Here is a 245142-nt window from a genome sequence, read left to right on the forward strand (position 1 = left end):
CTTAACCTGGTAAACAGTCCTCCAGCTCCACCTTAACCTGGTAACCAGTCCCACAGGTTCACCTGTTCACTTTATATTCCACAATAAGTGAGCTGCATTTAGAGAGATGTTAGTTACCAATACTAGTTACCATGACTTGGAGAGTGGTGGTCAGTTACGTTATGGTTGGGTTTTGGTCAGTGTTCATTTAGTCAACAAAAATAGTGACAAAAATATTCTTCAAACACCTATTTTTCAGTGGTAATTGACAAGACTATAACGGAGTAAATAGATGCATAAAAAACTATAACTAAACAAAAGTGACTTTTTGTTTCAGTCGACTAAAACGAAACAAAATAAAAGTATCTCTGTGACTAAAATCTGTCTACAAAGTGGGCTGGAGAGGAGTTTGGTGATAAAGCACAATTAATATTAGCAGCAAAGATGCGCAGTTCTGTTATGTGGATACCCTTTAAAATTAGTGGATTCGCCTATTTCAGCCACACCCGTTGCTGACAGGTGTATAATATCGTGCACACAGCCATGCAATCTCTCCATAGACAACCATTGGCAGTAGAATGGCCTTACTAAAGAGCTCAGGGACTTTCAACGTGGCACCGTCATAGGATGCCACCTTTCCAACAAGTCAGTTCATCAAATTGCTGCCCTGGTCAAATGTAAAAGGGCTGTTGTTGTGAAGTGGAAACGTCTATGATCAATAACAGCTCAGCCACAAAGTGGTAGGCCACACAAGCTGAAAGAATGGGACCGCCAACTGCTGAAGCGCGTAACGCATAAAAATCGTCTGCCCTCACTACCGAGTTCCAAACCGCATCTGGAAGCAACTTCAACACAAATGGTTTCCGTGGCCGAGCAGGCGCACACAAGCCTAAGATCACCATGTGCAATGCCAAGCGTCGACTGGAGTGGTGTAAAGCTCACAGCCATTGGACTCTGGAGCAGTGGAAACGCATTCTCTGGAGGGATAAATCACACTTCATCTGGCAGTCCGACGGACGAATCTGGGTTTGGCAGATGCCAGGAGAATGCTACGGTACCAGCACCAATGCATAGTGCCAACTGTAAAGTTTGGTGGAGGAGGAATAATGGTATGGGGCTGTTTTTCATGGTTTGAGCTAGGCCCCTTAGTTCCAGTGAAGGGAAATCTTCATGCTACAGCATACAATAACATTCTAGACGATTCTGTGCTTCCAACTCTGTGGCAACAATTTGGGGAAGGCCCTTTCCTGTTTCAGCATGACAATTCCCCCTTGCACAAAGCGAGGTCCATACAGAAATGGTTTGTTAAGATCGGTGTGGAAAAATTTGACTGTCCTGCACAGATCCCTGACCTCAACCCCATCAAACACCGTTGGGATGAATTGGAACGTCAACTGTGAGCCAGGCCTAATCGCCCAACATCAGTGCCTGACCTTACTAATACTTGTGGCTGAATATTAGCAAGTCTCCGCAGCAATGTTCCAACATCTAGTGGAAAGCCTTCCCAGAAGAGTGGAGGCTGTTATAGCAGCAAAGGGGGGGACCAACTCCATATTAATGCCCATGATTTTGCAATGAGATGTTAGACGAGCAGGAGTCCACATACTTTGTAGCTTAAGTTAAGATGAATGAACTGTAAGCCACTCTGAATAAGATGTAAAGTGTAATTAATAACTTCACCATGCTAAAAGTGATATTCAAGGTCTGCTTTTTAAATGTTTTTAACCATCTACAAATATGTGCCCTTTACGAGGCATCGGTGTGGAAAAACTTGACTGGTCTGCACAGATCCCTGACTTCAACTCCTTGGGGAAAAACCTCCCTGGTCTTTATGGTTGGATCTGTATTTGAAATCCACTGCTCGATTGAGGGACCTTACAGATAATTGTATGTGTGGGGTATAGTCATTCAAAAATCACGTTTTTTGTCCATGCAACTTATTATGTGACTTATTAATTTACTCCAGAATTGATTTAGGCTTGCCATAACAAAAGGTGTTGAAAACTTATTGACTCAAGACATTTCAGCTTTTCATTTTTTATTAATTAGTAAAAAAAAACTTTGACATTATGGGGTATTGTGCGTAGGCCTGTGACAAAGAAAATCTACATTTAATCAATGTTAAATTCAGGCTGTAACACAACAAAATGTGAAAAAAGTCAAGGTGTGTGAATACTTTCTGAAGGCATTGTATATTTACTATAGGTTAATGAGGCAATACAAATGTGACGTGACTAAAATATGACTAAAATGAAAAAGGCATTTGGTTGACTAAAATGGATCAACGTTTGTCATTTTGACGAGACTAATGTATTATTCAAATGACAAAAAAATGTGACCAAGACTTAATTATATTTTAGTCAAAATGACTAGGACTAGACTAAATGTAAAAGAGTGCCAAAATTAACACTGGTTTTGGTTAAGTGATTGTCAGTTACATTTTGGTTGTGTTTTGGTTGGGTTGTGGCCAGTCATTGTTTCAAGCATCACTTCTCTTTAAGTTTGGTCAGCTCCCAGCGTCCCTCTCCACACAGTTTCAACGAGACGTCATGGTACTGGAGGGGGAACAGTCAGAAGGGCCTTCATAACACATTCATAACCCTTTAGAACACATAAATAACACATTCATAACCCTTCATAACACATAAATGCCACATTCATAACCCTTCACAACACATTCATAACCCTTCATAACACATCCATAACACATTCATAACACAAATACCACATTCACAACACATACATAACACATTCATAACCCTTTATAACACAAATAAAATATTAATAACTTCATAGCACATTCATAACCCTTTATAACACATACATAATACATTCATAAGCACTACATAACATATTCAGAACCCGTTATAACACATTCATAACCATTCATAACACATTCTTAACCCTTCATAACATATTCATAACACATACATAAGCACTTCATAACACATTCACAAGCACTACATAATGCTTATGTGTACCTTCTCTAGGCTTCTGCGGTGTCCCAGGCTGACCAGGGTCATTCCCAGCTGCTTACAACCTCGGTACATCTGCCCCTCTGCCTCCTCTGTCAGGGCACTGGTCGCCTCGTCCAACACTGGCACACGCACACACACACACACCGACACACCGACACACACGGAGTGAGCACTGGCCTCAGTCAACACTGACAAAAAGAGTCCAATTTCCTGTTATTACACAGAATTTTGTATTTGATGTCTTGATTCAACCAAAGTTGAAATAGAGTTGATCTCCAACTTAGTTCTAATGTAGTCATTACACACTTCATGAGTTTAAGATACATTGTATCATATGGTTAGCATCGATGGTAACGTGGGTAGGGAACAGACCTGCGTATTTAGGCTGCAGGTAGAAGAGGCGGGCAAAGCAAAGCCTCTGCATCTCCCCCGGAGACAGAACATCATACCTGAGAGAGAGCGAGAGCGAGAGAGAGAGAGAGAGAGAGAGCGAGAGAGCGAGAGAGAGCGAGAGCGAGAGAGACAGAGGTCAGCCATTCCAGTCCACAATCTAAAGCCCGACGTACCATCAGATCCAACATTATTGGCACCCTTTATAAAGATGAGCAAAAAAATAAATATTTAAAATAACAAATAATCCTATCTTTTTAAGATTGCTTTTTTTATTTATTACTTGTTAAAACAAAATCTCTTTCTCTGAGCAATTGTATTAGTAATCAAATCAAATCTAATTTTATTGGGTCACATACACATGGTTAGCAGCTGTTATTGGGAGTGAAACGAAATGCTTTGAGCTTCTAGTTCCGACAGTGCAGTAATATCAAACAAGTAATCTAACAATTCCACAACAACTACCTAATACACACAAATCTAAAGGGGTGAATGAGAATATGTACATATAAATATATGGATGAGCGATGGCCGACCGGCATAGACGAGAAGCAACAGATGGTGTAAAATACAGTATATACATCTGGGATGAGTAATGCAAGATATATAAACATCATTATTAAAAGTGGCATTAATAAAAGTGACTAGTGATCCATTTGTTAGAGTGGCCAATGATTTCAAGTATGTACGTAGGCATGTAGCATACAATATAGCTCAATATTTGTATTGGTCTTTATCAAGGGTGCCCATCATTTTGGACCTGACTGTATATATGTACTGTAGTACTACGGGTACAAGAAAGTCAAGACCACATTTGTTTGTTTCTTACCAGTTCCAGTCTACAGGCTCATCCAGTCCTCCCGTCCTCTTCAGGAGACTAGACTAGAACATCAGAGAGGGGTTCAGGTTAAGACATATCCTTAGAATACCGTAAATATAGGAAAAAAACATACAGAGTAATACCGTAAGTATGCTAATATACACTTACCACTCCAGCTAGTTCCAGGTACTGTATAATTCTCTCATCGTCCACTGACCCTGTGAAAAGACAACCGTCATGGTTTTAACACTGAGAAGCTATTTATTATGGAGTACTATTGCCTCCTAGTGACACTTAATCTTAAAATGTCAAAATGGGGCCCTGAGAATGCCATTTTCACAAGACCATACCTGATACAGGGTAGATCTCCTTCAGAGGGTAGATCACCTGTTGAAGAGAGAAAAAAATAAGTTAGTTAAATTCTGTTGCACTAGTGCGATCTTCCTCAACTGGTGAGTAAGGTTGTGAGCAAAGTATGAATGAACAAAACAAACTAATTAATGTTTTCTAGCTGTTCTCTGAGTGTTCCGTCAGGTAGGGTTTCTGGGTAATATAGTACTTACCTGTTCTCTGAGTGTTCCGTCTGTCAGGTAGGTTTTCTGGGTAATATAGTACTTACCTGTTCTCTGAGTGTTCCGTCAGGTAGGGTTTCTGGGTAATATAGTACTTACCTGTTCTCTGAGCGTTCCGTCTGTCAGGTAGGGTTTCTGGGTAATATAGTACTTACCTGTTCTCTGAGCGTTCCGTCTGTCAGGTAGGGTTTCTGGGTAATATAGTACTTACCTGTTCTCTGAGCGTTCCGTCTGTCAGGTAGGGTTTCTGGGTAATATAGTACTTACCTGTTCTCTGAGCGTTCCGTCTGTCAGGTAGGGTTTCTGGGTAATATAGTACTTACCTGTTCTCTGAGCGTTCCGTCTGTCAGGTAGGGTTTCTGGGTAATATAGTACTTACCTGTTCTCTGAGCGTTCCGTCTGTCAGGTAGGGTTTCTGGGTAATATAGTACTTACCTGTTCTCTGAGCGTTCCGTCTGTCAGGTAGGGTTTCTGGGGCAGAAAGAGGATTCCCCTGGGACCGAAACACGTCGTCATCTGGACGTAGCCGCTGTCGGCCTCCCACAGGCGGTTCAGGACCCGCAGTAGGGAGGTCTTCCCAGTGCCTGTGTTTCGGGATGAGCCATAGACTTAGTTAGACGACTCTTCTTTGTATTTGTCCCATTATGTCATCTGTGAGAACATGGGCAACAGCATTGAGGCCATCTCCATACACTCGTAAAACTGACCATCTTACCGATCCTCTACTTCGGCGATGTCATTTACAAAATAGTTTCCAATACTCTAATCAGCAAACTGGACGCAGTCCATCACAGTGCCATCCGTTTTGTCACCAAAGCCCCTTATACCACTCACCACTGCGACCTGTATGCTCTAGTCGGCTGGCCCTCGCTACATATTCGTCACCAGACCCACTGGCTCCAGGTCATCAAGTCTATGCTAGGTAAAGCTCCGCCTTATCTCAGCTCACTGGTCACGATAACACCCACCCGTAGCACACGCTCCAGCAGGTATATCTCACTGGTCATCCCCAAAGCCAACACCTCCTTTGGCCACCTTTCCTTCCAGTTCTCTGCTGCCAATGACTGGAACGAATTGCAAAAATCACTGAAGCTGGAGACTTACATCTCCCTCACTAACTTTAAATATCAGCTATCTGAGCAGCTAACTGATCGCTGCAGCTGTACATAGCCCATCTGTAAATAGCCCATCCAAACTACATACCTCATCCCCATATCGTTTTTATTTACTTTTCTGCTCTTTTGCACACCAGTATTTCTACTTGCACATCATCATCTGCTCATCTATCACTCCAGTGTTAATTTGCTAAATTGTAATTACTTTGCTACTATGGCCCATTTATTGCCTTACCTCCTCATGCCATTTGCACACACTGTATATAGACTTTTTTTATTTTTCTATTGTGTTATTGACTGTACGCTTGTTTATTCCATGTGTAACTTTGTGTTGTTGTTTGTGTCGCACTGCTTTGCTTTATCTTGGCCAGGTCGCAATTGTAAATGAAAACTTGTTCTCAACTAGCTTACCTGGTTAAATAAAGCTGAAAAAAAATATATATATTTTTAAAGTAGTCCATTTTCTTCTTCTTCTTCTTCTTCTACTATGAGGTACTAAACGATAACCGCCATCGATAAAAGACATTACTGTGCAGCCGTCTTCATCGACCTGGCCAAGGCTTTCGACTCTGTCAATCACCATATTCTTATCGGCAGACTCAGTAGCCTCGGTTTTTCTAATGACTGCCTTGCCTGGTTCACCAACTACTTTGCAGACAGAGTTCAGTGTGTCAAATCGGAGGGCATGTTGTCCGGTCCTCTGGCAGTCTCTATGGGGGTACCACAGGGTTCAATTCTCGGGCCGACTCTTTTCTCTGTATACATCAATGATGTTGCTCTTGCTGCGGGCGATTCCCTGATCCACCTCTACGCAGACGACACCATTCTATATACTTCCGGCCCTTCCTTGGACACTGTACTATCTAACCTCCAAACGAGCTTCAATGCCATACAACACTCCTTCCGTGGCCTCCAACTGCTCTTAAACGCTAGTAAAACCAAATGCATGCTTTTCAACCGTTCGCTGCCTGCACCCGCACGCCCGACTAGCATCACCACCCTGGACGGTTCCGACCTAGAATATGTGGACATCTATAAGTACCTAGGTGTCTGGCTAGACTGCAAACTCTCCTTCCAGACTCATATCAAACATCTCCAATCCAAAATCAAATCAAGAATCGGCTTTCTATTCCGCAACAAAGCCTCCTTCACTCACGCCGCCAAACTTACCCTAGTAAAACTGACTATCCTACCGATCCTCGACTTCGGCGATGTCATCTACAAAATAGCTTCCAATACTCTACTCAGCAAACTGGATGCAGTTTATCACAGTGCCATCCGTTTTGTTACTAAAGCACCTTATACGACCCACCACTGCGACCTGTATGCCCTAGTCGGCTGGCCCTCGCTACATGTTCGTCGTCAGACCCACTGGCTCCAGGTCATCTACAAGGCTATGCTAGGTAAAGTGCCGCCTTATCTCAGTTCACTGGTCACGATGGCTACACCCACCCGCAGCACGCGCTCCAGCAGGTGTATCTCACTGATCATCCCTAAAGCCAAAACCTCATTTGGACGCCTTTCCTTCCAGTTCTCTGCTGCCTGCGACTGGAACGAATTGCAAAAATCTCTGAAGTTGGAGACTTTTATCTCCCTCAACAACTTTAAAAATCTGCTATCCGAGCAGCTAACCGATCGCTGCAGCTGTACATAGTCCATCTGTAAACTACCCACCCAATTTACCTACCTCACCCCCCATACTGCTTTTATTTATTTACTTTTCTGCTCTTTTGCACACCAGTATCTCTTCTTGCACATGATCATCTGATGATTTATCACTCCAGTGTTAATCTGCTAAATTGTAATTATTCGATTTATTGCCTACCTCATGCCTTTTGCACACATTGTATATAGATTCTCTTTTTTCTACCATGTTATTGACTTGTTTATTGTTTACTCCATGTGTAACTCTGTGTTGTCTGTTCACACTGCTATGCTTTATCTTGGCCAGGTCGCAGTTGCAAATGAGAACTTGTTCTCAACTAGCCTACCTGGTTAAATAAAGGTGAAATAAAATAAAAAAATAAAAAATGAGTTGGTAAACCCACTGAAAAGGTGCATACTGCCACCTAGAGTGTGTTGTTTGAACAGGTATAAAGCCAAGGTTGGCTATTTACTGTCACCTGCAGTTATGGAATGTTTGCTCACAAGTGTAACTCATTGGCTGATCCCTCCTGGTGACATGGATGGAATTATGTGATCCTTCCTTAACCGATAGGAAGTCCCACCCATTTGACTACTTTAAGATGGTGGAAGTCCTCGATGGCAATGGTTATTTCCAAGTAGTGATCTCTATTTATCTCTATGTGTTGAGCATATCCACATGTTGAAAACCTTTAAACCCTCCTGATGTCAGACCCCAGTATTTGTTAAAACAATGGAATTCTCGTCTCCATAACCGTAATAGTGCTGTGATAACGGGTAGTCCAAAATTATCTATTTATTTAAAAAGTACAAATAATAATAATAATGTATTCAGAAATCGAGTTTCAGCTTTATTGAACATCATACCCACGGCATGTCAAAACACCTCAGTATATGGTTTTATCATACACCTGCCTAACTAAGGTTGCAAAATTCGGGTAAAATTCAGGAGAGAATAAGCAGAAAATCCAGTCCCAAACCTGGGATTTATGGGAAACCTGGGAATTTGGGAAAAATTACCTGAAATTTGCATCCATATGTACAACCCTACTAAACTACCCCAATATAAGATATTATGATATACCTGTCTACCCCTACCTGTATATTATACCTGTCTACACCTACCTGTATATTATACCTATATATTATAATATACCAGTCTACCCCTACCTGTATATTATACCTGTCTACCTACCTGTATATTATAATATACCTGTCTACCTACCTGTATATTATACCAGTCTACCCCTACCTGTATTTTATACCCGTCTACCCCTACCTGTATATTATACCAGTCTACCCCTACCTGTATATTATACCAGTCTACACCTACCTGTATATTATACCTATATATTATAATATACCAGTCTACCCCTACCTGTATATTATACCTGTCTACCTACCTGTATATTATAATATACCTGTCTACCTACCTGTATATTATACCAGTCCAACCCTACCTGTATTTTATACCCGTCTACCCCTACCTGTATATTATACCAGTCTACCCCTACCTGTATTTTATACCCGTCTACCCCTACCTGTATATTATACCAGTCTACACCTACCTGTATATTAAACCAGTCTACCCCTACCTGTATATTATACCTATACATTATAATATACCAGTCCTCCCCTACCTGTATATTATACCTACCTGTATATTATACCTGTCTACCCCTACCTGTATATTTTACCTGTCTATCCCTACCTGTATATTATAATATACCAGTCTACCCCTACCTGTATATTATAATATACCAGACTACCCCTACCTGTATATTATAATATACCAGACTACCCCTACCTGTATATTATAATATACCAGACTACCCCTACCTGTATATTATAATATACCAGACTACCTACCTGTATATTATAATATACCTGTCTACCTACCTGTATATTATAATATACCTGTCTACCCCTACCTGTATATTATAATATACCAGTCTACCCCTACCTGTATATTATAATATACCAGTCTACCCCTACCTGTATATTATAATATACCTGTCTACCCCTACCTGTATATTATAATATACCAGTCTACCCCTACCTGTATATTATAATAGACCAGTCTACCCCTACCTGTATATTATAATAGACCAGTCTACCCCTACCTGTATATTATAATAGACCAGTCTACCCCTACCTGTATATTATAATATACCAGTCTACCCCTACCTGTATATTATAATATACCAGACTACCCCTACCTGTATATTATAATATACCAGTCTACCCCTACCTGTATATTATAATATACCAGTCTACCCCTACCTGTATATTATAATATACCTGTCTACCCCTACCTGTATATTATAATATACCAGTCTACCCCTACCTGTATATTATAATATACCAGTCTACCCCTACCTGTATATTATAATAGACCAGTCTACCCCTACCTGTATATTATAATATACCAGTCTACCCCTACCTGTATATTATAATATACCAGTCTACCCCTACCTGTATATTATAATAGACCAGTCTACCCCTACCTGTATATTATAATATACCTGTCTACCCCTACCTGTATATTATAATATACCAGTCTACCCCTACCTGTATATTATAATATACCAGTCTACACCTACCTGTATATTATACCAGTCTACCCCTACCTGTATATTATACCTATACATTATAATATACCAGTCCTCCCCTACCTGTATATTATACCTACCTGTATATTATACCTGTCTACCCCTACCTGTATATTTTACCTGTCTATCCCTACCTGTATATTATAATATACCAGTCTACCTACCTGTATATTATAATATACCAGTCTACCCCTACCTGTATATTATAATATACCAGACTACCCCTACCTGTATATTATAATATACCAGACTACCCCTACCTGTATATTATAATATACCAGACTACCCCTACCTGTATATTATAATATACCAGACTACCCCTACCTGTATATTATAATATACCAGACTACCTACCTGTATATTATAATATACCTGTCTACCCCTACCTGTATATTATAATATACCTGTCTACCCCTACCTGTATATTATAATATACCAGTCTACCCCTACCTGTATATTATAATATACCAGTCTACCCCTACCTGTATATTATAATATACCTGTCTACCCCTACCTGTATATTATAATATACCAGTCTACCCCTACCTGTATATTATAATATACCAGTCTACCCCTACCTGTATATTATAATAGACCAGTCTACCCCTACCTGTATATTATAATAGACCAGTCTACCCCTACCTGTATATTATAATATACCAGTCTACCCCTACCTGTATATTATAATATACCAGACTACCCCTACCTGTATATTATAATATACCAGTCTACCCCTACCTGTATATTATAATATACCAGTCTACCCCTACCTGTATATTATAATATACCTGTCTACCCCTACCTGTATATTATAATATACCAGTCTACCCCTACCTGTATATTATAATATACCAGTCTACCCCTACCTGTATATTATAATATACCAGTCTACCCCTACCTGTATATTATAATATACCAGTCTACCCCTACCTGTATATTATAATATACCAGTCTACCCCTACCTGTATATTATAATATACCAGTCTACCCCTACCTGTATATTATAATATACCTGTCTACCCCTACCTGTATATTATAATATACCAGACTACCCCTACCTGTATATTATAATATACCAGACTACCCCTACCTGTATATTATAATATACCAGACTACCCCTACCTGTATATTATAATATACCTGTCTACCCCTACCTGTATATTATAATATACCTGTCTACCCCTACCTGTATATTATAATATACCAGTCTACCCCTACCTGTATATTATAATATACCTGTCTACCCCTACCTGTATATTATAATATACCAGTCTACCCCTACCTGTATATTATAATATACCAGTCTACCCCTACCTGTATATTATAATAGACCAGTCTACCCCTACCTGTATATTATAATATACCAGTCTACCCCTACCTGTATATTATAATATACCAGTCTACCCCTACCTGTATATTATAATAGACCAGTCTACCCCTACCTGTATATTATAATATACCTGTCTACCCCTACCTGTATATTATAATATACCAGTCTACCCCTACCTGTATATTATAATATACCAGTCTACCCCTACCTGTATATTATAATATACCAGACTACCCCTACCTGTATATTATAATATACCTGTCTACCCCTACCTGTATATTATAATATACCAGTCTACCCCTACCTGTATATTATAATAGACCAGTCTACCCCTACCTGTATATTATAATATACCAGTCTACCCCTACCTGTATATTATAATATACCAGACTACCCCTACCTGTATATTATAATATACCAGACTACCCCTACCTGTATATTATAATATACCAGTCTACCCCTACCTGTATATTATAATAGACCAGACTACCCCTACCTGTATATTATAATATACCAGACTACCCCTACCTGTATATTATAATATACCAGTCTACCCCTACCTGTATATTATAATATACCAGTCTACCCCTACCTGTATATTATAATATACCAGACTACCCCTACCTGTATATTATAATATACCAGACTACCTACCTGTATATTATAATATACCTGTCTACCTACCTGTATATTATAATATACCTGTCTACCCCTACCTGTATATTATAATATACCAGTCTACCCCTACCTGTATATTATAATATACCAGTCTACCCCTACCTGTATATTATAATATACCAGTCTACCCCTACCTGTATATTATAATAGACCAGTCTACCCCTACCTGTATATTATAATAGACCAGTCTACCCCTACCTGTATATTATAATATACCAGACTACCCCTACCTGTATATTATAATATACCTGTCTACCCCTACCTGTATATTATAATATACCAGTCTACCTACCTGTATATTATAATATACCAGTCTACCTACCTGTATATTTGTTATGGATTTTATGAATAATGACTAAATGATGTATACATTTGACGTAGAACTATAACTAACAGAATACTACCCTGGCACTGTATGATTGTATGAAACTTATTAGAATCATAAAACTAAATCTAATGTGTGTAGTTTTAGTCAAACATTAGAACAAGGACTTTCTGTTCCTTTTTAGTATGTAAGCAGGGTGCAAGTGAGAAACAAATGGAGTTACCATCAGACCGGCTGGAATGCTGTGTTCCTTACAGGACATTCTGTCCCCACCCAGGGAGGGGAGAGACCTTGGGCTTGTAGTAGATTGTTTAACAGGTGGCAGACAACGTATGAGTAGGAGAAGACTTGTGAACTATGTTGCCATTGTATCTGAGAGGAGGAGGGACATTTATGACGAAATGTGAGGTATATAGACCAATGTACCGGAAATGATAGGCAGAGCTCTCTAAATAAACATTCCTGACAATTGTAGCTGGGCCTCCGTCTGATTCATTCCAACCAGTTTCCTACAAATTCTGGGTTTCAGGCTGAGTAATTAATTCAATTGGGTATTATGAACAACTGAGAACAAAATTATCTTAACAATTATAATAGACCAGTCTACCCCTACCTGTATATTATACCTCTACCTGTATATTATACCTGTCTACCCCTACCTGTATATTATAATATACCAGTCTACCCCTACCTGTATATTATAATATACCTGTCTACCTACCTGTATATTATACCGGTCCTCCTACCTGTATATTATACCTGTCTACCTACCTGTATATTATACCTGTCTACCTACCTGTATATTATACCTGTCTAGGCCAAACTGTATATTATACCTGTATATTATAATATACCAGTCTACCCCTACCTGTATATTATAATATACCAGTCTACCCCTACCTGTATATTATAATATACCTGTCTACCCCTACCTGTATATTATAATATACCAGTCTACCCCTACCTGTATATTATAATATACCAGTCTACCCCTACCTGTATATTATAATATACCAGTCTACCCCTACCTGTATATTATAATATACCTGTCTACCTACCTGTGTTTCCCACCACCAGCAGATTGGAGCCCTGGCTGATCTTGATACTCAGCTCTTCAACCAGCAGCTCCTCAGAGAAGGGACTCTTGTAAGACACACAGTCCAGGATGAAGGCTGTGTCTGCTGGACCACTGTGGACCTTGTCACTGGATGGAGAGGGGGGGGGGGTGGTGAAGAGGAAGCAGTTAGCCTAGTGGTTAGCAGGTAGCCTAGCAGGTAGCCTAGCAGGTAGCATTGTGGTTAGCAGGCAGCCTAGCAGGTAGCATTGTGGTTAGCAGGTAGCCTAGTGGTTAGCAGGTATCCTAACAGGTAGCCTAGCGGTTAGCAGATAGCCTAGTGGTTAGCAGGTAGCCTAGTGGTTAGCAGGTAGCCTAGTGGTTAGCAGGTAGCCTAGTGGTTAGCAGGTAGCCTAGCAGGTAGCCTAGTGGTTAGCAGTTAGCCTAGTGGTTAGCAGGTAGCCTAGTGGTTAGCAGGTAGCCTAGCAGGTAGCCTAGTGGTTAAGAGCATTGTGCAAGTAACCAAAAGGTCGATGTGCCCTTGAGCAAGGCACTTAACCCTAATTGCTCCTGTACGTCATTCTGGATAAGATCATCTACTAAATGACTAAAATGTAAAAATGCCAAACAGAGGAGGAGAGAAAATCTTTAGCTATGTTCCCTTCAGCGTTCTCCGCTTTGTGATTACACTCGTAATCCGACCTTCTAAACTCATTCCTGTGCTCTGTTTGAGTACTCTGGAGATGGAAGCCTGCTTAATGAAACATACTGCAGCCTGTTTGAGTACTCTGGAGATGGAAGCCTGCTTAATGAAACATACTGCAGCCTGTTTGAGTACTCTGGAGATGGAAGCCTGCTTAATGAAACATACTGCAGCCTGTTTGAGTACTCTGGAGATGGAAGCCTGCTTAATGAAACATACTGCAGCCTGTTTGAGTACTCTGGAGATGGAAGCCTGCTTAATGAAACATACTGCAGCCTGTTTGAGTACTCTGGAGATGGAAGCCTGCTTAATGAAACATACTGCAGCCTGTTTGAGTACTCTGGAGATGGAAGCCTGCTTAATGAAACATACTGCAGCCTGTTTGAGTACTCTGGAGCATGGAAGCATACTGCAGCCTGTTTGAGTACTCTGGAGATGGAAGCCTGCTTAACGAAACATACTGCAGCCTGTTTGAGTACTCTGGAGATAGAAGCCTGCTTAAAGAAACATACTGCAGCCTGTTTTACCTGTCAAAGTCGTAGGAATCTCCTGATGCAGGGTCGTAGTCACAATGTGTCCTCAAGATATCATCCATTACTTCCCTCAGCTCTCCTATCCTGCCCACAACACACACAGCATGACAATAAGCTTTCTGGGTGTTACCACACACAACACACACAACACACACACACACACACACACACACACACACACACACACACACACACACACACACACACACACACACACACACACACACACACACACACACACACACACACACACGCATGGTTGATCAGTATGCGTAATGTTACCTGTGGGTGTATCCAGCCACGTCTGACAGAGTGGTGGACAGGTCTATTAGCTGACTAAAGCAGCTTATCAGGTAGATACATACAAAGGCATTCTGAGAGAGAGAGAGAGAGAGAGAGGGGGGGGGGCAAATAGAGGAGAGAGAGAGAGAGAGGGGGGGGGAAATAGAGGAGAGAGAGAGAGAGAGGGGGGGCAAATAGAGGAGAGAGAGAGAGAGGGGGGGGGCGGAGAGAGAGAGAGAGTGGGGGGGTGCAGATAGAGGAGAGAGAGAGGGGGGGGCAGATAGAGGAGAGAGAGAGAGAGGGGGGGCAGATAGAGGAGAAAGAGAGAGAGGGACAGAGAGAGAGAGAGATTTGTGACTGTGTGTGGTCAGGCACTGCAAGACAGAATAAGAGAAAGTATTGACAACAGGACTACAAAGGTCCCCTAGTTCAGGATCTCTATGAACCTATAAACCTGCTCTGTTCTCTTCCTCTACAAGACAGGACATTACATACAGTGACTTAGAGAAAACCTTTTTAATGTATAGCAGATGGTATATACTGCCACCTCGAGGATAGAGGCGGTAATGACAGTAATGAGGGCATGGAAGACAACAAGTAAACTGTGGAGAGAGAGGGGGAAAAACAGTGGCCTACCTTACTGATGAGGATACTGTCCCCTGGACTACTGTACCTTACTGATGAGGACACTGTCCCCTGGACTACTGTACCTTACTGATGAGGATACTGTCCCCTGGACTACTGTACCTTACTGATGAGGACACTGTCCCTTACTGATGAGGACACTGTCCCCTGGACTACTGTACCTTACTGATGAGGATACTGTCCCCTGGACTACTGTACCTTACTGATGAGGACTACTGTACCTTACTGATGAGGACACTGAACCTTACTGATGAGGACACTGAGCTCCCCTGGACTACTGTACCTTACTGATGAGGGCACTGAGCTCCCCTGGACCACTGTACCTTACTGATGAGGACACTGTACCCTACTGATGAGGGCACTGTACCTTACTGATGAGGGCACTGTACCTTACTGATGAGGGCACTGTACCTTACTGATGAGGGCACTGTACCTTATTGATGAGGACACTGTACCTTACTGATGAGGACACTGTACCTTACTGATGAGGGCACTGTACCTTACTGATGAGGGCACTGTACCTTACTGATGAGGGCACTGTACCTTACTGATGAGGGCACTGAGCTCCCCTGGACTACTGTACCTTACTGATGAGGACACTGAGCTCCCCTGGACTACTGTACCTTACTGATGAGGACACTGTACCTTACTGATGAGGGCACTGTACCTTACTGATGAGGGCACTGAGCTCCCCTGGACTACTGTACCTTACTGATGAGGGCACTGAGCTCCCCTGGACCACTGTACCTTACTGATGAGGACACTGTACCCTACTGATGAGGGCACTGTACCTTACTGATGAGGGCACTGTACCTTACTGATGAGGGCACTGTACCTTACTGATGAGGGCACTGTACCTTATTGATGAGGACACTGTACCTTACTGATGAGGACACTGTACCTTACTGATGAGGGCACTGTACCTTACTGATGAGGGCACTGTACCTTACTGATGAGGGCACTGTACCTTACTGATGAGGGCACTGAGCTCCCCTGGACTACTGTACCTTACTGATGAGGACACTGAGCTCCCCTGGACTACTGTACCTTACTGATGAGGACACTGTACCTTACTGATGAGGGCACTGTACCTTACTGATGAGGGCACTGAGCTCCCCTGGACTACTGTACCTTACTGATGAGGGCACTGAGCTCCCCTGGACTGAGGTTGTTATAAACACCAGAAAAGATGGGGATGGAGATGATGATGTAGCTGAGGATACCACCCAGGTAGTCAAAGGTGTTCACTCCAACTGAGAGAGGAGAGGAGGAGAGGAGGAGGGCAGGAGAGGAAGAGAGGAGGAGAGAGGAGGAGGAGGGCAGGAGAGGAGAGAGGAGGAGGAGTGCAGGAGAGGAGAGAGGAGGAGGAGGGCAGGAGAGGAGAGAGGAGGAGAGGAGGAGGAGGGCAGGAGAGGAGAGAGGAGGAGGAGAAAAGAGAGGAGAGGAGGGTTGTTTAGATCCTACCATTTGCATTAGGAGAATTCTAGAGGTCTCAGTTTCAGATGAACGGAGAATTATTTTTTAATTTTTTAAAAACACAATCAATCAGACGTACGTGTGTGTGTGTGTGTGTGTGTGTGTGTGTGTGTATACATGCAGGTGTGTGTCCTTACTGTACAGCCAGAGTTCTTTGTTCATCAGACTCTTCTGGCAGCGCAGCAGCGTCTGCAGTCTCCTGTCTGTCCTCATGTGTTCCACCTTACCAGCTCTGTATTCAGGTTAAACAGCACAGACCACTAAGTCTTAATGCAATAGACACAAGACGGACCAATCGTATCACGGTCTAACCCACGTGTCTGAACTTGTGTTTGACTGACCGGTAGAAAGAAGCAGACTCTGCGTTGGACCGGATTTGCATGTGCTTGAACCTGGAAGTAAAAAACACAAAGTCACTTCATTGGTCACTTCACTTAAAAAAAACATTATCACGTGAAAGTACAGCCTATCATGTCCCAAATATCCTATTTATCTGTAATATTACAAGGTAACACAATTGGCAGTATGTTTGCCAATTACATACAAACAAACGGTGTACATATCATTCCTGTACCTGAAGTCTCCTTCCAGTTTCTCCTGTTCAAACAGAGTTGAAACAATTGGTCCCATGAGGATTTTATTGGTGATAGTCCCCACTAGGAAGTAGCCAAAGATACTAACAGGACCGATCCAGCCAGTGCTACAGGGATAAGAGGGGAGAGATGGAGAGGGGGATAAGGGTGAAGGGATGGAGAGGGGGGATAAGGGGGAAGAGATGGAGAGGGGGGATAAGGGTGGAGGGATGGAGAGGGGGATAAGGGTGGAGAGGGGGGATAAGGGTGAAGAGATGGAGAGGGGGGATAAGGGTGAAGGGATGGAGAGGGGGGATAAGGGTGAAGGGATGGAGAGGGGGGATAAGGGTGAAGGGATGGAGAGGGGGGATAAGGGTGAAGGGATGGAGAGGAGGATAAGGGTGAAGGGATGGAGGGGGGGGATAAGGGTGAAGGGATGGAGGGGGGGGGGACATGAGTGATAGATAGAAAAATGCAAACATCTCTTTATTTTGTCAGCTGTTGCTTTCCATGCTAAGCACATACCAAACCAATTAACATATCAATAGCAGTACTATTCCATGTCATGTCTATGCAAATGTTTTCAATCAGAAGCTACCAATTCAAATCAAACTGAGGCGCTTATACATATGAGGTACTATCTGCCTTATAGGGTGTATAACCCATTCAGACCAGTAGTAACATTGGTAGGTGTAGTAGACCAGGGTACTAACCTGTAGTAACATTGGTAGGTGTAGTAGACCAGGGTACTAACCTGTAGTAACATTGGTAGGTGTAGTAGACCAGGGTACTAACCTGTAGTAACATTGGTAGGTGTAGTAGTAGACCAGGGTACTAACCTGTAGTAACATTGGTAGGTGTAGTAGACCAGGGTACTAACCTGTAGTAACATTGGTAGGTGTAGTAGTAGACCAGGGTACTAACCTGTAGTAACATTGGTAGGTGTAGTAGACCAGGGTACTAACCTGTAGTAACATTGGTAGGTGTAGTAGTAGACCAGGGTACTAACCTGTAGTAACATTGGTAGGTGTAGTAGACCAGGGTACTAACCTGTAGTAACATTGGTAGGTGTAGTAGTAGACCAGGGTACTAACCTGTAGTAACATTGGTAGGTGTAGTAGACCAGGGTACTAACCTGTAGTAACATTGGTAGGTGTAGTAGACCAGGGTACTAACCTGTAGTAACATTGGTAGGTGTAGTAGACCAGGGTACTAACCTGTAGTAACATTGGTAGGTGTAGTAGTAGACCAGGGTACTAACCTGTAGTAACATTGGTAGGTGTAGTAGACCAGGGTACTAACCTGTAGTAACATTGGTAGGTGTAGTAGTAGACCAGGGTACTAACCTGTAGTAACATTGGTAGGTGTAGTAGTAGACCAGGGTACTAACCTGTAGTAACATTGGTAGGTGGAGTAGTAGACCAGGGTACTAACCTGTAGTAACATTTGTAGGTGTAGTAGTAGACCAGGGTACTAACCTGTAGTAACATTGGTAGGTGTAGTAGTAGACCAGGGTACTAACCTGTAGTAACATTGGTAGGTGTAGTAGACCAGGGTACTAACCTGTAGTAACATTGGTAGGTGTAGTAGTAGACCAGGGTACTAACCTGTAGTAACATTGGTAGGTGTAGTAGTAGACCAGGGTACTAACCTGTAGTAACATTGGTAGGTGGAGTAGTAGACCAGGGTACTAACCTGTAGTAACATTGGTAGGTGTAGTAGTAGACCAGGGTACTAACCTGTAGTAACATTTGTAGGTGTAGTAGTAGACCAGGGTACTAACCTGTAGTAACATTGGTAGGTGTAGTAGTAGACCAGGGTACTAACCTGTAGTAACATTGGTAGGTGTAGTAGTAGATCAGGGTACTAACCTGTAGTAACATTGGTAGGTGTAGTAGTAGACCAGGGTACTAACCTGTAGTAACATTGGTAGGTGTAGTAGTAGACCAGGGTACTAACCTGTAGTAACATTGGTAGGTGTAGTAGTAGACCAGGGTACTAACCTGTAGTAACATTGGTAGGTGTAGTAGACCAGGGTACTAACCTGTAGTAACATTGGTAGGTGTAGTAGACCAGGGTACTAACCTGTAGTAACATTGGTAGGTGTAGTAGACCAGGGTGAATGGAGAGATGATCAGTCTGCTGGCCATGGTGCTCATCTGTTTACATAACCTCTCTGTGTCCTGACTGATCCGCTGGTCTCTGGAAACACACACATATTTAAATCACACGTACACGTACACGTACACACACACACACACACACACACACACACACACACACACACACACACACACACACACACACACACACACACTTCAAATCTGTGAACTGTCAAATGAGTGAGAGAGGAGAGGTTGAGGCTATGTCAGTGTGTGTGTGTGTGTGTGTGTGTGTGTGTGTGTGTGTGTGTGTGTGTGTGTGTGTGTGTGTGTGTGTGTGTGCACGCGTACGGGTTATCAATGTCCTCTCTGAGCACGTTGAGTGTGTAGTAAACGTTCCCCTGGAAGTAAGCTCTGTGGAGACTTTCTGTTAAAGACTTCCTCCAACTCACAGACATCAGACTGCAGATATACTGGTCCACACTCTTCAACTAGGGGGGAGGAGAGACAGAGAGAGAGAGAGAGACAGAGACACAGACAGACAGAGACACAGACAGAGAGAGACAGACACAGACAGAGAGAGACAGACACAGAGAGAGACACAGACAGACAGACAGACAGACAGACAGACAGACAGACAGACAGACAGACAGACAGACAGACAGAAATATATTTAACCTGTATTCAAATTGGTTGGGTGATTTTCAAGACAATAAGTCAAATCTTCACATTCAAAAAAAATAGCTGATTTTGTTAACTTGTGAAGTTCAGTCCAGCTGAGTTAACACAATTTCTCCCTTGATACCCAATTCCTGAAAGACAACTACACCTAGATTACTCAATGACGAGTGCACTTTCAGGGCAGGTCCTATAACACACAGTGAGTGAGTGGTTGGAATGACCTGACCTCGTAAAAACAGTCACACAGCAGTCAGTGAAGTGTATTTGCTGACATTGTAGTCAGTCCCTTTCAGCATGGACCCCAGCTAACAATTCTAAGGTAATAGAACATTTGTGTAACGTTCTCCTGATGTTTGAGTGTCCAGTTTTCCGTTAGTTAGGGGGGAAATTCTATGTATGTTAGTGAAAATCTCCGGAGAACCCGATTGAGCATGTTTTGGCGTTAGAGTAAGGAGAACAAATCCCTCAATGTCAAACAAAACATACCTATAACGTGGTTACCATGTTCTCGTAATATTCTATATTAAATATTCTGGACATGTTTCATGGGATGTTACGAGAACATTCATGTGTCCAGTTTTCTGAGGGTTAGGCGACGATTCCAGCAGTCACACCAAACACACACAATAGTTGCCATGTTCTCAGAGTATAAGACATTCGTGTTCTAGACACGTTTCATTGAAACATTGCAAGAACACTCCTGTGTCCAAGGATGTTTCAAACATAGGACGTTCTGTCATGGTCCCCTGGAGGTTTTTGACTTGATCCGGTGACGTCGCCTGATGGTCCCCATGAGACATTTTCCCCCAGATTTTTTAAATATTTTTTATTACACATCACCCCTTGTTACTGTTGCCAAGCCCATTTAGGCCCTGATTGGTGAACCACTGATTCATTCACAGCTCTTTGTCTGTTCTGTTAGACATTAAGGGAATGGTCTCTTGGAAACAGTCCTTGCACATCACTGCAACATTCCTATGAAAACGTTAGGCAACATTCTCTAAAGGTGTGGGAACGTTTGTTGTTAGCTGGGGTAAAACGTGAAGGGTATGGAGTGAGTATAAAAAGTTATCAAATTAAAAATGGTTTCAAGTTGACTACACTGGTGAAGTTGGCAACTGGTCAACGTGCTTGAGAACTAGTGAACTACTCACTGTGGAGTTGAGCAGTATAAGCAGGAAGGCCAACCCTGCAAGGTTCTTGAACGCACCATAGTCCTTGTCAGACAGGACCTCGTAGAACTGACTGGGGATGACTCCCACTTGGTAAATGATCAGCTGTTCTGAGGAGAGGGAAGACGAGTCGGCGAACTGTTAGTCGTGCGTCTCAAATGACAACCTATTCCCTTAATAGTGCACTACTTTTGATGAGAGCCAATGGGGACCGTAGGTGACCTGGTTAAAAGTAGTGCACTATAAAAAAGGGACTTTGGGACGCACCCTTAAGACGTGTGGCTTGTAAAACAAAAGAAACAAATGCAGCTCATCTCTTGATGAGATAAGGCTTTAGTTAGGCCCGTAAATTTACACAACAACAACAACAAAAATATCACAGGTTTTCCAGAAATATTTGATACCTTCTGATTGCAGGAATATTCTAACTAGGATATATATATATTTTTTTTACTGGGAGATTTTATTTGAAAGTTATGAAGATTTTGCAACCCTAGCTGCAGCCTTGCATTGTGCCTGTGTGATTGATTCATAGATTATTTTTAATTTTTTTTAAGAGTCACGTAGTGAACAATACAATAGTCATCAATAGTCTTACAAACATAACCCCCTTCCTCTATCTGATATCAAGAGCACTGACAGGCGTCAGTCAATACAGAGAAGTTGACCTAAATACCTGACTGAGATGTCGTTCAGTTCACCCCAATACGTCTTAATTTATCTAGTAGACAGATCACGACAAGAATGTGCCCTATCGTCACTTCTTTTGCCAACTCCACATTTATTGATCTCTCCTCCATTTGTTTGGTCACTGATCACTTTATTGGAGTATTCTGTTTACCTCCACCCCCATATGAATAGGCACAGTCTTATTTTAGAAGTTAAGATGGCGCCTATCTTGCCCATTTATTTGTGAACATTAAAGTGACCCGATCACTTAAAAGCTGACCATACCTGTGAGTGTGACTCCCACCAACGTCCCCAACATCAGTACGTTCTGACTGGACCATGATGGGAAGAGAACCCTCTGGATGCTGCAGAACCTCTGGACAAAACTCCAGTCTAGTTTGGGCCTTCTGGGTCACACACACACACACACACACACACACACACACACACATTTTTTTGTGGGTCCTGTCATAGTAGATGGTCAAACCAACTAGAGCTGGGAGATGGTCAGAGCTGGTTTTAGCTGGTCCAACCAGCTACTAGCACCATACCAGCTAACTTACCCATCTCAAAACACCTTGAGCTGGTCAAACTGGGGTTTCCAAGCAGCTAATAGTAGGCTATTGCTTTAGCTAGCTGAACATGAAAAAGCATGACAAGGCATGACCACAGGTTCAGCCGTAATAGATTAGTTATGTACATTATGGAGCATGCTCGTGAAATATATCTATATTCTATTGTCAATGTCGATGCACTGAAATAGTCCATATAAGCAAAACAGAAAAACATCAAGCCAACAACCACCCACCAGCACCCAGCGGATGCATTAGGACCAATTAATCAGCTGACATGAAGCTGAGCTAATGATTCAAAAACACTTACCTTTTCGTCCCTTTGCCACTCGCCCTTGCCAGTGGTGGCATCTGCACAGTATTAGCCAAAGACAGTCACAGTAGGCTATTTTCTGACTTGTATAAACTCACTGGCGATATCAGTGGAGTGATTTCACAACTAGTCCCTGGTATGTGATAGTCACAGCAAGACCACGACAAAAGGTGTAATAAAACAAACCAGGAAGCAAGCTGCTAAAAATGTCACTGTAAAGTTGGTTTATAACTGACCCAAGATAAACCACCGCCTGTCGTTTCCAAAGGTAGAAAAACGAATCATAGTGGGCAGAACCAAGTACCGGGATAGCGAGATCCTATTGGTGTGTTATAGCAGTTATTAGCATATTTCCGTTAGGGAACGCCTACTGTGTGAAAGGCGCGTGTGCAATATCGCAATTCGCCCTTTCACACCTTGTAAACAACGCAATTTTTACAAACTTTGGCAAAGGGTAATGTCTACAAAAACTTAGTCCACTCTGTTCGTAAAATATTCAAGTTTTTGTAACAGAAACCTGTATTGAGATCAAGTGTTTCATCGATGAGAAAATTAGCAGAATATCGGATAAAATCCATATCGCTCCATCTTCTCCCACTAACGGCCACCGGGCTTCCTCACGTTACCGAATTTGTGACGAGTGGAAATGCCAACCGGATGCTTCAGATTTACACATCCGGTGAAACATCTGACACATTGTTCTATATGTGACTTTACTTTACGGTCGTCAAAAACAAATAAACCATTCTTGTTTGTCACCCGATGTGTTAGTTCACTAGCTACAGTAGTTAGACTTGTGGGAAAAGATCTTCTTCGGAGTGTGGAAGTTTTGCTTTGTTTACATTTTGGGGAAAACAGTAGAAGAAGAATGCATGAGGTTCCACTATTCTAAAATGCACGCTGCCATCTAGTGGACAACTTGAATCAACACAATTTTTTCTTTGGCGACTGTGGTAATGGGTATAATACTGTATATTATAATCATATATTTGAAGAGATTCATCTTATTTATTTATTTTTAAACAACTTTAATAATATTTTTTAAGAGGAAAAAACAAACAGAGACATGTATTGTCCTATACATATAGGTCTACCACTGTTGTAATTCCAGAAGTATTGATTTATTCACAATATTCTTATGGCTCTTATAGCTTATCTCTCTAGTCTCCTTCCCTCCTTCACTTCCTAGTCTCCTTTCCTTCATGATCTCTAGGTGCTCGGGTAGCGCTGCATGGCATATAATATTTTAGAATTCTGGGCTCCTTCCTCTTAAATAGTTGCCTTCCCAGTCCTAGTCTTCTTCTTCCTTCGTAGTCTCCTTCCCTTTATGATCACTAGGGGAGCGTTACGTTGTGTTCGTCCCAAAAATATCTCCTTTCTCTTGAAGTGTACACTCGTTCACTACTTCCCACAAACCTAAAAGCATTTGATTGGTAGAGGCATGAGTGAGTTTCGCCATTTCTTATACTAGTAAGGTCTGTTCAACGCTGGTCCGACCAATCTGATTCCACGCTTCAAGACTGCTTCGATCACGCGGATTGGAATATGTTGCGCATTGCGTCCAACAACAACATTGACGAATATGCTGATTCGGTGAGCGAGTTCATTAGAAAGTGCATTGAAGATGTCGTACCCACAGCAACGATTAAAACATTCCCAAACCAGAAACCGTGGATTGATGGCAGCATTCGCGTGAAACTGAAAGCGCGAACCACTGCTTTTAACCAGGGCAAGGTGACCGGAAACATGACCGAATACAAACAGTGTAGCTATTCTCTCCGCAAGGCAATCAAACAAGCTAAGTCCCAGTACAGAGACAAAATAGAGTCGCAATTCAACAGCTCAGACACAAGAGGTATGTGGCAGGGTCTACTGTCAATCACGGATTACAAAAAGAAAACCAGCCCCATCGCGGACCAGGATGTCTTGCTCCCAGACAGGCTAAATAACTTTTTTGCTCGCTTTGAGGACAATACAGTGCCCATGACACGGCCCGCTACCAAAACCTGCGGGCTCTCCTTCACTGCAGCCGAGGTGAGTAAAACATTTAAACGTGTTAACCCTCGCAAGGCTGCAGGCCCAGACGGCATTCCCAGCCGCGTCCTCAGAGCAGGCGCAGACCAGCTGGCTGGTGTGTTTACGGACATATTCAATCAATCCTTATCCCAGTCTGCTGTTCCCACATGCTTCAAGAGGGCCACCATTGTTCCTGTTCCCAAGAAAGCTAAGGTAACTGAGCTAAACGACTACCGCCCCGTAGCACTCACTTCCGTCATCATGAAGTGCTTTGAGAGACTAGTCAAGGACCATATCACCTCCACCCTACCGGACACCCTAGACCCACTCCAATTTGCTTACCGACCCAATAGGTCCACAGACGACGCAATCGCAACCACACTGCACACTGCCCTAACCCATCTGGACAAGAGGAATACCTATGTGAGAATGCTGTTCATCGACTACAGCTCAGCATTTAACACCATAGTACCCTCCAAACTCGTCATCAAGCTCGAGACCCTGGGTCTCGACCCCGCCCTGTGCAACTGGGTCCTGGACTTCCTGACGGGCCGCCCCCAGGTGGTGAGGGTAGGTAACAACATCTCCACCCCGCTGATCCTCAACACTGGGGCCCCACAAGGGTGCGTTCTGAGCCCTCTCCTGTACTCCCTGTTCACCCACGACTGCGTGGCCATGCACGCCTCCAACTCAATCATCAAGTTTGCGGATGACACTACAGTGGTAGGCTTGATTACCAACAACGACGAGACGGCCTACAGGGAGGAGGTGAGGGCCCTCGGAGTGTGGTGTCAGGTAAATAACCTCACACTCAACGTCAACAAAACAAAGGAGATGATTGTGGACTTCAGGAAACAGCAGAGGGAGCACCCCCCTATCCACATCGACGGGTCAGTAGTGGAGAAGGTGGAAAGTTTTAAGTTCCTCGGTGTACACATCACGGACAAACTGAATTGGTCCACCCACACAGACAGCGTTGTGAAGAAGGCGCAGCAGCGCCTCTTCAACCTCAGGAGGCTGAAGAAATTCGGCTTGTCACCAAAAGCACTCACAAACTTCTACAGATGCACAATCGAGAGCATCCTGTCGGGCTGTATCACCGCCTGGTACGGCAACTGCTCCGCCCACAACCGTAAGGCTCTCCAGAGGGTAGTGAGGTCTGCAGAACGCACCACCGGGGGCAAACTACCTGCCCTCCAGGACACCTACACCACCCGATGTCACAGGAAGGCCATAAAGATCATCAAGGACAACAACCACCCAAGCCACTGCCTGTTCACCCCGCTATCATCCAGAAGGCGAGGTCAGTACAGGTGCATCAAAGCAGGGACCGAGAGACTGAAAAACAGCTTCTATCTCAAGGCCATCAGACTGTTAAACAGCCACCACTAACATTTAGCGGCCGCTGCCAACATACTGACTCAACTCCAGCCACTTTAAAAATGGGAATTGATGGAAATTATGTAAAAATGTACCACTAGCCACTTTAAACAATGCCACTTAATATAATGTTTACATACCCTACATTACTCATCTCATCTCATATGTATATATACTGTACTCTATATCATCTACTGCATCTTGCCATCTTTATGAAATACATGTATCACTAGCCACTTTAAACTATGCCACTTTATGTTTATATACCCTACATTACTCATCTCATATGTATATACTGTACTCTATACCATCTACTGCATCTTGCCTATGCCGTTCTGTACCATCACTCATTCATATATCTTTATGTACATATTCTTTATCCCTTTACACTTGTGTGTATAAGGTAGTAGTTGTGGAATTGTTAGGTTAGATTACTTGTTGGTTATTACTGCATTGTCGGAACTAGAAGCACAAGCATTTCGCTACACTCGCATTAACATCTGCTAACCATGTGTATGTGACTAATAAATATTTGATTTGATTTGATTTGAATTTCCTTTTAAATCAAGTACACACTTTGGGAGAAAGGGGAGGTAATTGGGATGTGGCCTTGATGTCAGACACTGCAGGGCCCGTAGGATGATGGCTTTGTTGTGTGTGTTACTGGCAGTTGGTCAGTCCTCTCTCAGCCTATCGACGGAGTGAAGCTTGAAGCAAGCTTCAGCTGGGTCGGCTCCCAACGTTCTCCTCCACACAGTCTCAAAAGGGGGTAACACAGAGGGGGGAATTCATAACACATTCATAACACTTCATAACACATTAATAGTCCTTTATAATACTACGTAACACATTCATAACCCTTCGTAACACATTTATAACACATTAATAGTCCTTTATAATATTACGTAACACATTCATAACCCTTCGTAACACATTTATAACACATTAATAGTCCTTTATAATATTACATAACATATTCATAACACTTCATAACACATTTATAACACATTAATAGTCCTTTATAATACTACATAACACATTCATAACCCTTCATAACACATTTATAACACATTAATAGTCCTTTATAATATTACATAACACATGAATAACCCTTCATAACACACACATAACCTTTACAAAACATATTCATACAATTAAAATATTTATTATAATGATTAAGTAACCCTTACATTACACATTCATAATCAGAACATAACACATGCATAACCCATAACGTATCACATTCACAAGTAGTACATAACACATTCATAACTCTTCATAGCACATTCATAACCTCCCCAAAAAGCTTATGTCAACTTGTCAACTTGTGTACCTTCTCCAGGCTGCTGCGGTGTCCCAGGCTGACCAAGGTCATTCCCATCTGCTTACAGCCTCGGTACATCTGCCCCTGTCAACGCACTGGTCGCCTCGTCCAACACTGGGACAGAACGGTTAGGGACATGTATGGTTAGCATTGTTGTATTAGATCCTATGGTTAGCATAGCATTGAAGCTAATATCGGTAGGGTACAGACCTGAGTATTTAGGCTGGAGGTAGAAGAGTCGGGCAAAGCCTCTGCATCTCCCCTTGGAGACAGAACATCATAGCTGCAAAGAGAGAGAGCGAGTGAGAAGAAGAGAGAAAAAGGAGAGAGAGAGAGAAGAAGAGAGAGAGAGAAACAGAGAAAAACACAGAGAGACAGAAAAAGAGAGACAGACACAGAGACAGACACAGAGAGACAGATAGAGAGTAAAGTCTCAACCATCATCTCAACTCCGTCTATTCTATCTTGTCCTGAGGCACATTCTACAGTAAGATACATCGGTCAGATGGACTCAGCAAACAGAACATAGTTAACATCTTGTTTCTTACCAGGTCCTGTCCACATCCTCATTCAATCCACCGGTTCTTTTAAGCAGACTAGAATCAGACACAGAGTCACAGTAAAACACACACATGCAAAAAAAGAAAAAAAAAAAAAATTCTTCCAATTCACACATGAGTATTAATACATACTTGAACATGTGTGAAAAGGACAAATACAAGCACCCACCAAATTATGATATTATTATTATTATACAAACAAAAACACATACACACTCACACCAGTGGCGGTCGGGGCCGTTTAAGATGAGTGAGGACAATAATTTTAATGATCATGGACTTATTTCTATTACAGCATGTCGGATGACTGTCATTCATATTCCATTCACCCAGCTCAATGTAACAGCAATAGGTTTAGCCTACTACATGATACTCAAATGTTCCCTATACCCATCATGAGGTTGCTACAACCTAGCCTATCAATTCAAGTTTACAATGTAGGGACACACAGGTCGAGAGAAACATTTGAGGTGACAGACAGTGACACATTCAATACCGCCTTGCACGTTCTATCTTGCATCTAACTGATATAGGGTGTAATCATTAGTCCAACAGTTGAAAACAAGAGTTTCTATTGGAAAAATTCAGGCATGTTTTGTTCCATTTGCTTCCGTTTAAGAAACTTTTTTCAACAGAATTTGGCGGAATGATTACATGAATTTCATAGCAGCCACGTTGTACTACTTCTCGCATCTATGCGCTCTCCTCCTCTCACCTTTTCCCTTCGCTTGTGGACTTCGCTTGTGGACTTCGCTTGTGGACTTCAATGCACAACACATCAGCTGTATGTGACCAGGCGAAAAAACATTTCAGAGCCAAACTGCTACAAACAGCCTACATCGTTGTCACCATATTAGCTACAGTAACGTCATAGCTAATAGAACTAACCTGTTAGCAAACCCGCTACAATCATACAGTAACGTTACAGTGTGCAGTCAGAAAGCAGTTTAACACTGGCCCCGGTGGCAATACATTTGTAAAACCAAAAACGTACCTTTACTTGGAAGGGTTCCAGTGTTGTGTTGGATAGTCATACCCAGCTAGCTAACATGGCAACCCTCTCTTTGAGCAGGGTGTTTGAGTAGGCTAAACTAGCTAGCTGCATTTGCTAGCTAAGTAAGCGAAGCAGAAAGTAAAAAAATAATAATAATTCTCTCTCTCCCGCTTCTCCTTCATTTTGGAAGAAATGAATTTGTTCAAAACTGTTCAACTATTGTCTTTCTCTCTATTTGAAGTCAACTACTCACCACATTTTAGGCACTACAGTGCTAGCTAGCTGTAGCTTATGCTTTCAGTACTAGATTCATTCTCTGATCCTTTGATTGGGTGGACAACATGTCAGTTCATGCTGCAAGAGCTCTGATTGGTTGGAGAACGTCCTCCAGAAGTTGTCATAATTACTGTGTAAGTCTATGGAAAGGGGTGAGAACCATGAGCCTCGTAGGTTTTGTATTGAAGTCAATATACCCAGAGGAGGATGGAAGCTAGCTGTCCTCCGGCTACACCATGGTGCTACCCAACAGAGTGCTGTTGAGGCTACTGTAGACCTTTACTGCAAAATAGCGTGTTTTAATCAATTATTTGGTGACGTGATTATATTTAGTATAGTTTTATCTAAAAAGGATAACTTTTTAAATGTTTTACAATTTTTATTTTGAGGAAATTCACTGAGGATGGTCCTCCCCTTCCTCCTCTGAGGAGCCTCCACTGTCTCACTCACCGCTGTCACCAGCTCCAAACACTGAATGATTCTCTCACCATTCTTTGACCCTAGAAAACATCCAGCAGTTAGTTGAGACGGTTGTGTTGGACGATGGTGTTGGTTGGATGATGGTTAGTCTATGTCCAAAATGGCACCCTATTTCCTTTATAGTGCACTACTTTTGACCAGACCCCATACAGTGCCATTTGGGACGCAGCGTTAGTCTTGGCCACCTGCTGGATGTGGTAGTAGTTAGCCTGGGGAGGTTAGATTATAGCCTGGGGAGGTTAGATTATAGCCTGGGGAGGTTAGAGTATAGCCTGGGGAGGTTAGATTATAGCCTGGGGAGGTTAGATTATAGCCTGGGGAAGCTAGATTATAGCCTGGGGAGGTTAGATTATAGCCTGGGGAAGTTAGATTATAGCCTGGGGAAGTTAGATTATAGCCTGGGAAAGTTATATTATAGCCTGGGGAAGTTAGATTATAGCCTGGGGAGGTTAGATTATAGCCTGGGGAAGTTAGATTATAGCCTGGGGAGGTTAGATTATAGCCTGGGGAAGCTAGATTATAGCCTGGGGAGGTTAGATTATAGCCTGGGGAGGTTAGATTATAGCCTGGGGAGGTTAGATTATAGCCTGGGGAAGTTAGATTATAGCCTGGGGAAGTTAGATTATAGCCTGGGGAAGTTAGATTATAGCCTGGGGAAGTTAGATTATAGCCTGGGGAAGTTAGATTATAGCCTGGGGACGAGTTTAGATTCTAGCCTGGGGAGATTAGATTCTAGTTTGGGGATGAGGTTAGATTATAGCCTGGGGACAAGGTTAGATTCTAGTTTGGGGACGAGGTTAGATTATAGCCTGGGGCCTTGCTCAAATCCAAAACAAACCATAGGACTATCAGGCGCATAGTACTACATAGAGCCATGACTAAATGGAACTCTATTCCACATCAGGTTTTAATGATGCAAGCAGTAGAATCAGATAAAAAAAAAAAAAAAGGAAAATAAACACTTTATGGAACAGCAGGGACTGTGAAAAGACACACACACACACACACACACACACACACACACACACACACACACACACACACACACACACACACACACACACACACACACACACACACACACACACACACACACACACATAGGTAAAGACACACACACACATGGGTGCTAGCACACACTTTACACACACATACATTGTAATATTGTTGTATAGTGGTATTATACATTTTGTGTTGTGGATATGTGGTGGTGTGACAATGTTATATGATGTACTGTTTTATATTTTGTTTTATGTGTAATGTAAGTGTCTTAATGTGTTTGGACCCCAGGAAGAGTAGCTGCTGCCTTGGCAGGAACTAATGGTCACCAGGAAGAGTAGCTGCTGCCTTGGTAGGAACTAATGGTCACCAGGAAGAGTAGCTGCTGCCTTGGCAGGAACTAATGGACCCCAGGAAGAGTAGCTGCTGCCTTGGTAGGAACTAATGGACACCAGGAAGAGTAGCTGCTGCCTTGGCAGGAACTAATGGACCCCAGGAAGAGTAGCTGCTGCCTTGGCAGGAACTAATGGACCCCAGGAAGAGTAGCTGCTGCCTTGGTAGGAACTAATGGACACCAGGAAGAGTAGCTGCTGCCTTGGCAGGAACTAATGGACCCCAGGAAGAGTAGCTGCTGCCTTGGCAGGAACTAATGGAACCAGGAAGAGTAGCTGCTGCCTTGGCAGGAACTAATGGACCCCCGGAAGAGTAGCTGCTGCCTTGGTAGGAACTAATGGACACCAGGAAGAGTAGCTGCTACCTTGGCAGGAACTAATGGACCCCAGGAAGAGTAGCTGCTGCCTTGGCAGGAACTAATGGATCCCAGGAAGAGTAGCTGCTGCCTTGGCAGGGACTAATGGACCCCAGGAAGAGTAGCTGCTGCCTTGGCAGGAACTAATGGACCCCAGGAAGAGTAGCTGCTGCCTTGGCAGGAACTAATGGATCCCAGGAAGAGTAGCTGCTGCCTTGGCAGGAACTAATGGATCCCAGGAAGAGTAGCTGCTGCCTTGGCAGGAACTAATGGACCCCATGAAGAGTAGTTGCAACTAATGGGGATCCCTATTAAAATACGAAAATACAAATACAACAGCAGAAGATGGCATCTAGGATTTTGATACCAGTTGGATTCCATACCACCAAAGTTTTCTGTCACACCCGCGATTAAAACAAACAACCCTTGGGTTGCTGGCCCGCCGCACTTAACACTAACCTACCTAGTGTACAGAACCACTGGAGGGTTCCCAGAGGCGTTTGAGGACCCTAAGTAGGGAGGTCTTCCCAGTGCCTGTGTGTGTAACTGCCGATCTGCCGATAGTAGTGTTGCTTCTGGTAGAAACATGGCCCAGGTAGTAGTGTTGCTTCTGGTAGAAACATGGCCCAGGTAGTAGTGTTGCTTCTGATAGGAACATGGCCCAGGTAGTAGTGTTGCTTCTGATAGGAACATGGCCCAGGTAGTAGTGTTGCTTCTGATAGGAACATGGCCCAGGTTGTAGTGTTGCTTCTGGTAGAAACATGGCCCAGGTAGTAGTGTTGCTTCTGATAGGAACATGGCCCAGGTAGTAGTGTTGCTTCTGATAGAAACATGGCCCAGGTGGTAGTGTTGCTTCTGATAGGAACATGGCCCAGGTTGTAGTGTTGCTTCTGATAGGAACATGGCCCGGGTAGTAGTGTTGCTTCTGATAGGAACATGGTCCATGTGGTACTGTTGCTTCTGATAGAAACATGGCCCAGGTGGTAGTGTTGCTTCTGATAGAAACATGGCCCAGGTGGTAGTGTTGCTTCTGATAGGAACATGGCCCAGTAGGTAGTGTTGCTTCTGATAGAAACATGGCCCGGGTAGTAGTGTTGCTTCTGATAGAAACATGGCCCGGGTGGTAATGTTGCTTCTGATAGAAACATACCCTGAACATGGTTGCCATATTCTCAGAATATCAGAAATGTGTATATTTACAGTAGCATATCTCTACGTTCTCACATTTGCCATTTAATCAATGATGATGCCAGTCATACCAACAAACAACAACACACAGAGTTCCATCTCCAATTCCAAGTTTTAATGTGGAAAAATAGACAAGTTGCAACAGAATCACTTGGGACCAGTGTTTGGGTAATATATTACAGTAATTACTTTTATTAGTAACGGATTAATATAATAAGTTACTGTCTTCAAATATTGTAATAGATTACAGCTACTTTGTGAAGTATCCTGTATATTACCTTTAGAAGAAAATCTTTACCGCCGTGTTTTGTATATATATATATATATATATTTTAAAGCCTTAGTTTCATGCTAACTGAATTTATGCTGTAGGCTAACTCTTTTCCAACAGGCTATTGTAAATTTGAAAAAAATAAAAGAAAGATGGCAGCTGTGTTGTTACCCCACTTAAAACCTTTTCCTTGTTGAATTTTTTTTCTTTTTAGAATTTCATTGAGGAGAAAGAGAACAACATTTTAGTCAAATGCAAAGATCTCTTGGTCCAGAAACATTACATCAAACCTGAAATAGCATCTGTATTTTTTACCTTTATTTAACGAGGCAAGTCAGTTAAGAACAAATTCTTATTTTCAATGACGGCCTAGGAACAGTGGGTTAACTGCCTTGTTCAGGGTCGGAACGACAGATTTGTAACTTGTCAGCTCGGGGATTCGATCTTGCAACCTTTCGGTGACAAGTCCAATGCTCTAACCACTAGGCTACCTGCCAGGTTGTGCACAAAGGCACCAAGCCAAAATTCCAGCAATGCTTGAAAGATGAGAAATCTATACACGTTATGATAATAAAGATACATATATAATATTTCCAAGTGTTATAACAACGTATCCATATTAACAATCGAAATGTCTGATAAATGTAATTCAAAACAGCAATAATGACATTATTAGCAAGACTAGCAAGATTATTAACAGACTCAAATCTCTAGCCACTTTAATACATTGATTTATTAAAAGGTATCACTAGTAACTTTAAATAACGCCACTTTAATAATGTTTACTTATCCTACATTACTCATCTCATATGTATATACTTTATTCTATACCATCTACTGCATCTTGCCTATGCCGCTCGGCCTTCGCTAATTCATATATTTATATGTACATATTCTCATTCACCCCTTTTAGATTTGTGTGTATAAGGTAGTTGTTGTGAATTTGTTAGATTACTTGTTAGATATTACTGCACGGTCGGAACTAGAAGCACAAGCATTTCGCTACACTCACATTAACATCTGCTAACCATGTGCATGTGACCAATACAATTTGATTTGATTTACATACTGTATATTGATAAGAATATGAGAGCAAGGTTTCAAACCAAGGCCACCAGCATCAATGGTGAACGCCCCAAACACTGTCAAATCAAATCAAATTTTGTTTGTCACCATGCGCCGAATACAACAGGTGTAGTAGACCTTACAGTGAAATGCTTACTTACAAGCCCTTAAACAACAATGCTTTAAGAAGTTAAGTGTCACGTTCTGACTGTTATTTTCCTTTGTTTTGTCTTTATTTAGTATGGTCAGGGCGTGAGTTGGGGTGGGCATTCTATGTTATTTGTTTCTATGTTTAGGTTTGTTTATTTAGCCTGATATGGTTCTCAATCAGAGGCAGGTGTTTTGCATTGTCTCTGATTGGGAGCCATATTTAGGTTGCCTGTTTTCACTGTTGGTTTGTGGGTGTTTGTCTTCCGTGTCAGTGTTTGTTGCCACACGGGACTGTTTCGGTTAGTTCTTTTGTTATTTTGTATTGTGTCTTGTTTTCGTTACCACTCTGCGTATTGGTCCTCCGATCCTTCTCGCCTCTCCTCGTCAGATGAGGAGGAAGAGATAGACAGCCGTTACATTAAGATAAAAAAAAGAAAAAAAAAGTGTTAAGTAAAAATAGAAAATAAAAGTAACAAATAAGTAAACAGCAGCAGTAAAATAAGGGATAAGAGATATCCCCATAGCATGTGTTTATTGGGACATTATATTTAGGTCCTGTCCTGAAGAAACCCTAACCCCTTTGGACACATAAATGTTCTTGCAACGTTCCCATGACAAGTTTCTGGAACATAAATATCTTACGTTCTGAGAATGTGGTAACCACATTCTGGGTATGTTCTGCTTGACATTAAGGGAATGTTCTCCTAACTCTAATGCCAAAACATACTAAAAAGGTGATCAGAAGGTTTTTTTGCTAACATACAGTAGATAGAATGTTCCCCTAACTAACGGAAAACTGCACACTCATAAGGGGAACATTATTGGGGGAACATAATTTTTAGCTGGGCCAGTGGAGGGAGAGAGGTGAGAGGGAACTAAAAGGGGATAAGAGAAGAGAGAGGAAGAAAGGAGAGAGAGGAAGAGAGGAGGAGAGAGGAAGAGAGGGGAAGAGAGGAGAGAGAGAGGAAGAGAGGAGAGATAAGGAGAGAGGGAAACGAGTGGGGGGAGAGCAGTACTACAGATATACAACATATAGGGGCAGTTTCCCGCACACAGATTAATTCCCTACATAGTGAACTACTTTTGACCAGAAATAAGCTTTTGATCCAGCCCTGAAACAGTCTGCTTATCAAGGTCCTGTTGAGCAGCTGATGTTTAGGCTACACTGTGTTTAGACCAGGGCTTGAATAAAACCCTGCACACCCAGACCCTATCCTGGAGGATATTTTCCATCCTTGATATAAAACATTGCAAAAGTACAACCAAATCATTTTGTCTTTGTCAGGGATCAAATGGATGAGGTAAGCTACTTCAAAGCAAGGTGCAGTAGGCCTATCTAACTAGACATATTATATATTGCTCAAATATTCATGTTTCAGGGGAGATCTATGCACAGCAAGATATTTGTCAATTAGGCTATTCTTAAAATATTTTTTTAATTGTCGCAATTAAGCCTAAATGGCTAGCTAGTGCAGATGTATGTAGGCTATCTGTATCGTTTCTTAACTCTTCTTGGTACTGCACTGTTGGTTAAGGGCTTGTAAGGAAGCATTTCACAGTAAGGTCTACTACACTTGTTGTACTCGGCGCATGATGACAAATACAGTTTGATTTGATATCTGCAGTGCCAACGGAGGCTACAACCACATGAATGTTTAGTTAGCTATAGTAACGACCCTGGGGGCTTATAAGCGCGGAAATCGGCTTATAAACCGATTGAGCATGCTTTTTGCAGCACAGTCGATAGCGCGCCGGACCTCGGGCTCGAAGGTCGAGGGTTCGAGGCCTGCTCTCTGCCTGTTTCATTACACTACAGTTAACTAGCGAGATAACTGCTATGTTTTGACTTGGCTATATATTTAGTCTGTTGTCCGTCATTATTTTATACCTACTGCTGATGAAATGTCGCGCTCTCCTGGTACACACGCAGAAAACACAGACGCGCGCTGAAGAATCATTCCGATGATGGCCGATATAAAAAATAAAGTGTACCTTCATGAATTACATTAACTAAAATAATTGAAAACATTTTCATGACCTTTACAAACCCTCATTTGACAACTTGGAACAGCACATCGTGCACATTCAGACTGACGCGTTCTCAATCTTGAACAGCCTACTGTCATGCACAGATCTGCAAATAAGCTTGAATAAAGCGGAATTAGGAAGTTGGGTTGTTGGAAATTAATGTCCACTCGCCTTTATTCTGCTTTGATCAACCTTTTTTTGCCTCGGTGTGTGAATATGGGCCGGCAATAAAGTACTTTGTTTTATAATGGGGTATGCAAATCCCACAAAAATAGAGCCGGACACAATGCACCCGTTCAAAAATATTGGGAACTCGGAAATCTCCAACTTCCAACTTCAGTGTGTTCAAAACAACTGGGAACTCGGAAAGAAAACGAGCACCAACTGGGAAAATATTTTGAATGGTCATCCAACTTGGAATTGGAAGTAGGGAACTCTTTCTAAAGCTCCGACTTTAAGATCACTGACTTCATGATTTGACATCGTTTTTTTCTGAGCTCTCAGTTGTCTTGAAATGCTGCGTTCAAAACCACTGGGAACTCGAAACTGGGAGTTTTCCGACTGGGAGAAATCGTTTTGAACGGTCATCCAACTCGGGAACTCGGGGCTCTTGCCGCGTTCAAAACAACTGGGAACTCGGAAAAATACTAGGTCAAATCATGACGTTAGTGATCTTCAGGTCGGAAACCTGGAACTCTAGAAAGAGCCCCGAGTTGACGCAGATAATTTTTTCTCGCGAGCTCAAGTAGGCTTTCCACTTCCCAACGGTATTTTTTTTAGCAAAGATTATAACACATTATCACTCCAGACAAACACAAGCAAACGCTAATTCCATAAACGTTGCAGCAGCCTAGGCTACACCTAAACGTTAAAGATCTGACTTGCTGTATGGGATGAAAATGAGACAATTTTTCAGTCTGATCAAATGTAGGCTACCAATAATAGCAGCTGCATACAGCCTATTCACCCTGTCCTTATGGTCAGAATATTTATAGTCCATTTGTTTGTCAGGAGAAAAGTGTGAATGTGATCAAATGTGGTTTATATTCAAACTTGGGCTGGCTATGCTACTTATATATTTTCAATCCAAAATAATTAACTGGAATGAATCAATCAACATAATATTGATGACATAGAGTGTGAGTGCATGTTTTATTAGGCCTACAGTTGCATAGACCCGCTAGCTCAGTAACACCTGCTAGCTGCTAGCTCAGTTAGACCCGCTAACTCAGTTAGACCCGCTAGCTCAGCCCTGTGAGTTCTATTGTCCATCAGTTGTTGTCTTAAAAAAAAAAGAAAAAAAAAAAAGAAAGAAGCCCCACCACTCTGGGACCTGTGGCGCCACCAGTCTCTTGACAGTCAGTTATCATCAGGTATGTGAAGGATCAGGACTTTATTCAGGAATGTTTCTTGGGCTACTTTGACGTGTCAAGTGGGCGAGATGCACAGTCTGGTGTTTGACTTTGTGAATTCTGAGATGTCTGAGTTTAACTTCATGGAGAAACTTGTTTCTCAAACCTAAGATGGTATTGCTGTAATGGAATGTATCTGCTATTTGTATTTACAGCTAAGTCCCCGCTTGTTCCCTGATAAAGTTAAATAAATATATGGTAGTGCCTAGTTAAATAAAAACCACTCCACTGCAGTACCATTGTCAACTTTCTCCTGACATGAACTGAAGCCACGTCTCGTGCTCGCTCATCCACTGGCACATTGAATATTTCTGCTCCAACCACTGTGAGTAGACCTGTCAATTTCCTCTCGTTACTGTATGTAGAGTCAAATCACAAACACAAAGACACATCAATGATGTTCCTCCTTACTTGAACTAACTCAATCTTAGCTCTTTACTGTGTAGTGGACGTGCTACCTGTCCCAGACCTGCTGTTTTCAACTCTCTAGAGACAGCAGGAGCGGTAGAGATACTCTGAATGATCGGCTATGAAAAGCCAACTGACATTTACTCCTGAGGTGCTGACCTGTTGCACCCTCGACAACCACTGTGATTATTATTATTTGACCCTGCTGGTCATCTATGAACATTTGAACATCTTGGCCATGTTCTGTTATAATCTCCACCCGGCACAGCCAGAAGAGGACTGGCCACCCCTCATAGCCTGGTTCCTCTCTAGGTTTCTTTCTAGGTTCTGGCCTTTCTAGGGAGTTTTTTCCTTGCCACCGTGCTTCTACACCTGCATTGCTTGCTAGGTTGGGTTTCTGTACAGCACTTTGAGATATCAGCTGATGTAAGAAGGGCTTTATAAATATATAAATACATTTGATTTTGATTTGATTATTGCATTGTATTATTGTTTTGTCTTCCCGGTCAAATCCTGTCCCATGAACACCTCAACCCTCGTCCTGCACAGAAGTCAAGCCTTTGAAGACCAAAAGTCATGCCTCATACCCTCATCCAATCACTGCTTTGATCTCTTTCCAACACTGTGGGAATGGGGAATAGAGAACCCTCTCATTCCCTATAATATTGTATTATAAATGTCTTAAATGCTTTAGGTTAAAATAAATCGTTTTTTGATGTACAATCAGCGCCAATACTGTGGATCTCCCATACTCCTCCATTTTTAAAGTCACCAGCCTCCACTGGTTTACACAGATGACTGTCTTCAGCCATATGAAAAACTTTCCATAGCAACATATACCTAGCTAGCAAGCTTCTCATCTAACTGGTGTAAGCTAGCTAGATACTGCTGCTAGCCTTCTACTAGTTGGCTGCTACTGTTGCTCAGTAACCGAGTTGCTCCACTGGTTTACAACTCTGAGATTCAGCTGAAAGATGTTAGAATTGTCAGAAATGCTACAAAAAGGTAGCACATCGTTGGTTTATATTAGGCAGAAATGTGCACGTGAGAGCGATAAATTGTGAATTTAATGAAAACTGACCGGTGCTGTTACGGATACAGGTATCCTGCGTGTATTTGTTTTCTCACCTTCTGCCCTAGTCACAGGTGGCACTCATCAGTCGCCAATCAGAAGACACACCTGCTTCTTTTCCCTTACCCAATCACATCCCCTTTCCCTTGGTTTAAAAGAAACCCAATTAGTTATCTCTGAAGCTATCTCTTTTAATTTCCAACATTAATGTTGGAAATGCTTCCCCTATCAAGCAACACCCATATCGTATCAACGCTTCTAAGAGGAAGATAATGAGGGATGAGGTGAGATATTTGTTGAAGAATGACCTGGCTATGCCAAGTTCAAGCCCTTGGAGTTCTCCTTGCATTCTGGTTCCTAAACCTGATGGTACGTCCAGGTTATGTACGGATTATCGAAAGGTAAATTCTGTCACAATGCCAGATTCGTTCCCGTTACCCAGACTGGACGACTGTATCGACACTATTGGTGTTGCTACTTATGTAACTAAGTTGGACCTCTTAAAAAGGTTACTGGCAGGTTCCGTTAACCTCACGTGTTTCTGAGATTTCTGCCTTTGTGACCCCCCGACAACTTCCTACAATAGTCTAGATCGTTTGAGTGTTCCACTGATTGTCAGGTAGCTTTTGATACTGCTAAAGCACTCTTATGTAATACCCCTGTACTTGCTGCTCCAGATTTTGAACGACCGTTTAAACTTGAGGTAGATGCTAGTGCCAGAGGTGTTGGTGCAATGTTCTACTGCATCAGGACAAGAGTGGAGTGGATCATCCTGTTTGTTGTTTTTCTCGAAAGTTTAACAAATGTCAGGCAAACTGCCACCATCGAACAAGAAGCTCTTGCTTTGTTGTTAGCTCTGCAATACTTTGAAGTATATATTGGTTCCAGTGCCCTACCAGTGATTGTATATACTGATCATAACCCCTTAGTGTTTCTCCACCGGATGTACAACCAGAACCAGCCCCTTATGCATTGGGCGCTTATTGGGCAAAATTATAATTTGGAAATCTGCCACAAAAAGGGTTCTGAAAATGTATTGGCAGATGCTTTGTCTCGTGTTTAAAAATGTATGATTTTTGGATGGTTGAACTTGTTGGTGTTCTTTGTAAATACTTTGGTCGCAATCATTATAGGGTTGTTCTTTTAAGGGTGGGAGTGTTACGGATACAGGTAACCTGTCCTGTGTATTTGTTTCCTTTCCTTCTGCCCTAGTCACCGGTGTCACTCATCAGTCGCCAATCCGAAGACACACCTGCACCTTTTCCCTTACCCAATCACATCCCCTTTCCCTTGGTTTAAAAGAAACCCAATCAGTTGTCTCTGGAGCTATCTCTTTGTTTTTGCTCCTATATGTCACATTGTCCGTTATTATGTGAGTATGTATTGTTGTGGAGTATGACTGTTTGTTGGTGGGAAAAGGGGATACCAAGCCACCCATGGGCATACATTACCTGTAGGAATACTTTGTCTAAGTACCCTAGTTAGAACTGGGCGGACCACCCACTGTATTTTATTGGTTAGTTAGCTAGCTGTATTGAAGCAGGTAAGACTAGCTTAGGGTTTTTTGGATATTTATTATTTATTTCCTTGGGTCCAGCTCAGCCCCTTTTCCCCACACCCTATTACCGTGTGTTTAAAATAAACCCGACGTGTTTGACGGTAGGTTTAAGTTGTCTGTGGACTTCTCTTAGTTCTCACTGTTCCTTTTCACTGTGATGATTTGCATGAGTTACGGGTCTCGTTTCCATCCCCCTCTAGACTGCAGGGCCAAAGGGGTTCGTAACTGGTGCGACTACAATCTCTCTCTGTGAGAACCTAGCCCCAACAACACTTACTCAACCACATGACTCCAACCAACGTCCCCAACATCAGTACGTTCTGACTGGACCATGATGGGAAGAGAAGCCTCTGGATGCTGCAGAACCTCTGGACAAAACTCCAGTCTAGTTTGGGCCTGTGTGACCAGTAAAATAAAAATATACCATATCAATAAACTGAGGAGAAGCTATTAATTTCAAAAGTTGTTCCATTTTATTTACATTTTAAAATTCAAATCACTTAATGAATTGAGGGTCTTCAATTCTAATTGACCCCAACCCTGATACACACATATCAGGATGAAACATTTCTTAGCCTAATCGGTGTCTGGGAAACAACACAATCACATTGGTCTTTTGATGCTGTCAAAGATTAGGCTATTAGCTACGAGACAGCACCTTTGAGACTAATTGAATACTGGTAGGCAAACATTTCTCCATTTACGGAAACCTGACAAATCTTACTCCTTTCGCACCCCTCATAGGCAATGGTGGCATTTTCAGAAAATCACTTCTAAACTTTTTTTTTAATCACGTGTGGTTGATCAAATGTGCTCTATGGAAGATGGCATTGGCAGAAGAGAAGATAACATGTAGCACTCCATCCATGCACCTTTCCAGAGAGAGATGGCAACTCTAGAGATCTCGTATGTCCTGTTCTTGCCTGGAATATCTGGTTTTCGTTTAAATGTGAACGGTGTAACGAGGAAATACCTTGTGCACAGTATTGAGCCAGAGAGCAGCGTCCTGTATTCAGGTGACAGAAGCAGAAGGTCTCACCCTGTCAGTGTTTCACTGTCACTATATCATTTGTGAATTAACTCCTGTAAAAAATGACTATATAAAATGTCAGTATATAGGCCTAGGCCCTAATATACAATATGTCTCCCCTTCCATTGAAAAAAAATTATGCACTTGTGCTATGGTCACAATAATTTGAATATTCTAAACACAGGCTTGGCTGTTTAGATGTAATATGGAACCGCCAGAGCTGACTGCATTTACACACTTCCCCATAACCAGTCTTCAAATGGTTTTCAAACATTTATTTAATCAACATATTGTGTCAAAATGTATATCGTAATAGTGTGGCAGAAGGCTAAGAGGAATTAAGAAAGAAAAATTAAATTGTGACAATTCGGGCAGGCTATCCCTATTGGGCACAGTTGTCAGTTCAACATCTAGTTTTGATTGACATTTGGTCGAGTTGTCAACAGAAGTGAATTCAACAACAAAAATGTCACCGTATCATTGGATTTAGGTTAAAAAAAAAATGTGTGGGAAAAATACTAAATTCCCTTACGTTGAAGACTTAAAAAAATAAATATATTTTTTATATTTTACACATTGATTCAGCATCATCGCATTGAATTTTTGTTTTTAATTTTTGTTGAAATGACGTGGAAACAACTTCGATTCAACCAGTTTTTGCCGAGTGGATCATTAAATCGGATGGTTTCCAAAACACACTTGTAAGACTATCAGGCCAACTGGGCTAATAGGATATTTCAATTCATATTTTATATTGAACATGTTTTTTTTGTTTCGTACTAGGCTTATGCTTTTTAGTCTAGTACTAGGCTTATGGTCACCTTTATTGTCTGTGTCTAGGAGACCGCTCTTAGATGTCTAATTTACATGTTTCCAGTAGATGTGGTAGTAGGTCATGGTTTTGCATATCCGTGGCACAGAGTAAACTGAGGCCAGTGACTGTCATAAAGTCCCAGAGACTTGGGAGAACATTGCACAGCACATTCCTAAAGACAAGGTTAGGAGGATGGTCAATTCAATTTAAATCCAATCAATTCAGGAAGTAAACTGAAAGTCCAATTACAGTTTTAATACATTTCCCCTCTTAATTTCAGTTCCAAAAATGACTGAATTGATTTGGATATTGACACACACAACAACAAAAAGTAGGCTACAGTACTTCACCTCCCAAATTAGGATTTCCTGAATTGCCAGACCTAAAATGGCCCTGGGCCAATATTTATAAAGCATCTCAGAGTAGGGCGGCTGATCTAGGATCTGGTCTGCCTAATGAATGGATGGGGGGGGGGGGGGGGGCTGATCTAGGATCTGGTCTGCCTAATGAATGGGGGGGTCTGATCTAGGATCTGGTCTGCCTAATGAATGGATGGGGGGGGCTGATCTAGGATCTGGTCTGCCTAATGAATGGGGGGGGCTGATCTAGGATCTGGTCTGCCTAATGAATGGGGGGGGGGGGGGGGTGATCCTACTCTAGGAGGCTTCATAGAAACATGCCCTGGAATAGACTTCAAGCCTAGCTCCTCATTTTTTACATTTAATTTTATTTAACCTTTATTTAACTAGGCTAGTCAGTTAAGAACAAATTCTTATTTACAGTGATGGCTTTACCGGGGAACAGTGGGTTTACTGCCTTGTTCAGGGGCAGAACGACAGATGTTTACCTTGTCAGCTCTGGGATTCAATCCAGCAACATTTCGGTAACTGGCCCAACGCTCTGACCACTTGTCGCTCCCATTAATATGCTTATTCATGTAAAAACCAACAGCAGAATTATAACCCTGGTACAGGTTTGTCCTGCTAACCAAAATGATGCAGGGTACAATACACTGTATAACTCATTATTTGATCAGACATCAAATGCGTCCCAAAATGGCATCCCTAATTCCTATATAGCGCACTACATATGACCAGAACCCTATGAGCTCTGGTTGAAAGTAGTGCACTATAAAGGGAACAGGGGGCTATTTGGGACGCTTACATAGTCTTCTCCATGTTTTTTTTTTTGTATCATTTGCATAATGACCCGACAAAACAAAGAAGTGCCTGTTTGCTTGTGCACTGACCACTGTGCGAGTTTTGCAAGGGAAATGTGACCCTCCGGTTCGGCATGCAAACTCACGGTTTAGATGTACATTTTCATGTGGACATCGTCGTGGAGGATCAGTCAGAGAATATAGGGTTCATTCTTTGACGGTTCAGTAGGACGTGCGCCGCTGTTTGCCGCGACCGTGGCTATAGGTGTTACAGCAAGAAACAGGTAAGGCCTCATCTTCTATTACTTTGATAGTATATCTGTTATCTACATCTGACTGTATATCTGAATTCAATCAGCATAACGTGGCATCACGGGGCATCATGGGGCTGCACTGGTTGTAACATGCTATATTTTGTGAGAAAAATATATATATTTTTGTCCCGCAAAAATGCAAACATGGTAATATTTTGTGTCCATTACCAAATTAATCATTTTTAGTAAATAACAATTGAGGGTAAAAAGTTCAGAACTCTGAAAATCACTGAAAGGTTTTGATGAGAACGTCTAGACAACGGCCACAGTAACGTCCAGTCAATGTGCACGACAGAGCCTGTGATGGATGCTAATGTGTAATAACTGCTCACTTTTACATGTTGTACTGAACTACGAATTCGATTTCTCATCTGAACACGGAGTGTTAACCACATCCAAGGTTTTTGTTGTTGTTGTAGCCGACACAAACACTATGGAGTTGAAGATTTGGGCGGCTCTGAGCTTCCTGGTCATTCTTCTTTGGAGTCCTACTTGTGAGTAGAAAACTAACTTAACCTACTCACCGTAAATGTACTGTAGGTGTCATGTGTATTACTATCAGGGTTGGGGTCAGTTCAAATTAAAGTCACTCAATTCAAGAAGTGATTTGAATTTAACATTTTAAAACTGGAACAACTTTTGAAATAAATAGCTTCTCCTTTTTAGTCGTAAAAAAAAAAAAAAATGAAATCAAAATTGAATTAATTTCCTGAATTCAATTCGAATTGACCCCAAACCTGATTACTGTATTACAATATCAAAGGTATTGCTTGGCCTTCCTTTCAATGGAAAAGCAATCCAACAAGATCATGCATTGTAATTAATACAATGGTTTGAAAAAAAGTTCTATCTAGAACCTATAAAGGGGTTTTCAGTTTTTTCCCAGGAACCCAAAAGAGTTGTACCTGGCTGGGACCCAAAATCAATCAATCAAATGTATTTATAAAGCCCTTTTTACATCAGCAGTTGTCGCCAAGTGCTGTACAGAAACCCAGTCTAAAACTCCAGAGAGCAGGCAATGCAGATGTAGAAGCACGGTGGCTTCTACCCCCCCCCCCCCTTAAAAGAGTTAGATGCACTATTGTAAAGTGGTTGTTCCACTGGATATCATAAGGTGAATGCACCAATTTGTAAGTCGCTCTGGATAAGAGCGTCTGCTAAATGACTTAAATGTAATGTAAATGTAGGAAAAACTCCCTAGGAAGAAACCTAGAGAGGAACCAGGCTCTGAGGAGTGGCCAGTCCTCTTCTGGCTGTGCCGGGTGGAGATTATAACAGAACATGGCCAAGATGTTCAAACGTTCATAGATGACCAGCAGGGTCAAATAACAATCACAGTGGTTGTAGACGGTGTAACAGGTCAGCACCACAGGAGTAAATGTCAGTTGGCTTTTCATAGACAAGCATTCAGAGGTCGAGACAGGAGAGGGAGTGAGAGATTGCTTTGTAAACATGTTTCCCATGCCAATAAAGCCCATTGAATTGAGATAGAGTTCTCCACAATGTCTTCCCGTGGGGAACCCTTTTGGAATGATATTTTTGTTGTATTTGTGTATCTGAGTCTTATGTTTTCTTTTTTACAGGCCCAGCAAAAAATCAACAACCATCATGTGAAAGCATGGATTGTCTGAATAAGGATAAGAATATTTTGATAGTTGACGCTGGCTTCACAGGTACCCTGAACAAATGTTGTGGTGAGTTTCATTACAGCTTGTGATGTATGGGATATATTTTAGATTGATAGGAGCCAGGAATTATTTACAATGATTTTGAAAACCAGATGTGAAATATGGAAGAACTTCCGTTTGGTCGAGCTGCAGTCGCGGGCAAGCCTGGTCGTTCCAGATTTGTTTCTTGTATAGCCAATTTCTATTACCCTTTTTGGAATTAACCGATTAGACGATGCTCAACTTCGGGTGTCCAACCAATCCACAGACTCCCGATGTTGTGTCCCAAAGCTAGAATTAACCATAGACTTGCTTTTACCAAACTATCATCTCCCTTCTTCACCAATAGGAAACGCATCTAAGACCAACAAAGCCATACCTCAAACAACGTGCAGTGTTTCATTCAACACTAGTGGTATTAGCTTTCAGAGTGAGTAGGACTCCAACATGCCATGTACAACAGTTTTGCATACTGCTTATTACATACCAACATATTTACATCTCATGTGTCTAAAATTACTTTTTCACGTTTTGTTTACTTGGGTTGTTAGAAAACTGCAAGGCTGTGGACTTTTGGATGCAGAATGTAAATACATCTTATCTCCTGTACACGCCGAAGAAGTACGCGAAGAAGGAAAATGAATTGTCTGTGTGTGTGATGGTTGGATGGAATTGCAGCGAGACACTGGACTCACTCAGGACTAACATTACAGGTTGAAGATGCAGTCTTTTCCTATTCATGATGCAAATGTTTTGTAACACAGGGAACATCACCTTATTTTTGTTCTTGTCAAAAAAATAATAACAAGTGCGTTTTGTTACAGCTTCAAAAAGGAAATGGCCTTCCATCGAGTCTCAGAAAAGTATGTTTTTATTTGTTTTCCATTGAGATCTTCCTGTCTATGTTCAGCATGTACATGTGTGCATTTGGAAAGAGAGCGGAATGCCTTTCAATCCAAGCCGTGTTATAGTTCACTATTACAACCGGCAATTTTTTAAAGGCCTTATCCCTGAAGTTCGCGGAGATCGCGTTCACTGTAAACCCACGCACGTGTTGGTTCAACCGTAATTTACCTGTAAAAGTTTGTTAAAGCGCACCATGCTATAACGCGCATTGCATTGAATCCCTTATTTTCCATCCACAGCCAACTGCAGTGTCTCCTGTTTCAGCACCTCTGAACGTTGCAGTACATTTGCATATAATGAAGAGGCCTGCAAAAGTAAGAACCTGCTGTATGTCCTAACCTGCCGTGATTATGTAATTGTTGAGTAATTATGAGATGCAGGGCTCCCTTGGTCTCAATGAGACTCCCCGCTAAAATAAAGGTAACAAAAATATGCACTGAACAAAAGATACAAACACAACATGTAAAGTGTTGGTCCCATGTTTCATGAGCTGAAATAAATTATCACAGAAATGTTCCATATGCACAAAAAACATATTTCTCTGAAATGTTGTGCACAAATTGTTTTACATCCCTGTTAGTGAGCATTTCTCCTTTGCCAAAATAATCCATCCACCTGACAGGTATGGCATATAAATAAACTGATTAAACAGCATGATCATTACACAGGTGCACCTTGTGCTGGGAACAATAAAAGGTCACTCTAAAATGTGCAGTTTTGTCACATGACACAATGCCACAGATGTCTCAAATTTTGAGGGAGCGTGTAATGGGCATGCTCGCTGCAGGAATGTCCACCAGAGCTATTGCCAGAGAATTTCCTGTGGGATTATTTAAGATACTCTTTGAAGAGGTAGGGTTTCAGATGTTTCCGGAAGATGGGCGGAGACTCTGCTGTCCTAGCTTCAGGGGGGGGGGGGGGGGGGGGGAGATGGTTCCACCATTGGGGTGCCAGGACAGAGAAGAACTTGGACTGGGCTGAGCGGGAGGTAACCTGCCGTAAAGGTGGGAGGGCCAATAGACCAGAGGTGGCAAAATGGAGTGTTCGGGTTGGGGTGTAGGGTTTGAGCATAGCCTGAAGATAGGGAGGGGCAGTTCCTCTTGTTACTCCGTAGGCATGTACCATGGACTTGTAATGGATGCAAGCTTTGACTGGAAGCCAGTGGAGTGTGTGGAGGAGCGGGGTGACCAGTAGCGGTCCGTTGGTAAAATCATTGAGGAAGCCAAGCCAGTAAAAAAGCCATATTACAGCCTATGTTGTGATAATTGCATTGTTTGCTCCTATAACCCATTCGTTCATACGCCGTCGTGATATCCAATAAGGCCTGTGACAACAAAAAGACAGTCACACAGTGGTGGAATAAATTCAACTACACATACAATTGTTTCATTACTAAACCGGACAGCCACATCTAACCGGTGAAGTCCACAAGGCAAATATTGCATACAAACAGCTATCACCTGCAGCATGTTCAAGCCAGTTAATGTTTCTGACAGTTTACTAAACCACTAGTGATTTAGAACCACAGAGTTACAGCAAGTCAGAACAAAGACAACAGGAGCCCTGCCTGCGCTATTCCAGCACCATTTAAACTTAAACATTTAAACACCGTCAACTCAACAAGGTTAGTTTAAAAATGTCATGGAAAAATGTAGATTTCCGCCTAAATAGACATAGCCAAAAGAAACGGCTATTCGTGTGTAATTACATAATTCTGACATGCAAAAACTTGGTATATTTGGAAAGAAGACACCTGGGAGATGATGAGGAAAAAGAAGATAGAAGTTACATAGTTCAGAATACGTCAGATCAAGCACACACTAAATAACCCGTTTTTTTTATTTTTATCTTTCATTGATTGACAAGCTATAAGTGAATTATTGAAGACTAGAGCTGGAAACACATCAGACGGCTCCCACAACATTGGGAACAATATCAGAAAAATGGGGATTGATAGAGCTAACAACTAGACACAGGCATATGTTTTAGTAAGTGGTGTCAGGTGTGGTCACGGGACATTTCCGAGTGTCCCTAAACCTCCCCAAAGTGGCAGATAATTCCAGTCCTATTACATATTCGCAATCCCTAAATGCTATTTGTTCTGTATAAAAACACAATTTCTACCATATCAAACCTCACTCAAACCTAGTGGTGGTGTTATGGGGTCTCCATGGTACATGCAAAGTGTCCTTTCAACCTCTCCAAAGAGTCTTAATGTTGTAATTTCACTGTTTTTACACACTGGATGTGCCTAAAAGATATTGTTCACTATAAAAAATAAAATGTCTACAACACCAACCTCTCTCAAACATTGTGGTGGTGTCTGGGACATACAGGGGATATAGATGGGATGACTACAGCGCATAAGCAGGCAACATCATATTTTTGATGCATAAAGATATAGTCACTCACTGGACATTCGATATTGCCATCAAGTCATACATCATCAATAGGCTAGATTTGTTCCTACCAACCTAACGATTCATTTGACAGCCCCCATGTAATTATAGCTCAAACACAGACCAAATCTAAGCTTACCTTGTAAGAAGTTTGCTGTTTGGTTGAAAACATTGTGTAAAATAAAAAGTTTGACTCTCGGGGCTAGTGATCAATAACGGTAGGTCATAGGCAGAGAAATAAGATATCCTCATGATCTATGGAGTACCGGCTTTCGGTGTATATGACCGTATTCCGTGTTTATTTTGTTAATGCTTCACAATGCTAACCCGGAATGTGGGTAACAGCCATCTCGAAATGAGGTCATCGGCTCGGCCTGTCCTTATAAATACGTATGCCTATAAATGGTAGTAAGTCATACCAAATGATTTTAAAGCACCGATCAATTGCCAAGATACTTAGCTTTCTGCAGACACGCTGATTTTGCAGATAGGGGCTACCATTCTCATAGCAGATTGAATTGAATAAAACACATCAAATAGGGTCCCCAAATATGGAGACTATACATTTAAGAGTTAATACACTGAAAACAAACTTAAAGATACCAAAAAACGATTTAGTTTAAATCAATGTTGCTAAATATCATGTGGCTGTCTGTCTGTGTGTGTGTGCTCCTGAAACAAAACATGTTGACTCACCCTACTGCAATACCATCCTCTCTTTCATGTTGGCAAAATGGTCTATGGCTCTGTCATACAGTACACTTTTAGTTTTTGTTGTCTACCAAGCTAAAATGCTTACTAGCCTGACTTCCTCGCATGGGGAACAATGAACCAGCTAAGTTAGCAAGCTAGTTAACGTTAGCCTACTAGGTTACATCTAGGCTACATATTGTACTTGCAATCATCTCAGGCTAGTGGTATAATATATTCATTTATGGTTAGATCAGAATCTCTGTCATAATCATTGGCCTGTACAGAGAATTATGTCAAAACCACAAGTCCAAATCCCCATCTCCATCCATGGTTTAGGAAAGGGACAATTTAGCAAGATAGCTACTGCAGGACATCGACACAAGCAGACCAGAAACAGACACGGTTGTCGTAATGACGTTTTTGCAAAGGAAGTGATTTGATTGGTCTGAAGCCAAATCCAAACTTGGGGGGGGGGGGGGCAATTATCTGGCTAATTATCTTATAAATGTATTTTATCAAGTGAGGCCGAATGCTTGCTGGCATCAATCAATCAAATTCTACAGCGGCAACAAGTGATACTCTTTTGGTCCAGACAGCATCCGACACATGGGCTACACATACTGAGACAAAGGGGGCGCTGTTTCCCTCGCTCTGATTATTTCTCCGGTGAGATTCAGCGACTCGCGAATTGACGAAAAATGATTAGATGTAAGATGAATTCTTTTATAATTTTAATATATTTTTTAAGGTCAAAATATTTGGGGAAGCCTGGCTTCCCATGGCATCCATAAATACACGCACAGAGGATGACATGGGAGAACACCAGGCGTTCTGCAACGTTCTGGATTAATTGCAAGGGGTTTGATGGCACAAACGGGGAGCCCAGCCAACAGCGAGTTGCAGTAGTCCCAGACCGGAGATGACAAGCGCCTGGATTAGGACCTATTCACTAATCACCGTACTGTAATTCAAACACAGCAGCATGGTCTTGGTGGAAGGTGTTGGTTTATAAATGGGCAGTCTCTGCAGAGCTGTGGTGAAGTGGTAGCACTCCTTGGTACAGGTCACATATATAAGACTCACCACCAGAGGCCAGGGTTCAATCCCTTCCCACTTGCTCTCCTACTCACCCTCTGATTTCCTTTCTGTCTAAAAAAAAGTGAGAACACCTCAAAAATATGTTAAAGAGAAATGGTGTGTTTGTTTTTACATATCTTCTTAGACTTCAAAAACCAAGATAAGCTCATCATCAACGTAACAGCACCAGGGACACTCTGTTTCAACTGTAATGAACCATTCAAAGACCCTGCGGAAAAGTTGCCTCCTCCAGCGATCTTTAACACTGGAAATGGAGTTCACATCGATGGTGAAAAGGCTTCGTAAGAATTACTCAATCATATCTATTATAATTATTATTATTATTATTATTATATCATTCATAGGGCCAGTTTCCTGGACAAAGATGACACCTAGTCCAGGACTATAAAACATGTTCAATGGAGATTATCCATTGAAAGTACTTCTAGGTCCAAGATTAGGTTTAATCGCTGTTCGGGAAACCACCCCTATAAAAGTGTAACTTTTTAGAGAACATATAACAGTATCCAAACAGGCACTTGCTGTCACACTTGCCAGGCTTGGAAATGTACTTACAGTATAGTGCAACATTTTCCCCTCGCAAAGAACAGCTGCCCTGTGAACTAACACAAAGAAACATTCTAAATAACTGACGCTTCAATCACCTCTAGATTGAATTGCATGAAGTGCGTGTGTCGCGGTGTCACTAAATCTCTGGTTAAACTAAAGTTCCTCCTCACGGATATTGTTAAAGACCGTGGATGTGTGAACTGTCCTAATAGGTAGACTGTATTAAAGGGATATTCAAATCCCAGCCTGGAGGTCCGGAGACTGCTGCTTTTCTGTTCTACCCGAATAGTAATTGCACCCACCTGGTGTCCCAGGTCTAAAACAGTCTCTGATGAGAGGGGAAGAATGAAAATCAGCAGTGGAACTGGCTTGGAGGTCCAGATTTGAATATCCCTGCTATATTCTATAGATGTGTGACTGTCCTAATATGGACGCTGTACACCTCTCCACAGGAAGGCTATGAAAGATATCGCCTCTCTGGTCAATATGATGAATGAGTCCTCAGCTTCTGTGACGATGGGCTCGGTCACTGGGGTCATAGTGAAGCCCAAAGAGAGGACCGACGTCGAGGAAGTCTCCTTTGGGTACTCTTCCAACTCCGGCATTAAGGTCGGTGTACTTCCTGTATTTCTGTATGAATGGATGGATAAAACATTTACAATGCTTTAATGTCCCATAGGCACATTTGCTTTGCAACATTAGGTATTAGTCACCTTTTTAAAGTTGGGCAGAGGTCAGACTTTCATATCTGAGACATTTGAGGTCTGACAGGTGTGGTCAACTAGGGTATGGTTGTAGTTGTATGGTTGTAGTTGTATAGTTGTAGCTGGGTATGGCTGTAGCTGGGTATGGTTGTAGCTGGGTATGGTTGTAGCTGGGTATGGTTGTAGCTGGGTATGGTTGTAGTTGTATGGCTGTAGCTGGGTATGGTTGTAGCTGGGTATGGTTGTAGCTGGGTATGGTTGTAGCTGGGTATGGTTGTAGTTGTATGGCTGTAGCTGGGTATGGTTGTAGCTGGGTATGGCTGTAGCTGGGTATGGCTGTAGCTGGGTATGGCTGTAGCTGGGTATGGCTGTAGCTGGGTATGGTTGTAGCTGGGTGTGGTTGTAGCTGGGTATGGTTGTAGCTGGGTATGGTTGTAGTTGGGTATGGTTGTAGTTGGGTGTGGTTGTAGCTGGGTGTGGTTGTAGCTGGGTATGGTTGTAGCTGGGTATGGTTGTAGCTGTATGGCTGTAGCTGGGTATAGCTGTAGCTGGGTATGGCTGTAGCTGGGTATGGCTGTAGCTGGGTGTGGTTGTAGCTGGGTATGGTTGTAGCTGGGTATGACTGTAGCTGGGTATGGCTGTAGCTGGGTATGGCTGTAGCTGGGTATGGTTGTAGCTGGGTATGGTTGTAGTTGTATAGCTGTAGCTGGGTATGGTTGTAGCTGGGTATGGCTGTAGCTGGGTATGGTTGTAGCTGGGTATGGCTGTAGCTGGGTATGGCTGTAGCTGCATGGTTGTAGCTGGGTATGGTTGTAGTTGTATGGCTGTAGCTGGGTATGGTTGTAGTTGTATGGTTGTAGCTGGGTATGGCTGTAGTTGTATGGTTGTAGTTGTATGGTTGTAGTTGTATGGTTGTAGCTGGGTATGGCTGTAGCTGTATGGCTGTAGCTGGGTATGGCTGTAGTTGTATGGTTGTAGCTGGGTATGGTTGTAGCTGTATGGCTGTAGCTGGGTATGGCTGTAGTTGTATGGCTGTAGCTGGGTATGGCTGTAGTTGTATGGCTGTAGCTGGGTATGGCTGTAGCTGGGTATGGTTGTAGCTGGGTATGGCTGTAGCTGGGTATGGTTGTAGTTGTATGGCTGTAGCTGGGTATGGCTGTAGCTGGGTATGGCTGTAGTTGTATGGTTGTAGTTGTATGGTTGTAGCTGGGTATGGCTGTAGCTGGGTATGGCTGTAGTTGTATGGCTGTAGCTGGGTATGGTTGTAGCTGGGTGTGGTTGTAGCTGGGTATGGTTGTAGCTGGGTATGGTTGTAGTTGGGTATGGTTGTAGTTGGGTGTGGTTGTAGCTGGGTGTGGTTGTAGCTGGGTATGGTTGTAGCTGGGTATGGTTGTAGCTGTATGGCTGTAGCTGGGTATGGCTGTAGCTGGGTATGGCTGTAGCTGGGTATGGCTGTAGCTGGGTGTGGTTGTAGCTGGGTATGGTTGTAGCTGGGTATGGTTGTAGTTGGGTATGGTTGTAGTTGGGTGTGGTTGTAGCTGGGTATGGTTGTAGCTGGGTATGGTTGTAGCTGTATGGCTGTAGCTGGGTATGGCTGTAGCTGGGTATGGCTGTAGCTGGGTATGGTTGTAGCTGGGTATGGTTGTAGTTGTATAGCTGTAGCTGGGTATGGTTGTAGCTGGGTATGGCTGTAGCTGGGTATGGTTGTAGCTGGGTATGGCTGTAGCTGGGTATGGCTGTAGCTGCATGGTTGTAGCTGGGTATGGTTGTAGTTGTATGGCTGTAGCTGGGTATGGTTGTAGTTGTATGGTTGTAGCTGGGTATGGCTGTAGTTGTATGGTTGTAGTTGTATGGTTGTAGTTGTATGGTTGTAGCTGGGTATGGCTGTAGCTGTATGGCTGTAGCTGGGTATGGCTGTAGTTGTATGGTTGTAGCTGGGTATGGTTGTAGCTGTATGGCTGTAGCTGGGTATGGCTGTAGTTGTATGGCTGTAGCTGGGTATGGCTGTAGTTGTATGGCTGTAGCTGGGTATGGCTGTAGCTGGGTATGGTTGTAGCTGGGTATGGCTGTAGCTGGGTATGGTTGTAGTTGTATGGCTGTAGCTGGGTATGGCTGTAGCTGGGTATGGCTGTAGTTGTATGGTTGTAGTTGTATGGTTGTAGCTGGGTATGGCTGTAGTTGTATGGCTGTAGCTGGGTATGGTTGTAGCTGGGTGTGGTTGTAGCTGGGTATGGCTGTTGCTGGGTATGGTTGTAGCTGGGTATGGTTGTAGCTGGGTATGGCTGTAGCTGGGTATGGCTGTAGCTGGGTATGGTTGTAGCTGGGTATGGTTGTAGCTGGGTATGGTTGTAGCTGGGTATGGTTGTAGCTGGGTATGGTTGTAGTTGTATGGCTGTAGTTGGGTATGGCTGTAGTTGGGTATGGTTGTAGCTGGGTATGGTTGTAGCTGGGTATGGTTGTAGCTGGGTATGGTTGTAGCTGGGTATGGTTGTAGCTGGGTATGGTTGTAGTTGTATGGCTGTAGCTGGGTATGGCTGTAGCTGGGTATGGTTGTAGCTGGGTATGGTTGTAGCTGGGTATGGTTGTAGCTGGGTATGGTTGTAGTTGTATGGCTGTAGCTGGGTATGGTTGTAGCTGGGTATGGCTGTAGCTGGGTATGGCTGTAGCTGGGTATGGCTGTAGCTGGGTATGGCTGTAGCTGGGTATGGTTGTAGCTGGGTGTGGTTGTAGCTGGGTATGGTTGTAGCTGGGTATGGTTGTAGCTGGGTATGGCTGTAGCTGGGTATGGCTGTAGCTGGGTATGGCTGTAGCTGGGTATGGCTGTAGCTGGGTATGGTTGTAGCTGGGTGTGGTTGTAGCTGGGTATGGTTGTAGCTGGGTATGGTTGTAGTTGGGTATGGTTGTAGTTGGGTGTGGTTGTAGCTGGGTGTGGTTGTAGCTGGGTATGGTTGTAGCTGGGTATGGTTGTAGCTGTATGGCTGTAGCTGGGTATAGCTGTAGCTGGGTATGGCTGTAGCTGGGTATGGCTGTAGCTGGGTGTGGTTGTAGCTGGGTATGGTTGTAGCTGGGTATGGTTGTAGTTGGGTATGGTTGTAGTTGGGTGTGGTTGTAGCTGGGTGTGGTTGTAGCTGGGTATGGTTGTAGCTGGGTATGGCTGTAGCTGGGTATGGCTGTAGCTGGGTATGGTTGTAGCTGGGTATGGTTGTAGTTGTATAGCTGTAGCTGGGTATGGTTGTAGCTGGGTATGGTTGTAGCTGGGTATGGCTGTAGCTGGGTATGGCTGTAGCTGCATGGTTGTAGCTGGGTATGGTTGTAGTTGTATGGCTGTAGCTGGGTATGGTTGTAGTTGTATGGTTGTAGCTGGGTATGGCTGTAGTTGTATGGTTGTAGTTGTATGGTTGTAGTTGTATGGTTGTAGCTGGGTATGGCTGTAGCTGTATGGCTGTAGCTGGGTATGGCTGTAGTTGTATGGTTGTAGCTGGGTATGGTTGTAGCTGTATGGCTGTAGCTGGGTATGGCTGTAGTTGTATGGCTGTAGCTGGGTATGGCTGTAGTTGTATGGCTGTAGCTGGGTATGGCTGTAGCTGGGTATGGTTGTAGCTGGGTATGGCTGTAGCTGGGTATGGTTGTAGTTGTATGGCTGTAGCTGGGTATGGCTGTAGCTGGGTATGGCTGTAGTTGTATGGTTGTAGTTGTATGGTTGTAGCTGGGTATGGCTGTAGTTGTATGGCTGTAGCTGGGTATGGCTGTAGCTGGGTATGGTTGTAGCTGGGTGTGGTTGTAGCTGGGTATGGTTGTAGCTGGGTATGGTTGTAGTTGGGTATGGTTGTAGTTGGGTGTGGTTGTAGCTGGGTGTGGTTGTAGCTGGGTATGGTTGTAGCTGGGTATGGTTGTAGCTGTATGGCTGTAGCTGGGTATGGCTGTAGCTGGGTATGGCTGTAGCTGGGTATGGCTGTAGCTGGGTGTGGTTGTAGCTGGGTATGGTTGTAGCTGGGTATGGTTGTAGTTGGGTATGGTTGTAGCTGGGTGTGGTTGTAGCTGGGTGTGGTTGTAGCTGGGTATGGTTGTAGCTGGGTATGGTTGTAGCTGTATGGCTGTAGCTGGGTATGGCTGTAGCTGGGTATGGCTGTAGCTGGGTATGGTTGTAGCTGGGTATGGTTGTAGTTGTATAGCTGTAGCTGGGTATGGTTGTAGCTGGGTATGGCTGTAGCTGGGTATGGTTGTAGCTGGGTATGGCTGTAGCTGGGTATGGCTGTAGCTGCATGGTTGTAGCTGGGTATGGTTGTAGTTGTATGGCTGTAGCTGGGTATGGTTGTAGTTGTATGGTTGTAGCTGGGTATGGCTGTAGTTGTATGGTTGTAGTTGTATGGTTGTAGTTGTATGGTTGTAGCTGGGTATGGCTGTAGCTGTATGGCTGTAGCTGGGTATGGCTGTAGTTGTATGGTTGTAGCTGGGTATGGTTGTAGCTGTATGGCTGTAGCTGGGTATGGCTGTAGTTGTATGGCTGTAGCTGGGTATGGCTGTAGTTGTATGGCTGTAGCTGGGTATGGCTGTAGCTGGGTATGGTTGTAGCTGGGTATGGCTGTAGCTGGGTATGGTTGTAGTTGTATGGCTGTAGCTGGGTATGGCTGTAGCTGGGTATGGCTGTAGTTGTATGGTTGTAGTTGTATGGTTGTAGCTGGGTATGGTTGTAGTTGTATGGCTGTAGCTGGGTATGGTTGTAGCTGGGTGTGGTTGTAGCTGGGTATGGCTGTTGCTGGGTATGGTTGTAGCTGGGTATGGTTGTAGCTGGGTATGGCTGTAGCTGGGTATGGCTGTAGCTGGGTATGGTTGTAGCTGTATGGCTGTAGCTGGGTATGGTTGTAGCTGGGTATGGTTGTAGCTGGGTATGGTTGTAGTTGTATGGCTGTAGTTGGGTATGGCTGTAGTTGGGTATGGTTGTAGCTGGGTATGGTTGTAGCTGGGTATGGTTGTAGCTGGGTATGGTTGTAGCTGGGTATGGTTGTAGCTGGGTATGGTTGTAGTTGTATGGCTGTAGCTGGGTATGGCTGTAGCTGGGTATGGTTGTAGCTGGGTATGGTTGTAGTTGTATGGCTGTAGTTGTATGGCTGTAGCTGGGTATGGCTGTAGCTGGGTATGGTTGTAGCTGGGTATGGTTGTAGTTGTATGGCTGTAGCTGGGTATGGCTGTAGCTGGGTATGGCTGTAGCTGGGTATGGTTGTAGTTGTATGGTTGTAGCTGGGTATGGTTGTAGTTGTATGGCTGTAGCTGGGTATTGTTGTAGTTGTATGGTTGTAGTTGGGTATGGTTGTATCTGGGTATGGCTGTAGTTGTATGGCTGTAGCTGGGTATGGTTGTAGCTGTATGGTTGTATCTGGGTATGGCTGTAGTTGTATGGCTGTAGCTGGGTATGGCTGTAGTTGTATGGTTGTAGTTGGGTATGGCTGTAGTTGTATGGGTGTAGGTGTATGGCTGTAGCTGGGTATGGTTGTAGTATCAATATTACATAGTATTACGCCCAAACATGGTGAGGTCCACAGGAGGTTGATGGCACCTTAATTGGGGATAGCTGGAGCAGAATCAGGGGAATGGTATCAAATCTATCAAACACAGGATTTCATGTGTTTGATGCCCTTCCATTTGCTCCTTTCCAGTCATATTTTTATGAGCCGTCCTCCGCTCAACAGCCTCCTGTGGTCCAGATAAACTAACGTGTGTCGAGGGTTACAAAAATATTGAAACTTTCCCCAAATTAGCTGGTCTTCTAGAAACCCCGGTTGGAAGATCCTTGGAATCAGGAGGGAATAAGCAGGAAATCCGGAATCCTCCAACCTATACGTAGATTTCTGGAAAATCTAGACATTTTGGTAAAGTTAGCAGATTTGTACAAGCCTCTGGTGTGTCTGACGTTGTTCTCGTTTGTTGTTGTTCAGATTGTGGAAGATCGGAAGTCTCTGGGTGGCTTCTCAAGGTCTGTAACAGTCACAAAGGAAGCATTTGAAAAGGCCTACAACTTAAGCAACGGTACTGCATTTGCCGGTGTTTTCCGATTCCCCAACATGTCCACGGTATGTCTGAGACTTCAATCGTCCTTTCACTGAATAAAAAAAAAATCTAATGATAGTTGGTGTGGTGCCACTAGGGTTGTAGAATTCTGGTCCCAAATTTCCAGAAATCCTGGATTCCTGGATTCCCTACATACTCCCTCCACTTTCCTGGAGTTTTCCAACTGGTATTTCTGGAAAAACCAGAGCATTTTGGGAAGGTTATTGGAATTTTGAAATCCTAGGGGTGTTATGGTTGTCATGCGCTCTCTTTCTTCCAGGATGTCAACAACAGCACAGTTCTGCATAACGAAGTGGTAGCGATCGAGATGGGCAGTATCATTGCCAATTTAACCGACAACATAAATCTTAATTTTCTAAACGTCCAGAAGGTAAATGTTGATGCGCTTTACTAATGCCTGTTAAGGTACAAGTATGTGGGATATAATGTATACATTGGCCCTAAGAGGAAAAGTAGCTTTGAAAATGTCCCATAGATGTACTGTAGGCTGAGGAACAAGACACACAGACTGATCAAAAGGTTTAGTTCATACCTCTTGGTGTAGTAGCTGAGGGGTTGGACTGACAGTCTGACAGAATCACCAAGTACATTTTACATGTTGCAGGAATTTGACCTGGTGAAATGGTACTGCCACAATAAACAGAATATACAGGCGAAATAAGATAAAGAGTTTACACAGGAACCTGGGTTGAATCCGAGTTGGGCTAACCCCCCCCCCCCCCCCTCAATTTGCTGCATTTGGTGTGAAACACTTCTTCTAAATACTGAATGAGTACATCAGCTCTACCCATAATGCACTACTTTGTTTTCCACCAGTGGGGAGCCATTCCATCGTGCCAGTCATGGAACGGTGAAGGTATTTAGCTGCCATTACCTTTCCTAACTGATTTGCATACTATACAAGGTAAGGTTTGGAATGGCATACTTCCATTAAGTAAGCATAGCGAGTAGCTAGTACACTGTAATATAAGCACTATGCAAAGGCACATCTTAGTATGCTTAAAAAAAAACAGGAAGTCACACTTACTGCATTTGTTGAATAAATTGGATTACGGTACGACGCCCACTGTTCAGGAAGTATACCGGTACTCAGGCAGTGTTCAGGTAGTTAGTATGTCGTATCCGATTCTCACCCTTTTTCCCTTCATAGGGAGTCAACCCAACTGGACAGACTACGGCTGTTTGACCATTGTGAAAGGGGACAACATAACCTGCCAATGTACACACCTGACTTTCTTTGCTGTGCTAATGGTACGGTTTCCTCGTTCTCTTATAGGGTGGGCAAAATTCAGGTAACGTTTCCAAAATTCCCAGGTTTTCTACAAATCCCGATTGGTAATTCCCTCCTCATCTTCAAACTGGGATATCTGGAAAACCTTGGAATTTTGGGAAAGTTACCAGAATTTTCCAACCCGGTTCTTTTACCATTTACTGTACTGTTGGGAAGGGCCATAAATCAGCATTTCACTGTTAGTCTACACCTCTTGTTTACCAAGCACGTGACAAATAACATTGGATTTGATTTAATAATGTTGCATATCCTTCAGATTGTTGCTTATTTCATTTCAATTCTAAGCAGATCTATTTGAAATAGTAAAACAATAAAGATTTCTAACACATGAATCTGTTCATCACTAACCTGTGCTTCTTTTTCAGTCCCCTCCGAACCAGACTATCTCAGACGGTGATATGAACTCTCTCACCTACATCACCTATGTGGGGTGTGGCGTGTCCATGTTCTTCCTGGGCGTGGTTCTCTTCATGCACTTCCTGATAAAGTAGGTAGCTCCGCCCACTGTCATTATGGCACTGGTCACTACTTCCTGATAAAAGTAGGTAGCTCCGCCCACTGTCATTATGGCACTGGTCACTACTTCCTGATAAAGTAGGTAGCTCCGCCCACTGTCATTATGGCACTGGTCACTACTTCCTGCTAAGGTAGGTAGCTCCGCCCACTGTCATTATGACACTGGTCACTACTTCCTGCTAAGGTAGGTAGCTCCGCCCACTGTCATTATGGCACTGGTCACTACTTCCTGATAAAGTAGGTAGCTCCGCCCACTGTCATTATGGCACTGGTCACTACTTCCTGCTAAGGTAGGTAGCTCCGCCCACTGTCATTATGGCACTGGTCACTACTTCCTGCTAAGGTAGGTAGCTCCGCCCACTGTCATTATGGCACTGGTCACTACTTCCTGATAAAGTAGGTAGCTCCGCCCACTGTCATTACGGCACTGGTCACTACTTCCTGATAAAGTAGGTAGCTCCGCCCACTGTCATTATGGCACTGGTCACTACTTCCTGATAAAGTAGGTAGCTCCGCCCACTGTCATTATGGCACTGGTCACTACTTCCTGATAAAGTAGGTAGCTCCGCCCACTGTCATTATGGCACTGGTCACTACTTCCTGCTAAGGTAGGTAGCTCTGCCCACTGTCATTATGGCACTGGTCACTACTTCCTGCTAAGGTAGGTAGCTCTGCCCACTGTCATTATGGCACTGGTCACTACTTCCTGCTAAGGTAGGTAGCTCTGCCCACTGTCATTATGGCACTGGTCACTACTTCCTGATAAAGTAGGTAGCTCTGCCCACTGTCATTATGGCACTGGTCACTACTTCCTGATAAAGTAGGTAGCTCCGCCCACTGTCATTATGGCACTGTTCACTACTTCCTGCTAAGGTAGGTAGCTCTGCCCACTGTCATTATGGCACTGGTCACTACTTCCTGCTAAGGTAGGTAGCTCTGCCCACTGTCATTATGGCACTGGTCACTACTTCCTGATAAAGTAGGTAGCTCCGTCCACTGTCATTATGGCACTGGTCACTACTTCCTGCTAAGGTAGGTAGCTCTACCCACTGTCATTATAGCACTGGTCACTACTTCCTGATAAAGTAGGTAGCTCTGCCCACTGTCATTATGGCACTGGTCACTACTTCCTGCTAAGGTAGGTAGCTCTGCCCACTGTCATTATGGCACTGGTCACTACTTCCTGCTAAGGTAGGTAGCTCTGCCCACTGTCATTATAGCACTGGTCACTACTTCCTGATAAAGTAGGTAGCTCTGCCCACTGTCATTATGGTACTGGTCACTACTTCCTGCTAAGGTAGGTAGCTCTGTCCACTGTCATTATGGTACTGGTCACTACTTCCTGCTAAGGTAGGTAGCTCCGCCCACTGTCATTATGACACTGGTCACTACTTCCTGCTAAGGTAGGTAGCTCCGCCCACTGTCATTATGGCACTGGTCACTACTTCCTGATAAAGTAGGTAGCTCCGCCCACTGTCATTATGGCACTGGTCACTACTTCCTGCTAAGGTAGGTAGCTCCGCCCACTGTCATTATGGCACTGGTCACTACTTCCTGCTAAGGTAGGTAGCTCCGCCCACTGTCATTATGGCACTGGTCACTACTTCCTGATAAAGTAGGTAGCTCCGCCCACTGTCATTATGGCACTGGTCACTACTTCCTGATAAAGTAGGTAGCTCCGCCCACTGTCATTATGGCACTGGTCACTACTTCCTGATAAAGTAGGTAGCTCCGCCCACTGTCATTATGGCACTGGTCACTACTTCCTGATAAAGTAGGTAGCTCCGCCCACTGTCATTATGGCACTGGTCACTACTTCCTGCTAAGGTAGGTAGCTCTGCCCACTGTCATTATGGCACTGGTCACTACTTCCTGCTAAGGTAGGTAGCTCTGCCCACTGTCATTATGGCACTGGTCACTACTTCCTGATAAAGTAGGTAGCTCTGCCCACTGTCATTATGGCACTGGTCACTACTTCCTGATAAAGTAGGTAGCTCCGCCCACTGTCATTATGGCACTGTTCACTACTTCCTGCTAAGGTAGGTAGCTCTGCCCACTGTCATTATGGCACTGGTCACTACTTCCTGCTAAGGTAGGTAGCTCTGCCCACTGTCATTATGGCACTGGTCACTACTTCCTGATAAAGTAGGTAGCTCCGTCCACTGTCATTATGGCACTGGTCACTACTTCCTGCTAAGGTAGGTAGCTCTACCCACTGTCATTATAGCACTGGTCACTACTTCCTGATAAAGTAGGTAGCTCTGCCCACTGTCATTATGGCACTGGTCACTACTTCCTGCTAAGGTAGGTAGCTCTGCCCACTGTCATTATGGCACTGGTCACTACTTCCTGCTAAGGTAGGTAGCTCTGCCCACTGTCATTATAGCACTGGTCACTACTTCCTGATAAAGTAGGTAGCTCTGCCCACTGTCATTATGGTACTGGTCACTACTTCCTGCTAAGGTAGGTAGCTCTGTCCACTGTCATTATGGTACTGGTCACTACTTCCTGCTAAGGTAGGTAGCTCTGTCCACTGTCATTATGGTACTGGTCACTACTTCCTGCTAAGGTAGGTAGCTCTGCCCACTGTCATTATAGCACTGGTCACTACTTCCTGATAAAGTAGGTAGCTCTGCCCACTGTCATTATAGCACTGGTCACTACTTCCTGATAAAGTAGGTAGCTCTGCCCACTGTCATTATGGCACTGGTCACTACTTCCTGATAAAGTAGGTAGCTCCGCCCACTGTCATTATGGCACTGGTCACTACTTCCTGATAAAGTAGGTAGCTCCGCCCACTGTCATTATGGCACTGGTCACTACTTCCTGATAAAGTAGGTAGCTCCGCCCACTGTCATTATGGCACTGGTCACTACTTCCTGATAAAGTAGGTAGCTCCGCCCACTGTCATTATGGCACTGGTCACTACTTCCTGCTAAGGTAGGTAGCTCTGCCCACTGTCATTATGGCACTGGTCACTACTTCCTGCTAAGGTAGGTAGCTCTGCCCACTGTCATTATGGCACTGGTCACTACTTCCTGATAAAGTAGGTAGCTCTGCCCACTGTCATTATGGCACTGGTCACTACTTCCTGATAAAGTAGGTAGCTCCGCCCACTGTCATTATGGCACTGTTCACTACTTCCTGCTAAGGTAGGTAGCTCTGCCCACTGTCATTATGGCACTGGTCACTACTTCCTGCTAAGGTAGGTAGCTCTGCCCACTGTCATTATGGCACTGGTCACTACTTCCTGATAAAGTAGGTAGCTCCGTCCACTGTCATTATGGCACTGGTCACTACTTCCTGCTAAGGTAGGTAGCTCTACCCACTGTCATTATAGCACTGGTCACTACTTCCTGATAAAGTAGGTAGCTCTGCCCACTGTCATTATGGCACTGGTCACTACTTCCTCCTAAGGTAGGTAGCTCTGCCCACTGTCATTATGGCACTGGTCACTACTTCCTGCTAAGGTAGGTAGCTCTGCCCACTGTCATTATAGCACTGGTCACTACTTCCTGATAAAGTAGGTAGCTCTGCCCACTGTCATTATGGTACTGGTCACTACTTCCTGCTAAGGTAGGTAGCTCTGTCCACTGTCATTATGGTACTGGTCACTACTTCCTGCTAAGGTAGGTAGCTCTGTCCACTGTCATTATGGTACTGGTCACTACTTCCTGCTAAGGTAGGTAGCTCTGCCCACTGTCATTATAGCACTGGTCACTACTTCCTGATAAAGTAGGTAGCTCTGCCCACTGTCATTATAGCACTGGTCACTACTTCCTGATAAAGTAGGTAGCTCTGCCCACTGTCATTATGGCACTGGTCACTACTTCCTGATAAAGTAGGTAGCTCTGCCCACTGTCATTATGGTACTGGTCAACAAAGCTGTAATCTGAAAACATACTAGCTGTCAAATCCTTGCTTTCCTCCTTCCTTGTTTCCTCAATTATTTTTCAAAGCGGATTGGAGGAGGAGGTCTGAGGATATTAAACAAAGCCCATAGCCAGCCCATCTCTACATGTAGCAATGGCCTCCATTGACCTGAAAACTTAACCACACTGCTAACTTTGTGCCTAACCTTAAATTAAGACCAAAAAAGGTTATTTTTGTTTTCATAAAATGTTTTATGATATAGTCAATTACGACTCAGGCCACCTAGTGGGTGTCCCTTGACCTACTAACCCCTTGAACTTTGACCTCTAACCTATATGTGACATCCAGGAAGGCGAAGTCAAGCAATACCACCCAGATCCTGATCCAGCTGTTTCTGTCCATGTTCATGCTCAACATCACCTTCTTGACCAACGGGTGGGTGGCCAGTCTGCGGAGCCCAGTGGGCTGCCAGGTGATGGCTGCGGCCATGCATTACTCTATGCTGGCCACCTTCACCTGGTTCGCCGTGGAGGCCTTCCACCTCTGTCAGCAGCTCTACAAGGCAGGCTCCGCCCCCATACCGCGCTACGTCATGAAAGTGTGCATCGCCGGGTGGGGTGAGTGATACTGATACTCAGGTTGCGATGGCTACTGGAGGTTTTGAATGAGATAAAGTCAGGGTTGTACTCTAGGTAGGGCCGGTTTCGGGATGTTAGGGATTATGATGTAGTGACTTTGGGGGAGGGAGGGGGGGGGGGGGGGGTAACGCTCAGGAGGGATATGAAGCCTTGAACCTGTGCCTGAGAGTCCAACTGAGTCAATTGAGTGTCAGTGTTTTTTTGTTTTTTTTTGCAAATGGTTAAAGAATTGAATAACCTACTTATCTTTTTGTTTGCGCCATGTCCTCTGCCTTAGTGCTGCCCAGCACGGTCGTGATCATCCTCTTCAGTCTTGGGAAATACGGAAAACAGATCATCTACACTGACGGAGGGAAAGAGGTGTACATGTGGGTCTCACTTATGTAATACTTGATTTAACATTTGTCTTTTCAGAGTTAAAATAACTTGTTGAGTCTCAGACTCAATCCAGGCTTAACCCTGTGCTTATTATTGCACTGTGAAGGTCCTGGATCCAAGACATAATGAACATCAGCCACACTACATATACCCTAACTCTATAGCAACTACACAACATATACCCTAACTCTATAGCAACTACACCACATATACCCTAACTCTATAGCAACTACACGACATATACCCTAACTCTATAGCAACTACACGACATATACCCTAACTCTATAGCAACTACACGACATATACCCTAACTCTATAGCAACTACACTACATATACCCTAACTCTATAGCAACTACACCACATATACCCTAACTCTATAGCAACTACACGACATATACCCTAACTCTATAGCAACTACACGACATATACCCTAACTCTACAGCAACTACACGACATATACCCTAACTGTATAGCAACTACACCACATATACCCTAACTGTATAGCAACTACACCACATATACCCTAACTCTATAGCAACTACACCACATATACCCTAACTCTATAGCAACTACACCACATATACCCTAACTCTATAGCAACTACACCACATATACCCTAACTCTATAGCAACTACACTACATATACCCTAACTCTATAGCAACTACACCACATATACCCTAACTCTACAGCAACTACACTACATAGTACCAACTGCATAGTGATGTAACTCTCTTCCATCTCTATACCAACTGCATAGTGATGCAACTCTCCTCCATCTCTAGGTGCTGGATCCTGGACATTGACGTGCACTACATAGTAAACATTGGCTACTATGCGCTGGTCTTCCTCTTCACGTTCACCACCTTCATCGTGGTTCTGAGCTGGCTGGTCCACCTTAAGAGCACCAAGAGCAAGGTTGTTATAGTTACCAACGTAAAGACATTAACATCCCATAACGTTGCATAAATGCGGAAGAATTCTAAACCTAAGGGACCGGCGATCGAGCAAAAAAGATTGGGAAATATATGGTAGCAGCACAGAAAGTTTGTCATTAATAATATACTGTAGGCCATCTATCTGACACTTTTATCCAAAGTGCCTTAATCATGTGTATATATTTTCTGTATGGGTGTCTCCAACCTAGGTACAGAGGACCACGAAAAATAGGAAAATAAACAGAGTGAATTTCAGCTAACTTCTCAGGAAACACATAACATAACTGTTTTACTGTCATCCTATTCATTTATTTATTTTTATTAATTGATTTCCTGACTGCGGTAATATTATCAATGCTCATCCTGTAGAATCTTTAGCTATCTTAGCAACAGCGATGGCCACATTAATTTGTCCTTTAAAAAAATACACTGCTCAAAAAAATAAAGGGAACACTTAAACAACACACTGTAACTCCAAGTCAATCACACTTCTGTGAAATCAAGCTGTCCACTTAGAAAGCAACACTGATTGACAATACATTTCACATGCTGTTGTGCAAATGGAATAGACAAAAGGTGGAAATTATAGGCAATTAGCAAGACACCCCCAATAAAGGAGTGAATTGCAGGTGGTGACCACAGACCACTTCTCAGTTCCTATGCTTCCTGGCTGATGTTTTGGTCACTTTTGAATGCTAATTGCCTATAATTTCCACCTTTTGTCTATTCCATTTGCACAACAGCATGTGAAATTTATTGTCAATCAGTGTTGCTTCCTAAGTGGACAGTTTGATTTCACAGAAGTGTGATTGACTTGGAGTTACATTGTGTTGTTTAAGTGTTCCCTTTGTTTTTTTGAGCAGTGTATATATTTGGCATGCGAATACGTTGTCCTAAGTAACCACAGATCGTACATCAGCAGATGATTTACATTTACATTTACATTTAAGTCATTTAGCAGACGCTCTTATCCAGAGCGACTTACAAATTGGTGCATTCACCTTATGATATCCAGTGGAACAACCACTTTACAATAGTGCATCTAACTCTTTTAAGATGATCATTCTAAACTCAGCAAAAAAAGAAACGTCCTCTCACTGTCAACTGCGTTTATTTTCAGCAAATTTTACGTTTAAATATTTGTATGAACATAACAAGATTCAACAACTGAGACATAAACTGAACAAGTTCCACAGACATGTGACCAACAGAAATGAAATAATGTGTCCCTGAACAAAGGGGGGGTCAAAAGTAACAGTCAGTATCTGGTGTGGCCACCAGCTGCATTAAGTACTGCAGTGCATCTCCTCCTCATGGACTGCACCAGATTTGACAGTTCTTGCTGTGAGATGTTACCCCACTCTTCCACCAAGGCACCTGCAAGTTCCCGGACATTTCTGGGGGGAATGGCCCTCACCCTCCGATCCAACAGGTCCCAGACGTGCTCAATGGGATTGAGATCCGGGCTTTTCGCTGGCCATGGCTTTCCTGTCTTGCAGGAAATCACACACAGAATGAGCAGTATGGCTGGTGGCATTGTCATGCTGGAGGGTCATGTCAGGATGAGCATGCAGGAAGGGTACCACAGGAGGGAGGAGGATGTCTTCCCTGTAAGACACAGCGTTGAGATTGCCTGCAGTGACAACATGCTCAGTCCGATGATGCTGTGATATACTGCCCCAGACCATGACGGACCCTCCACCTCCAAATCGATCCCGCTCCAGAGTACAGGCCTCGGTGTACAGGCCTCACCCCTGGTGAGACAAAACCGCGACTTGTCAGTGAAGAGCACTTTTTGCCAGTCCTGTCTGGTCCAGCGACGGTGGGTTTGTGCTCATAGGCAACGTTGTTGCCGGTGAGGACCTGCCTTACAACAGGCCTACATGCCCTCAGTCCAGCCTCTCTCAGCCTACTGCGGAAAGTCTGAGCACTGATGGAGGGATTGTGCGTTCCTGGTGTAACTCGGGCAGTTGTTGTTGACATCCTGTACCTGTCCTGCAGGTTTCTTTTTTTTTGTTGTTGCTAAGTTTAGTTCTATTTGATGTCAACAGACAGAGTAAAACCCCAGCTAAAACAGCTGACAGGTGTAAGGACTCTATGACATCAGGTTCTATATCTATAGTCAGTAACCTTGTGATCCTGACTCTAGACCAAGTCGGGCATGGACCAGGCCCAGCAGCAGGGGACAGACACCAAGGACATAGTGACTGTGATGGGGCTGTGCTGTCTGCTGGGAATCACCTGGAGTTTTGCCTTCTTCGCCCACGGCGTCCTCAAGGTTCCCTCCTTCTACATCTTCACCATCCTCAACTCATTCCAAGGTAGGTTAAGACAGATATGAGATCAACTAATATTACAATTTATAAACCGATCAACAAAAAAAAAGGTATGCTTGAGATATTTGGATTGTAATGTCATTCATCTTTTACATATGGACACACGCACTATTGGTATGAGTAGTAACCAGTCTCCCACCGTCTCTCACTAGGTTTCTTTCTGTTTCTCTACTACTACAACACCAGTAGAGTAATTGGGGAGACCACCAAGGACAACGGAACCAGTAGCAAAAGCTCCACAATGTCCGTCACAGTCAACACCACCTTGGAGAACCCTTACTTTGACCTAGGTCAACACCACCCTGGAGAACCCTTACCAATCAAAACTAATCCCCAATCCTAGACAGTGAAGGCTGGTGAGAGGAGGACGGCTCATAATAAGGGCCAGAATGGAGAAAATATGTGTTTGATACCATAAAAAAAAAATATATATTTGTTGCAGCTGTAAATGAGCCCGTACTCTGATGTAAAGTGCCACCAGCTATCATTGGCAGTGATCCTGGAAGTCAGAGAGAAATTATACTCGTAACAGAATTATAGTTCTCAGAAAAATAAAATAAAAAGTTATCTGAGCGTATGGACATTATGCAGCTTTTAACTTGTATTGTAGAATAGACCTTGGTGTATTCTGTACACCACATAACCTGGTAATCCATAGATTTTTCCCCCAGAATTTGGTAAATATGTATATATTTTTTATGTTTTAAAAAGAGATGAATCACAATTTTTTGCTTTCTTAAATCTAAATAAATCTGTGAACTATGATTATATTACATGGAGCTTAAATAAAATGAAATGTATGTGTTTGCATTTAGTGTGTGTGTGTGTGTCGTATGTACAGTTGAATTTAACATTATTTATTCAACTTAATAATAATGAATAGGATCAGAAAAAACAAACACTAAAGTTGTCACATTGATATAGCTTTATTCTCGTGTGTGTGTGTATATATTTATATATATATATCATACTAAAAATAAACAAGTAAAAATAAAAAAATCCAACAAAGAAACTGTACAAAAACATTTAAATTACAGAACAGTCTACTGTCCAAAAAAGGCACTAAATTCTGAAATGGGCAAAATAGTAATTCAGAAGATGACTATTGAAGTTAGATTGATACAACATCATTCTGTCTTATTTTCAAAGAGCTATATTGAAGGTTTTATTTACTGGGGACAAGAGACATGGAGGGAAGTGTAGCTATGTCTAAACCTTTACCCTGACAGGGCACAAACACCCCCTTCAGGGGCAGACTGGGAAAAGAAATCAGCCCTGGCATTTCTAACACACCGGCCCATTTAAAAAATAAATACATGTTTTCATTGAAGCACCCACCGTGTCGTATTTTTTTGTTGCCTGATGTCTCCCATTATGAGCCAAATAACAATAATTCTCCGCAATGACCCCAAATTTAGTCAGGCCCACTGGGCTAAAGATGGACCAACTTATCTGGCATTGGCCTGAATTGGTTCGAAACCCCTAGTCGATCACAAAGGAGTAATTTTGTTTTACTTGAATACTGCTAGAACGTTCTAGCATACAGGACCTGTACCACAGCACCCCTTCAGGTCGGGAGGTGCTACTACAGGAAAGTACATTACAGGACAATTCACTTGCAATAGAGGGGTGCTTTGCTTCCACACAATACACTATCTTGTCATCTCAAAAACACACATGGAAACTGTTCTTCATGAGAAGGGGATAACAAACAATGGAATAAAAAAACAAATTGGAGAAACCAAAAGAAACAAATCAAGAACCGTTGATTGATTTCACAATAAAAAAGCATAATGTTCATTTCCAAACATATCATCCTTGTCATAGTGTTACACTGTAAGAACATAAAAACAAAATATAAATACACTTGCATTTTTTACTTTAACCTCTTTTCTTCAAGGATAACAAACCCAGCGCAGAGTTAGGGCTAGAGTCTAGCAGAGCTTCAACTCAGGAGCAGCAGAATTCAATATATATGTATATATATATATATATATATATATATAACACCAGTCTGATTAAATACGCTTTTCACACTATAGGGCCCGAACCAAACCAAACTGTGCTGGCTTAGATATTTGCCTTTAACATTGTCCCTTTTCCAGCACGGTTCCAACAACTACGGTGGATGCCAAACCTGACCAGAGCACTACATCGCTGCTTGAATCACACATGTGAAAAAGGTCAACCAGTCTTTTAAAAGCAACATATTTCTTTAACACTACTAAGAGGCAGCCATCTTAGAGTAAGTAGTAATAGGTAGAGATAAAATGTCGGACAAGTTTTTATCTTTAAAGAAGTAGTAGCTGAGCTGAGAGGGTTTCTAAGCGGGTTGGCAGGTCGGTAAGCCACACTATTCTCTTATAGCGGTTACTGTAACTCTACAATAACACACGGTACTGTCAGGTCTATCATAGACTATATCAAATTGTTCTCTCTATGGTACCCATACAGTACCCACTCACTTACAGGTAACTGTCAAAACAACAAGGAAATACCTACAAAAGTGCCTTAATAGGGCATTGAGTCACCAGAACAGCTTCAATGCAACTTGGCATAGATTCTAGTGTCTGGAACTCTATTGGAGGGATGGGACTACATTTCTTCCATGAGAAATTCCATCATTTGTTGTTTTGTTGACGGTGGTGGAATAACGCCGTCTCAGACGACGGGTCCAGAACGTCACATAAGTGATCAATTGAGTTTGAGATCTGGTTTACATTGTTTTCATGCTCATCGAATCAATCAAGTGACCACTCGTACCCTGTGGATGGGGACATTGTCATCCTATGGGGGGGGGGCATAGCCATGGTAGCCATAGTAACAGCCCGCACAGCATTTTTATGCATGAGATGTTAATTGCTTAATTAATTCAGGAGCCACACCTGCACGGAAGCACCTGCTTTGTTTCCCTCATTTAGGTAGTTACTTATATATCCACTGTCTGTTGATCTAACGGCGGTCTCAAACTCAATTCCACAGAGGGCCGAGCCTCTTCAGGTTCACTCCTCCTTAGTACGTGATCGATCAATTAAGGTTATTGATCAGTTAGTAACTCCTCTCACCTGGTTGTCTAGGGCTTCATATATTAGTTAGTAACTCCCCTTCACCAGGTTAACTTGAAAGAAAAATAACAAAAACCAGTACACACACATCCCTCCAGGAATTGAGTTTATAACAGAACTCTGCCAATGGAGGGGTGAGCTATACAATAGCTTTGTACTGTTGTACATTATTCACACATGGCCTCCAATGGACTTAACGTATCCCATCAATGGACTGATCTTAGTGCTATACGAAGCTTTTAGGAAACTTACCCGCTGTTAATTACTGTAGCTAATTCACTTTGGATAAACTGAACACTTTTCCCCCTTTTACAGGGCTCTCAGGTCAGTTTGAAAAGCTCAGAAAGCACATATCCACTGAAATGATATGGTTAAATTGACCAAGAGTTAGCTATGGACTTTATCTGGGGTGTATTCATTAGTCACACTGTAGCAAAATGTTTTGCAACAGAAACCATTCACTCCAAAAACAGTATACAGTTTGCAATAAAAACGAGTTTCTTTTTGGACAAATTCAGGGTAGGTTCCTCCCCGTTCTGCTCTGTTTCTGTCCGTTTGGTTTCATAGTGAATGTGACCCTGTTCTAACATCTCATCTGGTGGCAGATGATACTGCTGGCTTTCCAACTTCAGATTGCTTTTTGCCACCTGCACAAAATTGTCCGTTAATTTCGGCTGGCCGTTCCATTCAAAACAACACATGGGCAATGGTAACAGAACACATGGGCAATGGTAACAGAACACATGGGCAATGGTAACACAACACATGGGCAATGGTAACACAACACATGGGCAATGGTAACACAACACATGGGCAATGGTAACACAACACATGGGCAATGGTAACACAACACATGGGCAATGGTAACACAACACATGGGCAATGGTAACACAACACATGGGCAATGGTAACACAACACATGGGCAATGGTAACACAACACATGGGCAATGGTAACAGAACACATGGGCAATGGTAACAGAACACATGGGCAATGGTAACACAACACATGGGCAATGGTAACACAACACATGGGCAATGGTAACACAACACATGGGCAATGGTAACACAACACATGGGCAATGGTAACACAACACATGGGCAATGGTAACACAACACATGGGCAATGGTAACAGAACACATGGGCAATGGTAACAGAACACATGGGCAATGGTAACACAACACATGGGCAATGGTAACACAACACATGGGCAATGGTAACACAACACATGGGCAATGGTAACACAACACATGGGCAATGGTAACACAACACATGGGCAATGGTAACACAACACATGGGCAATGGTAACACAACACATGGGCAATGGTAACACAACACATGGGCAATGGTAACACAACACATGGGCAATGGTAACACAACACATGGGCAATGGTAACACAACACATGGGCAATGGTAACAGAACACATGGGCAATGGTAACAGAACACATGGGCAATGGTAACAGAACAAAACAAATGATAATGTTAAAAACAATGTCAATGTTTACAAACAAACCGTTAAGATTCCAGTAGGAATGAAAGCTCTAGAGTGTAGGATACATGGAACAGTCTAGTCCAATCAGAACAGTCTAGTCCAATCAGAACAGTCCAATCCACAAACAGATGGTTCTCAACTGACTGTTCTGTGGCAGGGTGACGGACTAAATCCATCCATTCATCCCTCTCTCTCAGAATGATTAGTAAGAGGCCACCGCTGCTCAACCAATGCATTGCACAAGGAAAGGGGTTCAGGGTAACACGGTGACGAAGGAGCATGAGAACCATAGAAATATAATCACTTCTATTCTAGAATAGAATCATGTCTCTGTTGAGAACCATATATACACACTGCTACTGCACCCAGGCAGGGTTGAGGTTAGTGGTGCTGGGATCAGGGCTAGTGGCACCATGTTGGGGAAAAGTCTGGAAAACCAGCCTGTGATGAGGACAGGGTACACTGGGGCTGTGATGAGGACAGGGTACACTGGGGCTGTGATGACAGGACAGGACAGGGTACACTGGGGCTGTGACGACAGGACAGGACAGGGTACACTGGGGCTGTGACGACAGGACAGGACAGGGTACACTGGGGCTGTGACGACAGGACAGGACAGGGTACACTGGGGCTGTGACGACAGGACAGGACAGGGTACACTGGGGCTGTGATGATGACAGGACAGGGTACACTGGGGCTGTGATGAGGACAGGACAGGGGCTGTGAGATGACAGGGCAGGGTACACTGGGGCTGTGATGATGACAGGGCAGGGTACACTGGGGCTGTGATGATGACAGGACACACTGGGGCTGTGATGAGGACAGGGTACACTGGGGCTGTGATGAGGCCAGAACAGGGTACACGGGGACACGTCCAGTAACCACCTCCCCTCTTCCCCCCTCCTCAGTCATCCATCCAGTAACCCCTCCCCTCTTCCCCCTCCCATTGTTCAGTCATCCAGTAACCCCCTCCCCCTTCCCCCCTCAGTCATCCATCCAGTAACCCCTCCCCTCTTCCCCCTCCCATTGTTCAGTCATCCAGTAACCCCCTCCCCTCTTCCCCCTCTCCTTGTTCAGTCATCCAGTAACCCCCTCCCCTCTTCCCCCTCCCCTTGTTCAGTCATACATCCAGTAACCCTCTTCCCCCTCCCATTGTTCAGTCATCCATCCAGTAACCCCTCCCCTCTTCCCCCTCCCATTGTTCAGTCATCCATCCAGTAACCCCTCCCCTCTTCCCCCTCCCATTGTTCAGTCATCCATCCAGTAACCCCTCCCCTCTCCCCCCCCCTGTTCAGTCATCCAGTAACCCCCTCCCCTCTTCCCCCTCCCCTTGTTCAGTCATACATCCAGTAACCCTCTTCCCCCTCCCATTGTTCAGTCATCCATCCAGTAACCCCTCCCCTCTTCCCCCTCCCCTTGTTCAGTCATCCATCCAGTAACCCCCTCCCCTCTTCCCCCTCCCCTTGTTCAGTCATACATCCAGTAACCCTCTTCCCCCTCCCATTGTTCAGTCATCCATCCAGTAACCCCTCCCCTCTTCCCCCTCCCATTGTTCAGTCATCCATCCAGTAACCCCTCCCCTCTCCCCCCCCCCCTGTTCAGTCATCCAGTAACCCCCTCCCCTCCCCCCCCCCTCGTTCAGTCATCCAGTAACCCCCTCCCCTCTTCCCCCTCCCCTTGTTCAGTCATCCAGTAACCCCCTTCCCCTCTTCCCCCTCCCCTTCTTCAGTCATCATCCAGGGCCTCTGTCTTGATGTCGCTGGGCACCCCGCCGGTCCGGGACAGAGCCAGGATGGTGTGGTTGACTGCTGCCATCTCCACGGCCAGAGAGATGGGGTCCTGGTGTTCTCCATGGCCTGGACCATCATCCTAGGAGGAGGAGGGGAGAGATCATCCATATGGAAAGACGGCACACCTTTTATCCTCGTAATGGCTGACTTCTGTGACAGCATTGGCAGTGCATTTTAAAGTAGCCACTCTCCATTTTAAAGTAGCCACTCTCCATTTTAAAGTAGCCACTCTCCATTTTAAAGTAGCCACTCTCCATTTTAAAGTAGCCACTCTCCATTTTAAAGTAGTCACTCTCCATTTTAAAGTAGTCACTCTCCATTTTAAAGTAGTCACTCTCCATTTTAAAGTAGTCACTCTCCATTTTAAAGTAGTCACTCTCCATTTTAAAGTAGTCACTCTCCATTTTAAAGTAGTCACTTTCTTGTTCTATTAGTGTACTAGCAGTCCGTACATCAACTAAAATGGTGCACACCACCACCTACTGTGCTGCAGTGTATCGTCTTAACATGTACAAAGCCAAGGTTACCGCCACTTGCAGTGTATTGTCTTAGTTATGGAAACTTTGCTCAGGAGTATAATTCATTGGCTGACCCATCCTGACAACCAGGAAGGAATCCTGTGACCCTTCCTTAACTATCTTGTCTATATAATTGCTATGGGTTAAGTGACTGCCCTTAATGGAGAGATCAGGTGGGACCATTCTGTGAACAACAGGCACAACGCCAATGTAAAGTAGTATTTTTCAAAAGTTGCCGAAATGCCACGCATGTCCACTTATATCAGTACATTTGTACCAACCTAACCATGACAGCTTCTATTAAATCCAATACGCCTCACGTATAAAATTAGCAATACACATTTTTGTTGACTAAATTCAACACTCATGGACCTCAGTAAAACAATTTCTCACTTCGTGGTCATATTTTTTTGTGGACAGATTTTGGGGCGGAGTAAACCCTCTCGCTTCGCCTCGTCCTCTCTGCCCATAGCAGAGAGGAAGCAGGGGCGGCAGGTAGCCTAGTGGTTAGAGCGTTGGGCCAGTAACCGAAAGGTTACTAGATCAAATCCCTGAGCTGACAAGGTAAAAATTTGTCATTCAGCCCCTTGAACAAGGCAGTTCCCCGGTAGACCTTCATTGAAAATAAGAATTTGTTCTTAACTGACTTGCCTCGTTAAATTTATTTAAAAAAATAGGTTGACTGCTCTTACTGCTTTTCTTTGGTACTGCAGTTTAACGGACACAGAGAAGTCAGATTGGAAAATTCTTAAGACACTTCAGTCATGGCCTTTGTGCAAAAAATGTAAAATAAAAACATCCATTGAATTATTCAAATAATTGTTGCTGCTCCCTGTATGCGCCGAGTGCTAGCGTACATGTGATGTTGGTCCGTACAAACCGGATATAGACAATGCATGAATCGGCGTATGCAAACCTGAGTAGATTTCCTTCAAAACAACGGGCGGACATCTTGGACGCAGTCTCCAGTTCTTAATATACCTCAGTGGTCCCACCCAAAATGACTACTTCAAAATGGAGATAGCCCTAGTAGTGACGACAGTAATCTAAGCATATTGACTGGTGGAAAAAACGTTGCCCATCTAACATGGGACTCTGATTAGGGAGGGGAACAGGCGGGGGCAGAGATGTAGTTAACCAATAATACATGAGGTCATAGCTACGAGGCGAAGCCGAGCGGCATGGAGTCGTAGACCACCGCAGCCGTGATAAAAATGTCATGACACCTGGACTTGTGTATTATTGCTTTTATACAACGGGTTAACAGAATTTAAAAAAGGAAGATTCTTTCCCAAACCATACATTTTTTCAACAAAACGCAATTCTACAATCACGAACACTGGTTGTCAAGTGCAATTTTAGGTGTTCTCTGGTCATTAGTTCTATTCCTTTTGACTGCCATGTAAAGCAAAACCACCCAAGCGCTGGTTGATAGCAACCTGCAAAGTTCTGGAACTATCGGAAACCAAAATGGTTGCTATGGAAGCTCTTCCCCCACTTGCTAGCTAGCCAACTACACAGCTAACACAATCACTTCAGACTGAAGCTAGCAAGACAGCAAACTAGCTGCATTTCGTTTCGTTTTACTTTTTTTTTTTTATTGACATTTCTTTATAAAAAATGACGCTGATTCATGATTGACTGGCTGAAACACTGTCTCGTCCCGACTCCCAACACATTCATTATTATAGGACACAGTGGAGATCGAATTATAATATTGCAACAATGTTGCAAATGTCGGAGATAATGTCAAGACGGTTTTTTACAGTGGAGATCAAGTTTATAAATTGCATGGCTGGGCATATGAAACAGTGGTCCCTGATCCTGGCTGCATACCTGTGTGGGTGAAGTGGGCTCCAGCCTGTAGAAGCCAAAGGGTCTGGCCATGGGTCTCTTGTCGAAGTAGGGCAGGTCACAGGCCTGTTCTGTGTAGTCGCCTCCATCGATGTCGTCGCTGTTCGAGTGTCCTCCGGGACTCTGAACTTCTATCCCATGGCTCTCCAAGATCGTGGCTTCTTGAGAAAACAGAATATATTTCATGATGTGTAGCCTAGCATGTTGTGCCAAATCTTGACTTATTATAGGGTAAACATTATAATAAGCCACCTAATATTTACAGCCATAGGTGATATCTTTCTAGGAACTGATCAGCAGTCAGTATTGTGGAGGGCAGCAGGTAGCCTAGTGATTAGAGCGTTGGGCCAGTACCCGAAAGGTTGCTAGATAGAATCCCAGAGCTGACAAGGTAAAAATCTGTCGTTCTGCCCCTGAACAAGGCAGTTAACCCACTCTTCCCCGGTAGGCCATCATTGTAATAAAGGTTAAGTTAAATAAAAGGTTAAATAAATAAATAAAAAACCCCAAAAAATGGTGGAATAATTATAATGTAAGAGTTGAATGGAGAACACTGATCCGAGAACATTTCTTCCTTTCTGTCTCTCCATTCAGCCTCAACGACTCACTTCTGAAATGTTTTCTCTGCGTGGTGTTTTGGGAAACTTATGTTACGTCTTCGGGCCGATGTAGGAAAGACGCATTGTTAAAACACTCCTAAGCCGTGCCCAATATTAGCCCAGGGTCCCCAATATTAGCCCAGCGTCCCCAATATTAGCCCAGCGTCCCCAAGCCCGCGTCACCAATATTAGCCCAGCGTCCCCAATATTAGCCCAGCGTCCCCAATATTAGCCCAGCGTCCCCAAGCCCGCGTCACCAATATTAGCCCAGCGTCCCCAATATTAGCCCAGCGTCCCCAAGCCCGCGTCACCAATATTAGCCCAGCGTCCCCAATATTAGCCCAGCGACCCCAATATTAGCCCAGCGTCACCAATATTAGCCCAGCGTCCCCAATATTAGCCCAGCGTTACCAATATTAGCCCAGCGTCACCAATATTAGCCCAGCGTCACCAATATTAGCCCAGCGCCACCAATATTAGCCCAGCGCCACCAATATTAGCCCAGCGTCACCAATATTAGCCCAGCGTCACCAATATTAGCCCAGCGTCCCCAAGCCCGCGTCCCCAATATTAGCCCAGCGTTCCCAAGCCCCCGTCACCAATATTAGCCCAGCGTCCCCAACATTAGCCCAGCGTCCCCAACATTAGCCCAGCGTCCCCAACATTAGCCCAGCGTCCCCAACATTAGCCCAGCGTCCCCAACATTAGCCCAGCGTCCCCAACATTAGCCCAGCGTCCCCAACATTAGCCCAGCGTCCCCAACATTAGCCCAGCGTCCCCAACATTAGCCCAGCGTCCCCAACATTAGCCCAGCGTCCCCAACATTAGCCCAGCGTCCCCAATATTAGCCCAGCGTCCCCAATATTAGCCCAGCGTCCCCAATATTAGCCCAGCGTCCCCAATATTAAACCAGCGTCCCAAATATTAGCCCAGCGTCCCCAATATTAGCCCAGCGTCACCAATATTAGCCCAGCGTCACCAATATTAGCCCAGCGTGCCCAATATTAGCCCCCGTCACCAATATTAGCCCAGCGTCACCAATATTAGCCCAGCGTGCCCAATATTAGCCCAGCGTCCCCAATATTAGCCCAGCGTCCCCAATATTAGCCCAGCGTCAACAAGCCCAGCGTCCCCAATATTAGCCCAGCGTTACCAATATTAGCCCACCGTTACCAATATTAGCCCAGCGTGCCCAATATTAGCCCAGCGTGCCCAATATTAGCCCAGCGTGCCCAATATTAGCCCAGCGTCACCAATATTAGCCCAGCGTCCCCAATATTAGCCCAGGGTCCCCAATATTAGCCCAGCGTCCCCAATATTAGCCCAGCGTCCCCAATATTAGCCCAGCGTCCCCAATATTAGCCCAGCGTCCCCAATATTAGCCCAGCGTCCCCAATATTAGCCCAGCGTCACCAATATTAGCCCAGCGTCAACCAATATTAGCCCAGCGCCCCCAATATTAGCCCAGCGTCCCCAACATTAGGTCCCCAAAATTAGCCCAGCGTCCCCAATATTAGCCCAGCGTCCCCAACATTAGGTCCCCAAAATTAGCCCAGCGTCCCCAATATTAGCCCAGCGTCCCCAACATTAGGTCCCCAATATTAGCCCAGCGTCCCCAAGCCCATGTTACCAATATTAGCCCAGCGTCCCCAAGCCCGCGTCACCAATATCATCCCAGCGTCCCCAAGCCCGCGTCACCAATATTATCCCAGCATGCCCAATATTATACCAGCGTGCCCAACATTAGGTCACCAATATTAGCCCAGCGTTTCCAAGCCCATGTTACCAATATTAGCCCAGCGATCCCAACATTAGCCCAGCGATCCCAACATTAGCCCAGCGATCCCAACATTAGCCCAGCGATCCCAACATTAGCCCAGCGATCCCAACATTAGCCCAGCGATCCCAACATTAGCCCAGCGATCCCAACATTAGCCCAGCGATCCCAACATTAGCCCAGCGATCCCAACATTAGCCCAGCGATCCCCAACATTAGCCCAGCGTCCCCAATATTAGCCCAGCGGCCCCAATATTAGCCCAGCGGCCCCAATATTAGCCCAGCGTCACCAATATTAGCCCAGCGTCACCAATATTAGCCCAGCGTCACCAATATTAGCCCAGCGATCCCAACATTAGCCCAGCGATCCCAACATTAGCCCAGCGTCCCCAATATTAGCCCAGCGTCCCCAATATTAGCCCAGCGTCCCCAATATTAGCCCAGCGTCCCCAATATTAGCCCAGCGTCCCCAATATTAGCCCAGCGTCCCCAATATTAGCCCAGCGTCCCCAATATTAGCCCAGCGTCCCCAATATTAGCCCAGCGTCACCAATATTAGCCCAGCGTCACCAATATTAGCCCAGCGTCACCAATATTAGCCCAGCGTCACCAATATTAGCCCAGCGTTACCAATATTAGCCCAGCGACCCCAAGCCCGCGTCACCAATATTATCCCAGCGTCCCCAAGCCCGCGTCATCAATATTATACCAGCGTGCCCAACATTAGGTCCCCAATATTAGCCCAGCGTCCCCAAGCCCAGCGTTACCAATATTAGCCCAGCGACCCCAAGCCCGCGTCACCAATATTATCCCAGCGTCCCCAAGCCCGCGTCATCAATATTATACCAGCGTGCCCAACATTAGGTCCCCAATATTAGCCCAGCGTCCCCAAGCCCAGCGTACCCAACATTAGCCCAGCGTCCCCAAGCCCATGTTACCAATATTAGCCCAGCGACCCCAAGCCCATGTTACCAATATTAGCCCAGCGACCCCAAGCCCATGTTACCAATATTAGCCCAGCGTCCCCAATACTAGCCCAGCGTCCCCAAGATTATCCCAGCATGCCCAACATTAGGTCCCCAATATTATCCCAGCGTCCCCAACATTAGCCCAGCGTCCCCAAGCCCAGCGTTACCAATATTAGCCCAGCGTTACCAATATTAGCCCATGTTACCAATATTAGCCCAGCGTCCCCAATATTAGCCCAGCGTCCCCAAGCCCATGTTACCAATATTAGCCCAGCGACCCCAATATTAGCCCAGCGACCCCAATATTAGCCCATGTTACCAATATTAGCCCAGCGACCCCAATACTAGCCCAGCGTTACCAATATTAGCCCAGCGACCCCAATATTAGCCCAGCGTTACCAATATTAGCCCAGCGACCCCAATACTAGCCCAGCGTTACCAATATTAGCCCAGCGTCCCCAATATTAGCCCAGCGTTACCAATATTAGCCCACCGTTACCAATATTAGCCCAGCGTGCCCAATATTAGCCCAGCGTGCCCAATATTAGCCCAGCGTGCCCAATATTAGCCCAGCGTCACCAATATTAGCCCAGCGTCCCCAATATTAGCCCAGGGTCCCCAATATTAGCCCAGCGTCCCCAATATTAGCCCAGCGTCCCCAATATTAGCCCAGCGTCCCCAATATTAGCCCAGCGTCCCCAATATTAGCCCAGCGTCACCAATATTAGCCCAGCGTCAACCAATATTAGCCCAGCGCCCCCAATATTAGCCCAGCGTCCCCAACATTAGGTCCCCAAAATTAGCCCAGCGTCCCCAATATTAGCCCAGCGTCCCCAACATTAGGTCCCCAAAATTAGCCCAGCGTCCCCAATATTAGCCCAGCGTCCCCAACATTAGGTCCCCAATATTAGCCCAGCGTCCCCAAGCCCATGTTACCAATATTAGCCCAGCGTCCCCAAGCCCGCGTCACCAATATCATCCCAGCGTCCCCAAGCCCGCGTCACCAATATTATCCCAGCATGCCCAATATTATACCAGCGTGCCCAACATTAGGTCACCAATATTAGCCCAGCGTTTCCAAGCCCATGTTACCAATATTAGCCCAGCGATCCCAACATTAGCCCAGCGATCCCAACATTAGCCCAGCGATCCCAACATTAGCCCAGCGATCCCAACATTAGCCCAGCGATCCCAACATTAGCCCAGCGATCCCAACATTAGCCCAGCGATCCCAACATTAGCCCAGCGATCCCAACATTAGCCCAGCGATCCCCAACATTAGCCCAGCGTCCCCAACATTAGCCCAGCGGCCCCAATATTAGCCCAGCGGCCCCAATATTAGCCCAGCGTCACCAATATTAGCCCAGCGTCACCAATATTAGCCCAGCGTCCCCAATATTAGCCCAGCGATCCCAACATTAGCCCAGCGTCCCCAATATTAGCCCAGCGTCCCCAATATTAGCCCAGCGTCCCCAATATTAGCCCAGCGTCCCCAATATTAGCCCAGCGTCCCCAATATTAGCCCAGCGTCCCCAATATTAGCCCAGCGTCCCCAATATTAGCCCAGCGTCCCCAATATTAGCCCAGCGTCACCAATATTAGCCCAGCGTCACCAATATTAGCCCAGCGTCACCAATATTAGCCCAGCGTTACCAATATTAGCCCAGCGACCCCAAGCCCGCGTCACCAATATTATCCCAGCGTCCCCAAGCCCGCGTCATCAATATTATACCAGCGTGCCCAACATTAGGTCCCCAATATTAGCCCAGCGTCCCCAAGCCCAGCGTACCCAACATTAGCCCAGCGTCCCCAAGCCCATGTTACCAATATTAGCCCAGCGACCCCAAGCCCATGTTACCAATATTAGCCCAGCGACCCCAAGCCCATGTTACCAATATTAGCCCAGCGTCCCCAATACTAGCCCAGCGTCCCCAAGATTATCCCAGCATGCCCAACATTAGGTCCCCAATATTATCCCAGCGTCCCCAACATTAGCCCAGCGTCCCCAAGCCCAGCGTTACCAATATTAGCCCAGCGTTACCAATATTAGCCCATGTTACCAATATTAGCCCAGCGTCCCCAATATTAGCCCAGCGTCCCCAAGCCCATGCTACCAATATTAGCCCAGCGACCCCAATATTAGCCCAGCGACCCCAATATTAGCCCAGCGACCCCAATATTAGCCCAGCGACCCCAATACTAGCCCAGCGTTACCAATATTAGCCCAGCGACCCCAATATTAGCCCAGCGTTACCAATATTAGCCCAGCGACCCCAATACTAGCCCAGCGTTACCAATATTAGCCCAGCGACCCCAATATTAGCCCAGCGTTACCAATACTAGCCCAGCGACCCCAATATTAGCCCAGCGTTACCAATATTAGCCCAGCGTTACCAATATTAGCCCAGCGACCCCAATATTAGCCCAGCGACCCCAATATTAGCCCAGCGTTACCAATATTAGCCCGTCTCTTGATCTCTTTGCGTCGGTTGGCAAACCAGTTGTAGACTTTGAGGGATGTGACTCTCTCCAGGTCCGAAAGCTTCTTCCCTGGAATAAAACATTCCACAGATTATTATTGTCATTATTGCATATAGTAAATTATATTCCTTAGGACAAAGTATTCTAATTTGTTAAAAAAAAAATCTATTATTTTTTTTTTTCTCTTATTCAGAGCAACTCGCAATCATTGCATTCAATTTAAGGTAGCTCGGTAAGACAGATAACAATGACTGTGATTGGTTGGTTAAGTAAAACTTTACACAACAAAGCAGCAATCAGCAAAATCAGGTCCTAGTAAGAAAAGAGGTGCAGGTGTTAGAACAAGAAAAGCCAGTACAACGGTAGTGGACAGAAGGAAATACCTGGTTTCTGGATGACCGCGTTGCAGGCGTTGGCGATCTCCTCTCTCTTGGCTTCGTCAGGGTACTGGTTGTCATTGAAGTAGCTGAGGAGAAGAGGCGGTTGGTCATGGCACAACACAGATTTAGGTAGTATTCCAAGTGGGGACCCTATTCCCACCGCTCTCCTTGCTCCCTTCTCAAAACCCATTGGATGAGATGGAGAGAGGTCACCCCTGACCTTCTCATCCAATGGGTTATGAGAAGAGAGGCCGCAAGGTTGAGATTCTCCCCTATGTAGTGCACTACTTTTAACAAGGGCCCTCTTCTCACATCTCCTGCCCTCTCCCCTCGCTCAACTAGTTCTCTCCCCACCTTCCCCCTCTCTCTCCTCCTCATCCTAACCTCTCCATCACAGCCAGACATTCCTTCCTCCAGGTAAAGCGACTCCCACGCCGAAGCCGGAAGCTCCCGGGGGCGGTGCTTATAGGGGGTGGGGTCTGTCTCCACTCCATCTCCTCCAGAGCCATGGGGGCGGGGCACATGTTTAGAGTGGCACCTGGAGGAGCCAAGAGAGAGAGAAAGCATTAAGTTAGAACTTTATAACATCTCGTATTCACTAGACACCAAATGGAACCAAAAGGGCTGAAATTGTTTTAGTTGAGAGAGCGAGCGCGAGAGAGAGAGAGAGAGAGAGCGAGAGCGAGAGCGAGAGAAAGAGAGACAGGTGTACCTGGGGTGGTTTTCTCTAGCTGGTACCAGCGGTAGAAAGCTCTCTTCTTCTGTTCGCTGAGGTCAGAGCCGTGCTGGAGCAACCAATGAGAGATCCTGCTCTGACTGATACCTGGAACCACACAGACATTCACGCAGGCACCACACAGTTAAAAACAGCAGTGCTACCAGGCAATAAACACACACCTTCCAGTGAGACTTAGCTACAATTATCTTTGCTGTATGTGTTATCACTGTACTGCCTACATATACGCATTACTAATGTAGCTATCACTGTACTGCATATAGATATACACACTAAACCCAATTGAGATGGTTTCGGATGAGTTGGGACTGCAGAGTGAAGGAAAAGCAGCCAACAAGTGCTCAGCATAGGTGGGAACTCCTTCAAGACTGTTGGAAAATCATTCCAGGTGAAGCTGGTTGAGAGAATGCTAAGATTGTTCAAAGCTGTCATGAAGGCAAAGGGTGGCTACTTTAAAGAATCATATATAAAATATATTTTGATTTGTTTAACACTTTTTTGGTTACTACATGATTCCATATGTGTTATTTCATAGTGTTGATTTCTTCAATATTATTCTACAATGTAGAAAAAAGTAAAAAAGAAAGAAAAATCCTTGAATGAGTAGGTGCATCCAAACTTGACTGGTACTGTACATATACACACACAACGAATGTAGCTATCACATACAGTGGGGCGAACAAGTATTTGATACACTGCTGATTTAGCTGGTTTTCCTACTTACAAAGCATGTAGAGGTCTGTAATTTTTATCATAGGTACACTTCAACTGTGAGAGACGGAATCTAAAACAAAAATCCAGAAAATCACATTGTATGATTTTTAAATAATTAATTTGCATTTTATTGCATGACATAAGTATTTGATCACCTACCAACCAGTAAGAATTCCGGCTCTCACAGACCTGTTAGTTTTTCTTTAAGAAGCCCTCCTGTTCTCCACTCATTACCTGTATTAACTGCACCTGTTTGAACTCGTTACCTGTATAAAAGACACCTGTCCACACACTCAATCAAACAGATTCCAACCTCTCCACAATGGCCAAGACCAGAGAGCTGTGTAAGGACATCAGGGATAAAATTGTAGACCTGCACAAGGCTGGGATGGGCTACAGGACAATAGGCAAGCAGCTTGGTGAGAAGGAAACAACTGTTGGCGCAATTATTAGAAAATGGAAGAAGTTCAAGATGACGGTCAATCACCCTCGGTCTGGGGCTCCATGCAAGATTTCACCTCGTGGGGCATCAATAATCATGAGGAAGGTGAGGGATCAGCCCAGAACTACACGGCAGGACCTGGTCAATGACCTGAAGAGAGCTGGGACCACAGTCTCAAAGAAAACCATTAGTAACACACTACGCCGTCATGGATTAAAATCCTGCAGCGCACGCAAGGTCCCCCTGCTTAAGCCAGTGCATGTCCAGGCCTGTCTGAAGTTTGCCAATGACCATCTGGATGATCCAGAGGAGGAATGGGAGAAGGTCATGTGGTCTGATGAGACAAAAATATAGCTTTTTGGTCTAACTCCACTCGCCGTGTTTGGAGGAAGAAGAAGTATGAGTACAACCCCAAGAACACCATCCCAACCGTGAAGCATGGAGGTGGAAACATCATTCTTTGGGGATGCTTTTCTGCAAAGGGGACAGGACGACTGCACCGTATTGAGGGGAGGATGGATGGGGCCATGTATCGCGAGATCTTGGCCAACAACCTCCTTCCCTCAGTAAGAGCATTGAAGATGGGTCGTGGCTGGGTCTTCCAGCATGACAACGACACGAAGCACACAGCCATGGCAACTAAGGAGTGGCTCCGTAAGAAGCATCTCAAGGTCCTGGAGTGGCCTAGCCAGTCTCCAGACCTGAACCCAATAGAAAATCTTTGGAGGGAGCTGAAAGTCCGTATTGCCCAGCGACAGCCCCGAAACCTGAAGGATCTGGAGAAGATCTGTAGGGAGGAGTGGGCCAAAATCCCTGCTGCAGTGTGTGCAAACCTAGTCAAGAACTACAGGAAACGTATGATCTCTGTAATTGCAAACAAAGGTTTCTGTACCAAATATTAAGTTCTGCTTTTCTGATGTATCAAATACTTATGTCATGCAATAAAATGCAAATTAATTACTTAAAAATCATACAATGTGATTTTCTGGATTTTTGTTTTAGATTCCGTCTCTCATAGTTGAAGTGTACCTATGATAAAAATTACAGACCTCTACATGCTTTGTAAGTAGGAAAACCTGCAAAATCGGCAGTGTATCAAATACTTGTTCTCCCCACTGTATATATATATAAATAAAACACACTACCGTTCAAAAGTTTGGGGTCACTTATAAATGTCCTTGTTTTTGAAAGAAAAGCACATCTTTTGTCCATTAAAATATCAAATTGATCAGAAATACAGTGTAGACATTGTTAACGATGTAAATGACTATTGTAGCTAGATACGGATGATTTTTAATGGAATATCTACATAGGCGTACAGAGGCCCATTATCAGCAACCATCACTCCTGTGTTTCAATGGCACGTTGTGTTAGCTAATCCAAGTTTTAAAAGGCTAATTGATAATTAGAAAAACCTTTTGCAATTATGTTAGCACAGCTGAAAACTGTGGTCCTGATTAAAGAAGCAATACAACTGGCCTACTTTAGACTTGTTGAGTATCTGGAGCATCAGCATTTGTGGGTTCGATTACAGGCTCAAAATGGCCAGAAACAAAGCTCTTTCTAAGTGACCCCAAACTTTGAACCGTAGTGTGCGCGCACACACACACACCTAATGTAGCTATCACTGTACTGCCCATATACTGAAATAGATGTCTGATGAAATAAAGGCTATTCAATTCAATCCTATGTCTGTTAAAAAGTTGATTGCTGTGTGAGGCTTGTAGTGCGAAGGGTTGTCAATTATAGTGGAAGCTTCACGGTCTTACTGACCTGTGACGCCACAGAATGTGTGTGTCCTCACTGACCTGTGACGCCACAGAATGTGTGTGTCCTCACTGACCTGTGACACCACTGAATGTGTGTCCTCACTGACCTGTGACGCCACAGAATGTGTGTGTCCTCACTGACCTGTGACGCCACAGAATGTGTGTGTGTGTGTGTGTGTGTGTCCTCACTGACCTGTGACCTGAGCCACCACAGCCTGAGAGATTCTCCTGTTTCCCAGAAAGGACTTGATCTCCTCCTTGACGATACTGCTGTCCCTCCTGCACACACACACATACATACGTAACATAGTTATGTTTGCTTTGTAAAACATGGACCTACTGTGTTTCTACTACCATGTAGTTGGGGTGTCCAATCAAAAATGCATCTTTTGACCAACTTCTAAGAAAACAAAATGGTCCAAACTTCATGTCTCTGTCATAATCCATTCAAAAGTTATTGGAGTTTAACCCTTGTAGGATGTCCAGAATTAGGGTGACGAAAACCAATGGAGGCCAGAATTAGGGTGACGAAAACCAATGGAGGCCAGAATTAGGGTGACTAAAACCAATGGAGGCCAGAATTAGGGTGACGAAAACCAATGGAGGCCAGAATTAGGGTGACTAAAACCAATGGAGGCCAGAATTAGGGTGACGAAAACCAATGGAGGCCAGAATTAGGGTGACGAAAACCAATGGAGGCCAGAATTAGGGTGACTAAAACCAATGGAGGCCAGAATTAGGGTGACTAAAACCAATGGAGGCCAGAATTAGGGTGACGAAAACCAATGGAGGCCAGAATTAGGGTGACTAAAACCAATGGAGGCCAGAATTAGGGTGACTAAAACCAATGGAGGCCAGAATTAGGGTGACTAAAACCAATGGAGGCCAGAATTAGGGTGACTAAAACCAATGGAGGCCAGAATTAGGGTGACTAAAACCAATGGAGGCCAGAATTAGGGTGACTAAAACCAATGGAGGCCAGAATTAGGGTGACGAAAACCAATGGAGGCCAGAATTAGGGTGACGAAAACCAATGGAGGCCAGAATTAGGGTGACGAAAACCAATGGAGGCCAGAATTAGGGTGACGAAAACCAATGGAGGCCAGAATTAGGGTGACTAAAACCAATGGAGGCCAGAATTAGGGTGACGAAAACAATGGAGGCCAGAGGAGAAAAAAGAAAAGTGGATAAACGTCAGGTAAATTGAATTGCGTCAGCTAGGCTAGATGCAGTGAGATAACTACGGCTACTGGTCACCTGACAGGTTCACTGTTAAACTGGTCATCTTAATTCTCGATTCCGCAGGACATAAAACTATATAGAGTTAAGACAGATACTCAGTATTGGAGTTTACGCTTTTCTATATTAATTCCTGTTCTTTTTCAAAGATTTCTCACAAAAAAAAAGCACATCTGTTAAATGTCAACGGCGCAATGAGCTTCAGCTCGTGTCACGCTAATTTAACTTTAAAGACGACCACCACAAAATGTAAAACCCTCTTAAGTTATGAGAAACCTGCACCGTTATGTCAACAGAGCTTGGTGCCGTTTTTCTGGGCAGAGCGGGCGCGGACACCCTACGGGCAGGCAGAGCGGGCGCGGACACCCTACGGGCAGGCAGAGCGGGCGCGGACACCCTGCGGGGAGGCAGAGCGGGCGCGGACACCCTACGAGCAGGCAGAGCGGGCGCGGACACCCTACGGGGAGGCAGAGCGGGCGGACACCCTACTGACAGGTAGAGCGGGCGCGGACACCCTACGGGCAGGCAGAGCGGGCGCGGACACCCTACGGGCAGGCAGAGCGGGCGCGGACACCCTACGGGCAGGCAGAGCGGGCGCGGACACCCTACGGGGAGGCAGAGCGGGCGCGGACACCCTACTGACAGGTAGAGCGGGCGGACACCCTACTGACAGGCAGAGCGGGCGCGGACACCCTACTGACAGGTAGAGCGGGCGGACACCCTACTGACAGGTAGAGCGGGCGGACACCCTACTGACAGGTAGAGCGGGCGGACACACCCTACTGACAGGTAGAGCGGGCGGACACCCTACTGACAGGCAGAGCGGGCGCGGACACCCTACTGACAGGCAGAGCGGGCGGACACCCTACTGACAGGCAGAGCGGGCGGACACCCTACTGACAGGCAGAGCGGGCGGACACCCTACTGACAGGCAGAGCGGGCGGACACCCTACTGACAGGCAGAGCGGGCGCGGACACCCTACTGACAGGTAGAGCGGGCGGACACCCTACTGACAGGCAGAGCGGGCGCGGACACCCTACTGACAGGTAGAGCGGGCGGACACCCTACTGACAGGCAGAGCGGGCGCGGACACCCTACTGACAGGTAGAGCGGGCGCGGACACCCTACTGACAGGCAGAGCGGGCGCGGACACCCTACTGACAGGTAGAGCGGGCGCGGACACCCTACTGACAGGCAGAGCGGGCGCGGACACCCTACTGACAGGCAGAGTGCCCCATCTGTGCCCTCCTTGCCTACTGCAATTTCCCTTCAATTGGATTTAGTGGGCTGAAAGTGGGGACCTGTCTAGAAAAAGAGCCTGATCTGACGAGATGTAAGACGATGTGTACAGCCATCGCTGTCCTGCAGGTGCTCACTATTCCACTATTCTTCATATTTCCCAGATCGAATGAGTCACGCCTCCTCCTCCCTTATTGAGGCGCAGCTAAAATTAGATAGACCCACAAAGAAAGACGGCTGCTTATCGACACCACGAGGCTACGTCCCAAATGGCAAACTATTCCCTATATAGTGCACTACTTTAGACCAGAGCCCTATGGAACTTGTTCAAAAGTAGTGCACTATATAGGGATTAGGATGACATCTGGGACTGGCCCTAAATCAGGAGAGAGGAGGATGGGAAGGTGAGAGGAGGAGGGGTGGTGAGTGGAGGAGGGTGGGTGGTGAGTGGAGGAGGAGGGGTGGTGAGTGGAGGAGGGTGGGTGGAGGAGGGAGGGTGAGTGGAGGAGGAGGGATGGTGAGTGGAGGAGGGTGGGTGGTGAGTGGAGGAGGAGGGTGGGTGGTGAGTGGAGGAGGAGGGGTGGTGAGTGGAGGAGGGAGGGTGGTGAGTGGAGGAGGGAGGGTGGTGAGTGGAGGAGGGAGGGTGGTGAGTGGAGGAGGGAGGGTGGTGAGTGGAGGAGGGAGGGTGGTGAGTGGAGGAGGGAGGGTGGTGAGTAGAGGAGGGAGGGTGGTGAGTAGAGGAGGGAGGGTGGGAGGAGGAGGGTGAGTGGGAGGAGGAGGGTGAGTGGGTGGAGGAGGGTGAGTGGGTGGAGGAGGGTGAGTGGGTGGAGGAGGGTGAGTGGGTGGAGGAGGGTGAGTGGGTGGAGGAGGGTGAGTGGGTGGAGGAGGGTGAGTGGGTGGAGGAGGAGGGTGGGTGGAGGAGGGTGCCAACAGCTAAACCCAGCAGAGCTGAGAAAACAGAAGGAATCAAGCACATTAAGGGGCGATCTGCAGTTTATTAAAAGTACAAAAATGGATGCACCAACAGTAGATTCCTCCTTTAATATAATATCCATAGTAGAGGGGATAACGTGGGGGGGGTGGAACACAGCACCATCCAACCACGCAGCAGCACTCTGCAACACCAGACTGATCCCAGGGAGTGTTTCTGAACGATGCTTCCCTTACAGGACATTATGTAATATAATGCACCTTCTAAGAGACATGGTAGCAGGGCTTTTATACATTATAGTTACTGTACATCACAGCTATGCATTCATCCTGTTATCCTTGTAACATAACAGATGCAAACATCAAGAGACCTACGGCAGGACAACTGTTGGTATACATTTTGATTTGGGTGGACCACAGACTTAATAATAGTTAGTAAATAGTGGTAGCCTAAATGTTTTCATGCTTTTTAAGTGTTTGAAAGATGCAGATGCACTGATGGTGGTGGACTGGTGTATAAACTGATACAGTCCTGATGATGGTGGACTGGTGTATAAACTGATACAGTCCTGATGATGGTGGACTGGTGTATAAACTGATACAGTCCTGATGGTGGTGGACTGGTGTATAAACTGATACAGTCCTGATGGTGGTGGACTGGTGTATAAACTGATACAGTCCTGATGGTGGTGGACTGGTGTATAAACTGATACAGTCCTGGTGATGGTGGACTGGTGTATAAACTGATATGATGGTGGACTGGTGTATAAACTGATATGATGGTAGACTGGTGTATAAACTGATATGATGGTGGACTGGTGTATAAACTGATATGATGGTGGACTGGTGTATAAACTGATATGATGGTGGACTGGTGTATAAACTGATATGATGGTGGACTGGTGTATAAACTGATATGATGGTGGACTGGTGTATAAACTGATATGATGGTAGACTGGTGTATAAACTGATATGATGGTGGACTGGTGTATAAACTGATATGATGGTGGACTGGTGTATAAACTGATATGATGGTAGACTGGTGTATAAACTGATATGATGGTGGACTGGTGTATAAACTGATATGATGGTGGACTGGTGTATAAACTGATATGATGGTGGACTGGTGTATAAACTGATATGATGGTAGACTGGTGTATAAACTGATATGATGGTGGACTGGTGTATAAACTGATATGATGGTGGACTGGTGTATAAACTGCTATGATGGTGGACTGGTGTATAAACTGCTATGATGGTGGACTGGTGTATAAACTGCTATGATGGTGGACTGGTGTATAAACTGCTATGATGGTGGACTGGTGTATAAACTGCTATGATGGTGGACTGGTGTATAAACTGCTATGATGGTGGACTGGTGTATAAACTGCTATGATGGTGGACTGGTGTATAAACTGATATGATGGTGGACTGGTGTATAAACTGATATGATGGTGGACTGGTGTATAAACTGATATGATGGTAGACTGGTGTATAAACTGATATGATGGTGGACTGGTGTATAAACTGATATGATGGTGGACTGGTGTATAAACTGATATAGTCCTGATGATGGTGGACTGGTGTATAAACTGATACAGTCCTGATGATGGTGGACTGGTGTATAAACTGATACAGTCCTGATGATGGTGGACTGGTGTATAAACTGATATGATGGTGGACTGGTGTATAAACTGATACAGTCATGATGGTGGTGGACTGGTGTATAAACGGAGATGGTGGACTGGTGTATAAATTAATACAGTCCTGGTGATGGTGGACTGGTGTATAAACTGATATGATGGTGGACTGGTGTATAAACTGATACAGTCCTGGTGATGGTGGACTGGTGTATAAACTGATATGATGGTGGACTGGTGTATAAACTGATATGATGGTAGACTGGTGTATAAACTGATATGATGGTGGACTGGTGTATAAACTGACATGATGGTGGACTGGTGTATAAACTGATATAGTCCTGATGATGGTGGACTGGTGTATAAACCGATACAGTCCTGGTGATGGTGGACTGGTGTATAAACTGATATGATGGTGGACTGGTGTATAAACTGATATGATGGTAGACTGGTGTATAAACTGATATGATGGTGGACTGGTGTATAAACTGACATGATGGTGGACTGGTGTATAAACTGATATAGTCCTGATGATGGTAGACTGGTGTATAAACTGATATGATGGTGGACTGGTGTATAAACTGATATGATGGTGGACTGGTGTATAAACTGGTACAGTCCTGATGGTGGTGGACTGGTGTATAAACTGATATGATGGTGGACTGGTCTATAAACTGATACAGTCCTGATGATGGTGGACTGGTGTATAAACTGATACAGTCCTGGTGGTGGTGGACTGGTGTATAAACTGATACAGTCCTGGTGGTGGTGGACTGGTGTATAAAATGACATATTGAATATGATCTCACAGACTGGATACCAGTCTGTTTGGCATGACAAGGAGTGGGATGATGGCCAAAGAGGACAAAAACTGCAAAGTTCAGGATTTCAGGGATATAAATATAGTTCTATTGACCCCACCGTGACATCATCACTGACCTCATGAGCTCCTCCACCTTGTCATCGATGTCCAGTTCCTCCTCCGTGGCCTCGAACCCGAACGGCCTGACGGCAGCAGCACTATTCATTGGGTACCGAGGCGGCGAGAGCTTCCCATTGGGCGTTGCCGCTAGGCTGTCCCGCCCCCCGTTCTGCACCATGGCGACCAGCGACACCGGGGACGAGAGGATGGCAGAGGGCGGGGGCGGCCCGGGTGGTGGGGAGGTGTCGTAGCTGTTGCTAGGCGAGGGGGAGAGCCCTCCACGTGGAGGGAGGTACTGTGTCTGTGTGGCGGTAGAGTTGGTGGAGGATGAGGCCAGGGCAGTGTTGGTAACATTACTGCTCCCAATACCACTGGCGCCATTATTATTATTACTACTACAGGAAGAGGATGTTGTTGAGGAGGTGGTGGCGGCAGAAACAGAGGCAGTGTTGTTGTTTGTGGTGGTGCTATTGGGGTCGGACACAGAGCTATTTGCTCCTCCTCCGTAGGAGGTGCGACGGCCGAACTTGTCCCCGTGCTCGCGGTCCAGCCGGTCTAGGGTGTCCAGGGCGTGGAGGATCTCCTGCTTGGTCATGCCTGTACGCCGCAGCCTCTGGAGCAGGTCGATCTGCTCGATGGTGAAGCGAGGCTCGTCTGTGTAATGAGACATCCTGGAGGAGGGGAGGAGGGGACAGAGGTGGGGGAGAGGAGGAAGAAGAGCGTGAGAGAGAAGGAATGAAAAAGGAAGAGAGAGGGGGAGTGGAGGTATGAGTGAGAGTGAGGGAGAAAAAAAAACGAGGGAGCTTCTTTTGGGAACAGCAGGCAATTCATGTAAAGTCACCTTGAAAGCAGCAGCAGATGCTATCTCATAATCATTCTACTGCTTTAAGACCAATAATAAATGCACTTCCCCGCTGCATGGTTTCCCCATAGGCTAAACATTTCCCCGCATGGTTTTCCATAAGCATTTCACTGTGTTATAGAAATCAATATCATCATAACCAGGCTGCGGCACATTTTCCATCTTATGAAGCATTGGCTGGTAATGCATTCACTTCCATGCTTGCACTTTACATTGGATTTACTTTCAGTTCTAGAACCACCATACGACAGTGATCTATAGCCCAATTCTAGCTTCTCAAACCTGACAACTGAATCTGTATTTACTTTTACATTAAAAAAAAACAACAAGTAAACTGTCATTTTCATAGTCTGCTGCCAGGGTTAAGTAAACCATCACACCATTAAAACCTATCCACTGCTAGCGACAGTCCTAAACTATTTCAAATCATGTTGCCTGACTAACTTTTCTAATCTATAGCCCATCAACAAGTGATAGAATAGGGGCAATTCTGAAAAGGTGTCAGGTGTTGTCTTTGAACAATTTGTTACAGGGATTCTTCCCTTTCTCTTAGTTGACAGTTAGCCCAGACCAGATGAGGCTCAATCACTGCTATTGTATTCATTACCTACCCACCTGAGCAGGAGATATTTACCCAGTTAACTGTTAACTAGACCGTAGGTTAGCTAACAAAGCTGGGTTAACCAGAAAGAGCCCAAAGCTAACAAAAAGGTTAACTTCTAGTTAGACCACAAGACAAGGTGTGTGGGGGTGTGAGACCGTTACACAACTGTCATTTATCCTCAGTTCTGACCAAGGGTATAAACCCATCATTGGTTGACCTAATCCTTCAGTGGTCTCCTCTGACAGATGGCATAGGCCTAGCTAGCAAACAACACGCTGGTCACTACACACGTTCTGCCCTTGGTCAGAACTGAGGATAAATGACTGTGGTGCGGCATGTTTGTAAGGCTCTTTAGGTCTGTAAACATCTCTCATCATGGCACCACCCACAAATAAGCTTTTAACAACTATATCTTGATTTAGTCATACAGGTAATGGGTGCGTAAAGTAGCTGCATGCATCTGTGGAGTTCAAGCACATCTGCGAAAAGCCCAGATTCAAACGCAAAAATAATTCACACAGATAGAAACTTGTTTACATTAGTCATTCTGCAATGCATTATCGTTAGCTAGCTACCTTGCTGGCAAACTAGGTAAACAAAGGCCGTTGGTACAAAAAAAACTGTTGCTGCTACCGCACGGAAAATAGAGCTAGTACTGGCTAGTTGTTAGCCTTTCTAGACAGACCTATCGAGTAAAAATAGACTGGCATAATGACGTTAGCTAACTACTCCTTGCTAGTATATTGGCAAGCTAGCAAACTCAAAAAAATGCATCTGACTTTTAGCCATGCATTTAGCTAACTAGCTAACTAGACAACGGGTTCAGTTCAATTTAATGTGGTGGTTATTTAACCAGATTGCAAGATAGACAACTGCTAATCCACCATTGAAAATAATGTATAGGCTAGCTAGCTGATTGTAAGGCTAGTAGCTAACGTTTGATTGCTAAATATATTAAATCTTACCTTATGTAGCTAGCTATCTCGATGTGCCTCCTTACACTTGACCCTTTAATATTGCACCACCACAAAACACCGTGTGGCGGGGGAAAACCACTTATTAACAAGAGCAACACATCGATCAACCACCAGATTGTAGCAGGAGTGCCCGGCCCTTTTACTAGATTTCAATCACAAGCGGACTGTTTGCCTTTGTCTGACTGACAACAGCCATATTGATAGAAACACCTTGACGATAGTTACATGGGAGTTGTAGTTTAATTTTGGTCAGCGCGATAACAAGGAAATTTGACACAAACTACATGTCCTACCGACAAATGGAGCATTATAGTTTCCTAGACATTTGGAAGCGTAGATAAAGATGTAATAAAATTCAAAAATTTACAGTATACAGTTTATTTTAACACCATATTGATATTCAAAAAGAGATTAGTGGTCATCCAATCTATATCTTTTAAAAATGTATGTCTAGTTTCCATCTAGAAATAAATGTAACATTCATAGTCAGATCAGACTGAATGCACGTATAAAACATTTGAAAAATAATTAAAAACAAGCCCAATGTGCAATGTCTTAAACACTCTAATACATTACATAAATACCAAAATCTGCATACAAAACAGAACCCATCCTATACTGAACAAAAATATAAAAGCAAATTGCAACAATTTCAAAAATTAGTTACAGTTCGTTAGGAAATTTGTCAATTGAAATAAATTGCTTAGACCCTAAAGTCTACAGATTTCACATTACTGGGCAGGAGCGCTGCCATGGGTGGGCTTAGGAGGCCATAGGCCCACCCACTTGAGAGCCAGGCCCACCCACTTGAGAGCCAGGCCCACCCACCCAGAATTAGTTGTCCCCCCCCCCAACAAAAGGGTTTTATTACAGACAGAAATACTCCTTAGTGGGCATCCCGAGTGGCGCAGTGGTCTAATGCACTTGAGTCGTCACTACAGACCCGGGTTCGATCCCGCAGCCGGCCACGACTGGGAGACCCATGAGGCTGTGCACAATTGGCCCGGGTTAGGGGAGGGGTTAGCCGGCCGGGATGTCCTTGTCCCATCGCGCTCTAGCGACTCCTGTGGTTGGGCCAGGCACATGCACGCTGACACGGTGACCAGTTGTACGGCGTTTTCTCGGACACATTTTTGCGGCTGGCTTCCGGGTTAAGCGAGCAGTGTGTCAAGAAGCAGTGCGGCTTGGCAGGGTCGTGTTTCGGAGGACGCATGGTTCTCGACCTTCACCTCTCTCAAGTCCGTATGGCAGTTGCAGCGATGGGACAAGACTGTAACTACCAATTGAGGAGAAAAGGGGGTAAAAAGTATATATTAAAAAAAAGTTTCATCAGCTGTCTGATCTCAGACGATCCCGCAGGTGAAGAAGCCGGTATGTGGATGTCCTGGGCTGGCGTGGTTACATGCGGTTGTGAGGCGGGTTGGACATACTGCTAAATTCTTTAAAACGGCATTGGAGGTGGCTTATGGTAGAGAAATGAACATTACATTCTCTGGCAACAGCATGCCAATTGCACACTCCTCAAAACTTGAGACATCTGTGGAATTGTGTGACAAAACTGCACATTTTTAAGTGGCCTTTTATCCCCAGCACAAGGTGCACCTGTGTCATAGTCATGCTGTTTAATCAGCTTCTTGATATGCCACACCTGTCTGATGGATGGATTATCTTGGCAAAGGAAAAATACTCATTAATAGGGATGTAAAATTTGTGCACAATTTTTTTGAATAATAAGCTTTTTGTACATATGGATAATTTCTAGGATCATTAAACATGTGACCAACACATCACATGTTTCGTTATATTTTTGTTCAGTATACATAAAACACATACAGGTTGCATTCTACCTGTCCCACACTATCCCAAAACCTTATAACATCCAAACATAAAATGATCCAATCAAGCAGTTTAAGTAAAGTTCATACACACAGAATATTTCTTGTTAGCTAAAAACAGATACTCATAACATATTGTTCTGCCATACTGTTCCACTAACATAGGTAATAACCAGGTTTGGGGCTAATTCCATTTCAATTTCAGTCAATTCAGAAAGCAAACCAAATTCCTAATTGAAAAGCATTGAATATAATTGGAATTTGTGTATTTCCTGAATTGAAATGGAATTGACGCAACCCTGGTAATAAAATATGGCACGTGTTATTTGAGAACCTGAGAGACCCAATCAGGACAAAAAAAATACATTCAGATGATATGAAAGAAAGCTCTGAGGTGAAGTTTCCCCTTGGTCAGGGGTTCTCAAACTGTTTGGGGCCTGGGACCCCTTTTGTGATAGAAAATTCAACAAGGACCCGCTGCTCATAATCAGAAGACATGTCCAGTGTGTTAAAAACAGCCTACAGGGAGTTTTACTATGACGTCTGCAGTGCATGGCTGAACAAACCAAGTCTAGAGCCCGGAGAAAAAACATTTAAAAGCCCCGCCTCATGGCATCAGAGAGAAAATGTTGCAGTTTTCAAACTATTATCCTGGAATTCTACACATTTTGCCACGAGGCAAAGAGCAAACTTTGCCATTTTAGAACTTAAATCACAGTGCATTTATGTAAAAAAAATAAGATAATTGGAGGAGTACTGTGGATTCCAATATCCCTGTAAGCCTCCAGGGTTAATAACATAAATTACAAATTACTACTATAAATACACTTTAAAAACTTATTCCACGGATACCTTGGCCAAAAGTCGTTCAATCTTTTGTTAGTAATATCCCCCCCCCCCCCCCCCCAAATTAAAAAAAAATTGAAAGTTCTAGCCGCAGATCCTACTTTGAGAACCCCTGCCCTAGGTCATGTGTCAAACTCATTCCAAAGAGTGCTGAGTGTGTGCAGGTTTTCACCGCCTCCCTTGTACTTGATTGATGAATTAAAGCTAAGACACAGCGGTAGGCTTGTCAAACGTTTACCTGACAGTACTTAGCACCTCCAAAACAGTGCGGCAGTCAATCTCTCTTTTGTGTTCACACAGCAAAGACCTTTGAAGTCGTTAGCCACTCAGCCTTGTTAAAATACTCCAAACCAGAAGGTGGCAGTAGCGTTGTTTGGCAATGCATATCTGTGCGTATTGCTTATGGTCTAGATTCCAAGCTATCTGCGCTAATGTTGCTATTTCGTAGAAAGTAGGGTCGGGAAGTATCCAGATGTTCATACCGTTTCTGAACCATACCAGGGTATACGGTATTACTAAATGTGCACACAAGGGGGCGCCATAAAAATAAAAAAACATACCAAAAAAATGCCCCAAAAAATGTAAGCATCAGGGATCTTGATCCATCCAGGAGGGGATTGAATGGCACTGCTGTAAACAAGAAGTTTCACCTTGACGTCTAGCGATTTAGCTGGCAAGTTAGCAAACCATTGGTATCGAAAATCATACCAACGGTATCTCGAAAATACCCCGATATAAGGTATATCACCCAAGCCTAGTAGAAAGTCTTTGTTGATACTAACCAGATGGCCACAGCTAGATAACTACCTAGCAAGATGACAAAGAAACCATTTAATTCACTCTCCATAATCCCATACTGCCAGTCCCTAGCCAAATGTTTAGTTTGCTAGCATAACATAGCTAGCTAGCCGGGTCGGCATGCAGCAGGTACCTCTTTTGTTCTAGCAAGAGAAGGAACGGCCTCCTACTGTGATAAGTACCTATCGGCAGTCCATCGACAGTCAGATTCTCGGTGTGTTTCATGCTTTAAGGTCACTGATTAGTAAGGAACTCCCCTCACCTGGTTGTCTTAGTCTTAATTGAAAGGAAAAAACAAAAATCAGCAGACTCTAGGGCCCTCCGTGGAATGAGTTTGACACCCCTGCCCTAGGTACAGATCTAGGATCAGCCCCCCCCCCCCCCCCCCGAACCTATCCATTAGTGAAGAAAATGCTATACTGACCCAAGATCAGTGTCTAGGGGCAACTTCACAAAACTGGCTCCGGGATGAAGTTACCCCTAGATACAGATCTAGGATCAGCTTCCCCTCCCCCCAATACTAACCTTATCCATGAGAGGGGGAAAAAGTCAAACTGACCCAAGATCACTTGGGGTAACTTAATCCTACTCCTTGATGCAGCCAGCACCATGAACTGGGCCTCTCCTCTATCTGTCCATCAGTGACTGAACATTTAAAATGAGAAAAAGGTGCACCTCTTATGTCTTGATATGTTGCTGTGGTTTTCGGTTGCACCTCTACTAGTTGGTTGTGGCATTGCGTAGTGTCTAGTACCCACCAGGTTGGGGATCAATCTCGTTTCAATTCCAGCAATTAGGGAAGTAAACTGAAATTCGAATTTAAATTTTCCTCAATGCATCTCTAGAGAAGTGTTCAGGGGAAATTGAAATTGGAATTCCAGTTTCCTTCTTGAATTGACTGAATTGAAATGAAATTGACCCCAACCCTGCTACTCTCTCCTCTCAGCTGTTCCAGGATTTACGGTTGTCTCCTTTGCGACCGGCCCCAGCCCCCTCTCCCTTGGCCAGGGCAGTGAGGGCAGCCAGGTTAGGGCTGGACCCTGATAAGTTAGCACTGCGACGCTTCTGCTGCTGTCGCCGCTTCTCCTTAGCTCCGCCCCCGACTCCTCCACGGCTCACCCTATCAGGACGCACCAACACCCCGTAACCAGGGTTACAGTGGAAGTAGTGCTTTCCACCCACAGACCCGTCGTTTTTCCCTGGATAGAGAAAGAGCCAGTGAGACATCCAACACTGGGTATGTTAATTTACTCAAAATATATCACACACACAAACACGCAAGACTTAGTTAGCCATCACAAGAACTACAGCAGAATCGTAAAGTTAAAAATAAATACAAATCAGAACACATCACATGGTAACCTCTTCTACCTACCTGCAGGTAAGTCCAGCTCCACTCCGACCCAGGTTCCGTCTGCGAAATCCGTAGGTCCCACGTAGCGCACCGTGCCACTTTTATTAGTTCCTACAGTCACAAACTCCCCCTCTTTCAGCCAGTCAGGCACCTCTGTGGCTGTGTCTCCTTCGTCTGAGTCAGAGAGGATCTCCAGAGGGAGAGAGAGATCAGCACTAAGACCACTGTTCCTGGCCTGGCTCTCCTCCTCATTTACGATAGGATGGAAGGACTTCAGATCGGACGTACTTACTTTCTGGATCTTGAATGGGTTGGCTGCCGAGCTACTGGGAGGTTTGACAACTAGGGCTGGAAGAGGGGCTGGGACAGGGGTTAGGACAGGGGCTGGGACAGGGGTTAGGAGAGGGGCTGGGACAGGGGTTAGGAGAGGGGCTTTGGGTGGGACAGGAGCAGGAGTTACAGCAGTGATTGGAGCTGAAGCCAGGGTTAGGGCTGGGGCTTGAGCTGGGGCTAGGGTTGGAGCTAGGGTTGGAGCTGGAGCCAGGGTTGGAGCTAGGGTTGGAGCTACGGTTGGAGCCAGGGTTGGAGCTTCGGCTGGCTGGCTAGGTGCAAGCTCGACAACCAGAGGCTTTACAGGGGTAAGTGCAGGTTCAGGCTGGTCTGCCGGTGCTAGCTTGTATGTTGGTGCGAGCTGGTCTGCCGGTACTAGCTGATCTAGAGGTGCTAGCTGGTCTAGAGGTGCTAGCTGGTCTAGAGGTGCTAGCTGGTCTAGAGGTGCTAGCTGGTCTAGAGGTGCTAGCTGGTCTAGAGGTGCTAGCTGGTCTAGAGGTGCTAGCTGATCTAGAGGTGCTAGCTGGTCTAGAGGTGCTAGCTGGTCTAGAGGTGCTAGCTGGTCTAGAGGTGCTATCTGGTCTAGAGGTGCTGACTCAGCTGTTTCCTCACACTGTTCCCGAGGTGACTTTGGCTCCACTGGTGGTTCTTCTAACAGGACTGGGTCTTTTATGTGGACTGGTGGTTCTGACTGGTCTAATACTACAGACAGTTTTTCTGTTAACTTGTCTGGTGAAGACTGTGTCAGTTGTTCTTGTACAGACTTGACTGGCTGTACTGGTGGTTTAGACTCATTAGATACTACAGACTGTTCTTGTGTAGACAGTGTCAGTGACTCTGGTTGGATTGATCCTTCACACGGTAGTAGTCTGTAGTAGTCTTGTGTAAACTTGTGTGTCAGTGACTCTGGTGGAGTCATATCTTCAGGTTCTCCTGAGGATTCATAGGGTTCTGATATGAGAAGAGGTTCTGCGGAGGTTCCATGTGGTTCCGATGGGAGAGAAGATTCTGCTCGGAGTGTATCAATACCAGTCTCGTCTGCCTGGGGAGTACTAGTACCAGTCCTCTGTTTCTCTGAAGCCTCCAGGTCAGAAGCAGTGGCCTGAGGTATCTGAGAAGCATCCCTCTCTTCCTCCTGGCCGGCCATGTTAGACTCCCGATGAAGACACCAACTGATGTCGGACTCGAACGACCTGTGCATCACCTCAAAGCCATCTGGATTGAGATTGGCTGACAGAGCGAGGTCCCCACAAATCAGGTAAGCCTCTGACAGGGTTGCCGTGGAGACGCTGGTGGACATGTAGCCGCTGGATGCCTCGCTGACCGGACTGGGGACGGGGTCTTCCATCTCAGGGATGATGGGAGGGATGACAGCCGGGGGGAGGGGCATGGTTTTCGCAGCCTCTGATTGGCACTTTGGGGGGATGATTTCTCCAATGGGAACCTGTGGAATTAACCAAACAGACAAGTAATGAATGGTGACGAGCATATTACCATGCTTCTCAATACTTACTAGGGACAGACGATCAAGTAACTTACCAAGTGACTCAGTTTTGTATCCATGTCCTCTTCAACACTTGCTGACTGCACTACGATGCGAGGTAGGCTCTGAGGGAGGGGCTAAAGATGAGAACATATGTTAAAAGTTTGATCAGAGATGTTTCACAGAGTACATGACAGTTAAATCAATCATAGATTACAGAAAACAGGCTCAAGCTCTCTTCCAGCCGCTGATCTAGGGACAGTATACAGATTCCAGCCTCTGCTCTAGGGACAGTATACAGATTCCAGCCTCTGATCTAGGGACAGTATCCAGATTCCAGCCTCTGATCTAGGGACAGTATCCAGATTCCAGCCTCTGATCTAGGGACAGTATCCAGATTCCAGCCTCTGATCTAGGGACAGTATACAGATTCCAGCCTCTGCTCTAGGGACAGTATACAGATTCCAGCCTCTGATCTAGGGACAGTATCCAGATTCCAGCCTCTGATCTAGGGACAGTATCCAGATTCCAGCCTCTGATCTAGGGACAGTATCCAGATTCCAGCCTCTGCTCTAGGGACAGTATCCAGATTCCAGCCTCTGCTCTAGGGACAGTATCCAGATTCCAGCCTCTGCTCTAGGGACAGTATCCAGATTCTAGCCTCTGCTCTAGGGACAGTATCCAGATTCTAGCCTCTGCTCTAGGGACAGTATCCAGATTCCAGCCTCTGCTCTAGGGACAGTATCCAGATTCCAGCCTCTGCTCTAGGGAGAGTATCCAGATTCCAGCCTCTGCTCTAGGGACAGTATCCAGATTCCAGCCTCTGCTCTAGGGACAGTATCCAGATTCCAGCCTCTGATCTAGGGACAGTATCCAGATTCCAGCCTCTGATCTAGGGACAGTATCCAGATTCCAGCCTCTGCTCTTGGGACAGTATAAAGATTCCAGCCTCTGCTCTAGGGACAGTATACAGATTCCAGCCTCTGCTCTAGGGACAGTATACAGATTCCAGCCTCTGCTCTAGGGACAGTATACAGATTCCTGTCCCTTTTCTATTAAATCATCCTCCATTCTGACCTGCTCAAAACCCTGGGAATGAAATAAAGAATGATAAAGGCCATTACCACTAGGTAGCCTAGCGGTTAGAGCGTTGGACTAGTAACCGAAATCTTTGGCATGATCGAATCCCCGATTCTGCCGTTCTGCCCCCTGAACAAGGCACTGTTCGAAGGCCGTCGTTGAAAATAAGAATTTGTTCTTAACTGACTTGCCTAGTTAAATAAAAGGTTAAAAAATATATATATATATTAAAAAAAAATGTTTTTACACAGCTAAACATTCCAAAGCCCTGTCTCCTCAGATAAGGGGAAGTGGAGGACAGCCACAGTCATGGGTTCAGGTGAGAAACGACACAAAGCAGATCAGCTGTAACAGCACAAATCAGAGTTCTAGTGGAATTCTGGAATCACAGTCAGAAATGAGAGGTGATTGTTTTCTGATGTTTTTCTTGGAAGATGCTCTTTTCAGCAGCAGGAGAAGAACCTACTGAGGTCATAGTCAGCAGGTCAAAACAGAACTACCCTGTCATCCTCTGGGCTCAGCCGATAACACCTGGAACACAACCACTGTCATATACATCTCTCCTGTCCACTCCACCACTCCTTCACACTGCTGGAGAATATTCCCATACAGAGACTATCAGAGGTACTGTAAATTATACCCTAGTAGAATAATATTTTGAAGATAAATACACAACGCAGAGTACTAATGGTCAATAGGGAAAATAGTTCAACAGCTGTTTCGAATGTGTGAAATGTCAGTCCTGAACTCAGAGCTACGTGTGCTACGTTTTCGTTGGTCTGTACATTGAGTCTGGAGCAGGATACTTGTTATTTGGCCATTGGCCCAGTTGTACTGCAAGGACTTCTGATTGGTCAACCCCAGGCTAGGGTGTGTGTGTGTGTGGGGGGGGGGGTTATAAATGGCATCCTGTTCCTTTGTTCTGTGGAGAAAAAAAACTGAGGACAAGGAAGACTGAACATCTACTTCCCAGCATAATATCTATGATTTGTCCTTTCCAAATAAATCTATTTTTCTCCCCCTGATTTGCTTTGGGGTTTGTGTTATTGAAGAATAACATAAACTGCTAACACTAGTGTAACAGATGGCCACTTCACATAGAGCAGGTTACTACATGTGTGAGATAATGTGAATGTTGGTTATATATATATAGTGTTTAAGGGCAGCACGTGTTTTTTGTTGCTCTGAATGAAGCATATGCTACAAATAAGAACTGACCACAAAGCAGATGTTACTGTTAAAGGGTAACAAATATGTTCAGCAGTAGTGTAAATACTTGCTGGCAGATAGGGGTCTGGTCTATGAACTGACCAGAGATCAGTAGTGTTATTAGTTTAGTACTTTACCTGCTGTGGGACATGGGTCAGGTCTCTCTTCTCCTCCCTGGTTGGGAACAGGGACTTTAGCAGTTTAGGGACAGGAGGAACCAGAGCCTTGACTGGGGAGAAATAAGAGGTAGCACGAGCATACCGTGAGAGACCTGGAGAGGGTAAGCAGAGGAAAGAGGAGGAGGAGAGGAAGAAGGAGGAGGAGGAGGAGAGGGTACTAGAAGGGAGGACGAGGAGGAAGGGGGTACGGGGAGGAAGTGGGTACGGGGAGGAAGGAGGAGGAAGAGGACGGGGAGGAAGGAGGAGGAGAGGGTACTAGAAGGGAGGACGAGGAGGAAGGAGGAGGACGAGGAGGAAGAGGAATAAGAGGAGGAAAAAGAGGAGGAAAATTAAGGAGAAAGGAAAGATGAAGAAATAAATTAGTGAGGAAAAAGAAAGAAACAGAGGACAGATCTGATAGATTAACCAACAGATGAAACCACAGAAACAGAGGACAGATCTGATAGATTAACCAACAGATGAAACCACAGAAACAGAGGACAGATCTGATAGATTAACCAACAGATGAGCAGCACTAGTTACAGTTCTAAAAGAGGAAAAGGTTAGCGATAGCGATCATTAGCCGTGACGTAACAAGAGGCATTGTTTGTTGTTCTCACTAGTCTCAGGGTGGATGTTCTGGGCCAGAGGCAGAGCGGAGCTAGGCAGGGTGCGTCTGGAGTTGGACGGCGGAGAGAACACTGACAGATCCTGGTTACTCTCTGACCAGCTCTGAGGAGACGAGAAGCAGACCGAGAAGCAGACATTATCTACATATATTGTTAGATATTTTTTACTGTATTGTTGTAACAACAACAAAAAATAGTAATTGTTCAAACTGTTTATCTTATGTTGTAATTCTGCTTCATAGTCAAATGAAACTATAGGTGAAACTAGGGGCTGTGTGCATGGGGACGTCTATATGCATTTCAAACTGAAGATATAGCTGTGAGCAGCATTGAACGGGGTTCACGGAATGACAAAAAGGACACAAGATCAGTTGGATAACAAAACAAGAACTATAATGTAGGAACTATTTCACATTGTTCGTCTGCATAATATAATCCTAACATTAGTTTGCATGAGACAAAGTCCACTTGATCAAGAGTTATTGCTCTAGTATCCTATGGTGCCACTCTGGTCAATGATCTCTATACTGCCACCAACTGGTCTGGGGTTAATGATCTCTATACTGCCACCAACTGGTCTGGGGTCAATGATCTCTATAGCGCCACCAACTGGTCTGGGGTTAATGATCTCTATACTGCCACCAACTGGTCTGGGGTCAATGACCTCTATAGCGCCACCAACTGGTCTGGGGTTAATGACCTCTATAGCGCCACCAACTGGTCTGGGGGTCAATGACCTCTATAGCGCCACCAACTGGTCTGGGGGTCAATGACCTCTATAGCGCCACCAACTGGTCTGGGGTTAATGACCTCTATAGCGCCACCAACTGGTCTGGGGGTCAATGACCTCTATAGCGCCACCAACTGGTCTGGGGGTCAATGACCTCTATAGCGCCACCAACTGGTCTGGGGGTCAATGACCTCTATAGCGCCACCAACTGGTCTGGGGTTAATGACCTCTATAGCGCCACCAACTGATCTGGGGTCAATGACCTCTATAGCGCCACCAACTGGTCTGGGGTCAATGACCTCTATAGCGCCACCAACTGGTCTGGGGTCAATGACCTCTATAGCGCCACCAACTGGTCTGTGGGTCAATGACCTCTACAGCGCCACCAACTGGTCTGTGGGTCAATGACCTCTATAGCGCCACCAACTGGTCTGTGGGTCAATGACCTCTATAGCGCCACCAACTGGTCTGGTGCAGCCATCTAAGGATGCAGTGACTTTATATTCACACAGCTGAATGCATCAGTGTTATTTTCTCAAACTCTTTAGGGACTATTGTGATGAGCAGGGGTGAAAGTCAATTGAATTTCTTCCCAATACGGGACCTCATGTGTGCATCCGAAAAATGTATGGGCGGTACAGGGCCGTTCTGCCGCCTTAGGCGAGATAAAATTGCCACCCCCCCCCCCCCCCTCCTATCCCCACTAGAATATAATACAGCAGGGGTCGGCAATAGGTTTGGCAGAACAGAACAGCAGCCCAATTCAGCTTGTATAATAGGCCGAATCAGTGCCATTATTTTAGACCAAAGTTATTCATGGCCTCTAGTTTCTGTGTGTCAAATTAGGAAAAATAAGTTACCAATCTATGCTCGAGTTATTTGACCATGTCAAGAAAAATTCTTAAAAACTAAAGTATAACTATAGCTTTGCTGTGAACCCCTAATAAAAACACATTTATCAAGGTAAGTCATTGAGAACAATAAGGAAGTTGGTTAAAGTCTCACCTTGTTGTTATCTAGCCTGTGATTGGAGGACAGATCCTGTCTGCTCCAGGATCCTGACAGCTAAAATAAGGGGGTTGAAACCAGTGTGAGATCAGCATGGAACATGTTACTAGGACAGGTTGTTGTAGGTGTTACTGGTTAACTAACTAACTAATGACTCAGTTGTTCAATCAGTTACAGGCAGGATGTTATGGGTTTGAGTAATCAGTGAAGGATAGAGAGACCATGTGATGTAGATTCTTACCCGGTTCACGTTAGGAGAGCTGAGTGCACGACTTGGAGACTTGGCCTTGACAGACAACTTCTCCTTTACTGCTACTTCCTGCACAGACACAGACACACAAAGACACAGACACACAAAGACACAGGGTTTATGTTACGTAAGAGTTGAGTATATGTACTATTGCGTGTGTGCGTGTTGTCTGTGTCTCTGTCTGTGTGTGTGTGTGTGGACCTGTCGTAGTCGGTCCAGGGTGAGTATATTCTCCACAGCCAGGACACTGCGGAGGTACTTCTCTATGGCCGCCTCACTGTCCGCTGAATGGACATCCTGAACATCTACACTGGCTGCTAGTCTGGCCAGCATCTCTCTGTCCTCTGGACCCTGGACATGCTGGAGGAGGACAGGACACTTAGATCAGTGTTGGCCTTTTGGAAGAGAGATCCGCAAGTTATGGTCCTTCATGTGTCAGGGACCTGCAAACCACAGTCTTTCTTTTTAGGAGGACCACTTCCAGTAAAACTAGCACTTAAGAAATCACTGTCAGCTAACTAGCAGAGGGACTGGTCAGCTAACTAGCAGATGGACGGGTCGGCTAACTAGCAGAGGGACGGGTCGGCTAACTAGCAGAGGGACTGGTCGGCTAACTAGCAGAGGGACTGGTCGGCTAACTAGCAGAGGGACTGGTCGGCTAACTAGCAGAGGGACTGGTCGGCTAACTAGCAGAGGGACTGGTCGGCTAACTAGCAGAGGGACTGGTCGGCTAACAAGCAGAGGGACTGGTCGGCTAACTAGCAGAGGGACTGGTCGGCTAACTAGCAGAGGGACTGGTCGGCTAACTAGCAGAGGGACTGGTCGGCTAACTAGCAGAGGGACTGGTCGGCTAACTAGCAGGGGGACTGGTCGGCTAACTAGCAGGGGGACTGGTCGGCTAACTAGCAGGGGGACTGGTCGGCTAACTAGCAGAGGGACTGGTCGGTTAACTAGCAGAGGGACTGGTCGGCTAACTAGCAGAGGGACTGGTCGGCTAACTAGCAGAGGGACTGGTCGGCTAACTAGCAGAGGGACTGGTCGGCTAACTAGCAGAGGGACTGGTCGGCTAACTAGCAGAGGGACTGGTCGGCTAACTAGCAGAGGGACTGGTCGGCTAACTAGCAGAGGGACTGGTCGGCTAACTAGCAGAGGGACTGGTCGGCTAACTAGCAGAGGGACTGGTCGGCTAACTAGCAGAGGGACTGGTCGGCTAACTAGCAGAGGGACTGGTCAGCTAACAAGCAGAGAGACTGGTCAGCTAACAAGCAGAGAGACTGGTCAGCTAACTAGCAGAGAGACTGGTCAGCTAACTAGCAGAGAGACTGGTCAGCTAACTAGCAGAGGGACTGGTCAGCTAACTAGCAGAGGGACTGGTCAGCTAACAAGCAGACGGACTGGTCAGCTAACTAGCAGACGGACTGGTCAGCTAACTAGCAGAGGGACTGGTCAGCTAACTAGCAGGGGGACTGGTCAGCTAACTAGCAGAGGGACTGGTCAGCTAACTAGCAGAGGGACTGGTCAGCTAACTAGCAGAGGGACTGGTCAGCTAACTAGCAGAGGGACTGGTCAGCTAACTAGCAGAGGGACTGGTCAGCTAACTAGCAGAGAGACTGGTCAGCTAACTAGGAGAGAGACTGGTCAGCAACGTCCCACAGACCGGCTCTGGTTCACGGACCGGAAGTTGCAAACCACTGCCATAGATAATGCATACAGAGCTTGGCAAAAATGAGATAGAATAGTTTATGGGTGCCATGTTGGCAACGCTAGTTCCTCTCTCACCCCAGGGATGTTGGAGACGATCTCGAAGGTGACTCCACAACCAGGGATGGTGCTGCGATGAGACATCCTCTTAAACAGACTCTGACCCCAACCCTGATATATAACCATGATATTAACATCCAACTGTAGCCAATGTCGTTACATCATACAAAACCATTGCTATAGGCTGGATACTAATAATTATACCCAGAAATTAATAAAGATTTTTTTTTAAACGAATACTAAAAACATGTACAGCTGTATTATACAGGAGGAGCAACTTACTGAGCAGGTTTCTGACCTGTAGTCCGGTGTGTGTGTGTGTGTGTGTGTGTGTGTGTGTGTGTGTGTGTGTGCGCCTTTCCCTCCTACCTGTTGTCCGGCTAGGTTGACACAGATGCGTTTTCGGAGGACCAGGTGCATGTTAGCAGGGTGAGAGAGCTGAACTACGACCCTGACGATCAGGTACACCTTGAGGTCAGCTGACACACTGCGACTCAGCTGGGGACAGTTATGTACCGTCGAGTCCCACGACGCCTCTGCACCAACCTGGGAGGAAAGAGAAGGGGTATTAAACTGTGTACTTGGTGTAAGGGAAATTTTAATGTTTGCGCTATTCTTTTAACTAATTTCTATATTCTATTCATGTGCTGTTCTATAAACCAAATTCTATGTTCTTGCAAGTGGCTGACTGTACACATCACACCTATCAGTAGCTGCAATTTGGCAGTACGCCCAGATGTTGTTTTGAGAACGAATGACCGTGTTTAGAGGACAAACGAAAGATCTCAGTTTCAAGGTTTCAGCTTAGAAAGAAGAAAGAGGTGGGGCCCAGTGGGAGAAGTAGGCCTTGGTCTGGGGGTAGACGACAAGCATCCTGTCGTGGACAATAGAAATGAGGTGAGACAAAATTCATCTTAAATAATCATTCACACGGTCGGGGATTGCGTCCGGGTGGCGCAGTGGTCTAGGGCACTGCATAGCAGCGCTAGCTGCACCACCAGAGTCTCTGGGTTCGCGCCCAGGCTCTGTTGCAGCCGGCCGCGACCGGGAGGTCCGTGGGGCTACGCACAATTGGCCTAGCGTCGTCCGGGTTAGGGAGGGTTTGGCCGGTAGGGATATCCTTGTCTCATCGCGCTCCAGCGACTCCTGTGGCGGGCCGAGCGCAGTGCGCGCTAGCCAGGGGGCCAGGTGCACGGTGTTTCCTCCGACACATTGGTGCGGCTGGCTTCCGGGTTGGAGGCGCGCTGTGTTAAGAAGCAGTGCGGCTTGGTTGGGTTGTGCTTCGGAGGACGCATGGCTTTCGACCTTCGTCTCTCCCGAGCCCGTACGGGAGTTGTAGCGATGAGACAAGATCGTAATTACTAGCGATTGGATACCACGAAAATTGGGGAGAAAAGGGGGTAAAAAAAAATCGTATAAATATTTTTTTTTTTTTTAAAGAAGAAAGAGGTCTTGGTCCGTCACATGTCACGAGCCAGTCTTGGTCCGTCACATGTCACGAGCCAGCCTTGGTCCGTCACATGTCACGAGCCAGTCTTGGTCCGTCACATGTCACGAGCCAGTCTTGGTCCGTCACATGTCACGAGCCAGCCTTGGTCCGTCACATGTCACGAGCCAGCCTTGGTCCGTCACATGTCACGAGCCAGCCTTGGTCCGTCACATGTCACGAGCCAGCCTTGGTCCGTCACATGTCACGAGCCAGTCTTGGTCCGTCACATGTCACGAGCCAGTCTTGGTCCGTCACATGTCACGAGCCAGTCTTGGTCCGTCACATGTCACGAGCCAGTCTTGGTCCGTCACATGTCACGAGCCAGTCTTGGTCCGTCACATGTCACGAGCCAGTCTTGGTCCGTCACATGTCATGAGCCAGTCTTGGTCCGTCACATGTCATGAGCCAGTCTTGGTCCGTCACATGAATTAAACAAAGCGGTAATGATTAATTAATTATACTAAATCATGCAAATATAACTTGTCTGTGTATAACTGTATGTACAAGTTTTAGAACACCTACTCTACTCACAAAACTCAAGGGTTTTTCTTTATTTTTACTATTTTCTACATTGTACAACAATAGTGGAGACATCAAAACTATGAAATAACACATGGAATCATGTAGTAACCAAAAAAGTGTTAAACAAATCTAAATATATTTTATATTTGAGATTCTTGAAAGTAGCCACTGTTTGCCTTGATGACAGCTTTGCACACTCTTGGCATTCTCTCAACCAGCTTCACCTGGAATGCTTTTACAACAGTCTTGAAGGAGTTCCCACATATGCTGAGCACTTGATGGCGGCTTTCCTTCACTCTGCGGTCCGACTCATCCCAAACCATCTAATGCAGCACTCCATCACTCTCCTTCTTGGTAAAACGGCCCTTACACAGCCTGGAGGTGTGTTGGGTCATTGTCCTGCTGAAAAACAAATGATAGTCCCACTAAGCGCAAACCAGATGAGATGGCGTACTGCTGCAGAATGCTGTGGTAGCCACGCTGGTTAAGTGTGCCTTGAATTCTAAATAAATCAGACAGTGTCACCAGCAAAGCACCCCCAACACCTCCTTCTCCATGCTTCACGGTGGGAAATACACATGCGGAAATCATCCACTCTGCATCTCACAAAGACACGGCGGTTGGAACCAAAAATCTCCAATTTTCCATCGGTCTAATGTCCATTGCTCGTATTTCTTGGCCCCAGCAAGTTTCTTCTTATTGGTGTCCTTTAGTAGTGGTTTCTTTGCAGCAATTCGAACATGAAGGCTTGATTCACTCAGTCTCCTCTGAACAGTTGATGTTGAGATGTATCGGTTACTTGAACTCTGTGAAGCATTTATTTGGGCTGCAATTTCTGAGGCTGGTAACTCTAATGAACTTATCTTCTGCAGCAGAGGTAACTCTGGGTCTTCCATTCCTGTGGCGGTCCTCATGAGAGCCAGTTTCATCATAGCGCCTGATGGTTTTTGAAACTGCACTTGAAGAAACTTCTTGACATTTTCTGGATTGTCTGACCTTCATGTCTTAAAGTAATGATGGACTGTCGTTTCTCTTTGCTTATTTGAGCTGTTCCTGCCATAATATGGACTTGGTCTTTTACCAAATAGGGCTATCTTCTGTATACCACCCCTACCTTGTCACACCACAACTGATTGGCTCAAACGCATTAAGAAGGAAAGAAATTCCACAAATATACTTTTAACAAGACACGCCTGTTAATTGAAATGCATTCCAGGTGACTACCTCATGAAGCTGGTTGAGAGAATGCCAATTGTGTGCAAAGCTGTCATCAAGGCAAAGGGTGGCAATTTGAAGAATCTCAAATATAAAATATATTTTGATTTGTTTAAACACGTTTTTTTGGTTACTACATGATTCCATATGTGTTATTTAGTAGTTTTGATGTCTTCACTATTATTCTAAAATGTAGAAAACAGTACAAATAAAGAAAAACCCTTGAATGAGTAGGTGTTCTAAAACTTTTGACTGGCAGTGTATAAGACAACTTTTGGGAGTTTTCTGACAGACATGTGATATAAAAGTGTATACTTGGTTTTCTAGAGTAGGGCTCCAGTGATATAAAAGTGTATACTTGGTTTGCTAGAGTAGGGCTCCAGTGATATAAAAGTGTATACTTGGTTTGCTAGAGTAGGGCTCCAGGGATATAAAAGTGTAAACTTGGTTTGCTAGAGTAGGGCTCTTGGGATATAAAAGTGTATACTTGGTTTGCTAGAGTAGGGCTCTTGGGATATAAAAGTGTATACTTGGTTTGCTAGAGTAGGGCTCTTGGGATATAAAAGTGTATACTTGGTTTGCTAGAGTAGGGCTCTTGGGATATAAAAGTGTATACTTGGTTTGCTAGAGTAGGGCTCCAGGGATATAAAAGTAAGTGTATACTTGGTTTGCTAGAGTAGGGCTCCAGGGATATAAAAGTAAGTGTATACTTGGTTTGCTAGAGTAGGGCTCCAGGGATATAAAAGTGTATACTTGGTTTGCTAGAGTAGGGCTCCGGGGATATAAAAGTGTATACTTGGTTTGCTAGTGTAGGGCTCCAGGGATATAAAAGTGTATACTTGGTTTGCTAGAGTAGGGCTCCAGTGATATAAAAGTGTATACTTGGTTTGCTAGAGTAGGGCTCCAGGGATATAAAAGTGTATACTTGGTTTGCTAGAGTAGGGCTCCAGTGATATAAAAGTGTATACTTGGTTTGCTAGAGTAGGGCTCCAGTGATATAAAAGTGTATACTTGGTTTGCTAGAGTAGGGCTCCAGTGATATAAAAGTGTATACTTGGTTTTCTAGAGTAGGGCTCCAGGGATATAAAAGTGTATACTTGGTTTGCTAGAGTAGGGCTCCAGGGATATAAAAGTGTATACTTGGTTTGCTAGAGTAGGGCTCCAGGGATATAAAAGTGTATACTTGGTTTGCTAGAGTAGGGCTCCAGGGATATAAAAGTGTATACTTGGTTTTCTAGAGTAGGGCTCCAGTGATATAAAAGTGTATACTTGGTTTGCTAGAGTAGGGCTCCAGGGATATAAAAGTGTATACTTGGTTTGCTAGAGTAGGGCTCCAGTGATATAAAAGTGTATACTTGGTTTGCTAGAGTAGGGCTCCAGGGATATAAAAGTGTATACTTGGTTTGCTAGAGTAGGGCTCCAGGGATATAAAAGTAAGTGTATACTTGGTTTGCTAGAGTAGGGCTTCAGGGATATAAAAGTGTATACTTGGTTTGCTAGAGTAGGGCTCCAGGGATATAAAAGTGGATACTTGGTTTGCTAGAGTAGGGCTCCAGGGATATAAAAGTGTATACTTGGTTTGCTAGAGTAGGGCTCCAGGGATATAAAAGTAAGTGTATACTTGGTTTGCTAGAGTAGGGCTCCAGGGATATAAAAGTGTATACTTGGTTTGCTAGAGTAGGGCTCCAGGGATATAAAAGTGTATACTTGGTTTGCTAGAGTAGGGCTCCAGGGATATAAAAGTGTATACTTGGTTTGCTAGAGTAGGGCTCCAGGGATATAAAAGTGGATACTTGGTTTGCTAGAGTAGGGCTTCAGGGATATAAACGTGTATACTTGGTTTGCTAGAGTAGGGCTCCAGGGATATAAAAGTGTATACTTGGTTTGCTAGAACAAGCATTGGAGTCTTGAAAAGCAGTGGTTCTCAAAATATTGTCCTGTGACATCACAAAAAACCTAACCAGTCAAAACCAGTGTTTTAATTCAACCTTTAACCAGGTTAGTCTCGCTGAGAGACCTGTACCAAGACAGCAGCATCAACAGGTCAGTTCCAGACAGACAGTCACATGACGTCCACCAGACAGACAGTCACATGACGTCCAGACAGTCACATGACGTCCAGACAGTCACATGACGTCCAGACAGTCACATGACGTCCACCAGACAGACAGTCAGACAGTCACATGACGTCCAGACAGTCACATGACGTCCACCAGACAGACAGTCACATGACGTCCACCAGATAGACAGTCACATGACATCCACCAGACAGTCACATGACATCCACCAGACAGTCACATGACATCCACCAGACATGACGTCCATCAGACAGACATACTGTACATCAATATAAAAGTAGCATATCAGTTAAGAACATGTACAACACAAAAGTCTGAAAAAACAGAGCGCAATATGTCAAAAGACACGGCCGTTACAGTACTAAGATCAGGGTGGAGAATTGCCAGGGACCTCGAGATACAATATTACCAAGATAATTAGGCGCAATTCTCACGATTCTATGTCTTCAGATTTGATACTGCGATTTTATTGCAATTTGATGTTAAACATATTGCTCACCCCATGTCCTTTTGCAGAGGGACATGGAAAAGCATGAGAAAACGTGTTTCCATCAGTCGAGGAAATAAGATCAAAAATACCCGAATTTTGGCCCAGGTACAGCTGACGAGTGCAAAGTAACGCTACCTACAGTAGCAAAAAAATAATGAAATCGATATACACTACCGTTCAAAAGTTTGGGTCACTTAGAGATGTCCTTGTTTTTGAAAGCAGCTTCATTAAATAGTACCCGCAAAACACCAGTCTCAACGTCAACAGTGAAGAGGCGACTCCGGGAAGCTGGCCTTCTAGGCAGAGTTCTGTCCCGTGTCTGTGTTCTTTTGCCCATCTTAATCTTTTCTTTTTATTGGCCAGTCTGAGATATGGCTTTTTCTTTGGAACTCTGCCTAGAAGGCCGGCATCTTCACTGTTGACGTTGAGACTGGTGTTTTGCGGGTACTATTTAATGAAGCTGCCAGTTGAGGACTTGTGAGGCGTCTGTTTCTAAAATTAGACACTCTAATGTACTTGTCCTCTTGCTCAGTTGTGCACCGGGGCCTCCCACTCCTCTTTCTATTCTGGTTAGAGCCAGTTTGAGCTGTTCTGTGAAGGGAGTAGTACACAGTGTTGTACCAGATCTTCAGTTTCTTGGCAATTTCTCGCAAGGAATAGCCTTCATTTCTCAGAACAAGAATAGAATGATGAGTTTCAGAAGAAAGTTCTTTGTTTCTGGCCATTTTGAGCCTGTAATCGAACCCATAAATGCCGATGCTCCAGATACTCAACTAGTCTAAAGGCCTTTAATCAGAACAACAGTTTTCAGCTGTGCTAACATAATTGCAAAATTGTGTTCTAATGATCAATTAGCCTTTTAAAATTATAAACTTGGATTAGCTAACACAACGTGCCATTGGAACACAGGAGTGATGGTTGCTGATAATGAGCCTCTGTACGCCTATGTAGATATTCCATTAAAAAAATCATCCGTATCCAGCTACAATAGTCATTTACAACATTAACAATGTCTACACTGTATTTCTGATCAATTTGAGTCTATTGTAAATGGACAAAACAATTGCTTTTCTTAAAAAAAAAAAGGACATTTCTAAGTGACCCCAAACTTTTGAACGGTAGTGTATATTATTATTTAAAAAATGTATACTTGGGAGTCAAATATCCATATAATATCGTCCACAAACAATATTGCTATATGTAGCTGTATGGTTTTCTCCCCCATCACTAATCAAAATGCTTCAAGTAAGACATGATCCTTCCTTCCATAAGGCAACACGACTAGTGACATCGGGTGACAACTACAACCAACTACATACCAACAACCTGTTAATCTATTTGTCCTTTGAACTCCTGCAGGGACACCAGCTCCTGTAGTTTTAGTTTGACTTGGAGGGAATTCCAAGGCCAGTGGGCAGAGTAGTGAAAACACTCCCCCCCCCCCCCGTCATAGTCTGTTCTAATGTTCATGACTGTTAGCATAAAACAAGACTGGGATCTGAGCTTGTATGTGTTTTAGAAGAGAGGTTTGATAAAAAGGTGTTAAGTGTGAGGTTGAGAGTGACAAAGGCCCACAATGCAGTGTTTGTGTGATTGTCTCTCTATGGTCCTCACCTCAACATCGTAGTGCTTGACTATGTGCAGGTCAAAGAACGCATCCTCATCCTCCTGGTTAAGCATGGCATCTAGACCCCCAGCCAGTGGAGCAGATCGGTTATCCTGGAAATCGTCAGCTGGAGGGTGAGAAGAGAGAGGGGGGGGAAGAGAGAGGGGGGAGAGAGAGAGAGAGGGGGGAGAGGGAGAGAGAGACAGAGAGGGGGAGAGAGAGAGAGGGGGAGAGAGAGAGAGAGAGGGGGAGAGAGAGAGAGAGAGGGGGAAAAGAGAGAGAGGGGGGAGGGAGAGAGGGGGGAGAGAGAGTGTATGTTAAATGTTTACTGTTAATTTTTATTGTTTATTTCACTTTTGTATATTATCTACCTCACTTGCTTTGGCAATGTTAACATATGTTTCCCATGCCAATAAAGCCCCTTGAATTGAATTGAAAGGTTGTGAGTTGAGGCAAAAATATTATTTATATCAGTGACTAAGATGAAGGAAAGAGGAAGTAAACAATAGAACATACCACTGATGATGGTGAAGATGGGGGAGGACAGAAGGAACATACCACTGATGATGGTGAAGATGGGGGAGGACAGAAGGAACATACCACTGATGATGGTGAAGATGGGGGAGGACAGAAGGAACATACCACTGATGATGGTGAAGATGGGGGAGGACAGAAGGAACATACCACTGATGATGGTGAAGATGGGGGAGGACAGAAGGAACATACCACTGATGATGGTGAAGATGGGGGAGGACAGAAGGAACATACCACTGATGATGGTGAAGATGGGGGAGGACAGAAGGAACATACCACTGATGATGGTGAAGATGGGGGAGGACAGAAGGAACATACCACTGATGATGGTGAAGATGGGGGAGGACAGAAGGAACATACCACTGATGATGGTGAAGATGGGGGAGGACAGAAGGAACATACCACTGATGATGGTGAAGATGGGGGAGGACAGAAGGAACATACCACTGAGGTCCAGGAAGATAGGGGAGGACAGACGAAACATACCACTGAGGTCCAGGAAGATAGGGGAGGACAGACGGAACATACCACTGAGGTCCAGGAAGAGAACAGGAATGTGTGCCTCCATCCCAGGAACAGGAACTCTGTGGGGAAATAGGCAAATCAGAACACTGAGCGCACACAGCTCCAACACGCACGCTAGTGATGCGCGGGTTCACTCACAACCCGCAGTCCCTGCGGTAGCCTAGTGGTCACAGCGTTGGGCCAGTAACCGAAAGGTTGCTGGATCGAATCCCCAAGCTGACAAGGTAAAAATCTGTTGTTCTGCCCCTGAGCAAGCAGTTGGAACCCACTGTTCCCAAGAAATCCTGCTATGCCCTGCGATGAACCTTCAAACAGGCAAAGCGTCAATACAGGGCTAAGATTGAATCGTACTCCGACGCTTGTCTTATGTGGCAGGACTTGCAAACTATTACAGACTACAAAAGGGAAGCACAGCCGCGAGCTGCCCAGTGACACGAGCCTACCAGACAAGCTAAATCACTACTATGCTCGCTTCGAGGCAAGAAACACTGAGGCATGCATGAGAGCATCAGCTGTTCCAGGCGACTGTGTGATCACGCTCTCCGTAGCCGACGTGAGTAAGACCTTTAAACAGGTCAACATTCACAAAGCCGCGGGGCCAGATGGATTACCAGGACGTGCCCCCCGGGCATGTGCTGACCAACTGGCAGGTGTCTTCACTGACATTTTCAACATGTCCCTGATTGAGTCTGTAATACCAACATGTTTCAAGCAGACCACCATAGTCCCTGTGCCCAAGAACACAAAGGCAACCTGCCTAAATGACTACAGACCCGTAGCACTCACGTCTGTAGCCATGAAATGCTTTGAAAGGGTGGTAATGGCTCACATCAACACCATTATCCCAGAAACCCTAGACCCACTCCAATTTGCATACCGCTCAAACAGATCCACAGATGATGCAATCTCTATTGCACTCCACACTGCCCTTTCCCACCTGGACAAAAGGAACACCTATGTGAGAATGCTAATCATTGACTGCAGCTCAGCATTCAACACCATAGTACCCTCAAAGCTCATCACTAAGTGAAGGATCCTGGGACTAAACACCTCCCTCTGCAACGGGATCCTGGACTTCCTGACGGGCCGCCCCCAGGTGGTGAATGCTGAGCTGTAGTCAATGAATAGCATTCTGCACAGCCAGAAGAAGACTGGCCAACCCTCATAGCCTGGTTCCTCTCTAGGTTTCTTCCTAAGTTCCTGCCTTTCTAGGGAGTTTTTCCTTGCCACCGGTGCTTCTACACCTGCATTGCTTGCTGTTTGGGATTTTAGGCTGGGTTTCTGTACAGCCCTTTGTGACATCAGCTGATATCAAAATACATTTGATTGATTGATTCTTACATAGGTATTCCTTTAGTCCAGGTGTGCGAGGGCAGTGTGGAGTGCAGTAGATATTGCGGTCATCTCTGGATCTGTTGGGGCGGTATGTGAATTGGAGTGGGTCTAGGGGTGTCTGGGATGATGGTGTTGATGTGAACCATGACCAGCCTTTCAAACCATTTAATGGATACAGATGCGAGTGCTGAAGGTTACCTTGGTGTTCTTGGGCACAGGGACTATGGTGGTCTGCTTGAAACATGTAGGTATTATAGACCAGGTCAGGGACATGTTGAACATCTAAATTATAGACAAGTTGACTAACAAATAGCAACCAAATTGTCGGAAATTATAAGCAGAAACATCAGAATAAAAAAAAGAAGGCTCCTGCACCCACTGTCAAAAGAAATAGTTCTGGCATCTCTGACTGTGGCCTACAGCGCATTTTCTATATTAGCGGGTCGGGTGCAGATGGGTTATTAGCAATTACGGGCATGTGAACAAACAGCTGACCCGCGCATCGCTAATGCACACACACACACACACACACACACACACACACACACACACACACACACACACACACACACACACACACACACACACACACACACACACACACACACACACACACACACACACACACACACACACACACACACACACACACACACACACACACACACACACACACTAACCTCTCAGCGGGGGCTCCAGGGATCCCGCTACCAGCTGAAGGTACCAGGACGGCGTTACGTTCCTCTGTCAGGGTCAGACGCCACTCTAACAGCTGGGCCTCCCTCTCCACATCATCCTCTGACTTATCTACAAACATAATACTATTATTACTACACAACACTCATTATTACTACACAACACTCATTATTACTACACAACACTCATTATTACTACATAACACTCATTATTAATACTATTATTACTACACAACACCCATTATTACTACACAACACTCATTATTACTACACAACACTCATTATTACTACATAACAGTCATTATTACTACATAACAGTCATTATTACTACATAACACTCATTATTACTAGTATTTTAACTGTAAAACACACAGTATTAATACTATTTTAACTGTATAACACTCATTATTAATACTATTTTAAATGTATAACACTCATTAGCAATACTATTTTAACTGTATAACACTCATTATTAATACTATTTTAAATGTATAACACTCATTAGCAATACTATTTTAACTGTATAACACTCATTATTAATACTATTTTAACTGTATAACACTCATTATTAATACTATTTTAACTGTATAACACTCATTATTAATACTATTTTAACTGTATAACACTCATTATTAATACTATTTTAACTGTATAACACTCATTATTACCAAGATGTTTGGTCAAATACAAGTCATGAATATGCTCTGTGTGTAATGTAATGTGTCAGTCAGTCTGACCTGGCTTTTGGACCATCTTCTGCAGGTGCTGGTCCAGGTACTGTTGCCTCTTAGTGAGGGTGGTCAGCCACTGGTCCCTCAACCTCTCCAGATCACCTTCCTGCACACACACACACACACGCACACACACACACACACACACACACACACACCTCAGCCCTGGTTCTATGAGAACAAAGTTCAGTTTGGTGTGGCCTACTTAACAAACCTACTTTCCTTCACTCAACTCAATTGGAGAACGTCAATTGCATTTCCTTGATTCCTCACATCCTCTTTCCTCACCTCCTAAAAACCCACTGGATGAGAAAGTTAGAGGGGATGGACCTCTGACCTTCTAATCCAATGGTTTTTTGAGGCGGCAGCGAGAAGAGAGGACGCGAGGAATCAAGAAAAATGCAATTGAGATTCTCCCAATGTCTCAAACTACTATAAACTCCTTCCAGTCAGTGTTACCTGATAGCTGTCCACGTCCTCATCCCAGGGGAAGGCCTCCCGTACCTCCACGTTGCCAATGGAAACAGAGAGGATGTTTGTGGCAATGAGGGGCATGGTTCCTGAGTCCGGTACGGACCGTACCTCCACCTGCAAACGACGAGACTGACCCTGGGTGGGGAGGGGGTAGAGACAGGGTTAAGGTTAAAGGCATGGTTCCTGAGTCTGACCCTGGGTGGGGAGGGGGTAGAGACAGGGTTAAGATTAGAGGCATGGTTCCTGAGTCTGAGACTGGCCCTGGGTGGGGAGGTGGTAGAGACAGGGTTAAGATTAGAGGCATGGTTCCTGAGTCTGGCCCTGGGTGGGGAGGGGTTAGAGACAGGGTTAAGATTAAAGGCATGGTTCCTGAGTCTGAGACTGACCCTGGGTGGGGAGGGGGGTAGAGACAGGGTTAAGATTAGAGGCATGGTTCCTGAGTCCTGGAAGGACCGTACCTCCACACAACAAGACTGAAACTACTAAACACTTATTTCATGTCCCTATCACATGATCTATAACGTTTTCATAACAAATCTATAACCCATGTGATGGCAACGTTTGTACACACTCCTGTTTGAGCACCAGGCACACGGCACGCACGCGCACAGTAGAATGTCCTCACAAGCATAGAAAGAAATACACAGAAACACAGCTACCTGTTTGAGTTGGAAGATGCCCCCGGTGCGTACGTCCTTGGGTGGTAGGACCTCTACAGGGGTGAACTCTCCTGCGTCATTCAGCTCCAACACCTGAACCCAGAGATCCAGCCTACGAGTCACCTCACTCCACCTGGAGGCACACAGACCAGTTACTATACCAGACCAGTTACTATACCAGACCAGTTACTATACCAGACCAGACCAGTTACTATACCAGACCAGTTACTATACCAGACCAGACACTATACCAGAACAGTCATTATACCAGACCAGTTACTATACCAGACCAGACGTTATACCAGACCAGTTACTATACCAGACCAGTTACTATACCAGAACAGTTATTATACCAGAACAGTTACTATACCAGACCAGTTATTATACCAGAACAGACCAGTTATTATACCAGAACAGTTACTATACCAGACCAGTCATTATACCAGACCAGACCAGTTATTACACCAGACCAGACCAGTCATTACAACAGACCAGACCAGACCAGTCATTATACCAGACCAGACCAGTCATTATACCAGACCAGTCATTATACCAGACCAGTCATTATACCAGACCAGTCATTACACCAGACCAGTCATTATACCAGACCAGTCATTATACCAGACCAGTCATTATACCAGACCAGTCATTACACCAGACCAGTCATTATACCAGACCAGTCATTATACCAGACCAGTCATTATACCAGACCAGTCATTATACCAGACCAGTCATTACACCAGACCAGTCATTATACCAGACCAGTCATTATACCAGACCAGTCATTATACCAGACCAGTCATTATACCAGACCAGTCATTACACCAGACCAGTCATTATACCAGACCAGTCATTACACCAGACCAGACCAGTCATTACACCAGACCAGTCATTACACCAGACCAGACCAGTCATTATACCAGACCAGACCAGTCATTATACCAGACCAGTCATTACACCAGACCAGTCATTACACCAGACCAGTCATTATACCAGACCAGTCATTATACCAGACCAGTCATTATACCAGACCAGTCATTATACCAGACCAGTCATTATACCAGACCAGTCATTATACCAGACCAGTCATTACACCAGACCAGACCAGTCATTACACCAGACCAGTCATTACACCAGACCAGACCAGTCATTATACCAGACCAGTCATTATACCAGACCAGTCATTACACCAGACCAGTCATTATACCAGACCAGTCATTATACCAGACCAGTCATTACACCAGACCAGTCATTACACCAGACCAGTCATTACACCAGACCAGACCAGTCATTATACCAGACCAGTTATTATACCAGACCAGTCATTATACCAGACCAGTCATTATACCAGACCAGTCATTACACCAGACCAGACCAGTCATTATACCAGACCAGTCATTATACCAGACCAGTCATTACACCAGACCAGTCATTACACCAGACCAGTCATTACACCAGACCAGTCATTACACCAGACCAGACCAGTCATTACACCAGACCAGTCATTACACCAGACCAGACCAGTCATTATACCAGACCAGTCATTATACCAGACCAGTCATTATACCAGACCAGTCATTATACCAGACCAGTCATTACACCAGACCAGTCATTACACCAGATCAGACCAGTCATTATACCAGACCAGTCATTATACCAGACCAGTCATTATACCAGACCAGTCATTACACCAGACCAGACCAGTCATTATACCAGACCAGTCATTACACCAGACCAGACCAGTCATTATACCAGACCAGTCATTATACCAGACCAGTCATTATACCAGACCAGTCATTATACCAGACCAGTCATTACACCAGACCAGACCAGTCATTATACCAGACCAGTCATTATACCAGACCAGTCATTATACCAGACCAGTCATTATACCAGACCAGTCATTACACCAGACCAGTCATTACACCAGACCAGACCAGTCATTATACCAGACCAGACCAGTCATTATACCAGACCAGTCATTACACCAGACCAGTCATTATACCAGACCAGTCATTATACCAGACCAGTCATTATACCAGACCAGTCATTACACCAGACCAGACCAGTCATTATACCAGACCAGTCATTATACCAGACCAGTCATTACACCAGACCAGACCAGTCATTACACCAGACCAGTCATTACAACAGACCAGACCAGTCATTATACCAGACCAGTCATTATACCAGACCAGTCATTATACCAGACCAGTCATTATACCAGACCAGTCATTATACCAGACCAGTCATTATACCAGACCAGTCATTATACCAGACCAGTCATTATACCAGACCAGTCATTACACCAGACCAGTCATTATACCAGACCAGTCATTACACCAGACCAGACCAGTCATTACACCAGACCAGTCATTACACCAGACCAGACCAGTCATTACACCAGACCAGACCAGTCATTATACCAGACCAGTCATTATACCAGACCAGTCATTACACCAGACCAGTCATTATACCAGACCAGTCATTATACCAGACCAGTCATTACACCAGACCAGTCATTACACCAGACCAGTCATTACACCAGACCAGACCAGTCATTATACCAGACCAGTCATTACACCAGACCAGTCATTATACCAGACCAGTCATTACACCAGACCAGACCAGTCATTATACCAGACCAGTCATTATACCAGACCAGTCATTACACCAGACCAGTCATTACACCAGACCAGTCATTACACCAGACCAGTCATTACACCAGACCAGTCATTACACCAGACCAGACCAGTCATTACACCAGACCAGTCATTACACCAGACCAGACCAGTCATTATACCAGACCAGTCATTATACCAGACCAGTCATTATACCAGACCAGTCATTATACCAGACCAGTCATTACACCAGACCAGTCATTACACCAGATCAGACCAGTCATTATACCAGACCAGTCATTATACCAGACCAGTCATTATACCAGACCAGTCATTACACCAGACCAGACCAGTCATTACACCAGACCAGTCATTACACCAGACCAGTCATTACACCAGACCAGTCATTACACCAGACCAGACCAGTCATTACACCAGACCAGTCATTACACCAGACCAGACCAGTCATTATACCAGACCAGTCATTATACCAGACCAGTCATTATACCAGACCAGTCATTACACCAGACCAGTCATTACACCAGACCAGTCATTACACCAGATCAGACCAGTCATTATACCAGACCAGTCATTATACCAGACCAGTCATTATACCAGACCAGTCATTACACCAGACCAGACCAGTCATTATACCAGACCAGTCATTATACCAGACCAGTCATTACACCAGACCAGACCAGTCATTATACCAGACCAGTCATTATACCAGACCAGTCATTATACCAGACCAGTCATTATACCAGACCAGTTATTATACCAGACCAGTCATTATACCAGACCAGTCATTACACCAGACCAGACCAGTCATTATACCAGACCAGTCATTATACCAGACCAGTCATTACACCAGACCAGTCATTATACCAGACCAGTCATTATACCAGACCAGTCATTACAACAGACCAGACCAGTCATTATACCAGACCAGTCATTATACCAGACCAGTCATTACAACAGACCAGACCAGTCATTATACCAGACCAGTCATTACACCAGACCAGTCATTACACCAGACCAGTCATTACACCAGACCAGACCAGTCATTACACCAGACCAGTCATTACACCAGACCAGACCAGTCATTATACCAGACCAGTCATTATACCAGACCAGTCATTATACCAGACCAGTCATTATACCAGACCAGTTATTATACCAGACCAGACCAGTCATTACAACAGACCAGACCAGTCATTACACCAGACCAGTCATTACACCAGACCAGTCATTACACCAGACCAGACCAGTCATTACACCAGACCAGTCATTACACCAGACCAGACCAGTCATTATACCAGACCAGTCATTATACCAGACCAGTCATTATACCAGACCAGTCATTATACCAGACCAGTCATTATACCAGACCAGTCATTACACCAGACCAGTCATTACACCAGATCAGATCAGTCATTATACCAGACCAGTCATTATACCAGACCAGTCATTATACCAGACCAGTCATTATACCAGACCAGACCAGTCATTATACCAGACCAGTCATTATACCAGACCAGTCATTACACCAGACCAGACCAGTCATTATACCAGACCAGTCATTATACCAGACCAGTCATTATACCAGACCAGTCATTACACCAGACCAGTCATTACACCAGACCAGACCAGTCATTATACCAGACCAGTCATTATACCAGACCAGTCATTACACCAGACCAGTCATTATACCAGACCAGTCATTACAACAGACCAGACCAGTCATTATACCAGACCAGTCATTATACCAGACCAGTCATTACACCAGACCAGACCAGTCATTACACCAGACCAGTCATTACAACAGACCAGACCAGTCATTATACCAGACCAGACCAGTCATTATACCAGACCAGTCATTACACCAGACCAGTCATTATACCAGACCAGTCATTATACCAGACCAGTCATTATACCAGACCAGTCATTATACCAGACCAGTCATTATACCAGACCAGTCATTATACCAGACCAGTTATTATACCAGACCAGTCATTATACCAGACCAGTCATTATACCAGACCAGACCAGACCAGTCATTACACCAGACCAGACCAGTCATTATACCAGACCAGTTATTATACCAGACCAGACCAGACCAGTCATTACACCAGACCAGACCAGTCATTATACCAGACCAGTCATTATACCAGACCAGTTATTATACCAGACCAGTCATTATACCAGACCAGACCAGTCATTATACCAGACCAGACCAGTCATTATACCAGACCAGTCATTACACCAGACCAGTCATTACACCAGACCAGTCATTATACCAGACCAGTCATTATACCAGACCAGTCATTATACCAGACCAGTCATTATACCAGACCAGACCAGTCATTATACCAGACCAGTCATTATACCAGACCAGTCATTATACCAGACCAGTCATTACACCAGACCAGTTATTATACCAGACCAGTCATTATACCAGACCAGTCATTACACCAGACCAGACCAGTCATTACACCAGACCAGTCATTATACCAGACCAGTCATTATACCAGACCAGTCATTATACCAGACCAGTCATTACACCAGACCAGTCATTACACCAGACCAGTCATTATACCAGACCAGTCATTACACCAGACCAGTCATTACACCAGACCAGTCATTACACCAGACCAGACCAGTCATTATACCAGACCAGACCAGTCATTATACCAGACCAGTCATTACACCAGACCAGTCATTATACCAGACCAGACCAGTCATTACAACAGACCAGTCATTACACCAGACCAGACCAGTCATTATACCAGACCAGTCATTATACCAGACCAGTCATTACAACAGACCAGTCATTACAACAGACCAGTCATTACAACAGACCAGTCATTATACCAGACCAGTCATTATACCAGACCAGTCATTATACCAGACCAGTCATTATACCAGACCAGTCATTATACCAGACCAGTCATTATACCAGACCAGTCATTACAACAGACCAGTCATTATACCAGACCAGTTATTATACCAGACCAGTTACTATACCAGACCAGTTACTATACCAGACCAGACCAGTTACTATACCAGACCAGTTACTATACCAGACCAGACACTATACCAGAACAGTCATTATACCAGACCAGTTACTATACCAGACCAGACGTTATACCAGACCAGTTACTATACCAGACCAGTTACTATACCAGAACAGTTATTATACCAGAACAGTTACTATACCAGACCAGTTATTATACCAGAACAGACCAGTTATTATACCAGAACAGTTACTATACCAGACCAGTCATTATACCAGACCAGACCAGTTATTACACCAGACCAGACCAGTCATTACAACAGACCAGACCAGACCAGTTATTATACCAGACCAGACCAGTCATTATACCAGACCAGACATTATACCAGACCAGTCATTACACCAGACCAGTCATTACACCAGACCAGTCATTACAACAGACCAGTCATTATACCAGACCAGTCATTATACCAGACCAGTCATTACACCAGACCAGTCATTATACCAGACCAGTCATTATACCAGACCAGTCATTATACCAGACCAGTCATTATACCAGACCAGTCATTACACCAGACCAGTCATTATACCAGACCAGTCATTATACCAGACCAGTCATTATACCAGACCAGTCATTATACCAGACCAGTCATTACACCAGACCAGTCATTATACCAGACCAGTCATTACACCAGACCAGACCAGTCATTACACCAGACCAGTCATTACACCAGACCAGACCAGTCATTATACCAGACCAGTCATTATACCAGACCAGTCATTACACCAGACCAGTCATTACACCAGACCAGTCATTATACCAGACCAGTCATTATACCAGACCAGTCATTATACCAGACCAGTCATTATACCAGACCAGTCATTATACCAGACCAGTCATTACACCAGACCAGACCAGTCATTACACCAGACCAGACCAGTCATTACACCAGACCAGTCATTACACCAGACCAGACCAGTCATTATACCAGACCAGTCATTATACCAGACCAGTCATTACACCAGACCAGTCATTATACCAGACCAGTCATTATACCAGACCAGTCATTACACCAGACCAGTCATTACACCAGACCAGTCATTACACCAGACCAGACCAGTCATTATACCAGACCAGTCATTACACCAGACCAGTCATTATACCAGACCAGTCATTATACCAGACCAGTCATTACACCAGACCAGACCAGTCATTATACCAGACCAGTCATTATACCAGACCAGTCATTACACCAGACCAGTCATTACACCAGACCAGTCATTACACCAGACCAGTCATTACACCAGACCAGACCAGTCATTACACCAGACCAGTCATTACACCAGACCAGACCAGTCATTATACCAGACCAGTCATTATACCAGACCAGTCATTATACCAGACCAGTCATTATACCAGACCAGTCATTACACCAGACCAGTCATTACACCAGATCAGACCAGTCATTATACCAGACCAGTCATTATACCAGACCAGTCATTATACCAGACCAGTCATTACACCAGACCAGACCAGTCATTATACCAGACCAGTCATTACACCAGACCAGACCAGTCATTATACCAGACCAGTCATTATACCAGACCAGTCATTATACCAGACCAGTCATTATACCAGACCAGTCATTATACCAGACCAGTCATTATACCAGACCAGTCATTACACCAGACCAGTCATTACACCAGACCAGACCAGTCATTATACCAGACCAGACCAGTCATTATACCAGACCAGTCATTACACCAGACCAGTCATTATACCAGACCAGTCATTATACCAGACCAGTCATTATACCAGACCAGTCATTACACCAGACCAGACCAGTCATTATACCAGACCAGTCATTATACCAGACCAGTCATTACACCAGACCAGACCAGTCATTACACCAGACCAGTCATTACAACAGACCAGACCAGTCATTATACCAGACCAGTCATTATACCAGACCAGTCATTATACCAGACCAGTCATTATACCAGACCAGTCATTATACCAGACCAGTCATTATACCAGACCAGTCATTATACCAGACCAGTCATTATACCAGACCAGTCATTACACCAGACCAGTCATTATACCAGACCAGTCATTACACCAGACCAGACCAGTCATTACACCAGACCAGTCATTACACCAGACCAGACCAGTCATTACACCAGACCAGACCAGTCATTATACCAGACCAGTCATTATACCAGACCAGTCATTACACCAGACCAGTCATTATACCAGACCAGTCATTATACCAGACCAGTCATTACACCAGACCAGTCATTACACCAGACCAGTCATTACACCAGACCAGACCAGTCATTATACCAGACCAGTCATTACACCAGACCAGTCATTATACCAGACCAGTCATTACACCAGACCAGACCAGTCATTATACCAGACCAGTCATTATACCAGACCAGTCATTACACCAGACCAGTCATTACACCAGACCAGTCATTACACCAGACCAGTCATTACACCAGACCAGTCATTACACCAGACCAGACCAGTCATTACACCAGACCAGTCATTACACCAGACCAGACCAGTCATTATACCAGACCAGTCATTATACCAGACCAGTCATTATACCAGACCAGTCATTATACCAGACCAGTCATTACACCAGACCAGTCATTACACCAGACCAGTCATTACACCAGATCAGACCAGTCATTATACCAGACCAGTCATTATACCAGACCAGTCATTATACCAGACCAGTCATTACACCAGACCAGACCAGTCATTACACCAGACCAGTCATTACACCAGACCAGTCATTACACCAGACCAGTCATTACACCAGACCAGACCAGTCATTACACCAGACCAGTCATTACACCAGACCAGACCAGTCATTATACCAGACCAGTCATTATACCAGACCAGTCATTATACCAGACCAGTCATTACACCAGATCAGACCAGTCATTATACCAGACCAGTCATTATACCAGACCAGTCATTATACCAGACCAGTCATTACACCAGACCAGACCAGTCATTATACCAGACCAGTCATTATACCAGACCAGTCATTATACCAGACCAGTCATTACACCAGACCAGACCAGTCATTATACCAGACCAGTCATTATACCAGACCAGTCATTATACCAGACCAGTCATTATACCAGACCAGTTATTATACCAGACCAGTCATTATACCAGACCAGTCATTACACCAGACCAGACCAGTCATTATACCAGACCAGTCATTATACCAGACCAGTCATTACACCAGACCAGTCATTACACCAGACCAGTCATTATACCAGACCAGTCATTATACCAGACCAGTCATTACAACAGACCAGACCAGTCATTATACCAGACCAGTCATTATACCAGACCAGTCATTACAACAGACCAGACCAGTCATTATACCAGACCAGTCATTACACCAGACCAGTCATTACACCAGACCAGTCATTACACCAGACCAGACCAGTCATTACACCAGACCAGTCATTACACCAGACCAGACCAGTCATTATACCAGACCAGTCATTATACCAGACCAGTCATTATACCAGACCAGTCATTATACCAGACCAGTTATTATACCAGACCAGACCAGTCATTACAACAGACCAGACCAGTCATTACACCAGACCAGTCATTACACCAGACCAGTCATTACACCAGACCAGACCAGTCATTACACCAGACCAGTCATTACACCAGACCAGACCAGTCATTATACCAGACCAGTCATTATACCAGACCAGTCATTATACCAGACCAGTCATTATACCAGACCAGTCATTATACCAGACCAGTCATTACACCAGACCAGTCATTACACCAGATCAGATCAGTCATTATACCAGACCAGTCATTATACCAGACCAGTCATTATACCAGACCAGTCATTATACCAGACCAGACCAGTCATTATACCAGACCAGTCATTATACCAGACCAGTCATTACACCAGACCAGACCAGTCATTATACCAGACCAGTCATTATACCAGACCAGTCATTATACCAGACCAGTCATTACACCAGACCAGTCATTACACCAGACCAGACCAGTCATTATACCAGACCAGTCATTATACCAGACCAGTCATTACACCAGACCAGTCATTATACCAGACCAGTCATTACAACAGACCAGACCAGTCATTATACCAGACCAGTCATTATACCAGACCAGTCATTACACCAGACCAGACCAGTCATTACACCAGACCAGTCATTACAACAGACCAGACCAGTCATTATACCAGACCAGACCAGTCATTATACCAGACCAGTCATTACACCAGACCAGTCATTATACCAGACCAGTCATTATACCAGACCAGTCATTATACCAGACCAGTCATTATACCAGACCAGTCATTATACCAGACCAGTCATTATACCAGACCAGTTATTATACCAGACCAGTCATTATACCAGACCAGTCATTATACCAGACCAGACCAGACCAGTCATTACACCAGACCAGACCAGTCATTATACCAGACCAGTTATTATACCAGACCAGACCAGACCAGTCATTACACCAGACCAGACCAGTCATTATACCAGACCAGTCATTATACCAGACCAGTTATTATACCAGACCAGTCATTATACCAGACCAGACCAGTCATTATACCAGACCAGACCAGTCATTATACCAGACCAGTCATTACACCAGACCAGTCATTACACCAGACCAGTCATTATACCAGACCAGTCATTATACCAGACCAGTCATTATACCAGACCAGTTATTATACCAGACCAGACCAGTCATTATACCAGACCAGACCAGTCATTATACCAGACCAGTCATTACACCAGACCAGTTATTATACCAGACCAGTCATTATACCAGACCAGTCATTATACCAGACCAGACCAGTCATTACACCAGACCAGTCATTATACCAGACCAGTTATTATACCAGACCAGTCATTATACCAGACCAGTCATTACACCAGACCAGTCATTACACCAGACCAGACCAGTCATTATACCAGACCAGACCAGTCATTATACCAGACCAGTCATTACACCAGACCAGTCATTATACCAGACCAGACCAGTCATTACAACAGACCAGTCATTACACCAGACCAGACCAGTCATTACACCAGACCAGACCAGTCATTATACCAGACCAGTCATTATACCAGACCAGTCATTACAACAGACCAGTCATTACAACAGACCAGTCATTATACCAGACCAGTCATTATACCAGACCAGTCATTACAACAGACCAGTCATTATACCAGACCAGTTATTATACCAGACCAGTCATTATACCAGACCAGTCATTATACCAGACCAGTCGTTATACCAGACCAGACATTACACCAGACCAGACCAGTCATTATACCAGACCAGACATTACACAGGAGCCGTATTCATTAGTGTCCACTCAGCAAAACATTTTGCAATCGGAACACGTTTTCCAATGAAAAATAGAGTTTCTTATTGAACAAGTCCAGGTAGTCCCTCCTCGTTTCATCCTCTCGGGTTCTAGTGAATACAACCCAGTACACACCAACCCATATGTCCCATCTACACCGGTACACTCCTAATCTCCTACTAGATCTCACCTCTCTCTGAGGGTTCGTGTCTTGGCCTGAATGACTCCCAGGTCCCAGAGAGCCAAGTTCCTGCGGTGGTTCACCTGTTTATGTCCAAACACCTCGATGGCCACTGCCCCCTCCGCCACAAACTCCACAAACTCCTCAGATACACACACCTCCAGCTCCTGGGAACAAACACAACACGTACAGAGACACACAAACATGGCCGCTGTTCAACACATCATGCTTTACTCTGGGTAGGTTTGCAAAATCCTGGAAACTTGGCGATGGCTGCCGTTTTATGAGCTCCTAACCAACTGTATTATTTTTTTAAAAATGTTTTTGTTGCATTGTTTGTACATTATTTTGTACATCATGTTGCTGCTGCCGTCTCTTATGACCCGAAAAGAGCTTCTGGATATCAGAACAGCGATTACTCACCTCCAACTGGACGAAAATTATTTATTTAACGAATCCGACGCCAAGGATATACTGCTTTCTCGAGACCAGGCCCAAATCCCTGTCATTCGCATGAAGAAAAGATAGAGGACGTACACAGGGCGGAGGTCGTGGCAGCCTTGGGAGATTTCATAGGCGAGTGAGTAAACCTCCACTACCATCCGTACTATTGGCCAACGTGCAATCATTGGAAAACTAAAATGGATGATATACGATTGAGACATTCTACCAAAAGGGACAATAAAAACTGTAATATCTTATGTTTCACCGAGTTCGTGGCTGAACGACGACACGGATAATATAGAGCTGGCTGAGTTTTCAGTGCATCGGCAGGACAGAGCAGCTACGTCTGGTAAGACGAGGGGCAAGGGGTGTGTGTCTATTTGTCAATAACTGCTGGTGCGCGACGTCTAATATTAAAGAAGTCTCGAGGAATTGCTCGCCTGAGGTAGAGTACCTCTTGATAAGCTGTAGATCACACTATCTATATTATTCATAGCCATCTATTTACAACCACAAACTGATGCTGGCACTAAGACTGCACTCAACCAGCTGTATAAAGCCATAAGCAAACAAGAAAATGCTCATCCAGAAGTGGTGCTCCTAGTGGCCGGAGACTAATGCAGGCAAACTTAAATCCGTTTTACCTAATTTCTACCAGCAGGTCACATGTGCAACCAGAGGGGGAAAAAAAACTCTAGACCACCTTTACTCCACACACAGAGACGTGTACAAAGCTCTTCCTCGCCCTCCATTTGGCACATCTGACCCTAATTATATCCTCCTGATTTCTGTTTACAAGCAATAACTAAAGCAGGAAGTACCAGTGCCTTGCTCAATATAGAAGTGGTCAGATGACACGGAAGTGGTCAGATGACGCGGATGCTACGCTACAGGACAGGTTTGCTAGCACAGACTGGAATATGTTCCGGGATTCATCCAATGGCATTGAGGAGTACGCCACCTCATTCACCGGCTTCATCAATAAGTGCATCGACGACGATGTCCCAGCAGTGACCATACATACATATCCAAACCAGAAGCCATGGATTACAGGCAACATCCGCACTGAGCTAAAGGCTAGAGCTGCCACTTTCAAGGAGCGGGACACTAATCCGACTGCTTATAAGAAATCCCACTACACCCTCAGATGAACCATCAAACAGGCAAAGGTTCTGACGCTCGTCAGATGTGGCAGGGCTTGCAAACTATTACAGACAACAAAGGGAAACAGCCGCGAGCTGCCCAGTGACTCGAGCCTACAAGACTAGCTAAATGCCTTTTATGTTCGCTTCGAGGCATGCTTCAGTGTTGCTTGCATGAGAGCACCAGCTGTTCTGGACAACTGTGTGATCACCCTTATCACGGATCCCTCCGGAACTTTCATCACACACACCTGTCCTCTATTCCCACTGATAAATGTGCCCTTTGGTTTCCGTTGTCTGTCCATTATTTTCACAATTTCCGTTGGTGCGTGTGAGTACCTGTGCTGTGTGTTTTGGGATTTTGTGCCCTTGTGGATTGCGCAAATGATTATGGGTATCATCCCGTGTGTTAATCATTGTGCGCGTGTTTTATTTATTCGAGGTACTCCTCGCTCTTTTGTTTGGGTTTCAACCCTGTGTTTTTGAATAGTGTTTGTTTGGTCTTCGTCCCTTTACATGGAACGCCGTAATTTGGGTACAATTTAAAAAAACTTTTACGCATTCCTGCGTCTGTCTCCCGAATCAATTATACCAACGTGACAACCCTCTCCGTAGCCAATCAAAACCTTTAAACAGGTCAACATTCACAAAGCCGCGGGGCCAGACGGATTACCAGGACGTGTACTCAAAGCGTGCGCAGACCAACTGGCAGGTGTCTTCAATGACATTTTCAACCTGTCCCTGACCGAGTCTGTAATACCTACACGTTTCAAGCAGACCACCATAGTCCCTGTGCCCAAGGAAGCTAAGGTAACCTGGCTGAATGATTACCTACACACACACACCCGGTACCGGTACCCCCTGTATATAGCCTCGTTATTGTATTACTTAATTTTTTTACTTTAGTTTATTTAGTAAATATTTTTCTTCACTATTTCTTGAACTGCATTGTTGGTTAAGCTTACTAGCTTTCCCCGGCATTATGGCACTCACATTCCTATTTCCTGGAGTCGGAGGCAGGCGGAGGAAGTCGGAGGAAGAAGCGGGGCTTGCTGCACCTCCGATGAAGAAGCAACCTCCGAGACTCAGAGCAAGGGGCTTTAGCACAGGTCTGAGTGAGTGGTGAGCCCCTCCACAAGAACATTATTGTGACGTCAGTGCCTCCACGTTCGGAGTGCTACGCCAGGCATTGCCGGAGCCCCCCACAAGAGGACAGGCTTCATCCAGCACAACTTAGTTTGGAAGCTTGTTCATGTTTAAATCCCCCCTCTGTAGCCCACTCTGTTAACCTAGGCTCAGTGAAGAGCGGTGTTAAGTTGAACGAATGAATCCGAGCCTCAGGCTTATCAACTGTGGAAGCGAGACGCGTATTTCATTGGCCTTGTCAGGCGTGACTATAGATCCTTCAACCGAAGTCTGTTGTACTGTTCAGGGAACAGTAGTTATAGTCACGTGGTGAGAGACTCCTCTTTAGCTAATAAAAACACAGAAAAGGACAAATAGAAAGGTCTACAAACCTTGGCATATGTGGCTAGTGACGACCCCATTCAGGGCCGGACTACCACATCCAGGGCCCCGGGGTACGTACCTCTAGGAGGGTGGCTAACTTCCTGCAATTCTATAAAATGTTACCGTTTTACCAAAGGGCACATGCCCTGCGTGCCCGTTCAGTAATCCGTCCCTGACTCTATTGTCTCACCTTGCTACTGTCAAAAAGTACGGTGCAGAGGGGATCTCTGCTGGTGGCTGAGGGGGGCATGGGCTCCACCTCCGGGGCGATGAACACAGGCTCATCCTGCCCCCAGAAATGGTACTGGCAGAACACAAAGTTACACAGGTGGCGAGGAAGACCTGTAGCCTGCAGGATCCTGACCTGGAGAGAGAGAGAGAGAGGAGAGAGGGAGAGAGGAGGAGAAGGGAGGAGACAGAGAGGGAGAGAGAGAGGAGGAGAAGGGAGGAGACAGAGAGGGAGAGAGAGAGGGGGAGAAGGGAGGAGACAGGGAGGGAGAGAGGAGGAAAAGGGAGGAGACAGAGGGAGAGAGGGAGGAGACAGAGGGAGGGAAGACAGAGTGGGGAGGAGAGAGAGAGGGGGAGGAGAGAAAGAGGGAGAGGGGAGAAAGAGGGCGAGGGGAGAGAGGGAAGAGAGAGCAGGGGAGGAGAAGGGAGGAGACAGAGAGCAGGGAGGAGAAGGGAGGAGACAGAGAGCAGAAGGGAGGAGAGAGAACAGGGAAGAGACAGAGCGGGGAGGAGAGAGGGAGGAGACAGAGCAGGGGAGGAGAAGGGGGAGGAGACAGAGAGCAGGGAGGAGAAGGGAGGAGACAGAGCAGGGGAGGAGAAGGGGGAGGAGACAGAGAGCAGGGAGGAGAAGGGAGGAGACAGAGCAGGGGAGGAGAGAGAGAGGGAAGAGACAGAGAGCGGGGAGGAGGGAGATATACGCTGAGTGTATTGTCTATATGAACACATAATACAGCAGTGTGATTATAGATTACGAATGATCCTTTCCATGAGCAACCCTCAGAGACACTGGACATAACATATTCATATATTATAAATTCTCAGCATCCAAGGATTCATTGGGTGTAACGTGGTGGGAACTGATTTTGGACTGTTTACAGGACATAGTAGCGACATTTAGCGATTGCTAAATGAAGTCAAAAACTAGACACGCCATCTGTGTTTCAGAACCTGACATTTCAGTGTGTCTGATGTCCATCTGTGTTTCAGGACCTGACATTTCAGTGTGTCTGATGTCCATCTGTGTTTCAGGACCTGACATTTCAGTGTGTCTGATGTCCATCTGTGTTTCAGGACCTGACATTTCAGTGTGTCTGATGTCCATCTGTGTTTCAGGACCTGACATTTCAGTGTGTCTGATGTCCATCTGTGTGTTTCAGGACCTGACATTTCAGTGTGTCTGATGTCCATCTGTGTTTCAGGACCTGACATTTCAGTGTGTCTGATGTCCATCTATGCGTTTCAGGACCTGACATTTCAGTGATGTCCATCTGTGTTTCAGGACCTGACATTTCAGTGTGTCTGATGTCCATCTGTGTTTCAGGACCTGACATTTCAGTGTGTCTGATGTCCATCTGTGTTTCAGGACCTGACATTTCAGTGTGTCTGATGTCCATCTGTGTTTCAGGACCTGACATTTCAGTGTGTCTGATGTCCATCTATGTTTCAGGACCTGACATTTCAGTGTGTCTGATGTCCATCTGTGTTTCAGGACCTGACATTTCAGTGTGTCTGATGTCCATCTGTGTGTTTCAGGACCTGACATTTCAGTGCGTCTGATGTCCATCTGTGTGTTTCAGGCCCTGACATTTCAGTGTGTCTGATGTCCATCTGTGTTTCAGGACCTGACATTTCAGTGTGTCTGATGTCCATCTGTGTTTCAGGACCTGACATTTCAGTGTGTCTGATGTCCATCTGTGTGTTTCAGGACCTGACATTTCAGTGTGTCTGATGTCCATCTGTGTTTCAGGACCTGACATTTCAGTGTGTCTGATGTCCATCTGTGTTTCAGGACCTGACATTTCAGTGATGTCCATCTGTGTTTCAGGACCTGACATTTCAGTGTGTCTGATGTCCATCTGTGTGTTTCAGGACCTGACATTTCAGTGATGTCCATCTGTGTTTCAGGACCTGACATTTCAGTGTGTCTGATGTCCATCTATGCGTTTCAGGACCTGACATTTCAGTGTGTCTGATGTCCATCTGTGTTTCAGGACCTGACATTTCAGTGTGTCTGATGTCCATCTGTGTGTTTCAGGACCTGACATTTCAGTGTGTCTGATGTCCATCTGTGTGTTTCAGGACCTGACATTTCAGTGTGTCTGATATCCATCTGTGTGTTTCAGGCCCTGATGTCGTCTCCTACCACACACTCCATTTTGCGTTCCTGTGTCTCTCCATCTGGACTGGTCTCTACTTTCTCCAGCCCCTCGCTCCCTCGCCACACCTCCACATGTAGACGCCCTGCAACCTAACAGGAAGACAGACAGACATCTCAGTCAATCCCACACACGGCCGTACCTCTCCCTTCTGGTTGATAATAGGTATAGCGTATTGCAGCTTGACGTCGTAGAACACGAACACACACACGAACACACACGTCCGTACCTCTCCCTTCTGGTTGATAATAGGTACAGCGTATTGCAGCTTGACGTCGCAGAAGAGACAGGCCAGAAACACGTTGGCCACTCCGATCAGACTGTGGTTCTCCTGCTCGTCAAAGAACGGGTCGGCACGCTTGAAGTAGGAACGCATCACCTAGACAGAGACCAGGGGAGAGTGGGAGACGGGGGGTGAGGAAAGGGGGAGACGGGGTGAGGGGAGAGAGGGAGACGGGGGGTGAGGGAACAGGGAGAGAAATGGAGACGGGGTGAGGAAAGGGGGAGAGAGGAAGACAAGGGGGTAAGGGGAGATGAGACAGGGAGAGAGGGAGACGGGGTGAGGGTAGGAGGGAGAGGGAAGGGGGTGAGAGAAGGAGACAGGGGTTGAGGGAAGGGGAGAGAGGGAGACGGGGTGAGGGTAGGAGGGAGAGGGAAGGGGGTGAGAGAAGGAGACAGGGGGTGAGGGAAGGGGAGAGAGAGAAGGAGACAGGGGGTGAGGGAAGGGGAGAGAGGGAGACGGGGTGAGGGTAGGAGGGAGAGGGAAGGGGGAGACGGGGTGAGAGAAGGAGACAGGGGGTGAGAGAAGGAGACGGGGGGTGAGGGAAGGGGAGAGAGGGAGACGGGGTGAGGGTAGGAGGGAGAGGGAAGGGGGAGAGAGAAGGAGACAGGGGGTGAGGGAAGGGGGAGACGGGGTGAGAGAAGGAGACACGAGGTGAGGGAAGGGGAGAGAGGGAGACAGGAGGGTGAGGGGAGAGAGGGAGACAGGAGGGAGAGGGAAGGGGGAGACGGGGTGAGAGAAGGAGACAGGGGGTGAGGGAAGGGGAGAGAAAGAGAGACTCACAGGGTTGTCTTCATCGTAGTCTTTCCACTCCTGGTAGAGGTCTCTCATGTCCACCACTCTGTTCTCCATCTTTTCCAGAGCCCAGATCTGTTTCCCTTTACCCTTACGTCTCACCTGCACCGCGGGCTCACTCAGCACCGCATCACGCTGTAGAGAGGGAAAGAGAGAGAGGGAGAGGGAAAGAGAGGGAGAGGGAGAGAGAGGAGAAAGGGTTAGTGTGTGTATATATACAGTTGAAGTCGGAAGTTTACATACACTTAGGTGGGTGTCATTAAAACTTGTTTTTCAACTACTCCACTTCAACTGTATGCTTCTCTTCATCCTTAGGCCCTGGAACCACAGTCTCACTCAGCACCGCCTCACGCCGTCCTGCACCACAGGCTCACTCAGCACCGCCTCACGCTGTCCTGCACCACAGGCTCACTCAGCACCGCCTCACGCCGTCCTGCACCACAGGCTCACTCAGCACCGCCTCACGCTGTCCTGGAACCACAGGCTCACTCAGCACCGCCTCACGCTGCCCTGCACCACAGGCTCACTCGGCACCGCCTCACGCTGCCCTGCACCACAGGCTCACTCGGCACCGCCTCACGCTGCCCTGCAACCACAGGCTCACTCGGCACCGCCTCACGCTGCCCTGCACCACAGGCTCACTCGGCACCGCCTCACGCTGCCCTGCACCACAGGCTCACTCGGCACCGCCTCACGCTGCCCTGCACCACAGGCTCACTCGGCACCGCCTCACGCTGCCTTGCACCACAGGCTCACTCGGCACCGCCTCACGCTGTCCTGCACCACAGGCTCACTCGGCACCGCCTCACGCTGTCCTGCACCACGGGCTCACTCGGCACCGCCTCACGCTGTCCTGCACCACAGGCTCACTCGGCACCGCCTCACGCTGTCCTGAACCACGGGCTCACTCGGCACCGCCTCACGCTGTCCTGCACCACAGGCTCACTCGGCACCGCCTCACACTGTCCTGCACCACGGGCTCACTCGGCACCGCCTCACGCTGTCCTGCACCACGGGCTCACTCAGCACCGCCTCACGCTGTCCTGCACCACAGGCTCACTCAGCACCGCCTAAACTAAACACACATGGCAAGGGGCCAACACCTCTCACTGTAGACACACTGTTCTAAACATGTGAACACACACACACACACACACACACACACACACACACACACACACACACACACACACACACCTCCGTGGACAAACATTGACACACACAGCACTGTATGTAAAGCTGATAATGTTGTCACGCAGGCACACACACCCGACACCGACCTTCCTGTTGGCGTCGAGGTTAGCAGCAGGTATTTGCAGTGTGACCAGGTACTCCGTCCTCTTGTTGAGTTCCTCAGCTATGAAGCCAGCCTCCTGCACCAGCAGGTTAGCTCTGACGATCTGTTCCCTCAGTCTTCTCAGGCTACGAGTCATCATGGCCTCTCTACAGCACGGAGAGAGAGACACAGAGGGTCAGTTAGAGGACCAGCAGGTTAGCTCTGACGATCTGTTGTCTCAGGCTACGAGTCATCATGGCCTCTCTACAGCACGGAGAGAGAGACACAGAGGGTCAGTTAGAGGACCAGCAGGTTAGCTCTGACGATCTGTTGTCTCAGTCTACGAGTCATCATGGCCTCTCTACAGGGGGAGGCAGAGAGATAACAGACCGACAGAGAAAGACAGACCGACAGAGAGCGAGACAGACAGCGAGACAGAGAGCGAGACAGAGAGCGAGACAGAGAGCGAGACAGACAGACAGACACTGCCTCTCATCTACATAGAGGAGTCATCACTGCCTCTCTGCATGGCATGGAGAAGGACAGGACAACAGGACAAAACATTGTGAAAAAGTATTCAGGTACCAAATGATAATCTGGATGACTAGGTGTGTTTTAGTTAATTAATTAAATGTCTGTGATCCAATGTTTCCAGATAGACAAAATACCAAGACATACGGGTCTATTTGGGTTTCAGACTTTGACAACCTGACACCTCACCTGTTCTCGCTCCATCTTCGCATGCGTGTCTGGGCGCAAGGTGATGATGCGATCGATGCCGCTGCTGATGCTGAGGGTCCGGCTGGCTCCAGGCCTGCGGGTCCAGGGCTCTGCAGCGGCAGAGTGTGTTTCTCTGCAGGAGGGAGCTGCTTCCTCAGCTGCTGCAGCTCCTGCTCGTACATCTGTCTCTGGCGCTCCAGAGCCGTCCTCTTCTCCTCCTCGTGCTGCCGCTCCAACGTCTGGAGGACAGACTGCATGGGGTCTGAGGGGGGAGGGAGAGCGGGAAGGGGGAGGGAGAGCGGGAAGGCGAGAGAGAGGGGATTAGTTATGAATGCTGGGAAAAGTGAATGGATCTTTGAAAGCACCAAGTCCCTGACTAGTTGAATCGTGTTTCATTTTGAATGGGACCTCTTCCTCTGTATCCCTCAGAAGATGAGGAGGAAAAGGAACTCACCGTTGTTTCCCCCATGGCCTTCATCATGACCTGTCTAGACTAATGTTCTCTCTCTCCCTCTATCAGACCCCATACACATCGTCCCTCTATCAGACCCCATTTACATCGTCCCTCTAGCAGACCCCATTTACATCGTCCCTCTAGCAGACCCCATTTACATCGTCCCTCTATCAGACCCCATACACATCGTCCCTCTATCAGACCCCATACACATCGTCCCTCTATCAGACCCCATACACATCGTCCCTCTATCAGACCCCATACACACCGTCCCTCTAGCAGACCCCATACACATCGTCCCTCTATCAGACCCCATACACATCGTCCCTCTATCAGACCCCATACACACCGTCCCTCTATCAGACCCCATACACACCGTCCCTCTATCAGACACATCGTCCCTCTATCAGACCCCATACACACCAGCCCTCTATCAGACCCCATACACACCGTCCCTCTATCAGACCCCATACACACCAGCCCTCTATCAGACCCCATACACACCGTCCCTCTATCAGACCCCATACACACCGTCCCTCTATCAGACCCCATTTACATCGTCCCTCTAGCAGACACCATACACACCGTCCCTCTATCAGACCCCATTTACATCGTCCCTCTAGCAGACCCCATACACACCGTCCCTCTATCAGACCCCATACACACCGTCCCTCTATCAGACCCCATTTACATCGTCCCTCTATCAGACCCCATACACACCATCCCTCTATCAGACCCCATACACACCGTCCCTCTATCAGACCCCATACACACCGTCCCTCTATCAGACCCCATACACACCGTCCCTCTAGCAGACCCCATACACACCGTCCCTCTAGCAGACCCCATACACACCGTCCCTCTAGCAGACCCCATACACACCGTCCCTCTATCAGACCCCATACACACCGTCCCTCTATCAGACCCCATACACACCGTCCCTCTATCAGACCCCATACACACCGTCCCTCTATCAGACCCCATACACACCGTCCCTCTATCAGACCCCATACACACCGTCCCTCTATCAGACCCCATACACACCGTCCCTCTATCAGACCCCATACACACCGTCCCTCTATCAGACCCCATACACACCATCCCTCTATCAGACCCCATTTACATCGTCCCTCTATCAGACCCCATACACACCATCCCTCTAGCAGACCCCATACACACCATCCCTCTAGCAGACCCCATACACACCGTCCCTCTAGCAGACCCCATACACACCGTCCCTCTATCAGACCCCATACACACCGTCCCTCTATCAGACCCCATACACACCATCCCTCTATCAGACCCCATACACACCGTCCCTCTATCAGACCCCATACACACCGTCCCTCTATCAGACCCCATACACACCGTCCCTCTATCAGACCCCATACACACCGTCCCTCTATCAGACCCCATACACACCGTCCCTCTATCAGACCCCATACACACCGTCCCTCTATCAGACCCCATACACACCGTCCCTCTATCAGACCCCATACACACCATCCCTCTATCAGACCCCATACACACCATCCCTCTATCAGACCCCATACACACCATCCCTCTATCAGACCCCATACACACCATCCCTCTAGCAGACCCCATACACACCATCCCTCTAGCAGACCCCATACACACCGTCCCTCTATCAGACCCCATACACACCATCCCTCTATCAGACCCCATACACACCGTCCCTCTATCAGACCCCATTTACATCGTCCCTCTATCAGACCCCATTTACATCGTCCCTCTATCAGACCCCATACACACCATCCCTCTAGCAGACCCCATACACACCATCCCTCTCACCGTTGTTTCCCATGCCCTTCATCATGACCTCTGTCTGGGCGAACTCGTAGCCAAAGCTGACCTCACTGGACACATTGCTGACCGTATCAAAGTCCACCTCCAACTGGTCAGTACTGAGGCAATTCTTCATCACACTACCCGCCTCATCCTCACCCCCCGCATGGGCTAGGTGTCTGGGCAGGTTGATCCTGAAGGGGTGGAATGAGGAGAGAGAGAGAAAGGGTGAGAGAGAGAGAGAGAGAAAGGGTGAGAGAGAGAGAGAGGGTGAGAGAGAGAGAGAGAGGGTGAGAGAGAGAGAGAGGGTGAGAGAGAGAGAGAGAGAGGTGAGAGAGAGAGAGAGGGTGAGAGAGAGAGAGAGAGAGAGAGAGAGAGAGAGAGAGAGAGAGAGAGAGAGAGAGAGAGAGAGAGAGAGAGAGAAAGAGGGTGAGAGAGAGAGAGAGTGGGTGAGAGAGAGAGAGAGAGAGAGGGTGAGAGAAATCATGAGGTATACATTTCAGACATGCTTACAGATTAATAACAGCTGCTACTCAAGTACATAGAGATGTTATTTTTTAAACAGTAGCCAGCCTAACCCTTCCCCACAGTGTGAACAGGCAGACCTGAAGAAGTGGTTGTTTCCCCACAAGATCCGGTCTCCATGGTGAAGCAGGACTGGGTTGGTGACTGAAGAGCCATTCACACACGTACTGTAGACAGAGAGATCGTGTCATCACTGACTACAGCATCGATACAGTACAGTATGTATTTCTTTGTGTAGTGTGTTAATGTCTCAGATGACATTAACAAGCCACAAATACAGGTGAGAGAGAGACTTGTCTACTGTGTGTTGTGATGTGTGTGTGTGTGTGTACCATTACGTTGTGTGTGTGTACTGTGCATTGTGGTGTGTATGATTATTGTGTGTACTGTGTGTTGCGGTATGTGTGCATGTTAGGGCCGGGATGAGTCCAGTATCACCACACTCATTAGTATGAGGCAAGGAAACAAAATACCAAGCAGATTTAACTCCTTCAGGGAAACAGCTTTCATGTTGGAAACATACATCACAACATGTGTTACATACAGCAGGTTTAGTACCAGGCTATATCACAACATATATACAGCAGGTTTAGTACCAGGCTATATCACAACATATATACAGCAGGTTTAGGACCAGGCTATATCACAACATATATACAGCAGGTTTAGGACCAGGCTATATCACAACATATATACAGCAGGTTTAGGACCAGGCTATATCACAACATGTGTTACATACAGCAGGTTTAGGACCAGGCTATATCACAACATATATACAGCAGGTTTAGGACCAGGCTATATCACAACATGTGTTACATACAGCAGGTTTAGGACCAGGCTATATCACAACATATATACAGCAGGTTTAGGACCAGGCTATATCACAACATATATACAGCAGGTTTAGGACCAGGCTATATCACAACATATATACAGCAGGTTTAGGACCAGGCTATATCACAACATATATACAGCAGGTTTAGGACCAGGCTATATCACAACATATATACAGCAGGTTTAGGACCAGGCTATATCACAACATATATACAGCAGGTTTAGGACCAGGCTATATCACAACATATATACAGCAGGTTTAGGACCAGGCTATATCACAACATATATACAGCAGGTTTAGGACCAGGCTATATCACAACATGTGTTACATACAGCAGGTTTAGGACCAGGCTATATCACAACATGTGTTACATACAGCAGGTTTAGGACCAGGCTATATCACAACATGTGTTACATACAGCAGGTTTAGGACCAGGCTATATCACAACATATATACAGCAGGTTTAGGACCAGGCTATATCACAACATATATACAGCAGGTTTAGGACCAGGCTATATCACAACATATATACAGCAGGTTTAGGACCAGGCTATATCACAACATATATACAGCAGGTTTATGACCAGGCTATATCACAACATATATACAGCAGGTTTAGGACCAGGCTATATCACAACATATATACAGCAGGTTTAGGACCAGGCTATATCACAACATATATACAGCAGGTTTAGGACCAGGCTATATCACAACATATATACAGCAGGTTAAGGACCAGGCTATATCACAACATATATACAGCAGGTTTAGGACCAGGCTATATCACAACATATATACAGCAGGTTAAGGACCAGGCTATATCACAACATATATACAGCAGGGTAAGGACCAGGCTATATCACAACATATATACAGCAGGTTTAGGACCAGGCTATATCACAACATGTGTTACATACAGCAGGTTTAGGACCAGGCTATATCACAACATATATACAGCAGGTTTAGGACCAGGCTATATCACAACATGTGTTACATACAGCAGGTTAAGGACCAGGCTATATCACAACATGTGTTACGTACAGCAGGTTTAGGACCAGGCTATATCACAACATGTGTTACATACAGCAGGTTAAGGACCAGGCTATATCACAACATGTGTTACATACAGCAGGTTAAGGACCAGGCTATATCACAACATATATACAGCAGGTTTAGGACCAGGCTATATCACAACATATATACAGCAGGTTTAGGACCAGGCTATATCACAACATATATACAGCAGGTTTAGGACCAGGCTATATCACAACATATATACAGCAGGTTAAGGACCAGGCTATATCACAACATATATACAGCAGGTTAAGGACCAGGCTATATCACAACATATATACAGCAGGTTTAGGACCAGGCTATATCACAACATATATACAGCAGGTTAAGGACCAGGCTATATCACAACATATATACAGCAGGTTAAGGACCAGGCTATATCACAACATATATACAGCAGGTTTAGGACCAGGCTATATCACAACATGTGTTACATACAGCAGGTTTAGGACCAGGCTATATCACAACATATATACAGCAGGTTTAGGACCAGGCTATATCACAACATGTGTTACATACAGCAGGTTAAGGACCAGGCTATATCACAACATGTGTTACGTACAGCAGGTTTAGGACCAGGCTATATCACAACATGTGTTACATACAGCAGGTTAAGGACCAGGCTATATCACAACATGTGTTACATACAGCAGGTTAAGGACCAGGCTATATCACAACATATATACAGCAGGTTTAGGACCAGGCTATATCACAACATATATACAGCAGGTTTAGGACCAGGCTATATCACAACATATATACAGCAGGTTTAGGACCAGGCTATATCACAACATATATACAGCAGGTTAAGGACCAGGCTATATCACAACATATATACAGCAGGTTTAGGACCAGGCTATATCACAACATATATACAGCAGGTTTAGGACCAGGCTATATCACAACATATATACAGCAGGTTTAGGACCAGGCTATATCACAACATATATACAGCAGGTTTAGGACCAGGCTATATCACAACATGTGTTACATACAGCAGGTTTAGGACCAGGCTATATCACAACATGTGTTACAGCAGGTTTAGGACCAGGCTATATCACAACATATATACAGCAGGTTTAGGACCAGGCTATATCACAACATATATACAGCAGGTTTAGGACCAGGCTATATCACAACATATATACAGCAGGTTTAGGACCAGGCTATATCACAACATATATACAGCAGGTTTAGGACCAGGCTATATCACAACATATATACAGCAGGTTTAGGACCAGGCTATATCACAACATATATACAGCAGGTTTAGGACCAGGCTATATCACAACATATATACAGCAGGTTTAGGACCAGGCTATATCACAACATATATACAGCAGGTTTAGGACCAGGCTATATCACAACATGTTATATACAGCAGGTTTAGGACCAGGCTATATCACAACATGTGTTACATACAGCAGGTTTAGGACCAGGCTATATCACAACATATATACAGCAGGTTAAGGACCAGGCTATATCACAACATGTGTTACATACAGCAGGTTTAGGACCAGGCTATATCACAACATATATACAGCAGGTTAAGGACCAGGCTATATCACAACATATATACAGCAGGTTAAGGACCAGGCTATATCACAACATATATACAGCAGGTTTAGGACCAGGCTATATCACAACATATATACAGCAGGTTTAGGACCAGGCTATATCACAACATATATACAGCAGGTTTAGGACCAGGCTATATCACAACATATATACAGCAGGTTTAGGACCAGGCTATATCACAACATATATACAGCAGGTTTAGGACCAGGCTATATCACAACATATATACAGCAGGTTTAGGACCAGGCTATATCACAACATATATACAGCAGGTTTAGGACCAGGCTATATCACAACATATATACAGCAGGTTTAGGACCAGGCTATATCACAACATATATACAGCAGGTTTAGGACCAGGCTATATCACAACATATATACAGCAGGTTAAGGACCAGGCTATATCACAACATATATACAGCAGGTTAAGGACCAGGCTATATCACAACATATATACAGCAGGTTTAGGACCAGGCTATATCACAACATATATACAGCAGGTTTAGGACCAGGCTATATCACAACATATATACAGCAGGTTTAGGACCAGGCTATATCACAACATATATACAGCAGGTTTAGGACCAGGCTATATCACAACATATATACAGCAGGTTTAGGACCAGGCTATATCACAACATATATACAGCAGGTTTAGGACCAGGCTATATCACAACATATATACAGCAGGTTTAGGACCAGGCTATATCACAACATGTGTAATGTGTATTACAACAGTAATGATGTATCTAGTATTATAGACTGGGTGGATCTAGTCCTGAATGCTGGTTGGCTGACAGTACTATAACAGTAATGATGTATCTAGTATTATAGACTGGGTGGATCTAGTCCTGAATGCTGGTTGGCTGACAGTACTATAACAGTAATGATGTATCTAGTATTATAGACTGGGTGGATCTAGTCCTGAATGCTGGTTGGCTGACAGTACTATAACAGTAATGATGTATCTAGTATTATAGACTGGGTGGATCTAGTCCTGAATGCTGGTTGGCTGACAGTACTATAACAGTAATGATGTATCTAGTATTATAGACTGGGTGGATCTAGTCCTGAATGCTGGTTGGCTGACAGTACTATAACAGTAATGATGTATCTAGTATTATAGACTGGGTGGATCTAGTCCTGAATGCTGATTGGCTGACAGTACTATAACAGTAATGATGTATCTAGTATTATAGACTGGGTGGATCTAGTCCTGAATGCTGATTGGCTGACAGTACTATAACAGTAATGATGTATCTAGTATTATAGACTGGGTGGATCTAGTCCTGAATGCTGATTGGCTGACAGTACTATAACAGTAATGATGTATCTAGTATTATAGACTGGGTGGATCTAGTCCTGAATGCTGATTGGCTGACAGTACTATAACAGTAATGATGTATCTAGTATTATAGACTGGGTGGATCTAGTCCTGAATGCTGGTTGGCTGACAGTACTATAACAGTAATGATGTATCTAGTATTATAGACTGGGTGGTTCTAGTCCTGAATGCTGATTGGCTGACAGTACTATAACAGTAATGATGTATCTAGTATTATAGACTGGGTGGTTCTAGTCCTGAATGCTGATTGGCTGACAGTACTATAACAGTAATGATGTATCTAGTATTATAGACTGGGTGGATCTAGTCCTGAATGCTGATTGGCTGACAGTACTATAACAGTAATGATGTATCTAGTATTATAGACTGGGTGGTTCTAGTCCCGAACGCTGATTGGCTGACAGTACTATAACAGTAATGATGTATTATAGACTGGGTGGTTCTAGTCCTGAATGCTGATTGGCTGACAGTACTATAACAGTAATGATGTATCTAATACTATAATACTGGTTTCACCACAGCCCTAGTGAACGTACCGGGAGCTGCGGTGTGGCGTGAGAACCACTCCAGTGTCAGCGGTGATGTTGATGACACAGTGTTCAGGGTGGATGGCCATACCACACAGCTGAATATCCTGAGAGTCAGCTGAGCCAACACGCGTGTGCTCCTACACACAGGACAGAGGCGTGATAGAGATGACATACACTACCAGTCAAAAGTTGGGACACTCCTGCTCATTCAAGGGTTTTTCTTTATTTTTACTATTTTATACATTGTAGAATAACAGTGAAGACATCAACACTATGAAATAACACATATGGAATCATGTAGTAACAAAAAACAAAGTATAACAAATCTAAATATATTTTATATTTGAGATTCATCAAAGTAGCCACCCTTTGCCTTGAAGACAGCTTTGCACACTTGGCATTCTCTCAACCAGCTTCATGAGGGAGTCACCTGGAATGCATTTCAATTAACAGGTGTGCCTTGTTAAAAGTTAATTTGTGGAATTTCTTTCCTTCTTAATGTGTTTGAGCTAATCAGTTGTGTTGTGACAAGGAAGTGGTGGTATACAGAAGATAGCCCTATTTGGTAAAAGACCAAGTCCATATTATGACAAGAACAGCTCAAATAAGCGAAGAGAAATGACAGTCCATCATTACTTTAAGACAAGAAGGTCAGTCAATCAGGAAGATTAAGAACTTTCAAAGTTTCTCAAGTGTAGACACAAAAACCATCAGGCGCTATGATGAAACTGGCTCTCATGAGGACCGCCACAGGAAAGGAAGACCCAGAGTTACCTCTGCTGCAGAGGATAAGTTCATTAGAGTTACCTGCACCTCAGATTGCAAAAAAAGTAATAGACATCTCAACATCAACTGTTCAGAGGAGACTGCGTGAAATCAGGCCTTAATGGTCGAATTGCTGCAAAGAAACCACTACTAAAAGACACCAATAAGAAGAGACTTGCTTGGGCCAAGAAACACGAGCAATGGACATTAGACCGGTGGAAATCTGTCCTTTGGTCTGATGAGTCCAAATTGGAGATTTTGGTTCCAACCGCCGTGTCTTTATGAGATGCAGAGTAGGTGAACGGATGGTCTCTGCATGTGTGGTTCCCAACGTGAAGCATGGAGGAGGAGTTGTGATGGTGTGGGGGTGCTTTGCTGGTGACACTGACTGTGATTTATTTAGAATTCAATGCACACTTAACCAGCATGGCTACCACAGCATTCTGCAGCGATACGCCATCCCAACTGGTTTGCGCTGAGTGGGACTATCATTTATTTTTCAACAGGACAATGACTCAAAACACACTTCCAGGGTGTGTAATGGCTATTTGACCAAGAAGGAGAGTGATGGAGTGCTGCATCAGATGACCTGGCCTCCACAATCACCCGACCACAACCCAATTGAGATGGTTTGGGATGAGTCGGACAGCAGAGTGAAGGAAAAGCAGCCAACAAGTGCTCAGCATATGTGGGAACTCCTTCAAGATTGTTAGAAAAGTTTTTCTCATGAAGCTGGTTGAGAGAATGCCAAGAGTGTACAAAGCTGTCATCAAGGCAAAGGGTGGCTACTTTCAAATATAAAATATACTTTGATTTGTTTATTACTTTTTTCGTTACTACATGATTCCATGTGTTATTTCATAGTTTTGATGTCTTCACTATTCTACAATGTAGAAAATAGTACAAATGAAGAAAAACCCTGGAATGAGTAGGTGTGTCCAAACCTTTGACTGGTACTGTGTGTCAAAATAGACATGATATTATCCAACCAAGCCTACACACTAGACAGAAACATGGGACGCAAATCAGAGTCAGGTCCTCAATCCCTTAATGAAGAGTGAAATGGAGATATAAAAGTCTATAAGATCAGTGGATTATATGTTAAATTGCTGACCGTACCTTTAGATAGTAAACCAGCAACTCATTGAGGGCAGGGTCGGCGTTGAGGTTGACAAGGAAACACTTGTCGTCTACCACTCGGATGCCAGACGACTGGAGAGAGATACCTAGAGACTCCAACTGTTTCTGACGCTCCTAGAGGACAACACAGGAGAGAGATACCTAGAGACTCCAACTGTTTCTGACGCTCCTAGAGGACAACACAGGAGAGAGATACCTAGAGACTCCAACTGTTTCTGACGCTCCTAGAGGACAACACAGGAGAGAGATACCTAGAGACTCCAACTGTTTCTGACGCTCCTAGAGGACAACACAGAAGAGAGATACCTAGAGACTCCAACTGTTTCTGACGCTCCTAGAGGACAACATAGAAGAGAGATACCTAGAGACTCCAACTGTTTCTGACGCTCCTAGAGGACAACATAGAAGATAGACGACTGGAGAGAGATACCTAGAGACTCCAATTGTTTGACGCTCCTAGAGGACAAAACACTGACATTAACAATACATGTACATATGTATGTACGTTCTGTTGTATATCCGTACCTGAGCGACAGCCTCAGTCTTGCCGAGTTTCAGCTCCCAGGTGTGTGTTCGCGTGTGTTTTTTTGGTTTTACTATCCTTGTGGGGACCAGAAGTCCTCACAAGGATAGTAAAACAAGGAAAGCTCGGACATGTGGGGTCCCCACAAGGAAAAATACTTGTGGCTTTAGGGTTAGGAAAATAGGATTTTGAATGCGTATCAATTGCTTGGTCCCCACAAGGATAGTAAAACAAGCGTGTGTGTGTGTGTGTGTGTGTAGCTACCTGAGCCACCGCCTCAGTCTTCCGTAGTTTCTGTTCCCAGGTAACCGTCATCTCCTGAATCAGTTTCTCTGACTCCTCCAGCCTCTCCTTCAAATCTGGAGCCTTCATAGACTGACAGGGAGGAGACAAACAACCATTATAAAGACACGCACACACACAACCATTATAAAGACACACACACACACATAACCATTATAAAGACACACACACACACACAACCATTAAAGACACACACACACACACATACAACCATTATAAAGACACACACACACATAACCATTATAAAGACACACACACACATAACCATTATAAAGACACACACACACAACCATTAAAGACACACACACACAACCATTAAAGACACACACACACAACCATTAAAGACACACACACACAACCATTAAAGACACACACACACAACCATTAAAGACACACACACACAACCATTAAAGACACACACAAACAACCATTATAAAGACACACACAAACATAACCATTATAAAGACACACACACACACACACACAACCATTAAAGACACACACACACACACATACAACCATTATAAAGACACACACACACACAACCATTATATAGACACACACACACACATAACCATTATAAAGACACACACACACAACCATTAAAGACACACACACACAACCATTAAAGACACACACACACAACCATTAAAGACACACACACACAACCATTAAAGACACACACACACAACCATTAAAGACACACACACACAACCATTAAAGACACACACACACAACCATTATAAAGACACACACAAACATAACCATTATAAAGACACACACACACACACACACACAACCATTATAAAGACACACACAAACATAACCATTATAAAGACACACACACACACACAACCATTATAAAGACACACACACACAAGCAATATAATTAATAACTGTTCAGTACCTCAGTGAGTCGGTGATGCCTGTTATATAATTATTAACTGTTCAGTACCTCAGTGAGTTGGTGATGCCTGTTACATTATATAATATAATAACTGTTCAGTACCTCAGTGAGTTGGTGATGCCTGTTATATTATATAATAACTGTTCAGTACCTCAGTGAGTTGGTGATGCCTGATATATTATATAATAACTGTTCAGTACCTCAGTGAGTCGGTGATGCCTGTTATATAATTAATAACTGTTCAGTACCTCAGTGAGTTGGTGATGCCTGATATATTATATAATAACTGTTCAGTACCTCAGTGAGTTGGTGATGCCTGATATATTATATAATAACCGTTCAGTACCTCCGCCTCAGTGAGCTGGTCTCGTAGTTTCTCCACCTCCACCCGTAGCTCTCTGATGATGCGTGCATTGGGGTCTTCGTTGACGACGGCGTGGTTGACGATGCTCTTAGCCCGGTCAGCGTAGCGCAGCGTGGACAGAGTCTCGTCATAGTTATCAGCTGCTGGACTCACCGTGGCTACCATGGCTGTCCTACTGTTACCACCCAGACTGTCCTGGAGAGAGGGAGAGGGAGAGGTTACTCTGTTAGAAAAGACAGCATGTTACCACCCAGACTGTCCTGGAGAGGGAGAGTCCCCTAAGTAAGCTGGTCCTGGGGCTCTGTTCACAAACACAAACACACCCCACAGAGCCCCAGGACAGCAACACAATTACACCCAACCAAACCATTAGAAAACAAAAAGATAATTACTTGACAAATTGGAAAGAATTAACAAAAAAACGGAGCAAACTAGAATGCTATTTGGCTCTAAACAGAGAGTACACAGTGGCAGAATACCTGACCACTGTGACTGACCCAAAACAACAGAAAGCTCTGACTATGTACAGACTCAGTGCCTTGCCTTGCTATTGAGATGGTCTGCCTACGGCAGCCTTGGCTCTCAAGAGAAGACAGGCTATGTGCACTGCCCACAAAATGAGTTGGAAACTGAGCTGCACTTCCTAACCTCCTGCCAAATGTATGACTATATTAGAGACACATATTTTCCTCAGATTACACAGACCCACAAAGAAATCGAAAACAAATCCCATTTTGATAAACTCCCATATCTATTGGATGCAATCACAGCAGCACGATCTTTTGCCACAAGAAAAGAGCAAACAGTGAAGATTGTAAATACAACCCATATTTATGTTTATTTATTTTCCCTTTTGTACTTTAACTATTTGCACATCGTTACATAATAATGACATTTGAAATGTCTTTATTCTTTTGGAACTTTTTTATATATTTTTTTTTTATTTAACTAGGCAAGCCTACCGGGGAACAGTGGGTTAACTGCCTTGTTCAGGGGCAGAACGACAGATTTTTACCTTGTCAGCTCAGGGTTTCGATCTAGCAACCTTTCGGTTACTGGCCCAACGCTCTAACCACTAGGCTACCTGCCGCCCCACTTTGTAAGTGTAATGTTTACTGTTAATTTTTGTTTTGTTTATTTCACTTTTATTTATTATCTACTTAACTTGCTTTGGCAATGTAAACATATGTTTCCCATGCCAATAAAGCCCCTTAAATTGAAATAAAATGAAATAAAGAGGAGAGAGATGTTACTCTGTTAGAAAAGACAGACTGTCACCACCCGGACTGTCCTGTAGAGAGGAGGAGAGAGAGGAGGAATGTGAGATCTGAATGAGAGAAGGAGTTACTCCATTTAAAAACAGACTGCTTCACCACATATACAGTGTGGCAGGAGAGACGAGGCTACACAGTTACAGTTGCAGAATGTTGAACGATAATAGCCCATGGTAATAACCCATATCCCGTGTGGCTCAGTTGGTAGAGCATGGCGCTTGCAACGCCAGGGTTGTGGGTTCATTCCCCACGGGGGGACCAGGATGAATATGTATGAACTTTCCAATTTGTAAGTCGCTCTGGATAAGAGCGTCTGCTAAATGACTTAAATGTAAATGTAAATAATGGTAATATGACTCAGCGTACCTTGAGTAGCCAGGTGAGAACGGAGTCTCTGTAGGGAACAAACTTGGTCTTGTTCTTCCCTGCTCCTTGGTCTGCCAGCGCTGAGATCACCAGGCCCAGCGTGCTTAGAGACCTGACAACAGTGATTTATAGAACGTGAAGATGTAACAAAGTGTGTAACATTTTGAGAGACATTGAGAGACCGTGTACAAAGTATATAATAAAAAAAAGAGAGGGGGGAAGGGGAGGAGGGAAAGAGAGGTGGGGGGGCAGAGAGGGGAAGGGGAGGAGGGAAAGAGAGGTGAGGGGGAGAAGAGAGGGGGGAAGGGGAGGAGGGAAAGAGAGGTGGGGGGGCAGAGAGGGGAAGGGGAGGAGGGAAAGAGAGGTGAGGGGGAGAAGAGAGGGGGGAAGGGGAGGAGGGAAAGAGAGGAGAGGGGGGAAGGGGAGGAGGGAAAGAGAGGTGAGGGGGAGAAGAGAGGGGGGAAGGGGAGGAGGGAAAGAGAGTTGAGGGGGAGAAGAGAGGGGGGAAGGGGAGGAGGGAAAGAGAGGGGGGGGGGAGAAGAGAGTGAGATGTAACTTACTTGTTGATGTTGCTCCCCTCCTTCATCCTCTCTCCAGTAGCTCCAGTCTTAGCAGCTCTCTCACTGCCAGCCAGATCCACCAGACTCAGCTTACTGACCTTCTCACCACTGGTCTACAACAACAACAACAACATGGGGCTATATAGAGCAATATGAAACAGACTGGTTTGTTAGCAACACACATAGCAACAGCTGGAGGAAATGAAAGTCAACATATTAAAAGTAAAGACCTTGAGTGATTTGATGTCATCACATGATGTATTCAGAAAACCATCAAAGCAACAATTGGCAAGATGCTGGATTAGAATGTGGTGATGCTGGATTAGAATGTGGTGATGCTGGATTAGAATGTGGTAATGCTGGATTAGAATGTGTTGAATGTAATTTGTAAAGAAACTATTTATCCTGTCCTACCGCAGAACCCAGGTCCATGAGAGTGTGTGTTGGACCTACCCCAGAACCCAGGTCCATGAGAGTGTGTGTGTTGGACCTACCCCAGAACCCAGGTCCATGAGAGTGTGTGTGTTGGACCTACCCCAGAACCCAGGTCCATTAGAGTGTGTGTGTTGGACCTACCCCAGAACCCAGGTCCATGAGAGTGTGTGTGTTGGACCTACCACAGAACCCAGGTCCATTAGAGTGTGTGTGTTGGACCTACCCCAGAACCCAGGTCCATGAGAGTGTGTGTGTTGGACCTACCCCAGAACCCAGGTCCATGAGAGTGTGTGTGTTGGACCTACCCCAGAACCCAGGTCCATGAGAGTGTGTGTGTTGGACCTACCCCAGAACCCAGGTCCATGAGAGTGTGTGTGTTGGACCTACCCCAGAACCCAGGTCCATGAGAGTGTGTGTGTTGGACCTACCCCAGAACCCAGGTCCATGAGAGTGTGTGTGTTGGACCTACCCCAGAACCCAGGTCCATGAGAGTGTGTGTGTTGGACCTACCCCAGAACCCAGGTCCATTAGAGTGTGTGTGAGGATGATGTTGAAGACGGCATGGGACCTGCTGCTCTCCTCATTCATGTTGGTGGCTGCTACTGTACGAGACTTGTTACCCTCTGACATCAGACACTCTATGTCCTGTAGAGAGAGAGACATGGAGGGAGGGAGAGAGACCGAGGGAGAGACCGAGAGAGAGAGAGAGAGAGAGACATGGAGGGAGGGAGAGAGACCGAGAGAGAGACCGAAGGAGAGAGAGAGAGAGATGGAGGGAGGGAGAGAGACCGAGAGAGAGACCGAAGGAGAGAGAGAGAGAGACATGGAGGGAGGGAGAGAGACCGAGAGAGAGACCGAGGGAGAGAGAGAGAGAGAGAGAGACATGGAGGGAGGGAGAGAGACCGAGAGAGAGACCGAGGGAGAGAGAGAGAGAGAGAGAGACATGGAGGGAGGGAGAGAGACCGAGAGAGAGACCGAGGGAGAGAGAGAGAGAGAGACACATGGAGGGAGGGAGAGAGACCGAGAGAGAGACATGGAGGGAGGGAGAGAGACCGAGAGAGAGAGAGACCGAGGGAGAGAGAGAGAGAGAGAGACCGAGGGAGAGAGAGAGAGAGACCGAGGGAGAGAGAGAGAGAGAGAGACCGAGGGAGAGAGAGAGAGAGACATGGAGGGAGGGAGAGAGACCGAGAGAGAGACCGAGGGAGAGAGAGAGAGAGACATGGAGGGAGGGAGAGAGACCGAGGGAGAGAGAGAGAGAGACATGGAGGGAGGGAGAGAGACCGAGAGAGACCGAGGGAGAGAGAGACGAGGGAGGGAGAAAGACGGAGGGAGAGAGAGGGAGAGAGAGGGAGACCGAGGGAGAGAGAGAGGGAGAGAGAGGGAGAAAGACGGAGGGAGAGAGTAAGGGATTGGCTGGTCTTTCTAGAGTAAGCATTCATACAGTGCCTTCAGAAAGTATTCATACCCCTTGACTCATTCCACATTTTGTTGTTACAGCCGGAATTCAAAACGGATTACAATGTATTTATTTTTATCTCACCCATCTACACACAATATCCTATAATGACAAAGTGAAAACAAGTTTTTAGAAATGTTTTCAAAATGTATTGAAATATGGAAAGTGGTACTCAGAAATGTGTTGTATTGGATTTGCCCCATATTGGATTTGCCCCATATTGGATTTGCCCCCATATTGGATTTGCCTCCATATTGGATTTGCCCCCATATTGGATTTGCCCCCATATTGGATTTGCCCCATATTGGATTTGCCCCCATATTGGATTTGCCCCCATATTGGATTTGCCCCCATATTGGATTTGCCCCCATATTGGATTTGCCCCCATACAAAACACTTGTATTCAGGACAATTTACTTTAGTGGTACAGGCTGCCATCTTTTGACTCTGTCATTTAGGTTAGTGTTGTGGAGTAACTACAATGTAGTTGATCCAGCCTAACGTTTTCTCCTGTCACAGCCATTCACCTCTGTTCTAACGTCACTGGGTGTATTGATACACCATCCAAAGTGGAATTAATAACTTCACCATGCTCAAAGGGATATTTTTTTACCCCTACCAATAGACAGACACACACACACACACGATAACATACACACTATACACACACTTAGACATGGATTTAGTACTGTAGATATGTGGTAGTGGTGGAGTAGGGGCCTGAGGGCACACAGTGTGTTGTGAAATCTGTCAATGTATTGTAATGTTTTTAAAAATGGTAGAAACTGCCTTAAAACCCCAGGATCCATAATAAATACTTATAGGTGCCCTTCTTTGCGAGGAATTGGAAAACCTCCTTGGTCTTTGTGGTTGAATCTGTGCTTGAAATTCACAGCTCAACTGAGGGACCTTACATGTGTGTGTGTGTGGGGGTACAGAGATGAGACAGTCATTAAAAAATCATGTTAAACACTATTACTGCACCTTGCAACTTAATGTGACTTGTTTACATTGTGACTTGAAAATGTTTACTCCTGAACTTATTTAGGCTTGTCATAACAAAAGGGGTTGAATAATTATTGACTCAAGAATTGAATCCATTTTAAATTCAGCTTACAGCCTAAGCAAAATGTGGGAAAAGTCAAGGGGTGTGAATTCTTTCTGAATGTCCTGTATGTAGTATTGTATTAGCAGTGCCAGTCCTCTCTTGACAAAGAACATGTATTCCAATGAGACCAACCTGAACCAATAGAGGTCAAATAAAAGACAATTCTGGAAGACTTAAAACAATTCGATACATTCGATAAGAAAAGTACCTTATAGCAGGCTACAGCCAGACGAGACAGACCATCAACGTACGGCCCAAACACTTTGTGTTCTCTCACGCGCAGGGCCTGACGACTTCTGAGGGCAGAGACCGGGGAAGAGAGGTTTCATCAGGAAATACTATTTTTTTTAACTTTGGGATTTCCCACCTTGATTGTTTGGACAATAAAGAAATCATCAGTTTTCATCATATGTGAGAGGTCATCTCTATGTACTGATATGAGTCTACATGTACAGTATGTCCACATACTAAAACATATGATTGGTTTCTTGTTTATCTGTCATTTACTGGTAATAAAACATTTGTTCACCCCCCCAAAAAATGGAGTTCCTGTTCTCCTCACCCTTTAGGATCCAGTAGATCCCGAACCTTCTCGTTGTAGATCTCCATAAAGGAGACCTCTACAGTGAAGCTCTCTCCCTCCCTCTGTTCCAGTAGGGTCCGGTCAAACAGAGAGCTGCACAGCCGCGGGATCAGACCTGGCTGCTCTGACGAACCCATCATGGTGTACGACTTCCCTGAGCCTAGGGAAAGGGGGCACACAGCCAATCCAAATCAGAGGATCAGGAGGGCTCAGCCAATCAAATCACTGGATCAGTAAGGCTCAGCCAATCAAATCACTGGATCACTAAGACTCAGCCAATCAAATCTAAACAGGTGAGGCACTGCCAATTTAGTCACAGGGCCAAAAAAAGGTTTTGTTTTGTTTGAGGTAACAAATAAATAATTGGATTACAAGTGTGTTTAAACTGAGTCACCGTGTGTGTTATTGAATGCCTGGTCACTAGTCTGGTACCAACCTGTCTGTCTGTCTGGGTCACTAGTCTGGTACCACCCTGCCTGTCTATCTGGGTCACTAGTCTGGTACCAACCTGTCTGTCTGTCTGGGTCACTAGTCTGGTACCACCCTGTCTGTCTATCTGTCTGGGTCACTCGTCTGGTACCAACCTGTCTGTCCATAGGCAAAGATACAGGCGTTATAGCCCAAGAAGGCATTGTCCAGAAGACTCTCTCCAAGGCACTGGAACACAACGTCTTGACCTGACACACCAGACAGAAACACACACAAACACACAGACAGAAACACACAAACAAACACACAGACAGAAACACACACACAAACACACACACAGACAGAAACACACACACAAACAGACAGAAACACACACACAGACGGAGACACACACACCAGACAGAAACACACACACAAACACACACACAGACAGAAACACACAGACGGAGACACACACACCAGACAGAAACACACACACAAACACACACACAGACAGAAACACACAGACGGAGACACACACACCAGACAGAAACACACACACAAACAAACAGACAGAAACACACAGACGGAGACACACACACAGACACACACACAGACAGAAACACACACACAAACAAACAGACAGAAACACACACACAGACAGAAACACGCATTACATTTCAATTGAATTGCATTAGAATATGAGGATCTTTGTCAAAGGCAGATATTTCTCTTCCCTAAAGCCAAGATAATCTATTTCCAGGTCTGTTCCTTTCTTCAGGTGTATCAGTACAGTTAAACCTGGGAGTGCTTTATCCTCCATGCAGCACTCTGGGACCAGGAAGCATAGTGCTTTACCCTCCATGCAGCACTCTGGGACCAGGAAGCATAGTGCTTTACCCTCCATGCAGCCCTCTGGGACCAGGAAGCATAATGCTTTACCCTCCATGCAGCTCTCTGGGACCAGGAAGCATAGTGCTTTACCCTCCATGCAGCCCTCTGGGACCAGGAAGCATAGTGCTTTACCCTCCATGCAGCACTCTGGGACCAGGAAGCATAGTGCTTTACCCTCCATGCAGCGCTCTGGGACCAGGAAGCATAGTGCTTTACCCTCCATGCAGCACTCTGGGACCAGGAAGCATAGTGCTTTACCCTCCATGCAGCTCTCTGGGACCAGGAAGCATAGTGCTTTACCCTCCATGCAGCACTCTGGGACCAGGAAGCATAGTGCTTTACCCTCCATGCAGCACTCTGGGACCAGGAAGCATAGTGCTTTACCCTCCATGCAGCACTCTGGGACCAGGAAGCATAGTGCTTTACCCTCCATGCAGCGCTCTGGGACCAGGAAGCATAGTGCTTTACCCTCCATGCAGCACTCTGGGACCAGGAAGCATAGTGCTTTACCCTCCATGCAGCTCTCTGGGACCAGGAAGCATAGTGATTCCAGTATAAAGCCTGTTCTAATGAATAACAACTCAACAGCAAGAGGGCTACAACTGTGTCCCCACAATGCACATAGCCCAGGGGAAAGAGAGAGAATCTCAAGGATAATCCTTACACTGATCTATTAGACTGTGTGGATATTGTATGTGGAAGAGGATGGATGTCTTGTTGATCTTGTTGCTGAATAAAGTATGTATTCGACATTCTGAGATATACTAACCTGCAAACTTGTCTGTGTCGGACTCGTCCATGGACCAGAAGCAGTGGTCATAAGCAAAGACCTGAGGGGAAAATGACAGCCAGTTGAGGAACACATAAATCCTTACATTCACAAAAGTGATTAAAGATAGTGATTTTGTAACCTCACAATACTGTCCTGGTTAAGGGCTCACCTTAGGCTGATTCCTGAACAGGACAACAGAGAGGAAAGGGAAAGACTTAGTTAAAACAGCTTTACTCCAAACAAAGTGGGCTGACTAATAATACCAGTGTGCATTCATATACAAGGGAAAACATTAAGCTATTAATAATGTATTTACTAACAAAGTCCGTGAAGTCAAAAGGTGATATGAAAAGGGTGTATATAAAAAAATAAAACATACTTTTTATATCATCAAAAGCTTAAAATCAAGCTGTCAAGGCAACAAGTTGTCAAGGGAAGGGTGAGAGGGAGGAGGGTGAGAGGGAGGGAGGGGGGTGAGAGAGAGGGAGGGGGGTGAGAGAGAGAGGGAGGGGGGTGAGAGAGAGGGAGGGGGGTGAGAGAGAGAGGGAGGGGGGTGAGAGAGAGGGAGGGGGTGAGAGAGAGGGAGGGGGGTGAGAGAGAGAGGGAGGAGGGTGAGAGGGAGGGAGGGGGGTGAGAGAGAGAGGGAGGGGGGTGAGAGATGAATTGGGAATGTTCTAAAGGATTAGGGGGGAAGCCAATGTGATCGTATGTTTATATTTTTCTCCAATAAAACATTTTTTAAAGAAAGAGGGGTCTCAAAAGAGCATTGGGGGTTGTGCCACCTTTAGCTGCAATGACTCCCAACCAAACACTTCCTGTAGTTGTTGATCAGTCTCTCACGTCACTGTGGAGGAATTTTGGTCCACTCATCCATGCAGAACTGCTTTAACTCAGTGACTTTTGTGGGTTTTCAAGCATGAACTGCTCGTTTCAAGTCCCGTCACAACATCTCAATTGGGATTAGGTCTGGACTTTTGACTAGGCCATTCCAAAACTTCAAATGTATGGCTTTTTTAGCCATTTTCATGTAGACTTGATTGTGTGTTTTGGATCATTGTCTTGCTGCATGACCCAGCTGCTGTTCAGCTTACAGACGGACGGCCTGACATTCTACTGTAGAATTCTCCTGATACAGAGCAGGATTCATAGTTCCTTCTATTAAGGCAAGTCGTCCAGGTCCTGAAGCAGCAAAGCATCCCCAAACCATCACACTACCACGCTGACCCCAAACCATCACACTACCACAGCCATGCTGGACCGTTGGTATGAGGTTCTTACTGTGGAATGCAGTGTTAGGTTTTCACCAGACATAATGGGACCCAGAAAGCACCCGGATGATCACCAAGACTCGTAGAACATTCTTCCAGGAGTCTTGACGATCGTCCAGGTGCTTTTTGGCGGCAAATTAGAGTCAACTTTTTGGATGACACGGGTCCCATTATGTCTGGTGAAAACCAAACACTGCATTTATGACTCGTTGCAACTCAACCACAGAGTAGCTTGGCTGACGCTAAAGAAGATCCTCCTACAGGGTCAGGTTCTCCGGTTGGCTGGGATCCCTCCACTAGCTGTTTACCAAGCCTTGTGATCTCCTAAACTACACTGAACAAAGAATATAAAAACGCAACATATAAAAGTGTTGGTCCCATGTTTCAGGAGCAGAAATAAAAGTTTCCAGAAATGTTCCATACGCACAGAATATTTTTTTTAAATTGTTTACATCCCTGTTAGTTATCATTTCTCCTTTGCCAAGATAATCCATCCACCTGACAGGTGTGGCATATCAAGAAGCTGATTAAACAGCCTGATCATTACACAGGTGCACCTTGTGCTGGGAACATATCAAGAAGCTGATTAAACAGCCTGATCATTACACAGGTGCACCTTGTGCTGGGAACATATCAATAAGCTGGTTAAACAGCATGATCATTACACAGGTGCACCTTGTGCTGGGAACATATCAAGAAGCTGATTAAACAGCCTGATCATAACACAGGTGCACATTTCTCTACCATAAGCTGCCTCCAACATCGATTTTAGAGAATTTGGCAGTAAGTCCAACTGGCCTCTCAACTGCAGACCAAGTGTAACAACGCCAGCCCAGGACCTCCACATCCGGCTTATTCACCTGAAGGATTGTCTGAGACCAGCCACTCGGATAGCTGATGAAACTGTGGGTTTACACAATCGAAGAATTTCTGCACAAACTGTCAGAAACAGGGAAGCTCATCTGCAGCCTCATCGTGCTCACCAGGGTCTTGACCTGACTGCAGTTTGGCGTCGTAACCGACTTCAGTGGGCAAATTCTCACCTCGATGGCCACTGGCACGCTGGAGAAGTGGGCTCTTCACGGATTAATCCCGGTTTCAGCTGTACCGAGCAGATGGCAGACAACGTGTATGGCGTCGTGTGGGAGAGCGGTTTGCTGATGTCAAAGTATGGGCAAGGCATAAGCTACGAACAATGAACACAACTGCATTTTATTGATGGCAATTTTAATGCACAGAGAGATACCGTGACGAGATCCTGAGGCCCATTGTTGTGTCATTCATCTGCCGCCATCACCTCATGTTTCAGCATGATAATGCACGGCCCCATGTCGCAATGATCTGTAGACAATTCCTGCAAGCTGAACATGTCCCAGTTCTCCCATGGCCTGCATACTCAGACATGTCACCGTCTGAACATGTTTGGGATGCCCTGGATCGACAACATGTTCCAGTTCCCGCCAATATTCAGCAACTTTGCACAGCCTTTGACTAAAAAGTGGGACAACATTCCACAATCAACAGCCTGATCAACTCTATGCGAAGGAGATGAGTCTCGCTGCATGAGGCAAAAGGGAGGGTCACACTAGATACTGACTGGTTTTCTGATCCACGCCCCTCTACCGTTTTATCAAGGTTTCTGTGACCAACAGATCCATATCTGTATTCCTCAGTCATGTGATATCCATAGATTAGGGCCTAATTTATTTATTTCAATTGACCGACTTCCTTATATAAACTGTAACTCAGTAAAATCTTTGAAATTGTTGCATGTTGCGTTTATATTTTTCTTCAGTGTAATATAAAAATGAATAATGTTATAAGAGCCATGTAGAATACTTCAAAAGACACATATTCATTAAAAGGCCCAGAGCTCGCTGAGCCAGCCTGATGCTCTGCTAAAATGGTCCCTTAATAACCAAAATGGAATCTGGGAAGTGATTCTGTCTGAAGCCCACAGAAGCCTGTAAAACCTGTTCATATATAGCCTAGGGGATAGACAGAAGGACAGCACTGCAGCATGTCAGGGCAGAAATCACAATCAAAAGACAAAATGTCCTACTGTTTGTTGTAGACCATAGAAAAAAAGGGCCCATATTATGCGTCAGAAAACCTAACCTATAGTCTAACAAACCCCCAACTAACCAGGACAGGTATTTGTTTGTTGATGAGGTGAAAACCTCACCTGGGCAAGTAGCCAACCCTGAGCGCATCCATCCCACCTGCAACACTGACTGACTGAACACAGAATTTAAAACAGAATAGACACAGCCTTAGTAACGAGAGACAGGCCAGAGCAGAGCAGGGCGGAAGGTTAAGGGAGGGTAGCGGTGTGGAGAGCGTTAGGAAGGTTAAGGGAGGGGTTTTGGAGCTAAACGGTGCGTTGCCAGACCGGTTTGACTCTCTGTGACTGAGTCTACATACACAGCAGACCAGGAAGCTGTAGGGCTGTAATGGAGCTGATGACTGATGGTTCATGGAATAGAAGACATATACTATAGGTAGTTCCAGCTAATGGGCCAGAGAGGAGACAATGGTCAGTAGGGAAGTTTCAGTTTCCTTTTTTTCTCTTTCTATTCTGCAATCAACACCATGTCCATTGAGCATTGGAGCAATAAGGTCTATGCATGTGTGATCCTCAGTGTGAGAACATCGGAGGGGATGTGACTTGGTGAACACACAGTGTATACAAAGTGATACAGTACGTAGCATGACAAATGACTTATGATACAAATAACGGCTGGTGGCAGCCAACAACACAACACAAAAGTCACATATTTCGAATACCATTCCTGCACTTGAACCATCTGAATAAAAAACGAAAAATGTACTCTATTTTGTTGCTTTTCAAAAAGCAAATCAATAACAAGGTCTAACTGGGATCTGATTCCTCATCTGTTTCTAAATGTGTCAAACCATGAAGAAAAGTCAAGCATATGAAAAGGGGGCCCAATCAAATTCCTAAGCTAGTAGTCCATGATAAATCTTGACCTGAAACTGACCCCCCCCACCCAGTTACTACAATATAATTCAAAAGGAAGTATTTGTTGAACACTGAACAGTAGGCAGACACATGGATGGCACATGGGACGGGAGGCCTAATGCTGCAGGGATACATGATGGTCAGAATGAAGGTGTGTGTATTCCTACCGGGGGTCTCCCTTGCTGAGGTTCTGACTAGCAGGGTTCAACACTGTCTGGTTCCCCTCCATCTCCACCACACAGTTGGTCTTCAGGTCCTTTTCTGGTGGGACAAGGAGACACACAACACATACATGTTGTTATACAACAGGAACAACAACAACAGGTCTTATTTCTGCGTCTGGCTACGATGTGTCCAGGAACAGCTGATGATTCGAGGGAGCCACATACGTTTAACCTCTCAGATACTGTATCACCATAGCAACACATACATTTAACCTCCCAGCTAGTGTATCACCATAGCAACACATACATTTAACCTCCCAGCTAGTGTATCACCATAGCAACACATACATTTAACCTCCCAGCTAATGTATCAACACAGCAACACATACATTGCATGGCCAAAAGTATGTGGACATCTGCTCATTGAACATCTTATTGCAAAAATCATGGGAATTAATATGGAGTGTGTCCCCCCTTTGCTGCTATAACAGTCTCCACTCTTCTGGGAAGGCTTTCCACTAGATGTTGGAACATTGCTGCGGGGACTTGCTTCCATTCAGCCACAAGAGCATTAGTTAGGTCGGGCACTGATGTTGGGTGATTAGGCCTGGCTCGCAGTCGGCATTCCAATTCAGCCCAAAGGTGTTCGATGGAGGTGAGGTCAGGGTTCTGTGCAGGCCAGTCGAGTTCTTCCACACTGATCTCAACAAACTATTTCTGTAGGGACCTCGCTTTGTGCAAGGGGGCATTGTCATGCTGAAACAGGAAAGGGCCTTCCCCAAACTGTTGCCACAAAGTTGGAAGCACAGAATCGTCTAGAATGTCATTGTATGCTGTAGCGTTAAGATTTCCCTTCACTGGAACTAAGGGGCCTAGCCACCTCCACCAAACTTTACAGTTGGCACTATGCATTGGGGCATGTAGTGTTCTCCTGGCATCCGCCAAACCCAGATTTGTCCGTCAGGACTGCCAGATGGTGAAGCGGGCTTCATCACTCCAGAGAATGCGTTTCCGCTGATCCAGAGTCCAATGGCGGTGAGCTTTACACCACTCCAGCCGACGCTTGGCATTGTGCACGGTGATCTTAGGCTTGTGTGGGGCTGCCATGGAAACCCATTTCATGAAGCACCCGACAAATAGTTATTGTGCTGACCTTGCTTCCAGAGGCAGTTTGGAACTCGGTAGTGAGTGTTGCAACAAAGGACATACGATTTTTTTATGCACTACAGCACTCGGCAGTCCCGTTCTGTGAGCTTGTGTGGCCAACCACAAGCCATAAGACTGCTGAACAATTAATCAAAATGGCCACTGGACTATTTACATTGACCCCCCCATTTGTTTTGTACACTGCTGCTACTTGCTGTCTATTATCTATGCAGTCACTTCACCACTGCCTACATGTACAAATGACCTCGACTAACCTGTACCCCCGCACACTGACTCAGTACCGGTAACCCCCTGTATAGAACCTCGTTATTTTTTTGTTACACTTTTTACTTTTGTTTATTTGGTTAAAATGTTTCTTAACTCTTTCTTGAACTGCATTTTTGGTTATTAAGGGCTTGTATAAGTAAGCAGTTCACAGTAAGGTCTACACTTGTTGTATTCGGCACATGTGTGACTAATAAAGTTTGATTTGATATAAATTGAACCAGAATGATACATTTCTAGATTTTTTTTTATGCATTGTTGTCTCTTTAGTCAACCTGCCCTTCATTCACACAATATTCCATGACTCTAACCTGCCGGCTCCACGGATATAACTGCTGAGACTGCAGGTTTAGGTTCCACCCCCGCATCATTCACTCACACACCAAAAATAAACTGCATGGATGGAAAGACCTACTCATGAAATGACTGTCAAGATTTGTATTATGAGTGTACCTCTTCTGTTCATTGGTCGGACGCGAACTGCGACCTTCACATTGGAGTTACTCAAGCTGTCATCCATGGTGCCTGGCTGAGGGTTTTCTGTGGCTGGACTGAATGGTGAATGAGATTCATTAATAATGTATAACGTTACTGTACATGCATGAATCGTGCTACCTCATCTTGCCAAATGTACACATTCTGAATGATTTATCTCTAATCACAGGTTATTAATCAAACGAAGAGATAGGAAGCCTGCTGTAGCCAGCAATGTCAAAACACTCTTGGTTGCATCGAAGCGCTCACACACACACACAAACACATGTGTCCTGTTCAGCTCAAGGACAAAAGTAAAGTAAAAAAAAAACTGGAAAAGCTCAAACGATTTTAGCTTACAGAGAAAACTGTCAACTCACCGTGCGACTAGTTCTTATTTTCCCCCTTACTCGAGCGTCCAAATTCAGGCAGCGTTCTCTTCAAGTCCACCTTCCTTCCTTCCTTCCTTCCCTAGCTTGCGTGCCAGCGGGATAAAAACAAACAAACAATATATGGTGATATCGGTGGACAAATTTAGCCAACAACAACTAAACAGTTTAGGTAGTAAGTTGTCTTGAGTTATAGCTATTATAAAACATTCCCAAAAACACAATTGTCCAAACTTACCGGGAACAACAACAGATCATTGCGAGAACGAATAGTTTTCCACCTGTTGCATTTCCTGATGCCGCCCGTATAGATCCCTGAAGTCATCGTCCTAAACCTATCCTGAAGCCTTAACCGGATTTAGTTGCGATACACAGATTTGCGCAAGGGAATGTTGTTTATGGATAAACTGTTGGAGAGTATGCTGATTTATTGTAGATCTGTATTTAGAAAAAAAAATGTTTTCAGAAAATATACATATAATGTATTTTATAGTAAAAATGTGTGGAAAGGATTAGAATTATTGATGTCAGATGCAGTTTCAAAGGGCCATTTTAATTGAGACACCGTCCAACATTTTACATTATTTTATTATGGACAGGGAACTTCTCGGAATAAAAAAAATAAGCGCTGTGTTTTTACGTTATTTTACGACCGTTTACAAGGGTGGACGGCAGGAGTCGTGCAAGCTTGATTACCAAGTTGAAAGTTCTCCATATTTTCCCAGTTAATAACACGTTTCATATTGTAAATTCACAGCGTCAACGTAACTGCAGATATGGGAAAGCAAAAGAAAAAGAGTAAGTCTGTGGAACTATCCTCTACTTTTCTGAAATGGTTATCTTTCTGCTTGGTTAGCTAGGAGCTGAGGTTAGTCGTTGGCTGGCTAGCTAACTTAGCTAGCTAAATTACACATCTTGCTAACTTGTCCTCCAGATAGCTAGGCGAAACTGATTTTCTCTACGAACAACTAACCAACTCTGTCTTTTATGTAGGCTAAATTGACTAATTAAAAGTGACTTGGCTTGAGTGTCTGTGAAGCTTGCTCGGTAGTTATTAGGCGACCAAACACTGTACCGAGGTAAAACTAATGTTATATTGGATATTTGGTTTTCTCTCGTCATGACCGTCATTTATTTATTTTATATGATATGACTTTACTCGAAATAAAAACTGTCGGTGGGAACGTGGTTACTGTCCCGACTTACTTTTGGAGCTCACTGTATATCATCTTTATAGTCAGGGCATGTTTGGTTGTATATCGTTGAGTTTAGTCGGCTATTACTGGTAGTTAATTAAGCTAATGTTGCCTGACTACTTTGCCAGGTGATCTGAGCCGTGCAGAGTTAATGATGATGACCATTGCTGATGTCATCAATCAGCTGGTCGAGGCGCATGAAGAGGGAAAAGACATCAACCTCAACAAGTAAGAACCTAACCTACAGCTTTTCCATGGACTGCCACCTACCTGCCACCCAGCAGGTAGCCTAGTGGTTAGAGGGGGGAGGCAGAGTGTTGGGCCAGTAACCAAAAGGTTGCTAGATCGAATCCCCGAGCTGACGAGGGAAACATCTGTCGTTCTGCCCCTGAACAAGGCAGTTAACCCACTGTTCCTAGGCCATCATTGTAAATAAGAATTTGTTCTTAACTGACTTGCCTAGTTAAATTAAAGGTTAAATAAAAAAGTTAAAGCCCTTGGGGAAGTGGATTGTGACCCACCAAGTAAACAAAGCATTATTTCTTGCCAGAAACCTGTCATGTTCTCAAACGTACCTGTCTGCAACCATCATTTGGGAAACGTTGTGCTGTGTGGAATGATAATCTAAGCCAATGGAACAAAATAGGGATGAACCTACCAGAATCTCTCCAATATAAACTTTTTTCAGTTCAGTTTGCTATGGTTTACTACGCAGTGCACGAATGAATACACCCCTGAATGGACTAACCTCTCGAACACTCTTTTACATGTTGTCATCAGGGTGAAGACGAAGTGCTCTGCTAAATATGGTCTTTCAGCTCAGCCCAGGCTAGTAGACATCATAGCTGCTGTTCCACCCCACTACCGCCGTGCCCTGGTGCCCAAACTCAAGGCCAAGCCTATCCGCACTGCCAGCGGGGTACGTGTGTGTGTTTGAGTGTCTGTCTGTCGGCTTCCTTCTATGGACAAGCAATAAAAAGGACCATTTCATTTCTGACAAGACACGTGTGCTTGTTTCTCTTTGTTCAGATTGCAGTAGTTGCTGTGATGTGCAAACCCCATCGCTGCCCCCACATCAGCTTCACTGGAAACATCTGTGTGTGAGTGCATAGTAACAGACCATCTGTGTGTGAGTGCATAGTAACAGATCATCTGTGTGACTGCATAGTAACAGACCATCTGTGTGTGTGACTGCATAGTAACAGATCATCTGTGTGTGAGTGCATAGTAACAGACCATCTGTGTGTGAGTGCATAGTAACAGATCATCTGTGAGTGACTGCATAGTAACAGATCATCTGTGAGTGACTGCATAGTAACAGATCATCTGTGAGTGACTGCATAGTAACAGACCATCTGTGAGTGACTGCATAGTAACAGATCATCTGTGAGTGACTGCATAGTAACAGATCATCTGTGTGTGACTGCATAGTAACAGATCATCTGTGTGTGTGACTGCATAGTAACAGACCATCTGTGTGTGTGACTGCATAGTAACAGACCATCTGTGTGTGTGACTGCATAGTAACAGATCATCTGTGTGTGTGACTGCATAGTAACAGATCATCTGTGTGTGTGACTGCATAGGAACAGATCATCTGTGTGTGTGACTGCATAGGAACAGATCATCTGTGTGTGTGACTGCATAGGAACAGATCATCTGTGTGTGTGTGACTGCATAGGAACAGATCATCTGTGTGTGAGTGACTGCATAGGAACAGATCATCTGTGTGTGAGTGACTGCATAGGAACAGATCATCTGTGTGTGAGTGACTGCATAGGAACAGATCATCTGTGTGTGAGTGACTGCATAGGAACAGATCATCTGTGTGTGAGTGACTGCATAGGAACAGATCATCTGTGTGTGAGTGACTGCATAGGAACAGATCATCTGTGTGTGAGTGACTGCATAGGAACAGATCATCTGTTTGTGAGTGACTGCATAGGAACAGATCATCTGTGTGTGAGTGACTGCATAGGAACAGATCATCTGTGTGTGAGTGACTGCATAGGAACAGATCATCTGTGTGTGAGTGACTGCATAGGAACAGATCATCTGTGTGTGAGTGACTGCATAGTAACAGATCATCTGTGTGTGTGTGTGTGACTGCATAGTAACAGATCGTCTGTGTGTGTGTGTGTGACTGCATAGTAACAGATCAGACAGTAAAACTAGGAAGAATTCTGACCATAATATTGTGTTGACTATAAAGAGGAACCGTTATGTTTCTGCTACGACAGATACTGTCCAGGTGGTCCAGACTCGGACTTTGAATACTCCACCCAGTCTTACACTGGCTATGAGGTAAATCAACACTATTCCCGTAGTCCAGAACCTCCAACATCTCTCTCTCTGTGTGTGTGTTGTCTAAAAGTCTCGTATTCTTTCTCTCTGTCAGCCGACGTCTATGAGAGCCATCAGAGCACGTTATGATCCTTACCTGCAGACCAGGCATCGAGTGGAACAGGTCAGTGACACACAGTGCAGTACCCCTACTATCATTATTACCTATGATAATAAAATAAGACATGATGATGATAATAGTAATAATTCACATTAGAAATGCGGGGAACTCACGTCATTCACCACTGCACTACATGTGTAGCAAAGTAACCAACTTTTATCTCTGCCCTCTTGTTCTGAGAGGAGGCCTATACTACAACACTGAACATGTGTTTTCCCGTCCAGTTGAAGCAGCTGGGCCACAGTGTGGACAAGGTGGAGTTTATAGTGATGGGAGGAACCTTCATGGCCCTGGCTGAGGAGTACAGAGACTACTTCATCAGGAACCTCCACGACGCCCTGTCAGGACACACCTCTAACAACGTAGCTGAGGCTGTCAGGTAATACTGCCCCCCCCCCGAACCCCTGTCGGGACACACCTCTAACAACGTAGCTGAGGCTGTCAGGTAATACTGCCCCCCCCCCCCCGAACCCCTGTCGGGACACACCTCTAACAACGTAGCTGAGGCCGTCAGGTAATACTGCCACCCCCCCGAACCCCTGTCAGGACACACCTCTAACAACGTAGCTGAGGCCGTCAGGTAATACTGCCCCCCCCCCCCCCCGAACCCCTGTCAGGACACACCTCTAACAACGTAGCTGAGGCCGTCAGGTAATACTGCCCCCCCCGAACCCCTGTCAGGACACACCTCTAACAACGTAGCTGAGGCCGTCAGGTAATATTACTACCCCCCCCCCCCCACACCTCTAGTCCGTCAGGCACTGTACGCTTTCGACACCTTCTAGAATCGATGCCCAGACGAATTGAGGCTGTTCTGAGGGACAAGGGGTTGAAACTCTAAATTAGGAAGGTGTTCTTAATGTTTTGTACACTCGGTGTGAATCTGTCAGTGACCACCCCCCCAAAAAAAAAAAAAATTTGATACAAAAGACAAAAGTACGTAATGCTTGAACGCTACAACAAAATATCTTTATATAATCAAGAGACTTTCATTAGGCCTATATGAATTTCTCATTTGTCAGAGGTTCGTTATTAATTATACCACGCAGAGTGTGTCGTAAATGGAGCCGTCTGGGTATTGATCTGCAGCTTCTGATCTGCAGCTTCTCTGTAGAGTCAATAGGATTGATCCATTGAGGTTTTTTGTAGGAGACCTAATCACACAGAACCCTTTCTCCCTCACTTAGTCACTCTAGACTCTCTTCAAAGGGTGTGTCCTAAATGGCACCCTATTCCCTTTATAGTGCACTACTTTTAACCAGGGCCCTATGGCACCCTATTCCCTTTATAGTGCACTACTTTTAACCAGGGCCCTAGGGCACCCTATTCCCTTTATAGTGCACTACTTTTAACCAGGGCCCTAGGGCACCCTATTCCCTTTATAGTGCACTACTTTTAACCAGGGCCCTATGGCACCCTATTCCCTTTATAGTGCACTACTTTTAACCAGGGCCCTAGGGCACCCTATTCCCTTTATAGTGCACTACTTTTAACCAGGGCCCTAGGGCACCCTATTCCCTTTATAGTGCACTACTTTTAACCAGGGCCCTATGGCACCCTATTCCCTTTATAGTGCACTACTTTTAACCAGGGCCCTATGGCACCCTATTCCCTTTATAGTGCACTACTTTTAACCAGGGCCCTATGGCACCCTATTCCCTTTATAGTGCACTGCTTTTAACCAGGGCCCGTAGTGCTCTGGTAAAAAGCAGTGCACTATATAGGACATAAGCTACCATTTTGGACTAACCCTCTATACTACCGATGGCCCTTTTTAGATGAGTGTTTCTCAATCTGTTTCATAATAGGGACTGTGTGCCAGTCGGTTTTTGCTAAAATGCCAACAAGTCCTTGTCACTCATTGGATTGAGAGATGGAGTTGGTAGGAGCAGAAAGATATCTGAAACCAGGCTAGGACTGACAAACCAATGTTTTTTATCCTCCTGGGGTGCTGCTTCCATCAAAACTAGCACTCGAACATCTCTGGGTACCTGGGGTGCCGCTTCCATCAAAACTAGCACTCGAACATCTCTGGGTACCTGGGGTGCTGCTTCCATCAAAACTAGCACTCGAACATCTCAGGGTACCTGGGGTGCCGCTTCCATCAAAACTAGCACTCGAACATCTCTGGGTACCTGGGGTGCTGCTTCCATCAAAACTAGCACTCGAACATCTCAGGGTACCTGGGGTGCTGCTTCCATCAAAACTAGCACTCGAACATCTCTGGGTACCTGGGGTGCTGCTTCCATCAAAACTAGCACTCGAACATCTCAGGGTACCTGGGGTGCTGCTTCCATCAAAACTAGCACTCGAACATCTCAGGGTACCTGGGGTGCCGCTTCCATCCGTCAGGATCCTACCATATCACTAACCCCGTCAGGATCCTACCATATCACTAACCCCGTCAGGATCCTACCATATCACTAACCCCGTCAGGATCCTACCATATCTCTCCTGTTGTATCACTAACCCCGTCAGGATCCTACCATATCCCTAGCCCCGTCAGGATCCTACCATATCCCTAGCCCCGTCAGGATCCTACCATATCCCTAGCCCCGTCAGGATCCTACCATATCACTAGCCCCGTCAGGATCCTACCATATCACTAGCCCCGTCAGGATCCTACCATATCACTAGCCCCGTCAGGATCCTACCATATCCCTAGCCCCGTCAGGATCCTACCATATCTCTCCTGTTGTATCACTAGCCCCGTCAGGATCCTACCATATCACTAGCCCCGTCAGGATCCTACCATATCCCTAGCCCCGTCAGGATCCTACCATATCCCTAGCCCCGTCAGGATCCTACCATATCCCTAGCCCCGTCAGGATCCTACCATATCTCTCCTGTTGTATCACTAACCCCGTCAGGATCCTACCATATCCCTAGCCCCGTCAGGATCCTACCATATCACTAGCCCCGTCAGGATCCTACCATATCACTAGCCCCGTCAGGATCCTACCATATCCCTAGCCCCGTCAGGATCCTACCATATCACTAGCCCCGTCAGGATCCTACCATATCACTAGCCCCGTCAGGATCCTACCATATCACTAGTCCCGTCAGGATCCTACCATATCCCTAACCCCGTCAGGATCCTACCATATCCCTAACCCCGTCAGGATCCTACCATATCCATAACCCCGTCAGGATCCTACCATATCTCTCCTGTTGTAATTGGAACAGGGTTGGAATTAAAACCTTCTGGACAGTAGTTCTCCAGGAACAGGGTTGGAATTAAAACCTACTGGACGGTAGTTCTCCAGGAACAGGGTTGGAATTAAAACCTACTGGACGGTAGTTCTCCAGGAACAGGCTTGGAATTAAAACCTACTGGACGGTATCTCTCCAGGAACAGGGTTGGAATTAAAACCTACTGGACGGTAGTTCTCCAGGAACAGGGTTGGAATTAAAACCTACTGGACAGTAGTTCTCCAGGAACAGGGTTGGAATTAAAACCTACTGGACGGTAGTTCTCCAGGAACAGGGTTGGAATTAAAACCTACTGGACGGTAGTTCTCCAGGAACAGGGTTGGAATTAAAACCTACTGGACGGTAGTTCTCCAGGAACAGGGTTGGAATTAAAACCTACTGGACGGTAGTTCTCCAGGAACAGGGTTGGAATTAACCTACTGGACGGTATCTCTCCAGGAACAGGGTTGGAATTAAAACCTACTGGACGGTAGTTCTCCAGGAACAGGGTTGGAATTAAAACCTACTGGACGGTAGTTCTCCAGGAACAGGGTTGGAATTAAAACCTACTGGACGGTAGTTCTCCAGGAACAGGGTTGGAATTAAAACCTACTGGACGGTATCTCTCCAGGAACAGGGTTGGAATTAAAACCTACTGGACGGTAGTTCTCCAGGAACAGGGTTGGAATTAAAACCTACTGGACGGTAGTTCTCCAGGAACAGGGTTGGAGAGCCCTGAACTAGACCCGACCAAATATCTCTTATTATTTTTGGAGGTGTTTTTTTGCTCCCTCTGGTTGTGAAATGGTTCCTGTCTGAAGGAGTGTGATGGGTAGTTTGTTCCACGAGATGGCAATGTTCTCTGTGTCTTGAGATCTAGCAAACCCTGTTGACCAGGGGACGGGCAACTTTGATTGGGGTTAGGGGCCACAAAAACATCTGAATTCCTCATGATGGACCGTAGCTGCTCGCAATTCTACACATTTTCCCATGGAGAGGAAAATGTGCTGTTTTTAATATATCTAAGTGAGACTGACTAACAAAATCAATGGAGGCCACCCGGCAATTCAACCATGATAACAAGTTTAGTTTGGACACACCTATTCATTCCAGGGTTTTTCTGTACTTTTACTATTTTCTATATTGTAGAATAATAGTGAAGACATTAAAACTATGAAATATAACATGAAATCATGTAGTAACCAAAATAGTCTTAAAACAAATCAAAATATCTATTTTATATTTGGGATTCTTCAAACTAGCCACCCTTTGTCTTGACAGCTTTGCACACTCTTGGCACTTGGCATTCTCTCAACCAGCTTCATGAGGTAGTCACCTGGAATGCATTAAAATTCTTAAGTTAATTTGTGGAATTTCTTTCCTTAATGCGTTTGAGCCAATCAGTTGTGTTGTGACATGGTAGGGGTGGCATACAGAAGATGGCCCTATTTGGTAAAAGACCAAGTCCATATTATGGCTCTCATGAGGACCGCCACAGGAATGGAAGACCCAGTTACTGCTGCTGCAGAGGATAAGTTAATTAGAGTTACCAGCCTCAGAAATTGCAGACCAAATATATGCTTCACAGAGTTCAAGTAACAGACACATCTCAACATCAACTGTTCAGAGGAGACTGCGTGAATCAGGCCTTCATGGTCGAATTGCTGCAAAGAAACCACTACTAAAGGACACCAATAAGAAGAAACTTGCTGGGGCCAAGAAATACGAGCAATGGACATTAGACCGGTGAAAATCTGTCCTTTGGTTTGATGAGTCCTAATTGGAGATTTTTAGTTCCAACCGCCGTGTCTTTGTGAGACGCAGAGTAGATGAACGGATGATTTTGTTACACACTTTTTTTTGTTTACTACATGATTCCATATGTGTTATTTCATAGTTTTGATGTCTTCACTATTATTCTACAATGTAGAAAATAGTAAAAAATAAAATAAAATAAAAACCCTTGAATGAGTAGATGTGTCCAAACTTTTGACTGGTACTGTAGCTGGCTGCTAAACTAACTTGGCAATCTAAACATTGTTAGCTGACATCGGCTAATTGACTATCAGTAACTGACATGACAAGAGGATCACTGCTGATGCACAACCAAATGTTGAAATTGCACCTTGTGTATTCTACCTCTCAACAATAAGTTGAGACCCTGACTGAGTTATTAAAAAGGGGAGGGGGGGGGGGGGGTTGATCCGAGGGCTTTCCAGTTGTCCGTCCCTGCTGTAGACATTTTCTCAGCAAAAAAGCAAAAATCCTTATTCCTTATTAACCCATATGACAAATTAAGACTTGGAAGAAGGGCACATTTTTACTTGATATTTGTTTAGTTGTTATGATGAGAGGATTGGAAAGTGTCCCCATCTTTGGGAGTTACAACATGACTCATGCTTTGGCCCTTCATTACAGTAGGAGGGAGAACCATTTGTGACTTTTGGGAGATGAATATAAAATGGAGGAATGTGATAAAGGAGTGGGGGAACGGAGGGCTTGTTAGTCAGGGTATTTACTCCCTACTGGCTGAGGTGTGTGTGTGTGTGTGTGTGTTCTCCTGTATTGCTCATCCAGTGGCATTATCAGCATGTTCGTTAAGACACGATTACAGGAATTGTTACGGCAGCTAATCAGGCTGAGACGTGGGAGGCCCTTATCTCTGCCGTGTGTGTGTGTAAGCTTGTCTGCCTGTGGCAATCACGCTTCTCCGAGTCCCACTATGCCTCCGTTCGTTTGATGAGAAAAGCCTCTGCATGTGATCTGCAGATAACCATCCAGATAATAGCATTTTTTATTGACTAATTTCAGACAATCTGATGTGTTCTCTGGGGCAGTAACTCCTGTGATTTGTCTTAAATCAGTCGTCAGACTGTTAGAATGGACATTATGTTCCCAGTAATAGTTTGTAGGAATATGAGCTGAAATTATTGGTCTAGATGATGATGATGATCAAACCTGTCCAAGTGGAGAGAATGACAACCAGACGGATGATGTTTAATCTCAGCTCAATTCAACCTGAATCGGCTCTCCTTGTTCCTACAGTTTTAATACGTCCTCAATCGGCTCTCCTTGTTCCTACAGTTTTAATACGTCCTCAATCGGCTCTCCTTGTTCCTACACTTTTAATACGTCCTCAATCGGCTCTCTTCGTTCCTACAGTTTTAATACGTCCTCAATCGGCTCTCCTCGTTCCTACAGTTTTAATACGTCCACAATCGGCTCTCCTTGTTCCTACAGTTTTTAATACGTCCACAATCGGCTCTCCTCGTTCCTACAGTTTTTAATACGTCCTCAATCGGCTCTCCTCGTTCCTACAGTTTTTACAATCGGCTCTCCTCGTTCCTACGGTTTTAATACGTCCACAATTGTCTCTCTTCGTTTCAACGGGGAAGAAGTTATTCATAGAAAATTTAACTTTTGTTGTGCCATTTTTATGACGTGATTTATTATTGTCTCACATTTTCCTGCCAATGACTGCCACCCGGACACCCGGTGGCTGTCCGGGTGGCTGTCCGGGTGGTTGGGGGGGGGGCTATATTACCCATACCCTCGATCTGACCCTATCAGACATTGAAATCTCCTTCTAGTTCTTTGGAATCAGCAGCCTGTTGCTGACAGCTAACTTCTCTGTCTCCTTTCCTGTTTTTATAGGTACTCGGAACGCAGTAACACCAAGTGTGTTGGTATCACCATCGAGACGCGTCCTGACTACTGTCTGAAGAGACACCTCAGCGACATGCTGGGGTACGGCTGTACCCGGCTGGAGATAGGGGTTCAGAGCGTCTACGAGGACGTAGCACGGGACACCAACAGGTCAGAGGTCATTAGTGTGTGAGATAAAGGGTTCATAGAGTCTACGAGGACTTTTAGTTTGAGACACAAACAGGGCAGAGGGCAGAGGTCAGGAGGGATTTTGAATTGAGCCGTCATAGCGACTGCTAGTGATATGTCACTTATCTTAGTCATATGTCAGTATTCTTATTCATGGCCGCTAGTCATATGTCACTAATCTAAGGGGCAGAAACCCAAGGGTCATAGATACTAATCATATGTCACTGGTGTTAGGCATGACTCGCATGTCCCCAGTGTTGGGCATGACTCGCATGTTCCTAGTGTTGGGCGTGACTCGCATGTCCCTAGTGTTGGGCGTGACTCGCATGTCCCTAGTGTTGGGCGTGACTCGCATGTCCCTAGTGTTGGGCATGACTATCATGTCCCTAGTGTTGGGCGTGACTATCATGTCCCCAGTGTTGGGCGTGACTTGCATGTCCCTAGTGTTGGGCGTGACTCGCATGTCCCTAGTGTTGGGCGTGACTCGCATGTCCCTAGTGTTGGGCGTGACTCGCATGTCCCTAGTGTTGGGCGTGACTCGCATGGTCCCCAGTGTCGGGCATGACTCGCATGGTCCCCAGTGTCGGGCATGACTCGCATGGTCCCCAGTGTCGGGCATGACTCGCATGGTCCCCAGTGTCGGGCATGACTCGCATGGTCCCCAGTGTCGGGCATGACTCGCATGGTCCCCAGTGTCGGGCATGACTCGCATGGTCCCCAGTGTCGGGCATGACTCGCATGGTCCCCAGTGTCGGGCATGACTCGCATGGTCCCCAGTGTCGGGCATGACTCGCATGGTCCCCAGTGTCGGGCATGACTCGCATGGTCCCCAGTGTCGGGCATGACTCGCATGGTCCCCAGTGTCGGGCATGACTCGCATGGTCCCCAGTGTCGGGCATGACTCGCATGGTCCCCAGTGTCGGGCATGACTCGCATGGTCCCCAGTGTCGGGCATGACTCGCATGTCCCCAGTGTTGGGCATAGCCACTGGTCATATGTCAGTAGTGTTGGTCAGTATAATGTTGTGTGTCATGTGCATGTTACATGATCACCATGTAATCTATTGTGTGAGTGATTTGTGATCATCCTAGTGAACGTGATTGTGTGTTTTACACGCTCGCTGTGTAATAATAATAATAATGCTGTGTGTGTGTCCAGAGGTCACACAGTGAGGGCGGTGTGTGAGTCCTTCCACTTCTCCAAAGACGCAGGTTTCAAGGTGGTGTCTCACATGATGCCTGACCTCCCTAACGTTGGTATGGAGAGAGACGTCGAACAGTTCATCGTGAGTAACACACACACACACACAGCGGGACGTGGTGCTGTATACTGTAAATAGTACCAGCTGTTTTACAAGAGAGGATAATGTCGAGTGACCTAAGCCCTAGCTGAGAAGGGATAACTGCAACTGCCAACCCTATAGACAAAGGGAGAGATTTTAATGACAAGTATCTCACAAGCATATGATGAAAGTAAAACATCTTATCTATGTTACCCAACTCATTCTGATTCATCCCCAATAATAACTTCTAAGAAATGTGTTTGTAGTTTGTCAGGATTTATAACGATTATCTGAACCCATTTGCACCAATATACATATATATATTTCAGCAAAATTGAGAGACAAAACTGTAGTTTATAACAACCGATGTGAAAATAGCAAGTGAATACAAAAATACCCCTCCTACCGTGGTCTGTCACTGATTGAATGAGCGGCGTCATTTTAATGTGTGGTAGCTAGGTTACACCGCGTGATGACTGGACCCAACCCACTGTTTAATGTGTGGTAGCTAGGTTACACCGCGTGATGACTGGACCCAACCCACTGTTTAATGTGTGGTAGCTAGGTTACACCGCGTGATGACTGGACCCAACCCACTGTTTAATGTGTGGTAGCTAGGTTACACCGCGTGATGACTGGACCCAACCCACTGTTTAATGTGTGGTAGCTAGGCTACACCGCGTGATGACTGGACCCAACCCACTGTTTAATGTGTGGTAGCTAGGCTACACCGCGTGATGACTGGACCCAACCCACTGTTTAATGTGTGGTAGCTAGGTTACACCGCGTGATGACTGGACCCAACCCACTGTTTAATGTGTGGTAGCTAGGTTACACAGCGTGATGACTGGACCCAACCCACTGTTTAATGTGTGGTAGCTAGGTTACACCGCGTGATGACTGGACCCAACCCACTGTTTAATGTGTGGTAGCTAGGCTACACCGCGTGATGACTGGACCCAACCCACTGTTTAATGTGTGGTAGCTAGGTTACACAGCGTAAAGACTGGACCCAACCCACTGTTTAATGTGTGGTAGCTAGGTTACACTTATCTCCCTCACTAGCTTTAAGCACCAGCTGTCAGAGCAGCTCATAGATTACTGCACCTGTACATAGCCCATCTATAATTTAGCCCAAACAACTACCTCTTTACCTACTGTATTTATTTATTTATTTTGCTCCTTTGCACCCCATTATTTCTGTCTCTACTTTGCGCTTTCTTCCACTTGCAAACCAACCATTCCAGCGTTTTTATTTTTTATTTTACTTGCTGTGTTGTATTTACTTCGCCACCATGGCCTTTTTATATTTTTATTTATTTATACATATATTTGTTTGCCTTCACCTCCCTTATCTCACCTCACTTGCTCACATTGTATATAGACTTATTTTTTTTCACTGTATCATTGACTATATGTTTGTTTTACTCCATGTGTAACTATGTGTTGTTGTATGTGTCGAACTGCTTTGCTTTATCTTGGCCAGGTCGCAATTGTAAATGAGAACGTGTTCTCAATTTGCCTACCTGGTTAAATAAAGGTTAAATAAATAAAATTAAAAAAACAACGCGTCATGACTGGACCCAACCCACTGTTTAATGTGTGGTAGCTAGGTTACACCTCGTGATGACTGGACCCAACCCACTGTTTAATGTGTGGTAGCTAGGCTACACCGCGTGATGACTGGACCCAACCCACTGTTTAATGTGTGGTAGCTAGGTTACACCGCGTGATGACTGGACCCAACCCACTGTTTAATGTGTGGTAGCTAGGTTACACCTCGTGATGACTGGACCCAACCCACTGTTTAATGTGTGGTAGCTAGGCTACACCGCGTGATGACTGGACCCAACCCACTGTTTAATGTGTGGTAGCTAGGTTACACCGCGTGATGACTGGACCCAACCCACTGTTTAATGTGTGGTAGCTAGGCTACACCGTGTGATGATTGGACCCAACCCACTGTTTAATGTGTGGTAGCTAGGTTACACCGCGTGATGACTGGACCCAACCCACTGTTTAATGTGTGGTAGCTAGGTTACACCGCGTGATGACTGGACCCAACCCACTGTTTAATGTGTGGTAGCTAGGCTACACCGTGTGATGACTGGACCCAACCCACTGTTTAATGTGTGGTAGCTAGGTTACACCGCGTGATGACTGGACCCAACCCACTGTTTAATGTGTGGTAGCTAGGTTACACAGCGTGATGACTGGACCCAACCCACTGTTTAATGTGTGGTAGCTAGGCTACACCGCGTGATGACTGGACCCAACCCACTGTTTAATGTGTGGTAGCTAGGTTACACAGCGTGATGACTGGACCCAACCCACTGTTTAATGTGTGGTAGCTAGGTTACACCGCGTCATGACTGGACCAACCCACTGTTTAATGTGTGGTAGCTAGGTTACACCGCGTCATGACTGGACCAACCCACTGTTTAATGTGTGGTAGCTAGGTTACACCGCGTCATGACTGGACCAACCCACTGTTTAATGTGTGGTAGCTAGGTTACACCGCGTCATGACTGGACCCAACCCACTGTTTAATGTGTGGTAGCTAGGTTACACCGCGTGATGACTGGACCCAACCCACTGTTTAATGTGTGGTAGCTAGGTTACACTTATCTCCCTCACTAGCTTTAAGCACCAGCTGTCAGAGCAGCTCATAGATTACTGCACCTGTACATAGCCCATCTATAATTTAGCCCAAACAACTACCTCTTTACCTACTGTATTTATTTATTTATTTTGCTCCTTTGCACCCCATTATTTCTGTCTCTACTTTGCGCTTTCTTCCACTGCAAACCAACCATTCCAGCGTTTTTAGTTTTTATTTTACTTGCTGTGTTGTATTTACTTCGCCACCATGGCCTTTTTATATTTTTATTTATTTATACATATATTTGTTTGCCTTCACCTCCCTTATCTCACCTCACTTGCTCACATTGTATATAGACTTGTTTTTTTTCACTGTATCATTGACTATATGTTTGTTTTACTCCATGTGTAACTATGTGTTGTTGTATGTGTCGAACTGCTTTGCTTTATCTTGGCCAGGTCGCAATTGTAAATGAGAACGTGTTCTCAATTTGCCTACCTGGTTAAATAAAGGTTAAATAAATAAAATAAAAAAAACACTGCGTCATGACTGGACCCAACCCACTGTTTAATGTGTGGTAGCTAGGTTACACCTCGTGATGACTGGACCCAACCCACTGTTTAATGTGTGGTAGCTAGGCTACACCGCGTGATGACTGGACCCAACCCACTTTTTAATGTGTGGTAGCTAGGCTACACCGTGTGATGACTGGACCCAACCCACTGTTTAATGTGTGGTAGCTAGGCTACACCGCGTGATGACTGGACCCAACCCACTGTTTAATGTGTGGTAGCTAGGCTACACCGTGTGATGACTGGACCCAACCCACTGTTTAATGTGTGGTAGCTAGGTTACACCGCGTGATGACTGGACCCAACCCACTGTTTAATGTGTGGTAGCTAGGTTACACCGCGTGATGACTGGACCCAACCCACTGTTTAATGTGTGGTAGCTAGGCTACACCGTGTGATGACTGGACCCAACACACTGTTTAATGTGTGGTAGCTAGGTTACACCGCGTGATGACTGGACCCAACCCGCTGTTTAATGTGTGGTAGCTAGGTTACACCGCGTGATGACTGGACCCAACCCACTGTTTAATGTGTGGTAGCTAGGCTACACCGCGTGATGACTGGACCTAACCCACTGTTTAATGTGTGGTAGCTAGGTTACACCGCGTCATGACTGGACCCAACCTACTGTTTAATGTGTGGTAGCTAGGTTACACCGCGTGATGACTGGACCCAACCCACTGTTTAATGTGTGGTAGCTAGGTTACACCGCGTGATGACTGGACCCAACCCACTGTTTAATGTGTGGTAGCTAGGTTACACCGCGTGATGACTGGACCCAACCCACTGTTTAATGTGTGGTAGCTAGGTTACACCGCGTGATGACTGGACCCAACCCACTGTTTAATGTGTGGTAGCTAGGTTACACCGCGTGATGACTGGACCAACCCGCTGTTTAATGTGTGGTAGCTAGGTTACACCGCGTGATGACTGGACCAACCCACTGTTTAATGTGTGGTAGCTAGGTTACACCGCGTCATGACTCGACCCAACCCACTGCCGTGTCGCTCTCTCTCTTGTGCTGTATCCCAAATGGGCCCCTATTCTCTATTTAGGGCACTACTTTAACCAGACCCCTATGGGCCCTACATAGGAATAGGGTGCCATTTAGGATGAACAATATGCCTGGGTTATTTTATGACCGGGTAGTCATCCTGTCAGCCAGTCAGGGTGTGGTGACTCATTGCTTCACATTACAGAGAAGAAGTGGTGAAGAGCGTAGAGGGGATTATGGGTAGTTCATTACTGCCTGGTGTGATACTTTAGCAGGCCAGACAATCTGCTCTGGCTTCATTACTACCTGCGTGTGTGTGATGCAGTGGTTAGAGGGAAGGTGTGTGTGATGCAGTGGTTAGAGGGAAGGTGTATGTCTACTTCCCACCTGCTTGCAACCGTCTCGCTTACAGCTCGCTGCCACTGGCTTGCCCATGTGATAAACTGGGAAGCAGCTCTGCGTAAGTCTTACCTTGACAGTAAACAGCCTCTCCTTCATCAAGACTCTTGCCGGGCCTCCTCGTGACACGGTAACTGGATGGCCTCATGCTAACTCGGCAGGGCAAAAGCCTCCTGCATCTGTGTGGACGTACTGGTCATCTTTGATATTTTCTTCTTTCTTTGCCACTGGAGTAGCCCATTTTCCAACAGCGAAGAAGTGATGTTCGGACAATCACCCCCCCCCCCCGACTCTAAATAGTTTCATCACGCAGGTATCCACTACTGCTCTGCAGCGACTTCCACCTAGAATTCCTGAAACCATTAAAGTCGACAGGCAATGGAGTGCTTGGTAACAGGCAGGACGGAATGATCTGGTATCTCCTAGCCGGGCCCCTGCACGGTAACAGCACGGGGCTTTTGGTCGTCAGCAGCTGGGATTTGAGTGGCAGCTACACCTTGCAGACCCCTGTACGTCTGAGCAGTCCTGTTTTAGGAACCACACTGTTCACCCCAGCTGGGAAAAGGCCTAGAAAAGGTGTCTGAAACATTGCCCACTCTAACTCTCTTAGATGGGTGCAATAGCCTTTCAGGACATTCCGCTTCAGCGGTCGCGAACTAGATACAAATGAATGTCCCTTTACGACTTGTAACATGGAACGTCTCTTGGACTCGAGCCACGGCGCCGACGGGCCCTGAAGGAAAGACGGCACTCATCGCAGCAGAGCTGAAGCGATTTATAACAATGACATCGCTGCAAATCGTGTGAGACCAGACTCCTAGGTGAAGGGTCGCCCAGCCATCCTTAACCAAGCTCAGAATGAAGGGTCACCCAGCCATCCTTAACCAAGCTCAGAATGAAGGTTCACCCAGCCATCCTTAACCAAGCTCAGAATGATGGTTCACCCAGCCATCCTTAACCAAGCTCAGAATGAAGGTTCACCCGGCCATCCTTAACCAAGCTCAGAATGAAGGGTCACCCAGCCATCCTTAACCAAGCTCAGAATGATGGTTCACCCAGCCATCCTTAACCAAGCTCAGAATGAAGGTTCACCCGGCCATCCTTAACCAAGCTCAGAATGAAGGGTCACCCAGCCATCCTTAACCAAGCTCAGAATGATGGTTCACCCAGCCATCCTTAACCAAGCTCAGAATGAAGGTTCACCCGGCCATCCTTAACCAAGCTCAGAATGAAGGTTCACCCGGCCATCCTTAACCAAGCTCAGAATGAAGGTTCACCCGGCCATCCTTAACCAAGCTCAGAATGAAGGTTCACCCGGCCATCCTTAACCAAGCTCAGAATGAAGGTTCACCCGGCCATCCTTAACCAAGCTCAGAATGATGGTTCACCCGGCCATCCTTAACCAAGCTCAGAATGAAGGTTCACCCGGCCATCCTTAACCAAGCTCAGAATGAAGGTTCACCCGGCCATCCTTAACCAAGCTCAGAATGATGGTTCACCCGGCCATCCTTAACCAAGCTCAGAAGGAAGGTTCACCCAGCCGTCCACCTCAAGAAGTCCACTTAAAAAGGCTCCAGCTACCCTAGTCATAAACTGTTCTGCCTGCTACCACACGGCAAGCGGTACCGGAGCGCCAAAGGGTATGTCCAAGAGGCTTCTAAACATCTTCTACCCCCGAGCCATAGGACTCCTGAACATCGAGTCACATGGCTACCCAGACTATTCACATTGCCCCCCACACCACTGCCGCTCTCTGTTGTCATCTATGCATAGTCACTTTAATAACTCTACCTATATGTACATACTACCTCAACTAACCGGTGCCCCTGCACATTGACTCTGTATCGGTACCCCCCTGTATATAGTCTCTCTATTGTTATTTCACTGCTGCTCTTGAATTACTTGTTACTTTTATCTCTTGTTCTTATCTGGTGCTCGACGTCAGGAAACAGAGTCACGTAACAACCTACGTCTCTCTCTGTCTCTAGGCAGAAAAACTAGAGAACATCGAGACAACATTAGATGGCTCCAAGCTGCCACACAACTCAAATCTGATCGCGTACTTGATCTCCAGTATGCGGATGACTGAGCTCATATGAAACATACCCTAGGAGCTGTACAGGCCACCCTCACAGGAGCTGTAAGAGCATTACAGCAGAACGGCTGTCTGTTAACCTCCCAGAGGTCAGAGGTCATCTGATCCTCCACCTGAAACAACACATTCTTCATCTCGCTCTTCCCTGGCCTCTCGGAAGACTAACATCGAACAAGATATCCAGAACCGGGTCAAAGAGGCCTCGTCCTCCTTTTGGATGGCTAAGGAAGAGGGGTTTTTAAACAACAGGAACCTGCACCTCCACACCAAAGTTGCAGTGTGTCTACACTCCTTTATGGATGTTTAACATGGACAGTCTACAACCGACACTTTTTAAAACAACTGGAGTCCTTTTTCATATAAAATGCCTTTCGACGCATTTTGAAAGTGACCTGGAAGGATCGTGTTCCCCACTCGGAGATCCTACAGAGATCCAACTGCAGGAGCATTGAGGCGTTCGTCACACACCAGCAGCTTAGATGGCTCGGCCAATGCCATCCAGATAGTAGAGGATCCCCTGCCGCGGAAGCTGCTGTATGGACAGCTACAACGGTGCCGTCGCTCTGCAGGTGGGCAGAAAAAAAGCGGCTAAAGGACCAACTGAAGACAGGACCCTGTCTCCCTCGAGACTGTTGCTGCGGACCCTTCCACCTGGCCGAGGTGGGGGGGAAAGGACTGAAAGTAGTCTGGTGAAAGCGACAGAGAAGAAATGTGACCATGCCTGCACCGGCCTCAACGGGACAGGCCTTTGTGTGCTCTGTCTGTGGCAGACAGTGTGCATCCCTACATTGGATTTTACAGTCATCAGTGAACCCACAATCAGTAGTGGAAGTCCACATCGGATGCAATATACTACCTTGTGTGTGGCCAGCCAGCCAGCCAGCCACACATTTTGTTGAACTAGCCTGGTTACTCTTCCACTATAGTTGCTATAATAGAACGTGTATTCAGAGTCGGGGTTCCATGTGGAGTCAGATTAACTCATGGATACCTATTTTATGTTTCTGCATCCAGTATGAAGGAAGTTAGAGGTAGTTTAGCGAGCCAATGCTAACTAGCCTTAAAATGGTATCCACGGGTTCATCTGACTCTCTGGGGAAGTAAACAAAGGGCTTCATTACCAACATCCCGAAGTATCCCTTTGAGAATAGCTCTCACACCCTGTGTGTGTAATCCTAGTGATAGTAATCGGAGCGTGTCGGTGTGTGAGAGCAGGAGATAAATGGTGTATTTGGCCAATGGTCACAGTCCTGCTCCCCTGTCATACTGATGCATACACCTGCATCACTGGGACCTCTTGTTCTTTAACAGCACTCTCTGTCTTCCTCTTCGCCCTCCTTCCTTCTCTCTGTCTTCCTCCTCTCTGTCCTCTGTCTTCATCCTCTTTCTCCTCTCTGTCCTCCCTCCTCCCCTTCTGTCTTCCTCTTCCCCCTCCATCCTCCTCTTCCCCTTCCGTCCTCCTCCTTCCACCAACTACCCCCTCTTCATCCTTCACCTCTTCCCTCCACTTCCTCCTCTTTCTCTGCCCTCCAGGAGTTCTTTGAGAACCCAGCGTTCAGGCCAGATGGGTTGAAGCTGTACCCCACTCTGGTGATCAGGGGTACAGGTCTGTATGAGCTGTGGAAGACCGGTCGTTATAAGAGCTACTCCCCCTCTGCCCTGGTAGATCTGGTGGCTCGCATCCTGGCACTGGTGCCACCCTGGACTAGAGTCTACCGCGTCCAGAGGTCTGTGTGTGTGTCTGTGTTAGAGAGAGTTGCTTTGGCAATGTAAACACGTTTCCAATAAAGCCCCTTTTTGAATTGAATTGAGAGAGGATGTAAAAACAGAAAAGCCTTCAAAATGCAAACAGATCTACCGCTCATATACTTAAAAAAAAAAAACTGAATTTAATAAACATAAGCCTATGCAACATTAATGAATTAAAAATAGTTCTGTAGCAATAAGGCTTGTGCAGTAGGCAAAAGGCCCAATACATTACAATATCACTACATATTGGTTATGCTTGAATTGCCCTGCCAATGTTCTTCTTCTCAGACCAATTTTTGAAATTATATTTTACTTGATGGCCTGCGTATGAGGAGAGGGAGGGAGGGAGGAAGGGAGCAGCAGTGAGGCTGCCTCTCACCTGACTCACCGTCCTTCAGCTCCCTCCCTCCTCTGAGAAAAGGGGACACAGTCATCCAGCCGCCGCATGCACCAATTCCTGTTAATCTTATGACCAGAGACTGTGAAATGTGAAACTACCTGACAAAGTATGTGGACACCCGCTTGTGGAACATCTCATTCCAAAATCATTGGATTTTGCATTAATTTTTCCATTAATATGGAGTTGGTCCTCCCCTTTGCTGCTATAACAGCCTCCACTCTCCAGGGAAGGCTTTCCACTTTCCATTGCTGCGGAGACTTGCTTCCATTCAGCCACGAGCATTAGTGAGGTCTGATGTTGGCCGATTAGGCCTGGTTCGCAGTCGGCGTTCCAATTCATCCCAAAGGTGTTAGATGGGGTTGAGGTCAGGGCTCTGTGCAGGCCAGTCAAGTTCTTTCACACCGATCTCGACAAACCATTTCTGTATGGACCTTGATTTGTACAAGGGGGCATTGTCATGTTGAACCAGGAAAGGCTGTTGGAAGCACAGAATCCTCTAGAATGTCATTGTATGCTGTAGCGTTAAGATTTCCCTTCACTGGAACTAAGGGGCCTCCTCCACCAAACTTTACAGTTGGCACTATGCATTCGATCAGGTAGCGTTCTTCTGGCATCCGCCAAACCCAGATTCGTCCGTCGGACTGCCAGATGGTGAAACGTGATTCATCACTCCAGAGAACGCGTTTCCACTAATAGTTTCCAATAATAGTGAAGACATCAAAACTATGAAATAACACATGGAATCATGTAGTAAAAAAGTGTTAAACAAAATATATTTTATATTTGAGACTGTTCAAAGTAGCCACCCATTGCCTTGATGACGGCTTTGCACAGTCTTGGCATTCTCTCAACCAGCTTAATGAGGTAGTCACCTGGAATGCATTTCAATTAACAGGTGTGCCTTGTTAGAAGTTAATTTGTGGGATTTCTTCCCTTAATGTGTTTGAGCCAATCTGTTGTAAAAGGTATAAGACCAAGTCCATATTATGGTAAGAACAGCTCAAATAAGCAAAGAGAAACGACAGTCCATCATAACTTTAAGACATGAAGGTCAGTCAATGCTGGAGTATTTCAAGTGCAGTTGAAAAAACCATCAAGCGCTATGATGAAACTGGCTCTCATGAGGACCGCCACAGGAAAGGAAGACCCAGAGTTACCTCTGCTGCAGATTATAAATTCATTAGAGTTAACTGCACCACAGATTGCAGCCCAAATAAATGCTTCACAGAGTTCAAGTAACAGACACATCTCAACATCAACTGTTCAGAATTGCTGTTCGAATTGCTGCAAATAAACCACTAAAAAGACACCAATAAGAAGAAGAGACTTGGTTGGACCAAGAAACATGAGCAATGGACATTTAACCGGTGGAAATCTGTCATTTGGTATGATGAATGCAAATTTGAGATTTTTGGTTCCAAACGCCATGTCTTTGTGAGACGCAGAGTAGGTGAACGGATGTGTGAACGGATGTGTGGTTCCCACCGTGAAGCATGGAGGAGGAGGTGTGGCGGTGCTTTGCTGGTGACACTGTCTGTGATCAAGTGCACCTACTGCGCGAAAACACATTTAAAAAAAAAAAAAAAAAAATAGGAAGGCAAAGCTTTATCGTTGGGTTTTTTACAAAAATGTTTGTTGATCGACTAGGAATGACTTGGAGATCGACCTGTCAATCGTGATCGACCAGTTGGTGACCACTGATTTTACAGTATACTGATGTATCCTAAACCCCTTTTTATATAAAGTATTACAGTATACTGATGTATCCTAAACCCCTTTATGTAAAGTATTACAGTATACTGATGTATCGGTCTCTCTGTCTCAGGGATATCCCCATGCCTCTGGTGAGCTCTGGAGTGGAGCATGGTAACCTCAGAGAGCTGGCTCTGGCCAGGATGAAAGACATGGGGACGGAGGTGAGGAAATACACTGCAAATAACATGTATAAAATAAGGCCAGAGGGGGTGTGGCGTTCACTCTCAAATAGAACACTTTTTGTTTTATTTTTGCGTCATACTCATGGTATGCCGTCTCATTTGCACATGACTGGAGTGCTGTTTTAGCCAATCAGCATCCAGGATCCAAACTACCAAGTGTATATATACCAAGTATATATTGAAGCAATAGGCCCCTAGGAGGTGTAGTATATTGAAGCAATAGGGCCCCAGGCGGTGTAGTATTTTGAAGCATTAGGGCCCCAGGGGGCGTAGTATATTGAAGCAGTAGGGCCCCAGGGGGCGTAGTATATTGAAGCGGTAGGGCCCCAGGGGGCGTAGTATATTGAAGCATTAGGGCCCCAGGGGGCGTAGTATATTGAAGCATTAGGGCCCCAGGGGGCGTAGTATATTGAAGCAGTAGGGCCCCAGGGGGCGTAGTATATTGAAGCGGTAGGGCCCCAGGGGGCGTAGTATATTGAAGCGGTAGGGCCCCAGGGGGCGTAGTATATTGAAGCAATATGCCCCCAGGGGGCGTAGTAGTATATTGAAGCAATAGGCCCCCAGGGGGCGTAGGAGTATATTGAAGCAGTAGGCCCCCAGGGGGCGTAGTAGTATATTGAAGCGGTAGGGCCCCAGGGGGCGTAGTAGTATATTGAAGCAATATGCCCCCAGGGGGCGTAGTAGTATATTGAAGCAATAGGCCCCCAGGGGGCGTAGTAGTATATCGAAGCGGTAGGGCCCCAGGGGGCGTAGTAGTATATTGAAGCGGTAGGGCCCCAGGGGGCGTAGTAGTATATCGAAGCGGTAGGGCCCCAGGGGGCGTAGTAGTATATTGAAGCGGTAGGGCCCCAAGGGGGTGTAGTATATTGAAGCGGTAGGGCCCCAGGGGGCGTAGTAGTATATTGAAGCGGTAGGGCCCCAGGGGGTGTAGTATATTGAAGCAATAGGGCCCCAGGCGGTGTAGTATTTTGAAGCATTAGGGCCCCAGGGGGCGTAGTATTTTGAAGCATTAGGGCCCCAGGGGGCGTAGTATATTGAAGCAGTAGGGCCCCAGGGGGCGTAGATAGAGTGGGAGTATTTGAAGCGGTAGGGCCCCAGGGGGCGTAGTGTATTGAAGCGGTAGGGCCCCAGGGGGCATAGTATATTGAAGCAATATGCCCCCAGGGGGCGTAGTAGTATTTTGAAGCAATAGGCCCCCAGGGGGCGTAGGAGTATATTGAAGCAGTAGGCCCCCAGGGGGCGTAGTAGTATATTGAAGCGGTAGGGCCCCAGGGGGCGTAGTAGTATATTCAAGCAATATGCCCCCAGGGGGCGTAGTAGTATATTGAAGCAATAGGCCCCCAGGGGGCGTAGTAGTATATTGAAGCGGTAGGGCCCCAGGGGGCGTAGTAGTATATTGAAGCGGTAGGGCCCCAGGGGGCGTAGTAGTATATTGAAGCGGTAGGGCCCCAGGGGGCGTAGTAGTATATTGAAGCGGTAGGGCCCCAGGGGGCGTAGTAGTATATTGAAGCGGTAGGGCCCCAGGGGGCGTAGTAGTATATTGAAGCGGTAGGCCCCCAGGGGGCGTAGTAGTATATTGAAGCGGTAGGCCCCCAGGGGGCGTAGTAGTATATTGAAGCGGTAGGGCCCCAGGGGGCGTAGTAGTATATTGAAGCGGTAGGGCCCCAGGGGGCGTAGTAGTATATTGAAGCGGTAGGGCCCCAGGGGGCGTAGTAGTATATTGAAGCGGTAGGGCCCCAGGGGGCGTAGTAGTATATTGAAGCGGTAGGCCCCCAGGGGGCGTAGTAGTATATTGAAGCGGTAGGGCCCCAGGGGGTGTAGTATATTGAAGCGGTAGGGCCCCAGGGGTTGTAGTATATTGAAGCGGTAGGGCCCCAGGGGTTGTAGTATATTGAAGCAATAGGGCCCCAGGGGGCGTAGTAGTATATTGAAGCAATAGGGCCCCAGGGGGCGTAGTAGTATATTGAAGCGGTAGGGCCCCAGGGGGCGTAGTAGTATATTGAAGCGGTAGGGCCCCAGGGGGCGTAGTAGTATATTGAAGCGGTAGGGCCCCAGGGGGCGTAGTAGTATATTGAAGCGGTAGGGCCCCAGGGGGTGTAGTATATTGAAGCGGTAGGGCCCCAGGGGGTGTAGTATATTGAAGCGGTAGGGCCCCAGGGGGCGTAGTAGTATATTGAAGCGGTAGGGCCCCAGGGGGTGTAGTATATTGAAGCGGTAGGGCCCCAGGGGGCGTAGTAGTATATTGAAGCGGTAGGGCCCCAGGGGGCGTAGTAGTATATTGAAGCGGTAGGGCCCCAGGGGGCGTAGTAGTATATTGAAGCAATATGCCCCCAGGGGGCGTAGTAGTATATTGAAGCAATAGGCCCCCAGGGGGCGTAGTAGTATATCGAAGCGGTAGGGCCCCAGGGGGCGTAGTAGTATATTGAAGCGGTAGGGCCCCAGGGGGCGTAGTAGTATATCGAAGCGGTAGGGCCCCAGGGGGCGTAGTAGTATATTGAAGCGGTAGGGCCCCAAGGGGGTGTAGTATATTGAAGCGGTAGGGCCCCAGGGGGCGTAGTAGTATATTGAAGCGGTAGGGCCCCAGGGGGTGTAGTATATTGAAGCAAAAGGGCCCCAGGCGGTGTAGTATTTTGAAGCATTAGGGCCCCAGGGGGCGTAGTATATTGAAGCAGTAGGGCCCCAGGGGGCGTAGTAGTATATTGAAGCGGTAGGGCCCCAGGGGGCGTAGTGTATTGAAGCGGTAGGGCCCCAGGGGGCATAGTATATTGAAGCAATATGCCCCCAGGGGGCGTAGTAGTATTTTGAAGCAATAGGCCCCCAGGGGGCGTAGGAGTATATTGAAGCAGTAAGCCCCCAGGGGGCGTAGTAGTATATTGAAGCGGTAGGGCCCCAGGGGGCGTAGTAGTATATTGAAGCAATATGCCCCCAGGGGGCGTAGTAGTATATTGAAGCAATAGGCCCCCAGGGGGCGTAGTAGTATATTGAAGCGGTAGGGCCCCAGGGGGCGTAGTAGTATATTGAAGCGGTAGGGCCCCAGGGGGTGTAGTAGTATATTGAAGCGGTAGGGCCCCAGGGGGCGTAGTAGTATATTGAAGCGGTAGGGCCCCAGGGGGCGTAGTAGTATATTGAAGCGGTAGGGCCCCAGGGGGCGTAGTAGTATATTGAAGCGGTAGGGCCCCAGGGGGCGTAGTAGTATATTGAAGCGGTAGGCCCCCAGGGGGCGTAGTAGTATATTGAAGCGGTAGGGCCCCAGGGGGTGTAGTATTTTGAAGCATTAGGGCCCCAGGGGGCGTAGTATATTGAAGCAGTAGGGCCCCAGGGGGCGTAGTAGTATATTGAAGCGGTAGGGCCCCAGGGGGCGTAGTGTATTGAAGCGGTAGGGCCCCAGGGGGCATAGTATATTGAAGCAATATGCCCCCAGGGGGCGTAGTAGTATTTTGAAGCAATAGGCCCCCAGGGGGCGTAGGAGTATATTGAAGCAGTAAGCCCCCAGGGGGCGTAGTAGTATATTGAAGCGGTAGGGCCCCAGGGGGCGTAGTAGTATATTGAAGCAATATGCCCCCAGGGGGCGTAGTAGTATATTGAAGCAATAGGCCCCCAGGGGGCGTAGTAGTATATTGAAGCGGTAGGGCCCCAGGGGGCGTAGTAGTATATTGAAGCGGTAGGGCCCCAGGGGGCGTAGTAGTATATTGAAGCGGTAGGGCCCCAGGGGGCGTAGTAGTATATTGAAGCGGTAGGGCCCCAGGGGGCGTAGTAGTATATTGAAGCGGTAGGGCCCCAGGGGGCGTAGTAGTATATTGAAGCGGTAGGCCCCCAGGGGGCGTAGTAGTATATTGAAGCGGTAGGGCCCCAGGGGGCGTAGTAGTATATTGAAGCGGTAGGGCCCCAGGGGGCGTAGTAGTATATTGAAGCGGTAGGGCCCCAGGGGGCGTAGTAGTATATTGAAGCGGTAGGGCCCCAGGGGGCGTAGTAGTATATTGAAGCGGTAGGCCCCCAGGGGGCGTAGTAGTATATTGAAGCGGTAGGGCCCCAGGGGGTTTAGTATATTGAAGCGGTAGGGCCCCAGGGGGTGTAGTATATTGAAGCGGTAGGGCCCCAGGGGTTGTAGTATATTGAAGCGGTAGGGCCCCAGGGGTTGTAGTATATTGAAGCAATAGGGCCCCAGGGGGCGTAGTAGTATATTGAAGCAATAGGGCCCCAGGGGGCGTAGTAGTATATTGAAGCGGTAGGGCCCCAGGGGGCGTAGTAGTATATTGAAGCGGTAGGGCCCCAGGGGGCGTAGTAGTATATTGAAGCGGTAGGGCCCCAGGGGGCGTAGTAGTATATTGAAGCGGTAGGGCCCCAGGGGGCGTAGTAGTATATTGAAGCGGTAGGGCCCCAGGGGGTGTAGTATATTGAAGCGGTAGGGCCCCAGGGGGTGTAGTATATTGAAGCGGTAGGGCCCCAGGGGGCGTAGTAGTATATTGAAGCGGTAGGGCCCCAGGGGGTGTAGTATATTGAAGCGGTAGGGCCCCAGGGGGCGTAGTAGTATATTGAAGCGGTAGGGCCCCAGGGGGCGTAGTAGTATATTGAAGCGGTAGGCCCCCAGGGGGCGTAGTAGTATATTGAAGCGGTAGGCCCCCAGGGGGCGTAGTAGTATATTGAAGCGGTAGGGCCCCAGGGGGCGTAGTAGTATATTGAAGCGGTAGGGTCCCAGGGGGTGTAGTATATTGAAGCGTTAGGGCCCCAGGGGGTGTAGTGGTATATTGAAGCGTTAGGGCCCCAGGGGGCGTAGTAGTATATTGAAGCGTTAGGGCCCCAGGGGGCGTAGTATATCGAAGCGGTAGGGCCCCAGGGGGCGTAGTAGTATATTGAAGCGGTAGGGCCCCAGGGGGCGTAGTAGTATATGGAAGCGGTAGGGCCCCAGGGGGCGTAGTAGTATATGGAAGCGGTAGGGCCCCAGGGGGCGTAGTAGTATATGGAAGCGGTAGGGCCCCAGGGGGCGTAGTAGTATATGGAAGCGGTAGGGCCCCAGGGGGCGTGGTAGTATATTGAAGCGGTAGGGCCCCAGGGGGCGTGGTAGTATATGGAAGCGGTAGGGCCCCAGGGGGCGTGGTAGTATATTGAAGCGGTAGGGCCCCAGGGGGCGTGGTAGTATATTGAAGCGGTAGGGCCCCAGGGGGCGTAGTAGTATATTGAAGCGGTAGGGCCCCAGGGGGCGTAGTAGTATATTGAAGCGGTAGGGCCCCAGGGGGCGTAGTAGTATATTGAAGCGGTAGGGCCCCAGGGGGCGTAGTAGTATATTGAAGCGGTAGGGCCCCAGGGGGCGTAGTAGTATATTGAAGCGGTAGGGCCCCAGGGGGCGTAGTAGTATATTGAAGCGGTAGGGCCCCAGGGGGCGTAGTAGTATATTGAAGCGGTAGGGCCCCAGGGGGCGTAGTAGTATATTGAAGCGGTAGGGCCCCAGGGGGCGTAGTATATCGAAGCGGTAGGGCCCCAGGGGGCGTAGTATATCAGCCATTATAAACTGGGTGATTTGATCCCTGAATTATTATGATTGGCTGAAAGCCATGGTATACCCCATCCTCTACTGCTCGTATAAATCACCACGGGTATGACGAGATTTAGTTCTACTGCTCTAATTATGTTGGTTACCATTTTATAATAGCAATAAGGCTCCTCGGGGGGTTTGTGATATATGGCCAATATACCACGGCTAGGGGCTGCGTCCAGGTACTCCGCGTTGTGTCGTGGTTAAGAACATCCCTAAGCCGTGCTATATTGGCCATATACCACACCCCCCTAGGAGCCTTATTGCTATTATAAACTGGTTACCAACATAAATAGAACAGTAAACAAGTAGTTTTGCGTCACACCCATAATATATATAATCTGATATACACACGGCTGGAATGCTGTTTCAGCCAATCAGAATCCAGGATCTAAACTACCCGGTTTACAATAATGTGTGTGTGTATAAAATGTCATTACAATCCAATGTTAAGTCATACGTAGTGGTAGTTAGCTAGTTAGAATACATGATCATAATGTCTTTCTCTCATCCACTAGTGTCGAGATGTGAGAACAAGAGAAGTGGGAATCCAGGAGATCCATCACAAAGTCCGTCCCTACCAGGTGGAGCTAATTCGTAGAGACTACGTAGCCAACGGTGGCTGGGAGACCTTCCTGTCCTACGAGGATCCAGAACAGGACATTCTGATTGGTCTGCTGCGTCTGCGGCGTTGTTCCGCCCAATCATTTCGCCCTGAGCTCAAAGGGGGAGTGTCTATCGTGCGTGAGCTGCACGTCTACGGCAGCGTGGTTCCTGTCAGTAGCAGAGACCCCAACAAGTTCCAACACCAGGTACACTATACCTACCTACCTACCTAGCGCTATTCAAATATTACTAGCTACTCAACATCATCATGACCTTGTTAAGTTGAATCATGTGGGGGTTTTTTTATGAACTGAATCACTGTCTCTGTTATGTGTCAAGTCTCTGAGGTTTTGTTAAGCTCCGTGCTTGATTTGTCTTTTCATTTGTTCCTCCTGTTTGTAGGGCTTTGGCATGATGTTGATGGAGGAAGCAGAGAGGATCGCCAGAGAGGAACACGGCTCTGGGAAACTAGCCGTCATCTCAGGTGGGTCTCTTCTCGTTCTCTCTCTCCTCCATGCTTAGGAGCAGTAGACGGTTGGTCTTAGATATATATATATATCTATTTCTATATCTCTCTGTGTCTCTGTCTCTCTTCCCCCCCCTCCCAGGAGCAGTAATCGGTTGGTCTTAGATCTATCTATATATCTATTTCTATATCTCTCTGTGTCTGTCTCTCTTCCCCCCTCCCAGGAGCAGTAGACGGATGGGCTTGTCTTCTCTCCTCCTAGGAGTTCTTGTTCTTGTATTCCAGGCTTTATCTACAAATTCTGTAAACAGAAATACACAATGAACATAAACATTTCAGTTTCTCCTCATGGCTCAGCCGTATAATTCCAGGGTAGACGGTGCATTCAGAAAGTATTCAGACCCCTTCACTTTTCCCACATTTAGTTACGTTACAGCCTTTTTCTGAAATGTATTAAATAGTTCCCCCCCCTCAATCTACACACAATACCCCATAATGACAAATTAAAAACTTGTTTTTAGAAATCCCCCCCCCAAAAAATAAAAATCACATTTACCTAAGTATTTAGATCCTCTACTCAGTACTTTGTTGAAGCAGCGATTACAGCCTTGAGTCTTCTTTGGTATGATGCTACAAGCTTGGCACACCTGTATTTGTGGAGTTTCTCCCATTCTTCTCTGCGGATCCTCTCAAACTCTGTCAGGTTGGATGGGAGCGTTGCTGCACAGCTATTTTCAGGTCTCTCCAGAGATGTTCTATCGGGTTCAAGTCTCTGCTCTGGCTGGGCCACTCAAGGACATTCAGAGACTTATCCTGATGCCACTCCTGCGTTGTCTTGGCTGTGTGCTTAGGGTCGTTGTCGTGTTGGAAGGTGAACCTTCGCCCCAGTCTGATGTCCTGAGCGCTCTGGAGCAGGTTTTCATCAAGGATCTCTCTGTACTTTGCTCTGTTCATCTTTCCCTCAATCCTGACTAGTCTCCCAGTCCCTGCTGTTGAAAAACATCCCCACAGCATGATGCTGCCACCACCATGCTTCACCGTAGGGATGGTGCCAGGTTTCCTCCAGACGTGACACTTTGCATTCAGGCCAAAGAGTTCAATCTTTGTTTCATCAGACCAGAGCATCTTGTTTGTTATGGTCTGAGAGTCTTTAGGTGCCTTTTGAGGAGTGGTTTCTGTCTGGCCACTCTACCATAAAGACCTGATTGGTGGAGTGCTGCAGAGATAGTTGTCCTTCTGGAAGGTTCTCCCATTTCCACTGAGAAATGCTGGAGCTCTGTCAGAGTGACCGTCGGGATCTTGGTCACCTTCCTCTTCTCCCCCGATTGCTCAGTTTGGCCGGGGTCCAGCTCTAGGAAGAGTCTCGGAAGAAGTTTGGAACCACCATTTAAGAATGATGGAGGCCACTGTGTTCTTGGGGACCTTCAATGCTGCAGAAATGTTTTGGTACCCTTCCCCAGATCTGTGCCTTGACACAATCCTGTCTCAGAGCTCTATGGACAATTCCTTCGACCTCATGGCAGGGTTTTTGTTCTGACATGTACTGTCAACTGTGGGACCTTATATAGACAGGTGTGTGCCTTTCCAAATCATGTCCAATCAATTGAATTTGGACTCCAATTAAGTTGTAGAAACATCTCAAGGATGATCAATGGAAACAGAATGCACATGAGCTAAATTTTGAGTCTCGTAGCAAAGGGTCTGAATACTTATGGAAATAACGTATTTCAGTTATTTTTTTGTAAATTTGCGTAAGATTCTAAAACTGTTTTTGCTTTGTCATGGGGTATTGTGTGTAGAAGTATTTAATCTATTTTAGAATAAGGCTGTAATGTTACAAAATGTGTAAAAAGTCAAGGGCTGTGAATACTTTCCGAAGGCACCCTACGGTGGGCTTTCTAGAATAAAGACACGGGTATCGTGGTAGAAAAGGCAATTGAAATTCATTTGATCCTCCATCTCTATTTCTTTGAGATCACTTAATACTTAAGTATCAAAAGTAAATGTATAAGTACAAGTGTTTTTTAAATGTGCCAGGGGCACAATCCAACACTCAGACATAATTTACAAACAAAGCATTTGTGTTTAGTGAGTCCGCCAGATCAGAGGCAGTAGGGATGTTCTCTGTTTAGTGAGTCCACCAGATCAGATGCAGTACTGATGACCAAGGATGTTCTCTTGATAAGTGTGTGAATTGGACCATTTTCTGTCCTGCTAAGCATTCAAAATGCAACAAGTACTTTTACATTTACATTACATTTAAGTCATTTAGCAGACGCTCTTATCCAGAGCGACTTACAAATTGGAAAGTTCATACATATTCATCCTGGTCCCCCCGTGGGGAATGAACCCACAACCCTGGCGTTGCAAGCTGTCAAGGAAAATGTAAGGAGTAAAAAGTATATATTTTTTTCTTTAGGAATGTAGTGGAGTAAAAATAGTCCAAATATAAATAGTAGAGTACAGATACCCCAAAAAAACAACCTAAGTAAAAATACTTTAAAGTACTACTTAAATACTTTACGCCACTGTCAGCATATAGTAGGATGCTTAGCATTTCATCATATCTTACACCAATATTTAACTGTTTAATTTATTTTGCCAAATCATTCATAAACATAATTTCAGCAAGTAGAGCTCTTTGGGGAGTGCTTCTACATTTGCTGTTTGGGGTTTTAGCCTGGGTTTCTGTATTAGCACTTTGTGACATATGCTAATGTAGAAAGGGCTTTATAAATACATTTGATTGCTTCATTGATTTTACACCCAAGGGTGTGGGAAACCACTCTGTACGATATTCATTAACACGCACACAAGACAGTTGGTGCTTTTTGTAGAGACTGGATTGCGTGGTAATATTTCCCATCAACCCATGTCTTTATCAAACTTCTGTGTTTCAGGTGTGGGAACTAGGAACTACTACAGGAAGATGGGTTATGAACTGGAGGGACCGTATATGGTGAAACACCTGGAGGTGTGTCTGTAGACGAACTTGGGAATGAACCTGTTTTTTTATTATCATTGTTTTACCAAGACGCACGCAAGACAAAAATATATTTATTTGTTACTAGTACATGATCGTTACTCTGGTGATGCTACAGAGTACATGAATGACAATACATGCATCACTCTTGTTTTAGTTATGCTTGTGGTATCAGAGGGCGGAGTGAATAGATCAGTTTGGAGGAAGCTGATCCTAGATCTGTGCATTTAAAGAGTGACTTCTACCCAGAGTGGGTACAGCATAAGAGTCTTAAGTTCACCTTGATGGACCAGTGGTCTGTGCGTCCTCGGTCATTTAAGCCGTAGTTCAGGAATACTTTGTAAGAGTCTCGTCCAGCTTCATGAGATAACTAGGAGGCTGTTTAGCTTTGTGTTTTTAGTTCATCGTGTTATCAGTGAGTTGAGGAAGACCACCAGTATGAGTCGTCGTTCGTGAACAGACTTGGCACTGTATAATTGGGCAGTCAGTGGGGAAAGTCCTCTCTCTCTCTGAACAGATGTTTTATAGCCACAGTTTTATAGGGCAGGATATGGAATAATAGTGCTGCATACGTTTATTTTTAAACCCTCTCTTAATCCTATCCCATGTTTTCCTGTTTTTGTTTTTTATTTACAACAAATGTTACTTTTGTTTTGGTGTTGGACTTAAAATTTCAGTTAAAATCCCTTTCACTGCTCTGAAAGCTGTTTTGGTTTCATGGAATAAAATATTTAACATTTATATCATTTCAACTGTTGTCACTTTTTGCCCTTGCTTTGTTATTGAATGTGTTTACTCTTGATAAGAGCTTCTGCTAAATGGGGGGGGGGGGAAAAGACAAATGTACTTGTCTGTCAGAGAATGCCTGTGTTGATAAGATAAACATGTTTGTAATTATACTGCATGAGTATCCAGTCGTCAACAGAGTAGAGAAATATAAACTAAAGAATAGAACATTTTAAACAAAAATCAGCCTTTGTCTCTGACTCTGAAAAGCCATTTGTGTTAAAGTCCATCACCATGGCAGCACTTCCTATGATGATGTGTTCTAGAGTCTAGAGTAGCCTATCAGAGGTTGTGTTCCTCAGTCCAATTACATCTCTATCAGTCCTCAGTCAACTGAGCACTGACTGAGTGGCCCACTGACTGCATCCCAAATGGCATCTTATTCCCTATATAGTGCACTACTTTTGACCAGAGCCCTATTGGGATGTAGCCACTCTCCATAAAAGGAGGCCTGTCATTTGAAAAATGGCTAACAAAAAACTGACCCTCTTTGTAACTGAAACCTCTTTTTATGTGGAGACCATGGGCACGTTTTAAATGGTAAGGCCAAAGCAACCGGCTGTAGAGTGATTTCGGGGGAGGTTTGTACGCGACAGCCGGAAGTCGGACACTAATGTGGTTTTCCAACAGCAACGCTCAGATCAACATGGCAGTGTTGCCATTGTTTATAAAAGTGTTTCTTTATATAATGTCGAAATAAACATGTTTGTAACACCGATATCATACAATCACAAACTGAAATCGTGTGTGTGTACATTGTACAATCATATAGTGAGAGAGAGCCTCAAACATCACATTCATTTGTATATATCCACGTTATACATGAATCATGGCAAAGTTGGTTCCTGTTTCAGTCACGTCTTTGGTCACGTTTGCGTGGGTCAAACAAAAACAGCCTAATGATTGGTTGACGATAGAGCCTCCGCCTATGCAGGCGATGGCTGCAGGATGAAATTGGTGAACAGCCACTGCACAAACTTGCTGTCGACTGCAGTCAAAAACTTCATGGCCTTTGATCACACGATTTTTGTAGTTCATGCTTTCGACATGTATTTATTATGGTTCCCGTTTAGTTCCTGCCAAGGCAGCAGCTACTCTTCCTGAGGTCCAGCAAAATGAAGGCAGTTATACAATTTTTAAAAACATTACAATACATTAATTACAGAATGCACAACACACTGTGTGCCCTCAGGCCCCTACTCCGCTACCACATATCCACAACACATAATCCATGTGTGTATGTTATCATGTGTGTGTATGCATGTGTCTGTGCCTGTTTGTGTTACTTCACAGTCCCCGCTGTTCCATAAGGTGTATTTTTAGCTGTTTTTTTCATCTGATTTTACTGCTTGGATCAGTTACCTGATGTGGAATAGAGTTCCATGTAGTCATGGCTCTATGTAGTACTGTGCGCCTCCCACAGTCTGTTCTGGACTTGGGGACTGTGAAGAGACCTCTGGTGGCATGTCTTGTGGGGTATGCATGGGTGTCAGAGCTGTGTGCTAGTTGTTTAAACCGATAGCTCGGTGCATTCAGCATGTCAACACTTCTTACAAAAACAAGTAGTGAAGAAGTCAATCTTTCCTCTACTTTGAGTCATATTATTGTTAGCTCTCCGTGTACATTTAAGGGCCCGCCGTGTTGCACTGTTCTGAGCCAAATGTGGCACCTGACCACACGACTGAACAGTAGTCCAGGTGGGACAAATCTTGCGCCTGTAAGACCAGCCTTGTTGACAGTGTTGTTAAGAAGGTAGAAACTAGGGCCTGTAGGACCTGCCTTGTTGATAGTGTTGTTAAGAAGGTAGAGCAGCGCTTTATTATGGACAGACTTCTCCCCATCTTAGCTACTGTTGTATCAATATGTTATAACCATGACAGTTTACAATCCAGGGTTTCTCCAGGCAGTTTAGTCACCTCAACGTGCTCAATTTCCACATTATTTATAACAAGATTTAGTTGAGGTTTAGGGTTTAGTGAATGATTTGTCCCAAATACAATGCTTTTATTTTTTATATTTTTTATATTTAGGACTGACTTATTCCTTGCCACCCACTCTGAAACTAACTGCAGCTCTTTGTTAAGTGTTGCAGTCATTTCGGTTACTGTAGTAGCTGACGTGTATAGTGTTGAGTCATCCGCATACATAGACACACTGGCTTTACTCAAAGACAGTGGCTTGTCATTAGTAAAGATTGAAAAAAGTAAGGGTCCTAGACCGCTGCCCTGGGGAATTCCTGATTCTACCGGGATTATGTTGGAGAGCCTATTTGAGCCAGTAAAGGGGGCTTACTATTCTTAGGTAGCGGAATGACTTTTGCTTCCCTCCAGGCCTGAAGTCACACACTTTCTAGTAGGCTTAAATTGACAATATGGCAAATAGGAGTGGCAAAATCGTCTGCTATTATCCTCAGTAATTTTCCATCCAAATTGTCAGACCCCGGTGGCTTGCGACGAAGGGGCAGGAAGATCAGGCTCCAGACACAGGTACCCCCAGCGACGAAGGGGTAGGAAGATCAAGCTCCAATGCGACGAAACTATTTTGTTGTTTTGTATCCGCTAGTAGGACCATTTTTATCCCCATGATGCAACACGCTTTGAAAGGCGGTGACCACTTTACAAAAGTGATCCGCTCCATCGTGCCGCATGTCTCAGATTCTCTTCAGTCAGTGTGGTGTTGGTGGAGTCAAATATGAATAAGTCTGAATGAAAAAGCCCTACTGTGCACGGCATCATTTCCTGGAACTAACGCCGTGACTTCACTGTGTGTTACTGTTTCACTTTCAACACTGAAGCAAAATGGGGCCAATATCGCTTCTCCTTATGCTGCCGCTCTCTCTCGGTCTGCTATTATCTGTGAAATCTAAAACTACTCCACTCAGAATCCCCAACTGCCAATTTTCTCCCTAACTGTGCATTCTCCACGTTTCACAAAGTTGTCATCTCCTGTTAACATTTCAACTGGCCAGGAGGCTACGGAGGTCTGGAGCAAACAGACTGGTAGCCTGGGGTCCAAGCTGATTTTGATACAGTTCACTGTTATAAAACGTAGCAAAAGCAGGTTAAACAGCAAAATACAGCTCAGTTGGCTAGCTCAGACCTTATTTGACCTCACCTCAGTTCTCAGGAGCTCCCATGGTCATTTCCAATTCATCTTCATCAGGCTGGGAAGCCACAGAGGTCTGGAGGAAACAGAGTGGTAGCCTGATCGCTAAAACGCAGTGACAATTAGGTCGCTTAGATAAGCTGAAGATGAAAATGAGTTTGAGTTTGCAAAATCCCTCAGAATCCCAGGTTACCTGTTTCCTCCAGACCTCTGTGGCCTTCCTAGCTTTATGAAGATGACATAAAGCACCTGAAAGCTGTCCTTACTGAGCTCAAACGCTGTCTGTATCCCAAAAGGCACCCTATTCCTGACCTACTGCACTACTTTTGACCAGATCCCTATGGGCCCTGATCAAAAGTAGTGCACTATATTAGGGAATAGAGTGCCATTTGGGACATATTCTGTGTCTGAGTGTTTTATTTAGCAGCCAGCCAGGCGTGAAGGGAAAGGCCAGGAGTTTCTGAGAGGAGGAAATGTCACAGCCCTGTCCCAAATGGCACCCCCGACCCTATTCCCTATATAGTGCACTGTTTGACTAGGGCCCATAAGAATCTGGTCAAAAGTAGGGCTCTAGGTAGGGAATAAGGTGCCATTTGGGATGCAAGCCCCACATATAAAATGTGTTTAAAAGACTGTGAGCAGAACTCCATCTCATTCTACAGGGAGTCTAAAGGTTAGCCCATAACACGGAGATCGTTGTATCACTGTGGGTTTACCCTCCCTGACCCTGTCGCTACTCTCTCTCTATCCTCCAGCCACTCTCAGCTTCAGCTGCTGTGTTCGTACCCCTAATGGCACCCTATTCCCTATGTAGTGCACTACTTTGGACCAGGTCTCATAGGGATTTGGTCAAAAGTAGTGCACTACATTAGGGAACAGGGTGCCACTTGGGATGCACACTCTGTCCGTTACGGTAATGAGGCCGTATTTCAGGGACTCAGATTTCTGATCCTGTTACCTTTTTACGAGAGTCATCTCCACCTGGGCTGAGTGAGTGATAGGAGGGGAACAAACAGGGAACCCTACAGGTTCATACAGAGCAAGTCTCAAGTGTACTGAACCAAAATAAAAACGCAACATGCAATAATTTAAAAGATTTTACTGAGTTACAGTTCATATAAGATAATCAGTCAATTGAAATAAATTCATTAGACCCTAATCTATGGATTTTATGCCTGGGAACACAGATATGCATCTGTTGGTCACAGATACCTTTAAAAAACAAAGTAGGGGCGTGGATCAGAAAAACAGTCAGAATCTGGTGGGACCACCATTTGCCTCATGTTGTCCCACTCTTCAATGGCTGTGCGAAGTTGTTGGATAACTGGAAGACGGTGTCGCACACGCTGATCCAGAGCATCCCAAACATGCTCAATGGGTGACATGTCTGAGTATGCAGGCCATGGAAGAACTGGGACATGTTCAGCTTGTAGGAATTGTGTACAGATCCTTGCGACATGGGGCTGTGCATTATCATGCTGAAACATGAGGTGATGGCAGGAGATGAATGACACAACAATGGGCCTCAGGATCTCGTCACTGTCTCTCTGTGCCTTCAAATTTATTTTGATAAAACGCAATTGTGTTCGTTGTCCGTAGTTTATGCCTGCCCATACCATAACCCCACCATGGGACACTCTGTTCACAAGGTTGACATCAGCAAACCACTCACCCACATGATGCCATAAACATGGTCTGCGGATGTGAGGCCGGTTGGACGTACTGCCAAATTCTCTAAAATGACATTGGAGGTGGCTTATGGTAGAGAAATTAACATTCAATTCTCTGGCAATAGCTCTGGTGGACATTCCTGCAGTCAGCATGCCAATTGCATGTTCCCTCAAAACTTGAGACATCTGTGGCATTGTGTTGTGTGACAAAACTGCACATTTTAGTGGCCTTTTATTGTCCTCAGCACAAGGTGCACCTGTGTAATGATCATGCTGTTTAATCAGCTTCTTCATATGCCACACCTGTCAGGTAGATGGATTATCTTGGAAAGGAGAAATGCTCACTAACAGGGATGTAAACTAATTTGTGCACAACATCTTAGATTAGTAAGTTTCTTTGCGTATGAAACATTTCTGGGATATTTTACTTCACCTCATGAAACATGGGAACAACACTTTACATGTTGCATTTATATATGGTTCAGTATATAATTTTCCATAAATATATTTAGAAATATTATAGCCTGGGTACCGGTCTGTTTGTGGACATCATGCCACTCGTGAGGGGAAAGGAGTGGAATGATAGCACAAACAGATCTGGGACCAGATTAGAAACATTACACAGCTTGGATCATGGTAGAACTGTTAACAAAAACAGCACGGGAACACAGAACGTGTGACTGGTGACTTGGAGACCACGTCATTTCTTCATTCAACTGCCTTTACTACTCAACTCTGCTTCGAAAGCTTATCCATCTGAAAGCTTACCCATCTGAAAGCTTATCCATCTGAAAACTTACCCATCTGAAAGCTTATCCATCTGAAAACTTACCCATCTGAAAGCTTATCCATCTGAAAGCTTATCCATCTGAAAACTTATCCATCTGAAAGCTTATCCATCCGAAAGCTTACCCATCTGAAAGCTTATCCATCCGAAAGCTTATCCATCCGAAAACTTATCCATTCGAAAGCTTACCCATCTGAAAGCATGCACAGTAAATAGAACGATTAATGCTAGGAACATGAAACGAATGGGAAAATGTTTGTATGAAAAGTATTACTGTTTAACGTGGGAATTCAGTAAACCATTTAGTGTAAACGTCAACAACTGTGTCAACGTCAACAACCCCCTTCCCGATGTTAGCACAGAGACTGATTGATAACTCTAATCTCACAAAACGGATATAATCAGAGAATCCCTGTGTTGATAAGATTAAAAACAATCTAATTATACTGTATGAGTTTCCTGTCAAAAACAGAGTAGAGAAATATGAACTATAACGTTTTTTCAGCTGTATGAAAATAATAGAATATTTAAACTTTTCAACAACAAAAGATCTTCTTTTGTCTCTGACTCTGAAAAGCCATTTGAGGTAAAAATAGCTGCCTCCATCACCATGGCAGCACTTCCTATGATGATGTGTTCTAGAATCTAGAGTAGCCTATCAGAGGTTGTGTTCCTCAGGAGACCCCAGATGATGAGTACTCTGATGGTTTTTACTGCTTCATTTGACACACGGAGACAGTCCAATTACATCTCTATCAGTCCTCAGTCAACTGAGCACTGACCGAGTGGCCCAAATGGCATCTTATTCCCTATATAGTGCACTACTTTTGACCAGAGCCCTATTGGGATGTAGCCACTCGCCATAAAAGGAGGCCTGTCATTTGAAAAATGGCTAACAACAAACTGACCCTCTTTGTAACTGTGAAACGCTGAGAGAGACTAAACATAATTTTGGTGTGATGAGTTCAGGATTTGTGTAAATTGGTGTGTACCATTGCTCCTCAGGCTTGCTGTAATTGGCAGAATCATATAAACTAAAGCATAGCCTGGAGGGGTTAGTATTTGTATTTATTATGGATCACCATTAGCTACCCAGATACTCTTCCTGGGATCCAGCAAAATTAAGGCAGTTTATACAATTTTAAAAACATTACAATACATTCACAGATTTCACAACACTATGTGTATAGTGCATGTGCCTGTTTGTGTTGCTTCACAGTCCCCGCTGTTCCATAAGGTGTATTTTTTTGCAGTTTTTTTTTCATCTAATTTTACTGCTTGCATCCGTTACCTGATGTGGAATAGAGTTCCATGTAGTCATGGCTCTATGTAGTACTGTGCGCCTCCCATAGTCTGTTCTGGACTTGGGGACTGTGAAGAGACCTCTGGTGGCATGTCATGTGGGGTATGTATGAGTGTCCGAGCTGTGTGCCAGTAGTTCAAACAGACAGCTCGGTGCATTCATCATGTCTATTCCTCTCACATATACAAGTAGTGATGAAGTCAAACTCTCCTCCACTTTGAGCCAGGAGAGATTGACATGCATATTATTAACGTTAGCTCTCTCATCCAAGGCCCAGCCGTGATGCCCTCTTCTGAGACAATTGCAATTATCCTAAGTACCTTTTTGTGGCACTTGACCACACGACTGAACAGTAGTCCAGATGTGACAAAACCAGGGCCTGTAGGACCTGCCTTGTTGACAGTGCTGTTAAGAAGGTAGAAACTAGGGCCTGTAGGACCTGCCTTGTTGACAGTGCTGTTAAGAAGGTAGAAACTAGGGCCTGTAGGACCAGCCTTGTTGAGAAGGTAGAAACTAGGGCCTGTAGGACCAGCCTTGTTGAGAAGGTAGAAACTAGGGCCTGTAGGACCAGCCTTGTTGACAGTGCTGTTAAGAAGGTAGAAACTAGGGCCGGTAGGACCTGCCTTGTTGACAGTGCTGTTAAGAAGGTAGAAACTAGGGCCTGTAGGACCTGCCTTGTTGACAGTGCTGTTAAGAAGGTAGAAACTAGGGCCTGTAGGACCTGCCTTGTTGACAGTGCTGTTAAGAAGGTAGAGCAGCGCTTTATTATGGACAGACTTCTCCCCACCTTAGCTACTGTTGTATCAATATGTTTTGACCATGACAGTTTACAATCCAGGGTTACTGCAAACAGTTTAGTCACCTCAACTTGCTCAATTTCCACATTATTTATTACAAAATTCATTTGAGGTTTAGGGTTTAGTGAATGATTTGTCCCAAATACAAGTATTTAAATTTTAGAAATATTTAGGACTAACTTATTCCTTGCCACCCACTCTGAAACTAACCAGTGGCTTGTCATTAGTAAAGATTGAACCCATTTCATGAAGCTCCCGACAAAGTTCTTATGCTTCCAGAGGCAGTTTGGAAATCGGTAGTCAGTGTTGCAACCGAGGACAGGCAATTTTCACACACTTACTTCAGCACTCGACAGTCCCATTCTGTGAGCTTGTGTGGCCGTTGTTGCTCCCAGACATTTCCACTTCACAATAACAGCACTTACAGTTGACCGAGGCAGCTCCAGCAGGGCAGAAATGTAACTTACTGACTTGTTGGAAAGGTGGCATCCTATGATGGTGCCACACTGAAGAGCACATCACTGAGCTCTTCAGTAAGGCCATTCTACTGCCAATGTTTGTCTATGGAGATTGCATGGTTGTGTGCTCAATTTTATACACCGGTCAGCAACAGGAAGGACAAATAGCTGAATTCACTAATTTGAAGGGGTTTCTACATACACTATACAGTGCATTCTGAAAGTATTCAGACCCCTTCACCTTTTGTTACGTTACAGATTTATTCTAAAATTGATGAATGTATTTATTTTCCTCATCAATCTACACACAATACCCTATAATGACAAAGTGAAAACAGGTTTAGACATTTTTGAAATTGTATTACAAATTTAAAAAACAGAAATACCTTATTTACATAAGTATTCAGACCCTTTGCTATGAAACTCGAAATTGAGCTCCGGTTCATCCTGTTTCCATTGATCATCCTTGAGATGTTTCTACAACTTGGAGTCCACCTGTGGTAAATTCAATTGATTGGACATGATTTGGAAAGGCAGACACATGTCTATATTAAAAGGTCCCAACGTTGACAGTGCATGCCAGAGCAAAAACCAAGCTCTGTTGAAGGATTGTCCATAGAGCTCCGAGACAGGATTGTGTCGAGGCACAGATCTGGGGAAGGGTACCAAAACATTTCTGCAACATTGAAGGTCCCCAAGAATACAGAGGCCTCCATCATTCTTAAATGGAAGAAGTTTGGAACCACCTAAACTCTCCCTAGAGCTGGCCGCCCGGCCAAACTGAGCAATCGGGGGAGAAGAGGAAGGTGACCGAGATCCCGATGGTCACTCTGACAGAGCTCCAGCATTTCTCAGTGGAAATGGGAGAACCTTCCAGAAGGACAACCTGCTTCAGAGCACTCAGGACCTCAGACTGGAAGGTGAACCTTCGCCCCAAAAGGACAACGACCCTAAGCACACAGCCAAGACAACGCAGGAGTGGCTTCGGGACAAGTCTCTGAATGTCCTTGAGTGCCCCAGCCAGAGCCCGGACTTGAACCCGAGCTAACATCTCTGGAGAGACCTGAAAATAGCTGGGCAGCGACACTTCCTATCCAATATGACAGAGCTTGAAAGGATCTGCAGAGAAGAATGGGAGAAACTCCCCAAATACAGGTGTGCCAAGCTTGTAGCGTCATACCAAAGACTCGAGGCTGTAATCGCTGCCAAAGGTGCTTCAACAAAGTACTGAGTAAAGGGGCTGAATACTTATGGAAATGTGATATTTCAAATTCTAAAAACCTGTTTCTGCTCTGTCATTATGGGGTATTGTGTGTAGATTGATGAGGAAAAAAACGATTTAATCCATTTTAGAAAAGGGCTGTAATGTAACAAAATGTGGGAAGAGTGAAAGGGTCTGAATACTTTCCCAAATGTACTGTATATACAAAAGTATCTCAACTGCAAAAATGAACTGAGCATCATATTGATTAAAGACACTACGGACACACTCAAACACCATAAATATGTATTTATTAAAATCACATTCCCTTAAAATAAAAATGTTACAGTTTAATACACGTATTGGCATCAAGTGGTATCTTCAAGCATTGATACAATCATTCAAGTAAATTACACGATTAATTAAATAATAAATATTAGGGGCAAACCATTTCTGACCACAACGTAGGCCTATAGTCTAGCGAACCAAACAGTGAAAGCATGTAACGTACTGTTTGTAGCGTCGAAGACAAAAAACACCACTCACTCACTCCTTAACCCAGTAGGTCGATTGATGTGCCTAAAGAACAGTTAGCTTCCCTCCGAGTCAGAAGACTAGGGTCCGGTTTCCCAAAAGCATCTTTAAGGCTAGGTACATCTTAGAACCATAGGTTCCTATGTAGCAGTAGTTGTTCCTGGTGACGGTGGTGCGTACATGGTGCTGGCAAGTTAGCACAAGTTTATTTTGACCATAAGATGGCTAGAGCATTGGGTCACCGAGGTTGTGGGTTCAATTTCTGTAGGGACCACATACAACTGAATATATTGATGAGAAGAGAAGCACCAGCGGTTAGCATGGTACTGACAAGTGGCAACATCAACCCAACATTGTGGGTTTAACTCCGTCATGGTCCCTCACACAGCTAGCAGATAAGACTTGACTATGAGTGTTCAGTACATTGGATATAGAAGCTCTGTATCCCAATATGCACCCCATTCCCCATCTAGGGGCACTTATTTTGACCAGGGTCTAATATCCCTGTATAATACACTACTTTTAACCAAAACCGCAAGGGCCCTGGTCAAAAGTAGTGCACTATATAGGGAATAGGGTAACCTTTGGGACGCAGACCGTCACTGTGCGTCCTCCTCAATGGCAGAGCGGACCCTGTCTTCCAGCTGGGCGGCGGTGGGCCGGGCGTCAGGGTCTGAGGCCAGCATGTCCAGTAGCAGGGTGCAGACAGCCTGGCCAGGAGGGGGCGGTAGAGAGGGGGCGCGGCGGGACTTCATGGGGATACACACCTGGAGGTCTGGGTTCTCACACAACGCCTCGCCCAGGGGCATCAGCCAGCGGGTCTTACACACATACGCACCTGTAGGAAAAATATTGTATATCAGTACTAACACCTTTAAGGAGTCTGCATGTTTCCCAGTCAAAACAGATGGCTAGAGTTTGTGGATATACTTTGATGATATTTTGTGATGTTTTTTGTTCATTTTGGACTTCGGCGAGGTTTTCCCTCCCGGATGTTCAGGCACACCATTTCTTTTCTTTTCCGGGAGGCAAGTTCGGAGCCCGAAGTCCACGCCCAAACATCTGAGTGAGATGTAAAATTGCGACACTATGATCAAAAATGTCAAAGGTAATGGACAGATTTCTTGAGTTATCTTAGATTAATTTGGACAATTTTTAGATTTTTAGACGGGCTACGGCTTCTCAAAATGGACAAACAGTACTATTGCTGCATTTTTCTCGTTTTTCAAGCAAAGGTCTTGAGAGTATGTCGGTACAGTCGTTCGGTTAGCCGAGTTCTGCGAGGCGCCAGCTGAACTGAAACATGCTGACGCCTTAAAAACACATACGCACCTGTAGGACCACACAGGTACAGGTACAGATATCAGTATTACATTTTCAATGAAAATAGAATGTTTATATGTAGAAGAAAAAAAAAACAAGCCATCATCTTGATCCTTCAACCAGGAGAACATGAGCGACTGTAATAATTACTGTAGTAGAACTAGCATCCATTCATGGGCTCTGGGAAGACAACAAAAGGAGACAGAATAGAAATGAGCCACTACTTTACTGGCCGAGGAAGTTTCCCTCCCTCCCTAACTCACCCCATCCATTCACCCACCAAACCATGGGCAACATAATGAAGCCTCAGTTTACCGTTTTATATTCAAATCCAGTATTGTCTTTGGTAACAAAGACATTTTCATTCAGGTTGATAACCCACTTGAAACGGAGGTGGGGGAAGGAAGGAAGGCGTTTTAAACGAGGTGGGGGAAGGAAGGAAGTCGTTTTAAACGAGGTGGGGGAAGGAAGGAAGTCGTTTTAAACGAGGTGGGGGAAGGAAGGAAGTCGTTTTAAACGAGGTGGGGGAAGGAAGGAAGTCGTTTTAAACGAGGTGGGGGAAGGAAGGAAGTCGTTTTAAACGAGGTGGGGGAAGGAAGGAAGTCGTTTTAAACGAGGTGGGGGAAGGAAGGAAGTCGTTTTAAACGAGGTGGGGGAAGGAAGTCGTTTTAAACGAGGTGAAGGTATTTTATTGTAAACCTGTAGCAGAGTGTTTTCCTCCAACAGAGCTGCTCGTTTTAGACCATTTTAGAGAATGAAATCTGACAGTCTGTATTCTACTGCTTCATCATTCTCCGACTCTGAAGAGACTAAATTTAAACCGGAGCATTCATATTCAAGGGTTAGCGTAACTAACCCCTCTGAATCTTTTCACAGATAGTCAACATAGATTTGTTTTCCATAGGCCGCCACAGGCCGAGACAACACACACACCTCCCCCCTGTTGTTCCTGTGTGGAGCCCTCCCTCCAACTCACCCAGTTGTTCCTGTGTGGAGCCCTCCCTCCAACTCACCCAGTTGTTCCTGTGTGGAGCCCTCCCTCCAACTCACCCAGTTGTTCCTGTGTGGAGCCCTCCCTCCAACTCACCCAGTTGTTCCTGTGTGGAGCCCTCCCTCCAACTCACCCAGTTGTTCCTGTGTGGAGCCCTCCCTCCAACTCACCCAGTTGTTCCTGTGTGGAGCCCTCCTCCAGGAAGGTGAGTCTCTCCAGGACGGCCCAGAACATCACCCCCAGGGAGAAGATGTCTGCCTGGGCCGTGTAGCTGAGGCCACCCCACACCTCTGGAGCCATGTAGAAGTCAGAGCCACATGTAGAGGAAAAGTGCTGTCTGGTGTCTCCTTCCATCCCCTGGCCCCCCTCAACGCTCATCTTACTCAGGCCAAAGTCAGCCACCTAAAGGAAGGTAGCGTGGAATGGAAGATTGAAGACAGTGAATATTGTTACAGTATCAAGCTGAAGATTTAAATGAACTGTCTGTGTTTTGCTGTTTAAATAAATAAATAAATAAATAAAAATAGTAGCTAATGAACCTTTCACCCTTTTAGTAGAACTTTTCTTACAGTTTGTCTATGTACTTTTTAGTTGGGACCGTGGTTGCACTGGTGTTCAGTACAACCGTGTTATAATGTTACCGGTGGGGATTGCGTCATCTGTGTCCCTAGGACCCTACATATAATGGCACCGGAGGGGATGGCTGCTGTTTTACGGGCTCCTAACCAACTGTATTATTTAGTTGTTTTTTTACTGCATTGTTTCTAACTTATTTTGTACATAAATGTTGCTGCTACCGTCTCTTATGACCGAAAAGAGCTTCTGGACATCAGAACAGCGATTACTCACCTCGAACTGGACAAAGATTTTTCCTTTAAATGAGTCCGACGCAAAGGATATACTGCTTTCAGGAGACAAGGCCCAAATACCCCGTCATTCGCGCGAAGAAAAGGTGGAGATACAGAGGGAGAATGTCGGGGTGCCTTGTGAGGATTCGGAGGAGAGTGAGTAAATCACCACTACCATTCTATTGGCCAACGTGCAATCACTGGAGAATAAACTGGATGATCTATGGTCGAGACTATCCTACCAACGGGAAATTAAAAACGGCAATATATTATGTTTCACCGAGTCGTGGCTGAACGAAGACACGGATAATATAGAGCTGGCTGGGTTTCCGTGCATCGGCGGGACAGAGCGCGCAATGTCTAATATTAAAGAAGTCTCGAGGTACTGCTCGCCTGAGGTAGTGTATCTACCAAGAGAGTTCTCATCTATATTATTCAGAGCAGTCTATTTACCACCACAAACCGATGCTGGCACTAAGACCGCACTCAACCAGCTGTATAAAGCCATAAGCAAACAAGAAAATGCTCATCCAGAAGCGACGCTCCTAGTGGCCGGGAACTTCAATGCAGGCAAACTTAAATCCGTCGTACCTCATTTTTACCAGCATGTCACATGTGCAACCAGAAGAAAAACAAACTCTCGACCACATTTACTCCACACAGAGACGTGTACAAAGCTCTCCCTCCATTTGGAAAATCTGACCCTAATTCCATCCTCCTGATTCCTGCTTACAAGCAAAAACTATAGCATGCAGTACCAGTGACTTGCTCAATACGGAAGTGGTCAGATGACGCGGATGCTACGCTACAGGACTGTTTTGCTAGCACAGACTGGAATATGTTCCGGGATTCATCCAACGGCATGGTGGAGTATACCACCTCAGTCACCGACTTCATCAATAAGTGCATCGACGACGTCGTTCCCCACAGTGATCGTACGTACATATCCCAACCAGAAGTTAAAGGCTAGACCTGCCGCTTTCAAGGAGCGGAACACTAATCCGGACACATAAGAAATCCCGCCATATCCTTAGATGAACTACCAAACAGGCAAAGCGTCAAAACAAGACTAAGATTGAATCTTACTACACCAGCTCTGATGCTCGTCGGATGTGGCAGGGCTTGCAAACTATTACGGACTACAAGGGGAAACCCAGCCGGGAGCTGCCCTGTGACGTGAGCTAAATGCCTTTTATGCCTGCGTCAAGGCAAGCAACACTGAAGCATGCATGAGAGCACCAGCTGTTCCGGATGACTGTGTTGTCACCCTCTCCGTAGCCGATGTGAGCAAGACCTTTAACCTCTCTGGGGCAGGTGGGACGCAATCGTCCCACCGGCCAATAGCCAGGGAAAATACAGCGCGCCATATTCAAATAAAATGATATAAAAATCAAACATGTAAGATACCAAATTAAAGCTACACTCGTTGTGAATGCAGCCAACATGTCAGATTTCAAAAAGGCTTTTCGGCGAAAGCATAAGATGCTATTATCTGATGATAGCACAACAGTCTACAAAAAGAGGAGCATATTTCAACACTGCAAACACGACACAAAACGCAGAAATAAAATATAAATCATGCCTTACCTTTGACGAAATTCTTTTGTTGGCACTCCAATATGTCCCATAAACATTACAAATGGTCCTTTTGTTCGATTAATTCCATCGATATATATCCAAAATGTCAATTTGGACCGTTTCATCCAGAAAAACACAGCTTCCAACTTTCGCCACTTCATTACAAAATATATCAAAAGTTACATGTAAACTTTACCAAAATATTTCAAACTATTTTTGTAATACAACGTTAGGTATTTTTAAACGTTAATAATCGATCAATTTGAAGACGGGATGATCTGTGTTCAATACAAAAAGAAAACAAACCGACGCAACTTTTTTCGTAACGTGCCTCTCAAAAAATTTACTTCATGTGACCTTCATTTACGATAGCCCTACTTCTTCATTACACAAAGGAATAACCTCAACCGATTTCCAAGGACTGGTGACATCCAGTGGAAGCGGTAGGAACTGCAAGCAAGTCCATTAGAAATCTGGTGTCTCTAAGAAAAAACAGTGACATCAAAAAAATAAAAATTCTGAATGGTTTGTCCTTAGGGTTTTGCCTGCTACACAAGTTCTGTTATTCTCACAGACATGATTCAAACAGTTTTAGAAACTTCAGTGTTTTCTATCCAAATCTCCTAATAATATGCATATCTTATATTCTGGGGATGCGTAGCAGGCAGTTGAATTTTGGCATGCTATTTATCCGAAAGTGAAAATGCCCACAAGAAGTTCAACAGGTCAACATTCACAAAGCCGCGGGGCCAGATGGATTACCAGGACGTGTACTCAAAGCATGTGCGGAACAACTGGCAAGTGTCTTAACTGATTTGTCAACGTCTCCCTGACCGAGTTTGTAATGCCTACATGTTTTAAGCAGACCACCATAGTCCCTGTGCCCAAGAATGCGAAGGTACCCCCCTGTAGCACTCACGTCGGTAGCCATGAAGTGCTTTGAAAGGCTGGTCATGGCTCACATCAACACCATCATCCCAAAAACCCTAGACCCACTCCAATTTGCATACCGGCAACAGATCCAGATGACGCAATCTCTATCGCACTCCACACTGCCCTTTCCCACCTGGAAAAAAGGAACACCTAAGTCAGAATGCTGTTCTTTGACTACAGCTCAGCGTTCAACACCATAGAGCCCACAAAGCTCATCACTAAGCTAAAGACTCTGGGACTAAACACCTCCCTCTTCAACTGGATCCTGGACTTCCTGACGGGCCGCCCTCAGGTGGTAAGAGTAGGCAACAACACATCCGCCATGCTGATCCTCAACACAGGAGCCCCTCAGGGATGCGTGCTTAGTCGTCTCCTGTATTCCCTGTTCACCCATGACTGCGTGGCCAGGCACAACTCCAACACCATCATTAAGTTTGCTGACGACAACAGTGGTAGGCCTGATCACCAACAACGATGAGACAGCCTATAGGGAGGTGGTCAGAGACCTGGCAGTGTGGTGCCAGGATAACAACCTCTCCCTCCTCAATGTCAGCAAGACAAAGGAGATGATCGTGGACTACAGGAAAAGGAGGGCCAAACAAACCCCCATTCTCATTGACGGGGCTGTAGTGGAATGTGTCGAGAGTTTCAAGTTCCTTGGTGTCCACATCACCAACAACCTATCATGGTCCAAACACACCAAGACAGTCGTGAAGAGCGCACGACAACACCTTTTCCCCCTCAGGAGACTGAAAAGATTTGGCATGGGTCCCCAGATCCTCAAAAAGTTCTACAGCTGTACCATCGAGAGCATCCTGACTGGTTGATTCACCGCCTGGTATTGCAAACTGCTCGGCATCCGACCGTAAGGTGCTACAGGGGGTAATGCGTACGGCCTATCACTGGGACCAAGCTTCCTGCCATCCAGGATCTATACACTAGGCGGTATCAGAGGAAGGCCCCAGAAATTGTCAAGGCCTCCAGTCGCCCAAATCATAGACTGTGCTCTCTGCTACCGCACAGAAAGCAGTACCAGAGCGCCACGTCTAGGTCCAAAAGACTCCTTAACAGCTTCTACCCATAAGCTATAAGACTGCTGAACAATTAATCTAATGGCCACAGGACTAATTACATTGACAACTCCCATCCTTTGTTTTTACACTGCTGCTACTCGCTGTTTATTATCTATGCATAGTCACTTTACCTCTACCTACATGTACAAATTACCTCAACTAACCTGTACCCCCGCACATTGACTCGGTACCGGTACCCCCGGTTTATATCCTCATTGTTATGTAATTATATTGTGTTACTTCATTTTATTTTTTACTTTAGTTCATTTAGTAAATATTTTCTGAAGTATATTTCTTTAACTGCATTGTTGGTTAAGGCCTTGTAAGTAAGCACGGTAAGGTCTACACCTGTTGTATTCGGCGCATGTGACAAATAAAATTTGATTTGGTTACACTGAAGTGTTCAGTTGGGACCTGTGGTTACACTGAAGTGTTCAGTTGGGACCTGTGGTTACACTGAAGTGTTCAGTTGGGACCTGTGGTTACACTGAAGTGTTCACCTTCTTAGCACGCACACACCCCTTTCACTTCCCTTTGAATGTTGGCGCACCTACCTTGATGAGAGGCCCGTTAGGCGTGAGAGAGACAAGCACGTTGTCTGGCTTCAGGTCTCTGTGTACGATGCGGAGGCGGTGGAGGAAGGCCATGGCTGAGCTGAGCTGTTGGACCACGCAGTGGTTCCTCTGGCTGTCTGGAGGTCTGGACAACAGGTAGTGGTTCAGGTCTCCCCCATCACAGTACTCCATCACCAGCCACAGGGCCAAGCAGCGCCTGGAACCACGGTTCTCCTTCTCTCCGGTGGGGGCTGGTCTTTTTCTGGGCCTGGAGAGGCCAGAAATTTTCCTCACAGGTGTTTTGGACACGGATAAGTCAGAGTTAGTTGTTTCCTGGGATTTGGACCTGAAGAAGTCTGACTCGGAGTTAGTTCTCAATCTGCTCTTGGTTCTGAAGAGACCACCTGAGTTAGTTCTGTTCTTAGTTTTAGACCGGGAGGAGTCGGACTTACTCCTTTTCTCCACCTGGTTCTGCTCTATCCCCACCACGCTCCCCTTCAGGGCGCTCTCCACCAGGTCCAGAGGCAGCCTGCCTGGCCTGAGGGGCTGCAGGGTCTTGGGTCCGGTCTGCAGCAGGCAGCCATGGAGGGCGATGACGTTGGGGTGGTTCTTGGCCGTGGCTCTCATAGCCCACAGCTCCTGGAGGTAAAGCTCGATGCACTCTGGGCTACTGCAGGGTAGGCGTTTTATGGCAACCCGCTCGCCTGTTTTAGACATGTGTCCCTCATAGACCACCCCGTAGCTGCCCCGCCCGACCTCCCTCTCAAGGGTGTACAACTCCTCCATCTTCTCTTCTCTACTCTTTATATAAACAGGAACTTGGATTGTTCTTATATTCTTGGTTTGAAGTCAGTGTTTGAGTTTACCATGTCTGCAAAATGACAAAAATATTGTTAGCTAGTTGTAGCTATCATGAAATTGATGAGACGTGATATGATCTCAGTCTTTCCTGTTTGAGCAAATAAACTTAGCAACAAGTAGCTCTCGAAAACACAAAGGTGCTTCCAGCATACACCCTTTTGGGTTAACAGCTGATCGTATGGAGGGCAGCTGGGACCATGTGAATTACAATCCCACTACAATTAGAAACGTTAATAATCCTCACTTGCAATACGTTTTTAGAAACATCTGGAAGTTAACAGTGAAAAGAATCATTCAAATACAAAAGACACAGTTAAATGTACATAGTTTAGCAAAGTTGCATCCTGGTTGCACCCGACAGAATTTTCAAAACATGATACGAAACTTCGTCCCCAATTATGCTAAATTTGGCAAAATCTCAATTGCATTTTCTTGATTCCTCGCATCCTCTCCTCCTTGTCAAAATCCATAGGATGAGAAGGCCAGAAGTCCCGCCCCTGTGACCTTCTCCTCCAATGGATTTTGAGAAGGAAAAGAGGATGCGAGGAGTTTACAATTGAGATCGTCCCAGAGTTACTAAGAGGGGAAAATCTAAACGGTATCCTTGGGACATCCCAACTCTGATGTCACCCCATTGAAGTTGAAATGTAAAACGGTTAAGGTTAGGGGGCGGGTTATGGCTACGGTTAGGAGTTAAGGTTAGGATGTTCCAAGGGTTCCGGATAGCACTAACCCTAAGAAGGCACTGCATGATCATTCAGATGTCTGCATTGGCCATGCAGCATTTACAGTGTTATGGCCTCTGCAGAAGTCTGGCCATTCATACTTCTTGCGCTTCTCCGGGCAGAGCTTTTGTAAAGGAAGTTGTCAAGGAAGTAAGTTTGTGTTTATACAGGACCTCCCACCTTCACCTACCGTCAACCAAGCATGTCAATGTGGAGCCCTCTGCATTGTGCAACCAGGATACAACTTTACTAAACTGTGAACATTAACTGTATAATTTGTATTTGATACATTATTTCTCTCGTATATGAATGTTAAGTTACAAATGTTTCCAAAACTGTATCGAGTACAAGGCGCATTTGCATTTAGACAGAGGATTTGGCCAGCGTCGGGGAACAGCTTAGTGAACAGCCCAACCGCCGGTAGATCACCTTAGTAATTTCATTTTACAGTCCAAAGACGTTGTATTCAACTGGTTATACAATCGGATCTCCCGTGGACCGTTCATAAATAAAACGTATATTCAGCTGCAAATGCGTAGATTTCCTCCTTAACTCGATTTAATGGCGAGTAGGTGAAAAAAAACAGGGAAAATACGCATACTTTCTTTATGAAACAAAGTTCCACCACCAATGCTAGTAGAGTGGCTGCACTACAATGCCTTTGGATGGCAATATGAAAATGTAACGTTATGCACTCATGTTTACTAACATTTACCATCTATTTGAATGGGCAAATGTTAGCTAACGTTACCTAGAAGTCCACGAGAATTATCTAATGTATCTAACTTGTCAACATGTTGTTTGCTAACAGGCATTAACAGTAGCTAAAGTAGTTAGCTAACTAGATAACGTTAGCTAATATTTTGTCAACTTTACTGACTAGAGTAAAATGTGGCTACCTAGCTAGTTGAGGAGACCTTAACAGTAGTAATGTTCTTTCAACTGACTTTCACTTTTCAAAAATACTTTTACCAGACTTGCATATTTAAATCGCTTGCCTTGGTAACAATTGAACGACCTTCTCGTTTGAGTTACGGTTGGCTAACTGGTTAGCTTGCTAAACGTATCAAGACATTTTAATTTAGCAAACATTACGTAAATTACACTTACCCATAGAGGTTATATTTTTTTCACTAAAAGTAAATTATAGCTATGTGTATCTGTTAACTTGACTAACAGATTAATCTGTAACGGACACCAACATCGTCGACTCAAATGAAAACAAAGATGGATTTGCAGAACTTTCGTCTCCCCCTTGGAAGGTCCCGCTCTTAGACACACGTGCGCTGTGATAGGCTACAGAACCGTACGTAACAACGTTTACTTGTATCATTGGCCAATCAACGAAGATGCATGTTTGATATAATTCGAAATGTCCAATGTCGGAACGTTTCATATAATTTTATCAAAATGGTGGATAAATTAAGGTAGTTCACTCAGGCAGGTTGCCGTTGAAATAAAAGTCCTGGAATGACATTGACCTCATCCCGTCAGTAGATCATGCCTGGCTATTATTTAAAAGTGCCTTCCTCACCATCTTAAATAAGCATGCCCCATTCAAAAAATGTAGAACTAGGAATAGATATAGTCCTTGGTTCACTCCAGACCTGTCTGCCCTTGACCAGCACAAAAACAATGTGGCGTACTGCATTAGCATCGAATGCAACTTTTCAGGGAAGTTAGGAACAAATATACACAGGCAGTTAGGAAAGCTAAGGCTAGCCTTTTCAAACAGAAATTTGCATCCTGTAGTACTAACTCAAAAAAGTTCTGGGACACTGTAAAGTTCATGGAGAATAAGAGCACCTCCTCCCAGCTGCCCACTGCTCTGAGGCTAGGAAACACTGTCACCACCGATAAATCCAGTATAATTGAGAATTTCAAAAAGCAATTCTCTACGGCTGGCCATGCTTTCCACCTGGCTACCCCTACCCCGGTCAACTGCCTGGATCCCTCCACAGCAACCCGCCAAAGCCCCCACCATTTCTCCTTCACCCAAATCCAGATAGCTGATGTTCTGAAAGAGCTGCAAAATCTGGACCCCTACAAATCAGCCGGGCTAGACAATCTGGACCCTCTCTTTCTAAAATTATCTGCTAAAATTGTTGCAACCCCTATTACTAGCCTGTTCAACCTCTCTTTCGTATCGTCTGAGATTCCCAAAGATTGGAAAGCTGCCGCGGTCATCCCCCTCTTCAAAGGGGGTGACACTCTAGACCCAAACTGCTACAGACCTATATCTATCCTACCCTGTCTTTCTAAGGTCTTCGAAAGCCAAGCTAACAAACAGATTACCGACCATTTCGAATCCCACCGTACCTTCTCCGCTATGCAATCTGGTTTCAGAGCTGGTCATGGGTGCACCTCAGCCACGCTCAAGGTCCTAAACGACATCATAACTGCCATCGATAAGAGACATTACTGCGCAGCCGTATTCATCGACCTGGCCAAGGCTTTCTACTCTGTCAATCACCACATTCTTATTGGCAGACTCGACAGCCTTGGTTTCTCAAATGATTGCCTTGCCTGGTTTACCAACTACTTCTCTGATAGAGTTCAGTGTGTCAAATCGGAGGGCCTGTTGTCCGGACCTCTGGCAGTCTCTATGGGGGTGCCACAGGGTTCAATCCTCGGGCCGACTCTGTTCTCTGTATACATCAATGATGTTGCTCTTGCTGCTGGTGATTCTCTGATACACCTCTACGCAGACGACACCATTCTGTATACTTCTGGCCCCTCTTTGGACACTGTCTTAACTAACCTCCAGACGAGCTTCAATACCATACAACTCTCCTTCTGTGGCCTCCAACTGCTCTTAAACGCAAGTAAAACTAAATGCATGCTATTCAACCGATCACTGCCCGCACCTGCTCGCCCGTCCAGCATCACTACTCTGGACGGCTCTGACTTAGAATACGTGGACAACTACAAATACCTAGGTGTCTGGTTAGACTGTTAACTCTCCTTCCAGACTCACATTAAGCATCTCCAATCCAAAATTAAATCTAGAATCAGCTTCCTATATCGCAACAAAGCATCCTTCACTCATGCTGCCAAACATACCCTTGTAAAACTGACCATCCTACCGATCCTCGACTTCGGTGATGTCATCTATAAAATAGCCTCCAACACTCTACTCAACAAACTGGATGCAGTCTATCACAGTGCCATCCGTTTTGTCACCAAAGCACCATACACTACCCACCATTGCGACCTGTACGCTCTCGTTGGTTGGCCCTCGCTTCATACTCGTCGCCAAACCCACTGGCTACAGGTTATCTACAAGTCTCTGCTAGGTAAAGCCCCGCCTTATCTCAGCTCACTGGTCACCATAGCAGCACCCACTCGTAGCACGCGCTCCAGCAGGTATATCTCACTGGTCACCCCCAAAGCCAATTCCTCCTTTGGTCGTCTTTCCTTCCAGTTCTCTGCTGCCAATGACTGGAACGAACTGCAAAAATCTCTGAAGCTGGAAACACTTATCTCCCTCACTAGCTTTAAGCACCAGCTGTCAGAGCAGCTCACAGATTACTGCACCTGTACATAGCCCATCTATAATTTTGCCCAAACAACTACCTCTTCCCCTACTGTATTTATTTATTTTGCTCCTTTGCACCCCATTATTTCTATTTCTACTTTGCACATTCTTCCACTGCAAATCTACCATTCCAGTGTTTTACTTGCTATATTGTATTTACCTCGCCACCATGGCCTTTTTTGCCTTTACCTCCCTTATCTCACCTAATTTGCTCACATCGTATATACTTATTTTTCTACTGTATTATTGACTGTATGTTTTGTTTATTCCATGTGTAACTCTGTGTTGTTGTATGTGTCGAATTGCTATGCTTTATCTTGGCCAGGTCGCAGTTGCAAATGAGAACTTAAATAAAGGTGCATGTTTTTTTTTTTAAGTGTCAGTTGTGGTCTACTTAACTGGGTGTCTCCCATAGACACCAATGCAATCAATAGCAGCTGGGTAGTCTACTTAGTTCAGTAACTGTCAGTAGCCACGTTTCCATTCAGTTTTTATGCGAGTAAAGTCATACTGTATAAAAAAAATAATCACGACATCTGTGATGGAAACAGGTCGTTTCGGTACAATTTTATATATGCCGACAGATCATTTATTCACTCTGCTCTGAAATCGCAGTAGATAGTCACTCTCGTCTGATGTTGTTTGTTAACAGGCATTAACAGTAGAATAACGAATTAATTGACAAACACCAGTTGAATATGACCGGTGTCAGTAAACATCGACAAAAAAGCGCAATTAAATTGTTGCAAGCATCACATTTAGTCACCAACGCTCTGGATAACATGAAAACAGCCTAACCAGCTCTGCTTGGGCAAGTAAAATGGTCAGAGTGAAGAAGTGTTTTCAGCTACTTCCAGACACAAATGAGAGAACACCCAGTGATGCCAATTTAGCAACTTTTCAGACTACCCTGGCAACTTTTTTTGAAACGGCACCTAGCAACAAATTTAGCTACTTTAAAAAATGTATTTGGAACTTTTAGCAACTTTTGAAAAGTGACTCAGCTCGTGTACAGGCAGCAGCAATTTCAGTAAATTGCGAATCAATGTTGGCTGACTGCAGCAGCAGTAGTACGGGTTCGACGAGCCAAACCCAATGAATATAGTTGGTCACGAATGTTTGATCTTGAACAGAACTTACATCAATCAACATGTCTCAATCAAAATTGTACAGAGAAGAGTGGGAGTCTGTACCTGAACAAATGTCAAATCATTATTTCTGCCGACATGGACAGTCAATTTGAGTAATGTTATTGTGTATTCTACGTAATGACGCAATTTTACGTTATTACGCAATGACATCGCAACGTAATTTAGCAACTTTTAGCAACAAATCAACGTGCCTCTAGCAATTTACCCAGAAAATTAGAAACACTCTGAATTTATGAATGGACAATCTGACCATGCTGAATTTACGAACGGCCAGATGGCACTCTGGCACTCCAGATTTAATTTAGGAACACACCCTACATGGTGGGATCTTTTTGTGTCAATAAAATTAATTATGCAATAAATAGTGGTGGCTTTTTTGCCAAAGTTTACTTACACTGGCCCCATATTCAACAGGTATTGAGCGTTTGTAAATTCATCAGTTATTCTGCAGTCTGGCACACTCAGACGAGAGTGCTCTGAAATCGGAGTAGATAACCTGAGTGAATTTACGAACACACCCTTGGAGTCATGCGAGGATATGGCGTGTGATCCTCCCGCTATGACTCAGGAAACCATGCAGTTTATTAGGCTAGAGATCAAATAAATTATGATGAATTTCAGAGTGGTAAAAGTGCAAATAATATATGCTTAATTCGATGTTGGACAGAATATACCTAATGGAAACAGATTATTTTTACTTGAAATTATTATTACATATTTACTTGTGTTATTCAAACACTATTGAATTGGGAAATAATCATTAGAAATAATGTCAGATTGACGAATGTTTCTAACAACTCAAATACCTCATAAATGAATCAATGACTCCTTTTCAATTATTCTGGTGACATGATGATCGATGCTTGGCTGCCGTTTGACTAATAAAAATAATCTGTCTCTTTTTCCATAATCTCATGATGTCGTAGTAGTCTACACCAGCACTGTATCTTCCATCTGTTAGCTAGAGCTCACTAAATCATCACACACATTACCTGACACCCAAGACCTACTTTAATTTGCATACCAACCCATCCATTGAAGATGCAATCGCCATCACACTGCACACTGTCCTATGCTATCTGGACAAGAGGAATACCTATGTAAGAATGCTGTTCATTTGACTATAACTCAGCCTTCAACATCATAGTACCCTCCAAGCTCATCATTAAACTCGGGGCCATGGGTCTGAACCCCGCCCCGTGCAACTGGGTCCTGGACTTCCTGACGGGCCGCACCCAGGGGTTGAAGGTAGGTCACAACACCACTACGCAGATGCGCGACACAGGTGTGTGCTCAGCCCCTCCTGTACTCCCCGTTCACCCATGACTGCATGGCCACGCACACCTCCAACTCAATCATGAAGTTTGCAGACAATAGGAGCAGGCTTGATTACCAGCTTACAGGGAGGTGAGGGCCCTGGCAGACTGGTGCCAGGAAAATAACCTCTCCCTCAACGTCAACAAAACAAAGGAGCTGATTGTGAACTTCAGACAGCAGAGGGAGCAGGCCCCTATCCACATCCATGGGACCGCAGTGGAGAAGGTGAAAGCTTCATGTTACTCAGCGTACACATCACTGACATGGTCCACTGACAGACAGTGTGGTGAAGGCGGCGCAACAGCACCTCTTCAACCTCAGGAGGCTGAAGAAATTCGACTTGGCCCCTAAGACCCTCAAACTTTTACAGATGCACAATTGAGAGCATCCTGTCGGGCTGTATCACCGCCTGGTATGGCAACTGCACCTCCAGCAACCGCATGGCTCTCCAGAAGGTGGTGCGGTCTGCCCAACGCACCACCGGGCGCATACTGCCTGCCCTCCAGGAAACATACAGCACCCAATGTCACAGGAACGCCAAAAAGATCAAGGACATCAACCCCCTGAGCCACGTTAACCCCGCTGTCATCCAGGAGCGGTCACTACAGGTGCATCAAAGCTGGGACAGAGAGACTGAAAAACAGCTTCTATCTCAAGGCCATCAGGCTGTTAAATAGCCATAACTAGCAGGCTACGACACGGTTACTTAGCCCTGCACCTTAGAGTCTGCTGCTCTATGTACAGTTGAAGTCGGAAGTTTACATAAACTCGTTTTAATGACTCCAACCTAAGTGTTTCAACCACTCCACAAATTTCTTGTTAACAAACTATAGTTTTGGCAAGTCGGTTAGGACATCTACTTTGTGCATGTCACAAGTCATTTTTCCAACAATTGTTTACAGACAGATTATTTCACTTATAATTCACTGTATCACAATTCCAGTGGGTCAGAAGTTTACATACACTAAGTTGACTGTGCCTTTAAACTGTGCCTGAAAATTCCAGAAAATGTCATGGCTTTTGAATCTTCTGATAGGCTAATTTACATCATTTGAGTCAATTGGAGGTGTACCTGTGGATGTATTTCAAGACCTACCTTCAAACTCAGTGCCTCTTTGCTTGACATCATGGGGAAATCAAAATAAATCAGCCAAGTCCTCAGAAAAAAAATTGTAGACCTCCATAGGTCTGGTTCATCCTTGGGAGCAATTTCCAAACGCCTGAAGATACCACATTCATCAGTACAAACAATAGTATGCAAGTATAAACACCATGGGACCATGCAGCCGTCATACCGCTCAGGGAGGAGACACGTTCTGTCTCCTAGAGATTAACATACTTTGGTGCGAAAAGTGCAAATCAATCCCAGAACAACAGCAAAGGACCTTGTGAAGATGCTGGAAGAAACGGGTACAAAAGTATCTATATCCACAGTAAAACGAGTCCTATATCGACATAACCTGAAAGGCCGCTCAGCAAGGAAGCCACTGCTCCAAAACCGCCATAAAAAAAGCCAGACTACGGTTTGCAACTGCACATGGGGACAAAGATTGTACTTTTTGGAGAAATGTCTTCTGGTCTGATGAAACAAAAATAGAACTGTTTGGCCATAATGACCATCGTTATGTTTGGAGGAAAAAGGGGGAGGCTTGCAAGCCGAAAAACACCATACCAACCGTGAAGCACGGGGTGGCAGCATCATGTTATGGGGGTGCTTTGCTGCATGAGGGACTGGTGCACTTCACAAAATAGATGGCATCACAAGGAAGGAAAATTGTGTGGATATATTGAAGCAACATCTCAAGACATCAGTCAGAAAGTTAAAGCTTGATCGCAAATGGGTCTTCCAAATGGACAATTACCCCAAGCATACTTCCAAATTTGTGGCAAAATGGCTTAAGGACAACAAAGTCAAGGTATTGGAGTGGCCATCACAAAGCCCTGACCTCAATCCTATAGAAAATGTGTGGGCAGAACTGAAAAAGCATTTGCGAGCAAGGAGGCTTACAAACCTGACCTAGTTACACCAGCTCTGTCAGGAGGAATGGGCCAAAATTCACCCAACTAATTGTGGGAAGCATGTGGAAGGCTACCCGAAACATTTGACCCAAGTTAAACAATTTAAAGGCAATGCTACCAAATACTAATTGTGTGTATGTAAACTTCTGACCCAGTGGGAATGTGATGAAAGAAAGAAATTATTCTCTCTACTATTATTCTGACATTTCACATTCTTAAAATAAAGTGGTGATCCTAACTGACCTAATACAGGGAATTTTTACTAGGATTAAATGTCAGGAATTGTGAAAAAACTGTGTTTAAATATATTTGGCTAAGGTGTATGTAAACTTCCGACTTCAACTGTACATAGACATGGAATCACTGGGCACTTTAATAATGTTTACATACTGTTTTACTAATTTCATATGTAAATACTGTATTTAGTTAATGGCACTCCGACATCGCTCGTCCTAATATTTATATATTTATTTATTCCATTCTTTTACTTTGTGTGTGTCGTTGTGAATTGTTAGATATTACTGCACTGTTGGAGCTAGGAACACAAGCATTTCGCTACACCCGTAAAAACATCTGCTAATTGTGTATGTGACCAATAAAATTCTATTTGATTTAATATGGTGTCAAATCCGAAATCCGATTCAAAAGTCAAACGAGCACTAGATGGTGCGCATGAGCAAGATGAAACATCGCGTAACGTAACACAATGTGGAAAAAGTCAAAGGGTTGGAATACTTTCTGAATGCACTGTATGTCTCAAGAGAAAAGAATTTGCCCTTATTAAACTTCCCAGATCATTTTCGATCAATGGATGTCGATTTAACTTGTTTTGACGGCTATAATTAAGCATGGTGTGGTATATGGCCAATATACTACGGCTAATGGCTGTTCTTAGGACACAGCCCTTAGCCGTGGTAGGCCAACATCTCATTTCAGGGAAAAGTCCACAATGGAACTGACATTAGTGTTGTGAGCTTGTGTGGCCTACCACTACGCAGCTGAGCCGTTGTTGCTCCTAGATGTTTCCACTTCACAATAACAGCACTTACAGCTGACCGGGGCAGCTCTAGCAGGGTAGACATTTGATCAACTGACTTGTTGGAAAGGTGGCATCCTATGACGGTGCCACGTTGAAAGTCAACTGAGCTCTTCAGTACAGGCCATTCTACAGCCAATGTTTTGTCTATGGAGATTGCATGGCTGTGTGTGCTCCTTGATTCTATACACCTGCCTGAAACATGTGTGGCTGAAATAGCAAAATCCACATACTTTTGTATATATAGTGTATTTCTGTATTTCATTTTCTATACATTTGCAAAAATTTCTAAAAACATTTTTCACTTTGTCATCATGGGGAATTGTGTGTAGATGGATGAGAATTCTACTTGTTTAAATACATTTTCAATTCAGGCTGTAACAATGTGGAATAAGGGGTGTGAAAACGTTCTGAAGTCACTGTAAATCATTGGTCGTGACATGCCTATCTGACCTCCTTTACTCGCATAATAAAGGTTAGATGATAACCTGGTTACAAAAAGATCTCACCATGTCAAAACGGACAACTTATCTGTCAGCATTCATAAAAGTGTACCAAAGCTTCCGGTTTCCATCATCTGTTGTGATTTTTTTATTTTTTTTTTTACACATATGACTATACTCACATAACTGTGGATGGAAACATGGTTTATGACTGAGATGTATTTGTCCCACCTACATTATTAAGATGAATGCACTATGTTACCCTGGATAAGAGTCTGCTAAATGACTAAAATGTAAAATAATATTCTGCCAGAGATCCCATAGACTCCCATTGTGCTCAGACATGGTGATGGTGATCTTAATACAGAGTGGCTTGGAGAAGAGACAGACAAGTACAAATACACAGAGGCTAATTTGTTAATTTATTTAAAATACAGAATATTTGCATTTAAAGCCAAAGCAACTATGCTGGGGGTAAAAATCACAAATTCTGTCTTTTGATTTCACTGCTATTTGAGTGCCAAAAAAAAATAAAAAATAAGAAACATTGATCTCATCTAAATAAAAGGTCAAATAACTTTTTTTTTAAATCATAAAGACCTGGTGACCGGATGACATTGGAAAATGAGCTCATCTATTGATTGATAATGAGTAGACAATCAATAACAGACTCCTAACAATATGAAGGTCTCCAATTAGAAGCAGCAGGATCAATTCAAGGACATTGTGATGGAGCTAGCAACTGCACGGTCTGTCTGGTGCCAGGACACAGAGTCCAGTCATAACAAAAACACTCAAAACCGATACATTTTTTATTTTTACACAGATTATTTCCCTTAAAATAGCAAGATTTCCATCCAATTGGAGACAGATTTTAATGCGAATATTCTAAAATCTGCATTAAAAACAATCTTCATATTTTCCCACCTGGGATGAGTTTTCATAAATTGACTTGTTGTTGATAAAATAATGTGCGTGATGAAACAGTGGCACATAATAACTTTTGCGCTTAAATTCCAATGTAACGTTACCAAATAAAAAAAACAATTAAAAAAAACTAAAGTTAAATGGGATTCCATCTTCTTTTCAACTCTGCTGACAGTTGTCACAAAACGTTTTGCGTTCTATAGTGAATGTGTCCCACTCTGGTCTTGGCAGTGCTCTCTAGCCACCAGCTCACAGATACAGTGCGGGTAAAACTACCTACATGATGAGATTATTATGGACAAAAGAGTGAGATTATTTTTACTTGTCAAAACGGCAGTCAAGCATCGATCATCATGTCACCAGAATAAGACCCTCAATATTTATTGGAAAGGAGCATCAAGATCATTACTGTGCACCTTCACCACCCTGTGAAGTTCCATCAGAATTTATTTCATCTGTAGTCTAATAAACTGCGTGGGTTTACCGAGTCGTAGTGGGAGGAGCACACAACATATCGCGTGACTCCAAGTTCACTTCGATATGATGGTTATTATATCAATATTTGCGCATAGAGGCATTTCCACCGCAATTTCCCGCATAAATATTTTTACAGACACAAACAGATCTGACATTGTCAAGCGTATTTTGTTCTGTTGGCAAATTTAATAATTACATTTTTTTTTAAATCCCACATGCACTTTACTCGCATTAAAAGGTTGGCTGGAAACCTGGTTAGTTTTATTTTGTATTTTCCCCTTCACGTGGAGGAGCATGGAATGGGTCCATTCAAAAAATATATTGCTCATTGACAGGGTGACAATTATCTAGCTGTGACGCTAGATTACTACCGTTTAGCAGAAGCACTGCACAGACCTACCGTTTAGCAGAAGCACTGCACAGACCTACTGTTTAGCAGAAGCACTGCACTTGTGGAGTTTCAGATTCTGTCTATTTGCATAGGCCTTCCCACAGATGTCGCACACGAATGGTTTGACACCAGTGTGCACATGTCGCTCGTGATATTTTAGATGACTTGACTGGGTGAACCTTTTCCCACATTGATCACACTCAAACGGTTTCTCCCCTGTGTGAATGAGCATGTGAGCTTTAAGAGTAGGATTACTAAAGAAACCTTTCCCACAAACACTACATTGACATGGTTTCTTGCCTGTGTGAGTGACCATATGATTTTTTAGGGTATAACGTCTTGGAAAAACTTCCCCACAAATCTCACACTTAAAAGAAGGCTTTTCATCACCGTCTGTGTGCGTGTTTAGTTTATGTATGGTTAGGGTTCCGGACTGGGTAAAACTTTTCCCGCAAAGGTCACAGTGATATAGTTTCTCACCTGTGTGCGTTATCTCGTGTCTTTTGCAATTACCTGAGGAATGAAACTTTTTGCCACAAACGTCACACGCAAAGGGTTTTTCTTCCTTGTGTCTCCTCATGTGTTTATACAGATGGTCTCTTTTGGCGAAACATTTGCCACACACGTCGCAGACGAAGCATTTCTCTGGCGTTTCTCCAGGGTGGCTGGCTACCATGTGCTTTCTGAGAGCATGTCCATTGTTGAAACGTTGGCCACATACAGTACAGCTATGATCCTTCTCTTTATGAGTCATCATATGGGTTTTTAAGGACACAGCGGTGAAGAACGTTTTGCCGCAAGTCTCGCAGCAATACTTCCTCTCCCCGGAGTGTGTTCCCTGGTGATAAGACAATCCTTCTCTGGTCTTTAAGACCTTTGGGCAGGAAGAGCAGCTGAATGTCCTCTGCTTTACAATGCACTTGTGCCTTTCCCCTACAAACCTTTTTTCACACACTGCGCACGTGACCGTTTTCTCCGTTTTGTGACGTTTCTTGTGTGACTGCAAAGTACATTTCTGGCGGAACACCGCATCGCAATCGGTACAACTGAAGGTGTTCTCTTGGTGTTTAATGGAATGTTTCGCTAGCTGTTTAGCAAGATTAAAACCTTTCCCACAATGAGAGCATCTGAAAGATTTCGTATGGGACTGAAGGTGTCTCGTCAGATACCATTTCTCCTTGAAACATTTTCCACAGTGGGAACAGATGAGGGGCCCCTGGTGGGCGGCGTCTGCAGAATCTCCACATTGGACATCTTGCTCTTCTCCATCCCTACCTGCGTCTTGTTTGTCTGGTTCCGATGCAGATCTAGGTTGAAGAGAAAAAAAGGTTAAGACAAGAGGATTCTACTATCCCATAACTCTTTGCATAAATGAGGAAGAATTCTTTAAAAAAAGGGGGGAAAAAGGGAGATGTACTAGTTAGCAACAGCGCGGAATCTGTTTATTTTCCAAAAGCTACCAAATGGAATTATTAGGGTTGTCCTAACATGGGTATCTTCAACCTAGATGCAGATGGCGCCTGAGGATCAAGGTGATCATCCTGGCTGGGATCAACCCCAGGGAGCCATTCCTCGTCTGATGAAGGTGAGGGTAGGGGAGCAAGGCCAGGATCCTCCTCCTGACTATCGGACTCAAAAGATCCCTCATCTGTAAAACAGAGAAGGTCATTGTGGTTGTTGCTGTGCAGAAGAAAAAATCGGAGATGTAACTGGTTTCAGGAAACTAGGCATATGGCTCGCGTCACTACTTCACAGGAGAGGCATTTGAATGTAAACAAATTATATTTTGTTTATATTTTTTAAATCAAAAAAAAGTTTTGGGGCAGAAATGCCTTCTTGGAACATGTTAACTTTAATTTGCCTTAATAACAAACTTGTATGCCATCTGTAAATATGAATACAATTGTTATATTAGAAGCCTAGGTGGTTTAGCCACAGAAAAAGGGAGGAGCTTTCCCGCTAGCCATAATTGGCTGAGATAATGAATGGGCAGGACATGCCGAGAGATGAGTTCTGATTGGTCTGCCATGTAGCACGCTTGTGCCTATAACATGAGCTGCTCAGTATGTGTAGGTACTCCTAACGCAGCTTTTTTTTTTTTTTTTTTTTTTTTTTTTTTAAAGATATCACGTAGTAGAACTACAAAAGTGTTGCTCTTCACTTTCTGGAGGACCGAGTTTTGAAATCAGTGGAATTAGGAGTATGATAGCTACGGAGAATGGAGAAAATTCTGCCGTTTGATTGCAAATATGCCGACGGAGTCAAAAAAGAGAACACATAGAACGCTGTTGTATAAAACACCTGGCTCTGGATTACATCTTCAAACACCTTGACAGAGAGGGAGAAGTTTCCATCCATGTATCCATGCGTTTCCATCCATCCATAAAACGGGTAAAATAGTCTAGCTACATTTTCAGATATGTTTAATCTTTGCCAGAAAGTTGTTTTCATTTCAAGTTAAAGCGTACTGTTAGCTAGCTAGCTAACGTTACAAATAATATTACTACACGATTATACACAAGTATCTAAGAGCCATTTGCATAGCTAGTTATAGCTTAATGTTAGCTAGCTAGCTAACAATTGAACTTAGTTGGTTAGCTACCTGCAAATTCATGCAGGGTAGTAACGTCATGAGTTGGGATTGTGGTTCATCGTTTATCTAGCTAGCTACAAGTCTTAAAAAAAATAATAATAATAATAATAAAAAAAGACTCCACTATGCAAGTAACCATTTCACTACACCTTCTGTATCCTGTACAAGTGACAAATAAACTTTTATTTGATATAGTATGTGTTTATCAGAGACGGTAATGTGTAGAACATGATCTGCACCAAAGTCAAATGAGGCTATAACGTTTATCTCATTGGCCCGTGTCCCAAGTTGTAAAATTGTCCAGTAGAATGCCTTGCTTTTATTTCGTCGCACTCACAACCGTAAGCTATGTTCTGTAATTGGCTCACCGTTAACAAGTAAATAATGACCTTGTCGTAAGTTTATTTTCCTGTAATAATGAAGACACATGAGCTAAAAGTGAAGATGTTGTCAGCTATATGATATGGTCATTATTTGAACTGGCTAGCCATCTAACTAACGAGCTAGAAACGAACCAAAACATTGTTTAGAATGTTGCCTGGTTTGATAGATTGACATATACTGAATTTTTTTTTTTTTTTTAATGGGTGGTTTATTTGTGTTAAAATACACTAGTTATGCTATTTTGGATCACCAGGCCGGTGATGTCATGCAGCCTGTAGTTTTTGTGTTTATACTTTTTCATAAACGACAAGTTTGATTTTGGACAACAATAGAACGTTCATTATGTCACTGCTACAACTGTCAATAGACAGCCTTTAGTCTTGAAATCTTTGGTTGTTTAGTGCATGGCCTCACATGTGAATCCTTAAAGAGATGGGTGGGGCTAAGGCTTAAGAGGCTATGAACAATGCTGAATGGGTGTAGACAAAGTAGAGCTCTCCAATAGGTTTACTAAAACATTCAAGGGACATTTTCTCAAAAGTGAAATTACAAGTTTATCAACTTTCAAAGCAGGATTACTTTCCCATTGTTCCTCAACTGTAGTGTATGATATACCATTTTCTAGCTTTGAGTCTCTACTTTTATCCAATGAAAAAAAAAAAAATTTTTAAAAAAAATAAACAATTTCAAATTTTGCTACATAAGACTGAATCAAGCCGGTCGGTCACAAATTATTTAACTGTAGCAACAACAAAAATATGTACACAATGTTGTAATATAATTGATGTTACACAGGAATAGGAAACTGTACTTGGAACATCCATAGAGTTAAATAGGACTCTAGATGGATAAAACCTGTTTTGGCATGGACATTGCCATTTAGGGCTTCCACCATTTTTAAGTAGTCAACTGGGTGGGACTTCCTATGGTTAAGGAAGGATCACGATTCCATTCGGGTCATCAGGAGGGATCAGCCAATGAATTATACTTGGTCAACAAACATTCCATAACTGCAGGTTCCAGTAAATCGCCAACCTTGGCTTTATACCTGTTTAAACAACACAATCTAGGTGTCAGTAGTATACACTAGGCTGTATTCCGTTCCTTTTTTCCCTCTTGAAACTCCCCAGTCCTTAACAATTACAAGCATACGTAAAAAACACAACGCAGCCACCACTATGCTTGAAAAATGTGGAACTCAGTAATGTGTTGTATTTGCACCAAACATATCACTTTTGTATTCAAGACAAAAGGTTACTTGCTTTCACATTTGTTGCAGTTTTACTTTAGTGCCTTGTTGCAAACAGGATGCATGTTTTGGAATATTTGTATTCTGTACAGGCTTCCTTATCTACACTCTATCAATTACAGTGCATTTGGGTAGTATTCAGACCCCTTCACCTTTTCCACATTTTGTTATGTTACAGCCTTATTCTAAAATGGATTCATATAGTTTCCCCCCCCCTCATCAATACCCCATAATGACAAAGCATAAATAAGGTTAGAATTTTTTGCGCATTTACTACAACAAAAAAATTCACATAAGTATTCAGACCCTTTACACAGTACTTTGTTGAAGCACCTTTGGCAGCGAGTACAGCCTCGAGTCTTCTTGGCTGTGACGATACACTCTTGGCGCAGCGAGTACAGCCTCGAGTCTTTTTGGCTATGATGATACAAGCTTGGCACACCTATAGGATTTGATTTATATTTGGGGGAGTTTCTCCCATTCTTCTCTGTAGATCCTTGAAAGCTGTCAGGTTGGATGGGGAGCGTTGCTGCACAGCTATTATCAGGTCTCTCCAGAGATGTTGGATCGGGTTCAAGTCCGGGCTCTGGCTGGGGCAACTCAAGGACATTGAGACTTGTTCCGAAGCCCCTCCTGCGTTGTCTTGGCTGTGTGCTTAGAGTCGTTGTCCTGTTGGAAGGTGATCCTTTGCCCCAGTCTGAGGTCCTAAGCGCTCTGGAGCAGGTTATCATCAAGGATCTCTCTGTATTTTGCACCGTTCATCTTTCCCCCGATTCTGACTAGTCTCCCAGTCCCTGCCGCTGAAAAACACCCCCACAGCATGATGCTGCCACCACCATGCATCACCGTAGGAATGGTATTGGCCAGGTGTTGAGCGGTGCCTAGTTTCTGCCATAAATGAGGCTAGGCATTCTGGCCAAAGAGTTCAATCTTGGTTTCATCAGACCTGAGGAGCTTTTTCTCATGGTCTGACTGTCCTTTAGGTGCCTTTTGGCAAACTCCAAGTGGGCTGTCATGTGCCTTTCACTGAAGAGTGGCTTCCATCTGGCCACTCTAACATAAAGGCTTGATTGGTGGAGTGCTGCAGAAATGGTTGTCCTTCTGGAAGGTTCTCCCATCTCCACAGAGGAACTCTGGAGCTCTGTCAGAGTGACCATCGGGTTCTTGGTCACCTCCCTGACTAAGGCCCTTCTCCCCCGAATTGCTCCGTTTGGCCAGACGGCCAAGTCTAGGAAGAGTCTAGGTGGATCGAAATGTCTTCCATTTAAGAATAACAGAGGGCACTGTGTTCTTGGGGACCTTCAATGCTGCATACCTTTTTTGGTACCCTTCCTCAGATCTGTGCCTCGACACAATCCTGTCTCAGAACTCCTTTGACCTCATGGCTTGGTTTCTGCTCTGACATGCAGTCAACTGTGCAGTGGTGGGAAAAGTATGCAATTGTAAATGTACGCGAAAGTAAAGATCACTTTTACTTGATTCATTTTCTATTAAGTGAAAGTCACCCAGTAAAATACTACTTGAGTAAAAGTCTAAAAGTATTTGGTTTTAAATATACTTACGTATCAAAAGTAAAAAATAATTTAAAATTCCCCCCAAAAAATTTACGGATAGCCAGTGGTACGCTAACACTCCGACATAATTTACAAATTAAGCATTTGTGTTTAGTGAGTCTATCAGATAAGTGGCAGTAGGGATGACCAGGGATGTTCTCTCCATAAGTGTGTGAGTTGGACCATTTTCTGTCCTGCTAAGCATTCAAATGTAACAAGTACTTTTAGGTGTGAGGGAAAATGTATGGAGTAAAAAGTACATTATTTTCTGCATGAATGTAGTGAAGTAAAAGTTGTCAAAAATATAAAATATTAAAGTACAGATGCCCCCAAAAAACTTCTTAAGTAGTACTTTAAAAATATGTTTACTTAAGTACTTTACACCACTGCAACTGTGGGACCTTACAGTACCTTTTCAAGTCCAATCAATTGAAGGGTATAATTATTTGCTGGATATTGGTGGGAACTGAAACACACTGTCATGCACGTCGATCCAGAGCAGCCCAAACTTGCTCAATGGGTGACATGTCTGGTGGGTGACATGGAAGAACTGGGACATTTTCAGCTTCCAGGAATTGTGTACAGATCCTTGCAACATGAGGCCGTGAACTAATCATGCTGAAACAGGAGGTGATGACAGCGGATGAATGGCACGACAATGGGCCTCATGATCTTGTCACTGTCTCTCTGTGCATTCAAATTGCCATCGATAAAATGCAAGTGTTAGCTGTCCGTAGCTTATGCCTGCCCATACGATAACCCCACCGCCACCACGGGGCACTCTGTTCACAAGGTTGACATCAACAAACCACTCACCCACATGACGCCATAAACGTGGTCTGCGGTTGTGAGGCCGGTAGGACGTACTGCCAAATTCTCTAAAATGACATTGGAGGTGGCTTATGGTAGAGAAATGAAAATTCAATTCCCTGGGAATAGCTCTGGTGGACATTCCTGCAGTCAGCATGCCTAATGCATGCACCCTCAAAACTTGAGACATCTGTGGCCTTGTGTTGTGTGACAACTGCACATTTTAGAGTGGCCTTTTATTGTCCTCAGCACAGGGTGCACCTGTGTAATGATCATGCTGTGTAATCAGCTTCTTGATATGCCACAACTGTCAGGTGTATGGATTATCTTGGCAAAAGAGAAATGCTCACTAACAGGGATGTAAACTAAATGTCTGGGATCTTTTATTTCGGTTCATGAAACATGGGACCAACACTTAATTAAAGCAAGTCTAAGATCGGTAAATACATTCTATGTGCGCTAGTTCTATGCTTACCTTAAGTTCAGTTTTTGCTTCTTACTTTCAGGCAAATACAATATTTTAGTGGTACAATGATTCTTTACACTATATGTAACAGTATAACTTTATGGCGTCCCCTCGCCCTGACCCGGGCGCGAACCAGGGACCCTCTGCACACATCAACAACGGTCGCCCACGAAGCATCGTTACCCATCGCTCCACAAAGGCAGCGGCCCTTGCAGAGCAAGGGGCAACACTACTTCTAGGTTTCAGAGCAAGTGACGTAACTGATTGAAACGCTACTAGCGCGTACCCGCTAACTAGCTAGCCATTTCACATCCGTTACATATACTTGCTTGTTATGTCACAAACTGAAATAAAGCAAACTATTCTAATTTTAGCAAACAGCAAACGGTGGAGCGGTTCCTTCATAGAGCATCTTTAAATTCAGGCTGTAACAATAAAATGTGGATAAGGTCAACGAGCGTGAATACTTTCTCTAGGCAAAGAGATATCTCTATCATTCTCTATGCGCTTCCCATGCTCTCACAGACTCTGTAATGGGACAAATACAATGTTGCGTCCTTTAACTCTCTCTTATGGGAACATCCACAACCATACATTAACAATCAATTTAAAAAAAACAACCACAAATGACTCACCCTTTACGGCTCCTTTTTGAGTCTCAAATGCTTCTCTAATATCTCCTGGATAGATTATAATTACACGTGATTTTACTTCTGGGTTATGCAAGTTTACTGCTTCTCCACCACTTGTGCCTTCTCCACCAGTCTTCTCCACCGCTCTCACCTCCATCTCGTCCACAGTCATTAGTAATGATATTTTCTCCATCGAGCTTTTACGCAACACTTCCATGAACGACGCAAACTCTATCTGAAATATTAATAACAACAACAATTGACTGAATTACTGATACCGTCACTGACCATTCAACATACACACTCATTGCCTCGTTTATAGAACATCTGAAGAAATATCTTCCAGACCAGGGCTATCCTACTCTGTTCCTGGAGAGCTACCCTCATGTAGGGTCTCGTTTCAACCCCAGTTGTAACTCACATGAGAACACGGTGCGCTAGATTAGGGTTGGAGCGAAACCCCACGGGACGGTAATGCTCCAGGAACAGGGTTAGGGAACTCTGTTATTGGCTAACATTAGATAGCTAAATGTCAAAAAAAAGTATCCATAGAGAATGACAGAGGCCTCTAGTAACCAACAGGACGATTTAGCATGGGCAGCGACATTTAAAGATTCCACCATGCTCCTGACATTTTAAAGTAGTCAACTGCGTGGGGTTTCCTATGGGTTGTAGCCTCAATGGCGCTACCCATGCAGTCACAGACCCGAGTATTGCACATATATAAAAAATGAGTCCTCTATCCATCTCTACGGTTTGATCACAGATTATTGGTTTGATGATACACTTCTCACTCACTTTGTTGGTTGTATTCACACGCTCCATTTCTCTCTTCAGGAAACGATTGTCTTTATTCTCCAAAACAGCAGCACACACGTCGAGAAGTCGCTCCATCTCGCTAACTGTTGATTCAACTAATAACCCCATAATTTGGGATAACTGTGTCTGAAATATATCTGCGCTCGACATGACTGCTAGCTAGTTATCTCAGAAATAGCCTACTTTGAAAATGTGTAGTTTGCTTCTTTTCCGCTGTCTAATGTTTCCGGCCTTACGCTGTATTATTGTCCGAAATGAAACACGCAATGGAGAAGAAATGTTCCTACCATTTTCTGTAACATTGGGTTTATTCACTAGGAACCAACGGAAACGGCGAGGGACCTACCTGAATTAGTCCAGTAGAAACTCTAGTTTCCGTTGCAAAACGTATATTACTAATCATTACAGCCCTGGTGAACATGTTGTATGTAGAATTAGGATACACAATGCGCTCCTATCAGTGGCGTGGAATTTGTTAGATAATTAAACATACACATTTGTCATAAGTAATTCAAAACTAATACCGTGATGTATTGAAAAATACACATATTGTGAGCTGACAAAAATTAAGACAAAGGTGTTGCTCACAGTGTTACTTAAAAAAAAAAAAAAATCTTTAACCTTTATTTAACCAGGAAGGGCTCATTGAGATTTAAAATCTCTTTTTCAAGAGCGTCCTGGCCAAGATAGGCAGCACCAAGTCATTACAAAAATTACAGACAGACAACATGAAAAACTACAAGTAATCTAGTAAAAACCATTGAATTCACAAGAGTATAACAAAATAAAAAACAGCAAATTAAAAACTAAAGCCAGATGTCAGCTGCGGATAAATGTGGTTGTCTTTATATTCTCATATTTCAATCGTAGGCCTTTTGTTATGATGCTGCAACAGTTAAGACTAGAGTCCTTCATTGTAACAATTACGAAGTGGACTCCCTGCATCTGTTTTGGAAAAAGCTGAGGGATATGGGCCTTGAGAAATGTAACCACTCTCAAATTCATAGACAGAGCTATGGATGCAAAGACTGACCATCCATGATATCAAAATGATAGTTTTAACCATGTTTTGAGGCTAACGCGGTGTTTGTTTACATTTACATTGTTTATAAAAATTGGAGTAAAACAAGCTTTTGTGTTCGATCTGCTGGGGTACAGGAGATGAACTAAGCTCATGAAGCATTTATACAATAGTCTATTGTATAAATATCATACAATAAAATATATCATGAATTTATAAATTATTCATGTAGAGAGACTAAGGATTCTAGCTTTAAATTAGCATAGAAAATATTGTAAACTGCATAATTTTTGTGTCCAACAGTTCTCCACTGTTAGCATTGACCCCGGGGCAGCCTTAAACATTACTCTAGTCCAGGCTCCAGAGGATAATCTCAGTGATTAATAACAGTGATATGTCATATACCGTTTCCAGTTACTAATAATTTCAGGATTAGATTGTCTCTAGAGCATAATGGGTCGGTTTCCCAGACACAGATTAGTCCAGAGCAGGACTAAAAGTTGTTCTAAATATAATATTTAATTTTAGTTCCGGACTACTCTGCGTCTGGGAAACCCACCCGATAGGTCTACCAGGGACAGAGTATTTATTGTAGTGAACTACATTTTTTTTAGTGGGTACCTTACAAAACAACATTTTAGAAGAGTGTTTTGCTTTAAGAATAACGTATTTATTATGTCACACCTCAAGAAAAACGTCAGTCTGGTACATCAATGAGGTGCTTTTGGGCGCTACAGTAGGTTTTCTGATTGAATCAATATTCAATTTGCCTGAAAAGAAAACAAAGAATGCACACGTTTGAAAAGAAGAGATGCTGCACCACAACCAATTGTTTTTTCAACATCACTGGCTGATAGGTTGTGTGTGTGTGTGTGTGTGTGTGTTTGTGTGTGTGTGTGTGTGTGTGTGTGTGTGTGTGCTTGCATGCCTCTGTGTGTGTGTGTGTGTGTGTGTGTGTGTGTGTGTGTGTGTGTGTGTGTGTGTTTGTGTGTGTGTGTGTGTGTGTGTGTGTGTGTGTGTGTGTGTGTGTTTGTGTGTGTGTGTGTGTGTGTGTGTGCTTGCATGCATCTGTGTGTGTGTGCTTGTGTGTGTGTGTGTGTGCGCGCACGCATGTGAGTGTGTTTGGGTGTGTGAGACTCAGACCCTGCATTGAGAGGAAAATATATCTGTCATTGGTATGTGAAATATGATTAGAGAATATGGAGTGCCTCTCCTGATAGATAAAAACCAGTGAAACCTATCTTCTACAGGTAATGAACTATATTTATGACTTACTGATAAGAGTTATAGCTCACAGACATCTGCATACACATACAGTGGAATAATAGTGGGTATTATTAATATCAATACAAAATACTTACGATATATTGTCATGACTTTTAGGAACCACTGGTGTGGGCAAAAATGGAATTCCTTCAGCTAGCTCTGTAGAGCATTCAGTCCTCTAAATACATGGTGTGTGTGTGTGTGTGTGTGTGTGTGTGTGTGTGTGTGTGTGTGTGTGTGTGTGTGTGTGTGTGTGTGTGTGTGTGTGTGTGTGTGTGTGTGTGTGTGTGTGTGTGTGTGTGTGTGTGTGTGTGTGTGTGTGTGAGTGTGTGTGTGAGTGTGAGTGTGAGTGTGTGTGTGTGGTAGATGAGAAACGGGAGGATGTAAACTACATAATGACTCCAACAACAGTTAGTGCTTTATTCACCATGTGTTTTGTAACTGAATGGTGCTTCTGTGAGGTTGCTGTTGTGTTGCTAATTATCACGTAGCTCTTGTAATTATCTCTAATTGGGGTCAAAGCCTCTCGTTTAGTTCTAAAGCGTGTGTGTGCGCGTGTGTGCATGTGTGTGTGTTTGTCTGTGTCTCTGTGTGTGTCTGTGCGTTCGTATGTGTGTGTCAGCACCTCTCAGAGAGAGAGAGAGACATTCTCCACAGCATTTCAGTTCCATGCTCCATTTAATAGAAGACAGTTTTCATGAATCATTATTTGTTTCTCGACTGGAGCCGAGCTGTTACTGAAGTCCACAGTCTTCTTTTTCTCTCATTATCCTTATCTTTTAAAGCTTAGCGAACAGGAAATAAAATGACATGTCAATACATCTGTCTCCTGGGTTGACCCATGTTGACCTTTGGTTAGTTCACAGTTAAGAGTTTCTCCATGCCTTTTATTGCACCAAACAAGGAGCTTTTAATAGGAAATATGTGGGGAGCTGGTACATCTATGATTCCCAGAAAGTATTTCATACAAAATATGAATGACATATCCACATTCAAACGTCCACTCAGCTACTCTCAATAACCTACTCAACACATTATTTCTTCTCGATTCTTTGGTTCAGGGCTGGCTCCAGCCATAAGCGACATAAGCAATCGCTCAGGGGCCCCCTGCCACAAGCAGATTGACATAAAGTGTAGTCAACTTTGTTCTTAGGGCAGAAATAATCTGGTTGGTTTAGAACAAATCTGATTGGTTATTAAAAAGGTAAATGGGCGGAGTTTAACAGATGCACAACTTTTGCAAACATGGCAGAGGTTTGAAGTGAGAATCTTGAAAATAAAACTTTGAGTTAGTGTTTAAAAAAAAAAAAATATTAATCATTGTTGTGTTACAGTAGTCAGACAAATAAGACAATATCTCTTAGATACAACTGGTCTGCTGACTTGAAGCAAAGTGTAAAATGTAGCAAGCTAGCAGCAACATGCTAAACTAGTCAGTGCAAGTTCTTAGCCTCTTAGCTACTCATGTTGAATGAATAAATAGAGTTAGCTAGCTAGGTCTCAAATATACAAGTAAGTCAGCTAACAATTGCTTTCTTGACATGTTAAGTTGAATAAGGCTTATGAACTTAAATAAAACAGGCAATGGACAGTTATCCTGCCGCGGGGGCAGCAAAGCTAAATGCTCAGCTAAACAGAGCTAGTTGGCTAGCAAATACCTATTTCTTACTAATGTTGAGTCATAAAATATAGCTAGCTAGCTAGGTGTCAAATATGCCAGTAAATGAGAAAATGATAAGAAGCAAGAATAAAATATAAATTTTAATAAACTATAAATCGTAATGCTGATCCAGGGGCATTATTGTTAGTTTGGGTGAAGATAACCACAGGATATATTTTAGATACTTATTGCATGAATTAAAAACATTTGCTTGAAGTCTGCCTTTATGGCACAAAATTGATCTTAACCCAAACTAACATTACTTCCCCTTGGGGAAGCATTTAAACAGTGCATTCCAATGGCTGCCCCGAGGGCAGTAAAGACTTTAGTATTATCTTTCGTGCTTGAAGTGCCCTGATGGCCTCAAGTGATCTTTTCAAGTGATCTTTTTCAAATTTCAATACAGCAAATGTAAGCTGACTTACTTGTATATTTGACACCTAGCTATCTAGCTAGCTCTATGTATTAATTCAACATACGTAGCTAAGAGGTTGCTAAATGCTTAGCTAGCTTGCTTGCTCTGATTATCTTAGCATGTTGCTGGTAGCTTGCTACATTTTACTTTTTGCTTCAAGTCAGAAGACCAGTTGTATCTTAGAGATATTGTTACATGAAGTCTGATTATTGTAACACAATAATGATTTTAAATTATTTTCGAACTTGTAATTCAACATTTAATTTACAAGATTCTCAGTTCAAACCTCCACCATGTTTTCAAAAGTTGTGCATCTGTTAAACTCCACCCTTTGACCTTTAAGAAACCAATCGGATTTGTTCTGCCACAAACCAATCAGATTCTTTCTGACCTTAGAACAAAGTTGACTACACTTCATGTCAATCTGCCGTCTGCAAAGGCAATAAATAAAAAATATATAAAAATGTGAAACTCAGTCGAGGTCTCAACTTAGAGAATAGTAGAATACACAAGTCGCAATGTGGTTGCGCATCATCAGTTTTTCTCTTGTTATTGTCAGTCACTGACGGTCACTCAATTAGCTATATCAGCAAAAAAATATATAATTTGTAAGTTAGTCTAGCCAGCTAATCATAGCCGAATACCGACAGGGCACACATGGAGGTGTGCCCAGGGGCCCTGACCTCAAGTTTAAAGGTTTATTAGTTGTATGTACAGGATACACATGGTATACACACTGTCCAACGAAATGCTTACTTGTAGGTTCCTTCTCGACAATGCAACGACAATAAGAAATAATACAAGATGAGAATACGAACATAAATTAAATGACTCAGTAAAATAGAATAAATATTTTAGCATAAGTATAATACAGGAAGGGACCATTTATTGTACAATATTTACACGTGTAACAGGGGAGGGGGGAAGTGTTTAAATGGTGCACTATTAGCTATAGTAAATAAGAGTCTGGTAGCAGCAGTTGTGATGAATGTGTGTGTGTGTGTGTGTGTGTGTGTGTGTGTGTGTGTGTGTGTGTGTGTGTGTGTGTGTGTGTGTGTGTGTGTGTGTGTGTGTGTGTGTGTGTGTGTGTGTGTGTGTGTGTGTGTGTGTGTGTGTGTGTGTGTGTGTGTGTGTGTGTGTGTGTGTGTGTGTGTGTGTGTGTGTGTGTGTGTGCAGCTGCAGGGTGCATGTGACGCGTCTACTGCAGTAGTGCCTAGGTAGAGCAAAGTTGCAACGCCCGCTTACCACGTGCTTGCATACTCTCTCTTACAGCTCGCTGCCGCCGGGCTAGCCCTTGTGGTGAATTGGGGAGCAGCTTCATGCACAAG

At 44.8% G+C, this 245142-nt stretch overlaps 7 protein-coding genes and 1 long non-coding RNA gene across 14 annotated transcripts; 2 read left to right on the top strand and 6 right to left on the bottom strand.

Annotated features, from left to right (window-relative positions):
• Positions 1–2000: 2000 nt before the first annotated feature.
• Positions 2001–23519, bottom strand: abcd4 (ATP-binding cassette, sub-family D (ALD), member 4). Of its 3 annotated transcripts, none has more exons than XM_071412546.1 (19): positions 23215–23519; positions 22618–22739; positions 21646–21773; positions 20162–20301; positions 19794–19910; positions 17711–17836; positions 17478–17528; positions 17274–17368; positions 16792–16913; positions 15016–15107; positions 14728–14817; positions 13502–13647; positions 5175–5323; positions 4518–4554; positions 4336–4385; positions 4177–4229; positions 3330–3406; positions 2961–3076; positions 2001–2534 (listed from the first exon to the last, which is right to left on the bottom strand). In XM_071412546.1, the coding sequence occupies exons 1-19, from the start codon at positions 23253–23255 to the stop codon at positions 2466–2468; spliced, it is 1821 nt and encodes a 606-aa protein (XP_071268647.1). In that variant the 5' UTR covers positions 23256–23519; the 3' UTR covers positions 2001–2465. The 3 variants fall into 3 exon arrangements, with proteins under 3 accessions (XP_071268647.1, XP_071268648.1, XP_071268649.1); XM_071412547.1 differs by having other exon boundaries at positions 22618–22736; positions 23215–23386; XM_071412548.1 differs by lacking the exons at positions 19794–19910; positions 20162–20301; positions 21646–21773; positions 22618–22739; positions 23215–23519 and adding an exon at positions 18422–18458.
• Positions 23520–44184: 20665 nt separating this feature from the next.
• LOC139582490 (adhesion G-protein coupled receptor G5-like) lies at positions 44185–69324 on the top strand. Of its 3 annotated transcripts, none has more exons than XM_071412550.1 (19): positions 44185–44433; positions 44864–44957; positions 46047–46157; positions 46480–46560; positions 46682–46843; positions 46955–46993; positions 47276–47350; positions 51351–51507; positions 52228–52384; positions 58413–58547; positions 58805–58915; positions 59362–59401; positions 59696–59796; positions 60202–60323; positions 64574–64842; positions 65141–65231; positions 66026–66158; positions 68328–68499; positions 68667–69324. In XM_071412550.1, the coding sequence occupies exons 2-19, from the start codon at positions 44897–44899 to the stop codon at positions 68855–68857; spliced, it is 2208 nt and encodes a 735-aa protein (XP_071268651.1). In that variant the 5' UTR covers positions 44185–44433; positions 44864–44896; the 3' UTR covers positions 68858–69324. The 3 variants fall into 3 exon arrangements, with proteins under 3 accessions (XP_071268651.1, XP_071268650.1, XP_071268652.1); XM_071412549.1 differs by having other exon boundaries at positions 44883–44957; XM_071412551.1 differs by lacking the exon at positions 58413–58547 and having other exon boundaries at positions 44883–44957.
• Positions 47500–50517, bottom strand: LOC139582492 (uncharacterized). The gene is made up of 2 exons (XR_011676371.1): positions 50132–50517; positions 47500–48360 (listed from the first exon to the last, which is right to left on the bottom strand). It is a non-coding gene; the product is annotated as an uncharacterized lncRNA (long non-coding RNA).
• A 5463-nt stretch (positions 69325–74787) lies between the features above and the next one.
• On the bottom strand, positions 74788–98239 carry LOC139582493 (homeobox-containing protein 1-like). 2 transcript variants are annotated; one of them, XM_071412553.1, is made up of 9 exons: positions 95503–98239; positions 93089–93742; positions 87294–87379; positions 84152–84262; positions 83824–83977; positions 83443–83525; positions 83033–83128; positions 77217–77392; positions 74788–74941 (listed from the first exon to the last, which is right to left on the bottom strand). In XM_071412553.1, exons 2-9 carry the CDS (start codon positions 93739–93741, stop codon positions 74798–74800), a joined length of 1503 nt encoding a protein of 500 aa, XP_071268654.1. In that variant the 5' UTR covers position 93742; positions 95503–98239; the 3' UTR covers positions 74788–74797. The 2 variants fall into 2 exon arrangements, with proteins under 2 accessions (XP_071268654.1, XP_071268653.1); XM_071412552.1 differs by having other exon boundaries at positions 77217–77395.
• Positions 98240–98259: 20 nt separating this feature from the next.
• On the bottom strand, positions 98260–168164 carry LOC139582494 (kinesin-like protein KIF13B). Of its 2 annotated transcripts, none has more exons than XM_071412554.1 (41): positions 168058–168164; positions 167811–167901; positions 167410–167507; positions 165529–165622; positions 161280–161292; positions 161108–161168; positions 159621–159713; positions 159016–159196; positions 158662–158749; positions 156400–156534; positions 155455–155567; positions 154895–155006; positions 153237–153449; positions 151945–152055; positions 151137–151271; positions 149259–149389; positions 143971–144057; positions 143372–143559; positions 141106–141367; positions 140390–140552; positions 139098–139244; positions 138264–138413; positions 138022–138126; positions 135841–136014; positions 132565–132722; positions 121339–121471; positions 120665–120814; positions 120212–120311; positions 119460–119586; positions 117448–117503; positions 116394–116512; positions 109355–109531; positions 109004–109096; positions 107426–107584; positions 107216–107293; positions 106972–107031; positions 105228–105339; positions 104587–104678; positions 102217–102297; positions 100369–102121; positions 98260–100192 (listed from the first exon to the last, which is right to left on the bottom strand). In XM_071412554.1, exons 3-41 carry the CDS (start codon positions 167474–167476, stop codon positions 99936–99938), a joined length of 6528 nt encoding a protein of 2175 aa, XP_071268655.1. In that variant the 5' UTR covers positions 167477–167507; positions 167811–167901; positions 168058–168164; the 3' UTR covers positions 98260–99935. The 2 variants fall into 2 exon arrangements, with proteins under 2 accessions (XP_071268655.1, XP_071268656.1); XM_071412555.1 differs by having other exon boundaries at positions 167811–167905; positions 168058–168154.
• Positions 168165–168459: 295 nt separating this feature from the next.
• On the top strand, positions 168460–200861 carry LOC139582495 (elongator complex protein 3). Its single transcript, XM_071412556.1, has 14 exons — positions 168460–168617; positions 169144–169243; positions 169796–169934; positions 170045–170115; positions 171256–171319; positions 171414–171482; positions 171704–171858; positions 178326–178487; positions 179664–179790; positions 187983–188176; positions 190424–190514; positions 196584–196877; positions 197074–197155; positions 200038–200861. Exons 1-14 carry the CDS (start codon positions 168596–168598, stop codon positions 200121–200123), a joined length of 1656 nt encoding a protein of 551 aa, XP_071268657.1. The 5' UTR covers positions 168460–168595; the 3' UTR covers positions 200124–200861.
• Positions 200862–210521: 9660 nt separating this feature from the next.
• On the bottom strand, positions 210522–220976 carry LOC139582497 (serine/threonine-protein kinase PDIK1L-like). The gene is made up of 4 exons (XM_071412557.1): positions 220758–220976; positions 218062–218932; positions 213246–213477; positions 210522–211599 (listed from the first exon to the last, which is right to left on the bottom strand). Exons 2-4 carry the CDS (start codon positions 218845–218847, stop codon positions 211361–211363), a joined length of 1257 nt encoding a protein of 418 aa, XP_071268658.1. The 5' UTR covers positions 218848–218932; positions 220758–220976; the 3' UTR covers positions 210522–211360.
• Positions 220977–229554: 8578 nt separating this feature from the next.
• LOC139582498 (oocyte zinc finger protein XlCOF6-like) lies at positions 229555–239700 on the bottom strand. Its single transcript, XM_071412558.1, has 4 exons — positions 239432–239700; positions 238637–238868; positions 232435–232594; positions 229555–232253 (listed from the first exon to the last, which is right to left on the bottom strand). Exons 1-4 carry the CDS (start codon positions 239600–239602, stop codon positions 230981–230983), a joined length of 1836 nt encoding a protein of 611 aa, XP_071268659.1. The 5' UTR covers positions 239603–239700; the 3' UTR covers positions 229555–230980.
• Between the last annotated feature and the right edge of the window lie 5442 nt (positions 239701–245142).

Source organism: Salvelinus alpinus, chromosome 8 (assembly GCF_045679555.1).
Source record: "Salvelinus alpinus chromosome 8, SLU_Salpinus.1, whole genome shotgun sequence".
NCBI lineage: Eukaryota > Metazoa > Chordata > Actinopteri > Salmoniformes > Salmonidae > Salvelinus > Salvelinus alpinus.

What these genes read in the sequence shown, in the direction of transcription:
- abcd4 (XM_071412546.1), bottom strand. Translation starts at nt 23,255, where the DNA reads ATGCCACCACTGGCAAGGGCGAGTGGCAAAGGGACGAAAAG. An exon ending in AAACTGGAAGGAGACTTCAG is followed by an intron (nt 17,529 to 17,710) that starts GTACAGGAATGA and finishes TTTTACTTCCAG; the next exon opens with GTTCAAGCACATGCAAATCC. An exon ending in ACGGAACGCTCAGAGAACAG is followed by an intron (nt 4,555 to 5,174) that starts GTAAGTACTATA and finishes TCTCTTCAACAG; the next exon opens with GTGATCTACCCTCTGAAGGA.
- LOC139582490 (XM_071412550.1), top strand. Translation starts at nt 44,897, where the DNA reads ATGGAGTTGAAGATTTGGGCGGCTCTGAGCTTCCTGGTCATTCTTCTT. An exon ending in TACCCTGAACAAATGTTGTG is followed by an intron (nt 46,158 to 46,479) that starts GTGAGTTTCATT and finishes CTTCACCAATAG; the next exon opens with GAAACGCATCTAAGACCAAC. An exon ending in TAGTGGTATTAGCTTTCAGA is followed by an intron (nt 46,561 to 46,681) that starts GTGAGTAGGACT and finishes TTGGGTTGTTAG; the next exon opens with AAAACTGCAAGGCTGTGGAC.
- LOC139582493 (XM_071412552.1), bottom strand. Translation starts at nt 93,741, where the DNA reads ATGTCTCATTACACAGACGAGCCTCGCTTCACCATCGAGCAGATCGAC. An exon ending in CAAGAGACGGGCTAATATTG is followed by an intron (nt 77,396 to 83,032) that starts GTAACGCTGGGC and finishes TGTTTTCTCAAG; the next exon opens with AAGCCACGATCTTGGAGAGC. An exon ending in AGCCCACTTCACCCACACAG is followed by an intron (nt 74,942 to 77,216) that starts GTATGCAGCCAG and finishes TCCTCCTCCTAG; the next exon opens with GATGATGGTCCAGGCCATGG.
- LOC139582494 (XM_071412554.1), bottom strand. Translation starts at nt 167,476, where the DNA reads ATGGATGACAGCTTGAGTAACTCCAATGTGAAGGTCGCAGTTCGCGTC. An exon ending in AGGACGTGGACAGCTATCAG is followed by an intron (nt 120,312 to 120,664) that starts GTAACACTGACT and finishes GTGTGTGTGCAG; the next exon opens with GAAGGTGATCTGGAGAGGTT. An exon ending in ACAGGCTAGATAACAACAAG is followed by an intron (nt 105,340 to 106,971) that starts GTGAGACTTTAA and finishes TCGTCTCCTCAG; the next exon opens with AGCTGGTCAGAGAGTAACCA.
- LOC139582495 (XM_071412556.1), top strand. Translation starts at nt 168,596, where the DNA reads ATGGGAAAGCAAAAGAAAAAGA. An exon ending in CTATCCGCACTGCCAGCGGG is followed by an intron (nt 169,935 to 170,044) that starts GTACGTGTGTGT and finishes CTCTTTGTTCAG; the next exon opens with ATTGCAGTAGTTGCTGTGAT. An exon ending in AGAGTCTACCGCGTCCAGAG is followed by an intron (nt 188,177 to 190,423) that starts GTCTGTGTGTGT and finishes TCTCTGTCTCAG; the next exon opens with GGATATCCCCATGCCTCTGG.
- LOC139582497 (XM_071412557.1), bottom strand. Translation starts at nt 218,847, where the DNA reads ATGGAGGAGTTGTACACCCTTGAGAGGGAGGTCGGGCGGGGCAGCTAC. An exon ending in CTAACGGGCCTCTCATCAAG is followed by an intron (nt 213,478 to 218,061) that starts GTAGGTGCGCCA and finishes ACCTTCCTTTAG; the next exon opens with GTGGCTGACTTTGGCCTGAG. An exon ending in CTCCACACAGGAACAACTGG is followed by an intron (nt 211,600 to 213,245) that starts GTGAGTTGGAGG and finishes TTTTTCCTACAG; the next exon opens with GTGCGTATGTGTGTAAGACC.
- LOC139582498 (XM_071412558.1), bottom strand. Translation starts at nt 239,602, where the DNA reads ATGTCGAGCGCAGATATATTTCAGACACAGTTATCCCAAATTATGGGG. An exon ending in GTGTGAATACAACCAACAAA is followed by an intron (nt 238,869 to 239,431) that starts GTGAGTGAGAAG and finishes TTAATATTTCAG; the next exon opens with ATAGAGTTTGCGTCGTTCAT. An exon ending in TCAAAAAGGAGCCGTAAAGG is followed by an intron (nt 232,595 to 238,636) that starts GTGAGTCATTTG and finishes TCTGTTTTACAG; the next exon opens with ATGAGGGATCTTTTGAGTCC.